Source organism: Cololabis saira, chromosome 8 (genome assembly GCF_033807715.1).
Source record: "Cololabis saira isolate AMF1-May2022 chromosome 8, fColSai1.1, whole genome shotgun sequence".
Classification (NCBI taxonomy): Eukaryota; Metazoa; Chordata; class Actinopteri; order Beloniformes; family Belonidae; genus Cololabis; species Cololabis saira.
The window spans coordinates 30,341,089-30,626,525 of NC_084594.1; the positions used below are offsets into that span (position 1 = coordinate 30,341,089).

General features: G+C 39.9%; 20 protein-coding genes across 27 annotated transcripts in view; 10 read left to right on the forward strand and 10 right to left on the reverse strand.

Annotated features, from left to right (window-relative positions):
• The first annotated feature begins 1,723 nt into the window (after nucleotides 1-1,723).
• Nucleotides 1,724-7,868, forward strand: lhfpl5a (LHFPL tetraspan subfamily member 5a). Its single transcript, XM_061728626.1, has 3 exons — nucleotides 1,724-2,193; nucleotides 7,267-7,503; nucleotides 7,744-7,868. The coding sequence occupies exons 1-3, from the start codon at nucleotides 1,791-1,793 to the stop codon at nucleotides 7,752-7,754; spliced, it is 651 nt and encodes a 216-aa protein (XP_061584610.1). The 5' UTR covers nucleotides 1,724-1,790; the 3' UTR covers nucleotides 7,755-7,868.
• A 1,968-nt stretch (nucleotides 7,869-9,836) lies between these two features.
• srpk1b (SRSF protein kinase 1b) lies at nucleotides 9,837-36,727 on the reverse strand. 2 transcript variants are annotated; one of them, XM_061727697.1, is made up of 16 exons: nucleotides 36,662-36,727; nucleotides 35,834-35,888; nucleotides 23,466-23,593; nucleotides 20,882-20,990; nucleotides 19,650-19,737; nucleotides 19,480-19,567; nucleotides 19,026-19,132; nucleotides 18,771-18,936; nucleotides 18,158-18,183; nucleotides 17,451-17,676; nucleotides 16,284-16,700; nucleotides 15,185-15,279; nucleotides 14,154-14,261; nucleotides 11,859-11,928; nucleotides 11,549-11,641; nucleotides 9,837-11,238 (listed from the first exon to the last, which is right to left on the reverse strand). In XM_061727697.1, the coding sequence occupies exons 1-16, from the start codon at nucleotides 36,672-36,674 to the stop codon at nucleotides 11,054-11,056; spliced, it is 1,974 nt and encodes a 657-aa protein (XP_061583681.1). In that variant the 5' UTR covers nucleotides 36,675-36,727; the 3' UTR covers nucleotides 9,837-11,053. The 2 variants fall into 2 exon arrangements, with proteins under 2 accessions (XP_061583681.1, XP_061583682.1); XM_061727698.1 differs by lacking the exons at nucleotides 35,834-35,888; nucleotides 36,662-36,727 and adding an exon at nucleotides 25,662-25,961.
• Nucleotides 36,728-38,378: 1,651 nt separating this feature from the next.
• LOC133448813 (mitogen-activated protein kinase 14A-like) lies at nucleotides 38,379-59,769 on the reverse strand. Of its 2 annotated transcripts, none has more exons than XM_061727700.1 (12): nucleotides 59,364-59,769; nucleotides 50,161-50,290; nucleotides 46,889-46,947; nucleotides 45,875-45,986; nucleotides 45,194-45,223; nucleotides 44,912-44,959; nucleotides 44,701-44,815; nucleotides 44,388-44,459; nucleotides 41,822-41,901; nucleotides 41,315-41,393; nucleotides 40,372-40,545; nucleotides 38,379-40,272 (listed from the first exon to the last, which is right to left on the reverse strand). In XM_061727700.1, exons 1-12 carry the CDS (start codon nucleotides 59,480-59,482, stop codon nucleotides 40,205-40,207), a joined length of 1,086 nt encoding a protein of 361 aa, XP_061583684.1. In that variant the 5' UTR covers nucleotides 59,483-59,769; the 3' UTR covers nucleotides 38,379-40,204. The 2 variants fall into 2 exon arrangements, with proteins under 2 accessions (XP_061583684.1, XP_061583685.1); XM_061727701.1 differs by lacking the exon at nucleotides 41,822-41,901 and adding an exon at nucleotides 42,314-42,393.
• A 3,332-nt stretch (nucleotides 59,770-63,101) lies between these two features.
• tmem167b (transmembrane protein 167B) lies at nucleotides 63,102-68,501 on the reverse strand. Its single transcript, XM_061727699.1, has 3 exons — nucleotides 68,394-68,501; nucleotides 66,918-67,049; nucleotides 63,102-65,694 (listed from the first exon to the last, which is right to left on the reverse strand). Exons 1-3 carry the CDS (start codon nucleotides 68,401-68,403, stop codon nucleotides 65,612-65,614), a joined length of 225 nt encoding a protein of 74 aa, XP_061583683.1. The 5' UTR covers nucleotides 68,404-68,501; the 3' UTR covers nucleotides 63,102-65,611.
• Nucleotides 68,502-70,267: 1,766 nt separating this feature from the next.
• On the forward strand, nucleotides 70,268-72,612 carry LOC133449475 (protein FAM107B-like). Its single transcript, XM_061728627.1, has 5 exons — nucleotides 70,268-70,443; nucleotides 71,009-71,042; nucleotides 71,240-71,396; nucleotides 72,075-72,207; nucleotides 72,334-72,612. Exons 1-5 carry the CDS (start codon nucleotides 70,420-70,422, stop codon nucleotides 72,430-72,432), a joined length of 447 nt encoding a protein of 148 aa, XP_061584611.1. The 5' UTR covers nucleotides 70,268-70,419; the 3' UTR covers nucleotides 72,433-72,612.
• A 664-nt stretch (nucleotides 72,613-73,276) lies between these two features.
• Nucleotides 73,277-80,949, reverse strand: b3galt6 (UDP-Gal:betaGal beta 1,3-galactosyltransferase polypeptide 6). The gene is made up of 2 exons (XM_061727702.1): nucleotides 80,687-80,949; nucleotides 73,277-76,008 (listed from the first exon to the last, which is right to left on the reverse strand). The coding sequence occupies exon 2, from the start codon at nucleotides 75,996-75,998 to the stop codon at nucleotides 74,979-74,981; it is 1,020 nt and encodes a 339-aa protein (XP_061583686.1). The 5' UTR covers nucleotides 75,999-76,008; nucleotides 80,687-80,949; the 3' UTR covers nucleotides 73,277-74,978.
• Nucleotides 80,950-83,814: 2,865 nt separating this feature from the next.
• Nucleotides 83,815-98,920, forward strand: dnajc16l (DnaJ (Hsp40) homolog, subfamily C, member 16 like). The gene is made up of 15 exons (XM_061727703.1): nucleotides 83,815-84,185; nucleotides 85,232-85,298; nucleotides 85,458-85,603; nucleotides 88,437-88,612; nucleotides 89,993-90,177; nucleotides 90,461-90,565; nucleotides 91,782-91,940; nucleotides 92,026-92,156; nucleotides 92,349-92,526; nucleotides 92,733-92,915; nucleotides 94,641-94,717; nucleotides 94,939-95,019; nucleotides 95,222-95,317; nucleotides 97,144-97,314; nucleotides 97,501-98,920. Exons 1-15 carry the CDS (start codon nucleotides 84,004-84,006, stop codon nucleotides 97,982-97,984), a joined length of 2,421 nt encoding a protein of 806 aa, XP_061583687.1. The 5' UTR covers nucleotides 83,815-84,003; the 3' UTR covers nucleotides 97,985-98,920.
• LOC133448817 (cytidine deaminase-like) lies at nucleotides 98,880-100,675 on the reverse strand. Its single transcript, XM_061727707.1, has 4 exons — nucleotides 100,454-100,675; nucleotides 99,677-99,788; nucleotides 99,317-99,374; nucleotides 98,880-99,205 (listed from the first exon to the last, which is right to left on the reverse strand). Exons 1-4 carry the CDS (start codon nucleotides 100,587-100,589, stop codon nucleotides 99,083-99,085), a joined length of 429 nt encoding a protein of 142 aa, XP_061583691.1. The 5' UTR covers nucleotides 100,590-100,675; the 3' UTR covers nucleotides 98,880-99,082.
• Nucleotides 100,676-101,703: 1,028 nt separating this feature from the next.
• On the reverse strand, nucleotides 101,704-111,238 carry LOC133448816 (trypsin-like). Of its 2 annotated transcripts, none has more exons than XM_061727706.1 (6): nucleotides 111,190-111,238; nucleotides 110,198-110,266; nucleotides 109,936-110,083; nucleotides 107,181-107,322; nucleotides 106,035-106,292; nucleotides 101,704-102,131 (listed from the first exon to the last, which is right to left on the reverse strand). In XM_061727706.1, exons 2-6 carry the CDS (start codon nucleotides 110,259-110,261, stop codon nucleotides 101,979-101,981), a joined length of 765 nt encoding a protein of 254 aa, XP_061583690.1. In that variant the 5' UTR covers nucleotides 110,262-110,266; nucleotides 111,190-111,238; the 3' UTR covers nucleotides 101,704-101,978. The 2 variants fall into 2 exon arrangements, with proteins under 2 accessions (XP_061583690.1, XP_061583689.1); XM_061727705.1 differs by having other exon boundaries at nucleotides 110,198-110,269; nucleotides 111,190-111,212.
• Nucleotides 111,239-113,586: 2,348 nt separating this feature from the next.
• On the forward strand, nucleotides 113,587-117,631 carry LOC133449165 (trypsin-like). The gene is made up of 5 exons (XM_061728300.1): nucleotides 113,587-113,647; nucleotides 114,861-115,020; nucleotides 115,505-115,646; nucleotides 116,214-116,480; nucleotides 117,431-117,631. Exons 1-5 carry the CDS (start codon nucleotides 113,587-113,589, stop codon nucleotides 117,629-117,631), a joined length of 831 nt encoding a protein of 276 aa, XP_061584284.1.
• A 2,062-nt stretch (nucleotides 117,632-119,693) lies between these two features.
• Nucleotides 119,694-123,229, forward strand: camk2n1 (calcium/calmodulin dependent protein kinase II inhibitor 1). The gene is made up of 2 exons (XM_061728628.1): nucleotides 119,694-120,536; nucleotides 121,382-123,229. The coding sequence occupies exons 1-2, from the start codon at nucleotides 120,368-120,370 to the stop codon at nucleotides 121,453-121,455; spliced, it is 243 nt and encodes an 80-aa protein (XP_061584612.1). The 5' UTR covers nucleotides 119,694-120,367; the 3' UTR covers nucleotides 121,456-123,229.
• Nucleotides 123,230-138,814: 15,585 nt separating this feature from the next.
• ddx19b (DEAD-box helicase 19b) lies at nucleotides 138,815-149,648 on the forward strand. Its single transcript, XM_061727708.1, has 12 exons — nucleotides 138,815-139,010; nucleotides 139,497-139,536; nucleotides 139,613-139,717; nucleotides 139,830-139,965; nucleotides 140,827-140,919; nucleotides 141,104-141,206; nucleotides 141,321-141,435; nucleotides 141,540-141,717; nucleotides 144,425-144,662; nucleotides 145,318-145,480; nucleotides 147,195-147,386; nucleotides 147,535-149,648. Exons 1-12 carry the CDS (start codon nucleotides 138,954-138,956, stop codon nucleotides 147,594-147,596), a joined length of 1,482 nt encoding a protein of 493 aa, XP_061583692.1. The 5' UTR covers nucleotides 138,815-138,953; the 3' UTR covers nucleotides 147,597-149,648.
• Nucleotides 149,649-149,757: 109 nt separating this feature from the next.
• Nucleotides 149,758-163,677, reverse strand: pusl1 (pseudouridine synthase like 1). Its single transcript, XM_061728629.1, has 8 exons — nucleotides 163,464-163,677; nucleotides 163,310-163,370; nucleotides 161,726-161,913; nucleotides 157,640-157,789; nucleotides 155,209-155,379; nucleotides 152,212-152,266; nucleotides 151,860-152,022; nucleotides 149,758-149,846 (listed from the first exon to the last, which is right to left on the reverse strand). The coding sequence occupies exons 1-8, from the start codon at nucleotides 163,508-163,510 to the stop codon at nucleotides 149,797-149,799; spliced, it is 885 nt and encodes a 294-aa protein (XP_061584613.1). The 5' UTR covers nucleotides 163,511-163,677; the 3' UTR covers nucleotides 149,758-149,796.
• Nucleotides 163,678-165,407: 1,730 nt separating this feature from the next.
• On the forward strand, nucleotides 165,408-221,004 carry LOC133448819 (arf-GAP with coiled-coil, ANK repeat and PH domain-containing protein 3-like). The gene is made up of 26 exons (XM_061727709.1): nucleotides 165,408-165,622; nucleotides 191,228-191,285; nucleotides 195,020-195,139; nucleotides 195,348-195,401; nucleotides 200,235-200,293; nucleotides 200,700-200,883; nucleotides 201,084-201,128; nucleotides 202,788-202,883; nucleotides 203,098-203,172; nucleotides 204,892-204,903; nucleotides 209,486-209,598; nucleotides 210,186-210,237; nucleotides 210,337-210,437; nucleotides 210,605-210,716; nucleotides 211,460-211,692; nucleotides 212,948-213,017; nucleotides 213,187-213,281; nucleotides 213,694-213,914; nucleotides 214,002-214,094; nucleotides 214,280-214,381; nucleotides 214,468-214,691; nucleotides 214,909-215,018; nucleotides 215,413-215,523; nucleotides 215,918-215,979; nucleotides 218,928-218,977; nucleotides 220,176-221,004. The coding sequence occupies exons 1-26, from the start codon at nucleotides 165,576-165,578 to the stop codon at nucleotides 220,242-220,244; spliced, it is 2,568 nt and encodes an 855-aa protein (XP_061583693.1). The 5' UTR covers nucleotides 165,408-165,575; the 3' UTR covers nucleotides 220,245-221,004.
• Nucleotides 221,005-225,194: 4,190 nt separating this feature from the next.
• Nucleotides 225,195-235,619, forward strand: ube2j2 (ubiquitin-conjugating enzyme E2, J2 (UBC6 homolog, yeast)). Its single transcript, XM_061727710.1, has 7 exons — nucleotides 225,195-225,329; nucleotides 230,681-230,811; nucleotides 232,274-232,314; nucleotides 232,530-232,632; nucleotides 232,719-232,857; nucleotides 232,957-233,037; nucleotides 233,145-235,619. The coding sequence occupies exons 2-7, from the start codon at nucleotides 230,681-230,683 to the stop codon at nucleotides 233,433-233,435; spliced, it is 786 nt and encodes a 261-aa protein (XP_061583694.1). The 5' UTR covers nucleotides 225,195-225,329; the 3' UTR covers nucleotides 233,436-235,619.
• Nucleotides 235,620-236,244: 625 nt separating this feature from the next.
• Nucleotides 236,245-238,537, forward strand: LOC133449478 (E3 ubiquitin-protein ligase rnf152-like). Of its 2 annotated transcripts, none has more exons than XM_061728631.1 (3): nucleotides 236,245-236,544; nucleotides 236,683-237,017; nucleotides 237,913-238,537. In XM_061728631.1, exons 2-3 carry the CDS (start codon nucleotides 236,695-236,697, stop codon nucleotides 237,980-237,982), a joined length of 393 nt encoding a protein of 130 aa, XP_061584615.1. In that variant the 5' UTR covers nucleotides 236,245-236,544; nucleotides 236,683-236,694; the 3' UTR covers nucleotides 237,983-238,537. The 2 variants fall into 2 exon arrangements, with proteins under 2 accessions (XP_061584615.1, XP_061584614.1); XM_061728630.1 differs by having other exon boundaries at nucleotides 236,247-236,540.
• Nucleotides 238,538-245,467: 6,930 nt separating this feature from the next.
• On the reverse strand, nucleotides 245,468-246,535 carry LOC133449479 (ubiquitin-conjugating enzyme E2 J2-like). The gene is made up of 3 exons (XM_061728632.1): nucleotides 246,416-246,535; nucleotides 246,236-246,316; nucleotides 245,468-246,122 (listed from the first exon to the last, which is right to left on the reverse strand). The coding sequence occupies exons 1-3, from the start codon at nucleotides 246,464-246,466 to the stop codon at nucleotides 245,772-245,774; spliced, it is 483 nt and encodes a 160-aa protein (XP_061584616.1). The 5' UTR covers nucleotides 246,467-246,535; the 3' UTR covers nucleotides 245,468-245,771.
• Nucleotides 246,536-253,776: 7,241 nt separating this feature from the next.
• LOC133449480 (RING finger protein 208-like) lies at nucleotides 253,777-254,640 on the forward strand. Of its 2 annotated transcripts, none has more exons than XM_061728633.1 (3): nucleotides 253,777-253,819; nucleotides 253,941-254,254; nucleotides 254,382-254,640. In XM_061728633.1, the coding sequence occupies exons 2-3, from the start codon at nucleotides 253,953-253,955 to the stop codon at nucleotides 254,452-254,454; spliced, it is 375 nt and encodes a 124-aa protein (XP_061584617.1). In that variant the 5' UTR covers nucleotides 253,777-253,819; nucleotides 253,941-253,952; the 3' UTR covers nucleotides 254,455-254,640. The 2 variants fall into 2 exon arrangements, with proteins under 2 accessions (XP_061584617.1, XP_061584618.1); XM_061728634.1 differs by having other exon boundaries at nucleotides 253,780-253,831.
• A 1,906-nt stretch (nucleotides 254,641-256,546) lies between these two features.
• Nucleotides 256,547-273,369, reverse strand: LOC133448821 (homeodomain-interacting protein kinase 1-like). 3 transcript variants are annotated; one of them, XM_061727713.1, is made up of 18 exons: nucleotides 273,056-273,369; nucleotides 269,486-270,213; nucleotides 269,165-269,356; nucleotides 268,902-269,083; nucleotides 268,079-268,202; nucleotides 267,808-267,927; nucleotides 265,484-265,570; nucleotides 265,221-265,405; nucleotides 264,989-265,142; nucleotides 263,969-264,155; nucleotides 263,703-263,821; nucleotides 262,732-262,866; nucleotides 261,021-261,178; nucleotides 260,530-260,601; nucleotides 260,001-260,171; nucleotides 259,642-259,862; nucleotides 259,406-259,515; nucleotides 256,547-258,476 (listed from the first exon to the last, which is right to left on the reverse strand). In XM_061727713.1, the coding sequence occupies exons 2-18, from the start codon at nucleotides 270,209-270,211 to the stop codon at nucleotides 258,015-258,017; spliced, it is 3,405 nt and encodes a 1,134-aa protein (XP_061583697.1). In that variant the 5' UTR covers nucleotides 270,212-270,213; nucleotides 273,056-273,369; the 3' UTR covers nucleotides 256,547-258,014. The 3 variants fall into 3 exon arrangements, with proteins under 3 accessions (XP_061583697.1, XP_061583695.1, XP_061583696.1); XM_061727711.1 differs by having other exon boundaries at nucleotides 261,021-261,181; XM_061727712.1 differs by lacking the exon at nucleotides 262,732-262,866 and having other exon boundaries at nucleotides 261,021-261,181.
• A 9,393-nt stretch (nucleotides 273,370-282,762) lies between these two features.
• LOC133448823 (calmodulin-binding transcription activator 1-like) overlaps nucleotides 282,763-285,437 on the reverse strand; it is a 58,602-nt gene continuing 55,927 nt past the window's right edge. The window contains exon 21 of the mRNA XM_061727714.1: nucleotides 282,763-285,437. This exon is cut by the window's right edge and continues 1,671 nt beyond it. The gene's annotated coding sequence lies outside the window, so the exon portion shown is untranslated.

The following is a 285,437-nucleotide window of genomic DNA, read 5'->3' on the forward strand; positions in this document are numbered from 1 at the left end:
GAAGGAAGACATCAAGTTGATGGTAGATTATTTTTTCCAGAACCTTGCCTAAGAAGGGCAAATTAGAAATGGGTCTGTAATTGCCAAGCACAGTGGGATCAAGGTTGTGTTTTTTGAGGAGGGGTTTAACCACAGCTGTTTTCAGAGAATCTGGAAAAACACCTGAATGAATGGAACTGTTTACAATTCTGAGGATGTCACCAATAATACTGTCTAAAACTGTTTTGAGAAAGTGTGTTGGAATAGTATCGAGTGAACATGAGGATGATGTCATCTGTGAAATTGTGTTTCGAACTTCCTCCTCATCAACTGCAGAAAAAGATGCAAGGCTTCCCCTTGGGGGATCAGTAGGCCTGCTTGCACTCATGGCAGCGTGAGCTCCATTCACAATGCCAGCTCTGATGTTAATAATTTTGTTATCAAAGAATGATGCAAACTCATTGCATTTGGCTACAGAGGCAGGTAGTGACTGTTTGTAGGACTGAGGTGGGTTGAGAATATGTTCAATGGTGGAGAATAGGACCCTGGGATTGTTCTTGTTCTCATTGATAATGGCAGAGAAGTGTGCCTGTCTTGCCGAGCGCCGGGCTTTGTTATATGCAGCTGTTGATGACCTGAGAATTTCTAAGTTAACAGTGAGTTTGTTTTTTCTCCAAGCCCGTTCTGCTCTGCGACACTCTTTCTTGAGTGAGCACGTATGCTCATTTACCCAGGGTGTTACTCTGGAGTGATGTTTCTTTTTAGTTTTTAGAGGAGCCACTATGTTGATAGCAGATTCTATTTTTAGATTAAAATGTTGTACCAAAACGTTCACTAAGGGGGAATCATAGAGATAACTTCTCATTTCAACTAACTGGATCAGCCGTTCCTCATCCATGACCATTTCCTACAGCGGTTTCAACCGGCTTTCAACGTTAGCGGCAGGAAGAAAATAGAAGCAGGGCGTCCGACAAATGTTCAGCTCAAAACGGCGCACCGCGTCGTTGCGGCCAGTTAAGAGTACAATAGAAAGTACAATAGAAAATAAAGCAATGGAATTGATTTTGTCGCTGACGCTCGCTCGCATCACATGCAGTTATGACACGTGTAACTCCGCCGGCCGGAGCTTTCGCCATTTTTTCGTAGCGGTGTATCGCGTCATTCAGGCAGCCAATCAGCACAGAGCCTCATTATCATAGCCCCGCCCACTCAGAATCCTGTACAGATAATGAGGTTAGACACTGGGAAGCTGTAGACATCGCTCAGAGGCTGAATTTCTAATTTATTTAATTCAATCAAAAGCCTGTTTTTTAGACATTCAAGGCCTGTTTAAAATAGGTATTAGATCTATAATAGGTCGCCTTTAAAAAGTTAAAAGTGCTCTGACACATATTAGTGTATAAAATGAATAACAAGGGTGAGAGCACGCACCCTTGTGGTGAGCCTGTGGAAGAACACGTTCTGTCAGATAAAAACCCATTAACTCTGACTCTCTGCGTCCTGTTTGAAGAGAGAGAAAGCCACGGACTGCTCTAATTGCTCATCCAGTCGTTAACAGGGACTGTTCCTCTCCAAAGGACAGACGATCAAATGAATAGGAGTGTATCTCACACAAAGGTGTGTTTTCAGCACCTGGAGCTGTCCATGGTTTTGAATCAAGTATATGGTCTTTGAAAGGGGCGCTTTTTGAAGAAGGGTTTAAAGTGTGCATTTAATTGTTGTTCTGTTACACGACAAAAAAAAAAGATATTCAAAATATATTTCTAGTCCTGAAACCTTTTTTCGACCATCCTGGAAAGTGACAGCTCACCATGCTCCCTGCTCAAGAAGCTGCCAAAATCTACCACACCAACTACGTGCGCAATGCCCGGGCCGTGGGCGTCATGTGGACGGTGTTCACCATCACCTTCTCCGTGATCACCGTGGTGGTTTTCATCCAGCCCTACTGGATCGGAGACAGCGTGCACACCCCGCAGGCCGGATACTTCGGCCTCTTCCACTACTGCATCGGCAACGCGCTCACCTCCGAGCTCATCTGCAAGGGCAGCGCGCTGGACTTCGGCTCCATCCCGTCCGGAGCCTTCAAGACGGCCATGTTCTTCGTGGGGATCTCCACGCTGCTGATCGTGGCCAGCATCGTCTGCTTCAGCCTCTTTTTCTTCTGCAACGCGGGCAGCGTCTACAAGATCTGCGCCTGGATGCAGCTGGCCTCCAGTGAGTTGGACCGAAGTTTGTGTGAAGAAGCTGCACAGACATAAACTTTCCTTTCTGTTCTTCTCACATTACTGTTTGGTGCTTTGCTATAAGTTTCCAGTAATTCAAACACATAAGAAAAGTTTGAAGAATCTAATTAGTTCATGTAAAGAAAGGCTTTCTTCTACGACTCATAGCTGACATAAATAAGCATTTGTAGAGCATCGACTAATAGTCTTCTAATTAGACTTCCATCCGACCACACTGATACAAAGTGATCTACTTGATCTACTTAAAAAAAAATAAGTGAACTTTTTGCATGAGATTATTATGTAGATCAAGAAAGACTAGTGTTTGTATAAACTACTTAATTTTTTGTATGTAAATAATACATTTTGCAAGTGCAGTCAACTTAATTGTGTTAAGTTTACTTTATCAAAATTAAGTTGACTTTATTTACCAAAATTAAGTTGACTTTATTTACCAAAATGAAGTTGACTTTACTTGCAAATGAATCTTGTACATACTAAAAATTGAGTAGTTTATACAAAGACTAGTCTTTCTTGATTTACATAAAAATCTCATGCGAAAAAGTTGCCTTAATTTTTTTAAAGTAGATCAAGCAAGATATTTTTTACTGTGGTTGTTCTACTTAAACAAATAAAGCATGTGTCATCTAAACGTTGGTCAATCTGCCCAATAGATTAAAATTGTTAAAGGAAAAGTAAATACAACAAGATCGTTGCTTGTTGTTTGTGTGTAAATGAAAAGATTGCCTGGGATTACATAAATACTGCTTGTTAAGGAAAAAATGTACAATGTCTTGTTTTTGGAATAAATGCAGATTAAGTTCAAAACTAGATGTATTCATGTAAAGCAACAAACCTCCTTTTTAATTGTTAATATCACAGATTTAAACATGTTATATTTACATGGCCTTAGATTTATTTTTTTCAGTGCACTTCAAAAGACAAAAACTGGATGAAACTAAAAAAGAATCAATAAAACTAACAAATATTCAGAGCCATGTCAAAAAGGAAAGGTATCCATAAATAATTATCAATGGAGTCATGTCCAAGAGTCCCCGTGCAACTGCTCTGCTAAAGTATTATCAATGTGTGATAATCAGGTGTGGATTACTGATTTAGGTTTGAAAAGGTATATACTAGACTGTGTATTTCAGCACCACATCTGGCAGTCATTGCCTCTGACAGACATATTAGACAGAGTTAGAAGTGAAACTTGAGTCTCTATGAAACATGAAGCAGCTCTTGAACAGATGTAGCTGCAAGTGAAAGGACGCGGCTCTAATGAAAGCAGTAATGAGTCACCTGGAGGCTTCTCCCTCATCTGACCCCCCCCCCCCTCACACCTGCTGCAGCCAATGTGCCTGCAGTCGTGTGCAGCTACCTCTGTGAGGACCTCGTTTTCATTTCAAAGGGGCTGTTGGTGATGGGGACCAAAAATAATAACAGCCTGAGGACTCGCTTGAGCTGAATGAAAGAATTTTCAGTTCATTTAATTTAAAGACTGATTCCTTCGGGGGGGGGGGGGGGGGGGAATGTCTGAATGAATCTTGATAATTCTTTTTTTAAATTCTCAAAATAGACAGAAAGGGGGAGCCAACAACTCTGTGAAAGTAAAAGGGTGTTTGAGGATCAGAAAGTGAAATGTGAGACGTGTGTGTGAGCTAGGTTTCACTTCATCATGCTGACGCGGGAAGGCAGGCATGAGTCTGTTTGGAGAATCAATAATGGATGAGCAAGTTCATCTATCTGAGTCAAAATGCTCTGATGTTCCCAGGATGCTCTGAAGTTGTGAGAATATAGCCGGTAACTTCAGCACCTCAGAAGTTGCAAGGTGTAGCATCCCCTCCTCCTTTAACAACTGTCTATAAACATCTGGGACATGAGGATATTAGTTGCTGTACATTTAGGAGAGTAATATTATCCCATTGTTATCTGATGCAAAATCTATCTTCTCTACATACCTGGGATTGTATTGTCAGGTTTTTTATTTCATTATATGCCAAAGGTTTTGTGCTGTTGAAAGGCCTTTGACTACAGGCAGGCCAGTTCAGCAGCCGCACTCTTATCCAGCGAAGCCGTGCTGTTGCAATGGATGCAGGATGTGGTGTATCATTGTCTTGCTGAAATAGGCAAGGGCTTCCCTGAAATATGTCTGGTTGGGACCATATGTTACTCTTAAACCTCCATGTAGTTTTCAGCATTGATGGTGCATTTCCAGATGTGGAAGCTGCCAATGCCATTTGCAACCCCACACCATCTCAGATGCAAGCTTTTTTAAAAAGAATCTCACATTCTTTATTCACCTGACCACAAAACAGTTTTCCGTTTTGCCTCAGACCATTCTAAATGAGCATTGGCCCAGGGAAGACGGCAGCGTTTCTGGACATGTTCACATATGGATTCCTCTTGATTCTCCGAATCTTTTGATAATATTATGCACTGTAGACAGTGGGTTCTTCAAAATCTTTGCAATTTGACATTGACAAACATTTTTCTGAAATTGTTCCACAATTTGTTGATGCCGTTTGTCACAGATTTGTGAACGTCTACTCATCTTTACACGTGAAAGGCTCTTTGAAATGCTCCTCTTCTACCCAGTCATGGTATTGACTTTTTGCCAGTTCACCTAATTCTCCTCCAGTTGTTTTTGATTTGAGCTTTTTTTTTTTTTTTAGCTTTTTGTTGCCCTGTTCCAACTTTTTTGAGCTCTGCTGCTGCCATCAAATTAGATATTAGTTAATATTTCCATGCAATGTTAAAATGTCTCAATAAGAGCATTTGATATGTCGCGTATGTTGTAATGGGCATAAAATATGGGTTCATGAGATTTACAAATCATTGCATTCTGTCATTAATTTACATTGTACAGAGCTTCCCAACAATCCAGAATGTCATTTGTGGGAAAGGATTGAAGGTAACATATTTAGACCGACACAACATCCTCATTAATTTGTGCCCGTTGTCTCTATTGGACAAAGAAAGACAAAAACAAGGGGGTGAGATACATCACAGGAACCCTGAGATAGGGCTGCCTCAGCATCTGCCCACAACTGGATGATGTATCATCCTGGAGTTTACTCTGATCCCTCCTGCACCACAAGCCAGGAATGAGGATTCACCCTAATCCACATCATCCTCGTCTCAGGCAGTCTTTTCCCCATTTCTGTCCCTGCTGGACTTCAAAGACCACATGAAGGAGGTGGTCACTACAGCTGCCAAAACAACCCAAGGCCCCAGTCCCATTCCTGCACCCCAAGACCCCCCCACTCTGTCATCCTCCCCACAAATTATAAAATAGGCCTCTGACTCAGTCGTGAAGACATCAGCCCCCATGGTTGACAAAGCTACAGGAAGCTGTAATTGATATTTACTGCATCCAGGTTCTTCTACCGTTGGTACTCAAGGCTCCTTGCAGGAGGAACTGGGGCCAGGTATGGAAGATTTGTTTTATTCTATTTTTATTATTGTTTTATTTTATTATTTTTTTGTTTTATTCCCGTTTTGATAGGTAACAGAAAAAAAAACACGCTATAAACTGGTAAAATATTGTGTTCATTTCTCATCATCCACATCCGCCTGATAGACAAGGTACAGTAGTTTGGCTGATGATGCTTTTGAAACTGTAAAACAAGCTTTATTACTCCAAAACACATTTTTAATTCATGATTTTTTTCTAAAACACAAACTTGATTTTACAATTTTAACAGAAAAATCGTTAAATCAAGATAATCATGCAGCAGTTCTTTTAGTAACAACCCCTCCCAACCACAGCTTTATGAGTAAACCTAGACAGAATGAGAAAGGAGGAGGAGCTGTTCTGTTTAATGACTGCCTTCAACGTAATCAGATGTAACTATGCTGCACATGAATATGTGGCTCTTCATCAAACAGCTGCAGTTGGTTCAGATCCCTGCGGCCCAACCTTCTGTCCTCATGGTGTCTTACTCAAGACAGAGAGAGCTGCCCATGCAACTCCACTTCTTAGATCTTTACGCTGGATAGATTTTAAAATCTTGCTGACAAACCAAACTGCATTTCCTGGTCAATTATGAACCTGCCAGAACCCTCAGGTCGTCAGGAGTTAGAACCAAACACAGCAAGGCAGCGTTCAGAGTTCAGCATTCAGCGTTTATGCTCCTCACAAACTCCCAGAATGCATCAGGGCTGCTGAAACTCTCAGTTGCTTTAAGTCAAGGTTGAAGGCCTTTTTATTTACTGCAGCATTTTAATAATCCATCATAATGCACTACAACCTTTATTTGTTGCATGCCATTTGTTTTATGTCTGTCTTCATTTTCTACTTTTAAACACATTTTTAAAAATCTTTTTATGCAAAGCACTTTTAATTGTCTTGCACATGAAATGTGCTGTACAAATACATTTGCTTTGCCTTGAAAACCTTTTTATTTCCTGCTGCATTTCCATTATCTCCCACAATGCAATGTCCCTTTAATTTTTGCATGTAATCTGTTTTATTATTTCTAACTAATATCTTTTGTTTCTTTCTTTTCTTTTCTTTTTTTGGAACTTATTTGCAAACAATCAAGCAAAGACATAAGCAATTTATCAACAGACTAGAAGATAATCAAATAAATAAATATAATGAAAGGAAATCAGAACAAGTCTCTCCCTCATTTAAAATATGAAATGCATCTTAACCGAGATACAGGATAACAGGGGTTCATCTTTTTATAAACAAAGGTAGTTTTAGCTGTAGGACAGCAGTCATGTTTTCCATCGTATGGAGACGTTTAACTTTTTCTAAGCATTGAGCTATCGTAGTAGGGTCATCCAGTTGATGGTTATCATTTTCCTTGAAGTCATCAACAAAATATGCAAAATGTAGTGCTGGTCTTTGGTAAACCTTTGTTCCAATAAGAAAATGAAAGGGTCAAACTCTATGTCAAAACCTAAAATTGTTTTCCAAGTCTTCCTTAATGCATTTACAAATGTCTGTAGTTTGGGACAGTCCCAGAAACAGTCCCTCTTTTTTATTTAGCTTTTTAATGTTTTTAAGTAAAGCACTTTTAAATGTCTTGCACATGAAATGTACCTTACCTCTCAGGTACATGTATGGTGATTGGCTGCATGATCTATCCTGATGGCTGGGACTCAGACGAAGTGAAGCGCATGTGCGGCCAGCGGACCGACAAATACACTTTGGGCAACTGCACAGTGCGCTGGGCCTACATCCTCGCCATCATCAGCATCATGGATTCCCTGGTTCTGTCCTTCCTCGCATTCAGTCTGGGCAACCGGCAGGACAAGCTGCTGCCGGAGGACTTCCAGGTGGAGGAAAAAGGTAAGGGAGGAGGCATGGGGAAGGGGAAGGAAGACAGGATGTGGAAAGCTTTGGTGAAAATTTGTAAAAGACTATAGGAACCAGGGAAAAGAATTCAAAAGGAAAAAAAGGGGGGGGGGGTGGGAGTTTCTTTTCTCAAGACTGTCTAGTTGTAAATGCAAACCCCTCAAACCACAGACTAAATTCATTGCCTGAGCTGATGATTCCATTTTGAGTAATTATGCTTTTCTCCTCCTATAGATGAGCAATAGACCCGTGATGAACAACGTGACAAGATAGCTGAGAATTTATGAGGAATGCAACCGACTGGGTTGAATGCATTCAAACATACTCCGACACATCATGAGTCAGTGACAAACTGTGGAAGAAAAAAAAAAAGTTGATCGTTTCCATAAAATTATGTCAGATTTATTTATTCTTTTGGGGTGTTTTTAATAGACTATTGTTGCAGAAATAGTCCTGTGTGTGAATACCATTTGAATTCTGAGCAGATTTATGATTATGTAATCAAGAGCATTTACAGCTGAAAAGATGCATAACATTTTTTGTCTCACTGTCTGAAGTTAAATCAGACTAAACTTCTCCTGTTTCAGGTCGGTCAGGATTACCGAAATTATTTAATTGTTTTAAATGCCACAATAATGATATAGAGAATTTCTTAGAAAATGTTACATTACTTTACTTCGTTTGAAATCATGGGAAAATCGAAAGAAATCAGCCAAAAAATCAGGGAGAGAATTGTGGAGCTCAACAAATCTGGTTCATCCATGGTGCAATTTCCAAATGCTTGATGGTGCCATGTTCATCTGTTCAAACAATTATACATCCACAGTGAAACGAGTCCTGCACTGACATGGCCTGAAAGGCCATTTCACGAGAGAGAAACAATTACTCCTTAAGAAACATAAAAAAGCCAGATTACAGTTTGCAAAAAGACACCAAGACAAAGACCTTAACTTCTGGAGACATGTCCTGTGGTCTGATGAAATTAAAATTGAGCTTTTTTTTTTGCCATAATGACCAATGTTACATTTGGAGGAAAAAGGAGGAAGCTTGTAGACCTGAGAACTCCATACCGACCCTGAAGCACAGAGGTGGGAGTATCATGTTGTGGGGCTGTTTTGCTGCAACAGCAACTGGAGCTCTTCATAAAATAGGCCGCATCATGAAGAAAGAACATTACATGGAAATATTAAGGCAACATCTCAAGACATCAGCCAGGAAGCTAAAACGCGGGCACAAATTGGCCTTCCAAATGACAATGACCCTAAGCATACTGCCAGCATAGTTAAAAAGGGGCTTGAGGACAACAAAGTCAATGTTTTGGAATGGCCATCACCTGACTCAGTTACACCAGTTCTGTCAGGAGGAATGGGCCAGAACTCTGTCAGTGTCAGAAGCTTGTGGAAGGTAACCCAAAACATTAGACTCTAGTCAGCAGTTCAAAGGTAATGCTACTAAATACGAAGGAAATGTATGTAAACTTCTGACCTCAAAGAAAGTAACATAAAATTCTTTAAGAAATTCTCTCTTTATTCTGGCATTAAGCAAAATGTCCTGACCAACTTGAAAAAGGAGAAGTTTAGTATGATTTGACTTCAGACAGTGAGACAAAAATGTTGCGTCTTTTTGCAGTGTATGTAAACTTCTGGTTTCAACTGTACTTAAATACTAAAGTATTATTAAAAAAAAAAAAAAAAAAAAACCCTTTAAGGCCTGACATTTGGAATAATACACAGAAAAAAGAAAACATTTTTTAAAAGTATTTATTATATAGAGGTCAAAAACCTCCCAATTTTGTCTTTAAAATTTTTTACATACATTTTCTAAGTATTAATTTGTTGGGTAATCTTTAGTATTTGTTTTGTTCCAGCTTTGCTTTATATTTCTAGTTTCATTTCTGATACTAAATACTGTAGCTCCTGTGACTATTTGTTACATAATTGATAACTAGACGTTTAATACTCCTGTTGCAGGCTCATCAAAAATAAAAACATTTTGAAAACATTTTCCAACTTTAACGGCAAAAGTTTAAATGATTGTTTTTGAACCTTTTGTGTCTTCTGATGATCAAAGCAGCAGACGTGATTTAATTTCAGATGTCATTCAATTCATGAGTCTCACACCTATATGACTTTGGGAATTCTGTAAATGATTTAACATCTCTCTAAAAAAAATGTGTGAATCTTTTTTTTTTTCCCCTCCTGTCTTAACTGTTACGCAGTCAGATACTACTTCTGCACAAACCACTTGTAGCCGCCATGTTAACACATAGTGGCACAATAAAGCTTCTGAATGATTTCTGTTTTAAATGTTAAAAAACTAAGCAAACAGATTTTGAAAAATGTTTATTCTTATTATGTACAGGAAGAAGTAAACAAAGAAGGAAGACATGGACATAAGCTCATAGAAAAAGCAAGCATGGGATTCAGTTATTATTTGTATTCAGTAAAATCTTTTTTTCCCCCAAACCAGCATGTCCCTGTGAAGCAGAAAACCTTGTGAACTTCAAACAAAGGTGATCATCTGATAATGATTGAAACTTTGTTCAAAAACCACTGAAGTAGTATTTCTTAAGCCCTTTAGATTGCGCTCCTGCTCACCGTCTTGTTCAGAAACTGCCGACTCCTGGTTACACCATTTTTGTACGCTCAACGTTCATGTGGGAAATGATGAAGCCTCTCCAAAAAGGAAACAGCATTCTTTTAATTTATCCGTCAACTATTCAGTCAGAAGAGAGAATCTGATTTGTGATCACACCGTGTTGAACCAAAACGCCTTAATTGATAGAATGCAAAATAATACAGAAGCTAGAAAACACTATTTTCAGCAAGACGGTACCTGAACTAATGGCGTGGTTCCCAGAGCACAACTGTATGAATCTCCTTGGTGAACGATACATGGAAAGTAAACTTTCTACCCTGGTGCATTCTCTGCACAAATGTACAAAACATATCTATTTGTCTATGAAGATCAATGCAACTTATCGGTGCTTTTTAAAAAGGTGACTATTAGCTCTTCATTCCAATTAGCACTATGAAGCAATTAAGTTTGAGAACACTGTTTAAAACCAAATGCATCAAAGCTGGAAAAATAAAGTCTGGGAGACAGACAAATTTGGCTCCTCTGTGAACTGAGATAACATTTCTTACATTTATTCCAAGCTTTCTTTCTGTTAGTATTCTTTCTTGTTTTTGTAAAAGAAAAAAAGAAACTGATTTTAAATCGGACAGTGAATAATGAGCAGTTGAGACATCTGCAGTAAGGAAAACAAATGAACTTGATTGATTGATTCTATGCAGGCCACATAAAGATGAGCCATAAATACAAGAGAACCTAACGCTCCTTCTATAAAAGGTGAGATCTATAAGAGGAGAAAGACTTGGCAGCACTTCCTCTCTCGATCGTTTTAGGTGTATGCAGGAAGGCTGAGACATGACAATTTGGTGCAGGCACGATGAATGTTTACCGTACGCGTTCAAGTTCAGAGCTTTAAAACTAAATTGATCCTTTCACAATATGAGGGTGTGACATCAAGCATGGGCAGCCTCTAGGAAGTGAGCCATGGATGGGAGAGGCATTGGGCCGCAGTGGCCCTCCTTTCAGGCACCAGGTCTAGCATGGGCAGAAGGAAGCTGCTGAACGTGTTGGCTTCCTCTTTGGACCACTCGTACTTTTCCATCAAGACGTCGAACAGACCCCACGGCTTCAGCTTGGTGATGTGACGCAGGTCACCTAAAAGAAACACGTATAACAACTTAATTACAGAGATGAATCTCACAAAAGGACCAGAAGAGAGTGGCAGTCTTGCAGCACGCTGCAGTGTTTCTAAAAAGGATAAATCCCCACTCCTGCTTCTGTGAACCTGAAACAGCAGCATTTAATTTGGAAGTTTCTGCTCTGAAATGAGCAGATGGTTGCTCCCTTGAGCTGTCAGGTGTTTAGACTGAAATAGAAACTCACGGACCAAATAGTGGTGCATGATTCAAAAGTGTTAACTGAACGCAGCAACAGCAGGCAGCTGGTAGCGGGTGGATGTGTTTACCTTTCTTGGTGAAAAACTCCTTGGAGTATTTGCCCGCCAAGATCAGCTTCCGTGGAACTTTACCAAGCAGCTCGATGATCAGCGCTATGTGGTCTGCAGGGAAACAAATGTGATGAAGTGCACAGTAACCTGCAGTATTAAAACACCTACACTAATATATCTGACAAAAATTGTAAGAAAAGATGAGAGCTGCTCAGATTTTTTGTGGCTTCAAATGTATATGCATAATTTAAATTTCACTGCTTTTTCTTCCTGCACAAAAACAAAACAAACAAAAAAAAAAAACATCTGATGTTTTGGCAACACTAACCTTCATCCCTGGAGTAGTCGTCTCCAGAGTGGGGTTCAAACAGATAATCTCCAGTTGCAAGCTCGAATGCCTGAGGAAACAGACAAACAACAAGTCAACAACAAATACATGTGTGGATTTAATTACAGATACATTGACTAGTATGACAAATTTAAAAAGCAAGGTAATGTGGACATTCAGTCGTGACTTCAACTAATCTGAATCTACATTTCCCTCAAAAACAGTGTTTCGGAGTCACTGTTGTGAGATGACAGAAAGTTGCGACACTATTGACAAGGCATCTGTCAAATGTGGCCAGTTATTATTACTGACCCTGAATGCATCTTAAAGTTCAAATATTTCCAGTTTTTTGTGTGTATTTCTTTAGGTAATTAGCACATTTTGAGGTATATGAGTCTGTCTTACATTCAAAACACTATTGGTTTAATCTTTTCTTTGAAGGGAACATCATTTTCACAGCAAACATTCTTCTGTATTGAACAAGACTAAAATGTGTTATGGTTATGGTTTAAGTTGCTACATTTCTCACCATAATGTAGTTCTCTAAAAAATGAAGGGCTGTGCTGTAGGAATATTGTTGTTTCTTTAATTTTTTGTTTTAAAGTGTGAACTACTGCCAACTAATTATATTGCAAAGGAATCCCTCTAAGGCAGGGGTCGGCAACCCAAAATGTTGAAAGAGCCATATTGGACCAAAAACACAAAAAACAAATATGTCTGGAGCCGCAAAAAATGAAGTCTTGTATAAGCCTGAGAATGAAGGCAAATGGCGAAAGTCGAAATGTCGAGGAAATAGTCAAAATTTCAAGAAAAAGTTGAAATGTTGAGAAGTCAAAATTTCGAGAAAGAAAAAAAAGAAAAAAGGAAAAAAGAAGAAAAAAGAGGGGGAAAAAAAAAAAAAAAAAAGTTCTAAAGTTTCCAGGACATGAGCCCAATCACACAGAGAACACCAGAGTTAACTAAAGCTCATTACCAACACTGACATACAAGCGCTGAACAAGTAATTATATATCAATATCATAAAACGCAATTTTGTAATGGCAATGAGCAATTACCAAGTTATCACGTGATGCGAGAGTGAGCAGAGGACTGCTTCAATTTCGCATGCTGAGCTTTAAATATGTTGCGCTAATTAACCAAGCTAGATCAGCTGAAACTTTAGTCTCCAAGAGTAACGGCACATCCAATGACAGATTATTATTATTTTTTTTTTTAAAGAGATGCTGAGCAGTGTCATGTGTTTAGAGCAGGCCGTGCTAACGTTGCTAATTCACAAATACAATTACAAACGTGTTCCAGCACTTAAAAAAAAAAAAAAGAGAAATATTTTAAATATGCAATTAAAACATTTTCAACAATTAAGCCAATGAACCTCCTTGATGGTTACTTTATCTCGTAGTGGGATGTTGATTACTAAGAACTTAATCTTAGGATCCGAGCTCTGATTAAAACCACAATACTCTTCAGTGTGATGCTGATTTATCCCCCTTTTTTAAAATGTACCTTCACGTGAGTAAGGGAGATCGTAACTCGTCAGTCTCCATTCACTGCTCAAACTAGGATTAAATTAACTCTGGGGCACATTCAATTTCTTTTATTATTTGATTTGTGAACATCTTAAATAGTTCAATTTAACTGTATTTTAATTGGTCCCAATATTAAATATTTTGCAAAACTAGAATTTTTATTAAGATTAATCAATTAACTCTTTCAAATATGAATAACCTTAATTGTTTTGCTGGTACTTTTATATTTATACTTTATGTCTTTGAGGTAGATTTGTTGGTTGGTGGTGTTGAAGTTATCTGGTTAAAAATGTCTAATAAAAAAAGAAAAAGGCATTAGTTATACTATTAATAGTCTGTATATTGTATTTAATAACTAAATTAAAGGATGCAAGACTTGAAACAAAGATGCCTAGTCTTTGGGATGAACATTTTATACTAAATGTATAAAACATTGTGTTAGTATTAAGATCACCCTTTAGGGTTTTTTTCTTTGTTTTTTCTTTAAAAGGTGGTGCGGGGGCGACGGGTGGATATTGAATCAGAATACTGGGGGGGGAATTACAATTCCAAAATTGTACCTCCCTATGTCATACCCATCCTCACAGAAATGGAGTTCAGGCTTTTGTTGAGCTTGCTGGTGCAATGACAGTCTGACCGTCTCTCATCATTTGCATGACAGCGCATCCCTCTGTTGTCTTGGGGCTGTGTGTGTGTGTGTGTGTGTGTGTGTGTGTGTGTGTGTGTGTGTGTGTGTGTGTGTGTGTGTACATAAACATGTCTGTTTTACCATGCAGGCTGTGCTCCAGATGTCTGCTGGAGTGCTGTAGCCAGATCCAATCAACACCTCAAGTGAACGGTACTGCCGTGTCTGGATGTCATCTGTGAAATGTTTATGCTGCAAAAAAGAAGGGAGAAATTGTGAATGATGCAGCAGTCTAAACTGACTTCAAACTAAATATTAAAGGGCAACATTTTTACGTGTTTAAGAATAATTAGTGATGCACCGATTGTTCAGTAACCGAAATTGTTCGGCCGAAAATGGCAAAAAAACACTTCCGGTGTTCGGTGGAATAAGTGGGAAAAAAAACGAACAATTAATAACAGCGTTGTAAAATAAGGAAATAGACTGGCCGCTCCGTCCCGTAACGTTGCGCACTACATAAATCGTTGGCCAACCAAAAACTAACCCCATAAGAATTTTACCTAACATTCACCAGGAGGTGGAACCAAAACAACATAATGCTGGGAAATTAAAAAAATTTCATTTTTTTATGTTCAATAAATATTTTTTACCTTGTCATTTTGTAAAAGATTTTTTTCTTTGAAAAGCATGCCTAAATCAAATGTATTTGATTCATGCAATGGTGAAAAAATTGGCAAAATAAATGAAAAACAGCTGAACCATGTTCGGTATTGTTCGGTATTCGGCCAAGTGTTTATTATTATTTTCGGTTTCGGTTTCGGCCACAAATTTTCATTTCGGTGCATCACTAAGAATAATAAAAGAGCCAGGACATATAAGCAATAACCCACAAGACTAAAACCAGTACACCTCATTATTAATGACCAAAAAGAGCCTTGAAACCCAAGGAACACAACTAAAAAGTGCAAGACATGATCTGGGCAGTGTGTTTAAGGAGTGCTTTATGGAGCCCCATCCTGCAACCCAAAGGATGTGCTACCAACTTCCCAGTCTCATGCAAGACAGAGGGCCTGTAGAGTCCATGATTCTACAGCTTAGAGGTGCAGTGGTGTCACAAGACAAACAAAATGTAATTAGTTGAATGCTGTGTCTGACTGGTGTGTATTTTTACTCACCACCCAGCAGGCATTGCCGAGGTCAGCGATCTTAACCTGCAGCTTGTCAGCATTTAGAGGCTCAAGGGGGTTTATCAGCATGCTTCCTGCTGTGCCTGGCAGAGACAAGAGGAGGGAAGCAGACATGAGCTGATGAGGGACTGACACAAAGCAAAATTCAACTATGTGATCACATAAACTAACCAACTAATAGTTTGGCATGTTGTTGATGGATGACTTTAAATGGGAGGCTGCCCATACAGCGTCTATACAGTTTGCAGTCAAAAGTGTATTTAAAGATGCAATGCAGGATGAGTATCAAACACAAGGTGAAGGGAGTTAGTGAGCAAAGAACAGCATCTATAGGCCCCAGTCTGACTAACACAACCTTAGCTCTGACACGGCCCACTCAGCTTCAGCTAAACTGAAACCATGCTGCCCACACAGTTCAGCGCCTCAGCTGTTTTTGAAGTTCAGTGTATGTGATGTAATGTACACTTCATTACAGGAACTACAGCACAATCTGATTTTAAACGGTTAGGACATCTTTCTCATATGGATTATGCAAAATCAGATTTTAAATATACTGTATTCTGTACTGTAATATATGTATTCAATGTCAAATAATTTTCTATGATTTAATCACTATTCATGTTCCTACAAGGCGTATGCTTGACTTATCACGATCAATATGATAGTTCAATAGTTATCAATAAATATTTCATTTTTTATAAATTCAAATCAAATTTCCACTGAGCAGCACTGGTCTAGAACGGTAAGCCTCGGCCTGGATTGTGATTCAAGTGGCAGATGTGTGGAGTGGACATTTATAACCGCATCAGCTACAGTGTGACATCGTAGCTCTGAGACAGCGTCTCTCACATCTCCTGGGCTGTCTAAGGAGATTTGCTATGCGCTGCCATTGCTGTATACACCAGCAGAAAGGTGCCAAAAAGTGGGACATTGTGGCAAAAAAGGTTATTTGGGCAGCCTCTCAACATTTGATAATGAAAAACACAAAAATAATAATATTAATATTTAAAATTATATATAATATTTTGTAGCAGACTGTGGAAGTGTGGGTTAAGTGCCCTAAAAACAGATTTCTACCAGAACTTACTGTTCTGGTCGACCTCTTCAATCGCTATTTTTGTTTCCTCTGGAGCATCAATGCCCTCCGCCTTGTTTTCATCGTTCTCCCCCTCCTTTCGCTCTACGGTGATGTCTGGGTTGAGAGATGCAGGGAGTTGCTGCAGGGCAGGGTCAGGCTCTCCGAGTGGGGCATCACAGGCAGGATGCTCCTCCTGGTTACATAATGCATCTTGGGTCTCTGTGTTTTCTGATTGGTTTGCATTCTGCTGGTCTTCCTGTTCCTCTGTAAGCTGTTTGGTCTCATGTGCCTCTGGACTGGCCTTGCTCTTTGGCGAGGAAGCTAGGCCGTTGCAGTTGACTTCCATTCTGGTCCCCTCCTTGCCTGCATCCCGTCTCTGTTCACCAAGCGGAGGCGTCTGCTGGGGCTGCTCGTCGGGAGTCGAGTCTGTGGCAAAAAGATTCAGTTTCATTTAATTCCAATGAAAGATCATTGCTTGTTAAGACTTGGCACAAAAGTCGAGGTTTATAAGGTTATATGTATATTTTGCCCTGTGTATCACCAATGTGACAGTATTTATGCAAAGACAAGTTGTTTTGTGGGTAGTATTATTATTATTATTGGTATTTTGCAATTTCGTTGAAATCATAATACACTCGGGCACAGATCATCTGTCCACAAAAATAAGCTTTTAGAGACAAGGTTTTTTTTATTTGTTTGTTGTCTTTAAAACACAGGTAGACCACCCTAAACAAAGCAGTTACATCTGCTCTCACAGCCAGAGTAGGTGAGTTCACTGGGTGCACCGAAGGTTACGTACTGCAATCTATGATAGCACTACACAGTCTCATTTAAACCGTGCTACACAATCATTTCTGGTAATCAGCATGGCTTTGAGGTAACATCTGACCACAACTAAAAGATGAAGAGTTAAGCACCACTGCTCTTCCAGACATCTCAAATGTACTCAATCTTGTCTTTCTTTGTCCTCAAATTGTTGCACTTGCACAGCCTTCACAAGGGACAATCCCAACAATAAATATGTTAGTGTAAAGAAAAAAAGATTAGATGAGCTGCACCCACTCTTGCAGCCCTCAACACCTTCAGTCGAAGTAGGAGCTAAAGCTGACAAATACCGGTGAGCTTATGAGCCATTCAGTATCCAGATTCAGAAGCAGGATGTGGCCACTTATTCACCTGCGCTCGTGTGGTTGGTGATATCTTGAAGAGTGGCCGACATGGAGAGGCTGGCTGAGGAAGCTGTATCTTCCGTGGTCTCTGTTGTCTCCTCGTCATCCTCTTCCTCTCCACCATCAGGCATTGCTCCCCCCTCCATCTCCTGGATCCTCTTCTCCAACATTTCTGCCTGCTTCTTTTGCTTCTTCTTCATCTTCTTCTTTTTGTTCTTTGACATTTTGACCAGCTTGGGAGTGATGACAAGAGAAAAAAAGGTTTGTGTGCATCTGTGTTCACATAACAAGAAAATGTCGGTTTCGCGTTTCGTTTGTGGTTTTTGTTGCAGATTTCCAGTGTTCGACGTGTGCCTCCATGTGTTCTTGCTTCCTGGTTTAGCAGCGGATGTCAACCCCCCCCCCCAAAAAAAACCACTGGGTTTGTTTGTTTGTATGTGTGTGTGTGTGTGTGTGTGTGTGTGTGTGTGTGTGTGTGTGTGTGTGTGTGTGTGTGTGTGTGTGTATATATATATATATATATATATATATATGTATGCGTATGCGTATGTATGCATATATATATGTATATATATTAAATATAGTAACAATGCACATATATATGCCTTAGGTTTTTACCAGCATGGTATCAACCATTAATATCTGTGCAGACAAGGTAAAAAAATAAATACAAATTAAATCATAATCTGCGGTAGGAGAAAAAATAAAACTTACTGGTTTGGGTGCTGGGGCTGTACTCACTGTAAGAAAATGGCACATATGAGAATATTATATTATTGCTAGAGGTGCAACTCATCCATATGCTCCCCAATTCCTACTCTGTTTCGCTGGCTGAGGTCATTCTGTCCTAATTAACCATCTCAGCAGCGGCGCTGGGCTCAGCAGGCGTTATACACAGTAAATTCAAGCTGGGGACCAATCCAGTGGGAGCCCATAGTGACCCTTGGCTAAGGTCTCATCTATTATTAGAAACACATTTAAATACAACACCCTTCAAGTTTCTAAAAATTTGCATCACCTACAGTACGGAGGATTACGACACAGGGGTAGAAGAACCATTCTTCTTCTTTTTATTACTAATATTAATAATCTGAACCAAACAATCTTAACATAGGTTCCAACAAAACAATAAATAACCAGGGACAGTTGCTGGCTGTAATTATTTCAATTGAGTATCGTATATTTGATGTAAACTACTAAATAAATGTGATTCCATAAGATATAAATATCTTAAATTCATAAAGCTCCTAAACAACAAGCTTATTGTCAGACTTCTTGTCAAACTAGCTAAACTTGTTCAACAGAGAATGGAGAGAGAAGTTGTGACCTGCAGATCCGGAGGGAGGAGCAGCGCCGGACTTCTGCCACTGTGTGGCTTCAGCAGCCATCTTCTTGATGTAGGGCTCGTTGACCGTCAGCAGAATGTTCTCTGGTTTGATGTCTGTGTGGATGATCTTACACTTGGTGTGGAGGTAGTCTAAACCCTGGAGGACCTGTAGTGGAGAAAAAGGTCTCAAGGATGAAGCGTTTTCTGGATTAAAGCTAAAAGTTGCCCAATTTAACAAAGGCACAATCTTCATACCTGTTGTATAATGCTTTTAACGCAGGGCAGGGGTAGGCCTTGATAATTGGACTTGATAATCCACTTCAGTAAGTGGTAGCCCAGTACCTCAAAAACCATACACACATCTGAAGAAGCACAAGTCAAGGACTGATAAGATTCACAAATTGCCTCTCATCTAGTTAAATTAACATCAAAGCTTTAGGGGTGTAGTTTTGGATGTTATATAGAGCCAACGAAACCATGGAAACACGCTAAGTAATTAACTAGTTCTTATATTACTGCTCTCTGTTCGAAAAATAATAGCATTGGAAAATCCACCCGCAGCTGGCACAAACAGAGAACTGTTTTTCCAAGATCAATAACTGGTGTATTTTAATGAAATAACATATTACTTTGCTCATTCTTTGCAACCTGATGAAAAAATACAAAGATGTCAGTTTTCTGAAGACGTTTCTTTCGCGCCAGAGGATACGGGTTCCATTCATGCCAGAAATTTTGAAGTCGTCAAGCAGCTGCACCACTCTCTCTCTACTGGGGTCTCTGGGATCTGTGTTCCTCACCTGGGGGAATGCAAAATGTGGGAAAAGTAAGAACTTGAACAACTGGGGAATGAACCATTGTGACGATCTTTAAGTGCCTTACGGATCTGAGCAGCTTGATTTCATCTAGAGCCGTCTCTGTGTAATGTTCAGCACTTTTTACTACTTTCATGGCCACAAAACGCTTCTCCCTGAAAATGACAAGAACATAATTGCTAATTAAGCACATTACAACCACACAAGTGACATTTAAATATGTATTATCTAATATGATTTTTCGGATTGTAAATTGTGAATAGTTTGTGTTTATGCTAGGGGTTTGCACACATTGCGTGTATATGTACAGATATACAGCACATATATTTTTTATGTCAGTCTACTTTTTATACAGTATTTTATGGCCTTTGGGTGTTGTTTTTCTTTAGTTTTTGTTTTCCCAGCCCTGTTCTGCTGCTGATACATCTAAATTTCCCCACTGTGGGATCAATAAAGTTTACTGGTCTGTCAGGGACCAAAAGCAGCAAACAGACAATTAAGTGCCGTCTTTTCACTTGAAATAAAACTTACATTTATATAATAAAAGCAGACCCAAATGGCATGTGAAAATTACAGTACCCGTTACAACTTGATGGGCACTTTGTGGGTGCAACCTTTGCCTTGTGAGAAATTTTTACTTTGCAATTAACACCATAAAACGCATTTTATGCACACAGTGCTGCATGCTGCCCTTACTCATTCACAGAGGTGGCAGAGCACTCTGTTAGCATGTGCCTTTAAATATCATGCTATCATCGAAGATTTATGCCCTCAGTGTCAATGAACTGAAAACTTAAACCACCAGTCAAAGGTTTAACACATCTTCCCATTCATTTATATGGGAAAGAGTGTTCAAACTTTTGACTGGTAGAGTAAATGGTGGCTTCAAAATGAGCATAAAAACTACTAAAACAGTAACTGTAACAAAGTCTAGTTGTACAATTACTACTAAATATGTTGCTTTTCTGTTTGAGGTATCATCCTGTACAAACTTCCGCTTTAAACAGTTTGATTTAAAAAGATACAAATAAAAAAAACTAAACATTATAGGAGTGGGTCAAATATCTTGACTTTAAGAGTATGATCCGCTCAGACTGACAGCATTACTGTGAACACATTCATAAATACTGTCTTCAAGTAGGAACATGGCTATAGTTTTGGCTCACAGTGACTTTTATTTACTTACTGTGTATGCATATGGCATGATTTTTTGATATTTAGGGAAATAAACTATATTAAAGCGTCATTATTGGAAACATAATACTCAAAGTCTCAGTTTGAGTGGAAGCGTACACTTACTGGATGTCCCAGGCCAGCCACACAGTGGAGAAGTGCCCCCAGCCGAGTTTACGGATCACATGGTATCGCCCATTGAATAAATCTCCTATCTTGACATGGTGATATCCACCTGAACAAAGACAAATACAATATAATAATAATAATAATATTAATTAACAATCGCTGATCCTGACTGTTGCAGGATTTCAGGTAAACATAAACACTTCTATCTGTAAAAACTGACTGTTAGCTTACTCTACTTCTTCAAGTTTATTCACATGTACATTTTTGAAAAGGGAACAAAGGCTAAAGGCTGAATTATGGTTCTGCGTTAAACCTACGCCGTAGGGTACGCGGCAACGCGGGAGGCTCTCTGTAGCCTACGCCGTAGCCTGACGTGCACCTCCCAAAAAATGTAATGCGTCGAGGCGACGCAGACCCAACGCAGGCCGAGAGGGCTGTGATCGGTTTGCTTGGTAGCAACGCATTTCCAGTTCCGGTTCGTGAAGCAGTAGTGAACTTTCAGCGCTCTTTTCTTCGTGTGTGTGTGATTTTTTTTGTTTTGGTTTTTTGCACAATAGTTGTCCTTATCTCTTTGATTCACTGTGACCGGAAAAGCCGGAAGCTAGTGACGGAGTGACGGAGAAGGGTTCACGACGGCGTCACAGCAACTGAAAAGAATCCTCCAATTCTATTCTTTATTTCCACTGGGAAAGCCAGAAGTTATGGAGCTAGAACAGTCTCATAATTCAGAAATGCACACGCCGATCCACAAACGCACAGAACAATTCACACGTGCGTAGGACAAGATACACAAATTTATTTTTGATGCACACACAAATATAACCTGATTTACAAAAGTTTTTTTGTCTGTGAGCTGCCTGGATTTGCGTGTGACTTTTGAGACTCTCCTGACGTGACTCGATCCACAAATATGTTTTTTTTAACACGGAAGGATCTGCAACCAGATATCATCCTTTGTTTCAGCCAATCATAAGAGCGCACCCCACGTGGGGGACGATTTACGCGTAAACCAATCAGATTAAAGGGGTGGATACACCTGCTGTTTGAACTGCGTTTGCGTCGTTCGCTTAGAAAAGTGATTCAATATTTCGAGTTGGTGGAGTAAAGATAAATAAACAAGACAGCAACACGGGATGGAGAGGAGATCACTGCTCTGCTTTCCTTGTGATCTCGGTAAAGAAAACAGCGTGGTCGGAGATGGTTTGTCGGGCCGTTCAACCAGAGCTGTCGGGAGACTGGAGAGCTCTTAGTCCTGCCGATGCAGCAACTGATGATGAGAAACATTGGATATATTTATGTATTTGAACTACAGGTGTCTTTCAGGTGAACGAGCCTGTCGACGCGTCAAATGACGGGGGCGAATATACTTGCTGTTCATAACGCGACCTGCAGTTCTCGCTCCGGCCGCGAGTGGCGCTGGTCCCGGTCAGATACCAGCTGACCACAGTGACCAGACGCAGAGGTCGGAAACAAGCAGCTGTTATCCTCACATTTATGACCCACATCGCTGATGCACAGAGACAAACGTGTCAAAACAGCGGCGGTAGATCAGGACAGTCCTGGTGCAGACAGAGTCCTGCTCATGGGAAGATGCAGCGGTGATGATGCTGTTCGGGGTTTAGTCCACCGATCATCAAACATCTGAGCAGGATACAGAGGTTCTTCAGTTATCAGTCGACCGATACCGACTTTGCTCCAGATATTTTGGTAAATTAAACTCCTGACGACATGCGCGTGCTGCTCTACCTGACGCTGCAGCTCGTCCCCGTCAGGTAGAAAGATGACGGCCAGCTCTCTGCTGCGGTCCGTCTGGTTCTGAGCTGAATCAGCGGGACAATCTCATGTAACACGTCGTCAAACCATCCGATGTTTCTCATCATCAGTTGCTGCATCGGCAGGACTTGGAGCTCTCCAGTCTCCCGACAGCTCTGGTTGAACGGCCCGACAAACCATCTCCGATCGCGCCGTTTTCTTTACCGAGATCACAAGGAAAGCAGAGCAGTGATCTCCTCTCCATCCCGTGTTGCTGTCTTGTTTATTTATCTTTACTCCACCAACTCGAAATATTAAATCACTATTCTAAGCGAACAACGCAAGCGCAGTTCAAACAGCAGGTGTATCCGCCCCTTTAATCTGATTGGTTTACGAGTAAATTGTCCCCCACGTGGGGTGCGCTCTTATGATTGGCTGAAACAAAGAGATATCTGATTGGTTTCAGATCCTTCCGTGTTAAAAAAAACGTATTTGTGGATCGAGTCACATCAGGAGAGTCTCAACAGTCACACGTAAATCCAGCACAGCTCACAGACAAAAAAACGTTTGTAAATCAGGTTATATTTGTGTGTGCATCAAAAATAAATTTGTGTATCTTGTCATACGCACGTGTGAATTGTTCTGTGCATTTGTGAATCTTGTCCTGTGCATTTGCGGATCGTCGTGTGCATTTGTGAATCGGTCAGTGCATTTGTGAATTATGAGACTGTTCTAGCTCCATAAGAAGTAGACATGAATGAAGGTGGAGGAAAATGGAGGAAAACAATTTGAGCTCCAGCAATGCTGCAAGATGAGCGACAAACCTTACCCCTGCAATAGTCATTTGGATCCTCCTGCTCATCGTCATCGGAGCCCAGGATCTCCTCATCCTGCTCTGGAAGTGGAGAGTCTGCCTGACCCTGCTGAGGACCGCCACCACGACCCTGAGCCTCTGGTCTGAGAGAAGATAACAAAACACAGACAAGGATGGTAAGGAAGAGGAGAAATTAGATGGACAGGATAAGAAAGGAAGTGCAGTTGAAGGAACGCTAGCAGCAGCAAAATACATGAAAGAGTTAAAAGGAAAAAAAAAAACTTTGTCCAAAGTAATTCATAGGTAAGATATGGGATAAGTTATTATATCTCACCAAAATAAGAATAAGTGAGAGAGTTGTCAAGTTTATTCAGGGCCAACTGTTTATGTACTGTGACCCCTACCAAAGAGTTACCACTGAGTAGGAAACGCTGGTGACACCAGCGAAAGATCGATGCTGCAGACTTCTGATCACCAGCAGATCCATTTTGGCATCGCTTCAGTGAATGCAAAGTATAAACATCATGCATACAGCAATGACGAATTTGTTTTTCCTCTAGTCAGTAAATGTATTATGTACAGCAACAACCTAGTAATGGACGATCACGCATTTTAGGTTGTTGACAGTGGATTCGCAAATGTGATACAAGACAACACCTGCACATGACCCCATTTCTTGACATCTTTATATTTCTGTTACGTGCTTTAACAACAACAGTTCAGGAAACACACACACAGACTCCCATTTACACCATGTCTTCACAACTCTGCTTATAGTGGCCACTTTTAGGGCGTGGAATCTCAGCTCAAATGCACTTCCCCCCCATAGAGCATGATTCTTTAGAAATTAATGTTGCAGCTTATCCCATTTACCTCCTAGGTTATGGGGGAAAACAAAACAAAATAAATATCAGCATTATTCAAAACTTTGTGGAGACAAACACACTCAAATCAGGGCCTATGTCCTCACAGTACCTTGTAACTCATAAGACATATTTTCAGATTGCCAAGGCAACCAACAATATTACATGGTTGTGTTGGAATTAAGAGGTGCAGTCACTTTGAACATCCAAACATTTGCACTCAAAACACAGAAAATATTTCTGAGCATTCCCTTTAATTGATCTGAAGCCAGAAACCCATTAATTAACAACCATCTACTATAATTTCATAAACGCTGCAAACTCTATTCATGAATGCAGAATGGTCAATTTTACCATCAAGACACATCTTTAGATGCATTTTTTTTGTACATTTAATAACAGAATGCTATTTAAATTATTAAAGAAATAAAAAGCTACTTAAATAACACCCTGAAAGGAATGGGTCATAAATATATGTGGATATTCAACGTTGATCTATTAAAAATAAGTTCGTTTCATTTTAAATTCTGAACTTAAATTAATGGGTAGCTTTTTTTTTTTTAAATATTGTTTACCAAGATAAACAAGATTTAGACTTTCAGCCTCAGAATTGGAAGGGAGAGTATACATGACAGCATTATAAATACTCACAGTGAGAAACAAAGACAAATACTTACTCCAAGACCCTGTCTGATTGGCCTACTTGTAATAATACACCCACGATATCAGTATTGGAGTCAATATCTGTGCTCATGGATACTCAAGTGATGCTTTTACACAAGAGATCTGATGGTTTAATGACTTAACTATACTGACCTGCAGCATTTAAAAAAACACTTCATATATGAAGCGACACAAGGGAACCTTTGCCAGTTTTAGCTCCAAGGTCCCCCTGTAGGCGTGGAGGTTAAGTAGCTTTGACGACACTCAAATTTAGGTCTCTGTCACTATCATTTTTCTTTTCCAGTATTACTCTAGAGTCTTATAGTACCCTCTGTTGAAGTCCGCTGCAGCTTTATTAGGTGATTTTAATCACCATTATGTGTAACACAGTGCTGTAAAGCGATAGATAGATGTGAGGAAAGAAAACACATCCTAAAAGTAATCAAATGTTCCTTCAAATTAATTGAACCTGATATTCTAACCTTTGTGCAGCTTAAATAATGCATTAAAACATCATTCCCAAATGATATTACCTTTTTTCCCTCACTACTTACAGCAGAGTCAAGGCAGACATAAGGATACTTCAAGGACTTCTGCAGAACCAGAAAAACTTGGACCCATGTCAAGATTACCTGCGACTGTCCATGGGTGTAAAACTTTCCCCCTACAAACACATGCATCCTACCTGCAAGATGCACGGATGCCCATGAGAGGGGATGCAAGGCGGAGAACCAGAGTGCAGATGCTGAAAGAACCCGTTACTCCATCAGACAGGAAGAAAATAAATAAAAAGGGGTTGGAGGTTCAGAGCACACCACTGGACAGAGAGTTAAAAGTAGAATGGAGAAACAGAAAGTGATCTGTGCTGATGACTGAAAAGCAGGGACTGGCTAAGAAGATGAGAAAATGTGGAGGGGGGGTTGCCTTGAATAGGCTTGAATAGAGAACGCTGGAAAAAGACAAGCGTCGAGAAGCGTATAGTTGAGGCTCTGCAGCAGACTGAGAACTGGATTGCAGGGCACCACTGCACACGCACCGATTCCTGCTCACTTTTTCCTCCCCTCACAGATTCACAGTCTCTCTCTGTGACCGAGAACTCTCCTTGGCTGTCGTCAGCCTCTGGCCCAGCCTCCCTCATCAACAGCTGCGAGATGATTGGCTGACAGAGCGCAGCACTGCATTGCAGGTGAGGTACAACATCAGCCCCCCCCAGTCCACCTCCTCATCAGATCAAAACAACACCATTCCTCTTTCCCCTCTGACTGTCCATCATCATCCGTCTTGTGCGACTGCCATTCCAGCAATAATTAGATAGAGTTTTTTCCTTTTGGACATCAACAGTAAATTATTCTGAAATATATCATTGTTATTCTATAATAAATGCTCTTGCTGTAAAATTATCAATGAAATGGAATTTGTATGTTTATGCCTATTTCAAACTTTATTTATAAAGCACTTTAAAAACAGCAGCCACTCACCAAAGTACCGGCCAGTGGTATGTGCTCGTCTTTATTATTGATAACATCTAAAATCAAAATTGACACAACTACTTATAAATAGACACAACAACAAGGAGGAGCAGGAATTTCTCCATTCCTATGTGGTCACTCCAGTTGACTGAAGCATGTAAACATCATTGCCTTTGCAGCTTCCATGAAACCAAGCGATTATAGCCATTAACTGTACATTTTCCGAGCACACTGTAACAAATGTTTGCACAATTTTTTTAACCTTTATGTGCTGGAAAAATCTATAGAAGAAGCAGCAGAAGAAATAATAAATGTGCTGTTTTCAAAAACATATACTATTCTACTGGTGCATACTGGTTTTGTATAAAATCTTGTACATAGTAGTATGTAGGGGTGTATTACCTCTAAAATGTTTTTGAGAGATTTAGTTAGCCAAGTCAGTGGATTGTACAGGGTTTGACACTGTAATGAAGACAAACAACTAAAAGGGCTGAGGTTCAGTGTTCTCGGTTTTACACTGGATCTCTACTTCAACCTGACCCGAATGTTAATGCCACCACTGCCATAACAGCTGCTTTTAGGGTTGATGTTTCAACCTGAAAAGCAGCTGTTATGGCAGTGGTGGCATTAATATTACCTTTGAGGTTGAGTATCTGTTTTATTTCTGCACATCTCTTACTATGACCACACTTGTGCAATTATATTTTTGAAAAGCCGTTTTAAAAACAAAACCAATCCACATTGATATTTCAAACCAGTGTCAGAGCCATCCACGTTACACAATCCTAAATGCATTATCATATGACAATCCATACTATACACGATCTTTGTTGCAGGGTCAGAGCTTAAAATACCAGCAATTGTCCAGTTTGGAAACTTTACATTGCAATTAGGGGATATATATGGCAATACATGGGAATAAACTGGAAATTTTCACACCAATGCAGACTGCTCTTACAAATGCGGACTCCAGCTGCACAACAGCTGATACTCAGGGAATCATCTGTGTCATCGTCGCACTTTTGTTTTTTTCTGTTTTTATTAGACCACACCAGCTGAATTTAAACTAGAACAGGGTCTGTAGTGGATCAACAATTTCCAATCTGAGGGTTTAACTCACTGAAACAGAGTGGATGCCACGTGTAGCAATGACAAAAATGTCTTAAACAGTACCCATGCTGTATGAGGGCATACTTACAGCCAAAGACTGTTACATCTCAACCATATCACTATGGTGACTAGGAAGTTTCCCAAAAACAACACTTCCACTAGCTTTTTCTCTGGGTGCATTCAAGCTCAATGTTTAACAGCTTTAACAGCAGCCAGCCAGTCAAAGGCAATGCAATATTGGCGAGAAGAAGAGAGAGAAAAAAAAGAAAAAGCATTACTTCCTCACAATCTCTTTGTTAAGGTTTGCCATGATGCCTCAATGTATCAGAACCATTTGTTATTATTACACCTGTGTTTTACCCAAGCGGTTGCATTGGTTTTCTAGTCATAATTAGCCAAACATTCAGATCCTTGAATGACCACTAGGGCTGTCCCTAAAAGCAAGTCAATCACTATTGACGTCCTTGTTAATGTATCCAACTTTGAAGCGCAATTAACATTAGGGCTGCCACTAATGATTATTTCCTTTTCGATTAATCGATCGATTATTTTTTTTAATCTTAATATTAATCTTAATTTTTTTAGATTAATTTCCCCCCCATTTTTGATACATCTTTCTGTTAAATGCCAACAAATAATACATTTTACCACTCACAACTTTTTACTTCAAAAAATAAAATAGATTTCATACATAAACCAAAGCATAGGTGTTGTATCATCTGGCTTATTCAGAACAATCTCCATAAATCTAATAACTTATTCAAACCCCAAAAAGTGCAAACACTGCTTAAGACATCAGAATCAGAATCAGAATCAGCTTTATTGGCCAGGTTCGAACATTGTCCAACAAGGAATTTGATTCGGTTATTTCGCTCTTTGGTAGTAAAAAAATAAACAATAAACAAATAAACAATAAACAAATGTGGTATTACTATCTACAGTATAAACATTTTAACATTTTAACATTTTAAGGTGCAGCAGTTTGACTTTGTGTAAAAGTCCATACTTCTAAACATAAGACTTACAACTTTGGGCAGAACTTAACGGTTTTCCATCACAGGCGTTAATCACTGCACAATTCATGTTGAATATGTTACTTTTTTATTCTTAAATTATCTTTTACCAGGTGATAGCACAAAGAGGGATGTATATTTGCCAACTGTTATATTGACAGACAACACAAACTTGACATTAATAGAATTCAATGTTGTTTCGTCGTAATTGCTCAAAAAAGACCCAAATAGGCTGGAACACTTTAAAGCAGGTAAGCCGTTACCGTCATTGTTTTATTCTACACACCAAAAAATGATCAAGCCACGACTTACACATGAAAACTATAAAATAAACTATACTTAATGCGGCTAATGCATTTACTGTCACTTAATAATGAGATAAATGCTTATATTGTTATAGCATCACTTTAAGGTTTGAGAACCACAGAATGTTTTCTTTGAGATGCTAACGCATGGCGGTTGTGCTGCTGTAATGCGCTATTACGATTTTACAGAGCACCATTTTGTTGGGTTTCCCCTTGAAAAAGTCCCAAACCTGATGCTTGAATCCGGTTTTGAGAGGTAGAAGTTTCATTCTCTTAATGTTTGTTACTTGTACTAGCCATTGTCAGGGTGCTGTGTGTGTTGATAGGCAATGGATCAACTCTGATACCTAATGTGACCAGCAGAAGAAACTACCTAGTTACATGACTACGGTGTATGTTGGGAGACCAGAGATGAACAAGAGTAGCTACAGGTGAGGTTTGCTGGATGGTATTCGTTCGTACATTAAAGTTTGAGAACAAGCTCATTATGGATTAAAACCAAGTGTCATCTTTTAAGATTCAAATAACATATTGTGTACATAAGGCACATCGATGCACTCTATGCAAGTCGACGTATTTACGTCATTGATGTAATCGATTACGTTGACGCGTCGTTGCAACTCTAATTACTCTAATCTACTTCCAGGTTGAAGCTTGCCCCTTATTGAAAGCAGACTCTGCCTGACCAGCCAGCCGATTCAAGGTGGGACTGAGGTTTGCCAGGACAGCTGTGCTAACAAATGGGTGCGGGTCCCAGCTAAGCTTGTTTGCTCTGTCAGTGCTCGTTTTAACTTCAGCAGCACTCGTTTTGAGTATCATTGGTAGTGAAAGGCAACATTTGAAATGATGGTGGATGGACAGCCTAGATCACAGTTCATGGAAGATATGGTTAATCATTAGTGATGCACCGAATGTTAACCGGTAATGGTAACCGAAATTGTTCGGCCCAAAAATAGCAAAAAAACACTTCGATGTTCGGTGGAATAAGTGGGGGAAAAAAAACGAACCGTTAATAACAGCATGTTTAGATGACGCCATCAAACAGCGAGCAGCGTGGAGTGAGGGGCGGTGTTAAAGCGGTGTTAAATGCAGCAAAAAGGTCAGCATGTCAGTAATGGCGCTTTTGCACTAGTACCTCCTCAGCTCGGCGCAGTGCGGCTCGTCGCGGCTCCACCCGTTTTGTCCCCGTTTGTTTTTCCAAGTTCAAAGTTTATTTAGACGGGACAATGCATATTAATGAACACTACATTAAGCAGTGTAAATACACCAGGTTTAGCAGATATGCTAGTTTCCACCCGCAGTCCCCACAAACAACCAGACACACCTCACACTCACACCTACGGGCAATTTAGAATGATCAATTTACCTAGCATGCATGTTTTTTGGACTGTGGGAGGAAACCGGAGTACCCGGAGGAAACCCACGCAAGCACGGGGAGAACATGCAAACTCCACACAGAAAGGTCCTGCTGGGCCTGGGAGTCGAACCAGCAACCTTCTTGCTGTGAGGCAACAGTGCTAACCACTAAGCCACCGTGCTGGTTGGGGTGAAGCTGCTGTGATGTACTCGATTGCACAACCGCTTTGTTTGTGTCGGCGCTGATGAGAAATCAGCTGGAGTGTTGGAGAGTTGGACGAGCTGAAGAGTAAAACAGCCCGTCTACATCCCTTTTTTAATTCTCTCGTCAGCCACCAGGTTTATGAACATCTGCACCTCAGAGTTGGATCACCAAACAGACGTTTTGCGCTGTATAATAAAATCGCTGCGAGCTGTGAGTCGCTCTCGCGCTGACTCCCGCTTCCTGATTCAAATGTCTGACGGCTCCGCCCCCGACCAATCAGTGGCGCGGAGGGTGGTGAGGTCAGAAACAGTCCCGGCTCAGCCCGGATAGAACCTCGCCAGAATGGTTACAGAAAAAGTATCTGCTTGGAGCAGCTCTACCCGCCTCAGCCCCTAGTGCAAAAGCGCAAGACGGGGCCGTGGCGGGTAGAAGCGAGCTGAGTAGGTACTAGTGCAAAAGTGCCATTATAGGCCTAATGTAAGCTCAAAGATGGCCAAAAACATTATTTTGCTAATTTATTTATTTTAAGTTATTGTGCCTTGTTGGTATAATGTCTGCTGGAATATTTAAAAAATGCTGGGAAATTAAAAAATATTCAGTTGTTCATGTTCAAAAAATATTTCTACCTTGTAATTTTGTAAAAGACTTTTTTCTTTGAAAAGCATGCCTAAAGTAGGGATGCTTTGATCCAACTTTTTCACGTGCGATCCGATACCACAGCCCTAGTACCGATCCGATACCAGCGCATATTTCCATCTCTCTGATCTGACCAATAGATTCACTTTTTTTAGTACTTATTTTGTAGTGTGGAATAATAGAAAAGGCTTGATAAAGTGACATTGCTCAGAATGAGAATAACATACTTCCTGAGATGAATAGTCCACAACAGTAGGTTATTATGACAAAACTTGACCCATTTATTAGATATTCATTTTTTTTTACATAAAATAGGCAGTAGCATTAAATCAAATAAATAACATCCCAACATGAAAGCCAAAATAAAAAAAATCAAGCAAGTTTAAAAACAAATGTACTAAAAGTAGGCTTTGTTTGACATATTTACCATAAATAAAAGTCATGACTTCCAAAGTCAGATAAATTCTACTGCCAGTGGCAACCTGTCCGGTGTGTGGTGAAAACAGAACTACCGGTAGGCATAATGTAGCGAGGCTCGAGGTGTTGAATTAAGCGTTGAAATCCCACATTACTCACTACTGACAGGGGCTGGTCACCAAGCACAATAAACTGCGCAATCTTTTCTGTAACTGCTTTTCTTGCTGTCTCGTTGGAGTTGTTCACGCTTTTCAAATGTTTGGAACAACGTTGGTTGTTTGAGGAAGCCGCCGGAATGCTGTTGTTTGTTTGCCAACGAGCTCTGCAGGAACTCTGCATGCTCGTTCGTGTGATATTTCTTCAAGTGTTTTATTAAAGATTCAGGGTCATCATTATGTACGAGGAAAACATTTAATTTGAAGACAGTGAAGAAAGTTATGGTTCCTTAGGCTGAAAAGAACTGTTCACATTCTTGTATGCTCAATAAAAGCTTTATTTTCAAGTGTATAAACACTTGGACAAATGGATACCAACTCATAAACACGAAAAGTCTAAATATCTTTCTACAAATACGTTGAACCTGAACCAGGCCACAGCAGAACTAGTGATGAAAGACTCACCTGCTGAACAAAGGGAAGATATTGTTGGTACCGGTACTTTAATTTCAGAGGCCTCATAAACAGAATTACCAAGTTCATCTGGCTCTAATTAAATACCTTTCACATTAAGTAACAGGCTTAAACTAAACCCTGTGATTGATGACTGATAATCAGCCAAATCTGATAAACGCCTTCTGTGGCTATCATCCAAAAACACAGTTCAAGGTATCCCACCATCAAAATTGAACATTACCTATGTATTTTAACATCTGGGTGTGTTTTTTTTTGTTTTGCGCCGTTTCTTTAGTTGATAATGAAACTCTCCTGCACCTAAAAGTCAGTTGAAATGTTAAACTGCCATGACACATTTCCCAACGGGACAGGGAATTGTGATTTTGCTTTCAAGCGCCAGAGTTTAATGCAGGACCACAACCACTTAACATCTCCATCGCTCCAGAGTACATCTGACATGACAGCGCGTGTCAACATCTCCTGCTTTCTTCTAGCTGTATTGTTTAGACACATCCAGCCCTACGAGATCTCTGAATTAAACAAACAGGGGCACAGAAGAAGACAGGGCTCTTGGGGACCAAGATGTGCATAAAGGATTGCTGTGCCAGCTTCCTCCCTCCAAACAAAATCAATTCAAAGTGCCTGATCAGCAGAATGAAGCAGCAGTACTAGGTCAATGTACTGAGGCTGCAATGCACACAGTGTGTAAATGAATGTCGTGCAGTGTTTTTAAATTTAAGCACCAATCCTACTGAAGGCGATGAAGCACCATGCTTGAGACAATGTTTTGCAAGTTGATTAAATTCCCTTTAAATTAAGTTTTATTTTTAATAATAGCCATTTTTAAATTTGAATATTCAAATGAAAATTTCAATGTAAAAGGGCCCTGACGTCATTAAAGGCTGATTAACAGTTTTTTTCATGTTATAAGTACAATTTTAAGCAGAAGGTGCACTTCACCGCAAACCAAATGACACAAAAAAAGACAGTAAAAGAGGGAGAGGGAGGACACTACGGCTTTGTATTCTACTGCATCAGTTACAACCATTGCCAGTTGTTTTTTCTCACGACAATATAAAATATTACTGTGAAAAAAGCAAAAACCTTATCTAGTCCACTTTTCATGGACTGAAGATGGAACCAACTCCCCTTTACACAGATACATAAATGTATGTACCTTTTGGTCCCTGACAGAATGAGGAGAAAGGATAGTGGTTAACCTGCAGTATGAGGACAAATAGCAGGAGAGGGATGGAGGGAGAAAAAAGCTGTAGTGGGCTGCAGAGTAAAGACTCGATGAGTTATATAATGAACCGCAGCTATGGCTGCAAGAGAGATAAAAGTAAAATACAACAGAGAGCCAAAGCACTGGTAAATACTGCACACAGGCCATTCCTGCTCAGTCTCTTGAGCCTAATGCAGTGCTAAAATTACACTTTAAGCCAAGAAACTTACAGAAACAAGTGGTTTAATGTCTCAAGCATTCCAAAATAAATAAGTAAAAATCATAAAGAAAGAAGTGCATGTCATGAATAAATCTAAACATTGTTTTTCAAAAGGTGGGCTCATATTTACAACAGGGACATCACTTACTGCTTGCATACACACTAAGAAAAATACATCAGTTTACCAAGAAGACAGGAAACTATATGCAAATTGGAATCCAACAAAACATTGCTAACTGAGGTCCAAAAAAGCCAAGTCTGACTTTTTCTGTTTCCATCTCAAATACAAACATAAAAGCTGTGCTACTCACTTGCATGTCAGACCACTGGCAAGTTTTACCACAACTGTATTGATAGAAAAAATCCAGTCCAGGAGCCACATGATCAAGAGGACAGTAACCTGCAGCTTTGCTACTCTGAAGTGGATGGATTAAAAAAATCTGTAAATCTCTTTAAAAGCTAGAGTTCAAATTATTGTGATCTGGGAAGAGGTGTGGACTCCTCTCTCCTGTTTTTCCAAGTGAACTGTGGCTGCAGTGTCCCTCTCATCACAGCATCCACAACAGAGAGACTGACTCAAGAGTGGGAGGGAAGGAGTATGAGGGTGAGGGAGAAATAGGAGGTGATATGCTACAATGCGTGTTTCTTACAAGTGCATGAATGAATTAATGCATTTTCTACTCATGGACAGCATCCCCATTTCCCATTTCAGTTTGCACTATAGTGAAAAAGGACAAAAACCATATGGGGAGATGCTGCAAAAGAAAACTGTTAACTCATCTTGAGTTTAACATATAATGTTAAGTTTTCTTTAGTAGCAAACATACCATAGGCATCAGTGCATCAAAGATACCATGATAATATGATCAATATATCTATGACTGTGTCAAAAATTTACACATTTTCCACAAAAAAGTATTTTGAATTATCACATCAAATATTTGAAAAAAAAAAAAAAAAAGCTGAAAAGAATAATCTTCCAGGAATGCTTATTCCTGATTCTACTGAAAATAAGGATATTGAGAACTGCAAGAAATTATTTCTATTCATCCTTCGATACCATGTTATCTTTATGAAGAGAACCTATTCCTTATTGTTGCTCCACAAGTTAGCCCAAAAAGTTGTGCAATACTGCCGTGTTTTAAGTCTTTGAAAGGAGAATCAGCAGCACAAGAGTTGTTGGACCCAGCTAGTATTAGCATTATGCTGGCAATATGGTGTTATCTTAGGCTAGAAAATCCCACCAGGAAAACTGCAACATGCCTATTATACGAGACTGCAGTTTCCAGAGGTGGCATGAACGTTGCTAAAAGTTACACAAGCAAACCATATTTAGCATTTACAGAGCAGTAAAGTCCAAGGGAAAAAGGGATGAACCGCAGCAGCAAAGTCTCAAGATTGCTTCTCAAAAATTAGAGAAATAGGGCCCTGGATAGCTCAGTGGGTTGAGCGGGTGCCGTTTACAGAGGCTGACGTCCTAGTGCAGGCAGCAGGTTCGAGGCACAGCCTTTTGCTCTTCTCCCCTCTCTTTACCCAATTCCTGTCTACATACTTTTCCAATAAAAGCCACTAGTTGAAAAAAGAAATCAATGAGAAGTTACCCAAAAGTCCCTGTTGTCACTGAAGATAATGGATTGCGCTGCATAATTGAACATCCCGAGCAGCAGTTTACTTTCCCTCCAATTAATTTAAATGTGAAAACATAAATGCCTTTATTATTTCATATTTATTGGTGGCTGCATTTTAAGTGTAGCTCTTGAATTTCTTTATTTGAGGTACATTTAAAAAAAAATTGATTATTAAAAAAATATAATAAAAAGGAAATAAAATATCAATAAAAACCAGATCAGTAGTCAGTATCAACCAATACACAAATCCCAGGTATCAGAATCGGTTGAAAGAGAAAATGGCATCACAACCTCTCTATTTGACATTTAACTTAGAGGGAGGAGAGCAATTCTGACATTTAAGCAAAATGGTCACAAAGTTCAGCAAACAAAATAATAAAAACAGAAAGCTCAGACCATCCATATGCTTTAATTTGCTGCCTTGTTGTCTAAAAGGCCCACATTTTTACATTTGTGCTCTTATTTAATTCTCAAACTGTAACGTACAAGTGTAACACTGATGCTTTTACAGTAATCAGTTCAGTGAAGCAGTAAACTTTAAACTTTACATCCAGATGTCAATGAGCAGTTGTCAGAAAAACGTCCTCCTCTGTTATTCACTCCAGACCAAACTCAACACACTTATGACATGAAAACAAAACAGGAGGCGGTTGCCTACTTACTTTTTGCCAGGTTTCCTTGGCCTTGTCCTCTTCTTCCTTGCTTGGATCGCGAGTACTAAAAAGTGGAAGGGAAGCAGGTGCAACACAAAAACACGTTTAGAGATGTGTGCACATGCAAAACACCACATTATTACACTGCTGCTGAAACACATTCAAGCTCCTCAATTTTAGTGGAAAAATGTATCTGACGTGGCTTGAACAGAAGGTCATGGTGAAGGTTTAAATAAGCAGTTATTGTGCTTAGGAGGTTACAGTTAAAAGAAGAAATAAATCGGTCTTTGCTGTGTAATACAGACATTTTTTTATTTATTTAGCTGCTAAAGCCGGAATTATGGTTCTGCGTCACATCGACGCAGAGCCTACGCCGTAGGGTACACGGCGACGTGTACACTACGCCATAGGCTCTGCGTCGGTGTAACGCGGGACCATAAATCAGCCTTAACAGCAACTTGGTGCTTTTCGCAGTGAATGCAACATTTATGCCCATTATTACGCAGAGTCCTGAATCATCTTTTAAAAGACCCTGAAACAGCCAGGTTGAAATTATCGGTACCATTATTATAATAATAATTATTATTATTTATGAAAATGTTTTTTTGCGCAGACTTATTCCATAAAGTGAAGCTAATCTGATAGCGAGAGCTAGCATAAGGCACAACACACAGAGCGCATGGTCCACTTCTACTTTTCCCTCATTGTTAGGTGGTTTGTTGTAACGTTAGTTTAAACTGTTACTAAAAAAACACAACCAGTCTGATAGAATCCACCATCAAGGTTTTCGTGATACATTTGCTGTAAAAATCATTATCTTATAGTTAACAACGGTACCTTTTCTTTCCATGCCGAAAACCAGTCAAGGGAAAAGAGGCGTTCAAGGGCTGTTAGAAATCTGAGTACTCCCTGAAGTGCGCGAAACCAACCTGGGAGGGGGATTTGTGCTCTTGAGGGAGGAGTGTCAAGTAAACGTAAAATTTAACAATTTATCACCTGAGTCTCTACCATGACCTCATTTTGTATTCTTTTGCATTGATACAGGAACCCACACGACATGTTTTGATCACAAATTTCGCATTTAATATGGTTACTTATATAATAAATATAAAATGGTTAGTGGACATAAAGCCACACAGTCAAGTTTCAGTCAGTGATGTGTAACAAAGTACATTTGCTTATGTTTTATTGCAAATTTGAAACTTGTACTTTTATAAGTCTTTTCATTTCTTCATCAACTATTCCTGAGGGAAAATAACGTACTGTACCTTTAACATCTCTGTATTGACCTGATAAAAGTTGAGTTGCACATGATGCTTGTTTTGCAAAACATCAGTTATGTGGATTTTATATGGTAAGGTAAAGTTAAGACCATTACTGTTTTTCTTACTACCCTAAGACATTTTCTTGTAGTTGTTTACCTTTTTGGGACCAATGAGCAATAAAGGCACGTCGAACCCAAAATCAAAAAATGTTTGAATTTATATTGACTGTATGCAAATACTTTTATATTATCTTTCTCTCTATCTTGTCAACCTCACATCCATATTTACAATTAAAACCTTTCAAAACATTTCAAAATATTTTTTTTGAGTGCATTTGAATATTAGATTGGATGTAAAGGAGGGTGGAGTGGGTTGAGAAACGTCATTTCAAAAAGGTTATTGTGCCAATCATTGATGAAAGGCTGACTCTTTGTGAGAAGATGGGCAGAGGATCTCCCCTTTGTCAACAAGTGTGTAAGAAAATAATTGAAATGTTTGAAAACATTGCTCACCAAAGAAAGATGAGGTATTTTGCATATTCGTACTACAATTTATCATTACATGATTCAAGGAATCTTCAATGCAAAACCATAGTCTGCACACATAACACAAGCTATGGATGAGGATAAAATGTTTTGTAGATCCTAATGTGTCCACAGGGATTTTAAAAATAGAAATAAAAAAGGTGCAAGGTGCCTGTACTATTGCGTTCCAAGATGTTTGCAGGAACAAAAAAAATAAGCCCCTAACGCTTCATTGCTTGGTGTCTTCAATGTTTTGTATGTGCTTTGAGGAAAAGTTGCAAGATTAGAAAAAAGGGATGAATTTTGTAAAATGAATTGGACAAGACACAGCTGATAAATGGAAGTGCAATATCCTTGATAATCGCAGAAATTGCCTGAGTGTCTCTCACAATGAGATTTATTTGTACATTATTTATTCCAGTACTTAGGTTCACGTTCCTTCTTTGTATTTCTGTCCATTTTTTAAAAATCTCCTTCAATCTCAACTCTACTTTTATAGCTCTATTTATAACTTTATAACTTTATGACTTGCCAGCAGCTGTTTGGCCACTCAAAGACAGTCTTTAAATCTATACATTCATGTGCATTTCATTGTGAAGCGTTTGGAGCTCATTGTACCCATCCATCAGTGAATTAATTCATAAACTTAAACAATTAGTTAATGTGAAGAAAACTTTGAACTAGATTGAGTGAAGAGTTTTGCTCTAGTTGTGCTCTGCTGCCTCCCAGTGGAAACAAGTCAGCGTTCAAAACTTCATCAAACACTTTTACAGCTTTGAAAAATAGTAGCCTTTATTTTCTCAAGGTGGTATTTACAGATGGCATGGCCTGCTGTCTTGGAACATGTGATCAGGAACATAGTGAAGAAAAAAAAAAAAAAACAATGTCAAAAACCATCTCAGGCAAACCAAGCATAACCAAATTAACTACCAGCATTGAAAAGAAATGTAAAATCTGATTGATGCACTTGTGCAAAAATGACAAAGTGTGACGCTTCAGCATTGCCCTTCAGCATCCAGTGAGTAAATATACAATCATGCGCCCTGTTAGTATCAAAACTAACCATATGGTGCTTGTGATGAAACAATCAGCATCACATCAATTCATCCATTTAACACACAAGATGTTGTTGCAGAATATAGAAAAAAATAAATAAAAAAAACAAAACACTACATTGAACAAGGATTTTAAAATTAGCAAATCAGCTTGTATGTAGAAATGTTTCTTGCTTCGGAGAAAGAATGACATATTTTAGGTGGTTGTTGTTCGCTGTAACTGCACCAGACGCATATTTCGCTTTAATTTCTGGGTGTGTTTGCCATCAGCATTTTTGTAAACAGCATAATTTAGAAAATATTATGCTTGGGAGTTCAGTAAACAATACATTTAAGAAAAAAAAACAAAAACTTAACAGAACATCATTCTTTAATTAATATAATTATTGATTTAAATAGATAAGCTGTAGTCACTGTGGCTCTAGACTCATAGGATTATTGATGGTGCATTGGGATTCTAGTACAATAAGCTCTACATAAATAATAAAATAACCTGAAACAATTCTGACAAATAATATTCTCTTTTACACTGATATACAAACAATATGACAAAAGACTATAAATATAGGGCAAACTGGTTCCAAAAACATTCAACAAACAAACAAACATCAACAGTACTGCAGTTTTTAAATGCAAAATCATTAAATTACATCGTCTGCCGATTGATATTCTTGTGGAAACACGTTTGAATAAACTTCCAAGCCCAACCTGTCTTCATCATGCTGCGTTGATACTGATGCTTGATGACATCTAAAACATAAATGTGTGCGGGGAAACGGGATGAGAAATACTTGGGGGGGAACGGATAAAACATCACCAAGAATAAGAAATGTGAAGCCTTGAATCGCTCTAACTGGACTATTTTACATATGTTCATCCTATCCTATACATACCTATAATAATTTACATACAACATATTTTCATATTTTACTTTAGGATAAACTCTTGGAATCAGATCGATACTGTTGAAGAGACTGGCTGAGGTGCGTTTCAGCCAGTTGTGACATTTTATAAGATGGTAACAGTTCTGCCTGAAATACTTATGTACAAATACTGTTTGCTGTAATATCTACAGTACGTATTCTATTCACCGGTGGAGATGACATCAAGCTCGGAAACTTTATGATTAAAACTTTTCTTGTTCAAATTCTTCCCAGTTGTATTATTTTCCTGCTAATTAGTAAAATTTTGTAAAACAAGAATCAGCAGGACAAATTTGACGATACGTTGTAAGATACCGATGTACAATTTTCATACTTTGCTGAATAAAATCAGGGGCAAAACATAAAAACCGTCCCAAGTATAAGGACAACTTTAACACTGGGATGCAGGATATCATAAACAGCAGAGCGGGGGGACGGGGTTTTCTTTTTCCCTGATATCACAACGTACCCCAGATATGAATGACGACAGGCACTTGAATGTCATGTTTGTGTGCGTGTAAGGAAAGTACTGGAATTGGATAGTTACAAAAACTGATAGTTTTAAAAGACTGTCTTGGAAAAAAAAAGAAGAGGAGGAAAAATGGCCTCGCCCTCAAGTCTCCATCTCGTCTCCATCTAATGACGGCGGCACAAAGCTCACTACCTCGTCATAGGTTAAGCCTGAGGAAGAGAAAACAGCATACATGTTATTCACCTGTATAATAATCACAGAAGTGATAACTAAATGATGGTTCAGGCACTCATTATGTCCAAACTTACTCTTCCATTCCTCGATTGCCAGCTCACGGCTTTCAAAGCTCTGGTCATAAGGTTCTGCTTCAGGCTCATCGTCTGGATCGTGGTACTGAGCAAAGTAATGGTGGGTAAGAGCCTTTGACGCTGTGATACGCTTGTCCGTGTCCAGGACCAACATCTTCTCCAGCAAGTCCACAGCTGAAGCCCACAGGAGATAAAGAGAACAAGGGTTTAAGATGGAAGACAGTAGAGTACAGAGCAAAAGCAATTGGGTCGTAGTTAATGTTTATAGAGGGTTAACAGTGAACAACTGTTATTTAATCATCTGTTATTATCAATCCATTGCATAATGTCCTTTGAATGAAACTCCACTAGAATAATTGTAGCAGCAGTATTAGTGCCTTGGTTCTTTCTTCTTCAGAAAACTAACTATAGCTTAATCCGAGCCAACTATTATTTAAGATGATTAGCAATTGAGGATGAGTTTAAGAACAATGAAACAGAATTTAAAACACCTGTTCCTATGAAACCACTAGAGGGAGCTAGCGAGCCAGAGTCTGTACAAAGCACAAGCCCCTTTCACACAGAGATTCCGCAATATTGGTGTAAAGAAGTCCTGCCAATACGCCGCCTTTGTTGGTTCACACAGAACCATACAACGCCGGCATAACGCCGCTCCCGTCTGTAAATTCACACAGCATGCCGGCGTTCCGCAATCAGAGGCGTGACGACAGCGTCAGCGCTGGCCACGGCTGGCCCCGGCATGCCGGCTGTGTCATTCACACAGACCCCGTTTCGGCTCTGTGACTACCTCCGCTGCCGGCTTATTGGTGGGGCCACTTGGCCCCCCCATTCCGCCTCCGTGACTTTCACACAGAACAGCGAGGCGGCTTAAAGGCGCAACGTTCCCGCCTCGAACTGGCTGTGTGAAAGGGGCTACAGATTCATACAGAAAGGGGAAACTTACCAAGAGGATTTGCACCAATAAAGACATCAGCAAAGTTCCTCTTAGGTATGTGGGGAAGTGAGTTGATGTAGGTCCTCGCCTGTGCAAAAGGATAAATAAAAAACTCAACCTTTAAAGACCGTAAGAAACTAAAAGGGCTTTAAAACTACCAGAATAGTTAGAATTGTCACACCTTAGACAAACCATACTTGATCTTACTCAACGTTTACCAATTTTGCCAGATGCAAAAGATATTCCAGAGATTTCCATGGATGCACTTACCAAACACCTTGATGAATATCCATAATGACAAACATAACTTAAATAAATCAGTGTAACAGTTCACAGGACACTAGCTGCTGTGGCAAACATGGAGCATCAAAGAGGAGACATGTGACATGTGAAGTGAGAGCAGAAGCCGGTGTGTTCGCTAGTGTGGAAGGAGCGTCTTGTTGGCATTTGTGAGTAAAGTGTAATGTTGCTCAGCCCCAATTCCACCGTGGGAAAGTAAGGGGGAACGGGTCTCACCTCGTGGCTGGGCATCCTGCTTATTAGGCAGGATGGGGGTGTCCCCGTCAGGCGCATTATCTGCTGTAGCTGGTTTATATCTACAACGTTTGAGTCAAGGGGCCTCACAACATGGACGTCACCAAGTCAACGAGAGCATGGATGCATAAGAGAGTTTATGTTCATGTGGGGAAGTGCAGAAGAGAGGCAGGGGCACATAGGGACAAGAGGAAGAGGGAGTAAGAGGGAAGAAAACAGACTGATATGTAAACTGCAAGGCAAGAGATAATCAGGACTGAAGAAAATAACAGCACATGCTAGAAAACATGAAAATTAAAGCCTTGAGTTCATAAGTCATCAAGGACTCATTTAAAAAAAAAAAACAAACAAGCGCAGACCAGAGTACGGAGCATCGGCAGAAGTAAGTACAATACTACCAGGGCAACAGAAACCATGCACAGACAAGCATGAGGCGGCACAACGAAACAGGGATATATGGTATATTACACTCACAGACTCTGAAGACACTTTCATCAAGAGCTCGGGCCCTGGTGTTCCACTGAACATCATTATACGCTTCAACTGATCAATGTCTAACACACTCACATAAAGGAAAACTGAAAGGGTGGATGGTGTTGGATTAGGGAGACAGGAATGACAAGTACATGAGGGAAACCCATCGCCTGCATGCAAAAAGTTTCATGCAAACATAATCAAAGATTAAAGTGTGAAGAACGGAAAGAATTGAAAACTGGATCGTGAAGCTCAGTTATTCTCTATGTCGCACGCACGCACGCACGCACGCACGCACGCACGCACAAATAATGTAATTCAACCATGACATAACTTATCAAGGCATATGATAAATTAAATACGGCCATCGTATAAATTCCCATATAAGGAAATCTATTAAAATATTTTTTTTTTTTTCCGTTAATATCCTAAAGTTTACTTTGCCCGCTTGAGGACCTGTTTGACTTCAGGATGGAATCAGTCTCAGAAACTTCTCTGTTGACCGTTTTTGCCATATTTTAAATCAAAACAAACAAAGAAAACAACTTTTAAATTATTACTCACAGAGGCAACTCACTTTATTTGTATTTTAGTGGTATTGCATGTTGCTTTGTGGGATTTTGATCATGATTAATCTGAATAATCTGCATAGGACGCGTCGGATTCAAAATAATGTTTTTGAATAACAACATAGATGTGTCCAGTCACGGCTACAGTGTAAGCAAGGATTGTCACACATGGTCTTCCAAAGCGTGGGAATAATTTATTCATGATTTTGTGGTTTGCAGACTATGCAAAATGGATTTTGAATATAACACTAGTATTCAAGCGATGTAGGAACATTTGAAGAGTAAACACGTGGAGCATTGCGTCAAGTTGACAACAAATTACCGGACGTTCTGATCATTTGTTTTTCCCTTTCCTGCACAAGAACGTTAAAGTACCAAACACGGACGCTAAATTAGATTTTAGTCGTATTGCAACGTTGCATTAGTGGGGTTATTTCTAGAAACGCACCACTGTGACTAATGTTGAGCATGGTTTAAAGCCGTCAATAGTGCTGCATTATTTTGCACTAATCATCCTACTTCAATTTTAGTTGAGAAGTAATGCCCTACAGACTAGAGCAGTGCTGAACTATTTAGTAGATGTTACAATGTTGATATTGATGTAATGAAATGAATGAGAGTGAGACAAATTAAGTTATATAAGTTTTGGAATTTAATCCCTTAGTTCACATTTCTCTAGCCTAAAGTTGTTACTTCTAAATTAAATATTGACAAAAACACATTAGCAGCTCTCTCTCTCTCTCAGGTGCACCTGATTGTTATTTACGTGTTGCTCTATATATATATATATATATATATATATATATATATATATATAGTTGTAATGGAGTATTAAAGCTCTTAAGAAGCCTGACCTTATTTCTCCTTCTTCCCCCTATATACGGTACATACATTTCATTGAGACAGGCGTGAGGAGATGCACCAGAAATGTTGTTTTCAGTATAACTGCTTTGGTTTGTATCCCCACACACTCGAACACACACCCCCTCAGGGCATGCAGAGAAGGAGTGCATGGGTAGATGGATTATTTAGAGGGAAAAAAATCCCACAATATGCAACAGCTAGTCTATGCTTTTGAAATAAAACAGACCCACGGTATCATGTTTCTGTGTTTGAGGATAAGTATGTGTTCCAATTATATTGTCGTCCTGTGTGGTTTTGTATTGAAATCATCTGAATGCGCTGCTGCTGCTGTGCATAGGTATTTTTGTGGGAGGGAAGCAGGAAAACTGCACTGCATCATTTAGAAGCAAAGGACACAAAAGTGGGCAGCAGTGAGTCATAACCCACAGGGGACTGGGCAACAAATACAAATAAATACACCTTAACTATTCCAGCATTTGCAGCTCACAAAACTCAACACTGAAATATGCCAAAGAGTGAACCTGACAGTTTGCAGAATACAACACTCTGCAGTAACTTTCTCCTAATGCATACATTACCAGAGAGCAGGCGGACAAGGAAAGTGTGTTAGTGGTTTAGCAGCAACAGCAGTGGAAGGATACGGTCTGTGCCAGGGAAGAGCGTCCGTCCTGTAAGTAGTTCTGCCATGATGCAGCCCACCGACCAGATATCCACTAAAATAGAAGGAAAGATAAAAGAAAAAAAAAAAAAAAAAAAAGGACATTGACTTACAATAAAACTCTTTCTTTATCATTTAAACCCCATCAAGTACAACGCTGACTTTTGTAAATCAGAGCAACAACACACACAAAGAAGTCAACGAGCTATTTCAACACAATTTTATAAAAAATGCACACAGTGCAGCGTTAATTCAGTCGGGTCCAAAGTATTCTGATCGAATGTCTGCCTGCTTACCCGTCATGTTGTAGTGCATCCAGTTGAGCATGATCTCGGGGGCTCGGTACCACCGGGTGGCCACATAGCCCGTCATTTCATCATCTGTGTGTCGTGCCAGACCAAAGTCAAGGATCTGAGAGAGGAAAAGATGGTTGGTTTGACTGAACTCCCTCAATCCTAGCAGTTCCCACATTACTCTGGCTGAACCCTTTCCTCTGAATTAACTCACCTTCAGCTCACAGTCTTCATTGACAGCCAGATTACTGGGCTTCAAGTCCTAAAGAAAAAGGCAATACATGGAACTTATATCACCTTAAGACATGTTTAAAAAAATATATCATGTAGGATTACTGACGCACATTTATTTATTTGCTCCTCTCATGATAGATGACGTATTCAAAAAGGGACGTTAAGCTTCAGTTAGTTTAACGATCCACTGAACTATATTCTCTGTTCTGACAAAAGTCTTATTAATCTTCAGTTTATTTACTTATTGAAAGCCATCACTTACTCTGTGGATGATGCCTGCGGAGTGGATGTACTGTGGGGGAAAGAAGTAGAAAAAACAAGACTTAACTTTAAAAAAAAAAACACCAAAAAAAAAAACGAGTGATGATAAACATATTTTGTTTATCAGTAAAAAAAAAGATCATTATTACTTTTAGGTGTAATTATGTTTCATAGGAACTGGAAAACAATGTAAATAACAACTGAAGACCTAAACATAAAATAAATCAAGCATTTGCCAAGTCGACGATCACTGTAAAACTCCAACTATAAATAGAAAAAAAGTATGCATCTATGTTTCTGAAACAATAATAAGCAAACGCTTTACAAAAAAAAAAAGCACTTGTTGCAGAACAGAAATGACAACTTTTAGATATTACCATTTAGATAACCTCCTACTAATGTATATTACTGGGAAGCTTCTATATCCCCAGGAAGTTACAGGAAAATCGTTAAATAAACCATTTCTTATTTAAAGCAGGCAAGCTACGCTGAGCACAGGGCTTCGTATTAATATGCATATTAATATAGTATTAATATACATATCCACACTACAAAAATTCAAGAATATTTAAACTTTTCACTTCCTTGTCAATTGAGGATTTAGCATCTTAACTTCCACGGGTTTCAGAGTTGGTGTAGTAAAGCCGGGTGAGTGTAGCAGTGTGATGAGAGGCTCACCAACCTTTAAACCTCGGAGGATCTGGTAGATCAGGAACTGGACGTGGTCGTCAGTCAGCTTCTGACACTTCACTATGTTGTTGAGGTCTGCTCCCATTAGATGCGTCACCAAATATCTGCAAGTCAAACTCTTAATCAGAAGTGCTCTCCTTACGCAGGGAAGCAGCCTTCCATAGCCTTTATCAAATTAAAGTCTGAGGCTTTTATATTTCTGCAATATATCTTCTGATTGTGCTTCAGCTAAAATCACCATGGAGTTTGATTTTAAATTAAAGTCATTCATCATTATCTTTACTTAAAAAAGATTAAACAAGTCAAATTGCAGGGTGTAATAAAACCTGTTTCTGTAATTATATCAATATATTTTAATAAAAGAGTAACGGTGACAGCAGAGGATAAACAAGGAAAAATGAGAAAGGGTTGCATCACTTATACTTTGACGCTGAAATAATCATGGAGCAACTGCAGCAGCTGATACGGTCTGTAGTAGATGTCCTGTGTATGTGAAGTCTGTGCATAATGTATATCTGCTTCATCTGACCTACATTGCTGACGAGAGACCTGTTATAAGCTGACCTGGAAGCTGTGTGCACCCATGTGATTTTCAGCTTTGCGGGGTTCGTTTTCACTGCGTTCATTAATTGCCACATGAGAAACATGCGCGCAGGTTCACCTCACATTTGCAGAAAATGCGCATCATGCAGGTGACGCAACACCGTGCAGAGAATTCGAGGTCGATTGAATATGCTCTTCGTGCACACACACACACATTCAAAACAAAGACTGCCAGATGGCTGTTACCATGGTGACTAACGAGGATGTCCTTCACTCACACGTGCTCACCCTACATTCACATTCACCTTGGTGCAATTTGCCACGTGGCTGATTTTCATGAAGTTATGGGCTGCAGAAGTGACTTTAGCTTGGCTAACTGACAGGTAAAGAAGGAGGAATAGAGAGGAAAAACTAGATGTGTGAGTATTAGGAAGAGGGGAGAAAAAAAAAAAAAAGGACTTACACATCATTGAAGTCCTCTAAGCACGTCGCTGGACTGAAAACATCTAAGAGGCCGATCACCTGAAGGCAAAGAGAGGTTATTCATTTAAAATAGACTCTACTTTGATATGCAATTACGATGCAAACAGTTGATTCATTTCAATATACAAGCATGCTTTTAATGGAAATACATAATTTCTTACTCCTGCAATAACACTTTCACTCCAGCAGTTAACGATAATATACCAGCAATCAAATGTGTGACATTTTTACCAGCCCTATGAAATCAATGTACAATGCCCTGATAAAGCTGTGATCTCAACCCCCCCCCCCCAAATAAATATTTTAACCGATAAATAGAATGAAATGCTTGCTTTAGTGATGTGCACTAGGTCCTGCTTATGTTCTGTTTTGGTTAACGAAGCTCTGTAATCATATTCACTGGGACAGATATTGAGAAAAAAGTCTGTCAACTGGCACCATCAGGGTGTTGATGACGTGTCTCTGATAAAATCATGAGAAAATATCTCCCTAGGTCGTTTCCACAAGTCATAGTTGAGTGAGTGACAAGCTTTAAATCAGGACTTGTTAACCTGTTATTTTAAAATGGTTTTTAAATCCTTCACATTTTTTTGTATTTTTTCAAGAATATTAAAAAAGAAACTCTAGTTTTTCAAATTCTACACTTTTATTTGCAATATATCACCCCTTTCTACAAACAACCAGTTGAACTGGTGACTGCATCATCAAAATTAAGAATATAAATATAAAGTTTTATGCAGCTGAAGGATGGAGCAGAACACAGGAAAGAGGAATGTCTGAGTTCGTGTACAATTCTTCAGATGTTTTGCATACTGTGCATGTGCTTGCACACTGGCAGAGAGCAGACCTGGGCGCCAACACTGCCCCCACCCCCCTGCGGGGGGAAACTGAGCTGAAAAGGTGGTGTAAAAACACTGGGGCGGCCCTCCCACACAGGATTTAATCCAGCAGCTGATTGGTGGGGCTGGAGCCACAACAAAACAGCTGATTGGTCCACTCAGGCTTTCCAAACTCAAAACCGGGGAGTCTCCTGGCAACAGCAGGAGCAAAACACAAAATCCCTCTCTATGTAATTCAGAGGTTGGTATCAATAAACTGCTTATGTATGAAACAATCAGGAGCGGCTTTACGCTTCTCTTTCCTGGTAGGATGAAACAACCCCTGCAACAGCAAGTTTGCAGAAAGATTAAAATATACACAAATATAAAACCTGTTTTTCAAATGAAAGTCCCTGCTCCGCATATAACATTAGTGATAGTTTACCACCAAAAATACTGAAGCTGCTCCAATAGTGAAAAAGCACATTCTGCTTGTTAAATCTCTGCAAGTTCAGATCATGTTTTCACATCAGCCACGATGTATCATTTGGAAGAAGGCAAGATCTGTTTGTTTTTTCCCCTCCAAATCTGATATGACATCCAACAGGCTGGATGCTTTTCCTCTCCATTTGACTCTCATGTAAACAGATGTTGATGAAAACTGTTGTTGTTGTTTTTCCCTGCGTGTTTAAATCAGTTTCTGCAAAGTAGCTTCTGATCCGAACAAACACAATAGGCTTTCAACATATTGTTGACTTCAACAGCCACTTCCTGTATGTTTTCATAACAGTCTCAGATCAGGTTTTTTATTTTGGTCAATAAGTGATGAATCAGCATGTGTTGTGACTGTATTTGGAGTTCCTGAAACATTTGTGCATAAATGTAAATGAAAAATAAATTAAGAAAAATGAATCAGCTTTTCTGAGATCTTCTGTTTCACTAAGACATCTGCAGCTCTGCTGGTGGGGGGGATCGCTTTGAAACCTTGAAGATCAAGTTTCTTTTTCAACCAGAGTACATTATATAAAACTGCTTCACTTCACTTCGGATGTTTGCTCATGCTCATTGGTGGTGACATCATTTCTACTTTCTGCAGAAGTTACATGCAAAGCAGAAAATTCTTCCCAAGCTTCAGACAACCTACAATTCCTCAGTGTCTGACCGGTTTACTCGTCACACACATCTTCTGCACTGAAAAAAAGAACCCAACCCAAAATACAAAAACATGACGACTACATTCACGCAAAGATCCTTGTTTTTTTTGGTCAAAATGACTTCTGCATACAACGACAGCACACAGGAACAAAGTGGTATTTGTGTTTTCTACGTGGGCAAGTAGCGGCAAGTGCAGAAGTACCTATAAGTGCATAAGCCAAAGCAGTGATTGTAGGAGAGGAACTCTTGCCGCTGCCCAAAACTGCAGCTAAAAAATGTAAAGAACAGAAGCTGCTGGGGCAGCAACTTTAAACTCGTTTGGTGAGTCACACCTCGCTAAAAGAGCGTCATACCAGCCGCAGTTGGTGCTCAAAGCCAAAGCACCTGAGGTGCTTTTGCCTTTCCCTTCCCAGAATTTTTAGGAAAACCTGCAGTCTTTATATAAGCGAACATAGCTTTTTATTTTAATTAAATAAAGTATTCAAATTAGGTGGAACATGCATGTTTATCAACAATGTTTGATAAAGTTACATGACAGTAATGTACATTGCCCACATGGCTTTCCAACTTTCTGTCAATGCAAAATAAATGGATTCAAAAGAAAAGGCTCAATGAGGAAAAAGGTTTTGTCAACACAACCCCCTTCAGTTCCTCAACATATTGAATAGTCGATATGTGACTGGTGAATTATGATGTCATTTTCACCGGTCAACCGCTTGTCAGCTGAACGTTACATCACTTCAGGGTTTCTATCTGCAAACATGAAGGTGTGTGGAGAGCCCGTATAACTGTTGTATCTGACTGCACCCCGTACAAAGAAAAACATGTTTTTCAGGCATCTCAAAGTCAAAGCTTCCTCTTTTAAATGTAGGCTTTTTTGTGTTAAAATCTTACATCTTTAGCTGTCTCATAATCTGAGCCCTTCTACCTTTCATCTACCACTGTAACCTGTTGACATCAATATGCTTGCATGTGTCACGCTTCCTGTTTTCAGTTTATTGTGCATCTCTTGATGTCACATGACCCTCGTCACGCATTCCTGAGAACAGAAAAAAACACTTTCCAGAGCTCATTATAACAACAATGAACAATATCTTAAAGGGAAGAAGTTGTGCATGGGGATTGATTTTGCAGCAAGTTGCCACCCTGAAAACCTCCCTTTCAATATTTTCCCCGGATCTAGACTAAATATCCTGTACAGAGGAGGTACAAAACATCTTTGCCTCAGATTTAAGGTGGGGAATTGAGAGGAAGGCAGGCTTCATTTCAGGTGACTTACGTTCTCGTGCTTCATGTGTTTGAGCAGCCGCAGTTCTCTGTAAGTTCTCTTTGCATGGATGATGGACTGGAATGGTCTGGACAACTTCTTCACTGCGACCTTCAGACCCATCTTCACATCAAATGCTGAACTGAAACACAAAATATTTGAAAAAAAGATGAGACAAACACCTAAATGCATTAGATCAGGCTCCTAATAACTACCATATTAAAACAACAACATCCTCATAATCTAACTGACAGCGAGATCCTTTATTATTTGTCGCCACAACTCGGCAAAGACAACAAAACCACACAAAACTCAAAAGGCTCTTAGTTTCAGTTCTTATTATACTTTGCAGCTTAAGGTTGCATAGGAAATGTGACTGAAGCTGTTGTAGAGAATTAAATAGATGAGAACATCTCGACATAAGTGTTAAATCAACATGTTATTTACAGAAAAATAAACAACACTGCAGATTGCTGTGCAACAGTCGGGTCACTCATTCACCATTAAATTATATATCAACATAGCATGTGAGCATTGTGTTGGCTATAGTTACAACATGCCACTTGTACATGATGCAATTATTTAGACTAGGATGTGGCAAATAGACCTGTTGATATGGTAACTTTGTGACCAACAGGAGCAGGCAGCTTATTCCGGGATATCATTTCTGCAAAAGGCTTAAGAGATGGCTTGCGTTTGTGTTTTTCTAAGTTGTTCAAAATGCATCTCTTAATTGTCGCCTTCATTATCTGCTCAATCTAAAGTCCTCAAAATCTAGTTTCCAGCTGTTTGTGGCATCATTTATACGATGTAGTTGTGCTGTAACATTACTTAATAATCATACATTAAATAAGAGCTTTGCCTCTGAATAATCATTTGAATGATCATCTGTTGCCTTCATCGTCTGGCTATTTTCTCAAGAGCACTAGCGGCAATCACAATAATTTGTCAAAGACTAAAATGTTTTTGCCCCTATTTTTAAAAAGGCTCAGATGTTCTTTTTTGTTGTTTTGAAAAAAAGTCTTGCAGGAAGAAATACGCTTATTCGGGAAAAAAAAAAAAAACAGTCCAATGGCAACACCGGCCCCCCGTAGCCCTACTACCTTTATTCGCAAATTCTGGGATACAATTATTATAACGCAAAAGGTGTAATGGAAACATGGCTAATGAAACGGTTTTCAAAAGAGTAATAAAAGGTTCATTCCAATTGCTATGATATTTATCACATTAGAGTTGTTTTAGATGGTTAACACTTACTCCCATTTGGCCCTGAGCACCTGTGATCTATAGCACCCATAAGAATTCCTCCAAGTTTATGACAATATGCATGTATTTGCTCTGTTCCTCCTTCATATTTTTATAGAGCATTTTATATTCTTTTATTGCAGCCTGTAACAGAATACAGTAGTACACCATTGTCTCTGAAGAAACACAAAAGAATAAAACTGTACCGGTATATAAAAGAGTCAAAGAGCTGAAACTGAGACGTGCCCTAATTATGTTTAATGGTCAATAAGTCAGTTAAAATAAATCAAATGCTGTGGAAAAACATCCATAAAACTGAGCTTTATTACCAGGATATAACCCGCTGTGTTAATAGGATTTTTCTTAACGTATGAGTCTGTGTCACCAAGTAGCAGGCAGGCAACAGAACAACATATTCCTGCATTTACTCCATCCTTGAAGAGCACAACCTCCTCACAATAACCCAGATTCTTTTCAGGTCAGTCACTTAATTTGCATAAAAACATTGCCGACTACAAAATTAACAGGGGGGGGGGTATCTGTGCTTGGGTTAATCAATGCAAGTTTTTGTCTCTGGTGGATGTGGCGTGATAAATATTTAATCAAGTTTTTCTCCAAATAAACATACTGCTTTAGCGAGAATGTCCAATAAAAGAGACTAAATGCAAAGCTCAAACTTTAGCAAAATTCAAAAGGATGACACTGAAGTTATCTGAATCTGCACTGAGGCCAAATGTTTACAGCTCAGTCTGTGTCCACATCACTGTCTACATGAGGAGATCCATTTCTCCTGTATATCTTTAAAACCAAGAGATTTGAACGGCCAGCCTTTTCACTATCTGACAACACAACAGAGCAGTTTAAGTTTTTAACTTCATCAGTAATATGACTGGGGACAAAACCTGGCCTTGAGTCCTATGCATCCATAACAAGAACATTCAGATAAGCAGTGTAGTCTTTCCAGTAAGTCAAAGATAATCTCCCACACCCAATATCAGAGGCATGCTGAACAACTTGTATGTGTGTCAGTGATGACGGAAAGATCGTACTCAGCACACAGAATCCCTCAAAACAAAGAGACAAACGCAGTCTAGTTCAAACTGCTGCTTGTCTGCAAGGCAAACAAGAAAAGTCTAAGCATGCATCATCCAATTAGTCTGTAATAAATGGAACTGCAATAACAAATGGCCATAAATTGTGGACTGTAAAAAGGAGCAGCATTGTGAGGCAGGCTGTGCAGGAAGTGGAGGGCCAGTCTGATGGCTAAGAGGCAGACAGTGGAAAAAAGACAAACACCAACTATAAATTATTTCTGTAGAGATGTTATAAGCATCTTGTCATCATTCGGCTCATTTCCGTTACATTTAAACCTGCATCATCAGGCCGATGTTCTGCAGGTTTTATTAGTAAAAAAAAAACAAATAAATGATATAACATCGGCCTTAAAAGACATTTAGCTGCTCTTTCAGTGTTCATGATTTATGTGCTTGATTTTAATTATAAAACATATAAAATTACATCTGTAAAAATCAGAGTGCACACCTTTCTGCACTAATGTGATTTTTCCATTGCAGGGATGACAAAATTTCAAATTATCTGTCATCATAAAAATTAAGTGATGCTATATACAGGCCCACTGTTATCAATACCAGCTTTTTAATATGTTTTATAGTTTTATGATAGGAAATGACTGTAAGATGACCTAGTTCAGGCAGGACACTGTGGCCTTATCATCACCCAGTATTAAAAAAAAGCTGCTTGTTCTGCTGAGTAAAGAAAAAAAAAAAAAAGAAGAGTTATGAGGATATTTTAGAAGTTCAGCAGTCATGTTAACAGTTTCAAATTCCTCATAATTATAATGCTTTCCTGTAGTTGGGCCTAAATTGTCAAATTGCACTACGAACTGTATCTAATGATGAATGAACAAAGGTTCTACAGTACTAAAAGTGAAGCCTAAGTCATTTAAAATGCCCCTAAGTGACTGGATTTGATTGGCAATGGTACCTGAACCAGGTAGCACAGACAGACTATAGCTCCTGTTGCAGTGTTTGTTGAGCAGACTGGATGAAATGAAGAATAAAGTGCAGATTGAAAACTTTAATGCGACTTAAATTTGACGTTATGCAATAAACTGTATCAGCATTAAGCAGTTTCTTTTCCCCCTTTTCAGTAAGCCATTTTAGGAAAATCAATGCCATCTATAATGCAACGTTAACTAACTGAGAAGCAGTCTGCCCATGCACAGGATTCACAGAATAACAGCAGATTCATAGCTCACAGTTAGAAATATCTTGGTAAACTTCTAGATGCATCTTGTCTGAAACAGCACTTATCCTGCCTCCTCAACAACTGACTCTACTGGGTAGAAGGGTTTAAAGACATCCAACAATGATGTGTTATGTTTCATCAGAAGTATAATCTGATTAATGGGAATGATTATGTAAAAGTATTGAAATGCTTTGTGTACAGAACGTTTCCGCCTATCTCCGTGTCTGTAGGCACAATCAAAAGCAAAGCCACTTCTTTTGGCTTTTTCCCCTTTGCAGGAGTCAACAGTGGTTTAGCAGGGTTCACATACTGATAGGCCATAGCTTTTACATTGGAAGCTTTTTCTTACACAACCGTCACCATTTATCTGGGCCTGAAGTGGCACTATGAGCGACTGGTGCAGTGGAGGAAGGTGGGGTTCAAGGTCTTGCCCAGGAACACTTCGGCACGTGACAGGGATGGGGAACGAACTTACTCTAGAGACTACTAAAGACATCTGAACTTCTCAACCTGAGTTTAAGGTCTGTGACCCTTAGATCGTGGAAGGAAATAGACTTATTTTCCTTTTTTCCACTATTTTCTGGTTTGTAGGCATAAACACTAAAGCCTAAATCTGAATTCTAAAAAAATCACAAACTTAATCTTTTAATTTTTGTCTGTTTCTTTCAATTGTGTAGTCATTTAGTTTCAGTACCATCTGGTTTCACACATTCAAAATGAACAGATGAGATTTCATTTAAAGGTTTCAAGTAACATAGACTCTTGCAGTTTTCTATAATGATGCAGCAGAATTGAAAAAGTCTTTGATGAAAACGAGACAGAAAGAATGGAGTCTGCACCACTGTCTCACCGCCACTATGATCCCCTCAAAGCGCCTGAATCCACCAAGGACGCAAAGTTGAAGAACAAGATTTTCTATCATCATTACCAACAAGACTACACAGGTGACTCAATTCAACAGAAGCATAAAAACTCTTTTAAAAATGAAAAAAAGCATAATGATGTGAAATTGCCTTTCACTTTATTCTTGTTTCTTATTGCAAATCATCTATTATGCAAAAATAGTAGAGACATTAGAGGTTAAAACTAAAGAACTTTGTTTAGAATAAAGCAGATAACTTCAGAAGTTTCACCTCACATTAAACCAGAACAGGTCGCCATTACTATACGATACAGAAGAAGCCCTCAGCCTCCAACATCAGCACCATCCAAACAACATGGGGAACCCATCCCATCTGTGGAGCTGGTCCACTCATAGCGATTAATGTGATTTTTTTGTTTTCTGAGCATTTACTTTGTCTACGTGCCTAAACATTTTGGGAACTAAGCTGTAATCCAGAACTTTAGACTAAAATGAATGGTTGTACTTCTCTGACATCACAGGTGAAGTAAGTCATAGACCTAACATGACCAGTTGCTGGAGCTACGGTCAGAAAATTGCAGGTTTTTCACTCTAAGCTGAAAAGTGGGTGAGGTTACATTCAAGTGCGTCAGACAGAACTGACAACACCAGGAACCTCAGGCTTTTTTCTGCATGGATTAGCAAAATGTCCAAGTCTTCATACTGTCTCTATGACATCACACTGCAATAAGGCATGATGGTTGGACAAAAGGTACGAGGCTTTGGAGGTGCAAGAAACTGATGATTAAATCAATAAATAAAATACAAGACATAGTGGATATTGTAAAAAAAAAAAAATCTATGCTTCAACTTTTGAACGTCTGGTGTTTGACTTAAAGAACATTGTTAACTTGTTGGAGGATTACATTGTTATGGAATATTTTTAAAATTTTTGCATTGGAGAATGAGATCATGAATGACAAATTGCCACTTTGGTGTTTCGTTTTTTGCAATTTTTGCAGATACTGCTCCTAAACACCCAAAAAAGTTGGGTTGGGGTCAGAGAAATTCAGTTAGTCGCAGTCCGACTACCACACTGACAAGCGATATGCATTTGGACCCATGCAGATTTGCAGAAATTACAACCCGCAGATGAATGATGTCATCCAGTACGCTCTGTTGCAAACATATTTTCAGGGTTGTCTTCTTTTCTTCCTTTTTTAATCTCAACTGGTTCATGGGATATGGACTTGTGCTAGCTGTTGGACCGTCTATAGACAAGATTTTACTGTGTATCCAAAGAATGTCGTGGGCTACTTACTGTGCAAGTTTTGTGAAGTTTGGTACATTATATCCAAAGGTACAGGACAATAATAAGTAACAATATGCCCACAAATTTGAAATGCTTAACATTGAAATCGCATATCCGATTACAATTCTTCAAATCAATATACAAAGTAAAATATACATTTATTGATAATAAGAAGGAAAGTAAGTCTGAATTAGAGGGTGAAGTTGACACCACCTAGCTGAGACTGTTGGGGTGGCTGTCCCGACTTACAATAGTTGACAAAAACTGATGGGAAAAAAATAATCATAGTATCTGAAATTAAAATAAGAAAAAACACCTAAAAGTCACCTAATGAATTCAAATTCAAAGTAAATTCAAAGTTTTTAGTTTAGCCTTTTTCCTTTCACTGTTTTTTAAGCTCTTTCTTTTTGCAAACATAAAACTACTTCATTAATTCGTTTTTTTATTAATCTAGATTAATAAATGAACCAATAAATACATTATAATCACACTGACCAAACAGTTTAACCTTAATAAGAGTGTTGATAGTCAACATGTTTCTTAATAGTAAGTATGCAAACAGGAACTGTATATACTGTTGAAAGAAGACTTAATTGCTAGATTTATTACCGTTATCTTTCAATGAGCTGAGCCCCCCCACCCTCCAAAAAAAGAAAGAAAAGGCATTCTTCTTTGAACTGGAATTGGCTTCAGGCTTTCTTCCTAGCTGAGAAAACTAAACTAAATAATAGCAGACATTCAGCACTGTGGATACTTCCATCTAAGCCAGCAATATTCACTGTAAGCCCCTTCTTTTACCACTAACCCTTTATATCATCCAAGTCTGGCATTTCAAAAGAAGAAAAGATAAGCAATAAAGAGAAATAATGGCTTCTTTGTTCTGTAAATTGATGAGGAAGAGCCACATAATTAATGCGTTTCTTATACAAGTGAAAGGGAAAACCTGCACAACATTATGAAAGCAACAAAGACTTTGTCAGCTGAATTACTGAGAGAAGTGTCCAGCTGACCACCAGCTGCAGCATGCTACTGGAGATGTGATGAAGTTATTTATACTTTTCAGAAACCCTCTTAAAGATCCTGGAGAAACACTGTTGTATAGATCCTTCTGGCTGCACAATTTACTGGAAGCTACAAGAGAAAATAAATAAATGGTGTTGATGTTTCTGAGAAACTGGATGAAAACTCCCTACTCTGGCTTGACATATAGTAAAATACAAAGAAATGTAAAGAGGTTTGTCTTATAAGATGACGTTAAAGATATGTTTTAAATAAACTAAACCTAATAACAGTCACAGATAAACAACATGGTAAACAACATGCATTTTTTCATACAAATGTATTATGAGTGTGGAATAAAACCACTTTCTGCATGTTAATAAGCACTCTGGCAAAACGTTGATATATTCATTTATACACCATATATTTAAGATAGAGACCTTTTCACATGTGTCCATGCATTTGACGCCAAAACCTCCAGACACAGAGACAGTTTCTTCCTCCAAGCTGTTGCTCTGATGAACTCTCAACACTCAGAGTAATAAATCACTATGCAATAATAATAATTAGAGATGCACCGATCGATCGGCAACCAATCGGTATCGGCCCGATAATGGCCCTACCGGTTTTGATAGGAGATCGGAAAATAATAGTTCAGAGCGGCCGATCAGATGAAGTTTACAACAACAACTTGTATCAAGCACAGGTTGTACATAATCATTACCACAGGAAAGCTTAAGCTAGTAAGTCTCTAGAGGGTGAAATATTGCATATTGCCTCAGCCTGCAATAAAACAGTGGTCACTTCATGATACTTTCTCATCCCCTAATTTTTATACCTAATAATACAATGTCAGTATTGTGTACATGAGACAACAATATTGACTAATTTATGGATTTCAAGCTGTGATCGGCAATATCAGGATCGGCAGATACTGATTTTGGAGATCAGTTATCGGTGATCGGCCCCCTCAAAATCCTGATCGGTGCATCTCTAATAATAATAATAATAATAATAATAATAATAACCACCACAACCATATGCTGTAACAATGCACCTTTCAACAACCATGTCTACCTCATACTGCTGCACCTCTCACTTTAAATTTTTTTTTTACATATGTTAATAAGAGCTGTCATTTGTCTATTTACTGTACAGTGAGCGAAAATAACCGAGTCAAATCCCCTGTCTTGTTTGACCTGATCTTGGCCAATAAAACCTGATTATTCTTCCTCTTGATTATATTCCTAGTTAGTGTATTCAGTGTTAAAATATTGCCAGCATCCACCAAAACAGATCTCCATGCAGCATATTGTGAGTGAATGTGTATTTCAGAATAATGACTGTGATGAGAGAGCACTACCTAACCTCGGGACTGTGACTCATGGAAGTAACACAACGGGAGAAAAAAGGATGACATCACTCCAGAGTCATCGCCGTGGTCCTCCTGTAGAAAGCTCTCTTTATGCACGAGGGGGGCCTACTTTCCGAAAACCACGTGACCTTCTGGTACTCTGCAGGCTGCACCCAACTGGAAAATGCATAATGCATGCAATGTGTGGATGTGTCAAGTAGCAAGGTTGCGCCTGCAGGGATACAACGATGTTTCTCGTCCACGGCGATTTGTTTGTCCGCTCTGTCCCGTTTGTATCACGAGCACAGACGTGAAGAGGAGGGGGCACCCCCTTCTTCAGATGATGCAAGCGTGGTCATGTCACTTGATCAGCCCTGTTCCGATGAGGGCTTGGTCCAAAAAAAAAAAATCTTCTGCACACTAAACCGCCGATGACTAATGCCGCGTTCCATTTGTCCTCGGAAGTGGGGATTTCCCAGTTCCCAGTTGGATTTTTCAACTGGAACGCCCCTCGAAGTGGGATTTCCCACTGGGAAAGTGGGAGAGTCTTCACCACCCCCGAGTTCACATTCCAAGATGGCTGCCCCGGTTGTAAACAGTAGAAGAGAACTCTGTAAAAATTCGTAGCACTTCATTCTAGTTTTGGTCACATTAAATCAGTCGTATACAAGTATTGTTCGGCATATATATGCTGCTATAGTGTAATTTACATTTTTCATGTGGTATATGCGAACTACAAACTTGTTTTCCTACTTTGTAACTGGAACGCTGATAACTCGGCTGTGACGTCATTCCCAGCTCCCAGTTCCGACTTCCGAGGTAAATGGAACGCAGCATAAAGGCTGATTTATGGTTCTGCGTTAACGACGCAGAGCCTACGCCGTAGTCTCTGCGTCGATTTAACGCAGAACCATAAATCAGCCTTTAGTAATAACTCACACCAGCAGCGTGTTTACTGGAGCGCGCAGTTCTGTTTACGGGACAAGAGTGAGTAGTATGCCAGCAGTAACTCAGGAAAACACAATCTCCCGTGCAATCACGCCCTAAACACCGTAAACAAAAGCGGCACAAGTAATTGATCACGTTTTCATGTGAAACTTTGCAGCCTGGGCTGTGACGGGCCTCGGTGCACCGGGAAGCTGCTGTTGTGCAACCCCGTCTGAATGCACTCGAGCTGGCTCTGCACAAGTACTCACCACACGGAGCCGTAGGCGCCGGAGCCGACCGGGGACAGGTTCTGGTACCGCTGCGGGACCTCCCACACGGTCTTGTTCAGCTCCTGTCGGTAGAAAGTGGCTCTCTCCTTTTGCGACATTCCTGCGGATTCACCAGCCAGCAGCCCCGCAGTGACAAAACAAGCCAGCGGAAACTTCTCTCCTCCTCTCTCCTCTCCTCTCCTCTCCTCTCTTGTCCTCTCCTCTCCTGCAGTTGCAGCAAAGATAAGATAGATTTTGTTTTTTTTAAACCCTCCTTTCTGCAAAGCGTCGGAGTGCCCGGACGCAACTTCAGCAACACAACACAAGCGCTGGAGTGAGCCAGGAAGCTCAGTCAGTCAGTCTGGCTTTCTCTGGATTTTTCGCCCTATTTTGATCCCGCTCTGCTAGACGCGCGGCATCGCGAACGCGCACGCTCGATTCGTCACTGGCAACTGAGTGCGCGCTCCCGGTGATTATGACGTTCTCGCGAGAATTAAGCCTGAATTATGGTTCCGCGTTAAATCGACGCAGAGCCTACACCGCCGGGTACGGCGACCCCTACGGCGTATGCTCTGCGTTGGTGTAACGCAGAACCATAAATCAGCTTATACGGCTCGGTATTTTGGGGATATCCCGTCTCCACTGAAGCGGCACCGGGCACGAGCGAAAATCTCCCTAAATTTATACTTAATAACACATTTTATCTATTTTCTTTACAAATATTACATGTTGTACCAGTTTGTCTCAAATATAAAAAAGCCCACAAAAGCTACAGTAGAAGACATCTCAATATAGGCAGCAATACATTAATAAAATTGAAATTACAATTAAACTCGACAAATTAATCACAACAAAGAGATTTTTAATATTTAACTGTATGCGAAATAAAAAATAACTTAAAATATTTTACACTAATAAGCCATTTTTATGACACACACCTGAATGTGTTCTTATTTCCCAAACTGAAAACCAAAAACAAAGCATGCTGTTACACAGTAATTCCAATTGACTGCTTGTCATTTTTACTTAATTATACAAGCAAGTTTAACTTTTGAATGGGTTCTTTTTCAAGTGCCATTTTTTACATAAAAACTGGAAAATCACAGTTGATAACAGCATGAAAGATAAGTGGGCTACACTGACCTATTTTTGGTAAAGGCGCCTGCACTAAAGATCCTGTCTCACTACATCACTACAAGTCCGTAAAAACGCCAAGCCAAGCCACAATGAATTTAGTCATAGAACCTGTTTGTTGTTGTTTTTTGTTTGTTTTTGATTAAACAAATGAAAAAATTGTTAGAAAAGATATGACACTGAAAAATATCAAAATATAAATAAGATATTTTTCAAAGCACTGAATGTTCCATAGAGTACAATAAACAACTATATTTTCATAGATAATCATAGATAATTACTTATCAAACAGGGTTGTAACCAGTTTATGGGTTTTATGGAAGCTGAGAGCATTTGTTAGATGGGCGCTAGAAATAGACGGGTGAAAAGAGAGACTTACATAAAGTCAATTTGCAAGCTATGCACACTGGAAGTTTGAAACATTACATGTGCAACACCAAAGACCCCCCAACCCCCAACCCCCTGCCCCTTGATGCATCCTGGGGGAAAGACAGTGAGGTGGGGATTTCTCAGGGGGTTTTTTTAAGTTCACTTCAAGGGGCTTGAGGAGTGAAAATGAAAGCAATAATAAAAAAAAAAACAATTCTACAGTTTTTATGGTAAACACCCACCTAAATAAAAAGCTATCACAGGCTTGACCCGTTTATGCAGTTGTAGTGGTAATTTAAATCTTGACATAGCTGGCCCATGTGAAAACACATAAGACAAACTAGTTGTGCATATTTTTGTGACGTCATAGGAGAATGCACTGATTTACTTCTATTGTACATTCTTTATTTTTTAATGAAGTCATTTGCAAAAGGTAGTACCAAATCTAATCTTAACTTGATCAATTTTTGTCTCTAAATGCACAAAAATCATCTGATCATAGTAGATCCTAATAATAGGAAAATACAACTTCAGATAAACAACGCTTAAGGTTTTTTGATACTGTATTTTTATTTGTTACCAATCTTTTGTAGATTTGCTGGTAAGCTTTAGGTTATTGTCCTGTTACATAACTCCGTTTTGACCAATTGGACCTATTTTTCCATTCCCCAGACAAGACTGGCAACAGTTTTGGATGTTTTCATTTGTAAATAATATTTCTTACTTTACAATCCAAACTATTTGGAAATGGTTTCACTGCTCTTTTTGGATTGATGTGCAGCCAACAATTACTTGTGGAAAACCCATGCTCATGTGGCAAGTGCTAGACTCTATTTCATCCTGGGCTACATCAGCATTATGGTTAGTGTTGTACAGCCACTACAAGCCTACTTATATGTATATGTATTTTACTTTAAATAAATAAATAAAAGTCATATTACATTACAACCTGTGCAATTTACTATTAATAACAAATATAAACTCCCTGGAATGGTAGGGGTGTGGCAGCGATACAACAGACACATTTGCCCCTCAGAACCAGGGACGTCGCTAGGGATTTTGGACCCCATGAAAAGAATCATTAGAGGGCCCCCAACGCAGCTTTTTTGATGCTATTTTATATACAATTATTAATTTTAGTGGTGTTTTTGACTATCATTCGCATATTTGCAAAAGAAGAATAACATGACAGTTGACATGTACAGTAGCACTGAGCACTCTGAATACCGTCTATGACAAACCACGGTGGGCTACCTGCAGCTGATCCATTGATGTTTTCAAAACAAATAAAGTTATTGTTACCACGACATTGATATGAAAACATTTGTGATTATATGTTAGTTAATACATTTTTCTGTATTATCATTTCATCATCATTAGGGGCCTCTCTGGGCCTCCCCTCAATCAGGGCCCCTAGAATCTGACTTCTTTACACCCCCTCTTCAGCACCCCAGCTCAGAACATTAAAATAAAAGTACACTGGCTTGTCTCCATTAGTTGGAAACATGTTACCTTTCCTTCTTTAAATTACGGTAGTTCTTTATTTTTTCTCTTGGATATTTTTGTTTCAAATCAGTGACTTCACATAGTTATTGTAGAAAATAGCTTGAGATACTGCCCTCTGGTGGGTACATGCCATCATGGAGCAGGTAAGGAAATCAAGCTGTATTGTGGGACATGCATGTATTTACAACATTATAAAACTGTATTTCAAGTACATCATGAACTTTGCATGTTCTTGCAGGCAAGATACAATTACGTGACTGTCCGGCTTCGGCTCCTAGGTTCCGAGTTTGACTGTCTGGCTTATGTCTTTCTCTCTTAGCATTGTGTTTTAAACACCAGAATGCCCAGCAAACTACCAAACAACTGCTGACGATGAACTTATCATGAGCTGATGAATAGCAACACATTGCTGAAACTTAACCTCTCAAATCTAATGAAAGTAAGGAGTTACTTTGGATTGCCAATTAGATTTTTTATTTTTATTTCATGAAATTAATAATGAATTGGTGAGAAATGTCATATGTAGTTTCAAGGTTTATTTGCGAACGCTAACAGCAACTGCAATTATGTGGCTTTTGTTTAGTTTTTACATTTAAAAAAATATGCAGTATAGAGGGGTTATTCATTTTTGTGCAAGAACAAAAAAATGTGAAGGGATTTGGATAAATACATTTTATAGACTGAAACTTAGAAGATGCCATTTCTGCAGAGAGAACAGAAAACAGACACTTAATTTACAACATTTTACTCAAAATTGCATTGTGCCTCATTCATATTGTATACTTTTAATTAAAAAAAACAAGGTGCCAGGGACAGTCACAATGACGCTACATGACTAAAATGGCATGGGACGCTCCATACCCAATTAGCATTTCAATAAAATCTTCATAAAAGTTAAATACAATTATTCACCTTCATTTTTAAGTTATTACTTATTAGTTTTTGAAAATGCTGACACCTGAATGATTTGCAACTATGAAATTAAAAACATGTTAACCATTACACATTTCAATGGCAACATATACCACATACACCTGTGCAACATGTGTATTTCAAACCCAAGAAAGCTAATTTAGGAGCCACGACCAGCACTTTTAAGAAAAAATACAAAAGGAAAGAGAAAAAGCTAAGGACATCTTTATATATTAGCTTTGTTTATTGTCCTTTTGGCTGCTGACAGAAAAGAAAAATGATACAGAACAACAGGATACCCAAGAGCTGGTGGAAATGGTGATTTCAAGTTTGAACACATATGACCTCTCTCTAATCTCTACAAGTAATGTTTTTTTTAAATCATACATTCCTCTAAAAAGAAAAAAAAAAGCATTAGGGAACACTTTGAAAACACATCAGATTTCAGTGGGGAGAAAAAAAAATCATGCTGGATCTGTACATGGACTGGATGTGTTAGGAATGAAAGGATGCTAGTGTTGGATTAATATGAAACTTCTAAACCTATAGGGGGTTGAATGTGGACACCTCAATGCTTTTACGTATAAAAAAAAAAAAAAAAAAATAGCAACAGGCTAGTCTATTTTGCTGAAATTTCATTGCAGCAACTCAAAATGGTTCTCAGTCATTTGTATGGCTCCCATGTGCTTGAATGAATGCCTGACAACATCAGGAGAGGCTCCTAATGAGACATTAGATGTTGTCCTGGAGTATCTCCAACAAGATCTGGACCAGTGTATCACTGAGCTCCTTGACCGTCTCAGGTGCAACCTGCCCATGTCAGACACACTGAAACATCTTCTCCTAGAAGTGTTTTTTTTTTAACTTAGGCCAGGGGAGTGTGAGGGGGCCTGTTAACTGTATCAATTCCTTCATCCTCCAGGAACTGCCTTCATACTATAGCAATATGAGGCCTGGGATTGTCACACACCAGGAGGAACCCAGGACCCACCGAAAAGCAAATCAAACTTTATTTATATAGCACTTTTTATACAATAAATTACAGCAAAAAGTGCTTTACAGTAAAAAAGTCGATCTCACCCATCCCATTCTCCACCATCCCCAATAATGATGAAACATGATCAAAGATGAAAAAACATAACATGGAAAACTGGAGCAGTGTCAATGACAATGGGTCCAAGGATTTCATTCCGATACCTATAGGCAATCAGGGTGCCTTTCCACGAATATGCCGCCCCAAATGCAACTCATGGTCCTCGGTACCGGGCAGTGAGCACAGGGCCCCCTAGAGGACATCAGGCTGTCAAGCACCCCTCATGAAGTCTGTTTCTTATCGTTTGGTTAGAGAAATTCATACCAGTGGCCTGCTGGAGGTAACTCTGTAGGGCTCTGTCAATGCTCACCCTGTTCTTCTTTTCACAAAAGATCAGATACTAGTCCTGCTGATCAGTTAAATACCTTTTATGGCCCTGTCCAGCTCTCCTAGAGTAACTACCAGCCTCTATGAATCCCCAGAATGCTCTGGAGACTGCGCCGGGACACACGGTAAACATTCTGGCATTGGCACATATTGATGTGCCATCTTGGAGAAGCTGGACTGCCTGTGTAGGATCCAGGTATCACCTCATTATGACCCTAGCCAAATGCAAAACTCATGAAAAATAGTCAGATGAGGAGGTAAAAATGTCAGTTGCATCCACCTGTAAAACCATTCCTGTTTTGGAGGTCGTCTCATCTCACTGTTGTCCCTCTAGTGCACCTGTTCATTTCATTAATGTTAAAGCAGGTGTAACTGAATAACAACCCCCTCTGATAACTTAAATTATGAGATCAATATTCTGTATGTTTATGCAGGCTATTGATGCTAGACTCTGATTGAAAAGAGTTCCTTTAATTATTTGGAGCAGGGTTTAAAGCTGGGCCATTTAAGTTGCATACAGGTGAAGTGTATAGGGTACACTCTGCACTTCGGTCTTCTGCATTTTCCAATATAAATATAAATACAGATGAAGACAGTCAAAAGTATCACCCATCAACAGGAATATATCATGGGTACCATCTTTTTGTCTTCACTGTAATAACCGTAGAGGAGTTTGACAGTGCCCTCCATGTCTGTAGTGCACACTTATTACTCAGGAGGACGTTCTGTACACAGTCATCAGGTGGGGGCAGCACAGGCTTCACTTCCATGAGGGTCCCCAGGCTTTGTCCAGTTTCATCTGAAATATAATCCAAGAGGTGTCCCACAATGAGGACTCACATGATGACCACAAAGATGAGTCCTTCCCCAGCCTGCATCCGTCTAGTCTTCCAACCCAGTCTGAATGTCATTTCAAAAAGATAATGTAGAAGCCCATAACCAGGCAGGAAACCGCCACAGCGATATGAAGCCTCGTCCCAATTACTGCAGCTGAGAATGAAATCGTTACAGGTCAGTTACAAACAGATAAAATGTATGAAAAGCAGATGAACCAGCACAGTACTGATAGACCCACGAGTAGGGTTGCAAAATTCCGGGAATTTTCAAAGTTGGAAACTTTCCATGGGAATTAACGGGAATATATGGGAATTAACGGGAATAAATAAGAAATTTACAGAATTGAAGGTTGGCACTTAACAGGGAACTTAAATATAGTTGGGGGAAATATATTGTAGCATAGTCTTGGCTAAAACAACCAGATTTAATGCAAGTACACTCCTCAATCACATGCACACAGCACATTGCTTACTGCAGGGCTATTGAGGCCACGCCCCCTACAGGCACTGTGCATTCCTCCATCACATGCACACAGCTTACTGCAGGGCTATTGAGGCCACACCCCCTACATGCACTGTGCATTCCTCCATCACATGCACAGGTGATTTCTTGAAGCCTGGAGGCCACACATTTGAGCTCAAAGCACAAGACTATTGAAGCCACACATTTGAGCCCACGGACTATATAAAGTCAAGTAAGTTTTGATAATATTATGGGGTAAACATATTTGATCTATAATGGTATTAATGTTTAACTTGCAAATATTAAATAAAAATGTATTAACACAGTAGCTAACTAGCTGGTAAGTTAGGTGCTAATGTTTGGATATGATACAGTTTGTTTAAATTACCCCCAATTTCCATTTAATTCCCATAAATTCCCATAAATTCCCAATAATTCCCATAATTCCCATACTTCCCATGGAAAGTTTCCGGAAAGTTTCCGGAAATTTCCCGGAAATTTTCCACCCTTTTGCAACCCTACCCACAAGTGTGGTTTATTCGCACTCTTTGATTTGCAAAGGGTTTAATTCCCTTAATCCAGTTGGTGATAAGGTAACTATTTGTGATTTAAAAAAAAAAAAAATGTAATCAAATAATTTCAAATTACAAAGTACTCCATAAATGCAGAACTTAATTTAAAGATTTAAAGGAATAATCGGTGAAGATTTATATAATGCAATAAACTTTTTATTTGATATTGTCTACCATCACTACCAAAACAAAACCTTTCAGACATTATTTTGTAAGGGAAACCACTCACAGACACAAAACACACACAAAAAAAGGCAAAAAAAAAAAAGATTACTGCAAGCAGGTGAGGGTGGTTAAAAATACAAGAAAAATATACTAAAGTACTTGACTTTTAACATATACCTTTGTAGAAAACGCCCCACACTCCTTTCTTCTCCGACAGCAGCCAGCTGTTGAGTCGTGGTACCTTTTTGAGGTATGCACAAGTGCAGATGAACAGCAGCCCAAACACCAGGATGCCATCGAAAGAGTAAACTATGAAAAAGGGATAGGACAATATTGCAGTCACACCTGAGTAGCATTTGGTTTTGTACAGTCTTTGTTAATAGATGTGCAGTACACCGGCTGTGCATCTATTAACAAAAACATTGAGAAACTAAATATATAGAAATATTTATAGATATATAGAAATATATATAGATATATAGAAGTATACGCCCAAAAGTAGAAAGACTATCCATAAACACAAAGTGAACAACATCAAAAGCCAGGTATAAAAGATTTATTTCTATAACTTGTCACTGATGAAGAAGTTTGAATTCACATTTCTCCGAAGGATTTAAATGTATTCATATAGCCACGTGTAGGCTCTGACTCGGGTTGGATTCCCCTCTAGACCTACAGGACTGTCTCAGAAAATTAGAATATTGTGATTTTCTGTAATGCAATTACCAAAAACAAAAATGTCATACATTCTGGATTCATTACAAAACAACTGTAATATTGCAAGCCTTTTATTATTTTAATATTGCTGATCATGGCTTACAGAACTCAAATATCCTATCTCAAAAAATTATTGATGAGGCTGTTATATATATATATATATATATATTCTGGGAATCTTAATCTTAAGATGTAAACCATAATCAGCCATATTAAAATAATAAAAGGCTTGCAATATTTCAGTTGATTTGTAATGAATCCAGAATGTATGACATTTTAGTTTTTTTTTTTAAATTGCATTACAGAAAATAAAGAACTTTATCACAATATTCTAATTTTCTGAGACAATCCTGTACGTGTATAAGCTGAGATATTGTTTTGAAGCTACTCCATCAAATTTGCAGCAAATTGAATGAAGAATCTTAGCAAATCTAAAGCTGACGGATCAACAGCGAATGTGACCAACCTGGGAAAGGGTGTTATGTTAAATATCAAGCACAAACATCTGGAACTCACTGCTTCTCTGCTCCCAAACAGCTGTTGACTCCCTGATAAATTAGCCTGATTCCTCAAAGCTGCTCAGAAAATCAAAAGAAACTTGGAGAGTCTGACACTAAATACCTAAAACTTCTCAATGCATCTGCAGCTGTCAACTATGTGGTGATATAACGCTGTCAGGATGAGTAAATGAGTTTATTTCGTGCTTCCTGGGGCCACGTCTACAGCTAAGTTAAAGCTGAATTATGGTTCAGCGTTAAATCGACGCAGGCCCTACGCCGTTAGGGTACGCGTACGCTACGGCGTAGGTTCTGCGTAGGTGAAACGCGGGACCATAAATCAGCCTTTAGCCGCCACTAGCTCTCCTCCGCAAAAGCGGCAACACTAAAATGTTGTCTTCTTCTGTCGCAAGGTTGACGGATAAATGGATCATCCTACCATTTGTCATGGTGGCAGTTTGTTCTTTGACGATGTTATATGGGTTTTTCTTCCCAGAGTTTAGCAGTCCATGACAGGCACTTGTTTCCGTTTCTCTGCCAGATCTTCTTTTACGTTTTCTTTATTGTTGCCAAGGCAACGCCACTGCCCCCTAGTGGTGTGTACGAGTACAGCTCCCGCCGACGCCTTTCCACAACTTCTATTATATTTCTCCATAGCAGGTTAAAAGAAAACTACACTTTTTATCCATCTCAGCTTAAAAAATTACGACGGAGTATTAGGGCCAAACTAAGACAAAAAAAGGAAATTACGAGAATAAAGTCATAATATTATGAGAATAAATAAATAAATTAATGAATTAATAAATGAATAAAAATCTGGAATCAGCTGTAAGAAAGTGTATGAAAGTTTTCCTATTCTGCCTTGCAATAGGATTTGAACTGAAGAACAGAGGGACTGTGGGGGGTCAGTCAGTGTACAATAATGTGCAATATTACACTTTTTCTATCCATATAATTCTTTTTATGCCACTGCACTTTTTTTAGTTTTACCTTTTATTTCTATTTTTATCTTTATATGGGTGTTTGGCTTTTGGGGTGTTTCGATTTGTAAATTACAGTGTTATGTGTGGATGGAGATGTCAATTTCCCAGAGGGAACCTGCCAAAGGGATTCATAAAGTAATCTAATCTGAATCTGAGTTAGAGACTCAAATAGTTCATGGCTTACATGTATTATTTTTATTTTCTTTGTAATGTGACTAAATAAATAAAAGTGTTGCTTTAGACAACAAACAACCCCCATGCATGTGACAAAGCAGATAAAGCTCTTTTTCTTGTCTTTACTTTTCGTGCACTCTCTTTTTAGCTAAATGTGACTTGATGCTCTCCGTGGCAGATGGAGGTTGCACGTGAAACTGTAGGTGAATGATGAAGACACAACTAAGAAGCAGGTGAACCATTCTGGCCCTACTGCAGCTTTGCACCTGGAAAGGACATTGGCAATAGGGAGGATGAGGATTACAATGAGCTGCCAGCCACACTTTAATGAGCTGACACCAATATACAGCTGAGACACCCACACATTACTCAAATACCATGAAACAATCCGTTCAGCATCCCAAGATTGCTTTCTATCCAAATATGTGCAGTTTCAGCAAATAAAAGCAGTGAATGAAGCAATAGTGTTTATCTTTCTTTCTTTCTTTCTTTCTTTCTTTGGGAATAGTAAACATGATGATAATATGATAATTGGAAAGGCATGGCCAATCTGATTCAAAAGAATATTCCTCTATTCTCAAACTTTTGCCTGCATTATTCTGTTATGAATACCATAGACCCACATGTGTAGCCAGATGTTCATTTAATTTATGATACATCACTTTGATGGATCCCTGTGTCCTTACTGGGCATGCTTGGTATCATATAGTCAACATTTGCACCTTGTCCAAAGGTTATCCCAAAATTTCTGTTTGCTACTGAGACTTTCTGAATAAAAAAGTACCTTTTTATCACACATATTTATTGTGTTGAACTGATTTTGCCTCAGGTAAGCAAAATGAAATGCAATGCCTGCACTTCAATAAGTTTTTATTTTCCTTTAAACGAGAGCATTAGGGCAAGCAGAGGTGTTCAACACAGCAGATAAATAAATAAATAAAATGTCAAAAGAACTAGAATTAAAAACAATATGCATGTTCACTAAGACATCATTTATGCTTTGCTGCCAGCATTTCAGGTAGCATTATCTTATTGACACCTCTGCATATGCTGGTGCTCAGAGCCAGCAGAAGTTTCTCCCCTTGACGGGGGCAAGGGTGGAACAAAGGGTTGTAAGACACTTAATGAGATTTGGTCACAAGACGGCGTGGAGCAGCTGTTCTCATCAGCCTTTCCGTAGTTGCAGCCCAGGGAAGCCGGCAGCAGCAGAAGCCAAACTCTCCTGACACATTTGTTTCTGGGGGAAACATACTTTCACACTCTTTTTGTACAATTGCTCTCTCTTTTTTTACAATTACGTTTTTAGCAATGCGTCTCTACCACAGCACACAGGTAAGGTTATATGTTATTTTATTCTCCTTACATTTTCTTCTTCTTCTTGTTTTCCTCAACTACCAGTCTAGATATATAATAGAGCATTTTCTAAACTCTAGTTGCAAAATAATTACATTACATGTAATTATTGTGCAAATTCATCAGTATTTGTAAAATCTTAAGGACAAAACTAAAATATTGAATTTTGAAAATGTTTTTATAAACTCTTGGACTTCAGAAACCAACTGTTCTGCAGCAGCTTTATTTGCCGTTTGTTTAATAGATTAACATTTTACAATTTAAAATGTACATTATGTGTATTTCATTTTGCAATTCATTGCTCTGACATCACCACGGTGGAGAGAAATTACAATGTGGGGTGCTGTGCTTAATGTGGGAGTGACTTGACTCTTTTGTTCATTTGAACATGTCAGGATTTAATCCTTCCTATTCCATTAACATTTTTATATGCAATGCTTAATTTGATTGTTTAATATGCTGATGGGCGGAAGGATTTTATAACAGAAGGATTAAGTTGTTTTCTATCACAAATGGCACTGACTTACTCCTCATCTTCATTCAGGTGTCACAAAAAACAGGCCTCAGAAACAGAAGAGGTAAGAATCAACCAGAGATGGTGAATTTATATTGCTTTGGTGACTTAAAAAAAAGAAACATAAGTTTCTCATGTGGTAAGAAGTTACAACGGATTACAACAAAAGTAACATTGTAGTGAATTACTGAATTTTAACTATGCAAATAAAGCTCTGCTGCTTCACCTAATAACACATCGCCTCGAATTTATGCGCATCAGACAGACATCACCGCCGGATGATCGCACCTCACCAGCTGATTGGAAATCACCGACAGGAGGAAGATGACCTCATCAAACCACGAAAGCTGATAAATCCCATCCTGGCCTCTCTCCCACACCGAGCCCTTCATAAGGAGCTGCTGTTCTGTTACACACGGTGAGAAAACTTCAAAGATTTGTGTTTGTGTGCCACAACCAGGTTGCGTCGGCAGCAGGTAGTGTTGCATGTCCACAGAGATACTGCAGTCTGCAACGTTCATACTTTAAATCATTATTAAAGTACAGAATCAATCATAGGTATACATGTTTATTTTCTGGTAGCTTTTTTATTTTTTCTGTTTTCCCTCCGCATTTCTTTGTTATTGCCATATTTACTTTTTTGGCTGTTATTTGTCAACAGAGGGATAAAACTGTAATGCAAAACTAGAGATAGTTTTCCAGCTCTATCTTTGAGTTGTGAATACTAGGATTATGCTTTTCCAATGCAATCGACCCGTGCAGCAAACAGAGATAAGGACTGCTCAGGTGATGTATACACGTTAAAAGGTTTAGTACCCTCCTAAACATCAACAGTGAGATATCAAGAGGACAAACGTTCCCCTTTCTTCAGCCTAAAGCTCACTGTGGAGTAGGTTGTCTATTACTTGTGGAAGAATTGGTGATTTGATCCCTCTAAAGTGCATCTTTGTACAGGAAATGTATCATTCATAGTACGTCTTTTACATGTGATTTTGACCTATGTGGACTGATGAACAGCACCCCCAGGAAATACACCCATTTTTTTTGGTGTGGCTTTTATCCTGATCTGAATGTATCTGTTTTGTGATATCCTCAGAGGTGTGCTGCCTCGGCGAAGGCCGGAGCTGCAACGTGTGCTGGAACACAAAAGGAGGAAGCAGGAGCTGGCTATCCACCCTCTCTCTGACTTAGAGGTCAAGCTACGCATCAGACAGCAGAGAATACGACTCGTGAGTATGATAGTTAGCCAAGCAGCACAAACTGGAAATGATCCAGTCGTGTACTTCCTTTCTTGGATATGACCTCAAGAAAAATGGGATGCTGTTAAACTCCTGGTGTTTTTATTCGTCTTACAGTACGAGTTGGAGGAGAAGAGGAGGTGTGAAAGTCTGAAGAATGTGCCAGAGTTCGTTCGTGTGAGACAAGCCCTCAAACACATCCTGAATCCCAAATGAACACCAGCAATATTAAGACAAATAAATACTTGAAATGTGGCAGTACTGTGTGTCAGTGAGAAAGGAAAATCCTTATTGGTTGACAAGCAGACATTTGAATATTGAAATAATCAGCATCCTCAAGTCTTTGAGTGCCGTTTTAGGGGAAAAAGCTGCAGGGTCAGCTCATCGAAATGTTTAGACAATTATGTAAAAACTTCCAAAGCTGAACTTTAAAGAAGCTCAAGCAATATCCTGAGGTCTTAACGAAGTGTGCTTAGGGGAAGCACCCTTTTCAATTATTTCTTTACACTTCTGTTCACGGCGGCTGGGCTTCTGGGTTCAAGTGAGCCACAACACTGGCATTCCATGAGCCTCTGTTTAAATTGGTTTTCCAGCATTGTGCCTCTGAGGTAGAGCTGGGTATCATCACTGACCTCCCGATACGATAAGATTCCGATACACTAGGTCCCAAGACGATACGATTTCCGATACGATTCGATATCGATATTCTGGTTACTATAAGGGAATAACATGATCCTTCCACGCGCCACGTCCGGCCAGAGAAGCCCCACCCTGCCTGGTGAAAAGAAGCAGCCTGCTCACTCCTCAGGTAAGGAGGAGACTTGAGCTCAGTGCAGGGCCTCCCGGGGTTGGTAGATGGAGCAATGTCCAGGACTGAATTAGGTAGGAGCACTGGGTGATAAAATGGGGGGAAAAAAAAAAAATCGGGATTAAAAAAAAAAAAAAAAAAAAATACAATTTTTTTTTTTTAAATCGATACTTGGATTTATGTATCGATAATCGTTCCTACACATGCATATCGATAAAATATCAATATATCGATATTTTTAACCCACCCCTACTCTGAGGTTCATCAAACGCAGCATAACATGACGTCAGAGGTGCAGCTTCAAGTCCAGAAGCTGGACGCTCCTGCTATGATCCGTGTCTGTGATGTCACAGTAGCCTTCAAACCTGAACAACTGATTCAAGCCTGATTCTGATACAATTCTGGTTTGACATCTCATTCATTACTGAAAACATTTTGCGTCAGATTCTCAAGCAAATGCAACGGCACTGTGAAACCAGATATGGTTCGGCATTTGTCAATAGTTTTCATAACGATGTCATATTTGTGAGGCTTTTCTGAAGCGGGGGATACAAGGTATAAGAGAGGATGCAAGGAGTTGGAATTGACGATTGGACTTCTGCGTCAACACAGCCATGAATAAAATCACTGGAGGGAGAAAAAGTCACGTCATAAAGGAAGAACAGTCTTTACTAGGTCATCCGTCAACCATGAATTAGATCTTCACAGCATGTTTATCTGTTTGGCAATGAAATATATTTTCAAACAACTAACAAAGGTTTAACAGATACATGAACAGAACCATTTTTTTTTTAATGAAACATCCAGGGCCTGATCCGATATGAAAACGATCACAGAAACCTATTTTGCAATGAATCAGAATCTGCCTGCAACTCTGCAATCAACACTGATAACGCAGCTGTCACATGTTTGGAGACGTTACTGACGTTACAGGGAGATTTAGGCTGGAGAACTTCACAACACAGAGAACATAACCTTTCAAAGCAGGTTTTTCACTTTGTGCTGCCGAAAAAACAAGCAATTTGATCTATTTGCCCATTAAATCTACCGAACCCAACTGTTAAGTGCAACGGTTATATTGGAAATACCATCGCAGACTCATCACATTAGCTCCAGCACGAGAATACGAAGGCTTGTTGAACAAAAGGAGTTCAACCATTTATCTGACAAAATCTTTGTGCCTTCAGATCATTATGTACGGTTACCAGTAAACAAACGCATCATATTTACAAAGCAAACATTTCTTTTCCATAAACTCTGCTAGTCATTTGTTAGAAATAAAAACTCTACTTCTGTCCGCACCCAATGTCAGTGTTGTGTTCGGTTGAGAATAAGTTAACAATAAATAAAATATACAAAATTAAATTGAAGAAACTGCTTTCACAAAACATGTAGATAGGCAGGATGAGACCTCCCCCCCACAATCAGACGGGGGAGGACATGAACGCTAAAAACTGAACTGAGGCTCGTTGAACCTACATGAGGTTACGATTTCAAGCCCACATTCAGATTTATGGAAATGTGTCTTTTAGAAAAAAAAACAGAAAAGGACATTTCATGGGTTTTTCCTTCGTGCAAAACATTGTAGACGACATCAAACTGACAATTACTATTACAACTTATCGCACTGAAATGACATTATCGAAAAGGATCTGAAGTCGCTTTAAAATTAGCAGCTATAAGGTAAAAATTGATATTGATTTTTGAGCTATGCTGCTTTAACTGGAGAAACAAAAAAAACTTGAAATGTGAAATTGCTCAGATTTCTATTTTCAAAAGCAGAAACAACAGTTTTAAAATTCTAAAACGAGTAGTGTAACTACATCATGTATTTGGCGACGATAGCTCGTATCTGCTATGAAATATGAAATAGTCTAACAAGAGGTGTGCTGGAAAAAGATGAACATTCCTGACTGGATAGAAATAAATTAAAGCAAATGTAAGCCTTGGGGAGTTATGGAATCCCATCCTTTCTTTGGCAGCACTGAGACGGCGGCACGCTCCAGTCATACACGTACGACAACCTCAGCTTGACCTCCTCTTTGCAGAGCCTGCCATCGCGCTGCAGAGTTTGGTGTTTTTCCAGCATGTCTTCCAAGCTCTGCTTATGCGTCACCAAGTATTTGTTGTTGCAGCCACGCGATTTGTACTCTGTGTCAAAGCGTGGATCGTGCGTCCGCCGGACATCTACCGGTGCCAGCCAGGCGCCCAGTGACACGTCCTCGCTCTGCCACGTTTTGAAGTAGCCCGCGTTGAGATGCACGTAGCGTACGAGGTCCGCTGAGAGGATGTAGCCACCGCCAAGTGCGTAGGGAAGGTAATAATCGCAGAGTTCCCAAGAGCTTTCTCGCCACTTACCGGCCATTTTTACACGGCCTCTCCCAGAGAAAAAGCCCCAGTACAACCTGCTGGGCTCTCTGGCCTTCAGTTCCTCTTTAAGGAGGTCCAATCGGGCAAACGTGTCATCATCCGCTTTGAAGACAAACTTATAGTTGACATTCTGGTCCAGCCAGGAGTACATGTGCAGCAGCTTTAGTGTTAAGTTCTCATAAGAATCTCGCAGATCAGGCAGAAGGAGCAGGTCCTTGTGGCGCCCTTGCTCCGTGTTCAGATTCTGGAGGTCTTCGCTTAAAAGGCCTTGAGTTCCAACCACAAACATGGCCAGAACATCCGAGTCCCGCTTAGCGAGCCAGGTGCTGCGGATAATACTCCTGCGCTCTGTGTACTTGGGTCCCGTTGTGATGAGGACCACGAGGAACGCGGCCAGGTCTTTGGACGTGGATGGGGGACTATGCTGCTCTGGACGGAACTGCAGGGCACCGGCGTGGGGGGCCAATCCCGGAGGATCCGCGTGGCCCTGTTTCAGAGTCTCTGACGTGCATTTGGCCAAGAAGACGAGCACCACAGCAAAACTGCACACAGTCCCAATAACCAGAGCTGTCTTGTGGCGGCACAGCAGGCGAAACAGATTCATGGTGATGAATCTGGGGTGAAGCACACAAAAGATTAATGTTAGTGCAGTTAAAAACAACAGTTCAGTTATCAGACCTCCAACTTTTCTATAAGCATGGGCTGATTTCTACAAGCATGGTGGAAAAGGAACAATAGCAAGAGTAATCTAAATGTATGTTTATATACAGTATAAATAGGGTTGCCAACCGTCCCTTGAAAAACGGAATCGTCCCGTATTTATAAACTAAAGTACGCGTCCCGTATTGAGCTGAAAGCTTTGTGCTTTGTCCCGTATTACTGTGAGTCAAAAAAATAGTCATAAAATGCCAATGGAAAATGGCATTGAGCTGTTGAGTTCATAAGTTATTTTTTTCTGTTTTACTACAACTGTAGCCTACAGGCCTTTGAGGCACAAATATGTTTACAAGTTTTCTACAGACTTTCTGCTCTGCTGCTTTTTAGCATCGTAGACGACTGGGGTTTATTTGTTATTGCACTAAAAATGTCCGCTATTACAGAATGGATGTTCTGCTTTCTTTCTATTGTTTTATAATAATACAATTTTAAGTTAAGCAGGGCAGGTTTCTGTTTAAGAAAGATATTCAGTTTTTTTTGTTATTTTGTATTAAAGTCAATTGCTGGATAATAATTTGTTTTCCATATGTTCATGGCATTCAAAAATATGTATCTAATTCAATTCACTTCCAGTAGGCCCACCACCCGCAGGAAGGACCATGGCAGGCCGGTGCATTGTGGGCTGGGTAGCAGTCGTGGCGGGGTGCCTCGACGACCCAATCCCTGGACATCAACCCTCACAGTGGGGACATGGAATGTCACCTCGCTGGGGGGGAAGGAGCCGGAGCTTGTGCGTGAGGTTGAGAGATACCGGCTAGAGATAGTCGGGCTCACCTCCACACATAGCTTGGGCTCTGGAACCCAGCTCCTCGAAGGGGGCTGGACCCTCCACTACTCTGGAGTTGCCCACGGTGAGAGGCGGCGGGCTGGTGTGGGCTTGGTTATAGCCCCCCAGCTCAGCCGCCATGTGTTGGAGTTCACCCCGGTGAACGAGAGGGTCGCTTCCCTGCGCCTTCGGGTCGGGGATAGGTCTCTCACTGTTGTTTGTGCCTACGGGCCGAACAGCAGTGCGGAGTACCCGGCCTTCTTGGAGTCCCTGGGAGGAGTACTTGATAGTGCTCCAACTGGGGACTCCATTGTTCTACTGGGGGACTTCAACGCTCACGTGGGCAATGACAGTGATACCTGGAGAGGCGTGATTGGGAGGAACGGCCTCCCCGATCTGAACCCGAGTGGTGTTTTGTTGTTGGACTTCTGTGCGAGTCGCAGTTTGTCCATCACGAACACCATGTTCAGGCATAAGGGTGTCCATCAGTGCACGTGGCACCAGGACACCCTAGGCCGGAGGTCAATGATCGACTTTGTTGTCGTTTCATCTGACCTTCGGCCGCATGTCTTGGACACTCGGGTGAAGAGAGGGGCTGAGCTGTCAACTGATCACCACCTGGTGGTGAGTTGGATGCGCTGGCGGAGGAGGAGGTTGGACAGACCGGGCAGACCCAAACGGATTGTGAGGGTCTGTTGGGAACGTCTGGCTGAGCCCTCTGTCAGGGACATCTTCAACTCCCACCTCCGGGAGAGCTTCTCTCGGATCCCGGGGGAGGCGGGGGACATCGAGTCCGAGTGGACCATGTTCTCTGCCTCCATTGTCAACGCGGCGGCTCGAAGCTGTGGACGCAAGGTCTCCGGTGCCTGTCGTGGCGGCAATCCTAGAACCCGGTGGTGGACACCGGAAGTACAGGATGCCGTCAGACTGAAGAAGGAGTCCTACCGGGCTATGTTGGCCGGTGGGACTCCTGACGCAGTAGATAGGTACCGGCAGGCCAAGCGGGCCGCGGCTCGGGCAGTCTTGGAGGCAAAAACTCGGGTCTGGGAGGAGTTCGGGGAGGCCATGGAGGAGGACTTTCGGTCGGCCTCGAGGAAATTCTGGAGGACCGTTCGGCGCCTCAGAAGGGGGAAGCAGTACTCTGCCGGCACCATTTATGGTGCTGGTGGGGAGCTGTTGACCTCGACTGGGGACATTGTCGGACGGTGGAAGGAATACTTTGAGGATCTCCTTAACCCGACTGACATGCCTTCCACTGAGGAAGCAGAGGGTTGGGGCTCGGAGGCGTGCTCATCCATCACCCAAGCCGAGGTCACCGAGGTGGTTCGTAAGCTCCTCGGTGGCCGGGCACCGGGGGTGGATGAGATTCGCCCTGAGTACCTCAAGTCTCTGGATGTCGTAGGGCTGTCTTGGCTGACACGCCTCTGCGACATTGCATGGAGGAAGGGGACAGTACCGCTGGGGTGGCAAACCGGGGTGGTGGTCCCTCTGTTTAAAAAGGGGGACCGGAGAGTGTGTTCCAACTACAGGGGGATCACACTTCTCAGCCTCCCGGGGAAAGTCTACGCCAGGGTACTGGAGAGGAGATTACGGCCGATAGTCGAACCTCGGATTCAGGAGGAACAATGCGGTTTTCATCCCGGTCGTGGAACACTGGACCAGCTCTATACCCTCCGCAGGGTGCTCGAGGGTTCATGGGAATTTGCCCAACCAGTCTACATGTGTTTTGTGGATCTGGAGAAGGCATTTGACCGTGTCCCTCGTGCCATTCTGTGGGGGGTGCTGAGTGAGTATGGAGTCCGGGGCCCTCTACTAAGGGCTGTCCGGTCTCTGTATGATCGGAGTAGGAGTCTGGTTCGCATTGCCGGCAGTAAGTCAGACTTGTTCCCGGTGCATGTTGGACTCCGGCAGGGCTGCCCTTTGTCACCGGTCCTGTTCATAATTTTTATGGACAGGATTTCTAGGCGCAGCCAGGGGCCGGAGGGGATCTGGTTTGGGAACCTCAGGATTTCATCTCTGCTTTTTGAAGATGATGTTGTCCTGTTGGCTTCATCAGACCGGGACCTCCAGCATGTGCTGGGGCGGTTTGCGGCCGAGTGCGACGCGGCAGGGATGAGAATCAGCACCTCCAAGACCGAGGCCATGGTTCTCGACCGGAAAAGGGTGGCATGCCTTCTCCGGGTGGGTGGAGAAGTCCTGCCTCAGGTGGAGGAGTTTAAGTATCTCGGGATCTTGTTCACGAGTGAGGGAACAATGGAGCGTGAGATTGACAGGCGGATCGGTGCAGCGTCCGCAGTTATGCGGTCGATGTACTGGACCGTCGTGGTAAAGAGGGAGCTGAGTCGAAAGGCGAAGCTCTCGATTTACCGGTCAATCTACGCCCCTACCCTCACCTATGGTCATGAACTTTGGGTAGTGACCGAAAGGACAAGATCGCGGATACAAGCGGCCGAGATGAGTTTCCTCCGCAGGGTGGCTGGACGCTCCCTTAGAGATAGGGTGAGGAGTTCGGTCACCCGGGAGGAGCTCGGAGTCGAGCCGCTACTCCTCCACATTGAGAGGAGTCAGCTGAGGTGGCTTGGGCATCTGTACCGGATGCCTCCTGGACGCCTCCCTAGGGAGGTGTTCCAGGCATGTCCCACCGGGAGGAGACCCCGGGGAAGACCCAGGACACGCTGGAGAGACTATGTCTCTCGGCTGGCCTGGGAACGCCTCGGACTCCCCCCGGAAGAGCTGGAGGAAGTGTCTGGGGTGAGGGAAGTCTGGGCATCCCTGCTGAGGCTGCTGCCCCGCGACCCGGTAACGGATAAAGCGGGAGAAGATGAGTGAGATGAGTGAGTAATTCAATTCAGGTTCGAGTCAAATAGTTAAAAAATCGTTTCACTCAAAAAAGGGGCTAAAAAAATTCACCACGCCAGGAAGGGTGAAGGCAACCTAATATGAGGTGTCCCTTATTTATTTTTCAGGGAGTTGGCAACCCTAAGTATAAGCATTTCAGCTAAATCAGGAGTCGGCAACCCGCGGCTCTAGGGCCGCTCTCTAGCGCCGCCCTAGTGGCTCCTGGAGCTTTTTCAAAAATGTTTGACCTTTTTTTCTTCTTATTTTTCTTCTTTTTTCCTTTCCTTTTTAATCGCGACATTTCGACTTTTTTCTCTCGACATTTCGACTTTTTTCTCAAGATTGTACTTCAACATTAATCTCGACATTTCGACTTTTTTCTCAACTTTTCGACTTTTTTCTCAACATCTCGACTTTTTTCTCGAGATTGTACTTCAACATTAATCTCGACATTTTTACTTTTTTCTCGAATTTTCGACTTTTTTCTTGATATTCCAACTTTTTTCTTGATATTCCAACTTTTTTCTTGATATTCCAACTTTTTTCTTGATATTCCAACTTTTTTCTCGACATTTCGACTTTTTTCTTGATATTTCGACTTTTTTCTCGAAGTGCATAATGAAAAAAAAAATCTTCCCCCAGTTATAACTAATTTAGCTACATGCAGCATGTGTTGCCGTCATTCTAAGGCTTATACAAGACTTTTATTTTTTTGTGGCTCCAGACAGTGTTTTTGGTCTAATATGGCTCTTTCAACATTTTGGGTTGCCGACCCCTGAGCTAAATGAACCTTGGGGACCAGCAGCTCCTTGCCGGAGTCTCACTTGCGTGTGACAACAATGGTGCAAGCACTTGTGAATTCAAAAGGATTGGTCGTCTACAGGCTGATTTATGGTTCCGCGTTACACCAACGCAGACACTACGGCGTAGGCTCTGCGTCGATGTAACGCAGAACTATAATTCAGGCTTACCTCAGGTATTGAAGGCGCCCGTCCCCTTGAATGGTGCAGCCAGCAGCTGTGCGGCGCCAACGTCAGCTACCGAGATGGAACCATCTGCGCACTTTGTGAGCAAACTCCGCTGACTGAGAACAGAAACAGCCTGCTAATATCGGCCTAAAGTGGAGGTGGAAAGCAGTGCAGCCCTGCCAGCTCAGTCGGTCGGGGAACAATGAGCAGATCTGCGCTCTGCCGTGCGCTCATTTTCAGGCTTCCAGCGTGAACCGTCCGCTCCGGCTCCGGGCTGCTGTGACGGGCAGGAACCGGAAGTGAAGCCTCGACGGATGGAGATTAAAAATGTACTTTCTTTAAAACACACATTTAAGTCCGTTTTCATGGAAATAATTTGTAATAACATTGAAAATAAATAATATATTAAAAAAAATAATTAAAATCTACTATATTAGAACATTTTGATAACAGTTAAACATTTTTAAAACTATAGGCTACATGACTTTCTTTGTAAAATTTGACATTGGGACAGTATATAAAGTAAAGAGGAAAGGAGAGAGTACGGAGCCTTTTCTGACATTGACAGAATCATGCGTCCAAGTTGTACTGAGCGAGATAATGCTGTAAGATTGTTGCTTCACAATAAAAGCACAGTAGTATCCATGGACGCAACTTCTATGTTTAGTTAAATCTCAAGAGAACCATGACATACCTAACAAGTTGTTGTGTGCCTTTGTTATTGCGTTTTTCTATGCAGCCTGGGCTTCTACAGAAACAGAACCCACCACTAAAGTGGACAAGAGACCGTTTGAACTCACTAATTTATTATTAATTAAACATCAGATGAAGTCAATGACACAGAAATATAATTCATGTCATATGATTTCACCATTAAATGTTATTTTTCACAGCTGTAATTTTGATTCTCCAAATCGGGTTTCTGGATCTCAAAATGCATTTTCTTTCTCATTTAAAAAAAAAAAGGGTCACACCATTGACTATTTGAGAATTGGACCCCTGTCACATATCCTATGTGACAGGGGTTTTTAGAAAAGTGCTTTTAAAGCTTCTTTTTTTGTACAGTTGCACAACACCACGTTGCAAATGGGTGGAATGAGCAGGCCCAGGATAATGGAAGAAAAAGCTTATTTCAGCCACAATTAGCCATTTGAGCTTTTCTGGCATAGTTCATGTCTATGATGCTAATTATTATGATTTTACATTCATTCTCCTCAAATCTATCCACCTAATTCCAGGTGTTGCCACTGAAACTACATCAGAAATTAATGCTGCCAGAGCTGAAACAAGGACTAGCAGAACTTTACTTGGACACCATTGCACCTCATCACTTGGCTTGCTGGTTAGACCTGTTGCAGTGAGTAACCCAAGCCAACAGGCATCAATGCTGACGTGCTGTGGGATCTATGCATCTTCGGCTTGGAAGAGTCCTAAAATGATCCACTATGGTTCAAAGTAGCTCCGTAGCTCCTGAGCTCCTCCTTCATGGCTGAAGGAGCTGAGGTTCTGCAGAGCTGCCAGTGAACATTCATGATGGGATTTTAAATGTTATTTGATTGGCAACATCAGAAACCAGTACTTAGCTGACACTCGATTCGTACAAGATGTCTTCTGCTTATTTTTAGACCCTTCCAGGTCAACCCACAGCCAACCACAGCAATATCTTAGAACAATTAACAATACAGCAAAATGTATTTTCTTTAAAAAAATGAATAACTTTGATCTGTTAGGTCTTAGTTCGCGGCTCAGAAGTCAGGACACCAGTAAGTGTAAAGTGGTGACTCTGCCAGTGTCAATAAAAAATAGCACACCCGTAATTATACATCATTTTGTTGCTTTATACAATTTTACCTGATGCTTTACAGAAAAATTGCCCCAGTGCACTTTCCATGAATTTGAAATCTAGCTACTGAATGTAGTTATAGAAGTGATTTTTTTGAATTGAGACATGAATACATTGAACATGAGCTGGACAGTCCAGCTCATATTCAACATGGACTGTGAGTACATTTTTGGACCAGTCCCTAGTGGCCAATCAAGGAGCTGTAACTTTTCTTATTTTTGTACTGATTTCAACACAGAAGTTGGAATATTGGCACTTGGTCACCACAGTGGATAATCATATTTAAAGATTTTTATTTATTCAAATTTTTTTTAAGTATTACTTTGGATGCCCCCTTACTGACGCAACCCTCTCCATTTCACTCAGGCTCGGGACTGGCCTTGTGAGCGGCTTGGGCAATGGGGGCAATGAAGACTTAAATGTCCTGGCCAGAGGCATTTTTGTGTTAGATTAGATTAGATTAGATTAGATTGTCCTTTATTCCTCCCTCAGTGGGGAAATTTGCTTTGTGCAGCAGCAGTACACACAACACACACATGCAGCGAAAGGGTAAAAAAAGTAGTGCAGTACGAGAAAGAAAGAAAAACAGTGCAAAAGAAAAAAAGCAGGTAAGATGTTTATGAGATAGACAGATATTGCACATGTTGTTACTGTCCGTTGCTACTGTGAGCAGGCCTGGTTGTAGGTGTCAACCGACTCTGACCACTATTCCCTAGTAGAAAAAAAAAAGTAATAATATTTAGAGCAGTGGTTCTCAAATGGGGGTAAGCGTACCCCTGGGGGTACGTAAAGGCACTCCAGGGGGTACGTCAGATTTAAAAATATACATATATTTAAAAAGTAGCATCCATGCAAAAATCCTTTAAAAATAATTATTTCATAAATAATTGAGGAAAATATAAGTCTAAATTCATAAAATGAATTTTATCTTCAGGAGTAGGCTATTCAACTTATTATCCTAAAACTACAGAGTATCTGTGGTTCCACCTAACCTGTCAAATGCCACCTGGCTTCACCTGTCAATCACTTGGACCAACGATGGAGTCGTGGTTGAATCATAGCAGCAATATTTTTATGTTTAATAAATCAGTTACTGATGGCACAGTGCTCTGTTTTAGGTCTTTTTTTACAACCAAAAGTGCTTTGCGCTGGTTGGGGGGTACTTGGCTGAAAAAATATTTCACAGGGGGTACATCACTGAAAAAAAGTTGAGGACCACTGATTTAGAGGGATTCTAGGGGTTTTATTTTGAAATTCTCAACCGGAAACGCAGTCTTTGGTCGCTCGTTATGGCAGCATGACTTTTACGGGTTGCTAAGGTCCAGCATCTGTAAAGGAAATAATGGCCTCGGCGTAAATATCCCTTAATTTAGCCTGCATTTCAGTTTGACACTCAAGACGTCAACAGGCCCGACTATGTAAGCACGTTGTTTGGTGTATTTGTCCATCGCAGGATAGCTAGCTGACGGTAAAGACGATGAAGGGTTTGAGCACCGGCCGGCCGACACGTTCAGTCTTACTAGCCATCTTTCTGCTAAGTTTGAGTGGGCATGTGGTGAAAGCTGCCTCCGACCATGACCCCTACACCATCCTGGGTGTCAGGCGGACCGCCAGTCAAGCAGAAATCAAACGGGCATACAAGAACCTTGCTAAGGAGTGGTGAGTTACCCAAGTCCTCCTCAGTCCACCTGGCTGGTGCACACCTAAAGCCTGATTTATGGTTCTGCGTTAAATCGACGCAGAGGCTACGCCGTAGGTTACGCGACGCCGCGTACCTTACGGCGTAGCCTCTGCGTTGGTGCAACGCGGAACCATAAATCAGACTTAACCTGCCGACAGGTGCTGTCATTTTAAATGTTTGTTCCTCATCCTCCCTGAAAAGTGATTGCTGATGTCATGTGGTTTTTTTTTTTTTAAATCTTGGTGTAATTATTGACTCAGACCTGAATTTCAACAGCCATCTAAAGTTTATCACTAAATCTGCCTATTACCACCTGAAAAACATTGCTAGAATTAAGAGGTTTCTGTCCAAACAAGACATGGAAAAACTTATTCATGCATTCATTTTCAGTAGGTTGGATTATTGCAATGGCATCTTTACAGGCCTTAACAAGAAATCAATCAGGCAGCTGCAGCTGATCCAGTCCTTACAAACACCAGGAAACTGGACCACATTACACCGGTCATGAAATCACTACACTGGCTTCCAGTGAGTCAAGGGATAGAGTTTAAAACCTTACTGCTGGTCTACAAAGCACTGAATGGTCTTGGACCAAAATACATGGTTGATCTGTTAGTTCCTATGAAGCTCCCAGACCCCTTAGGTCTTCTGGATCTGGTTTGTTGTGTGTCAAGAACCAGAACCAAGCAAGGTGAGGCAGCGTTCAGTTATTCTGCTCCTCACCGGTGGAACAAACTTCCTGTAGACCTGAGGTCTGCTCCAACTGTCAGCTCCTTTAAATCAGGCCTAAAAACATTAGTTTACTGAAGCGTACACCTAAATGAAATACTTACCTGCTGTACTCTACTGCCCTTACTTTTAACAACTTGTGCTTTTTATTATTTTACCTATTTTATTTCATTTTATTTTTATTATTTACTGTTTAATCGTGTCTTGCCGCTTTTAATGTTGATGTAAAGCACTTTAAATTACCTTGTGTTGAATTGTGCTATAAATATAAACTTGCCTTGTCTTGCCTTTTTAGGCACCCAGATAAGAACAAGGACCCTAATGCTGAAGATATGTTTATCAAGATTTCCAAGTCGTATGAGGTGAGTGAAAAAGGATCTCATCTTTATCATGTGCCCATATAACAATTTACTTCCTTTTTTGTTACTCGGGCTGTTATACTTTCAGTATACCGGTCTCTTTAATTAGGTTTGATTACTATAACATTGTATTTCACGTTTGCTTTTCTTTTTTGCACACAGATTCTATCTAACGAGGAGCGAAGGTCTAACTTCGACCGTTATGGGCAGATGGATGAAAACCAGCCGTTTGGCCAGTCGCAGCATCAAGGCTTCCGCAGCTTCCAGAACAGTTTCTACTTTGATGAGACTTTTTTCCAATTTCCCAGGTACCATAGATCCCATCTGATAATTAATTCGATTACCATAATGTCATCTTAAGACGAATGCATCCTCTTTTTAGTTTTATACTCGTCACATCCACCCGACTGTCATACACCTTTTGCCCTTTGGGGTCAAAAATGACCCTGTTGGCCTTATATTGAAAGCATATAATAATTGCCAATCAGTTCTGTGTGAAACAAAATTTAATTTGGGGTCAGAGTGACCCCACAGACAAGACAAGGATACATTTTGTATCAGGATATAATAAAATGAAATAATCTTTACTAGAGCTTAAAAAGGGTTAAAAGAAAAATCGTACTTTGACAACACATGAAATATTTAATTCGCTTATAATTTATTTAACAATATTTAAGGCAAAATGCTGAATCACCTTGACTTAAAGCCAAAATGCTGAATCACTGCAGAAGCAGTGGGCGTGTTTGGTTTCTTTATGAAGTTTTTGTGCACTGGAGGTGGACAAATTCATACACTAATTATAATGAGAAGAAACATAGGAAAAGGAGAGCAACATTTTTAATATTGGCCATGTGTGGAATGATTGCTTCAAAATCCGTACAGAGATGTGTGTGGACGAGAGATCAGAGCTTGGACTGATGGACTGTGACATGATCGTGTTCACTGAAGCAGATTAAAAGAAAAAACTACCTGTGCACAATTGTGACATTAATCAAAAAACAGTGATATCATAGATGGACGAGGTGTGGTGTGACGTGACAGTTCAGACTGAAGACACATTGGAAGAAGTCAGATATGTATCCGATTTAATACCACATGTGAAAGTGACCCAGGTCTCATGTGGGAAAAAAAATGGGATTTTGTCTCATTAGAGCTGTTCGGACAGCCAAAATTAAATCAGATATGGGCAAAAATTACGCAGCTTTATGTAGATTCTTTTTGCCCATGTGGGTACAAATCCAATTTTTCTTTTTTACATCCAACCCAAGCGACTTTCCTAAATCAGATATATATCCGATCTGTGTGAAGGGAATCGTGTCAGTCATGAAGCAGATTTCATCCTGTTCATTTCATCCGACTTTGACGTCATAGGAGATTATTGTTTTGCCTCGAAAGTCTAGTTAAGTGGCGCTGACAGATATATTCAAAAGTCTTCCTCGACATCTTAAAATTATGGATGAACTCTGTCAGTGAATCACGTCATGATCCCACCACTCGTGATTCTGACTCAGCATCTCACACATACCTCTCTACAGAGGTAGGAGCCACTGCTGCACAAAAGGCCATCATTAACATTTGTGCTCTCCTCTTTCTCAATCTCCTTGCCTTCATCAGCTGGGGATAATTTTGTTGCTTTCAAATGTGCAAGTATTTCTGAATTGCTAGACAAACACGAAGCGTCTATATTTACTTCTGTAAACACCCAGCAATACAGGACGACGTGTTTTCCTCTGTGCATGTGTGTCACTTTAGGACCACGAACCATGCACACTTGAGTGTGATGAAGGTTGAGTTAAAATGATAATGTGAACGACCGTGCAGAAACATTTGATTTTGGTAAAACAATCTGAGTTGAGCAGAAAGACCTGCAGTTAAAGACTCGAGGAAGTGAGAAATTGAACAAGTGTGAATCTCGGACTGCGTTGCAACAGCAGCTTATCTTTGACACTTTTAGGCATACCCCTGAGCTTAAAATGGCAAAAGTTTATTTGTGCCACTATGAGATTGAGTCTGGCATTTGATTTTGCCACTGTAACACCATGATTCTTTCCTTTTTCAGTCGTTCTGTTGTAGTTTCTGGTGCATTTTGTATCATTGTTCGTTTGCATGATGTGGTTTCAGCCAAGCGTTAACCGTCATACATATGTCCTTATATTTGACTTTACAATACTCTGGTGTACTGAGGAGTTTGTGTGGAGCGTTTCAATTAGCAGGAGTCCTGCAGAGTTTCATTATCAGGAACAGCCCTGCAGCAAGACGTTTTGGGAACCTACATGGGGCTGAAACATGTCCCTGCTGTGGGTTAGGTACTCAGAGCGGTGCTGTAGGCGGGAGATGACATTCTTCAGCTGTCTCAATAAATGTTTATCTTCGAGTGCAGCATGTCTCTTTTCATTCGTCAACACCATTGCAGTGTATACAAACAGCGGAAAGAAACGCAGCAACCCTCTCAGCTCCTTCAGGGTTGATCTTGTCATTCCAGTTTGTGGTTGTTGATCTTCTTCTCTTTGTCATCTTTTATTTATTGGTGCTTGTCAAAAATTGTGAAAGTGGTGCACTGCCACCACGAGGTAGCGGTAATTCGCTGAGTTAGTAGATCCTACCCTGTGGTCCAAACAGGGCCTTTACCGTAAAAGAACACGACAGCTCAAAGGACCGTGGAGGAGGCCAGCCCTGAAACAGTTCCCGCCTACTAGGCATTACCTCAGACCTCTGCTCTGTGAGATCCAGCTCATCACTCACTCCACAACTGTTTCTCACAGTTGTGATATGTTTGTATTATGTTTTTGATAAATATGACATTTTACACTGCGGCTGGCTTGTCAGTACTGCTAGTTGTTATATTCTTCTGATATCTTTGTTCACTGCTTGCACTTTTAATTCCCATTCATCCAGTGGAAATTCTTACTTTTTTTCCTTTGTTTCCTTGTATTAGGACAAGGAAACACTAAATATTCCTCATTATCCTTGTCTGTGATATCTTTGTTTATGCTGTTTCAGTTAAAGATCGTTGCATCTTTTATAATTTCAACTCTGAGGTAGAAATGGTGGATACAGAGGGTTTTCGCATGCAAATTCTTGAGTGCTTTTGATGGCTGTTTCTGAAAGGTACACCCTGTTTTGTCACCAACCCTGTTCCAGGTCCAGGGACTTTGCAGACAGCAAGTACATGCTTCACCATGCACAGTTTAACAGTGACGTGATTCCAGACAGCTTCAAGAGGCCGTACCTTATCAAAGTGACTTCTGACTGGTGCTTCGCATGCATTCACATTGAACCTGTTTGGAAAGAGGCGGTGCAGGAGCTGGAACCTCTGGGTAAGACACACTTTCATTATTTGTTTGTTTTTCCTACACTTATCGAAAAGTATTGTTATTGACCCACATGCAGATCATGTGAACAAATGCTGAGCTGCTTCAGAGCAAAGTCCCAATTTCTTTCTGTAGATATATTTGTTATTGTTGTTTTGTTTTTCTTGGAGTGTAAAGTAAAGGTGTTTTCACACTTTCTCCCTTTCACCTGTCCAAACAAACTCAGGTCAAGGTTCACTTTGCTTTTTGTCAGATAGGACAAAAAAATCCTGTAAACCGGCATTCTGGAAACAAAGTGCCACTCATCGTCACATGCGTAAAGCGCGACATCACCTTTCTTCATATAAGAGTCCCTTTAACAGGCTGAGCTCCGTGTGTGTGCATGAGAGGTGTGGGGACGAGAGTGATGATGTGTGCATGCGGCGCACTGATGTGGAGAAATTGACCGGGAAGGTTTTAGCAGTGCAGTTCCGGCCGCATTCATTCAACTGTTTCTTACGTCGTCCTAAAACCGGACGCAGCACCTGATTTCATCTTCTCCTCAAACCAAGAAGTCTTTTTTTATTTCTGTCTCCCCACTTTAGCATTGTTATCGGTAATCTATGTAGAGTGAATAAGAATTATAATGCGTGGTGCAGACAAAAGTTTCCCCTTCACGTCACTGTGAAGGTGCCACACACGTACAATGTGATGAAAAAGTTGTTTAAAATTCTCACATTTCTCACTCAGTTATGTGACGAAGGGAAGGGGTCCCCTTACATACACAAGCAGTCTCCTTTTTTTTTTTTAAGGCTTTTTGTCTACCCGGAAAGCATCATGCGTCGTGTTTTATGCCTGTCTGGTCAGCAGCTTTTGCATATAGAAAGCGATAGCAGGAAAGGGGGGAAATGTTCTGCAAAGACGAGCAACTACGTAAGAGTCTAATGTGGAAGTGAAAAAAAAACAGGGTACCCTAAAAGGAAAATGACAGGATTTTTTAATGTGAACCTTGATTTCTTTTATTTTTAGTTGTAAATGTAGGCAGACATGTAGAGAGATACACATTGCAGCCAGGCGGGTAGGATATGCCTTTTTAAAGTAAATAGCAGCAACCATCAGGAGACTTGGCCACACCCTCTTCTTTTTTTACATTTGACCCATTTGATTGTAAAATCTGAGGTCGGTGAGTTGTACACTAGCTTATCGTTAGAAAAACAAAAACTCTGCCATGTAAGCACCTTGCATTTTGTTGTTCTGGCTTAATTCTCAAGAAGAGAACTGTTTGTGTTTGATTGGTGAGCACAATTATAGCACAATTCTACCAACTTTCTAACAACAAGAATGGGATGTATTGTACATTTAAGTCCCAGATCCAGTTGCTATTGATCATTGTAATTCTTACACTAGGTGTGGGCGTTGGCATTGTGGACCTGGGTTATGAGCGCCGCTTGGCCAACCAGCTGGGAGCTCACCGTGTTCCCTCCATCATCGGACTAGTAAATGGCAGGGTGACCTTCTTCCACCAGGCCGTGGTGCGCGAGCATCTGCGCCAGTTTGTTGAAGATCTGCTGCCTCAGAAACTGGTGGAGAGGGTAACTCACACTGGATTTCACACACTACCACTTGTTTGTTGCCAGTCTATTTTTGTGTGGCGTGTATAGAATAATAATCAAGTAAAGGTCATATTTGATTTTTTTCTTCCTTGTTTTTAGCCTTGAAAGATAATATTCCTTCTCTTTCTTAGCTATTGCATAGATAAGTCTAGAAATAAACTGTTGAGTCAGTAACACTGGTTTTAAGGTGAGAACTAGTTGATGTTGTTTTCATACAGCCAAAGCATAACTTTGAAACAAAACTATTTGTTGTTTTTTCCAGATCAACGATAACAACTACCAGGAATTTCTTGAAAGCTGGCGTGTGGAAAACAAGCCCAGACTTCTCTTGTTTGATCAAATCCCTGTTGTGCCACTATTATACAAGGTAAGGACACCTACAAGCTGTGCATTCAGAAATCATTTTGAAAAAGGTTTATTGCAAACCACACTGTGATATAGTAGTAGTATATAGTTTGAAGATATGGTGACTTGAAGTGTGATGATCCCTGAGGGGTTTTACACTCAGACACAGCTAGTTGGTTGGTCGGTTGATTTAGATTGTAGGGGCCGGCACAATATGAGATGGTCATCCTAGATTTCAGACACTTCCATAAGTTTATCTTTGATTGAGAGGCTATTTCAGTAGCCGTCACTGATTCTCAACAGTTGTGTAGCATCACAAACAAAACAAAACCATTGTGTTCCCTGTATTCTTTCATTTGATATAATCTTTGGTTGTTCTTCTTCTAGGGTTGAACTATTTAGCTAATTTAGCTGCGGTTTAATACAGTTGTACGTAAACCACAACATATTCGAGTTCAATCCACTGGTGAGCTTTTTAACATGATTTAACATGATTGCAATGCTACAACATTAACCCTGTGGATTCAGTATAGCCTACATGAAATCAATTGTTTTATGAACAAAAACTGATTTCATGTCTACTAAAAATCCTATTTACATTTAATGGGTCTAATGTAACAAATAAATACATCATTGCGTCATTCTTAGATTATTTGAGAGGTAGCAGACGTGAAGATTTTGCACTTGTTCGAACTTGTGTTAGAATCATAATTATTGACATGCACTTTAAGGAACACATCAACAAGACATAAATGGATATTCTAAAATCTTCTGTTGACATCTAAAATATGTTCCATAATGTAGCCGTTTTATTGAAATAGTTAAGTCATAAACTAAAAAATAAAAATAGAAAGGCGGTACGGAAACAAATGAAGATTGTTGCGTAAAAAGTCAAGTGTTCCCTGGATGATCCTACATTTATTTATACATGAATTTATAGTGTGAGAGAGACATGTCTCTTTGTGCCAAAGAAAATACTTGTTGCAGGAAAAGTGACCTCTACATTTGTTTTGAGGACATACTAATTGAGAGTAAGCTAACCATCAGTTTGAAAATTCTGGTTCTGGGGCTTTCGGTAAAATGTAATAATTCTTAAAATACGTAGATACTTTTTTGTTGATTATCTGTAGACATTAACTGTCAAGGTAAATGCAATGACGCTTTAAAGGCTACTAGCCGTCTGCTGTGAGCTCCTCATTATTTTAATGTTTCATTGTTTTGGGGGCTCTCATTTCTAGTTAACAGCATTTGCCTTCAGAGACTACGTACGCTTCGGCTATGTGGATCAGGGTGAGACACACAACACTCAGATCCTGCGGCAGTTCAACATTAACACCTACGCCCCCACGATGCTGCTGTTTAAAGAAGATGCAGAGAAACCTGTTGACATCATCCAGGTACATTTGATGTCACCTGAAGGGTGGGGGGGGGGGTCTCCTGAATGCACTAGCTAATTTGCCTTGAACTTTGTCTTTGTGCCAGGCCAGAGGGATGAAGCGGCAGATAATGGATGAGTTTGTCTCCAATAACAAGTTCCTGCAGGTGCCACGGCTGGTTAGCCAGCAGCTTTTCGATGAACTTTGTCCCGTCAAGCAGTTCCACCGTCGGAGGAAGTAAGACATTTTTGAAAGCAGAGTTGTAGCTGATTGTCACGGACTAGATGTCCTGTCCATTTCTGCTAAAGTGATGGGAAAGGAAAGGATAGACCCAGCAGTCAAACGGGAGTCGGGTTCTTGATGGCATGAACTAGTGTAGTTAACAAAGACAGTGTCCTAGCAGGTGAATTTTCTGTGAATGCGTTTCAGGTACTGTATACTCCTGATCACTGGGGAGGATGAAGCCTTTCTTCCAGCTAATAAGGCCTTTCTGGACTTTGCCTCAGCTAACAAAAAAGATGTGCTGCGGTTTGCGTACGTTTATCAGCGTCAGCAGCAGCCTCTTTGTCAGGCGCTCCTTCACAACCAGGACGTCATCTCACCTCAGGTCAGAGGGTCTAAACAGTTCACACAGTAAAATAAACATTTCCAGTCCACAATTTTATGCTCGTGCACATATACACACAATATGAATTAAAAAAAAAAAGAATTAAGCTATGCTATCATCTACTATGCTTTAATGCTTTTGATTAGTCACAGGTGACATTCTGCAGTGCTTCAGTTTACACTCAAGGGGCTTTGCAATAACAACAGGTGGTGATTCTGGAGAGACGGAGCCAGGCTGGGAGGGTGCTGTACCGCTCTGTGAGTGGCGGCTGGAATGGTAGCGAGGAAGACAAATACCGCCTCCATGAGCAGCTGGAGCTCCTTCAGAAGGACCCCACCTACCTGAGCTCAGACACAACCCTGCCAGAACTCAACAATGAGATGGCCCCCGTAAGTCACAGCAGACGCACACGCTGACCTCAGTCTGGAGGCCACCACCTCTGATCTGCATACGCGCATCTGGGTTTGAGGTCAGAGGTGAAGTTTATTTATAGCACATTTAATGACCAAGTTGACCAAAGTGCTCTATAATCAAATAAAAATCATAATTGAAAATTACACGGCAATGTTTGAACATTGAAATACAATAATTAAGAATAAATCAAAAGTAAAACAGAGCTAAAGGTACGAACAAAATGTCTCCATGTGTGCAGTACTTTACGCACAGTTGAAAGCCAAGGAGAAGAGGAGTGGTTTCAGCAGTGATTTGAACACAACGTGATCCGAGCAGTGTGAATATGAAGAGGCAAGCTATTCCAGAGCTTAGGTGCAGCCACTGCAAAGCTCAGTCAGCTCTGTTTTTATTTGAACTTGGAACAGAGGTGTTTTTTGATGTGGGCCAAGTGGGCAAGCATCCAGAGCACACTCTGTATAAGGGCACATAACCACAGAAAAGAAAAACAATAAAAACTAATTTGGTCTAACCAGTTTTCCAGACAACCACTAATTCCAAAGTTGAAGTGCTATGAGGTGATATTTGTCAAGATTTGGCCCCATAGAAATAAAGCTGAACTGAATTGTCAAATTATAAGAGTGTGCCCCAACATCAGCTTCATGCTGAGAAAGTTTGGTGTGCCTTTCGTGAAGGAATGACTATAAGAGCCAAGTCTTTGTGAGAAGAGACAAGTCTTCAGATGTGCTGCTGAGTAGCCATGCCAGAAGGGGCGGGACTTTATATTGATGGGCACACCATTCAGCCAATCGGTTACGAGGTCAGACTAGGATCATACCAATATGTGAAGAGGGTAGACACTCAGAAAACAGCGGTTGTACTGGTACAAACCACAGACTCGGTGACAGATTGCTGGAAATAGGAAAGAAATGAGAGAACCAAAAAAAAAGCAGCATATGACTGCAATTTAACAATATTGAGTCTCCAAAGCTCAGTGCGAAGTTGGAATATTACAAATATAACAATAAACAAGTTAAGTCTTTTATTCAAAGGTTTTTATTAAATGTCAAAGTAGTAATAATTATAGTCATTCATTTTTATCAAAACAAATGCATAAAAATTTGTCTTTTATGAGAACAAAATTCAAAAAAAATTGCTCACCAACACATAATACATTCATAATTACTAAAGTAAAGAAGGCTCAGAGGGATGCTAAATGAAGGGCCATTTGGGAGCCATAAGAGTCTGCTCTTCGCAGGGACTTAAGGCAAAACAGTCTAATCTTTGGAAAGACAGGGCATGCATTACTAAAAAGACACGTAAACAGATGTTGGAAGTGTTGGAAGAAGAGCAAGAGGGAAGAGTTACATTCACCTCTGATAATCATGCCCTGATGCAATTTAAGTAACTCACAATCACCCACAAATTGTTTCCAAATAAAGTGTATATCATTCATATTGAGTGGGCTTTTAGGTTTTGTGAAATCAGGAAAAGAATGAATAAATGTGGATCTGTATCAAGGTGAATTGGTATATGCTGTTGGGGTAAGGGGGCGGCGAAGAAGTGTGTTTGCCCAGGAGGGTGTAAAACAAGTCATGTACGCCACTGTCTCTGAACATGTGTTTGCAACTGGCTGGGTTGACTACGATGCTCTTTTATGCAATTTGTTTTTTAATCTATTTTATGACTCTTAGTGTTTCTATTTGTTTTGATTTTCTCCCCAGATCTTTATCGTTCAGTGGATGAATGCAGCTTACGATTACATCCTTCAAATATATGACAGCCTTCTTTACTCCAACTGGTAAGACATAATTTATGCAGGAATTCTGCAGATTGTTAAAAAAAAAGACACGATGTGCTATTAAAATTTTTAAAAATCGGATAAAACGTTCTTGATGTAAAAGCTGTTTCTGTATCAAGGTAAACTTTTGACACACTATTCTGCAAGTATTTAAAGTCATGTATCAAAGCTGCATCTCTGTGCTTTTTTTCTTTCTTTCAATGAAAATCTTTCTTTTCCAGGCGAGAGATGATGCCCATTTTGTCGTTGATCTTCTCTGCTCTATTCATTCTTTTTGGCACCGTGATCATCCAGGCTTTCAGGTGAGAGAAGACAATTTGAAGCGTATGTAGCCTCTGAAGGCATTTTAAGCATTTTCATAATATCTGACCTTGATTTACTTTTATTATTGATATTAGATTTACAATTTAAAACGGTACTTGAAGTATCCTAGCAGTATGCTTAAATTTTACTGTTTTTTCTTTTTTAACCACTGAGATTCTTAGATTTTTGTCATATTTTCAGTGAGCCAGGTGAGAGTAAAACCCGAAAACCAAAGCCGAAAGAGCACCCAACAACGCAAACTGAAGAAGATGCATCAAGCAGAACAAATACTTCAAGGTAATGTTTTAGTATTGATTTGAATATTGAAAATGAACCTGTACATCACTGTCTTCTTTTGCTTTAACATTTTTTCTTTAGGGATTGCCACAGTGAATAGATCTCTTCTATTTGACCCTGTCCTCTGTTTCTTCTACACTCTACACCAGCTAGCTGCATGTCCTCTTTCTCCACATCCACAAAACCCTGAATCACTGTTGTATATAAACATAAATGCACAAGTGATTTTAGGTATCATTAGGACATTTAATAAGAATATTATAAATCATCTAGTCTCTACCAGCTAAACAAACACAAGTTATTACTCATTATTTACTGAACAAAGATTAAGCAGGAAGCAGTGTGCAAAAAGCTTGGTACACCCTTAGTTTTCACATACAAATTGAAATAATGAATATCCACAAACTGAATTCAATACAATTGACTAACAATCAATTCCAGTGTTTTTATGGCAGCTTGATGGTATGCAGTGTTCAGTCGTGTTAACACAAGGCTGGGGACAAAGACATTAGCATTGACCTTTGAGAAGTATTTATGACCTATCAATCTGGGAAGGGTTATAAGGCCGTTGTCTAACAATCTAGCGAGTCATTCAACAACAAGAGATATTATTCACGAGTGGAAAACATTCAAGACAGCAGCCAATCCTCCCAGGATTAGATGTTCAAGGATGTTTACCCCCAAGTTCAGACCAGAGTTAGACTCGGAGAGATTGCAAAAATCATGGCGTTTCTTTTTAGAGTCTGTACATCTCAGTTAACATGTGAAATGTTAAAGTTAATGACAATAAAATTTGAAGGAGACTGAAGCATTATGGCTCATTTTCGAAGGATTGCCTGGAGAAAGTTTCCGCTCTCTGGAACAATGTTCTTTGAATGGATGAGATGGTTGTAGAATTGGAAAACAAACCAACACAAAAAACCCAATTTTGTAAATTTATTTTAAGTTAACCCTTTAATGTCCGACAAGAAATAATACTTTTTTTTCTCCAAATGTTAATTATGTTAAAATTTAAAACGCCCCTAATTTTGTTGTTAACAGATTCTAATATTTTTTAGTATCATTGTCAATACATTGGTAAAATGCATCTAGTAGAACAGAGGTGTCAAATATGACACATCTGCCATTATAGGGTTAATTTTCTCCTTTTGGATGAACAGTATGTAGGAAGAAAAATCCCCCTCTCTCCCGCGCTCTCCGTCTCCTCACCAAGAAAGTACTGTTTGTTTGTTATTTTTTTATTTTGTGAGTTTGAGTTGTCCAATCGTTCAAATAAAGAAAATGCCCGGGATTCTGAGAATTGAGTATAAAAGATTGCTTTTATTCTTGTTACAAGATGGTGCAAACGCTTTAAGAAAATAATGGAGAGCAGAGTGCTCAGAGGGCAGTCCTGTGTGTTCAGGCTTTTCTAGCACAACACAAGGCAGGGCGCTACTCCTTCACCAGCGTGTAGACTCACCCACCAGAAAATCTTCTGTTACAGGCGTTTGTTCTTTTCTTCATTTGGTTTTGAACAGCATTTCTTTATTTACCACATCGGTACAAAACAGGGTATGTAATTCTGAGAGGAAAAGATGTGATTTTCCTAACGATATAATAAAGATATGAACAAATTATCAATTACTCAAAAAAAAAAGTGGGTTCATTATGGGGTTAACTTTGCAAGCAATGAACTTAAGCACTGAGTTTCTGAATAATTTTTTTTAAAAGTGTAATCTGTAGGTTTGTTTTTTTATACATGGTTTATACATACATGGTATATAAAACCGGGTGATTTATATTTTGTTGCCTCACAAATATTACGCTCTCTCATTGGTTTCGTGTAGCCGTCCTCCAAAGAAGGACTTTGTGGAGGTGACGGAGCTAACGGACATCACATACACCAGTAACCTGGTCAAACTGAGACCGGGTCACATCAACGTTGTGCTGGTACTTACCAATGCTTCCAAGAATGCTTTGCTCAGGAAATATGCCAAGGAGGTTTTCTCTTTCTCTGGGTAAGAATTCAGCTTCATGGACGTTTTAGTTGATATTGCTTTTTCATTTTTGTTTGTCATTAGAGAGACCGTCTATGATCTGAAATGGCATAATGATGATAATGGCCTTAGTGGTTATCCGCTTTCGTAAGATATAGACCATAACTCCACCTGTTGATCTTAAACTCCTCTCTTCTCTTCCCTCAGGAGTCAGACCCTCCACTTCTCTTTCCTTAATGCTGATAAGCACCGCAGCTGGATGCCCTCGCTCCTGAGCTCAGCTTGTTATGCCGGACAAAGCGAGAGTCATTCCGATGACGAAGAGTCTTCAGATTATACCGGCCATGTCTTGGCACTCAATGGCTATAAGAAATATTTTTGCCTCTTTAGGCCTGTCTTCACAGGGGACGACCCCAAGGACTCTTCATCTGAGACTTCATTTGACAGTAAGAGAAATTCCCGCTCCAGGTCCAGGTCTAGCTCGCATTCTCGATCTCGGTCCCATTCCAGGGAGGAGGGAGCTGTACCCAAAAGAGGCTCCTCCAGTAGGGCCACTAGCATAGAAGTCCACCATAAGCTCGACAGGCTGGGACTCTGGATGGAGAGGCTAATGGAGGGAACTCTTCCCAGATTACAGGTCCCTGGATGGCCAACACTTGATACCAACAACACTTCTTCCACAGAAAGCTGAGATTAATGTAAGAAAAGTTACACTTTTTAGTTTTGCCTCCTGATTAAGTACTCTAGTGAGAAAACTGCTCATCAACATTATGGGTTTTCAATGATTATAGAAGATAATTTTTTAACAATTGTGGATCCCTGCTAAACTGTCGAAAGCTCACGGGTGGTGCTGGCATGCAACAACACCTTGCAGTTGAGTGTCAACACTAAAATGCAAATGTTAGACTTATCACATTCATGTGCTTTAGAATAACACCAGGCGTTTGTGTTGCTGTCGTCTCCTTTAGCTGCTGCCTCCACATTGATTCAGTAAAATCGTGCATCATAGAAAATGCCTTTTTTGCACTACTTTGATTTTTAAACACATAAAGCCTCTGAAGCTTTGACATCTTTAGAGTTTGATGTTAGCATTACGTTCCCTTCTAATGGAATATTCTGCTTCATGTGCAGATCTTCACCTGAGCTTTCCGAGGCTGCAAGTTAGCAATGTCCTGCGGTCAGTTGCACTGAATTCATAATGACTATTAGTTCATCTATACTCTTTCATTTCTTAGATCTTACACTTAGTCCCAAAACTAAATTTGTGAAATTAAAAACCTCATCTCCATTTATATTTTGTTTTTGAGACATGGATTAATAGTAACAAAAAATTGCATCCAGAAAACCATTAAAGGTGCTCCACACGGCTTTTTTGTCCCATTTCCTCAGTAAATGTAAATACATGGGGTATGTTGACCTAAATATTGAAGAGGAAGCAGCTTTGGTTGTTTCTACAGGCAGCTGAATTGCTTAACTTCCCTTTTCGCTGCTGCTCCACAAATAATACTGATATGCCTTTTTTTTTCTCAGTCCTTTGAACTTGATCTTTGCTCATATCTAACTGAGAAATGAAGTGCAACTCAAACTTTCTTTTATTGTGTTTATTTATTAAAATGTTTGAACATTTTCTGTCATGCTTGAGCTGATTTCTTTAAAATCCACATTTTCATCGTATTCAGGCCTGTAATATTGAGAATTATGGGAGAAATGAGAAATCACACGTATAAGTGCTGCACAATTTCTACATGTCAAACAGAGTGCATGTCACATTGTCAGGAGCCTTCAGTACTCATTTGGAAGCTGTCTGGCCAAGAGCATCAGGTCCGAAAGAGACGGGCAGCAGCGCCTCCACAGTCATCTTGTCGTAAGTGCGATCAGCCTTTGTCATGTAAACATCCCAATTACACCCAAACTGGATACAAAAAGGGTAGCGTTACATTCTCGTACAATGAATCTCTCAACGGCTCTTGCCAGAAAATCAAGTTTTTTCAAGAAAAGAAATAAAGCAAACAAAAAAATATACCTCTCTCATGAACTGCCTGCAGCCTCCACACGGGGTGATGAACTGGTCAGCCATGTCACTGCAAAGGAGATTAGAGGAAAAACGTGTAAAAGGGAAAATAAAATATTTATGGTGAGAACAGTTGCAACAGTTGTATTTCTCAAGGAGTCACATCTTAGCTTCTTGCTCAAGTAAGAAAATAGGTTGCACAAAATGGGAAATTCATTGAGGTTAAGTGGCGCGAAAACAAATGTGGTAGGAAGTGAGTAATGATTTGGCAACAGAGCACGCCACAAACTTAGAACAGGGTGTATTTCCATGCCTTGAATAAGATGCATCACACTTTTCAAACTAGTATTGTGGACGAAAGGCGTACATTACCTGGCAACTGCAATGGCCTTGAAGCTTTTGTGGCCTTCAGATACTGCCTTTGCCATGGCATTCCTTTCAGCACATATTCCCAGATTGTAGCATGCGTTTTCCACATTGCAGCCTGCCAGAGACACAAGTAATTAAATGCCTAAAACCGAGGTCCATCCCCCATGTGTATTTACTACCTGTAGCTGAACTAAGTAATTGCTACTGGGCCTTTGGACTTTCACCACTTTGTTCACTGGTCTTTGCACCCCATCCTTCCAACACTGAAGGCTGATTTATGGTTACACCAACGCAGAGCCTACGGCGTAGGGTACGCGGCGACGCGTACCGTAAGGGGAGCGTCGCCGCGAACCTACGGCGTAAGACCTGCGTCGATTTAACGCAGAACCATAACTCAGGCTTGAGGGACTGTAGTATTTACAACATACGTGTGTACTATAAAGTTGATTGGGGGCGATGCAAAGTCACGTCTAGGCTCATGCTAAAGTTAATAATAAACTCAATTTTTTATAAATGTAATCAACTACATTAGCAAGGGCTTGGATGATGAATGATTTGCCTTTGTAATAGAATAAAACTTTTACAGTGAGCGCTTCTCTTCAAAGAAAGTCGTCATTTGAACAGCCAAGTTATCATTATCATAACCTACGTTAAATTAAGACCGAGCTGACTGACAATTTCACATTTTCTTATAGACTTGTTACTTTGTAGGTTTGTTCAGCTTAAAACTTAATTTTAACCTACAATCGCAATTATTCCAAGTTTGAACATGTCGCTTACCCGTGATCACATGGCCGTCCTCGGTGATCAGAGCAGCGCCCACTCTGAATTTGCTGTAAGGACAGTAAGCTTTCTCCTTCGCCTGGTGGGACTGGTCCACCAGTTGCTTAATTTGTTCTGGAGACAAACTGGCCATGACTTTGCGGCTGGACCTGACACCTTCAATAGTTGTTTTTGCTCTGGGTGTTTTCGCTGTCGTCTTTGAGACGGTGAATGAGTCCGCTGTAGCTTTAAGGGTGATGAGAGGAGCGGGGAGACAGGTCTCAGCCAATCAGCTGCCAGGGTTTCAGCACATGCAAGAAGGGGTGTGGTCCTTGACAGTTGCAACAGAGACGTTTTATTGTTTTATTATAATATTATCAGAGGTGTGATTACATTCATTGACATTACATACATTACTCTGGTAGAAGTATAGATACTAGAGTTTAAAAATACTCCTGTAGAAGTTGAAGTATCAACTCAAGTTTTTTACTCGAGTAAAAGTATAAAAGTACTGGTTTCAAAACTACTTAAAGTATAAAAGTAAAAGTAATGTAAGGGGGAAAAAAGCCATTAAGGACAAAAGCCATTGAAAATGAATGCATCTTAGTATAATGCAAATATATTAAAGAAACATACATGTGTACTATTGAGCATTAACATGTGTTTCAGAGAGCAGAAGATATGATGACTAGTTGCCTATAAGTATTGTAATGGTGCAAAAAGTCAAACTTCAGAGGCGTGTTATCATTTATCCTAATGTTTATTGGAATGTACATCCAAGTTTAGTTGCAGGAATCTGAGGGCAAAGGATGTAAGAACAAAACTGGACAAGAACATCTGTGCCACAAACACAACCAAATTCACTCTATCCGGATGGCGCAATTTAACTGGATAGTTTTTTTTAAAGGCCGAAATGAAATAGAGTAACAAGGCTGTTTTTAAAATGTAAGGAGTAAAAAGTACAGATAATTGTGTGAAAATGCAAGGAGTAAAAGTAAAAAGTCGCCTGAAAAATAATTACTCCAGTGAAGTATAGATAACCAAAATTTCTACTTAAGTAAGGTAACGAAGTATTTGTACTTCGTTACTTGACACCTCTGAATATTATATATTATTTATTGTATCTTTGGTTGCAACATAGGAGGAGAAATGTGAGTGGTCAGCCATCAGATGGAAAGATGCTTTCCTGGTTCCTTTAATTGCTAATCTAATGTGACAGGGTGGGCTTAATAAAAACAGAGGACTCAGTCTGAGAAAATATGTCTTTATTTTGAAGTCAGCTGTATCTTCTTGGAGGTTTACATACAAAGTGCTTTTTAACTGAACTTTTATAACACTAATATCCATATTTAAGGGGATAGTCATGGGGTGGGGAAGAAATGTGACAAGTTTATACTCTAATTTTCTGGTAATCCAATTTTAGCAGATAGCATATTTAAGTGTAGTCACGATAAAAGTAGAAAAGACGGCACACACAGACACACAACATAGTCATTTAGGATCTGCTCAAATGCTTATCAGCGTGGACTGTTGAGCTCAAGAATCACTGGCTGCTCTGGATGACCCAGCTGATCCATGAGAGGTAGTTTCTGACCTTGGTGTACACACCAGGGTAGGAAGCATACGCACAGCCGATGCCCCAAGAAACAATGCCTTCAAATTTGCCGTTGCAGATGAGTGGTCCACCTGAATCACCCTGCAGAGGGAAAGGCAATGGCTTAGAGCAGTGTGACAGACTTTATTATCATTGACCTGTACAGCATGTAGCATAAATCATATATGCACCACATGTTATCAAAAATCTTCCCCCTAATTGATCATAATTGAAAATGTTGAGAAATACAGAATGTGCAGAAATAACAATAAAGAAACAATCTTTTAAAGCTGCAATAACACATTTTTTCATCTCAAAGTGCTTTATAATAATGTAAAAGGTATTTATGATGACTGGATGATAATGACCATCATTAAAGCAGCACAACGGAACTTTCAGCTTTGTTGAGTTTGGCGCCTCCTTTGGACAAAAATCGGTAGTGCTTTACCAGAAAGAACACTCCATTTCCCATGAGCACCAGCGCATACTGCCGGAAAACCCCCGTCCCCGCCGCTGCATTTGTTTTGATGAGAGAAGACGGGATGGACTTTCAAAAACGACTTTTCTGTTTTCAGCAGTCGTTTGCAGGATGGATAATGAAGAGGTAATGTATCTATTTTTGGCTAAACAATATAATATGACGATGTTGAAAAACACTAAGTTCAAATTGGTTTTATTAAGTTGTTTCAGCGAGATAATGCGCCCTACAAACTCGTACGCTCTGCACCTTTTTCCTGTCACGTTTTTTAGAGGGACTTCGTCATAAATTAGTAGTCCAACATACTTACTGACAAAATAAAAAAATACTTTATAACCTGTGAATAACTGAATGCCCATTCCTTATATTTTGCAGATCAGCCCTGCACAATTTTACAGCTCTCAGGAAAAATACTAGAAATGTTCTATACATTTTCTTCTCATTGCATTATTTCCTCTAGTGCTGTAATTCTATTCAATTGTATTATTATTTTATAAAGCTTCCTCATTGCGAATTACACATTTTTATGATCACTATTATTTCTCTGTCTGTTGTTGATATTGTCAGTCATTTTAGAATTACCAAAACCCAAGACGAATCCCCAGTATGTGAAAACATTCTAATTTTGATTCTTATTGATCATAGAATTCTACATTTACATTTGTATCATAACAATTCTGTCTCTTGTTTTATCAGGAATCTGCTGTTCGTGAGAACAGCTCTACCTCTGCATCATCAGAGTTTGAACCCCCACAAAGACAGAACCAACACGCAGCATATATATCATATATATATGCATATATATACATATCGCCAGTTTGTGCTCTGGCAGCATGATGTTTGGAAAATAAGAGACACCTTTCCAGACCCAATGGGACAGTACACTGGTTTCAGGGATCCCCGTCTTCTCTAGAATGGAACCTTTATGAGGATTACTGCAAATATTTTGATATTGTTTTTTTTTTGTTAAATTTTTTCCTGTACAGTTGTTTTTGTGTGTTTAAAATAAAGACATTTGTGCAAAACAAGACAGACTTTTATTTACACACCTTTCAGAAAATAGAACATTCTTGAACTTTGTCATTTGCATAGTGACAGCAGTTATCCCATACATACTTATTATAAACAATAAGTAATCTGTATCACAGTAGCAGTAATGAATAACAACTGTATGACAGGATACATTACTGTGAATAAAGTAAACAAGTGTAAATAGAGTAGTAGAAAAATAAACTAAAAATAATGAACTGATAATAAAAACTGAACTATGAAACATTGTAAGAAGTTACTGTAAATAAATACAATGACTATAGTAGCAGTATCTTGTGTCCATCCATGTTTGGTGCTGGGAGAGTCCGCGTGTGATTCACTGCTGGAGTAGGAGAACCTTCCCTGCATGAGGATGTGATTCTGGAAGTTTTCCAGATCTGATGTAATCCTGCAGAGTGTGAGAATAAAAACAGAAAAACATTATGTCTTTCTGATAATTACTCATTCAACATATTTTGTTGATCACAAGTTTGAATTTTTTTCTTTGTTGAAGTCACTGTAATTATGCAGAAAGTAAAAGCAAGTAATGTATAGCTATAGAAAAATTAGAGAAATGTATACACTCACAAGATAAAACGACACATTATAAACACCATAAGGTTTCTTTTACTACTCTTGTTATTATTTTAATATAATTCCAACAAAGTAAATTTATTTTATATGCTTATATGGTGTTTATATTGTATTTTTTTTCATCTGGAAGTGTATACTTTGCCTATATATTTCATTTTTCTGGCTATATTTTACTATATCTACAAATGTGTTGCTTTTACCATCAGTGTATAAGTATCTGTATACAGACCTGAAGAGTCAAAAGGTTTACATAGATATTGACATTTGATACAGTAGCAACACTTACAGCAGCTGTAGTAGTTTCAGGATAATTGTTTTTGTAAAACACACTGACATAGGTGTTGACAAAAGTGCATACCTGGAGGTGATGAACGTCTTTACATCCTTCAACCATCTCGTCCAAGACGACGGCTGCAAGGGCTTGTAGCGAGAGAACGCCGGGCCAATGTTCTCCACCGGGCATCCTCCGCCTCCTCCGCTCCGTTAAAACTTTTATTTTCTTCGTTTTTTTCGCTGCTTCGGCCATGATACCAGCTCCTCGTTTAGCTCAACACCAGCTTCTGCTGAGCTCAGCCTCTGCGCTCCAAGCCCCGCCCATTTTTGTCTCGACTACGAATCGGGAAGGAGGGGGAAGTGACGTATGTGCCGTAAAGCAGTCAAAGTCGTAAAATTTGTAGTTTTTTAGTGTGGCAGGGTTCCTACCATGCTCCTCAAAGTTACATAGTGCCAGTGAAAGCGATACAGACCCCCTCAGACCATGACAGAGGTGTCATTAAACCTGTTGGAAGTTGATGTACCATCACAACGACTCTGGAAATATGATATTAAGGTGGAAAAGTTACGTAGTGTCGCTTTAACTTTCTCTGTTCTCTAAAAAGACCGTAAGGCGTTAAGACAAGAACAATCAGACTGTTAACACATAGCTTTATGAATCTGGCTTTTAAGTTTTTTTCTTTATTATTTAGTTTATTTCGGCATGTTTATATAGACACATTTCATCTCCAGAACATTATACATTGCATACTCAGCACATGACGAAAAGGGTACGGGAGAAGCTGACGCTTATCAAAGTCCCGCCCCGTTCTATGTAAGATTCATGATCACATCAACAACAGAATTCAGTAAGATACATAGTTTACCACATAGCAATTTGTCTAATTTCATCCTTCACAGTCCAGATAGCATGTATGTTTGTACACGTGTCCAGTCCACACGTCCAAGTTAGGATTGTTGTTAGTTAATTGTTAATAAATCATGGTGCAAATATTTAAACATGTTTTATATATTTTACACAGCGCTGCTGAAATCACTGCTGATCTCACAGTCAGTGTTATTCTGTTCTTTTATTTATTCTCTTTGCAGGTTTTGGTTTTCTGTTGTATGGATGGATTGTTATTTGTTTTAAATAAAGATTTTATTCATTCACTGACATTATTTTGTTCCTGTGGATTTCATTTTGTTTATTTAATGTTTTTTGGTTTTATGTTTTGATTTCTTGCTGTGCATTAGAGTATATTAGTGTTTCTTTGTTTTTTTTATTTTCTGTGTATGAAGTTCACCAAAGACTATGTCCACGTGGCAATTAAGTATTGGACATTGAATCTTGTCAAATGGAGGCATTTATAAGCCAGTATTCACTGTTCCAAATGTTTAATCAGCGGTGCATTCAGCTGTATCAGGCAATAAAACAGGGTTTCAAACTCATTCACCAGAATCAACCACACCTTCTGGAAATGAAAATGAAACTTGATCTTATCCTTGCTTCATTTTCAAACCTTGCAACATGTAGCCATAAAATAAACAATAAACAAAGAATGCAGCTTCATAGAAGAAAAAAATGAGAGCTCCAATGAGAGATCTCCCTTTCCCCCTCAGATGCAGACATCCGCAGCTTTTCACCTCACCTGACAAGAATCTCTCCCACCATTAAGAGAGCCAGCGCAGATCATGTTGTCTGTGATTCTGAAGTAGTAGTAGTTCCAGCAATCGTAGAAGTAGTCCACATCCACAGACATCAGGTCAGAAGACAGTCTTTGGCCATAGACCCAGGTCACGCCCCAGCCGCTAACTGTGCATCGAGCAAGGTTTTCCAGAGGGGGTGAGTCCTTTTCTGGCAAGGAGACTGGCGCGACCATGGTATTGATGGTGGCCGGACGGTCCAGCTGTCCCACAGAGAACATTTCCTTGAGTCAGTTATACTAAGAACAGCATTTTACTTTAAATGGTCACATTATTACACACATTATTACACACATTTCAGTAACACCTGGTTATATAGTCCTCACTGAGTTTGTTTTGATTTATTTGTTTTTTTTTAGTAGAGTATTAATCAGTTCTTCCTGGAAAGTTTTTGCAAAACAGTCAGCAGAGCATACAGGAAATGAGAAAGCATTCATTATTTATTGGAAAAAAGGAAGTAAAATAGGTGTCCAGTGCTGCAAAATAACTGTCAAGTCTGAAGAAAGCAAATAAGTTCCTGATTCACAAGTTAGTGCCCCAACCAAAGTCAAACTCCTCACTGACTGAGCATCAATGTTGATTTTTTTGCAGCACAACAGGACTTTCCTTTTAGCATCTACATTGAACTACATTCAAAGTTAAAAAACTAGAAGTCTCAGTTCTCGAAGAGTGAAGGCGACATCTCTGCCTCTCCACAACTAACAATTGTACACACAATCATCTATTCTTGACCTCTTTGGTCTGTGAAAGTAACAAAAAATAGCAATTTGGGATTTTCTGGGCTTCGTGTGAGACTATAATTTTGGGGGGAAGAAATAACACGTCTTGGGAACCAGAGGCATGTACTTAAGTAGTTCCAACTAAAATATGTTGATTTCCTGATGGGAAATGCACCTCACATGGCTCAGTGGATAAGCATTGTAAGTATAATGAAGAATTTTCATTTGTGTTTATGTAACAACAGTTAAAGAGCAGAACAAGGATGAAGCATAATACAGTAGTCTTACTATACATCTGCGTATTAATAAAAACATAATCAGCATCAAAACACAACCTTGTGCAGTGTTCTCACATGTTTACATGTTCCTTACCTTAAGCAGCATGATGTCGTTGTCAAGTATCCAGTAATTGTACTGGTAGTGTTTGACGATCAATGAGACGTTGAATATCTGCTCAGATTCCTCAACCTCTACAAGGTTGTGCTGACCCAGGATGACCTTTATCTTTTGACTCCTGCATAAAATACAATGCAATGCATAACATTGCTTCACAGTAATATACATTTAAAAAGACAAGGTTAAAATAAAATATATATATATCTTGGTGTTGACTGATTTTACAATTTAAATGAATCTGCATAATTGGCCCTAATGCATGCTGTTTATGTGCAGTTACATGAAAAAGTAAGTACACCCTCTTTCAATTCAAAGGTTTTGTATAATAATAATAATAATAATAATAATAATAATAATAATAATAATAATAATAATAATAATAATAATAATAATAATAATAATAATAATGATAACATTCTAATCAGACATTGTTGTTGATCACACACTCAAACTTAAAACCATAGAACTGAAAGAGACGTTAACTTCCTCTTCACATGATTGTAACAGCCAATCCTACGAAGGGACAAACAAAAATTAAATGATAAAAAATACTACTACTACTGTCATTTAGCAGCCGCTTTTATCCAAAGCAACTTACATCGGAGGGAACAAACACACCATTTTGCCCAGCGAGCAATTCGGGCCTTGCTCAAGGGCCCAAGGTGGTTCTTCTTGGTTGCCATTCCGGGGCTCCAGACCCAAACCCATCTCTGTAGCCACTAGACTACCACTCCCCTCCAATAGATAACAATAGAATGCCATCCTTGATACAACAAGTCAGGCTCTTCAGGATTTGACCCTGATTTCCAGGGAAGAGTATCTGCCTCTGGATGCCATTGAAGAGGGGTATAACCCACCAGGGAGATGAAGCATGTGATGTAGGCAGAGCGACAACCACAGCATCTTAAATTGTGTACAGTAGAGTAGAAACTGTTGTGAATAAATCTTCATAGTTTTGCAGTGAAAAGTTGTTTATCCAAGGTGTTATCAGAAATTCTGCAACCACCTTGGTTGTTTCAAGAGTTGCTCTATGAGTCATTGCATGAAACGTTTATCCAGAGGTTGTGAACGGGAGGGGCATCAAGCTCATTTCACAAGAGAATTTTGCTAAGTGAATGGGTTCAGCCGGCCGATGAGGCTGAAGGTTTGATTAAGGCACTAGTAGAAGCAACGCTTTTCTGTCTTTCCTTTTAGTGGACATCACAGAAGATCATTTTGTGCCGCATTTCGATTTCATCATAGGTTTTATGTCAGATACCCTTCCTGATGCAACCCCTTCCCATTTATCTAAGCTTAGGAGTGGCACTATGTGGACACTGGAACAGTAATGACGTTATTTAAAAAACAAATAACCTGTCATGTTTCATCATTTTCTCCTGTCTTAAATCATCAGTCGTCTTTGCAACACAAATGAGCCATTTATCATTTCAAGAAAGAGACCTGGAGGTTGAAAGCAACAAAAGCACCACTAAAAAAATGGAAGTGGTTGAAAATGATCATTACTTAAAAATACAAGTAAAGACAATAAATATAAAAGTGATAAACTGTCAATTGATTTGATGAGGTTCACTTGTATTATATTGGAAACTGTTGTGATAGTCACCATGATTCGATATTCTTTGAGCATTCACAGCTTAAATGACAGTATCACATCCTGTAGTCTTGGTACTTTTGGTTTCAAAGAACTAGATGGGAAGGAAGACGAAAAGGTCAGTGGTCGTGTCCACTCAGCAAAACTTGAGGACTGGAGTTTGTGGACATGGCAACGTCTGTTTTGGAGCGCAACACAAACGCAAGGGAAACGGTGCTGTACTTTGTTGAGCCTCCATTTCTGTTTGGGTGGCAATAAAAAGGCAAAACAGGGCAAGATGAGCTCTGTGGGTGAGGGTGAAACAGCGTTGGTGCGTTGAGTATAATCCACACAGACTGGTTAAAATAACACATATATGTGATATGGGTGTGTATGCATTTCCAGTCAAATAGCAGCTTTTTAATTAAAAAAGATGTTTTATATTACACCTATATTTTAGGAATATTTTACCTCAAGGTTGTTTTTTTTTTTGGCTGGAAGTAACAAACATTACTTGTTAAATATACAGGACTGTCTCAGAAAATTTGAATATTGTGATAAAGTTCTTTATTTTCTGTAATGCAATTAAAAAAACTAAAATGTCATACATTCTGGATTCATTACAAATCAACTGAAATATTGCAAGCCTTTTATTATTTTAATATTGCTGATAATGGCTTAATATCCTATCTCAAAAAATTAGAATATTCTGGGAATCTTAATCTTAAACTGTAAGCCATGACCAGATATAAATATGATATTAAAATAATAAAAGGCTTGCAATATTTCAGTTGATTTGTAATGAATCCAGAATGTATGACATTTTTATTTTTGTAATTGCATTAGAGAAAATCACAATATTCAAATTTTCTGAGACAGTCCTGTATATGAATGTGAATATATTTGTATACACTGCAAAATTACTGCTTTCTTTTATATTTATCTTTCTTAATTTCTTTCATTGTTTCTTTTTAACCAACCCCTTTAACGGCTCCATTTTTCAATTCACATGCCTTTTAAAAATGATTATCATGATAATTATCACCTTTCTTTCTAAAGCCTGAATAAGCTGAATAAATCAGCCTTTATCATTTGATTTTCGCTACTTCCACCCCAGAGGTCTGTGTGCGTGGCAGCAGCTATGAAGCTGCAGTAACTTACGGCCTCCAGCAGTGGGCAGCAGACGCCACCCACTGTGGGTGTATGAGGGTTCCTCCACAGAAGTGAGTGCCGCCATAGAGGATGGAGGCTTGATACTTGATGGAATAAGGCTCTACTTCTACACCACCAATGATCCTCCCATGCACACCTAAGGGCCAAGAAAGATTATAAAAGTAGTTTTAAATGTTTATCTGGAGTTACTTGAAATTAGTGACAAGTGGGAGTGAGCATACTGTTTGTCGCCAGTGTCGTGGTACCTCACCTGTCAGTTTGACATGAAGCAGGGTGACGAGTAAGAGGTGACATGTTGGGGCCAGTTTCATCATAGCAACTGCTATAAAAACATCAGTCATCAGCACATATGCACTTACATGTTCCTATAACACAAAGATGCTCTGTAACACTTTTGTTTAGTTGGGTGCTGTTAGTAAGTGCTGTAGTTATCAACTACATGTATACCAGGCAGCTTGAAAACCTGCATGCTGACATGTACTTGAGTTTTACTTTGACGCTTGTTACTTTTTTTTTAATTAAAAAAAAACCCAAAACAAAAAAAAACATCTATAGACCATTCATAGCCCCCCATGGCAACAGCACTCCCCTACAGTAGCCTCCCCCTGCCAGGAAATAATGGGCTGCAATGACACTTTAAGTAAACAGCACAAAGTCTCCAGACTATCTTGATACTAATATGATGTGATGTGAGGGCATCTGAGGGAACCGAGCCACCTCCACGGAGACCCCACCCAACAACCAACAGGGCCAAAAAGGATATACGAAGTAAGATTGTTAAGATAATAGATATAGTATATTTTAAAAAACAAATAAGTGGTGGAAGATGATCTGTCATAGCTCAGCAACTTCATATGATTCTTGAAAAGCACATGCATAAGTTTTGTGGGTTACACGAGGAGTCTTCCATCAAGCTTTTCAACGACCTAAAGAAAAATCTGCTAGTAGTGCTTAACATTTTATAATATAAAACAATCAATCCTATAAAAGCTTAATATCATGTAAAGTCAACTCATTTGGGAGTCATTGAAACGGAAGATTTCATGCCAAAATCATCTCCTTTTTGTTGGCAAACTAGTTTTAAATTTTCATTCTGTCATTTAAACTTTGACTTATGATACAGAATAGGGAAACAAATGTCACAGTACATTATCAGCTGGTTCCTGACTACCATCTGATTTCCCTCCAGACTCATGGCCGATGAATAATAACATGTAACCAATGTATGCAAAGCTACCTCACCTCAACAGTCACAATCCACCCGAGTCCAGCATCCACACGATCTGGCACAGCACCAGGAGAGTCCTGAGAACTCTCAGGCCTCTTTTATACTGTGCCCGTCCCTCTTATTATTCCTAACTGTTATTAAAATCTCTGTCACATGCAAAAAGAAGAAACAAGAGATTCTGACCCAGAAAAAAAGCAGCCCTCCCTTTCATTACAGTATCCTTCTCACAGATGTTGCCTATTGTCTAATGATGGAGACAAAGCAAAGCTCTACAGGCATGAAACCTAACAAGCCAGAGAAATTTTAGATTGTGCTTGTATGTCATGCTGTTTGAATATCCGTTGACGCTACAAAGAGCACGACAAAAGCATAAGTATGAGGTACGATGTCTGAGTGTGATATATTCGCCTTCTAGTGCTCTGTCAGCTAGAAATGTGCCAAAACATAACAGCATTTACTCTTTACTTGGGCGAGAAAACCTTCTCAGAAATGAAAAGCTGAAAGGAAAAGTGACAGAATTTGCTTCACACATCACAATAATAAAATAACTGTACTAAATCAGGCATAAGTCTGGTTTATGTTAACACCCCCGATCTGGCGGGGACACACTGTGGTGTGACTTCTGACTCCTTTTCCTGTACAGCCTTGTGCATCTCTCCAGGTGTCACTGTCATATATGTTACCAGCTTTTGTTGTTTTTAATTGCTCCATTCAAAGTTCCCACCCATGGGAATGTTTGGTTTGCAGTTTATAGCCTCCATACAGTAAACCCTCCCCAATGTGCTATAACAGCTGTGAAGGTGAAAGCTGATAATGTGTTCAGCCCCCCCCCCCCCCCCCCCCCCCTGCCCACTCCTCACCCAAGCTGCAAAATTGTTGTGATGAGCAGGATGGCTTATTGCCATGTTTTAAGATGGTGACGGAGAGGGCGATAGAGTCTTGTAGAGATCTGCATGCGCACATATGTCTGAGTCTGAGAAGACCACGTCACAGAATTGTTGCTGCTCCTTTAACACAACAATAAAAAACCTAACTTAAAACAAATACATGATACATGGATTTTCCAGTGGAATATATCTCTAGTAAACAAAATTATCCTTGTTAATTTTTCCAAATGTTTGTTTATAAGGTATTGGTTCAAAATGTTTTGTTTTTTTTTGTAGTAAAATTTAAATTTCATTTATATCTCTTGTATGAGGGCAGTAGCACAATTAAATAACACTAAACTGTTTCATGGATCGATTTTCTCTCTGAGTTGAACCTAATTATAACAAAGGATAAGCTGTTCCTTAAATATTCCTTAAATATTTCAAGAAGACATCTTAGCTTTTAGCTGGGATGGCCTGCAGCAGATCCATGTGACCCTGCATTAGATTAAGCAGGTATAGCAAATGGACTGATGGATCTTTGCTTTTTCATTCATGAATTAGAAAAAAAGGACACCTGCTGCATGTTACAGAAGTTGAGTAAACAGGATACGATGGCTCCAAAATGAAAACCACTGGACAATCTATGACAAGAGAGACAAAAAAAATATTTCATAAAAAAAGCACCATGTAAATGTAAAATGTACTTTATTTATATAGCCCTTTACAGCCACCTCTAGGTGAGCCAAAGGCCTTTACAGAATAAAACATACAGAAATACAACATACAATCATAAGACAGAGCAAAAAATAAATAGAATTAAAGAAAAAGAGTAGAAAGTGTCACCACACTACTGGGTATTAAAAGCCATTCTAAATAAATAAGTTTTAAGCCTTGATTTAAAAAGGCCCAGGTCAGCGATAGTGCGTAAGTTGCAGGGGAGCTTGTTCCAGAGGCCGGGGGCGGCAATTGAAAAGGCTCGGTCACCCCAGCACTTGAACTTTGACCTGGGCACCTCCAACAACAGTTGGTTTGACGATCTCAACGCCCTGCCATGCTCACGCACCGTTAAAAGCTCCGATAAATAGGGAGGGGCAAGACCATTGAGGGCTTTAAAAACAATCATTAAAAGTTTAAAATCAATTCTAAAATGGACAGGAAGCCAATGAAGTGAAAATAGGACCAGAGTCATGTGCTCACGTCTTTTAGTGTTAGTTAAAAGACGGGCAGCTGCATTCTGCACTAGTTGAAGGCGGCTAATAGAGGACTAGGAGATGCCAACATACTGTATACTGGAGAGATTGCATCTTTCGACTAGTTTTGGAATACCTCAGTAGTGGTTAGAGGATTTAACTGGGGAGAGAGAGGTCTGGACCTTAACCCGCAATGTGTACTTGCAAGCAGAAGTGTATGGATGGATGGACAGATGGATGAATGGATGGAAGAAAATATTGATTTAATTTAACAGAATGCTTGTGAATTTAATTTTTTCTCTGATTTGCTGCCATCATTTGCAAAACATTTTTTTCTCCTGGCACCACGAGGATGGAGCAGGAAGTACCTGACAGCGGCAGGGCACACAAAGCCGTCTCTCTTATTCTGTCGGGTGAAGCATCAATTATTCAACTCACTGTAAATGTGGGACAAGAACAGACGATGCTCCCCCTATACTGTGGATGATGTTGACGTGTGAGAGGGCTCCACATCATCATCATCATCATCATCATCATCATCATCATCATCATCATCATCATCATCATCATCATCATCATCATCATCATCATCATCCACACTGGACTGACGCTAATAAGTTCTTATCATCGATGGCATGGATTCAGTGATGGTTGATGACTCACACTGAGACACTTGTGGAAGGAATACTTCTGTGCAACCCCCCCCCCCCCCCCCCCACACACACACACACACACGCACACACACACACACACACACATACACACACACACACACACACTGCAGTCTACGCCACACAAATGCATTCACACACACTAATACACACAGTAGGCTATTGAAACATTTCAGCAGGGATAAGCCTGGATGATGAAACAGAGTGTACTGATACAGTATAGATGAACCCGCTCGGCACAGTAGCCCGTGTTTCCATGGCAACAACATAAGGCCTTTCGACAAGTTGGGAGGGTGAGAAGACAGAGAGAGTTCTGATAGCAGATACTTTTTGAATGTGAACTTTGTTGCTCTCTCCAAACTCTTTCCGTCTCAATCAGTACCACAGTGTTGGACCTTGCCGCTGCATGAAATTAAAAACTTTTTTTTTTCCCATGTAGAAAAATTGAGCATAAAGGTCCATGTGCCTGACTCTGTTAGGAGAGGATTGAGTGAACATTGTGGGCTGAGACACAGAAGTAGAGGACACCGGCCGTCTGGCTGCAGTATAAGCCACTGGGATGGTGGGATAACAGCCGCAAGCATCGTCTGCTGGGATGAACCTGCTCTTGTGTTTGTGTTGTGTGCTCCTGAATCTAACAACAGTTCACAGTGAGTATGCACTCCCTTTTTGTGTTTTTTTCTAAAGGGGTTTGTTATTGATTAATTTCCTAATTTGAAAAGACAAGATTTTTCAAAAAACATGCCCATCAGACCTGAGGGGGGATCCGGAGGGTTAAAGTTCGCTCTCAGTTGGCTTTATCACCACTGACAAACAACTCTCAGTCTCCAGTAGTCATTTAGAATTAAAAAGGCTCTTCAGAGCATATCCCATGAATCTTTAGACATCTTTAGAGACAAACTAAACAATACTCGCACAGATCATGTTGCCAGCTTGTGTTTGTGTTTCCATGCAGATCATGTGCGAACTCAGGTTCGGATAGTGGGTGGTTACAATGCAGCGCCAAACTCCATCAAGTACATTGTGTCTCTGCAGAGCACAAGTGGCCAGCACTTCTGTGGTGGAACGCTAGTTCACAGGTACTGGGTTCTGACTGCAGCGCACTGTAACCTCGGGTAAGAACAGATGTCATCAATAACCGTGAGCTCTTCAAACTCATCTTGACTTCGTACTTTGATTCTGGGACACCAAAAAAGTAGATTTCAATATTTTCAAAAAAAGAAAAAAGATCTTTTTGAATATCTACCTGAAAACCAGCTTTAATAAGGGGCTTGATAAAGCCAGTTTTTCGGGACGTCTGATGCTTGTCAGCCATAGTCTGCCTAAAAAGAAGTGGACAACCCCTATGACAACACTAAGGCTTCCTAACATGTTCGTTGAAAGCCTTTTTTTATGCCCAAGACGGTGCCTTACAATGAGAATGCAACGTTACAAGCTGTATCTGCTGCTGTCATCTTTGGAGTCATTCATTGTCACTGTTATTGTACGGTTCTTGTCGAGCTCGATTAATTTTGTTTCGTGGCTTTTCATGAAAATCAAATCAGTCTGCCATATTTCTTGTTGAAAGGAAATGTAAACTGTGAATGCCTTGTGTTTTAGGGCAAGTGAGATGATGATAGTGGCAGGCGACTACATATTAAATGTGTTTGAGGGCACTGAGCAGTACGCTAAACCGCACAGGCTGGTTGCCCATCCGCTGTACAACAGCAGCACCAACAATGCTGACATCATGCTCATTAAGGTACTTGCACAAATTCAGTTGTTTTCCCATTTTTTTGCACTGCAATGATTCTATTACAAAATGCTATAATTACAGAATATAGTCATGTAATGGCCAGCATGCTCACAGTTTTTACGGGTCTTTTTCCTCTTAAGCATATCAGTAAACTTCTTTTTATGTATTACAAAACATATCGTGAGGAGTCAAACAGTGGCGGTGGATTTCCTTGAAATCTGCAGTTACAGTCTCAGAGAGGCCAATTCAGACAGCCCATTGATCCACATAACATATTATATATTTAATATAAGGCCTTACAGTCAATCTGCATAATGTGAAATATCATTCTTCAGTGAAAGCATTTGCACCTTAACAAAGACCATATTTGCATTGGAGTCCGTTTTGGAGAAGAAACAAGATAGAAAATTTGGAACATGTTACTTTTTGAAACAAAGTTGAGTGTTAGAGCATTTATAATCACTGGATTTAGGCTTGGAAATATATTATTTTACATTGTGATGACCTTTGCCCATATTAAGGTACTGCTTTTAATTTGTCTCTCAATGTTCTCACACTGTGCTCTTTGTCCAGTTGCGGGCCCCAATGGTTTTGAACAAATTTGTGTCACTGGCGCCTCTTCCCAGGCAGGGAACAGGTATGGTGGAAGGCCACATGTGTCGGGTGTCTGGATGGGGCTACAATAGTCTGGGTGGAGATCAGGTCCCAGTCATGCTCAGGACAGTCATGGTGCCCATTGTCTCACCTGCAAGATGCAACAGCAGCGACTCCTTCAACGGAAACATCACGGCTAACATGATCTGTGCTGGCCACCGGGCTGGAGGAAGAGATGCATGCAAGGTGCAGATGACTGATACACACATTTTCAAATTTTGTGAGCAAATACAGAACGTGACTGGGTATCACTGACAAATATATGAGGAAGCATGATTGTTTGTCGAAAAACCATAAAATCAATTTTAAAATAACAAATTCTATCTTTCTAGGTCCCAATGCATATCAGATAGCACACGCTCTCTTCATGATCTCACATTAGCTTAAAACAATAAATCTTATCTAGCTGACAATAGGACGACACACTTTGTCATGTAAGCACTGGTTTAGCAAGACAAACTTTTATCAAGCAGTCCAGCCTCAAGAAATATATTGGCTATGATAGTTGAACACAGGATGGAAAAGCATCCCTGAAATAGCATCAGAGCTGAAAAGCAGACTGTTCCTTTGCAAAAAGAAAATTTTCAAGTGGAGAGAAACAGCATGCTCTTATTGTTCGTCCTCCATCATGAAAGAATTTCATCTCAGCCTTCTGGTGTGATAGGAAAATTACGCAAAATTCAATGTGTGATTTACCAGAGGGCTGTGTTTTGCCTTGGGTAAAAAAAACAAACACAAAAAAAAACAAAAAAACAAAAACTGAACAACCAAATAAAGAGTGCTATATTTAGAGCTGCTGAAAGAGATTTTCCAAGTGATTTAAAATTATGAATCAAACAACTGATGGTAATGTGAACTCTTTTCTGCATTTTTGGTCAGCTTTAAAAGTCATGATGATCTTTATGTTAATCTGTGCAAAAGGGCTGTGTGAAATATTACTTTTTTCTTGTATTATATGATGCAGTACAGCAAAGAAATATTCTTACAAGACCATGGACATCCAACCCAGCAGAATAGCAAATCCTGAAATGTTTGCCTCTGAGGCAGCACAATTCTAACTCACATTATTCAAAACTTAAAGTTTTTTCTCGACTTACATTGTGAGATGGCATCTGAATGTGATCTTGTCCTTGTAGGGAGACTCTGGTGGGCCCCTGGTGTGCAGGGGACAGGTCTACGGCGTGGTCTCGTGGGGAAATGGGTGCGGGGATGCAAGGTTTCCTGGAGTCTACACAGCCGTGTCCAGATTCCGCCGCTGGATAGATCAGACCATCTACGGGTCATATCTACGCTGTTTCAGACACAGATCAAGCAAAAAGAGCAAATCTTTTTCATAAGAGTTTATATATATATATATATATATATATATATATATATATATATATATATATATATATATATATATATATATATATATATATATATATTTTCTAGCATGGATAAAAGTAATTTTGTTTAAAATCTGTAATTTTACCTTTGAAACAATGCTCTTATGTTTTATGCTCTATATATTTTCTAGCATGGATAAAAGTAATTTTGTTTAAAATCTGTAATTTTACCTTTGAAACAATGCTCTTATGTTTTGAGTACCGCCGTGATGATGATCTAGTTTTAGCACTGGTCTGTTTCATCTCTAGGGATTATAAAATTCATCATACTAATAATGTTATAATATTGCCAGTGATGTGATAGCAGTGAAGTAAACAACCTAAGAATTTACTCTTTTACAAGAGTAAATATTACAGATGAGAAAATGTGGAGTTGTGAGCTCAATTTAATCTCTTTCAGATACATTTAGAATGATTAGGTTAAAAAAAAGAGATCTCTTTGCAAACAAACTAATAAAAAAATGATTTTCTAGCATTTGAATCTGTATCTGATTCTTTAAATCTTTAATCCGTCTTTTAAAACTTTGGATCACAGTTTTTACAAGTTATTGTTTTAGTTTTCTATTAATCTGTTGATGGATATCTTCAGTCAACATGTTGTGAATGTAATTTTTTTCTTTTCTTTTCAGAGTTAAAGATCTGCCATTGAGATACTCGTGTAGCCACGAAAGGTTGATCCTGTAATAAAACTATTTGCCATTTTAACTACAAAGGGAGTGGGTGTGTCCTAACTGTATATTCTATGAATAGATGGCAACCTGTGTAAGTTACCACTGCTGCAGGCTCAAATATTGTCTGTCGCGCATTGTTTTCTATTTGGTTAGGTTCCTCTGAGAAAGTCCCTTCTACGTCAATTACCCCACGTCTGTACCTGTTGCACAAGACACCCCTTTGTGTTGTTGTCCATATAGAAGATAGATTTATGTGAACAAGACAGGGTGGAAAACTCAGATAATTTGTTTCATTCTTTAAAAAAAAGAAGATTGCCCAAGGGTGAGTTTGAACTAACAATTTTCCATGCTGCTCCCTGATCAGGACATTTTATACCTTCTGTTGTAGTTTAAAGCTAAAATAGTTTTCAAAAGGATTAATTCCTCATGATCTCTCTTGTGTAACAATCTTGTCTATATGTTTTCCCAGCATGGGGATGATCAAAAGTGTAACCTCTTTGTTAGAGCGTGTGTGTTTTAATTCATATATTCTAAGCCACTGTTTAATATTTAACACGGACAGGCCAAGCTTTTAATGAGAAAGAAATAGAACGCCGTCATCTGTCAATTAAAGTAACTATTTATTACTTTAATTATTTAAAAACTCATTATTTTATCTCATAATGTACATGAAATCCTCCAGAAATCAGTGTAAAAACAGAATTTTAAATAATTTACTGCATAAACTTGGCCATCTGAGATTTAAATGGGCCAAAAAAAAGGGGCCCCATGTGGATTATCCATGGGTTCGATGTTGGCCCATGATCTGAATGCTTGCAATGGTTATGATCAGGTGTATGGATGATGGAGGCCAAACTATTAAAGCAAAACATGGGTGAACACAAATGGGCTAATGTGGAATCACCATCCCATTTGTGGCACCATTTTCGGCCCATCTATATTGGAGCGGGGAAAGATGTTTGCACATTTAAATGATCTAGGCTATGATAATTATGTTTATTGGAACGCAAATTCAGTTAGGGGCCTCAGCCAGCATCTGAGACTGTGCCACGGGGCCAAAAGTCTCATCCTAGCCTATATACTGCCATCCACTGGTGAGGACTGACTTGATGGATATACAAAATACTCCTGGAAACCCGTCACGGGCGATGCATCACAACATTTGTGAAATCCTAAAACAAGGCTTGAGTATTTAACGTCTGGGGACTCGTCGTGTTGTGGGGCGAGACGACATTTTTCACCCTCATTTGCATCGCATCAAGTAAAAAGGCTGATTTATGGTTCCGCGTTAAGTCGACGGCGTAGCCTACGGCGTAGGGCACGCGGCGACGCGCACCGTAGGGTCTGCGTTGGTGTAACGCGGAACCATAAATCACCCTTAACATTTTCGAATTGAAAGTGGACATTTGTTTGCGAGCAGATCATCGGAGAGAGCGGCGCATTTGGGGCTATTTCTCGGGCTCCCACGACTCTGGGCTGCAGCAGAAACCCCCCGTGCAGCTCCCTCGTCAAGGTCTCCCCGGGATCCGTGTTTTGCATCGCTCCTCGATTTGCATTTCCTCCTCAGATTTTCCGTGAGACTGACGGGAGCCGCTGAAAGCAGCGGGCGCGTCCAGGCTCACGGCACGCTGCGTCCTCTCCACAGCGATACGCGCACAAAGAGAGAGAGAGAGAGAGAGGGAGAGATAGAGAGAAAGAGACAGAAAGAGAGGGGGAAAAAACCAACTCTGGGATTTTTATTTTAAATAATGTTGCCGAAGCTTCTCCAGCGTGGAAACTGAAGACATTTTGATTTACTGTTATCTCTGGTGCGTATAAAGACAGACACGTGTCTTCGGCGTAAACAGAAAGGGATAGGTCGTTTGAGCAAGATTAGCTTTGTTTGTTTGTTTCCCCCCACCCCCTGTTTTTCTCATTTGTTTGTTACAGACGGGAAAAAAAAAGGTCCGAGCTTGGACGCGGCATTTATATATTTCAGTTGCTGCGCTCTTGGTGATAAAGACGCAATTTGGAGATGTCGGAAGTGCTGCCTTTCAACGAAGAAAAAATGAGTCATTATGGAAATGAGGGCGACGAGGGACACCTTTCCTTCACCTGTCGTCTTCAAGACACCAACAACTTCTTCAACGGCTCGCAGAACAAACGTCCGCCGAAACTCGGACAAATAGGCAGGAGCAAAAGGGGTAATTATATAATGAAGGCGTTTTCGCTTGTGTGGTGATGTGATGAATGCGCCCTGAGGTGCCTGGTGTCACCTATCATACATGTTATTCTGCCTTTACGGGGTTCGTAGTAGAATGTCAGATCAGATGTACTCCTGTCCTGTGTGATGTGTAGATTTTGAAATATACAATTCGCATTGCAACACAAGTTGGATGCGCAGTGCCTGCTGTTGAAATGCCGTTTAAGTGCTGCTCAGACAGAAGAGTTGTGCTTCATGTTTTCTCCCTTAAACAACAGCTGGGATCACTGGGTTTTTTTTTTATGTGCAAGGCGATTCTGATTTGTGCGTTTGCATGATGAGATTCAGGCTGGTCGGTATCTCGCTTGCCCTTGCGTGTCGCGCATTCCTGATTGAACCCCGTGAAAATGTGCAAATACAAGTGAACCTCATACACGATGCACAGCCAGACACGGTCGCAAACGAAGGCAACGCACAGACACAACAAGGACAAACATGGCAAACAGGCAGACAAGTATGTGGATTTGCACCTGTAGGTGCATGACACATCTTCACACATGCGCATCTGGAAACGTGCATCAGAAAGACACACACACACACACACACACACACACACACACACAACTGCACACAATCTGCACTGGCTTACTCTCTTATGCATGTCCACATCACTTCTGCTCCTACATGGTGTACTAATGATTCAGGGCTTTAATGCCCCCTCCTCCTCCCTGTTAGTTAGATGTTGAAATTCAAGACGTCAGACCAAGATGACCCCCCCCCACCCCCCCACATCCATTTCCCCACTGCACCCCCTCTCATTAACTCTCCCTTCCCTGTCATCCACAGTTGTGATCGAGGATGAGAATGGCGACAACGAAGCACTGAAAAATGGGACAGAGAAAACGTCGACAGAGGCTTAGAGGGCTTGGCTCAACAAACCCCCGCCCCAAGAGACACTTTTGAAATTTTTTATGGCGATATTTACCAATTTCAATCCAAAGACACTGTATATAAGCACTTTCTTTCATGTGGCAGCAAGCAGCACTTCCACGCCCTCCTCTTCCAGTCCGTCATGACCGGCTGGATGAGACACGCTGGCAGAGGTGGGAGATGGTAGCAAAGGAGACCCCCAGGTGGACCCCCTCAACTCCCTCTCTCTCACACACACACACATACACACACACACACACCGACACGGGCAGACACACACACACACACACACACACACACACACACACACACACACACACACACACACACACACACACACACACCCTCGGTTACAGGGTTTGCCATAAATCCAATTGCAGTAGAAGATATCAGGGGAGGAGGCAGGTGGGGGGCTGAGGTGAAGAAGGAGGCAACGCTGAAATGCAGAAATCAGGGACAGGATATAGAAGTAAATTTAATATAAAACCTAAAGCACACACTTCTCCGATATCTTCTCAATCAAGCCTATTGTACCATTCTTTCTGCTCTTAATTTTGACCAAGGGCAAATGAATAACTGTTTGTAAATATGGAAAGGGTAGCCCATATTTTCTTGCACAAAGTGGGAATTGGTAAACCGGTTTGTTCAGAGTCGAAGATTTATTTATTATTGATCCTTGGGAACATGTCTTTTGCAGTGACTTAAGGCCTGAGGGAGTGTTGTTTTTTTTTTTTTATTTATAATCCTTTTTTCTATGTTTGAAACATTTTTGAGCAAATGAGATTGGTATTATTTTCACTTACAATTTCTTGATGTTGCCTGAGTGTTTTTTGTTACCATACTTTGCAGTCATTTATAAACGGTACTTGTAAGCTTTCCAAAGCTTTCACCTGGACTGATTGATACTGTAATTTGACTGTAAACACCCTATGGATAAAACTATTTATACTGCATTGTGCATTATTGTGTGTGCCAAATCTCACAAGGGATATACTGTACTGAACTACTTGTTCTTTTTTGTGCTTTATACATTTACTTATTGGAATCAGTTGTTCTGTTCGGTTGCCATTTCTTAGGGCTCTTTCGTAAAACACTTAAATACCAACTCATGCATGGCAAATATAAAATCATGCATGCATGGCAGCAATTCTGAAACTCTTGTGTATTCTTGAAACACCTCGTATACAGCTTTGAATGACAAACCTTGAGAAATGGTCTTAATTCTGTTGACTTAATTCTGCGTTGTACTGTACGATTCATACTGATTTGTACAGTGGCCTCATATCTTGTAATAAAGATTATGATAAAGTACTATTTACTGTTAGTGTTTATGGTGGTTTACAATACGGAATGATGTATTTAATGTTGCTTTTTTTTTAAACTTTTAAAACTGTAGCAAAAACATTAAAATATAGTTTTGTATCAGAAAGATAAAGACAGTAGCAGATAGCTTGGCTTACTTTTGAACATGTTTCTTGTACAGTTTCTCCTGTTGTTATTGTATTGCCTATCTGGCTGCCAAGGAAAGTGAAGTCAGCATTTTCCACTGTGAGGAAGTAGCATCCCACCTTTTGGAAAAATCTGATGTGGAAGGAGACAGAAATGAGATAAACGATGAGCAAATAATCCCATCAAGAATCTGAAATGCACACTTCATCCTGATGAGACACTGGGCTGCAACAGTTGCACAACAGACTATGATCTCATTAAGTGCTACAGTACTGCAAATTATTATTTTATTTTATTGTGGGGAAAATGTACAACACTGCTTCCCAATGCAATAAATGTCTGTTTGCATTTAAAATCTCGGCTTCTTCCTTTAATCAACTCCTCTTTAACTCTGTTGGCAATGATGCAGGGGCAACCGGGCATGAGGAACACTGATGAGATCTGACATTTCCAGCTCTGCTGTGGTGACTAAATGATTCATGTTGTGTGATGAGTCTCTGTCAGCATACAGCATCTTAAACCTCGACCACCCGACTGAGTGCTGGGAACATACATGCAGCTCCATGCACATGCACACATGCGTATCAAAGCTCACACGTCCATTTCAGCTCTACTGCAGGCAAGAATAACATATTGCTAGTCTCCCTCCTCATCTTGACAGACATGAAAGGGGCTCCCTGCGCCGGGTACCATGGTAACAGATGCACCTTGCTGCAGAAGGGTTTCAGTGCGAAATAGTCTTCCCTGAGCCTCTCCTCGATACCATCGCTCTCTTTAATGGAATGTTCTCCATTCTCTTATCTTTGCTCTCTTCTCTCAAGACCCCCTATTCACTCGCTGGCATGACCGCATTATACTGCCAAAATTGTCCCTTTTTTTCAAGACAGCAGTCAACCATGACAGTAGTGCTTACTGCAGCAACAGACACAGGATCAGAGGATGTTACATTTGGGGGATAATGGCTTATGTTTGTCTGTGTGGTGGATCCTTTCATCCAAAATGATGCAATGGAAGCTGGATGTGGTTACATGGAATAAGCTTGATGCCGCACAGCCTTAAAAAAGGCTTTCATTCCCATACAATCAAACCCAAAGGTTTTAATTGACTGATCACAATATTTCAGCTAAAATATCTCTCAAGTTGAAACATGAGCGGGATCTAGAATATATTATTTGGTATTCAGTCAGGTTGGTGGTTACACTGTTCTTTGATTATTCACATTTTCTTGTATTTGGTCATACTCTTTTTTTGAGATCTCTCTCCTAACATATTTTGACACAAATGAACCAGCAATTCAAACAGTTAGTTAATTCTGGAAATCACAATAAGACAGGCACACATGCAACTTATGTTTGATCAAAGATAGAAAAGGATGAGTGGGTTTTGCTCAGAAAAGTAAAACAGTTTAGTCTTTTCAAACTGCAGGTGTATCAGACTCAAAAACATGTTAAATTACACCGCACTTCTGCAAACTATATAGTGGATAAGGCAGGTGTTAAAGTATTTGTTAAAGTAATTAAATCAGTTGGTGTCCTATTTTTTCCAAATTAAGGGCTGATTATGTTCCAGAAGCATCACAAATAATCACCAAGAATTTTTTTTTAGTTATAGCAACATTAGAAATAATAATATATTTCATGGACCGGTATCAGGCTTGCTGTCTGTCAGCTGAAATTTGGCAGAAGCCAGGTGATGCAGCAGGACGACGATCCCAAAATCCATCACAGATGAAAAAAAAATCTACTGAAGCTACAAGCTACAAAGAAACTTCACAGTACCTTGGTGTTAAGGAAGGTCTTGTGGAACAAAGCTCTTCACACCATATTTCCTATAAATGTGTCCAACCTGAAGCAGCAGGACTGGTCAAAAATTCCTCCAGAGCATTGTGCAGGTCTGATTCAGAGCCACCAAAAGCACTTTCTTGAAGACACTTGTGAAAAACATGTTTGCCCAACCAGAAATATTGGAAAAACATGAAGCACACAGTAGCTGACCTGCTCGGGTCAAAGCCAAGACAGGATTGAGGTACGGTGAAAGATAACAACCTCATGTATGATTCAGAAGGAAATGACCAAGATAAAGGGTCAATGTTTTAGTTCTTGTGAGATCCAAAGATACATCAAACAGAACGTAGAAATATATGTAATCTACATCACACATTATCCTTATTGTATTGGCTGCCTGAAGTCATTAAAGTTTATTCCCGTGGCAGCAAAGTAGGGGCTCCACTGTGCCTTCTTTCCTCTACACAACTACAAGATCCACTTCCTTTTTTTCTTCCATCTATGTGAATGTTTAATGTTTGTGTTCAATATCTGACATGAAAAATAATGACTATTTATATTTTGTCATTTTAAACACAGTGGTTGTTTATTATTCTGGCTTTGATGACAATTGGATCACATTTTATGTTAAAATATAGTGAAAAAAAAAAGTTAATTCCCAGGGGTTCATAATAAATAAACAAACTGTCTGTCAGTGAGCTCAGTTACAGCAATATCAAATATCAAATATCACTAAGAAGGTACCATTTGGAGAATAAAGCATCAATAAAGCTGAAGATGATAAGTCATCAGTGCTTTTTATTCATACTCTGTTATTAGATGAATGAGTGTTTTGACCTTATCACAGCTTCTCTGAGCATTTACGGACTCCACAGGCTGCAGGCTGTGCAGTCAGTAAATGCACAGAGATGGATAAGATCAAAAAACTCATTGAATAGTTAAATAGATGTTTTTATCTAAATGATTTTCATGTGATACGATTACATAAGCTTAAGATTGTACCAAGAAGTAGACTCTGCCAAGAACTCTGTTTTCTGAGAACAAGGATATTCTGGACATGTGAAATGAGGTTAAGTTCGACCATTAAGGATGAGTGATGGATCGCTACGGCAGTGGAAAAGATTAAAAGAAGACAAGGAGGAAGAGACAACAGAGGAAAGAGAATGTGCATGTGAACGCAAAGCAATGCACTATACTTCCTCCGAGCCTTTGTCCTTTTACTTGAGGCCTTCATACATGACATTCTTACTTGTAGATTACTTGTATATTACTGCACATCGGTTCAGTTTAACTCTTTATTTGCAGCTTTGTTTGTTTAACACACTCACTTGAAGCCCTTTTGTAAAACAAATGATGTAGTTTTTTATACTTCTGATTCATCATGATTTCTACTGTGGTTTCCTTCTTCAGGATCTTTAGTTATTCAACCTGCTTCAAAAATGTGCAAACAAGATACAATTTCACAATGCAACAGGAACTAAAATCTTAATCTAAATCTTAATAAAAGTCATGAAGTCCTAAAAGGTCAGGTTCTGGGTCTCTGGAAAGCACCTAGAGACAACTTCTGATGTAATAGATGCTATATATAAATTAAAAGGAATTGAATTGAAAAGCTACAAAGCGAGAAACCAAGACAATAGATCTTAACAAACAGACCACACACCATAACACAATACAAGGGCACATGCAAAAGAAAGGAACTTTTTATGAAAGTATCAACAGTAAAGGCGTTGTAGTCAGCCCTGATTTTCTTGTGTTTTCTTTGATGCCTTTATTTTGTATCTTATTTCAAATGTATTAAAATGTATCCCCCAATCTCTGCCTTTTCTTCTTGTTACCTTCCCGATTAGTAAACACCTGCATCCTGTCAGGTAGTTATTTTCCTGTTTTTCCTCCTTTCGCTGCCTGTCTGCGTCTGGGTGTGCCCTTCTGTCTCCTGCCAGTACTTCTCAAATTTTTTTTGGTTGCTGGATATCTCTGTGATGGACTGGCCACCTGTCCGGCGTGTACCCCTGACTTTTATTGCCCAAAGAGAGCCGGGATAGACTACAGCAGACCCCCAGGACCCTGAATATGTTTAAGCAGGTTTGGATAATGAAGGGACATTTGCTGGATATCTGCTGACGTTTAGTTTTTGGTGTAAATAAAGGATTTTACTGCTACTCTTTGTATCTTTGGGAGAGTGTTTGCTCCAACCTCCCCACCAAATTCAGCATCAGAAGTTTTCAATTAAACATTTCAACGAGAATTATGCATTTTTGAAGCAGGTCTGTAGACACAAGTTAAAATAGCACTTTCTGCTGCGATGAACAGAGTTAAAGTTAGAAGAATTATGAATAATTTCAATCAAAGACCCTCCTCTCCAGCTTTCTTTGTGGAAGGGAAATCAAATACCTTTCAAAATCAGCATTCTGACAGCCGACATATACACTCTTTGAAAAAGCTCATAAAAACAATGAAAAAAAGAGAAAACGGGACACACCAGTGTGACGATCCTACATATAACCCAATAATTTGCAATAGATGACCTTAAGAGACACAGAATGCCTTTCCATTAACTCTGATCTGAACAATGTTGAAACACACATCTTAAAGCAAGAAGATAATTTAGTGTTTCACCTGGGTAAAAGTCTTTTGCAACATATTTGAATGAAAATCCACCAAACAAGTTTAGAGTTGCTATATTTGCCAAAGAGGGTGTCATTGAAAGCATGATCATGTAGGGTACCTCAACAGGTAAATTTTCTTACCCTAATATTAATTACATTTCTTTTCTTTTTAACAGTCATGGCAGTATTTTATCATAGGGAAACAAGCCAAGATTTGTAAACATATTTCACAGTTAAGATTTCCGTTGAGAATTTACCCAGTACAGCGTGCATGTGAGCATAATGCATGGTAGCCTGATGATTACCAGGGGAACCAAAGATCTGTGATTTTTTATATCTATGCATCTGTGTATCTGTGTATGCGTATGTGCTTATGATAGACAGAGAGTTAATACAAAAATAGAATATCAAGAGCTCTACAGACTTATCATCGGTTTGAATCATTTGGCACTGAAAGTAAACTCAAAGCTATTGCGCCATCTTGTCCTCATCTGTGTGACAGATGAATGTGAACCAAGAAACATGAACTCATAATATGTTCTTAAAGGCAGTGAAAACCTCACTGGATAAAAATCTGTTCAATGTTGTGTCATGGAAGAGGGGGGTAGAGGAGTGGAACTGCTCAATCAAATCCCTATGAATGGTTTAAAAGGGTGCTTTTGCACTGACTCCTTGAACGAAAGCATTTTAGTAATGCCTCGGGAAATGGGGCTAGTTTTTTGACAACAGGGTATGACATGTTGAATTTAAAGGCCAAAGAATGATGTCATTATCTCAGAGATGCAACAAATAGATGCTGCTCACGTCGAATCCAAGCTCGGGCTTGAATCACACTTTACAATGAGAATATTGTTTTATTTTTGTCATTAATGTAAAAGGAAGTTTGTATTACTCGGTTACTGTTTGGATGAAATTGTTGCAAATGGATTTTGAAGTGAGCACTCATGAGAAAAAAATGTGCGGCGTTGTGAGGTGGGGCAGATGAAAGTCAAGTGCTGGAGAGTTGTTATGTTACATAAGCCCTGGCAGGTGTAAAGAGAGGTAGAAAAAAGGATTGCGATAACGGATGGGAAGAGACAGAGACATTCAATCTGGACAAGCAGGGGACTGAGCATTCATAGGTCACAGATATGAAGGGGAAAAATACACCCCACAAGGCCGATGTGAGCTGCATACGCAAGGTAACAGCCTGACTGATTCTCACATGGTCGACCCTGCGGAAACTAAGAGCTCAGTTCCTCCCTGTTGGATTCCTAAAATGACCTTTGTTTGGGGCAGGAAAATGTCGGCCATGACCTCACATACTGAATTGCTGCCTGGGATAGTCACCTTACAGTCCTTCTTAGTGTAAATCCATGAGCAGTGAAACTATGCATATGGCATGCAAATATCTGATTCGTCTACATTTCCTTCCATTGCAATATGTGCACCTCTGTGCTCATGCAGGTGTTCACTACATTTTTGTTTTCTGTTTATGTGTGTGCACACAGGGACGCTTGTGTGAGGGGGAGTGGGGTAGCTCATTTGGCATTGGGATCAGGTATTCTGTCCCTGATTGAAACTCTGCAGGGAATTTGTAAGGGCAACTGCTGATAAGGAGAAAAAGGAAAACACAGTCCTGGTTGGATAAAAGGAGAGGTAGCACTGAATATTCTGCTTGCTCCTGAGTGGGGGTTTACATCCAAGCATTTGACCAAAAAACAAAAACAACCTGCCTTGGACATGATGTTAAAAACAACTTTGGTTGCGTCTAAATCAGATGACGTCAATCTTTCAAGTGAGTTTTCTCTCAGATATCAGTCCAGCTTTATCTCATCGCTAAAAATCCTGCACTCAAATTCTGTTGCTGCGGGTGCTGTGCCTGCCTGTTCATTGTTTTGCTTTGACACACTCTCGGTTTCACAGAGGGGTCTGTTGGGGCATGTGATGAAAATGGACACATAACCAAAAAGACAAAGGAGGAAGGGCCACTCTGCATTAACATCAGACACTCATGCCAGAGATAGAAAAAGAAGCGGGAAGGGCAGGCAGGCAGGCAGTTTGGAAAGAAGAGCGAGTAAGCAGCACAAGATGGAGATGAGGAGATAAAGAAAGCTGGAGAGCCAGGAGAGATTGAGAAGAAGAGATGGATAAACAAAAGTGAGAGGAGAGGTTGGGAGAGAGGACGAGAGACAGGACGAGAGACAGGGGCTCAATATGATGAAATGAATGCCAGGGAGAAACCTTTCCGACCCGCCAGATGGTTACTATAGCAACCACATTCCCCAGTCTCTTTCCCTAGCTCTCACTCTCAGTCTCTCTGCCTATAGTTGCTTTGTTGTTGCTTTAAGTCTGTGGAGGGATACCAGAGATGAGAGAGACAGCTTTTTTACATTTTGGTGCAGTGGCATCATAAAGGTTTCAAACAAGCTGTAGAGATATTGTGTATCTACTTGTTTACTTTTGGATGTGAGGAGTTTTTATGTTTTTTTTCTATGTGCGAGTTGCTGATTTCTGTCTCAAGCATACTGCTGAAACAGTAGTGTCTTGTCATGGTGCAATTCCTATTTAAAAGCTTACATAATGTCACATTACACCACCTCACGAGGAATCAGAGAGCAGGATATTCTATCAGTCTGAAACAAATGGTATGTTTTACCTCTGTCCTTTATTACTTCATCTGTTGGATAAGCATTGCTGTAAACACTGCAGCCAGATTGAAATGCAACGGGTGTTATCCTCAAGCTCCATAGCAGAGCAATACGTTTTCATACACAGAACGAGCGCTGGATGTCTTTATAGCGATTGCGTTCACCCCTGCAACAAGCAGGAATTCCCATCAAACACACGTTAACACACAAACGCATGCATGGTCATGCACGAATGCAGCCTGGCACCACGCATACACACGGGTCCCCCGCCCTACACACGCATACGCTTGCAATCACAGGCACTAACCAAATATCCAAACTGAGAAGCCCCCCCCTCCCCGGACAAGCTAATCACATGCATAGGGATCATTTTCAAAACAGAACAAAATGGTGGGCCATCTTTCTGTGGCTGAGTGGGTCTCCGCAGGGCCCCTGGGGCAGGATGGCATGTAACTGTGTACGTGTGCCTTCTGAATAAAAGATGCTGACCTAGATGGAACATTGCCATTGGTCACTTAATTTGTCCTACATGCGTGATTGGCTCGTGTCCAAAGATACAACGTAGCTGTCCAATGGATTACGAGCCGAGCGGCCCATGTATGGGTACAAAATGTACAAAACTTTTTCCTCTACAGGTTTGAAGTACACACACTGCAAACCAAAAAAACGCGGTCATCTGGAATCTGAGGTTGTAATATTTTTTTAACATTATCACTCACTTAGCTGAACAATTCCTCCTCGTTCTTTGAGTCCATGCCTTTGTAGTGGATCGTTGGTTCTTTCCCAGCCCCCTCATATCAAAAGCTTAATTCCTCGCTCTGGGGCTTTATCCTGCGTACATCTTCAAAGACAGAGTCATAAATGAAAACATGAGAAGCATTTTTCATCATCAACCAACATTACACAGCTCAGTGATGCAGACTGCACTCATGCAATGTGCCATCTCTGGACCACGTGGGACTAAACATAGTACAAATGTCTGCAGGTCTGTGAGCATGAATGAGCCCGACTCAAAGGGTATATTGTATCAACATTGTGCTGAGCCCTTCTACATTATTGATATGCAATTTGACTGCCAGCCATCAATAAATTATTAAGGAATTTAAAATTGTTGAGCCGGGACTTGACAGCCTTGAAGCCCTTTGGCCCAACTTGATGAATTAACGTGGTTGCATGATAGTCAGCAGCTGTTGAACTGAGCAAATGAGGAGTGTTAATAATATGTTTTCCAGGTTTTTCAAAGAACTCTTGTATGTTATGTAATAATCCAGCTGTTTATGGAGTAAATTGGTTGGGTTTAGCGAGAGCAGGGAGTCCCCCTGGAGAAGGGAGGGAGGCTGGATCCAGATGCTCATGGTTGCCACGACGACCTTAGGAATACAACTGCGGCTGAGCTTGGAAAACATATTTGTTCGTCCATATCACCAGGCTTGCATGATAGTGATTAATCATCTGTCCAAAAGATCTGTTGTATTAATCACTTCAACCAGTGTAAAGAACACAATTTTTTATCTAATTTATGATTTGATAAACATCTGGACCCAAATCTGCAGAGCGCTTAGAAAAAAATAGATGCTCACATTTCTTAATTGTTAAACTTGTTACTGTAAAATGCTAAAACCTTAAAGGAATCCCTGTCTAAAATATGAATCCCTCAGCTAAAACAATACAGTGGTTTGATGACTTCATGGTTTTGCCTATTTCTTGACAAAAACAGGTAATGGTTTTTCCAGTTTGTCCTAATTCTTGCATCTTATTTAAGATTTTAGAAACATCTCTCTAGGAAAGAGGTTACATTCTCTGCTGAAGGCCTATAATATATCGTTTCCTCCCTTTTTCCTTTTCTTTACATGGCTTAGAACATATACTATATTTCAGCTCTGACTGTAAAACATCACCTTTTTCTGGCTCCTTTTTAGAGGCGGTATGGTGTTTGGAAATATTCAAAGGTAAAACGAAAAACGAGGTTTGGTTCGGTGGATAACACTTTCATCTCACAGTAAGTTTATAGCTCAAATTGCAGCTAGAATCTCTTTATATTTGCATATTCTCCAAATACATTGTTTTAAACAAGGACCCCAAAATTATAAATACAGAGGTCATATTATGCTTTTGGGGTTTTCCCCTTTATGTCCACGTGTTATATAACTTTGCAGTAAAAGCCCTGCAGAGTGACGGTAAAGGGAACTGCTGTGTCACACAGAATCACCTCATTGGTGGTGTTGATTTTCCCTCCATTACTTACTTAATCCACGATGAAAAACATTTACATAATCCCGTAATAGGTGGCCAGTTCGGCACATCTCAAACAAAAAAATTATTACCTGCCTTCAATCGAGGACATCTTTAAACCACTTGTAAAAAAAAGTATCTAATTCCTGTTTTTAACACAACAGCTAAAAACAGCAAATATCTGCCAGCCTCTGTCAGTTATCTCTGCAGTAGTCATAGGTATTTACTGAAAGGACTTGTTGGGAACATGAAATCAAGTCTGAAGATGCTGCACTTGAAGCTGTAAGAGTCAATTTTATTTTACAGAAACACACCAACTGCAGGCTCTAAAATTGATGGTAACAAATTATAGACAAAATGCACAAAATTGTGGTTTAAACACAAGATAAGTGTAAATATCTGATTTACTACCCTGGCTGGTAGTCAGTGGATATAAATCCAGTTCTATGTTAATTGTAGTCCTCAGACTGCTGGGGGTAAAAACTGTACTACTAGCAATAGAAAACTTTCACAAGCCTTTGTTTTTCCCAGTGGTTTACTGCATTTAAACATTAAACTTTTGGTTAAAATTGTTATTAAACTGATACTGAACTGAACTTGAATGGAAGTTTTAGATTAAAATTGAAAAATAACTAATATTTTTTTTTTTAAATAATTTTCTAAATAGAGCATCAACTGGACCATACACTGATATGATTAAGTTGCAAGAGAATTCACATACTTTAAAAAAGAATATGGTTGTGGTGAGCCATTGCTGGTATGAGGAGATTTAATCTGATAAAACAGTTATTTATCTAAAAAGAAAAAAGCAAGTGTACTGAAAAAGGGAGGAGGGACTCTCAGACAACAGCAAACTGTTGTATCCACATTGATATTCCTCAGTGACGTCCACTCTGCACCATCAGCTTCTAAGCTAAACCCCTGGAATAACAACAAGCTGTCAGCTCCAAACTCTTTTGGTTTATCCAGCTTCTTCTTGCCCTCTTCTCACTTTCTCTCACTTTTCAGTATGCTCTCTCGTGTTGACTGAAAGCAAGTGCTGCATCACCATTTTAATTCTAGCGTGGGTGTACAGGTTGTTTATTCTCTCTCTCTCTCTCTCTCTCTCTCTCTCTCTCTCTCTCTCTCTCTCTCTCTCTCTCTCTCTCTCTCTCTCTCTCTCTCTCTCTTGTTGGAGTTGCATGGTGAGCAGAGAGGAATGAAGAATCATGGGTATGAATGTTAAAACGAGTTCTAGAAAAAGCTGCCTGTGGAGATCTGTGGAGAATCCACCATTAATCTCCTCTTTTCTCCTTGGGCCTGTCTTTCACCTACGGACCCGTGATTATAGCCTGTCCATGTTTACAGGATTTGCTTCCCTTTGATTCTGACTAATTATCTGCCGATGTACTTATTGCTGTCGTGAACAAAAAAAAAAAAAAGGTGAACAAGAAGACAGACTACAACTGCATCCTAGTTTAACAATGCTGCTCTGCTTTTACTAAGCAGGCTCTTGCATAACAGCACCAGGCTGTGTGTCAGAGGAGAGGTTGGGAGAGAGGACGAGAGACAGGGGCTCAACATGAATGCCTGGGAGAAACCTTTCCACCCCGAGAAACCTTTCAGACCCATTGTGTATTACAACTGGAAGCGGTGCAGATTTTAGGTTATATTTCCAGTCGTATTTAGATAACCAAGCTATGGAAAACAAACCTATACAACCAGATATTGTGAAGTGAATGTGAATCTACAACCACTTCCACCAGAATAAATCTGGTGGTGACCTTGACCCTTGCATGTCTCCCTAAAATGCCAGAATAGGGCACCAGTGGTGTCAGTGGCTAAGGGAGGGGCTACGACATGAAATGGTCTTCTATTTTGATAATATACTAGTACAGTTTAGGTGGCAGTAATGCAAAAAATAACATATTGTAAGGCAGCATAATGTAACACCATTCAGATCTTAATTTTAGTTAATAGTGTAAAATAAAGTTCATCGTGTAAAAGGCAATTATAATGTTTCATTTATATGTATATATGTATATTGATATGTATAGTTTTCTGTCAGCACCCCAAAAGACAAAAGATATTCAATTAACTATTAAAAACTTGATTTAATAGTGGAAATGTTTGTAATACCAGTTTAGATAAATGGAAATGTTCTGCAAGTCTACTGAGTTTAGTGTAACTCACTAACAAGCTGCAAAATAAGAGAGCAGGTCTGACTGCCTGTGGACGACCTGTTCTCTCTTTCATAGTTCATAACTGTCTTGATATGCCGTACGAAGGGTTGCATGAATAACTCAATGGATATTTAATTTCTGGGCCTCATCACTGAAAAGGGCCACACCCATGTGGCATCCATCCATCCATCCATCCATCCATCCATCCATCCATCCATCCATATAATGTCTTCCTCTTCTTGAGTCATACAAAGCAGCATAATGTTTGCTTTCTGTGTCAATTGTAAAACGAAGACAACACTTCAGTTGGCAGCTTTTTGTGATTTTTTTTTAATTGGAAGAAAAACAATCAAAAGATCCAAAGGGTTCAAATATCTTTGATAAATTCTTAAAAATGTAATTTTGCTTCCTCTGTCACTATTTTCAATCGGCACATGTTTTGTTTTTATGTTTTTTGTCGAGTATATGAGGCAGATCACCTAAGGAGAGAAAAGTTCAGACTGTAGGAGTAGTGCTGTCTGAATTCATACAAGATTTAAAAGGTTGTATATAGTATATACCACCCTCAAGAGCAGTGTAATATTTTCCAAATAACATGAGCATGGAGTAGTGCTTTGGTAATCTTACATTATGTAGTTGAGGGCTATGTATTTCTTCAGATTGTTAACACCGTGGCAGTTGCACTTTGATATTCTTTCTGTCATATTTTGTGCTGTAAATGAGCTCTTACAGGGCAAAACAAAGTATTCCTTTCTTCTAGTCTCTTCCAAATTCTCTGGAGACCTCAAACCTTACTTTCAGTTGCCATGGAAACCTCTGGCAATGCAACTGAATGGAAGTGACAAAAAAAAAGTCTTTGACAAATTTGTCTACAAATATTTGATATATGTTTGCTAATTCCCTCATCACATGACATGCATGTTTTTTTGCAGTTTGCTGGTCAGGGCATTCTGATGTGTATTAACACAAAGGAGGAAAGACATCAGCAATGATCTTAGATAACTAATTAGTGTTGCCCATCAATCTGGGAGGATTTATGATGAGATTTTCAAATACCTTTGAGTCCATTGTTTTACAGTACAGTATTTCTCCAGTATGTAAGACTACTGACAAGATGAAAATATTATTTTCACTACTTCTTCTTCGCCACTATTTTCAAAACAGACAGAAAGAGAGATGGAGCAGATTGAAGACCAACTTACAGAAGAAGCCAGAAAGTATTAATTTATTCGAAGCATCATCTCCACGCAACAAAGATTGCCGGTTCTGGTTCTCAGTTCAACTCTTTGTTCCTGTAACTTGATTAAAATTAACTGCTGTTCAAATTTCATGAGCTCCAACTATCACAAGAGTTATATCAACAGTTTTGATGAAAGAGAAAAGGAATATACATGAAAGAAGTAAATAAAAGAAAGCCTTTCATTGCACAAAATAAATCTGCGCTGCCAACTAGCAGTTGGTGGTGTACTTACAGAGTGATGCAGACAGCAACGCAGACGTATAAAGGCCAATGACGGCATAAAGGCTATGTGTGCGAAGCTGTTATATAAAAGCATAAATCAGGCTTAAATGTTAAGATTCAGTAAAACATAATTAAAAAAATAAACTACCAGTATTGCTTGCTTGGAAGTTTTGCAAGGGGAAATAATCTACTTTCTAAAAAAACATTAGCGAAATTAACAGAAGAGTAGGCTGAGATTCCTCCACAACAGGAAAGAGTGATAATGCCATACAGAAAATGATTACTTCACGTTATTGTTACTAAATGCAGTTAAACAAACTAATGAATCAAAAGTTAAACTTGCCACACACTCCTATTCTTTGACCTGTCGTTATTTTTCAGAAATATTATAAGATATTGCAATTTGCCACGTGTTATTGGTCATGAGGTTGTATTTACCTCATTTCAAGACCTGTGTGCTATTACATAAAACAAAGATAAGAGATTAAGTCAGTATTTGTCTGTTATTCTGGCTAAATTTATCCTTCAGTCTGATTCATGAAAACAGTGTTGGATAAGTTACTGTGGAGTTATTTTGTGGAGCTGGCCTGGTCAGAATCAGGCTGCTCTGATCTGTTCAGTCAACTGCCACCCTGTGTTTTGAATGGCGCTCCGGGTAAGGAACAGCCATTCAAAAGACACAGTGGGAGTGAACTGGGATCACAAATTACCATTATCAGAACAATAATTTGAAAAATCCCAAACAGCTCACCTAAAATCAAATTGCACTCTTTGATATTTGAGGATGCCAGTCGAGCTGTTGTTTCTTCTTGCTCATATATGTTCAAAGCTAGATGAGCAGCCATAAGAATAATTTGATTAACAGATTTGTCACACTTAACTTGTTTTCTGGTGTAATTCATGATTAAGATTAACCATACCATTTTTATTACTGTTATTACTCAACTCAAATTACTCAACATCCTTAAAGTAATTTTTATGCAGGACAGAAAAAAAACAGGGATATTAAACAATACAAACACAGCAAAGGTAACAGAAAACAACACGGAGACAATAACTATGAAAAGTTAAAGTTTCTCTTGCATCAACGGATGTAAGCCTTGCTTTGTCTTTCAACTTAATAAAAACCCTAAAATTGATTCAGTTTAATTTTAGATAAATCCCTAAAATGTCACCATGGACATGACAACATGCACTGTATGAAAAATAGTGACTTAACCAAAGTAGAAATACCTTAAACTTGCATTCTTTGCATTTGCTGTGGATTGAAAATGTAACCCGAATGCATAGAGTTTCTGAAAGAATAATCACACACTTGATTTGTCACATCAGTAAAGAGTTTGGTTTCACTCGCTTGCTTAAAGACTTGTTCTGGACAGCAAGATGATCATATTTATGTTTGTTATTGCCCCATTTTGCATTGTATGTAGGGTTTTTGGCCTTTTGCTTTTGTTAAGTTCCTGTTTTGTGTTCAGCTTACATTTGCTTAATTTCTTGTCTTATTCTGATCGAGTATTTTCACCGCTCGTCCTGCTTTCTGTGTTGAGAGTGTGGTTGGTTCTGAAGACTCAGTTTACTTTCTGAGATCATGAATTAACATAATCCAACATGCTAAATGTTGATAATGCTAAATAGGTCTGCCTAACTTCACCACCATCCTATTTGTTGTGGAAAAGCTCATTTTCAGATGGTTTTCCCTACACATTTTTTTTTTTACAAAGTCCTTCACCATGCTTCTCTATTCACCCTCTTGTCCACCCCCAATATACTCCACAATTGCAGGGTCATCCGAAAATGCTTGCATGTGACCTAACTCAGGGAGACAGGACAGGCGGAAGCACCGTCCCCTGTGGTGTCCAAGTGCTGCTGACTACTGACAGAGAAGTGCAGCTCCTCAGCTTGATGAACTGGGGTCTCTCAGCTAGATACCAGGTGTGAGTCCAGGCTTGTCCCAGTCAGTTTGACTCTCTGTGGATGTGATTGGATAGATTGGACATTGAAGGCAGTGTAGACATTGAAAAACACAATTGTTACAGCACTAGCTGAAAGCACACCCTGTGCAGCATCTTCCACCATGACTTCCTCTTGGAAGGCAAACTGTTTTGAGGACAGTGAACAGCTGACTTAAGGTGTCACAAGTTGGAGTACCAGACTTTCAAGGGATTTCATGGTGTACAATAGCAGATCTGACTGATTTGGGGTTATTTAGCTCACTGGGGTGTTGCTTCTTCAGAATCACTATCCAATCACTGCTTCATGAAAGGGATAAGGCATGGATCTTGCCACATCACACACATTTTATTGAGTCTCAGGCTCCTGTTGATGACATTTAAAAAGCTTCTCTGACTGAGGAAATTAGATAATGAGAACTGCTCTGCCATCACTAGATGGTGTGAAGAAATTCAGGGTGAAAGCATAATGCCAAAAACAAAATGCAATCCAGATCCCAGACCATGGATTTCTTTCTTTGTAAAATACTAGGTAAAAGTTCTGGATCATCAACACCCTGACCTTTTTCAACTTCAATGTGTGTAAAATGTATGATTGCCATAGAAGTGCAATATAATATTTATAACTATGATTTTTTGTCATAGTTTTAAATAATCATATTAATTCTAGTCATAATATTCACAACTATATCACTTTGAAACAAGAATCGTTGTGTTTTCATTTAGACTCAGTTTCATTACACATTCCAGACATTGACTATTTGAAAGTAAGGTTTGCCTGCGTAGAGCCAAACGTGTAGTTTGATAAATAAAATTTACAATAAAAACTAAGTTGAGTGATTTGGCTTCCTCTGCAGGTTCAACAGAGTACCGTTACAAATGATTCAAACTCATTTATTTACTAATTTTATCTTCTTTGTCCAAAACACGACTCTAAATATAATTACGTTTTAAAGTATTTATTTATTACAAGATATTAAGAGCTACTTATACTTGGCGTTACGAGTAAGACAGTTACATGCTGTACATTTACCTAGGAACGGTTTTCTTTTGAAACTTGTTTCCCCGACCACACAAGCCGTTGCACACTCGCTGGGGACTCACGCCATTGTGGAAAATAGTTACTTTCACATTATCGAGTCGTCATTCCGAGGCAGACTCCTTCTTTTACCGAGCACGTTTTTAACAGCAACAGAGCAAACTATTTGACGATGGCCACGGACTCCTGGGCTCAGGCGGTGGACGAGCAAGAAGCGGCGGCGGAGTCGGTGAGAGCGAACTCACGCTGGGCGAGCTAACGCTGTTAGCTGCTCAGAAACCAGCTGGTCTCGTTTCAGTGACTAAACAACCCGGGTATTTTTACTCTGGGAAGTTTATATAAGTGAGGGATCTATCAGGGATTAAATGAGTTGACTTTGGTGGTTGTATGGTACTCATAGGGATACTTTGATACAGAATGAAATCACGGGCTTTACGTCGGGGCTGATTAAAGTTAAGGCTTATTTATGGTTCCGCGTTACACCGACGCAGAGCCTACGGCGTAGGGTACGCGGTACGTTGCGCGTCTCCGCGTACCTTACGCCGTAGGCTCTGCGTCGGTGTAACGCAGTACCATAATTCGGGTTTTAGTCGCCTGCGTGCTGAGTTGCATACCAGCATTAGTGTTCAGACTAAACGATGAGACTAAGATTAACACGACCCTACATGCTCCACTGTGGCTCAACAATGCTCCTTTTTCATGTGTTTCTTTTTAGATCGGTACTCTCCAGATAAAAGACAAACCAGAGGAGAATGGTGAGTTCTGGAGGATTGAAAGGGCCAATTCTAGGAAAAAAACGCATCTTCTGCATAATGTAAATATCTTTTGCAGGCACAGTTGCAGGCACAGTTATTGCAAACGCAACTGACTCGAGTAGCACGGCCCCAAAACCAGAAGATGAAGGGGAAACTAAAACTACAGATGATGATGACAAAGGTATGTGGTTTACTATTTACATCTTTTGAAAATGTAATTTTCTCTTGCTCTTCTGTATTGTCTTTAATGTTCAGTTGGTATTAACCTTGTACCACAAAACACATTGTTTCAGATGACAGAGCAGCGCAGTCACTGTTGAATAAGCTGATACGGAATAATCTTGTCAATACAACAAATCAAGTGGAAGTTCTTCAGAAGGATCCCAACTCGCCGCTTTATTCTGTAAAGTCCTTTGAAGAATTGCGGCTGTAAGTGACTTTTCTTTTTGCCCATCTTGTTTCTCTACTTGTGTTTGGATAAGTTGCATGTGCATATGTTGCCCACTAGAGATAACTCAGTAAATGTAGTAATCATAGTAATAAATTATGAATATATTCTCCTTAATGACAGCAGCAGGTAACATCACAGCCACATGCTAGCATGTGTCTTTTTGGCTCGCATTGTCTTTTCATTTTTGAATGTGGTATACATTTTTTAAAATGCTGAAACCATTTAACACTGCAGTTATATTCTATGTACATCAAATCAGGACATATCCCACTTGTTCATTCACTTTTGGGTGCCTTAAATAAGCAAATCTGATGTAAAAATGGTCAAAATTGACATCAAAGTAAGCTGGAAAACAAAGTTTTTTTTTTTCAAACTTCATTACAGGCTTTGTCTCATGTTGGACATTCATGGTTGGTTTTCGTGAGCCAACTGAGACACCACAGGACACACGCTTCTCTGTTTTCTTTTGTACAACAAAGCTGTGTATCATGATGTTTGAATCAGAAGAAAAGGAGCTTGACGTAGTGCAGTTGTAAGGAGTGATTTAAAAGTCGCTGTTTTGTTGTCAGTATAGTGAGTTTTCCAGAAACGAAAAGTCTCAAAACATATGCAAAGGTGTTTCTGTCCCTTATTTTTTATAAAAAGGCAGTTTAATGCAGTTCTTATTCCCAATAAGACCCTGATTTAGACCCTGTTCCAGGATTATGCTCACTTTTCTGAACATTTTTGTCAATGGCTTTTTGCACACATGCACAAAACTAAATACCTCATCACCTGAAGCAATAACTCGACTTAACATTTACCTTTTTCTTTTCTTTTTTTTTAAATCCTTTAATCAGCAAACCACAGCTGCTTCAAGGAGTGTATGCCCTGGGATTTAATCGGCCATCCAAAATTCAAGAAACTGCCTTACCCATGATGCTGGCTGAGCCGTGAGTAAAACCTGTCTAAATATGATGTTAATGTTTTCTTAGAAGGGCTACATCAAATTTCTTATCTTGAAGTTTAAAATTAATTATCACAATCCACCAGTTGTCTATAGAGTATTAATACAAACCATTTTACCATTTGCATCGACAATCTAATGCCCCGTTGTTTTTTTTTTTTTTTTTTTAGTCCACAGAATTTGATTGCTCAGTCACAGTCAGGAACAGGAAAAACAGCAGCTTTTGTTTTGGCCATGCTCAGCCATGTTGATCCCAACAACAGATATCCCCAGGTTTGTTTTCTTGCTTCTTGAAATTGTTGTACTATTAAACCAAGACAACTTGAGCAGAGTTACATGTACTTTTGTTTCCACTCAAAACGTGACTCCACATTTCTTTTCCATCAGTGCCTCTGTGTGTCACCCACCTATGAACTGGCACTTCAGACTGGTAAGGTGATCGAGCAGATGGGCAAATATTATCCTGAAGTCAAACTAGTCTACGCCATTAGAGGAAATAAATGTAAGGCTTCCTTCTTTTCTTCTGTACTAGAGATCATCTGCTGTAATTGATTGTTCCTGTATTTTACCATATTACTGAATACTTGTTTCTCGGGTCTGTTTCAGTGCAGCGGGGCATGAAACTGCAAGAACAGATAGTTATTGGTACACCTGGTACCATGCTGGATTGGTGCGCTAAATTCAAATTTATAGACCCAAAGAAGATCAAAGTTTTTGTGCTTGATGAGGCTGACGTCATGATTGCCACGCAGGGTCACCAGGATCAGAGTATACGAATTCAGAGGTAAGTTGAAACATTAACATGGTTGACATGACTTTTACAGCTTTTTGATTAGATTTTGGTGATTTATTATGAATGTAATGGCTGGCTGTTTGTTCTAAGCTGTGTCAAATAAGGCATTGAAAATATGCAAACATTTATGTAATGTGGTTTGCAAATAAAATCACTGTCTTTATTCAGAATATATATAACAGCATTGTTATGGATTGTTATTTATTTATGCTAATTTCAGATAATCTTGATATCTAGAAGCTTCAGATAGCACACATTGAGTTCACTTTGAATCCGGTGGAACTAGAACATGTATAGATTACTTCACCTAAATGGATAAAAAACAACTGCATTGGGCTTTAACTTGCGTCCAAATGAGCACTCTTAACACCATCACAGCAAAAAAGCAATACTGTTTCATTGTCTGTTTGGCAACAATTTAAATATCTGTAGAAATTCATCCACCAGGCAGCGAAACATCAACAGAACAGGAGATCAGCTCCAACATGTCCTGTTTCTTGAAACTAGCTGAGCTCCCTTTTCATTTTATTCATCACAAGCTCTGCATAACCTGAGTTAACCAGCTCTCACCTGCTGACAAGAAAATGGTAGTGAAGCTGACAATTTTGCAATGGGTGCATCAAATTTTGTATTCATGTTCAAAATATTGTTTCTCTTCCTTGGCCTGGCCTTTTTTATCTTTCTATATTATTCTACAATCCCGAGTGCAGAAAAGAGCTTATGGTTGAGACGTGTCCTCAATTTAACTTTCACTTGTTGTCTTTTGCTAATGTCTTTTGAGTGTTTGGTGATCTTTGTTATGCAAAAATACACCTCTGCTGCAAGAAGTCCAAGCGTCATAGGCTGCTGTGCCCTTGATGCATTTTCATTCTTGCCAGAATAATGATGGACCTAGTGCTGAGTTTGACTCCTTAGAAACTTCAGTTCCACCGGTCCATAGACAAGAGGAAAGAAAGAAATAAAAAAATATATATAAAAAAATACACCTCTGAAAGCTTTACAGGAAAGTTTTTAGTATGAGAAGCTCAGTTGCTCCGTGAACACACAAGCATCAGAGAATGGGATTTTATGCATGACACTTACTTAACTGCTACTGATGACACCGTGTCTGTCTTCACTATTGGTTGATTTTTGCTATAACTTGCACCAATGTAGAACAGGGATGGGCAACTCCAGTCCTCAAGGGTCACTGTCCTGCATGTTTTAGATGTTTTCCTGTTTAATCACACCCTGATACAAGTGGCTGTTTAATTAACAGTGTTGGGCAGACCGTGATGACAAGTTGGTGACGACCATTCATTTGAATCAGGTGTGTTAAAGCAGGGAAACAACTAAAACATACAGGATAGCAGCCCTGGACAACCGGATTTGTCCATCTCGATGTAAAAGAAGCAGATGAAGGTAAAGCTGAGATCTTTGAAAACGTATGAAAACGTGAAACGTATCACTTATGTATCACTTATTATCATGTCCCTACAAAAAGTTCTGCAGACCCTAGATGCTTTGAATGCTTTTGGTCTACGACTTGACAAATAGACAGTGATATTTTTGTGATTAGTGTGCTATGTTGTCTTTAACTAACACCATGATAACATGGCATTACTTAAATACTAAAATAGAATTTTATCCTTACAATTTGCTCAGACATGGCAAAAATGTCACTGTTTCTGACCCTTTAAAATGAATCATAGAGAGACTTATACCCTTTTCTTAAAGGAGACAGAAGCAATTATCTGAATGCATCCAAAACTAAATGGTTTATGAACTAGTAGCACAGTAGTATCACTAACAGGATTCCTTTAGTGTGCTGAGTCTGAAACAAAGCGTAGTATTTAACATGTTGTGACCAAATGGTGTTGTATTGTAAATAACTTATGCATAAGAGCACCATAGTACTTCGGAGCACTTATTTAGAAAGCCTGGCATTTGGAGCAAGTTATGTCATGAAGATGGGAAAACTGAAAGGAAGGAACCGCTGGCTACATGTGCCAGGGACAAGATTTCTCTGCAGATTATTTTCTGTATAGCATGCAGTCGTCTAAGACTCAATTGTTGAAATGCTTCGAGAGGCACCCATAGACGCAAATTGCAATAAATAAATAATACATTGAAATTACTTAGAAAATAGTTAATGACGTCAGTGATCGTCATCACCACAGCAGCAGGAGCTGCAGAAAGAGCTGCCAAGTCATGGGTTAGACTCCAGTCAGAGCTGCTGACTCATGCAGGCGGTTCCACCAATCACTGTTAAAGCATGTAGTGGTTTATGTCCCTGCCTCTCTTGGTTAAAAGGCAAGAGAGCTGGACATTATTCGATGTGTGAAGTTCCACATGGGGCAGTTCTGGGTTGGCATGTATTGTGATCATGGATATAGACTTAGGAATACAAGAGATGGGTGATGGTAGCAGCCAGCCAGCTGACGATGAAGAAGAGGCCCGGTGTTATATTCTGGCCCTTAGGAGCCACAACCTGCACGTTTTTAGACGTTTCCCTAATTCAACACACGAGATTCACTCCTTATGTATAACTCTGTCATACTCTCTTTTATTGTTACAAAAGTTCAAGTGCATCATGTGCTTGTCAATCATCCAAATTTTGTTCCAGCCACACACATTAATGCTCAGCTGTGCTGTGGAAAGCAGATCATATGCCAGTTCAGATTGTCGATAAAATATTCTTCACATCTTTGCCACTTAGGATGCTGCCCAAAAACTGCCAGATGTTGCTGTTCTCAGCCACGTTTGAGGAGACAGTTTGGAACTTTGCGCAACGCATCGTGCCTGATCCCAACATCATTAAGCTGAAGAGAGAGGAGGAGACGCTGGATACCATCAAACAGTATTATGTGTTATGTAACTGCAAGGAGGAGAAGTTCCAAGCGCTCTGTAACATCTACGGAGCCATCACCATCGCTCAGGCCATGATCTTCTGTCATGTGAGTTCATTCACCTCCTGTTTTTATGCATGTCCTGTATGAAAGGTCCTGATCAGTTTTGTCCTTTATTTATTACATAAACATATGCATTTATTTGCATGTTAGTTTTTTTGATTTTGAGTTTTTTTTATTTCGCTCCATTTGGATACAATATAGTACAACATAAAAAAAGGTCCAATATTTTAAGTGGCACCGAAAAGGTATAGGCTGAAGCCAAGGCTTATTATGCCTGCCCTTTTATGAACCTCGACTCAGGAGGTTTTATACAAAACAAGACAAATAATTTGAGTTCAAACATTGAAAAAGAATGGATATATTGGTAACAAGTAGGCAAAGACAAAAAAACACAGACGAAAACAAAACTAAAAAACATACTATAAATTGCAAGAAGTGCAATTTATAGTATGTTTTTTTTAGTTAATGCTTCATGAGAATTTGCACTTGCATTTCTCGCTCTGCAGTTGTCTTAGTGGAAGAGTTCACTCCCTATTCAAACAAATAATTACATCAGGGCTTTTTTCAGGATGTTTTTATGCTTTGACTCATCCAGTCAATTATCCATTATCAGTAACCTTTTTTTAAGGTATAAAGTTTTTTTTGTTTTTTTTTTTAAACTCTGCAATGGCTACAGCAAACTAATTTCTCTCTACTGCAGACGAGGAAGACTGCAGGCTGGCTGGCAGGCGAGCTGTCCAGAGAAGGTCACCAGGTGGCACTGCTGAGTGGAGAGATGCAGGTGGAGCAGAGGGCTGCTGTCATTGAACGCTTCAGAGATGGAAAGGAGAAAGTCCTGGTGACCACAAATGTTTGTGCTCGAGGTAATGACCAAGTGATGTCAAGAATAATAAGCACCACATCATCACGTGACTCATTTTCAGCTCGTATTTCCACTTGACTCAACATCTGAAGAGCAAATTATGTGTAGACATCAAAGCAACTTGTGAAAAATATGTGAGGAGTTAATTTTTAAACTAGATTCAAAACAACTTGCTGTTTGCAGAACCATGATTCAAACTTGGCCAAATATTGCAGCTCAAAAACACACAGTAAAAGGAGAATAGGAGGAGGAGGAGGTGGTGGTGGGTTAGGGTGGGGTTGTCCATCATATGAAATGCCATCACGTGTTTTTTTTAATCCATTACAGGGTTAATGATTACACTGCTTAGTTTAGGTCTGAATGACTTTGTCAAAAAAGAAATGGCCTTTTGGCAAAGTGATCTAATCCTGTCATAACGACTAAGTTATGGAAGAAAACGATGATGCCCAGGACTTTAGTAATTTTCCCAAATTCATGTGCGCTACAAGATTTTAACAAATGGCACATACCATCACTTTGTCACTTTTAAACCTGTCTCAATGAAGCACGAGAAACCTTACTGTAATACCTGAATTACAGATCAATTCATTAATATTGCTGATCTCATTTGCTTAGGAGATCACAAGAGAGATGCTGGGGACTGCTTAAAAGGTTGAATATAAGTACTTTGCAGTCTGCTACAGGACACTTAAGACGTAACATACGCTCTGTGCTTTACTGATAGAGGTTGATTGCTATCACAGCCTCTTGTTCTCTTGTCTTAACCTTTTTATTAACAGTAAGAAAACAAGATCTGCTGGTTTCATGGATCTGAGTGGAGTTGGATACAAAATCAGATTTAGTTTTGATTTCAATTTATATAGCTTCTATTACAATACAAGTCGTCTCTAGGTCTCTCCAGAACACGACCCCCAAGAAACCAATACATAAACAATGGCAGGTGAAAACTGCCCTAGTGGGAGAAAAACCTTAAGCCAAACAGTGGCAAGAAAAACTCCCCTTTAGGAGGGAAGAAATTTGAGCAGGATCTGGCTCATAATGGGGGACCCTCCTGCCGGAGGCCAGCCGGGTAGACCATGAAAAGGGAACAGAGTGGAGAGACGCAGACAAAGGTACAAAAGACAAGATGGAAGTCATTATCCGTTAGCTGGAGAACGAACAGTTTCTTGGACATGGGACCGATTCATGGTTAGTTGGTGTATTACAGAGACGACTAAACAAGTGTAGACGGCAGAAAATGAGGTGATCAGAGGGTGATGGGGACTCTGGGAAACACTGGGATGGTCATCGGTTGGGACTGCAGGTCAGCATGCACCTCTGAAAGCTCTGGCTTAGTTGGTTCCATGGTAATGGTACCTGATAGCAGCAGGCCCATGACAGGCCAAAACTACATTTGGTACTCTAGAAACTACGAATACACCTGCACCCTGAGAACGGAGAGCTCCATTAGGGAAGATAAGGCACTATCAAGTCTTGCAAATATCATGGCACTGGGCCGTTTAGGGGTTAATACACAAGTAACAGGTGAGTTAGTAAGTTAAAAGAACAATTGCTGTTGATGATCTACAGATTGTTGCTGTTTGTGAGGCATTTGGAAGTGCATTTTATTTGAAATATGTATTCAAACCCTTTGTTAGAATTGTGTTCATTCATCACTAGTTCTCTTTTTTTTCTTTCCCTGACCACATTATTTTTTTTGGCTGTTTTACATACAGGTATTGATGTAGAACAAGTGTCCGTGGTGATTAACTTCGACCTGCCGGTTGACAAGGATGGCAACCCCGACAACGAGACGTACCTGCACAGGATTGGACGCACGGGCCGGTTTGGGAAACGGGGACTGGCCATCAACATGGTGGACAGCAAGATGAGCATGAACATCCTCAACAGGATCCAGGAGCATTTCAGTGAGTCTCACCGCAGCTTCATACACTTTCTGCTTTCATGTGTAAACCTGCTGTGCAGCTTCTTTTTTTTTTGTCTGGCTTCATGTGCCTACCAGTTCAGTAGGTGAAATATTATCAGCCAAATGAACACTGGTCTCTCCTTTTACAGATAAGAAAATTGAAAGACTAGACACAGACGATCTGGATGAAATTGAGAAAATTGCCGGCTAAAGAAGTCAGCGTGATGAGGCTGGAGACGTCGGCTCCCCCCTCCCTCTTGGCTTTCAAAGGACTGTACGCTTTTACAATGTTTTAGTCTTTTATTTTTAGCTGTCGGAGAAGCAAAACCACACACAGCATATGTTTACATGTGGACATTTCTCCTCAGACAAGTGTTTTGTAATTCTTTTGGAACATACCCCATTTCACTCTTTGTACTTCTTTTGAATAAAGTCTATGAGTTTTTGCTGTGTATTGTGATGCTGTAAAAGCAGGCATAGCTGAGTATTTTAACAATGACCCCTAACAAACTCAAAACACTTTTTGGTGTTAGCATGATACATAATCATTATGCAGAGAGTCAGAAAAAAAAGATGTGCCACAGTTATGCATTTTAAAGTGAAAGTGTAACTGAATGTAAGTGAATCATGTGGACTACAGGTTTTATTGTGCTTTGTTACAACCTCTCAATATCAGTACAAAGGGTGAAGTGGGGTATGCTGCTGCGAGTGGTAGCTAAGTTGTTTTATCAGATGGTGATGGCTTGGGTTCAAGGGTCTATGCAAACTTATCAACCTGTGATTGCTGTTATCAGATACTATTAACTTACATTCAAATTGACACAATAGAATCATGTAATAACCTCATCTTTAGTGTCAGGGTTTGTAGTCAGATGCCATAAAAAGCCTCTGTAGATTGATGCCACCATACTAATTCAAAGCATTAGACATAGTTTTGTTTGTTTTTTGCCACTAATCGGACAACTATTCATCTTGCTCACACACACCATTTGTTATTTTCAAACACCAATAAGACCATGAATTTCACACCCTTGGTGACACTGCTGAACATTAATTTTAAGTCTTACTCTTTTGTTTTTTTTTTTAAGTCAGACTCATAAAATCTCGTTTCCACTCTAAATGGGATTTATTTCTGTTTGTTTCGCTGTCCACACAACTTCTGAATCAGGGTTCCCAGTTTGACATTAGCTCAACTACATTCTTCACCCAGACTGTGCTGTTACAAAGATTGTGAGTTAGAAAAATACGCAATGCCTTCCTCAAGTGCATTATATATACGCATATGATTTTCTTATGGATATTCTAAGATAACGGGCTCAATATTCTGACTAACACTTGAAACTTTGATTATATATTGAATTATTGACATCTTTTGGATGTGTGAATTATCTTTTTGAAACCAAATGCTGAATTGACTTGAGGACCTATGCCAATCAGACTCACTGTGTTGCTCCGACACAGTCACACGGATAGGAAACATGTACTTGTGTACATATTCAAAAATGTTACGTTTAAAAGTGAGACTGAATTGAGTTGTCACTTCTAAGAAGTGCAAAAAAAACATTCCTCGTGAGGTTCAATTATTACAGGTGCAGCACTTTGAATATAGAGTGAGCCTAAATCAGTTAACCTTACATCAGTTTGGTGACTGTACATTATCAAAAAAAAAGATGTAATGCCTGACATTTTTGATCGATGCACCGAGACATCGAACCAGTGCAACAAACCTCATCTACCTGCCAGCAGCACAGAGGAGACCGCTGGTGATGGTCTGCTTTTAATGGACTGTTTATGGACCTTTTGCTGGAAAATAAAAAAAAAAATAACTGAACAGATGAAGCCAAACTAAAAGGAAGTGACTGCGTGCTGAAAATACGCACGAGTAATGTGTGTAGACTTTGGGGGAAAAGAAACAGTGTATGCAGTTTTATCAGAACACTTGGATGTAAACATTATAAGTGAGAGTGTGTGCACTTTGTTGACCCGTGTTATAATGCCACTGTGTTAGAAGTCATGGACACAGCTGTTTTGGCTATAGAACCCAACACTACGTCTTCACTTGCTATATACCTTGTTTAACAATTCAGAGGAGCAACCAAACCCAGTTTATAAATGTCTACATTGACTAATCAAGCTTAAAGCAAGTTATCTGTCTTTAGACAAATCTTAGGGATGTAGTTGTATGGTCTTCTGTAGCTAAGCTGCGTTCATGGACACACTTGTGTATTAATAATGTTGAATTAAAAGAACATATGGTCATGTAGCCCTGGTCCTCATTTGTGTTTAGAAATCAAACTATTGACTAAAAGTAAAGTTTTCAAATGTATTTTTTTTAGATGTTTCTCTCAAGATGAAGAAAAATTGTAATTTTCCACAGGAGGTTAAAAATGTATCAGTTTATTCAAGTACCATCAGTCCTTTGAGTTGTCAGTGCAGGACGGCTGCCGTGAAAGCTGCAGGTCTGAGGGAAGAGATGGACAGGTAATTCAGACTGGAGCTGTAAACCTACATTAACAGGTAAAATCGTACCTTTCAGAGGGTACCGGGTAAGTAATATCTTAAATGTGCTTGAATATACCAGAAGATACTAGATAAAATAGGCAGATAAAGAATATGTGACCTATAATGGATACATATCAGTGTTTCCTCTTTTTGCCAAAAACAGAAGTTTTTATTTTCATTTCAACTCTTCTGCACATGAATAATCGACTCCATGATGCTCCAGATTAGTTAAAATACTATTTATTGATTTACTAATTTAATTATTGCATAAATTATTACTAGATTACAGTACAGAAAAAGGCTGCATTCCCACAAGACCAAATTCTGTTACAGTGCATCTGGAAAGTATTCACAGCGCTTCATTTTTACCACATTTTGTTATGTTACAGCCTTATTCCAAAATGGATTAAATTCATTTTTCTCCTCAAAATTCTACACACAACACCCCATATTGACATTGTGAAAAAAAAATTTTTTCAAAAGTTTTGCAAATTTATTAAAAATAAAAAAACTACCGTAAGAAATCACATGCACATACGTTTTCACAGCCTTTGCCATAAAGCTCAAAATTGAGCTAAGGCGCATGCTGTTTCCACTGATAAGCCTTGAGATGTTTCTGCAGCTTAATTGGAGTCCACCTTTGGTAAATTCAGTTGATTGGACATGATTTGGAAAGGCACACACCTGTCTATATAAGGTCCCACAGTTGACAGTGCATGTCAGAGCACAAGCCAAGCATGAAGTCAAAGGAATTGTCTGTTACCTCCAAGACAGGATTGTCCCGAGGCACAAATCTGGGGAAGATTACAGAAAAATGTCTGCTGCTTGAAGGTTCCAATGAGCACAGTGGCCTCCATCATCCGTAAATGGAAGAAGTTGGGAACCAGCAGGACTCTTCCTAGAGCTGGCCGGCCGTCTAAACTGAGTGATTGGGGGAGAAGGACCCTAGTCAGGGAGGTGACCAAGAACCCTATGGTCCCCCTGTCGGAGCTCCAGCGTTCCTCTGTGGAGAGAGGAGAACCTTCCAGAAGGACAACCATCTCTGCAGCAATTCACCAATCAGGCCTGTATGGTAGAGTGGCCAGACGGAAGCCACTCCTTAGTAAAAGGCACATGGCAGCCCAGCTGGAGTTTGCCCAAAGGCACCTGAATGACTCCCAGACCATGAGAAACAAAATTCTCTGGTCTGATGAGACGAAGATTGAACTCTTTGGTGTGAATAGCAGGCGTCATGTTTGGAGAAACCAGGCACCGCTCATCACCAGGCCAATACCATCCCTACAGTGAAGCACGGTGGTGGCAGCATCATGCTGTGGGGGTGTTTTTCAGCAGCAGGAACTGGGAGACTAGTCAGGATAGAGGGAAAGATGAATGCAGCCATGTACAGAGACATCCTGAATGAAAACCTGCTCCAGAGCGCTCTTGACCTCAGACTGGGGCGACGGTTCATCTTTCAGCAGGACCACGACCCAAAGCACACAGCCAAGATTTCAAAGCAGTGGCTTCAGGACAACTCTGTGAATGTCCTTGAGTGGCCCAGCCAGAGCCCAGACTTGACTACCATTGAACATCTCTGGAGAGATCTGAAAATTTCTGTGCACCGACGCTTCCCATCCAACCTGTTGGACCTTGAGAGCTGCAAAGAGGAATGGACAAAACTGCCCAAACATAGGTGTGCCAAGCTTGTGGCTTGAGTTGAGGCTGTAATTGCTGCCAAAGGTGCATCAAGTATTGAGCAAAGGCCGTGAATACTTATGTACATATGATTTCTTAGTTTTTTATTTTTAATAAATTTGCAAAAATCTCAAAACTTTTTTCACGTTGTCATTATGGGGTGTTGTGTGTAGAGTTTTGAAGAAAAAAATTAATTTAATCAAATTAAGAATAAGGCTGTAACATAGCTTAATGTGGAAAAAGTGAAGTGCTGTGAATATTTTTCGGATGCCCTGTATGTTGAGGCCTCACTGCTCACCTGACTCTCTGTAGTGCACCTTGGTGAGGAAGAGGCCGTGGGCCGGAGCAACCAGGCCCTGGGGGTAAGCCAGGGTGTCCCGAGCCTCCAGTAGCTCTTTCATCTGAGACACGGACAACAGTCTCCGTCCTACAGCCACCAGGGCCCCCGTCATCCTCCGCACCTGAAACACAGAGCCAAACACTGGGGTGACTTTCATGTAGCGGTCACGTGACGCTCCACGACCCGCATTATTCAGTCATCAGCGGTCACCACCAGCAGATGGCGCTACTTCCTATTGAGTGCAATACAAATGGCACACAGATTAGCTGGACTGTAACAGACCCTTCTGGAGAAATGGAAAGGAACAAACCTGCTTATAAAGAAAAGACCGGCTCGTGAAAGTCAGCTCCCAGAATGGAATCTCTCTGAAAAATAAAACTAGATTAGGGATGTATACATGGTATAGGTAAAGTGTTTGGGGCATATTCACAACACTTTTCATGAATTGTTACAATTATGGGATCGGGTTCTGAAAAACACATAAAAGAGGGACAATAATCCCCCCAAACAAAACAGCATATACAAAAGGTACCTCACAAACACATTTTGGTGGAACAAGCTAAAGTTGCTCGATGTTGAAAATGCGCCTTTTCCTTATCTCTCTTTCGTTCAACATTTCAGTGGCGTGCCTGTCCGTGTGGACAGAGCTGGAGGCTGGGGCAACATTCATGGCAGACACCAGATAAAGCGCGGGACTCTCCTCCTGCAGATTTCTTTAAATGTCACAAACTGACTACAGCACTACAGCTTTGGGCCCAGTAGGAATATATGTAATGCCACGTAAAATGTTATTTAAATTCATGTTCCCAGTGTTTCTTTCAGCATTTAAATCAGAGCCCCCCCCCTGGAAAAAAAAAATCTATTTTGGGGAAGGAAAGACAACTAAGCAAACAGACACAAGGAAAGAATTGGGTCAGATGCAAATTTGACTCAGCGGTTGCTGTTTGATTACATTTGGCATGTAATAAATGCAAAGACAGATTTCTGCAGCAGGCTGCTAGCTCATGAACTATGTACGGGACACCGTCTTCAGATGAAAATACACGAAGGTTGCATCTTGCTTCAAAGTCAGATTTCTATTAGTGTGCCCTACTAAGATGACAAATGCAATACGTTTAATTTGACAAAAATTATGAAAAAAACTGTTTGCTCTATGCTTATAAATACTTTTGCCAGTTTCAAGTTATTTCAGTGACAGTTTGAAGTGTAAGGATTGACTCACTTGGCATGTTGCACCTTCCTAAAATCATGCTGGCAGAATTCAGGTTGTTTATAGTAGTTTGATTGAATTTTTAACCTCAAGACCAGATTCAAAGACGGTTTAGATCAGGACTTAGATCAGGTGCACATCCAGTTTTGATGTGTTTAACTGATCATCTAAACTAAAGTAATGCTGAAGAATTGTGTCCAACTTGAATCCATATAGTACACTGGCAGAACAGCCCATAGCATGATGCCACCACCGTCATGTTTGTAGTTGGCAATGTGTTCTTATCCTCGTGCAGTACCAGTCAAGAGTTTGGACACGTTTTCTCATTCAAATGAATGGGAAAGGTAGTGTACATCTGACCTCCTCCATTTGACCTTAAAACTTTCTTCTGATGATGGGAAGGGGACCAAAATCCCTCTCATCAACCATTTCGGCTTAATCCCCCTGAGAGGGGTCGCACATCGATTTGGCCCAGTTTTATGCCGGATGCCTCCCCTGCTGCAACATCGCACGCACGGGGAGACATGCCCACAAACATACATGTTTTTTACACTCGGGAGGACCCGGAGCACCTGGAGGAAACCCACGCAAGCACAGGGAGAAGATGCTAACTCAGACAGAAAGGTTCCCGTCAGACCCAGGAATCAAACCAGGAACCTTCTTGCTTAGAGACACGTGTTACCGGGGTCACTCTGTCATTTTTCTTTCTTTAATAGAAGGGGTACCAACACATTTGTCCATGCATGTTTTTTTTTCTTCTACAGCACATAAACTACAGCGGCCAGTTAATGACAAATACAATTATGGTTGTTGTCACTATCAAAAGTGCTGCACAATTAAACATGTTGACAATATGGTAGGCTTAAGGTAAGGTGAGATCATTTAAATAATTCAAAGTGCTAGTGTTATATCTGAGCAAAAAATAAATTAATTAAAGCATTACACCAATACATATATTATATTCAGACATTTATCTGAAAATAAAAAAAGAAGCAGCTCATAACTACATTCCTATAACACTCTGAATTGATTCAATTCAAAACATGTAATAATTCCCCAAAGGGAAATTAATGACTTAGATGGATGTAATATAACCTTTACAACTATATCCATTTCTTGCTTACAGTCCTCTTGTGAAGGCTTACATCTTTTACCGTAGTTAGCACGAGAGATTAACCTTATAATGCAAATATAAGAAAACTGAACTCGTTCTTTCAGCTAAGATACAAAATGGTCAAAAGGTAATTAATGAAGAACTTTTCACCTCTATCTGCAAAATAAACACAATCAGCTCCTTTTGTTTTTAAAGCGCTGGCACTTCACAGAATAGTGAATCTTACAAAAAACTAAAATGAAATAACAGAGCTCTGCAAGCTTTCTGTGGTGCCTAAACCAATATTGGTCTATGTATAGAGTCAAATATGGAAAAGGTTTTAATATGGGTAAAAAAAACAAAAGCATAAATCAAAATAAATAAATAAATTCATAAACATGCGACCTCGGTGCTCGCAGCTTTTGATGCCTCACGTGTGCTGGAGCAACGCGACTGGGTGACATTTGCTCTGAGAGCTGTTAACGGTCTGTCCATGTCCATATTGTGCACCATATTTCCAGGGCAAATAATTAATGACCATGAAAGTGGAATTTGGCATACAGAGCGACCCCGCGGTCATGTAATCTCCCAAGGTCCCCCGTGACCCCTCTCTCCCTCCTTCTCCCCCCCGACTTTCCATCTCCACCATGGATTATACTGGATCCTCATTGTCTTAAGTACACAAACCTGCCGAGCAGACGGCAGATTCATTAACACAAAAAGCGTCTCTAACTGTGTAAACTAACAGCTGGATGTATTAGCCTGGCAGAAGGTATGAATGGATGGGATTTTCTCTGGCGGTTTCTACGTTTTTTTTCATCTGCATTTGCATTGTAATCCTTGTAAATTACAAATATGTGCAAAATCACATATAATAATGTTGAAAGCCTGCTGTATGATCTTTTAAAAAGTCAGTGCTTCACTAAATCTACGCACTGACGTGATCTTAATGCTGTGTTGTGTCTCAGTGTCTGTTTTACTTCCCCTGAGTGGTTTGTGTCTACCTGTGAAAGTGTGCTTGCCCAAAAGAGCTTCCTCGCTGTATTGAAAGCACATCCAGCTTTTTCACCGGGTTCTTGAATAGTATATCCGAGTTCACTGCCCTGAAGCTGCTGAAGTCATGAGTCCCAACCAGCAGGGCAGCCGCCTCACGCATGGCCTCCACATCCAGCTCTCTAAAAACAAAACAAACACAAAACCAAAAACAAGAGATGTCATTTTAAAAGCCACACAGATGTACGCCCCAGGAGTCAAGAGTCTTCCTACAAACGCATTCGTGGGCTTACGGCGTTATTGCCATCTGACCTGAAAGTGACTCACACGAACTGCGAGGTCAGACCGGAGCACACACTTAAAGTATGCCTCTTCAGGTCTCCTCCTTCCCAATTCCTGGTGAACTTATATAATATTAACCTTCTGAGGGACATGGCCACGTGAGTGAACATGAGCGTGTGGACGAACGGCGCATTTAAAAGGCCGAGGGAGAGTGGGCTCACTGCTGAGACTCTCCACAGCTTCACGGTTGTGTTGCTGCTCAAACGTGAGTCGACAGAGAGACAGATGAAGAGAGATAAACAGAGAGCACGGAATCGGAGCAGTGTGTTGAGTGACTTTCTCATTAAATTTTTAATGCAAGTATTATAAAAGCGGACTAATAAGAGGTAATCTGGATGAAGAAAATTAAAGAAATGTATATCAAGTATTCCGTGTTGACTATTGACACTTAACTATTGGGAATCTATACTTCTCAAGCTAATGCTTTGGTAACAGAATCAAGCTGGATATACATTTAGCCACTGATACTCATTTTCTAAGATGGTGTAAGTGGTAGCTACACGTTTCAACTGTGAATTGCTGCTGCAGAAGGATCAATAACGCATAACTCTAAACTTTGCTCCTGGTGCTGGTCAGCAAAGCCTTTTCTTTTCTCATCAATTACTGCACTTTGACTTTGTTTAATGAAAAAAGTTTGGGTATCTGCATCGTCTATGTTTGAGTCTTATAATTATGTGCAGAAGTCACAGTGGAAATGGCAAGAAAATTCATGGACATTTTAAATTGAAATCTTACCTTAAGGTTAGCTCCTTAAAATGTACTGTCCTTAAGGGGCCTTTTGGGTATAATGAAGTATGCTCACTGTGGGGGTTAGGGGGCGCAGCTCAGGAGAGAAGGGTACAGACGCACAAATCCAGTTGCTAGGCAACCAACAAGCTTTCCAGAAGGGGGTTAGCAGGTATTAAGTAGTTTTTTGAGTTGCGACTTTGGATGCAACTGCACCTTTCTACTTGTTACCAAAACATTAAAGAAAATCCCTGGGTTTGTGTTGATGAGGAAAAGGAGATGATCTGCAGATAGAAAGATGAAGATGGTCGTCCATGATAGCCTCAAATATGGTCATGAGTTGGGAGAGTTCACCTTCGAGAGCTGCAGGCATATACTGAGAAAGATTTGTGAACAGCTGCTTTATAGGATAAGAGTGAAAAAGTTTGGGAAGAAAACATGATATGCAGATTTATTTGAAACTAAGCTCCAAGAATTTTTTATATTTCAGTTTGAAAACCTGGTATGAACGCGAATATAATGAAGAATGTTAGAAAGCCATGGAGATAGCTTTGTCTTTATCAGTAACTTATCAGTAATTTATCAGTAACGTTAAAATTGTATCTAATTGCTTAACTTCTAAGAATACAATCTGGAAAGAGGGGAAATAATGTGAGCAATATTTCTTGCAGTGGGAGAGATGGAGTGGGAGCGATGACGAGAGAGCAGCAGATCAAAGAGAAAACCGAGAGAAGCAGCTGAGGCGGAGATGCCCAGAAGACGAGATGAAGGCTTAACATGACAGAGGGATGAACAAGCAAATATGTTAGAGAGAGTCAATGTAGAAGGTGTGAGAAGGAAATGAGATGGAGAAAAAAAAATAAGAGGGGGAAAAAATGAGACTGAAAAAAATGTGAGAAAAAAAGGGCTATATTGTGTGGGTGTTGCTCTGAAGTGTAAAAGCCTGCAGCTTATCTTGGCCTACTTTTCCCCCCAAAAAAGTGAAGCGAGAAGAACAGACAAATGCTCAAACATATGCACTCTGAAACATTTTCTTCATGTTCCCTCCAATCACAGCTTAAAGAACATTGCCAGGCTTCAAATCCCTGAAAGTTTAATGTCTTTTTAACTATTTCCATCATCTCCATTGTTTGTTTTTGAGAGTTCAATTTAAAATGAATCAATCTCACAGTTGTGACATAGCAGATGTGGACTATTCCTGTGTTTCAAAGTGGCATCATTTCTGGGAGGCTTGGCATGAGCTTGCTGCGCAGATGGACGACATTAAATTGAGCTTTAGTCTGAACTTTATTCACTATGCTACTTCACACGAAGAAGGATAAAACAACTCAACCTAACAAACTAAGAGGTGGTGTGTTCACTGAGGACACTCACGTGTTGGGGAGGCTCCAGCACTGATTGTGGTCCGTGAGGGGAAGTAGGGTGTGGTGGGTGATGCCCAGTGCTATGCGGTAAGTGTAGCTCCGCGACTGAGCGCGGAAACGGGCATGGAAGTCATCGGGGACACGGTGAGCATGGGTAAGCCTGGAAAAGAACAAAATAGAAAGCTGCTTTTAAACTAAGACTGAAACTGTATTTATAACGCCAACATGCATGTTTGTGTCGGGTGATCAGGGACCAGGACGTGCTGATGGGAAGTGGGCTACTGTAAAAACACAGATCGCGTTGGAGTAATGGAGTACGTCTATAAGATGTCACGTAACACTCAATGAACGTACAAAACAGCGTGACCCATTTGGGAAATGTACAGAGAAAAGTGGAGTGAAGGCTTCCCAGCATCCTCCTAATCCTTAAACCTGCAGAGAGAAGGTTAGAAGGGATTATCCCGCTTCTGCTATTTGGTCTATACTATCAGTAAACACACACAAACACACGCGCTTTCATCTTGCTACATAGACGTATACAATATAAACCAACTTGGGTTTGAATAAACACGTAACTGCACGATTTTAATGTCTATATAACCGTACACACTGAACTAAAATATTTAACCGCTCGCAGTGCTCACATACAAATACACCACATGTGTTCAGAGTAGTTTGATAATTTAATTCTTTATCTGTGATAAATAAATAAATAAATGGGGCTCCTGGCTCAGAGCTGTGGTCAGCCACCTCCAGAGGTCGACGGCCTGAGTAACATTTAACCAGACTGAAAACTGTAAACAGAATAATATTAATAAATCTCCTGGATTCATTTCACTTGTCTTGTGTGCTGATGTGAAAATGAGCCTCATTTAGTCTAAAATCACTGGCACTCCTCCCAAAATGGGAAAACGGCTGAATTGCAGGATGGTGCCATGCTAAAACAATGCCCTAGTTCCCAAATCTGTGAGGCCACACTTTGTGCACGCCTTATTAAAATTTCATGTGGGTGTGTGGTTTGTGGGATGGGCGAGAGCTGTCACTTCACATCGGCGCAGCCATTGAAGGCAGACGCAGGGGTTTGTTCTGCCACGTGTCACACTCGGTCTACCTCCCCTGGAAACGTAACCTAGTTTTTTAGATTGTGGAGAGACTCACACAGATGTGCTTATTTAGATAGATGTGCACATATGCTCACAAACATACGGTGTGTATATTTGATCACCGTTGTTCTTACACTTGTATATACAGCATCCTTACTTGTCACCACTACTCACCATCTCTGGCATTCTCACAACAGACACATGCCTGAGTGCACTGCCTGCACGTGATGCATGCAGACATAAATGTGTGTGTGGTCAGAGACTGAAAGGTGCTACTACAGTATGTTTTATGTAGTCAATATCACAACATTGGAGCCTCTTTGTTCTATAGCTTCACAGAATATAAAAAAATGGTTGCATTGCATTTCATAGGTGAAACCTTGCGTTCCTTCTGGCATCTTTATGAATTTAACTGTTATATCTTTGAAAATGTTTTAATAAACCATGAATATTGTTGCATTTTTATTTCTTGACTCTGAAAGTACAGTGAAACAAGTTCACTTTGTTACGAACAAATGTGAAAGCAGCTTTACTTGAGGGAGCTTTCAACATACTGTAATGTTGCTTTTTGAATGGAATAGGGTTCCTTTATGTTTTTTTTTGTGCTAAAAAGCAAATATGAACATCTTAAATCCCTATTTCTATTTGAAACAAAATAGGAATTGCATTATTTATATTTTTTTATTATTGGGAGAACAAAAATGACTTAAGGTCATTTTTAGAGAGAAGAGGGAGGTGTAAAGGAAAAAGCTGGAGTGTAAGCTCTGGCAGAACAATGCAAAAGATGTGTGATCAGGGATGAAAAACATCACTTCACATGGCTTCAAGCAGAAGAGGGATCAGACAGATGGAAGTCTGGACAGAGCCTCACACCCTCGCTCCAATCACAGCTTCCCTGTCCCACCTCAAACTGCTGTCACACCTTCTACCTCAGTCATTGCTGCTCCATCATCGTCCAAGTCCACATACAGAGATGTCAGGGTTGTCTCTGACAGTCAGGTAAAGAGGCAGCCAGAGATGCCGAACAGGAACAAGGCTGAAGGCCCAGATGACGTCAGCCCCAGAGTCCTGAAAGCCTGTGTGGACCAACAATGTGGGATTCAGCAGCACCCCTTCAACCTCAGCCCGAGTCAGGAGAAGGTTCCAGGGCTGTGGAAGGCATCCTGCCTTATTCCAGCACCAAAGAGAGCTCGTCCGTCTGCTCCTAGTGACTACAGGCCAGTAGCCCTGATGTCTCACATCATGAAAGTCCCAGAGAGACTTAAACTAGTCCTCATGAATAAGCAAACGAGGTCCCACTGCAGTTTGCATTTCGTTTTGAGGTTGAAGTTGAACATGCCGTCATGCACCTGCTTCAGCAGATCCACAGTCATCTGGACAAAGCAGGCAGAATTGTGAACATCATGTTCTTTGATTTCTCCATTTAACACAATTCAGCCTGTTTTACTATGTAAGAAACTCCAGAAGACACCGCTGGCTGCCTCCACAATCACCTGGATTACTGACTACCTGACAAACAACACAGTTTATCAGACTGAACGGTTGTGTGTCTGACCAAGTGGTATGCTCACCATTCCTCCTCACGCTGTACACCTCAGACTTCTAGTTAAGAGTCCTGTCATCTTCAGAAATACTCAGATGACTCTACAGTTCTGGGGTGTATCAGTGATGGGCAAGAAACGGAGTGCAGAGAAGTGGTGGACCATTTGGTGTGGGACCAATCATTTGATCTTAAACATGAACAAGACAAAGGAGATGTCTGTGGATTTTAGGATGAGCCGGACTATATCAAACACCATTTCTGTTATGGGAGAAGGGGAGGCAGTTAACCTGGACAAGAGATTGGACTGGACGTGCAACAGTGATGCTGTTTAGAATGAGGAACAGAGCAGATTGTATTTCTGGAGGAAGCTTATGTCCTTTCTGTAGTTCTGTTGTGGAGAGTGCAATCACATCTGCAGGCGTCCGTGGGGGGAGCAGCATCAGAGCCAATGACCTAAAGAAACTGAACAAAGTGTTAAAGAAAACTGGTTCTGTTGTGGGGGTTGTTCTGGATCCTCTGGAGGAAGGATACTTAATATGAAAAACATCCTAGACAGAACTGAGCATCGTCTTCATGACAAAGTCAGATGCATCAGTCTGATCTTTTCAGTCTCATTGCCAATACTGAAGCTTGGGGTTTGTGTATCAGTCAACACCCTGATACTGATACTGATCCAATGCAATTGTTTGATTAATTTACTGAACACTTCTCCGTATGAAAGAAACTAAAGGCATAAGGCTTCAACATTTCTTCGCGACAACTAAACAATAATTTCCTTACACAAAATAAGAAGTAACCTATATATGTAATGAACTCTTGAAATATATATATATATATATATTTTTTTTCTACATAATCAAAAAAGTGCATCAGCATTTAAATTCCAAATTAAATAGAATCAAGCTAATTAAATAGTATCTGAAAGTGTATGTTCATAGAAACAAAATCTTTGTACATGACACACATCGATAACAGATTTAAGGTGAATAGATCAGGCCATGGATTATCTTTTTCTGAATGCCAGTCAACATTTTTTGTTAATGTTGCAACCGATATCTGATCCTAGTATTGGACTAGTGCGTTCCTGTTCACACGATAGTGATTTAACAGCAGTGTGTCCCAAGTCAGAGGCTTCTTCAGCTCCACTGCAACACCTCTTCCTGCACACAGCCATAACCATCTGCAATGACTCTTTGAAGAGACTTAAAACACAGCAGTTTCAGAGACCTTGAATCTCCCTTTAAAAGGGATTCAAAAGTATTATTAACCAACTAGATCATGGTGTTCCACGTACATGAGGATCTGTCAGGGTAATAAAGACATGTATGAGCACGCTCAGAAACAAAGCTATACCTTCATTGCACTTAACACCTGTGTGATGTGTTGCCCTAGGCCCGTCTACTGTTAAAGGTCAGGAGGTCACACCACACTCATCCAAGCGACGACTGACCTGATTTGCTCGGTTCCCAGGTTAAAATTAAGAGCATCAATGACAACTTCTTCAGTAAACGGTGGTTTGTCGTTCCTGCGCTGCAGGTCAAAGTGAGCAGAGTTAGAGAGAGCGTGGACGCCAGCGTCCGTCCTGCTCGACACCGACAGAGACACTGGATTAATGGGCTTCAGCCTCTGAATTGCTTCCTGCACAAAGAAAGTAGGACATAAAAAGATTTTGGTTGATATATTGTGGATGGTTAACAAAAAAAATTACACAAGAATATTTTGAATATTTAAACTCTGACAATGCAGAAGATATGAAACACCAACTTGAGGCTATCAAATGTAAACCGCAACATCACGTCACAAAACAGCCTGTGACCACTTTTGCTATATTTTCCATGTTTCTTTTTTTTGCGTCTGTGCTGTTTTCTGATGTTTGGTCCGTTTTTTATAACGTTAAATACAGACAGTAGAGTAGTAACAGGCACAAGACAAAGGATCCCATCACGATGTGAACCAGGACTGTTGCATCATGCATAATTTTTTTACCACCTACACCACAAGACCCTTTGAAAATTCAATAGTAATCACTTAAATGGAATAGTAATAAATATTTAATCAGTACTTCATATCACAGGACTTCCAATATCCAGAGTAAGGAGCAGAATAGTTTACAGTAACAGTTTAGAGTAATCACTGTAAGCAAAAACTGAATACTTTCATTGTATGTATGCATGTATGTATGTATGAATTTATGTATGTGTGTATGTACAGTATGTATGTGTGTATGTACAGTATGTATGTGTGTATGTATGTGTGTACGTATGTGTGTATGTACGTCCGTGTGTATGTACGTTCGTATCTGTTTGAGATATGATCACAACCAACACCAAATCATTTAAACCGTCTAGCTTTTGTTTTACCCACAAGTCACCAGTTCACCTGAGGTTGTCAACTGTGATTTGTGTGTTTTTGTTGCACTTACAAATTAGTGATCAGCACAAAAGATGTGCTGGAAAAACAAGACTCTGTAGGTTAAAAGCTGTTTATATGGAGCAGAAACTTTTACAATATTATCCATAGACACAAAGGGGGCATAATACAACTATGTCAAATTATTTGTGGCCACCTACGTGTGAAAATACACCATTCAGTGAACTGGTTGTAACTGCAGGATACTGTCACATTGCAAATGTATTCATCTTCTTCATGTCTACATCTAACCATTTTCCAATTTGGCTGTACCCAGAAGTGGCATAGTAAAGTTACAACAACAATTTTAAAAGACATGCAACACATGGAAGATGGGAGTGGAAACTGGCTACTGTGAAAACAGGTGTAACAGCATGTCTTAAAAGGAAATGGTTGAAGGATCTCGTTTGTTTCCATGTCATAGAAATTAAAATAAGACATCCAGGAAATTACGTCAACTTTTTTAGGTCATTATATGTGTTATATTTTGATGTGTTTTAGTACATTGAATATTGTTAATTCGTGGGAAAAACATCAGAAGTGCTGGGGTTCAACATACAAAATGAGATCAAAATGCATGAATAATAACAATAATTAATAAATAAATAAAACAATGAAAACGTACCTCTATGTGATTCTGGACCCCGGTTTTATTCAGCTGGTGTGGAGGCGCTTTCACTACACCACTGTAGAAAGGGAAGTATTGTGTAAGATTATGCAATAAATTACAAAAAGAAAAAGCACACTTTAAAAGTCCCCACTCCTGCTCTGTGACCAACCTGTATTTTGTACCGATGTATTGAAAAAAGATGAGGTAACGCTGCATGATGTATTGATGTCTCTGATCATGCTGTTGTTATTCACAGGGGCGAAGCAACGCCAAGAATAATCATCTTACGACTCTCATTCAACACACAGACAACATCAGCTTCTCAAATCCTTCAAATAAACTTCACAGACCTCTGCTGTGGTAGTCGCGTGTTTTCAACTGAACTGCTGCGACGCATGACAAGTACGACACAATCACCAACATGCATTCTGTAGTCCGGAAGTACAGTGCGTTTGAACGCTCTTTCTAAACAATTTAAGAATAATTCAGAGAATAAATTACTTGTGTCAAGTAGATACAATAGTGGCAGGTGCGTTCCAACTCTTGACAACTCAGGCACCCAAGCTGAAAGCATAATATGAGGAACGAAGATGCAACATTTGAGCGCTTGTTGCCCGGAGTTGTAGTCCAAGTCGCCGAGAGACGGCGTCACCAGAAATGAAGGGCGTGTCGCAGAGTCGGCCTCAAAACAAATATATAGACAAACTTTATAAATTAAGAGATTGGTTACTGCAAGAATACAATGTTTTAAATGTATTTATTTATAAACTCAAAAATGTACAGTTTTTTTAGGACGAAAGCCCACACATGGGGGTGTTTATCTATAATAGTCTGCCTAGTACTTTTTTAACGTAATCAAACTATTTGACCTTATTCTACAATGCAGGAGGAAACAGAAATGCTCCATTTAGCAATTTTTGAAACCACACACACATAAATGTTTATGTTTTCCCCCCTCAACTTCATTTATGTGGGGAACAGCTCACAGCCCACGAGAACTATGCAAAAGGAACAACTTTTTTTAATAATGTAAAGACCTTTATTATTGCCTTTGTTTTTAATAAGATTGCAGAGTTAAGGACTGCACAAATAATATACAAAGCCAGAAATAACTCTTTACCCGGACAAATACAGCAAATGTTTCAGGAAAGACAGGGGAGATATGAATTAAGGGAACCAATTCATTTTAAATTACAGTCATGTAGAAGTACAAGCAAAACATTTTGCATTTCAAACAGTGGAGTGAGGCTATGGAACAGTCTGAGTAAGGAGCTGAAACAATCTCCAACCATCTACAGGTTCAAAAGCAAATACAAAGAAAAGATGTTTGCCAAATACAGGGAAGAGGAGACATGAGGTATTGATTGTGCGGGGATTCAGCATAATGTGTATATAAAATGGTATATAATAATTATTATATTGTTTATGATAAGATGTGTGTATATATATATATATATATATGTTGTATATCTATATTATTTATAATATATCATTTATTTATAAAGCTCAGGTATGATATTTATAATGCTCTATATATATATATATATAACTATATTCATATGTATAAGGCTGAGGTATAATATTGCAATGAAGTGCTGTACTATTTTATAAGGTAATAACAGGTATAATTTTTTTGATAAAGTAAAGCTTGCTCTTATATTTTTTTCTTATTTTTATTTTCAAGGAAAATTGAAATAGAAACAAGGGGTAAGACCTCAAGTTTTTCTACTTCCTCCTACTCCTTTTCGGGAATGACGGTTTATTTCCCTTTGATTTTGTTTAAATGACTATTTATTTATATTCTTTTTTTTGTTGTTTTGTGTAATTGTTTTTATGTATGCTCGAAATAAAGATTTCAATCAAGAATAATAAATAATAATAATAATATTAGGTGCTTATTTGATTTATTGCCATTTGTTTCCTCCACTGGTTGTTCCTGCAGGTTCCGTCCCCTCCTCTGAAGGCTGATTTATGGTTCCGCGTTACACCAACGCAGAGCCTACGCCGTACCCTACGGCGTAGGCTCTGCGTCGATTTAACGCGGAACCATAAATCAGGCTTGAGTCCTCGGTGCAGCTCCGCCTCTCGCCTTGCTCGTGGGAGCGGCAGCAGAGTTGTAGTAATATCGCACTGGGCTCGTATCTGGTGTGACGGAGCGAGAGGGGCTGCTGCGCGTCAGCGGGGGACACACCACGCACCATCCCCACGATTCAACACGCATTCCGCCGCCGGCAATGACATTAGTTGATTGAAGGGGGAAATACACGAGAAAAACGCCAAAATGACAGTGGACTTTGAAGAATGTATAAAAGATTCACCCAGATTCAGGTAAGTCGTAATCACTCAAATTACACCAACATCACACCAATTTGCGCTAATGGCACGCCTTACGTTGCATGATTTTAAAGACGGCAGCTGCACGCTTGGATCGAGCTGAATTTGTGGTAGATTCATGAGGAAAAAAATGAAAGGATGTGATGACTTGTACTGCTTCGCACATGTTCAACAATGGGATGGCGTTTGTCCATTGGTACCATTTTTTTTCTTGCATTTTTTTTGGTAATTCCATGTAATCTTTGTATATCATATGGTTTGACACTTTTAATTGCACTATGTTGGATTTGTTTTAATTGCAGTGCGTTGCATTTGTTAAAATGATCATAGGTTCCTGTCCAATGTGGTGATTTTTAAAGCTGGGTTTTACATTAGCTCAGTATGAGAGGAGGGACAAAGCCATGTACAATATGGATCAATTTGACTTGAATGGAAATTCAAATTACAAGGGATGTTTGTTTGTCTTAGAAATTATGTCTTGATTAATGCCTTATATATAGTACTCATTGGTTCATTTTTAGAGGCAAATAGATCATCCTGTGTGTGTGAGACGGAGAGAGAGTGAGAGAGAGTGAGAGAGAGGGAGTGTTGCAGCCTTGCAGCCTTGCAGCATGGTATACAGTCTGGGTGCAGTCTTCATTTTATTCATAGTGGAGGCCCTGCAGTCACCCAACGTGTTTCAATTCACGCACTGGAGAGGAGATGCCCTTGCAGTGGCAGTAGCACAATTGCCAGGATGGGCAACAGGAGGTTGGCTGCAGGAATAGAGTTTGTATAAAGGGTACAGATCCAGCTGTTATGCTCCTAGTTTACGTTTTCTGGCTGCACTCCTGTTGTGGAAAAACAAAAAAAAAAAAAAAGTAGATGGAGTTCTAGCAACATGTAGGTCAGGGACCCCCAGTTTATCCCCAGTTGTGCCTGTCAAAAAGAGATTGTGAGATATCTGTCTGTTTTCTCTTCTTTTCATCCATGTCAGCATCTGTTGCCTGTTTACACTTTGATGTTTGGGTCTGTCAAACTTGCTTCCCTCTCTCTCTTTCTCCCTATGTCTCTCATACACCACTCAGCCTGTTTGTGTGATATTGTAGATGTCCACTGACTAAGAGTCACTTAAATGAGCAAGCAAGCAGGGAGCAACAGAAAGAGACCGACAGAGACAGACATCTAATCTACCTATTAAATCCCACGTCACTGGTGATGGAAGGTTTAAAGGTTATGAAGAGAAGAAGTGGCTGCACACATTCAGACCCTTACTCTTTTCTCTGCTGGTCCACTTTATCATGGTCTTATGAAAGGCGTAAATGGAAAAATTCCACCACTGCCAAAGGAAATTGAAAGGGAATGTATGTGCAAGACCATAATTATGATGGAGATGGAAAAACAATTATGCATCCTTTTATATATTATATTTTTGAATTATTTTAAACATTCAGTTTAAGATCATATTTATTTAGTGGTGGTTGCATAAACCATAAAATACCTTTTTTAATGTACTTTTCTGTATTTACATCTTATCCACATAACAAAACTTTCAGATGCCGTATGTTGATTTCTTGTCTCGGTTGACCTGCTTGTGCAAAGTCGGGTGGAGGTCGGAGACCTAGATTGGCAGACCGGGATGGTTGTCCTGATTTCTAAAACACAGAGTGTGTTGTATAGGGAGATCACACTATTCAGCATCCCTGAAAAAGTATATCCCAAGGTAATAGAGAGAAGAGTGTGACTGCTATTTGAAACTTGGATTCAGGAGGAACAATGTGGTTTTTTTATCTTAGTTGCTGAGCATCAGACCAGCACTTTACCATCACACAGTGACTGGAGGGTACACAGGAATTTGTCCAGCGACTCATCATGTGTTTTGTGGACTTGGAGAAGCTTTACTACTGTGTCCTTTATGGTGCTCTGTGGGATGTGCCTCAGGAGTACAGGGTATTAGGTCCTTTTCTGTGCGTCATTTGGTTCTTGCTCAACAGGGGCGAGAGCTTGGTTTGCATTGCTGACAGTATATCTGATTCATTAGTTGCTTTTAGTTATGTTCATAACATTTATGGACAACATTTCAAGTCACAGCCAGGGGGTGGAGGCTTTTTCTAGTTCAGGAGGATTAGGATTGCATCTTTGCTCTTTTAATCATGTGGTGGAGACCTCCCGCGGTCTCTGTGATGGTTTGCAGATAAGTGTGAAGCGGCTAGTTTGAGACAGCCTAAAAGATTGAAAGTCATGGTGCTCAGTTGGACAAGGGTAAATTGGTCACTCTGGTTTGAGAAGAAATTGCTTACTCAAGTGGAAGAGTTCAAGAAACTTGGGGTCTTGTTCACAAGTAAGGTTGGACTGGCACTGAGAGTCGTAATGGGGTTGAGTGTGTCAGTAGCCCCTTTCACACAGAGATTCCGCAATATTGGTGTAAAGAAGTCCTGCCAATACGCCGCCTTTGTTGGTTCACACAGAACCATACAACGCCGGCATAACGCCGCTCCCGTCTGTAAATTCACACAGCATGCCGGCGTTCCGCAATCAGAGGCGTGACGACAGCGTCAGCGTCTAGTGGCATGCCGGCATGCCGGCTGTGTCATTCACACAGACCCCGTTTCGTCTCTGTGACGGCTCTGTGACTACCTCCGCTGCCGGCTTATTGGTGGGGCCACTTGGCCCCCCCATTCCGCCTCCGTGACTTTCACACAGAACAGCGAGGCGGCTTAAAGGCGCAACGTTCCCGCCTCGAACTGGCTGTGTGAAAGGGCCTAGTATGATGTTTTCAGGTCAGACCCAGGACTCGCTGGAGAGATGACTTCTCTCATGGGTTAGGGACTCCCTGGTGTCTCCCCTGAGGTGGTAGACGTAGCTTTGGAGAGGGAGGTCTGGGGTTCTTTGCCCGAAATGTTGTCTCTCGACCAAGTCATAGATAAGTAGTAGAAATTGGATTGGTGTCTAGATTAAGTCAGTCTGGCCTTCGGCAGGAGGGTCCCCCCCTTATAATCCAGGTCCTGCTCAAGGTTTCTTCCCTCCTAAAGGGGAGTTTTTCCTTGCCACTGTTTGGCTTAAGGCTTTTCTCCCACTAGGGGAGTTTTTACCTGCCATTGTTTATGTAATACAGTAATTGCTCGGGGGTCATGTTCTGGGTCTCTAGAAAGCGCCTAGAGACAACTTTTGTTTTATTAGACGCTATACAAATAAAATTGAATTGAATTGAATTAACTTTTTCAAGCTGATAACATGTTAGTCTGAGTTAGTTAATCGCAATGTAAACATACAGTAAAAGCTCAGGACATGTGTCCTTGGCAAAGTGGTAGTGCTTGTTAGAAGCTTTATATCAGGTCCCAGTAGTGCAGCGTGTACATGCAGAGACTAAATTATGCAACATTGTCCAAAGAGCACATTCTTATGACTATAAAACCAGTGAAAGTCAAGTGAAAGAGTTAAAGCCAGAAGACACTGTGAACCATCATTTTTTTGCCAACTGGCTGCAAAACGGTTGGAATGAAAGAAATTATTTGTTAATTGTTTAAAAGCTCCATATTTTTCAAATCGTTTATATCTTTAAACACAATGTTCCTTAAAATTCCAGCAGGAAAGGCAAATGGAATCAGTCCCCACCACATTTCCCGCTCTGCCTGCTTGTGTTTGTCTCCTGTCATCTCGTTCTTATTGTGTCATTCTGGAGAGACTGAAGTTTAATGAATACAGAACCAGTCTATCTTCCTGCTCATGGAGCCAAAAGAGCTCACACACCCTCCGACTGCAAGTCTTAACCTGTACAAGTGATGTACTTGTGTTTACACGACTGGTAGAACATGAAAGAATAGCTTAGGCATGCCTCTGTATTCAAAGCTCACATCTTTTTTTGTTCTTCTCTGGTTCTGTTGTATTTATTTGTGAACTTTTTCCTGCCCTGCCTCTTATTCAGTGGTCACCCACTGCATTCATCCTTAACAAAGTCTATGAGGATGCCAGCTCACTGTGCCTTTTAAGCTGTTGTCATTGAATGGTTGTTAATAGGATTTCCTGCTTTTTAAAACTTGCCATTACCTCCTCATTCTCTGCAAGAGGTTGTCTTGCTTCTGTGTAATCTTTTGGTTCATTGAACAAGAATGTGTCTGTGAGATAAATCCGTTTCAAAGACTTTATTATAAGCTAAAATCAGTTGACAAGATATGACATTTCGATAAGCACTGCTAGGAATGCCACATTACCAGAGGGCTACACACAAGTACACACTGTACTTTCAAGTCAAAGGTTTTTATGTACATGAGTATATAGTTTAAAGACAAAGGTTGTACAAGGTCATAAAACATGGTAAATAAAAGTTCAGATAAACAATAAAACAACATATTACACCGTGTCAACTGCACTTTATTAACTGATCTATAACCAGTTCTATAAAAAGCAGTTTTTAGCAGTTTGGTGGTGTTGAGGTGATATAATGCAAAGAAGGAAAGACATCAGCAATAAACTTAGAAAAGCAATTGTAGCTCCCTATCAGGATGGGGCTCTTTATAAGGATATGTTTAAAAAATATTGAGTCAGTCATACTATACTTAAGAACATTTGTTCACAAAAAAAGTATTTTGATCAATACATTTACTAATCTTTCCTAGATCTAACATCCAAGTAGTTTTGTGACAATGTTAGATCAAGCAGTTTCATTAAAGTGGTTAATAAAAAAAAAAAGGGCTACATTTCAGACTCTACATGCATGCTTCAATTAACATGTGAAATGTTAGAGTTCATGACAGTAACTTTAGAAAGATTTTGAGCAATGATGGGTTCTTTGGAAGAGTTTCCAGGAGAGTCTCTTCTCTCAGTCTTGTCTCTCTTTACAGAACATGGCAGCGTGGCTTACTGGCTTAGGTTTGCAAAGTTACATCTGAACAAACCACAAGACTTCTGGAAGAATGTCATTTGGATAAACAAGACCTTAGTAGAGACGTTTGGGAAAAATGCACACTGCCATGTTTGGCAGGAACCAAACACAGCACGTCACTACAAATACTGCACATTCACTGTGAAGCACAGCAGTCATTACATTTATCATGAGTTTCTTTGCGTAGCAAATATTCTAGAGCAAATGTGAAGCCACTCGTCCCAACTGGCTGATACTGGAAGATGCACTTGATCAGTTTCGAACTGACGAGGAAATCTACAACAGAAAGGCTGAAGAAGAAATGAATCAAGGTGTTTTAATGGGCCGATGTGGAAAACTAAGCCAACCTAAAAAAACTGTTGAGAGATGTTAAGTGAGCTGTGCATAAACAAATGCTCACAAACCTCAATGAACTGAAGAATGAACAAAAATTCCTCTACTGTGATGTGACTGATAACATCATACAGAAAATGATCACTTCAACTTAGTGGTGCTGAAGTATAGGCTGTCGAATAATGGGGTGTTAGTTTTTTTACACTCTGGCTCTGCATTTTGGCTTAATATCTGTTTAATTATTAATCACATTTTGAGGTCATGTTGTTCTTTATCCTGTGAAACCTTTGTTATTATGAACTTAACTGTTTATCTCTCAGTAAACCACTGGCGAACAAGTGCTGCATGTTACTAGAGCACTTTTAAAATCTGAATAAATCAACTTTTTATTATGCAATTGCACTTTTATCGACTGTGTCATCCTTTTTATAGCTATTTCTATATCTTTCATTGACTGCATTGCTGTGACATAAGCACTAATATGCATACGGGTGGGTGTAAGCTGTTGCCTGGCAACAGTTATTCTGAGCCAGATGACTGGGAGCTTCGAGAAAGGAGGACAGAAAATTTAAGAATGGAAGAGTAGCGGTGCTTTGAACACATCATTTTGTATATCACTGAAAAAGAACCATTTCGTTGCAACAATGATTTTTCTGCAAAAATGTGGTCCTTGTATTCAACACACACTCGGATGAGTTTTTTGTTTCTATGTAAGCATGCTTTCTAAATCACTATCACTGAAAGTAAAGTAATAAATGCATTTTAATTTATTACAGTTAAACATTATTCTAAGAAACTGTGGTGGTTGATGATGGTCCATGTTTGGTTTATTGTGTGAACAGCTAAGACTGAACCGCACCAGTCTGCCAGTCCGTCTGTTTTCTGTATGTTTCTGTCCAACACATGCAGAGTGTGCAGCGGCAGGTCCGTTAGATTTGGAAAGTGCAGGATGAGAACGACGAGCAGAGAGAACAGAGTGAATCAGGTTGATCTTTTGCCTCTCTCACTATTTATAACAGTATATTTTAGGCTTTTCTATTTAAGAAGAAACAAAACAACTAAAAGGCAAGAAAACTGGAGCCTTTTTGATGAAGTTGTTTTACTGTGTCTGTCACAAAATGAAGCAATGAAATATTTAAAAAAAAAAACTGTTGGAAGCATTTACTCTCAGGAATTATTAATTTTTAATGATATCCCATGCTAAAGGAAAGTAAGTTAAACTCATCATGTGCATAAACTTCCATAGCTGTTAAGGTTAATAAAATCTGTAGTATTGGAATACAGTTATTATTATGAAAAACAAAACAACAACAACAATCTGAACTAAAATGTGATGCTGAGAGATGGTACTTGTTATCATATATTTAAAAAAAAATGAAACTTCAATAATATCCAGTTTATATAACTCATCAGTAAATACATTTTTAGATTATTTGATTGCATAATCCTATGTATTGGCAGATAAAAGGGTTGTTTGATTGTTTAGATATTTTTATCTTATGCCTTGTCTTCTTTGTCTGGATAGTCATTCCCTACCTTCATCATCATCATCGTCACCACCTCTACCTCTAATCCACCTGATGATCACATCACCACTTCACATGTCCTATAGAGATAATTAACTCCTGTTGGTCAGCTGCCTGTGAAATGCGTGAAAATACATCCTGCTGGGTTTTCTAACAGCGCTGTCATTGCGAGGGGTGACCGGTGGTCTTGACAGCCATGAGAGCTACTGGCCGACTTTTTTCAATCAGTGATGGAGTAAGAGACATAGAGAGAGAGAGAGAGAGAGAGAGAGAGAGAGAGAGAGAGAGAGAGAGAGAGAGAGAGAGAGAGATTGTCTCTTCCAACAGGATAACGCTCACAAACAGCTGTGTGCATTGTGTGCCAGCGAGGGAGCCCGTTTCTTAGAATAGAGACAGTTGCGAGGGATGTCCTTGAAAGTTGCAGATGAATTTACATCACATATTGAAAATGCATTAAAAGCTTACTAAGCTTTTGTCAAATTAGCCTGACGCAGTTGAACTACATGCTTGTTAATGAGATGTTGCTAGTACAATGGCCCAGTCCAGCACCTTAAAAGTATGGGAACCCAGTTTGACCCGGACAGTCATGAGACTTTGTTTTATTGTCTTATTTATTTGGGAGAAAATGTCCCTGGGAAGCCTTGAACATCACGAGAAACAGATTGTCTCTGCAACATGACTTGCTTGGCAGAATATGTCGACAGAATCCAGACCACTCACATTAAGTTACTAATGTCATGATACCCGCTCCCAAACACTTTCCTTAATGCGTCTACACAGACGAGCCGACGGAACTAAAACAGCCTCACTGGCCTATTCACGATCCTCTAGCCCTTTTTATGTGGGTTAGAGGATATTAAAACTAGTTTTTGCTATTCTTTTACAAGATTATTCTGTTTGAGAATTAGTTTTATTTCAGTATTTTGTGGCCATTAATTTGCATACCAGACTCTTGCATTTGGCCCTCGACTTGTGGGAAAGTAAACGTTTTTACTCTGAAGGTATAGGAAGATTACGCAATGCATTAATGCCTGACTTAGATCCTCACATCCAGAGGATACGTCTGATTAGATACGTCTGATTAATGCCTATGTGAATCAAATAAACACTTAGATATTCATGGCAATATCTTTTCTATAAATAATGTAAAAAGGACATCACATGATAAATGTAGCCTAGTGGTTGATCTAAGCTTTTAAAATAAAGAAAAACATGACAAATGGATAGTTTGAATTGTTTTATCATTCAATGGTATTTGAAGTATTTTTTTTAAATCTCCTTCCATGTTTCATTAGTGTTACATTGTTTTCAAGGTTTATCAGTTTCACACTAGTGTATACGTACCATGAAAGATTACAGTAGGTTGACCTTCTTCTTGGAAGTTAAGTTTAACTATCCATTGAACTTTAACATTTATAAGTGTCTCAAAAAGAAATTGCAACTCAACTTTCTCAAAGGTCCCACCTTCCCATGCATAGATAAATACTTTAGCTTTTTCTGCGTGTGTGATGAGTGCAAACCTTAAAACATTCCAACTGAGGTGACTGTCGTCTCTACAATATAAACACATCGTTTGCTGTGAAGCAGTTAAGATGTGGTGTTTCTGTCAAATGGGTCAGGGTTTTCTCCTCTGATCTCTCATTTAGATTTGTGGTTACTCTTTCTTCCACAGCACCAGTGCTAAGCACCAAGTACCCAAAGTGATGACAACTCGCCATTAGCAGTGCTAACCATCAATCAAATGACCACGCCACTAATAATATGTAAATGTATTGCTTTATATAGTTTCACATCTGCATAGCACTTACCACAATATACATAGATTAAGACTCCCTCTTTGCTCACAGTGAATTTGCTTCACAGCAGACCCAGTAATCAGAATCTGATGTATAAACCAGTATGCTCATAAAGAGACAACATTGTAAGGAGCCAAGTCAGATGGAAGTGACAAGGTCATGTACACTGGAGGAGTCTGCAGTGTATGTTGTTGTCATCTAGTTTGCATTTGTGCCATGTATGCATCTGCTTGCTGGCTAACATGTACGCTGGTTTACCAAACACGGAGAACCTTGACATGATTATGAGAGAGCATCATTTCGGCACGTAGTCACCTCCTCTGAATCCACAATACACCAGATTTGCCGCCACTCATCCGCACGTGTGGCGGAGGGACTTAGAGTGAGACCGGAATATGAAATAGGATTATCAGCTCTCACACTCTCTGATTAAATCAAGATGATAGCCTACACAACCTATTAAAGCTCACACAGTAGCCGCCTCTGGCCAGGAGAACTTCAGTGTAATATCCGTTTCTATAGAATGGATGGTATAGAATTACACAAATTGGTTTGGCACATTTGGTGCTTGCCTGCTGCTCAAAGGACACGTAAAACTTCAGCATATTTCGCAGAGGATTTCTGTGCTTGTTTGAACCTAGTTGTACTACGTTCGATTGCGTTTTTCATTTTATCCACACAGTCAATCTCCGTCTAACCTTTAACCTGCCGAGCTTGGATTATTTTAAGGCCCTTGGCAGTCACTCATATTGATGTCATACTGTACACAAGGACGCTTAAATCGCAAGGCAGTTTGCCCTGATTATTTTGAAGAAGCAAGCAGGACGAGGGTGCTTTTCATCATTTTAATTTTGGAAGCGACTATGCACGCAGAGCTTTGATGCTGTCGGTCCTTGAATTCACCCAAAGCTCAGTGTTGTTGCTAAGTAATGTTGCCCTTGCACACCAGTTTAGCAGCGTCTTGGCTCTGATGTTATGGCTGCACTGGTCTTAAGCAATTTAACTTGTAATCTGAAAACATAAAGATTTGCTCCTTGTATTTAGAAACCCAGCTGGGTTAGAACTGTAAGTAGCAGTAAGCTCCTATAGCTCCATGTGCAAGGCGTGGTCGACGCGAGGAGACGTAAAAGCTCAACTGTATGTGAAACAAACATAAAAAGACTTTTCATGATGACTTCAACTTGAGGTGTCACACCTTGAACTAGAGTGGAGGAAACCTGGTGAGAGGTTTGGGAGTTATTACTGAAAAATCACATTTCCAGGGAAATGTAGAAGAGAAGCTGATTCAAACATTGCGATTAAAATGCTGATCCATCTTAATTTAATTGTTTTATTTATACAAAATGATTACTGTCTTGATTAACTGTAATAAGAAGTAATTGAAAACCCTTGATTAATTATGTAACCACCAGCGCCTCGCACACCTTAACATTTGTGATTACCATTGCAGTCAGCTGATATTAACAGAGACCTTGGACACCAGACAATTTAAACAAAACAACTTTCTAACCGGTTGTTTTTTGTTCGTTGCAGACGTACAGGTCTCACCTTTCAGCATTAAACAGATTCAGGGCAGATTTAATTCCTGCATTGAGTTACAGTTGTGTGTGACTGACAAATGCAGCACAAATTGAACGCTTGCATAGCTCTCATGCTGCCTTTAAGTTTCATTTTATGTAACATTGCTGCAGGCTGTCAGCTGCATTGAGATCAGGATTTTAGTGAAGGTTTTGTGAAAATCTTGCCATGGCTTGTCAAACTATTTAGTAAATTGGCTGCCTTTTGTTTTTGATACCCCCCCCTCCCTTTTCTTTCTTTTTTGTTTTAAATCTTTGTATTAAATTGCCTTTTCTCAGTGAGAAATCATTGTCCTTTTTCCAGTTTCTTTACTTGTTTTGTCTAGACTGAACTGCATACAAGGCCTCTTTCAGTTAACACAACCTTTTTTCTTTTTTTTTTAAATTTGGTGTATAATGGCATTTATATCTTGATGTTTCGTGAGTTTTGGCAGCTGAATCTTTTGCGGGCGGACCTTTGCTTCAGGTGCACAGAGGTTAAGACCTGAAAATGTCAGTTAAATCTGCACTGTGGAAAGTTCACTCCCCAGGAAGTCGTTAAATCCCGCAAGGGGGAAACCAGCAGGACCAGCCGGTGCGTAATATGTGGAATGCATCTGTGGGTGCCAGATTTTAGGGCCAACTGCTAGACATTCAGGCATGGATACACGGATAAAGCCCCAAGACGTCATCATATGTATATATGTGTATATATATATATATATATAAAGCCATTAAACCTCTGGGGGATTACACATATTAAAGAGTGGTGTTAAGCATAGGGTGCTACAGGGTGACGTACAGTAACTGTATATCTATGATGAGTAGGCGCTCTGAAAATTTCTAATCTGCCTGGCTTACTAAACAGAAAGCAGAGGTTTGTATCGGGAAAGAAAGCTATTGCTTTGCTTTGGATTTATATATGAAATAAAAAATGTCTTAAATTATTAGCGGTAGTGCTCGCTGTTTACATTCACATCAAAACTACATTTTGCAACCAGACATGAATGCATTCTTATGTTATCTGTGTATAATCAAAGGCCAGAGCCAATCGAGAAAATCTCTTCCTCTGATGGTGGTGTGATTAGTAATTGGTTCTGTTGCTGCCCTATAAAAAGAGATGTTTAAGCCACAAGTGGGTATTTAGTCATCTAAACACAATGTGGGAATTTTCTGGTGTCGCCAAGCCTGGCTTACTTCAACAAAACAAGTTAACTGGTTTATCCAAATCTGAGAAAAAGGAAGACGGAGAAGGCGTGACAGGTCTTTTGTGTCTGCATCCATCATGTGTCTGACGCCGGCTGATCTCTTTCACTGTGACTGTGGCACACATTTGTCTATCTCTCTTTCTCTTTCTCTCTCTCTTTTCACACTCACACACCCACACACACACACAGGTTAGCTGTCTCTCGTCCTTTTGCCCTGCTTTCTACTTCCATACCTTTTTTTCCTTTCCCATCCAGCGTCCTGTATTGCTGATGCAGCTGTGGAGAAGATATGAATCTATGTCAGAGCTGCAGCAGGAAAGCAGATGAAGTTTCAGCTTGTTACCCACGTCCTTTTGTCTGTTTGTCTGTTTTTGAGCTGGATGTGGTGAGAAGATTACTGGAAGGTAGTGTTGTAGATGACTAACAGAACGGGGAAGGTTATTGATAGATGGATGTGTGTGGGAGAGATAGAGAGGAAAGATGGGTGGATTGGGGAAATTAGTGGAGTCAGTGGGGATGTAGACCAAAACGGCCAGCGAAAACAAAGGGCAAACAATGGAGAAAGATTAAAGCGCTCTACCTTTGACGTAGTTTATTGTTTTCCCAGTAACAAGCCAGATTTTTTTTTTTTTAAACATTATTACACTACATTTGTCATAATTGTGGACTGTACACACGCCCAGGCACTTAAGCATAAAATAAAAACTGCTGGTAAAAATTTTCAGGAAAATGCATCACAGACACGTGACAGAGCTGGAGCCCAGCAGAAGAGGCCGACGCCTGTCTCGGTGAATGGCTGGCTCTCCTCGGACACAGCTCCCCTTAGGTGACAAATGAAATATAGTCATGCACTCCCCTCTGCCTCGCAGCATGCAAACGAGAGATGGTGTGTGTTTGTGCGTGCGTGCGTGCGTGAGCTGCCTTTCCCTCTCTCACATCTGGGATCCACTTGAGCAGCTGGTTCAGATTTGGCCTGAACCTTTTGCGCTTTTGTTTTAGCTGTGCTTTCTTGGTTTTGTGAACTGCAGATTTTCCTTTGCATGCTATTACAGTGTTCAGCTTTAATGTGCTGTTTGTTCTTCCCATCTCTCATGCCTTCTTCAGCCCGTTCTCTCCGTCTCTTCCTCCACCCACGTCCTCGTTGCCCTTGGCAGTATGTGACGCCATATGGAGGGCGCTGAACCAGTTTGCGTCACAATATTTTACCCTCTTCCATTAACTTCTGGCGCATTAATTATAGAAGACTATTAACCGATTTGTTTTAGGGCTTCTTTGATTTGTTTCATCTTTTCCTGTCCCTGTTTTTCCAGTCCCAGTGTTTTGATACAGAACCAAATGTGTTCCTCGCAGAATCCAGACACCCCTGCAGTGCTGAGACCACAAGCGTAACTGACGTGCTGAACATCTATAGAAACACGAGAGGAGACAGGAGCATTGATTCCTCTCTAAGAAACTGATGAATTCCTTTTTTCCACATTTCTCTTTTTGTTATTCTGTCTGCTTCCCTGCCTTAGATCTGTGTGGAAATCTATGTAACCAAATAAAACATTCCTATCTACTGTGTCAGCAGTCCTACGCTGCCTCGGAACCATCATTCCCACCCCCTCAAAGTTACTCACACATGCACTCGTTCACAAAACTGAAGCTTCGTCCTAACTGTTTGATAAATTGTCCATTTCATGCATGTGGAAAAATGAGAAGAGCTGAACAACAGCCACTGCTCCATAATGGACAATATGTCTTGTAGGAGGAAGGAAAAATGACCGTGTTATACGTACATATATATCACCACTGCTCTGGTATGCGGATGCAGAAATATCGCGGGAATTACAGCGTGTAATGGAGTGTGCATATGTCACTGTGGAGCCAACAGATGTAGCTAGCTGAACAGAGAGGGCATGTAGGAGGCCTTTTGGCCACAGAGATGCTTGTTTCAACACCATGGGAAACGAGCATGAATAGAAGTTTCACGGTGACAGAAACTTTGTGGTTTATTTTGGATCATCAAGCAAAAAAACAGATCGCAGCACAGGGAGTTAAGGCTTTGTTTTCACTGCAGGCAAATACTTTTTTTTGCCACAATTTTTTTTCTTAACCACCTCACACGGTACAGTTTGCATAGTTGAAAATCCTCAAGAATGGAATAAAATTGTATTTTGTACTAACTTTTAAGTGGTTTGACTCTTGTATCACTTTATTTATCTTTTTTTATTTATTTTTATTTTTTTACTGTCTTTGCAGATGAAGCCAGGAGCGACAACTCTCGCATGGGTTGTGTGAAAGAGCAGTACATATTCACTTTTATTCTCAATAAATCATGTATTAGAGTCACCATTTTAGTTGGCTAATTCAACTAAAGATGGTATGGCACCAAAATAATTGGTTGTGTTTGTGGAGAAGACCATTGTTGGGATCGGAATACACCCATATCAAATGTTTATCCTGCAGATTTGAAAATAACTTTAAAGACTATCAAAGGGCGTAACTGAGTCATGATGTAAACGGCTGATAAAGCACCAGTTTGGGTCCTGTTTGGAGTAAGAGCATTCTCAATGACATTCCAATGTACTTTTCTGTAAAACTTCCTGGAAGATTAGAAAGCAAAGACAATATCTGAAAAATATGATTGTTTCATTTCATTCATGTGCAGTCCGCTTGTTGAGCCAAACCACGTAGACCTTTGGTGCAGGTACTCAGGCTCTCTGTCTCCTCTCGCTGTAAGAGGATCTCGTCTAAGACTGTCTTCCTCCTCACTATTTCACAACTCCTGGTTATTCCCTGTACATCATATCCAGTTACACCTCTCTCCCACCGCTCATCGCGTGTAATCACAGTAATGCAATCATGTAGTCTCACAGAGGGAAAAGCTTCAGCAGTTCAGCATTAGTTGTGAAAATCTGGGCAAATAATTGTGTGGTTTCCTGCCACTGCATCCTTAATGCAACTTTTTTTGAGACAAAGACTGCAATCTGGAGGGAATGAATTGCTGCATAGACCAAGTTTTCATTAGATCTATAAATGTTTATCCCAAACTACATTTGTCTGCTCTGTGAGCTCACATTGTGCGCATTGCTTCTTCAGCAGATTCCAATGCTTTCCTCACATCACACACACACACACACACACACACACACACACACACACACACACACACACACACACACACACACTAACAAATGAGGGTCTGTTTCTGCAAGTATTCTAGCTGTGTTGACATTTGAAAGTATCACCTATAATAAAATAGTCATATTCTGAAGAACAACACGACATTATTGACCCTCAATAGGCAAAAACACAACAAATGGGTCATTTAATCACAGTCAAAGTACTAGTAAGTAAACATGTATAATCAGATTTCATTACATGCAAGCAGTGCATGTTGATATTGCTTGGAAAAGCTAAAAGTAGTCAAATTCCTGCAAAGGTACAATTGAGAAGTTATTAATAATGTTAATTTTAAGCCCCACTCTTTGATACAATAACAGCAAACTCGGCATCCACAAGTGTTCAAAATATCTGACGATTGCACAAATGATTTGAATGGAAGTCACATTCAGTCAATAAAAAAAAAAGTTGCAAACAACTAAATGACGTTGTTCATCATATGTAGCAGTGACTTGACTCATGAGTTGTCTATATTCATGCGAAGCCCATCAGTATTCCCATGCTAAACCCAATAAACCAAAACCAGACTCAAAGCTGCTTTTCCGCCGACATCTGATTGATTTGCATGAGTGTGATGTACATGATTAAATGAACGCTGCCAGACCTCAGAGAGTGTTTGGCATTGATGGACCATTCTTAGATGGACAGAAGTGTAAATCTGTGGTTATTTCCTCTTTGGCTGATGTGCTTTTGGTGTCAGCAGCAGCCCGATTCTGCTCATGTTCGGTCAGTGCTGCCAAACATAATGGTCGAGAATCTGGCTGTTGTGCAACGCTCTTTATTTTCTCTTTTTGGTGTTCACTCGGCTCTAAGGCTGAATCTCCTCTCTTACACATGTTAACTTCAAACGAGCGCAGTCACACACAAATTGACTTAAAAAAGAAAAAAAAGGGAAGGGGGAAAAAAAATCTTATTTCGAGGTAGAAATCTTCTGTTATTGGTCAGAGTGGGAAGACGGGTCTTATGAAATATTAAAAGGCACTACTGCTGAAATGGTCAGCACCCGCTTAAAATCAAATGACTTTTTTGTTTTACCCTAAATTTCCTGTGTGGCTTCATGCAAAGAAGTAAATAAATAGAAATGCAAATTTTTAAAAAAACATCACACTTGGATTGGAAAATCTTAGTATTACAATTAATTTAAGAGACATTAAAATGGAACAAGTCTAAATGACAGGAGGTTCAGTGAAATAAAAATGATCAGTGGTCCTGTGGTTACTACACGGATTCAGATTTCTGACCTTGATCATCAGGCCAGGTGTGTCTGCATGTGTTTATGCAGTACATGCTTAAACTGTGTGAAGTATGCAATGTTGTATTTGTGCTGCCTTTTCCATACATGTGTGTGTTTCAGGGGTAAAACAAAAGGCAAGGCTTATCAGTGTCAGACATTCTCAAAATAAGACGTCATGCTCCGCTTTGTAGGAGAAACATTGGCTCTTTGTGTTTAGTAAAGCTGAAGGAATGCAGGTTAAGCTTACCTGTAAACCTCTCCATCCGTCCGTCTGTCGGTACAATGATGACACTGAATCCTCTTCAGTCTGCATACGCCTTTTTAAAGACCTTACAGTTAGTAATGATGAATCCAATCTCATTCTGACAGGCGTTGAACTGAAGGGATAGTTCCTACTTTAGAGACTGAATCCAAGATTTAAAAATGCGGATCAAGTTGGAAAGTGTTGTTTTTTCAGTGAATGCTACTGTCTGTGGCCATTGGCATATGCTACAAGTCCCATAGACCCTGTTTTGACAGAAGAGAAAGGAATGAAATATCCTAAAGGTGCCCTTTTATTTTGATTTTAGTTTATCTCTTTGTATCTAAGGCCCAAGGGGGTTGTGATGCATTACAGGATCGTAATATCTGTTGGTGATGCAGAGTCATCCATGCATGTCACCATGTGTACAGTAAAAACCCATTTTACAATACCTGAGTGTGGTTAAGCAAAATACATATCAGTGTTTTATTTTATGGGGTTTATACATAATAGCTTTTATCAATTGGACCACTGTCTGTTAAGTATACAGTCAGAACGACATTCAAAAGACAAAACAAAGAGTAAAAGCAATTCATAGCTCAACAACAATCTTGAACATGAGCCAAAGTTTGCAGAACTGTGTACTGCATGCCGTTCTTTTAGAGGCTCACCCGTCCAACTGAACTGCTTGTTCCTTTTCCACAATGATAAAAATGCAGCTAGTGTGTCCTCAGAATAATGGTTGTTGTATCTGTCTGAGTAAAACTTCCTTCTGACACATGGTTGAATTTATCGAGCTTTTATCACATTTATCCTAACAGAGCCACGATACGTTGCTAGTCATTGTTGTTTCTCCCACATTTTGTTCATTATTTGGGATTCAAGAAAGTACAGCTCCATTTCTATTACTCTTTTCTCTGTCAGTGATCCCTCACTATGCTCTAGCGCTGCGTGGGATGGATGCGAAGAGGACAGAAGCAAAGACTGTCCTGGGAACGCACAGCTTATAAACCACAGGGGTGTTGGTCCTCCTCTGCGTTTCACATTCAAACTGCATCTGTTTGCATGTCAGCTGCCTCCCGCACCCCACTGGGAGATCAGGGAAGGTTAAAGAGGTTAGGGATTGGGATGAGAGCCACTTTTATACTGTCCTTTTAAGCTCCTTGTTGAAAATATTCCTTGGTAAGAGCTCTAATGGGTCGCTGTGTTTTGCTTAGGTGTGACCTCCAGTTGTAGAAGTGTATTATATTTTCATGGACTGGATTAAGACATAGATGGAGCTGGTGCCAGTTTTGCGTTCATGATATTTTCTTGTATGTTCATCCCTCTGCCTTCCAGAGGGATTCTTTCACTTCATGGAGCATAGTTAAACTTGGACGAAATTGCTACCCTTCACTGGAACAGGAGGCTATATGGGTCTGATGTTGCAACCGGAGGCTTTAGGATTGCCTGCAGATGTGTACATCTGTCCATATATACAGTACATCACTTTTGACCGACAGACTTTGGTGAATGTGGGCAACAGCTTACGCAGACAAGTTTTTCTCCGTCATTTTTTTTTCATTGAAAATGTTGCTGATGATGTAACTCAGGTCTCATTTCTCCAAGTCAGCAGAGCGGCTTCCTGGATCCCCGCCCTGCTACAGCCTCTTCCCACCTCTCTTGGCAGGAAAGGAGAGAAATTGTTGTATTTTCGAAGAAAAAAAAAAAAAAAAGTCTCTCAGCTTGGTTTTGAGTTGCGGTCACAATACTTGAGAGAAAAATGGTTTCTGTCTTCCTTCACACTCCGGCGGGGGACGTTTTCCAGCACACTTCCTGTTGACCTGACACTGGAATGCACTCTGGAATGATATAATGACATTTTCACATCCCAGACGACCGTGCCAGAAATATTTAGAAATAAGCTGTGTTTATACAGTGAACGGTTTCGAGCTGCTGCTCGTGAGTAATGATAACACAGATACATTATATTTAGGGGAGTGTTTTGCTTCAGCGAGGCCAGTCGGCAGGTGGTCTGACAGCTGGTGAGAAGCAGAGATGCAATGTCTTCCTTCCCTCTTAGAGTCGGTTTCTAATGATGCTGTTTTGAATCAGGCAGATGGAGAAGTTAACATGAAATGTGATTTAAGCTCTATTGTTGCCTTTTAACGACTAAAGTTTTAAAAAGGTTTTTTCAACCAAATTCAAGATTCTCAAGTAAATCTCAAAGATTTAAAGAAAATTAAAAATGACTAAAAGGGAGATCAGTAATTAAAACGTTCTGTGTTATTTATTCATATTCCTTTGAAAATAAAAACATCAACAAGTTGTTGTTTTTTTAAAGATATTTTGTGTTGGAGGTTGTTTTTATTTTTCTTGCAGAAGCTGGTTACTTCTGAAAGTCGTGCCTTGTCCTCTGTTGATATTAACTCGGCACGCTTTAAAAGTGTTGGTTCCCTGATTTGTTGTCCTTGTTGTCAGCATCATGTTTGGTCTCTTTGTCTCGTCAGCCATCGGCGCAGCCAAATGCTTTTTCAGTGAAAGAGTGTGATGTTTGTTGTGTGTAGGAGATCAGGGGGAGAGGGGGGTGTTTAAAGGGAAGCAGTGAAGGCATCTTTGTTAGCCGCACATGTTCGTTGTGTGAAAAGGCAGTCTGTTTGGGGCAAGAGTGTGCGTTTTGTGTGTCAGGATCATTTACTGGGGACTCTTTTAATTAAGTGAATGCGGCTGTGAGTAGGGCATTCAGAGTTTTGAATCGCATTACATTAAGATGGATGTGTGACTTCACTGGATGTCCTCTCACCAAACTGTTCAGTCAGAGCTTTAACGTCAAAGATATAAATCAGTATGTTTTTAGTGCAGTTCTGCTCTGCTTAACTCTCTTGTGTACCTGCACAGTCTCGCAACGCATGAGTTGGCTAATGAAAGAGTGTTTCAGACAGACAGACAGACAGGCTGGAGGCAGACAGAGGGATCATCAGATGGACAGAAGGAGGCGTGGTCTAAAGAAACAAAGAGAGAAGGAGGAAAATTATTTTGGAGGACATAACAGAAAAAGTACGAGTAGAAGATTCATTTAGAATCATAAAATGAAACTTCTTCTACAGATAATACAATTACAAGGCTGCCTAGGACATTATTATTATTATTATTATTGTGTTGATCATTTTTAAATATTTAGCAACTATGTGAACATTGAAGAACAACGAAATGGGGGATGTACTCTCCCCGCCCAAAAACCACCTGCATCTGCTCATCCTCAACAGACAAAGGAATTATGATGACTTACAATCCATGCCCATTACAAACACAGTCAATTAATATGATATATTATTTAGCTTTTTTTAAAGAAATGTCCTGCAGTTTCATGTCATTGTGGAAGAAAACATCTTAAAGCTTAAATCAAATGACTTCAAGAAGGAAACCGTGTCTTTTAATAGGGAAACAAATTGACTCAGTGTGAGGGATGTAGGAAGATTACAGTCTTTGTAGCATTTAAGGAATCTGTTTGCCACTTAAGGACACTCTGCCTGTCGCTGCAGGCTCCGCAGATGTGCTGGATGCTGCAACAGCGCCAGCAGCTCATCATTGTAACACACTGGCTTGTCATTGACAAGGGCAGCATCAGACGCTTGATTTTCCTCACCGGGAAACAATCACTTATCTGTGGATAATGTTCATTTTAGAAAAGGGAGAGGCTGAGAACAGTGTCTGGAGGATGTGCAGGGACAGACGCATCAGACAAAGAGGAAATTGGTCAGTAAAAAAAGAAAGAAAAAGCATCAGTAATGCTGATGCCAGTTTCCATGGTGATTAGGGTCAATGAATGGTTGCCATGGAGCTCACCAGTTGGAAGTTCTGGGAGGGGAATGTCTGACGTGTGTGCGTCTGTGTGTGTGTGTGGTCTGAACTTCAGAGCGGAGGATGACAAATTTATGTTTTCTATTTTTATTGAGGATGTATAAGTGTGTGTGGACAAACGCTCAGCAACAGCAGGGTTTTTTTCGTATCACAATAAAAAGCATGCCACAGAAGTCATGAGCTGGTCTACTCTTTAAGCATATAAGATGCGCATTATTACGTTATTGTTCAAAATATATAAAAAGTAATCTGATCATGTAGTATCCAAATCGTTTTCTCTTTAGCGTAAAGATTCCAGTCAACATAAGACAGAAGTGAGGAAACTGGGAGTAATACTTTTCCTCTTCGGAGATGCTGTGTGTCTCATGAGTGTTTTAAGGCTGTATATGTAATTATTGTATCCAGCTTCTTTTATTAAATTGTTAATCATAGTCCTTTTACTGTTTTGATTTAATGATAGATTATATTCTCTGGAATATGGGTTGACGTGAATGGATGAACATTCGGCAAGAATGTCTCTCTCAGGCAGATGACACATATTCATTTGTGTATACGTTACTACGTGTACTGTTCCCAGTAATGTCAACAGGAATAGTGTGTCATGATTCCTGATAACGCCATGTGGCTGGGGACAGTCCAGATTAAAGCAACGCAATGGAAATTTTTGTGATTTTTAGCTCGACAGGTCCCCCTGTAGAAGTTAAGTCACTTTTATGATGCTGTAAGATTAGATCTCTTGTTTCATGCGTCTCTTATCTTCTCTTCCATCATTACGTTCTTGAGTCTGTTTGTCACCTCTGCCATGATGTGTGCCAAGTAGGAATGGGTGATATTTTACCGTTCACGATAAAAAAATTCCCCAGGGTAAGAATTTGTCATCTCGCGGTAAAAACGATAAATTCCCGTTGATGACGCAGAAGGATGGAAGGAAGGGAGGAAAGAAATGAGCAAGAAAGAAAGAAAGAAAGAAAGAAAGAAAGAAATGAGCAAGAAAGAAAGAAAGAAAGAAAGAAAGAAATGAGCCTGTAAGAAAGAAAGAAAGAAAGAAAGAAATTAGCAAGAAAGAAAGAAAGAAAGAAAGAAAGAAAGAAAGAAAGAAAGAAAGAAAGAAAGAAAGAAAGAAAGAAAGAAAGAAAGAAAGAAAGAAAGAAAGAAAGAAAGAAAGAAAGAAAGAAAGAAAGAAAGAAAGAAAGAAAGAAAGAAAGAAGGATAAATTCCTGTTGATACGTTTTTGTGTAACAAACATGGCGGATCTGAGAGCGAGATAGATTTATAGTTACAAAGATGGAGTTGAATTGGTATTTTTTTTATCGTCATTTTTATCGTTATCGGGATAAATGCCAGAAATGATCGTGATACATTTTTTAGTCCATACCGCTCATCTCTAGTGCCAAGATAATCCGGCTGGTTTTTGCTGATAGGAGGAACGGGAGACCATGAAACTTCCTAAAAGTAATGAAATATTCCTTCAACTAAATTTCGAAGCTGATATTATAACATATAAGAAAGTGTGATAATTGATGATTTAAGCATTTATGGGTTTAAGACAACTTGAACTGTTACAGCAAAATACTAAAGTTCAATAAGGTTATTAATATTCCTCTGTTCAATTTTAGTTTAGGTAAGGTAAGAATATTTGATTTGAAATCACTAATCATTTAAAGTTTCTGCACAAGACATTCCAAGAGTGGGAGCAGTAATGCTTTTGCATCTTCATAATGTTGCCAATCACTCTCATAACACTTAAAAGATGTTTAAAAGGAGACATTAGGATACCAAGCAAATAAATAGTTATTTTGTCAATTTTTCCTGCAAAAAAAAAAATGTCAAGGTGTGCAACTAGTGCATTGTTGTCATTTTATTTCTCTCCAAAATCTTTCCCACATTCTCCGCTGGGTAAAGTCAGGACTCCTGGGAATCAGCCCATCACTTGCACCCTCTTCTTCCTCAGCTGTGTTTAGTGTCGTGCACAGATCCTGGCTGCTGTTGCTGACAACTTTACACTTTAGTCTGGCTCACACAAGGCCAGTTTCTTAAAATGATAATAAGTTAATATAAAGCTTCATTTTTGCACAGAAACCTTTTGATTGTAGTTTTCACATTATGAAGTGGGATTTGGATTTATTTTTCATCCACCTTATATCAACAGAAATTGAGGTTAATGACCATGCCGTGCTGAGTCAGCTTGCAAAGTGACAAACGGCAACAACAAAAATGTTTCAACACACTCGTCGTGGTGTAAATATCTATCATGTGAAATGCTTGCACTAGTAAAAGTACAGCAAAGCACAACTTGCGTTTATTTAAGGGCACTGGTTTATATAAGTATGTAGAACAGGTTGACCTTAAACTGAGACGTATCCAGAGGGTGAAAAATCATGTGCAGACTTTGCATAAAATGCTCTGATGAACTGGATAAGATGCTGTAATCATCTTAAAAAAAGGTTTTATCTTGTAACTTGTTCTCTGTTAGTTCTGGGATGTGTCTGATCTCTGCTTGAGTTATGTTATCTTTATATGGTCTAATTTCATCCACATCTTTTCTTGCTTTCTTTTTATTCTCCTTTTCCTCTTCCTCTCCAGTCTCCTCCTCCTGCATGTCCCTGGCTGTTTATGCCTCACTGCTCCTACTACCTCCTGGTGCCCAATCATCTTAGCCCTCCTAGCATCCCAGTGATTATTCCTCCTGGTTCTCCGCTGTATTTGGACCCTGCCTGTAATATGGTTTCTGCCTTTTGTAAAAACCCATCTGACCTAGTTGCCAGTGTTAATCTGTCTTATTGTATACTGAGCCCTTTAGCTTGCTCTTTGGATTTTTAAGCGATTTATACTTTTTTTTCCAAATTGACTACCTGTGATTTGAACCCATTCTGTAATAAAACACCAGTCTTTATTTTACTCCACCAGCTTGTTGCATTGCCTCCCCCCTTTCCCCCTTCCCTTTATTTTCCCATGATTAGGTTAACAATGGTGTTTACTCAAGGTGTGGTGCAGTGTGTGCAGCATGCATGCTTTCTTTACTGAAAATCTGTCATATCTGGGTCCACCCGAGTTGTTCTGGTTCATAGAACCTGTTGTATCCTCTGCCTCTGTCACTTCCCACAAGGGAGGGATGCAGATGTGGATGTAATGCTTTGTGACACATCAGGTCTTAGAGACACAGGAGTTTGAGCTATGTTGTGTGAGGAGATGGGAGACAACGGCTTCTTGCTACAGTTCAGCACCGGCGTGGAGGATGAGAATCAGCTCGCTACACATTTCTAGTTGGAGCTGATGGGAGTGCGCATGTAGCTGCTGCACGTGTGTCTCCCCTCCCCCTCCGTACTGGTGATGTCACACCGTGTACAGTTTTCTACCACTGGCTGAGCGCGTGAGCCCAACCCCCACTCAGAGTGTCCTGTGTCCTCATCTCTGGAGCTGCTGTGAGGTCTTGCTTTAATGTTTAAATACACACCCACAGGAAGCATGTGTCACTGGAGCTCAATGTTGAATGCACGTATTTGGTCCATATCCTCACATCCTTTCAATGTATTCACGTTTGCTGTATTTCCCATAATCCTGCTTTGGGCTGAGTCTTTCTATTTCTCTCTATTTCTATTTAATCCCATAACTCTGTGGTGCACTTGTTTCGAGGAAAGATTACCAATAGCTCAGATATAGTAATAATTGGGGATGGATAAGCACAAGCATGCACTGATTCAAACACCTTTATGGTAATATAGAGTGGTATCTAGTTTGGGATATAACCTAGCAGGAACTAACAAACTTACAATATTGATCTCAATCAAAATGGGCATCTTCTGCTAAACTTGGAAACGATAATCAATAAATTATGCGCCGTTGTTGTAGCCTTTTGGTGTTTTCTACACATCCCTGTATTTGAATGTCAGTCAGTGTGTTGTGGCAGTGTTTGCTGCCGAAACACCCACGCTTATAATGAGTTTATCCTCTTGATTGAACAGCTGTTTGACAGTGTTATGGTCAGGGTCACTAAACTGGGAACACAGTGGTGTTGGCTTTAATGCCGCGCTTGGAGAGTGGAGCGCACGGAGCTCACTTTCAGCCAAACCACAGAAATGGATGTGTGACAGAAATTTTGCCGCAACAGCACATGCATGCAGTTAATCACACAGACCTCTGATTAAAAGCCCTGCGCTCCCATCACCTCCGTTTTCTTTGGGAAGGCACAAGTTCTCCATCAGACCGCACACGAGCCGTCGTGCCGGGGTTTTTGTTGGGAGGTTCGTTGTGAGTTATGTGGGTTCTGGTTGAGAGAAGGAGGGGACAAAAGGAAGACGGGGACATGTCAAGAGTAAGTGTTATTGACGACGTTGGGAGCAAAAAGGAATTCTGGGAATGCTATTCTGCAGAGCACAGGTGGCACAGCTGTTAACTGATTCCTGCTAACTCCCAAGACGCCGTCCCCCACCTGCCCTACAGGCTAAAACTGACACAGGCAAAGTTGCAACCTTGGGAAAATAAACTAGTTTGGCAGGTGTTGTTGATTATACCTCTGCACAGCATTTTTTTCTTTTTTTGTTGTGACGTGAAAGATCAGCTGTTCGGGTGTGAAAGAGTTGAAGATACGGGTGGAGTTGAAATTGTATGATGAGATCATCTCCCCAAGGATTATGGTTCACTTGTTGCAGCAAACAAGGGTGTGAAGCTGTTTTTTTGTTTGTTTTGTTTAGTTTTTTTTCCAGATTTGGAAAAAAGGAATTCAAACATTTTGTTCAACATCTTATTTTCTGTCTTTTTCTGGTTTAATAGAGGCATGTCAAAGACATAAGAAAAACAACTGACTGAGTAAGACCATAGGCCACACACCTATATGGTATATAAGTCAAAGTCAAAGGAGCTTTATTGTCGATTTATGACATGTCGAGACATACAAGAAATAGAGAGGACGTTTCCCACTTCCCACGGTGAAACATATAAGGTGCTCAGGCGCAGGCACAACAGATAGACAGATAGACAGACATTCTTAAAAAGTTAGACAGACATTCTTAAAAGGTTCACATAAAATAAATACAACACAACATTTACTAGTACTAGAGATGAGTGCAAAAGGCAATTTTTGTAAAAAAAAAAGAAGAAAAAGAACCATATACTCTTTGTATATATACAAAGAGTTACCATTGCAACTGACCCCGTCAGTGTGCTTGTGTGTGGCCATGTGTGTGCGCGTGTTTGTGTGCGTGTGTGTACACAAATGGAAGAAGACCCCAAGGGCGAGGATGGTAAAGGCCCATCACCCACTCAAACCACCACCTGACACTCCTGCTGTCTTCTGTCAAGTCCCATCATCCTCATGTTGAATGGATAATGAAATAAAGTAAAAAAAAAATAAAAAATACAGTGCAATTTAGCCACTGTTGTTTATCAAATGCTGCTAAACCTTTAATGGTGACATTGAAACCTTTTTGTTCCGTTGCTGGCCCTTTTATCAGCTCATGGTGACTGAAGTGCCGGCCCATGTTTCTGCATGATGTCATGCATTGATTTTTACTGCTCTGCTGTGGCCACTAATCTTCCAGAGTGATGCCTCTGTCAATCTAATCATTGGGATTAATGCTCAAACCTGAGAGACAGTGATGTTTGGTGACTTCAGTTTAATTTGCAAAAGACTAACATAGAGATATTGTAAATGCTACATCATTGTTGCTCTTGAATACAAACATTGTTGCCGACTGTTAATCCATGAATCTCTGAAAATGAACTGAAGGCATTGATTCTTGCTCTGACTGTTCTTCAGATTAAAATTTGATTCCTTCAGTCAGAAATTGTATTACTGAAACACAGATGTTATTAACTGCGTGGCTTTGTGTTCTCTCTGCAGGGCTGGTATTGATGATGTGGAGACAGATGTGGTGGAAATTGAAGCAAAGCTTGACAAGGTATGAACCACTGCATTGGTTTTAAATGTCTTCAGTATTTTTTCCATTACATTTTTTTTTAATGAAAATTTCTACAAAAGCCTGTAATAAACACTGGAGATGTATTTTATTTTTGCAAGCAGTGCGGCAACAGCTTATCATTAATCATTGTATTTGTAAAATATAGAAGCTGGCAGTTAAGTTGATATATTTCCTATAGGCACCATCATTTACAAAGGGTTTATCCAGGCTTTGCAAAAGAAAGCATTGCAAGGGGTGTCCTTTTACTGTGATGCCACAGTGAACAAATAAAATGAGTCTTGGGGTTAATTTATAGCAGCACAAGGGTCTGGATTACTCGACCCCTGCAAAGTGAAATATTTGGGGTATTCAACCAATGCAGAAAGGCTTGTGTGCCGTTCAAGCACATAGATCTCAGAGATAATGCTACAAAAAGGCTGAATAATGATTGGTTTAAAGTTGAAAGTAAATGAAAGAGGGCCTTTTAAAACATGTCATCAAAAATGACATATGTTAGCGTTGAAACAGAGAGAGCAGATCTTGCTCCACTATGGCTTCGGCCTTTTCCATGGCTGACTAAATCTTAAGTACTGACATCCCTGGCACAACCTCCTAGACTATTGGGTTTAAAACACTATAAAAGGCTCATGAGTTATTGGAGCTGGTCAAAGCAACAATGCAGAGCGCATGCACCCCCTTGGATGGGCCTTTAATTACTTGTAAGGACATAAAATTAAACTTTTTCATCATCTACACACTTGACACATGTCTGTGATACTGGTGGAAATGTGCGATAAAGGATTTAAAATGCATAAAATGGGATAGATGTAAAACTTTTTTCATTGGATCATTGTTGGACTCTTGTAATTAGAAAGGAGACTCGCTGTGTTGGATCTCCTACCGTCTCCAGGGAGTGTGTCAAGAATGATAATAGCTCTTCAGATGAACTAGAAACTTAAAAGGTTTGAGGAATACAGTATATAAGAAGTGCTGTTGTGGTTAAGTGGTGACCTCACATCTTCTCTATAGGGATACGTCACCATGTGTAAAACTGTAGATAATATCACAGATTTCCCCGCTTAAGTGTACACAGGTAAGTCTGTTAAACGGAAGAGGTAGCTGTTAAGATCATTTACATATTTTCTTGATGCTCAGGTTGATCCAGTAAAAAAAAAAAAACACTCTGTCTCTCTAAATTAGCTCACAAGCACAATAATAACATACCGTAAGCCCTTCAATAGATTCCTCCTTCACCACCAGGTCAGACCCCTCCACTGAACTTTGAACCCGTTTCTGAGCATCATGGAGCGATGGAAAGGGTCAGAGGGGAGATTTTTGAGAGGCTTCTATCAGGGTGATTTGTTCTTTTAGCAGGGCTCCTCTGGTGGCAGTTATGAGTACGCTGAAGCTGCCCGCTCTGACGGCAATGAGGCTTCATAGAGAGGTAATTTAATGAGTCATGAAAGCCGAACAGTTGTGACAGGTGTGACAACTTTCGCTTCTTTCTGCCACATTGGCTTATAAAAGGACTAGAGTCAGATTTGGTTGTACATCATTGTTTGCTTGTTAATTACAGTTCTTCTTAACTAATAAGCATAACAGCGGCCCTGCTACGAGCCACTTATAATTATGCATAATTCAAACAGTGACCATTCAGCGCTTCATTTCCCAGCAGAGTTCCTGGATTGCTTCAGAAATGTTTTGGACTATTAACAGTTAAGAGTCTGTCATGTGGTACCAGATGTGGCATTGTGGCCCCGAGTGGACCCTAGTTGTTCTTCCAGCCCATTTATCAATCCAGACACATACACTGTGCATTTAGTGGCTGTGCTCAGGCCCCGGGGGCTCGGTACAGCACCAAATGAGATCACATTCACATATCTGCCCTTTTGATGACACACTGTATCCTGCACACTGTCAGACCTGCCTGGGAGGAGCAGCAGGATCATTTTCCTTTGCTTTCTTTTTTCTTTTTGTGGATTCATACTAGCACATACAAATGTAAACATACATCTTTTACAGAGCACTTCAGATTGCTCTGCTTATTGCTATCTTCAATCAAGAGCGTATTGTTTCAGACTGAACTCGGGCATCATCTGTGCTTATTTCCAATTTCTATTCTCAGATTTTTGGTTTTTTGTTTTCTTTGGATTTCTGTGAAACAGCCCGGTGAATGGAGTGCCCGATATGACGCTGACATCACCACCTCCTTGCAGGTTCTTTTGTTTTTACCCCACAAGCGACTGTTCTCAGTTTGTAGCAGTGCCCTCTTAAAAGAAGATAGGAATATATCCTCATTTTAGTCATGTTCACGCTGCCGGCCTGCACACAGTAAAAGGCTTACTGTCGCCAGGAAAAACCACACTCTCAGAGCGACAACCTTGGGAACTCCTGCACCAAATGAGATAATTAAAGGTCTGCTGCACTCTCCTTTCAGCATACCCTGCACTCTCTCCTCCCTTCTCCAGCACACACATGCATGCACACATGTGTGCGCTCTGATCATGTTGTACACACAGCTGCATTAGTGCACTGGTAATGACAGTGTACTACTCTGTAGCATATCATATTACCCCTTAAGTGGGGAAGTGTCGCGGTTACCAGCTCATGTGGTGTTTAAGAACATGCGTGAAATCACTATGAGCTGTCCTAGTTAGATACTTTTGTAGTTCCCTGCTGACGATTGGCTTGGAATGCTGCGCCGGTGAATCCACTATGCACTTTGTGCATTATATTACTTGAGCTCTATTTGTACCTGATTGTCAAACTTCTCAATGTGAAATGTAAATTCTGGACTGCTATCACTCCCAAATCTGTTTAAACGTGGCATCTCTTCGTAGTGGCTGATTCCAGGTTAGTTTTCATGTTCCTGTGTAACTAGTTGCAACCTGTTGGTTGGACGGTCCACTGCTTCAGTCTACGCTGACATTATATAGATTATATAATTCATTATACATTCAGGTGTTCAGATGGTTACTTATGTAATATAGCCTATATGCAGTCAGCCGCAGGTCATGCCTTTAAATCAAATTACTCATTTAAAACCAGATCTATGAATTACCATCTGATTTCATGTTGACCACTGAGATTCCTCTGTCCTCTCTTCAGCGGTGGAAAATGATGAGGTAGCTTTATATACTCAAGTCATTTTGGGCTGGATTTGGTTTTGCACCACTAGTTTTCAGTGGGAAATAATTTACTTTTCTACTTCATGGCATTTATTTCAGAGCTTAAGCTAATTTAGTGTATTCTTACATTTTTGGCAGCCAGTATCGTTCAAAAAGCAGAGAGTTGTTTGGTATGTTTAGTTCAATAATAAAGAAAAGGTTAAAAAAAATACTGAGAACTGAATCGGTGTTAATTTAGTTTGATCCTTCTTGTATTGCAAACGAAGAGTATAAGACCATTAGTCATTATTAGAGTAGTGGTGGGTCTAATTTTGGATGCAGTTATGGTGTGAATCACTACTGTGTCGTGTGATTATCGGCCTCTGGTCGCTTCTTTCATTTGCTCCTATTAATTAGCTCCTGTTAATTTGTACTGTGTTCAAATACTCAGAAAGCATTTAGATTTTATGATGTAGGATGTGACCAGCAATTCTTTCATGCTTTGTTTGATTTACGCACTTCCTGAGACTGTTAATACCCTTGCAGTGAATTATGTAAAACGTGCAGCTCTTAAAATAGAATCTTGCTGTGCGTTAACAATGATGTCAATTTTATGCGCCCTGTTAGCTGGTGAAGCTGTGCAGCGGGATGATTGAGGCCGGCAGGGCCTACGTCAGCGCCAACAAGCACTTTGTTAACGGCATCAAAGATCTTTCCCAGCAGTGCAAGAAGGAAGCGATGATATCGGTGAGTAGAAGCAGTGGCAGCCTGACCGACTCATCCTCTGAGGAATCTTTGAGATTCACCATCTTATCAAAAAAACACCACTCATCCAGTGAATAGCTACTGTAATGCAGTATAAACAAAACAGTCCAAAAACAGAACCTCTCAGCTGTTGTTTGCATGTTCATATGTGCATACACTGAACCTGTGTGTGGTGTTTTAAACGTTGCAGGAATGCCTCGAGAAGTGTGGGGAAAGGCTCCAGGAGATCGTCAACTATCACATGGTGAGACAAGATTACACACACAAGTACACACACACGGATGTACACACACAGATGCGTAAATGAACTTAGATTGTGATTGCTTCGTAATCACACACACACGCAAACTGTTTAGACAACAGCCACTGTGGATTAAACTCTGCAGCAAACACACGTTGACCCTATACGTACACATTGCAGATTACAGGCTTAGTCCATGTGTAAGGCTCCATCCATACCGTGACCCCGTGCAAACGACCTCAGGGAATCGAGGTTGGAGTCAGACTCATTGCCTGATGTAGCGGTCATGCTTTTTCCACATAGGTAGTTTGGGCTCCGTGTGGGAATATCAAGTGTTGAGTTGAGCACGTCAGACACGTTGCGTCTTAATACACATCTAAAAATCTGTAGTTGCTTCTGAGAAAACATTTCCATTTCTTAAAATATAACATATTATTACTTTAAGAGTGAAACATTTGACATTTACCTACAGTATTTATATCTGATGAAACTCCTGAAGCAGGAAAAGCATTTTCTGTCTAACTTCTGACACACATTAGAGGTAAATGTATTATTTATCCAATTCAAAATGATCTGGCAAATGAACCGTTACCTTCTTGAAGATATTTTAATGGTGTAATTCTGTTTATTATTGAGTTAGTTCGAATGCCTAAATATTAAAATCCTCCCATTATTAAAAAAAAAAAAAAAAAAAAACACAGAAAGATGATGAGAAAAGAAACCGCTGAAGCCCAAAGTAAGACCTGCTTTATTTGTAAGAGCTCTAAAGACACTTTCAAAAACAGTTTCAAACAAACAAGAACGAAAGAAAAATCTCTCCAAGGAAAATGTTTAAAGCCAGTGTGACAAACATACAGTGACAATGGAAAGTATTCAGGCCCCTTAAATTTTTCCCTCTTTGTTTCATTGCAGCCATTTGCTAAAATCAGAAAAGTTCATTTTATTTCTCATTAATGTACACTCAGCACCCCACCTTGACAGACACAGATCTGGCCATGGTTACAAAATAATTTCTACAGCACTCAAGGTTCCTAAGAGCACAGTGGCCTCCATAATCCTTACATGGAAGAATTTTGGGACAACCAGAACTCTTCCTAAACCTTGCCGTCCAGACAAACTGAGCAATCGTGGCAGAAGAGCGTTGGTGAGAAACGTAAAGAAGAACCCAAAGATCACTGTGGCTGAGCTCCAGAGAGAGTAGGGAGATGGGAGAAAGTTCCACAAAGTCAACTATCACTGCAGCTCCACCAGTCGGGGCTTTATGGCAGAGTGGCAGACAGAAGCCTTTCCTCAGTGCAACACGAATGGCTGCCAGACTGAGAAATACGTTTCTCTGGTTTGATGAGACCAAGACTGAACTTTTTGGCGTTAAATCTAAGCGGTATGTGTGAAGAAAAGCAGGCACTGCTCATCACCTGCCCAATACAATCCCAACAGTGAAACATGGCGGTGGCAGCATCATGCTATGGGGGTGTTTTTCAGTTGGAAGGAAAGATGAATGTGTCCAAGTACAGAGATATCCTGGCAGAAAACTCTTCCAGGGTGCCTGGGACCTCAGACTGGGCTGAATGTTCACCTTCCAACAAGACAATGACCCTAAGCAGCTAAAATAACAAAGGAGTGGCTTCAGAACCTGCGGTGGACTGGCGACCAGTCCAGGGTGAACCCCTGCCTCTCGCCTGTAATGAGCTGGGATAGGTTCCAGCAGACCCCCGGGACCCTGCACAGGGTAAAGCGGGTGTAGAAAATTGATGGATGGATGGATGGATGGCTTCGGAACTGGGACCATTCCTGACCGGCCAAGCCAGAGCCCTGACCTAAACCCAATTGAGCATCTCTGGAGAGATTTGAAAATGACTGTCCACCAACATTCACCATCCAACCTGACAGAACTGGAGAGGATCTCCAAATACAGGTGTGAAAAACTTGTTGCATCATTCCCAGGAAGACTCATGGCTGTACTCGCTCAAAAGGGTTTTGCTTCTACTCAATACTGAGCAAAGGGTCTGAATACTTCTGACTAATAAATTTGCCAAAAAATTCTACATTTCTGTTTTTTCTCCATCAAGGTGGGGTGCTGAGTGTACAGAAATAAAATTAGATTTTTAGAAAATGGCTGCAATGAAACAAAGAGGGAAAAATGTACAGGGGTCTGAATACTTTCCGTACCCACTGTATATGAATTTTCATCTGTTCATTCTTGTGGTTGGATTTATGCATGTTTAAAGGTGAATTCACTTGCCCGTCAGTAAGATTTATCAGAAGATTCTCTCTGTTTCCTTATTTTGTGCCAAGAAGGGTTAGACGGACAGATTTCCGGTGACTACGTCCTTCCCTCATCCTTCATTACTCCATTAATACCGTCTGCCAGACAAGCTGTTAGTATAATTCCTGGGTGTTAGAGCGGAGATCTGGGACAACCGTAGTTAAGACTGAGTGAGTGAGTGAGTGAAAGAAGAACAGAAGACTGGGAGGAGGGGATTAGAAAAAGTACAATTTAAGCTATCAACCAACAAAGAAATGAATACAAACTTTTCATTTTTAATGTGATGGTTTATGGGACGTGACCACAGGCTTTCGGCATAAAATAAAACCGTGGTGTGTGTGACGATACTCTGCTGTCAGCTGAAATAGAAAAGATCCCATAGGTTTGACGCGGGCGATGAATAGAACAGCAGAGCTTTGATTTGATGAGATAAGGGTTAAACAGGCTGGAAGTTGGTGAAAGTTGGATGATAATGACGGGAAAGAAAGATCACAGTTCAGTTTACGTAGTGACGTAGTCGATGTAATGCATGTTCTCTGCTGCTTTTTATGCATGCAGCATGTAGGTCGTAATGGTCGAATCGAATAGCCTCCTGCTGATTAAAATCAAATGATTTTAAGTAGTATAATAAAAAGTATTTGTTATTCACCTACTCCAGCAACAAAAATGGTTAAACATAACGGTAACTATAAAAGGAAAAAAGTGTAACTGTTGTAAAGTAAAATACGAGAGGGAAAAGAGGAATATCACAATTGCTGCCAGACTTCTCCTTAAACATCAATTATGTTCACTAATGTTCAAATCATTCAAATGTTCAGATACCAACTTTTTCTTTCCAATGTCCATTCCCATAATGGGACTTTCGCCAATACTGAGTACGATTGATAACAAATTCATTTTTTGTCTCTTTTTTTTTTTTGAATAATTAAATTTATATAAAGTATAACTTAATAAAATAAATTCAAGAAATACACATTTGAACACATTGGGGATTCAAATGCCTGTTATAAAGTTAATTGTAACTTTTACCTTACATAACTATCATCAATCGGTCTTGTTTGGAGCAAACCGTTTTAAAGATGTATTTCTGACCTCGAAAACTGTACCACATCTCCAGATGTTCAGCTACACAGTGAAATCCAAAATTTTCAACCACTGACAGAAACTGGTCCTCCAGAAATAAGGTGTTTAACAATTTGTCCATCATTGATCTGGTTTCTAGCTTTCTCTGGGTAATTTCTATCGGAGACCAGTTTTCTGCTGCATTAAACCCCTTTTTCCCCAAGATTTATTCAACTCACACATACTCTACATGATGGCTGCTTAAATTCTTAATAAGGCTGATTATGTTATTTTTAGCAACATTAGTTCTACCATAATGAGCATGTCCCAGTTTTCCTGGTGGGAATTTCTAGTCCAAAATAGCGCCACATTGACAACGTAACGCTAATGCTAGAAAGAAATGCTAGCTCGGTCCAACAAAACTATGCTGTCTTTTATAGGAACAAAGAAGAATTTGGATTCTGTTCATAAAAAAATGTTATTCACGGTGCACAGACATAAATTCACAGATACTCTCGTTTTTGGTACCAGCAAGTATTTCCAATATCGGCATCGGAACTTCCTTAATTCCAATGAAATGCTAATCCGATATGTTTGCGTACATTTGCCACTCACTGATATGTAATATCCACTAATTCTTTTCACCAAATAAATGATTGATACATCTAATTTAGGTCTCATTTAAATGGGTCCTTTTTAGTTGGTATCTGAACAATTTTTGGGACTTTTGTTTGCTGAAAAATTGGCCACTAAATGACCCAGAAAGTAGCGTGCAAGTGTTTGCAACAACGCTGTAAAAGCTGTCCATGCCATACCTGTCTGAGCCTCCCTGATGATACTGACTCATTATTATCGTAAAATAATGCCATATCACTGAGCTGATTTGTGTAAGTGTGTTATTGTTATATATTGTGTTATTTGTGGATAAAAGCTGTGAGTGTGTGTGTGTCTGTGTGTGTGTTTCATCAGAATGAACGCCTGTTCATTAACGCTTAAATGTCTGGTCATGTAAGTGGTTTGAACTGGACACATGCATGTGAAGGCTGCTGACCAGTGAACAGACTCCCCAGTTGAAACATATTAACATGCCAAAAAGAAATGAATGTGTGTTCTTCATCTGATTTGGGTTGAAATCTAGAAAGTAAGGATAGATCCTTGTTCGTATAGAGGGAAGAGATTCTCACAGTGCACAAGAAATGGAGGGAGAGCCGCTGGATAAGAAAGTGAAGGGAAAGGAAGGAAGGAGGAGTGGGACGCCCGTAGTGAGCAGGAGGAAAAGCGTACGATCCTATGAGGCCAAAAATCTGTTGAGGCAGCAGCTGTGTGTGAACTTGCATGGTTTGTCTTCATCTCTCTTCTCCTCTTTGCCTGTGGCGAGTGTTACTGGAGAAGACGTACTGCCATCTGGCGGTGAGATTGCGCTACCACATGTCGACGTCACAACAAGTCACTGAGCTGCTGGCTTCCTCTAAAATGCTTGTTTTCTCCCTATTTCCTTCCTCTTCTAGATTTTGTTTGACCAGGCTCAGAGGTCAATCAAGCAGCAGCTTCATACCTTCATCAAAGAGTGAGTATTTCATCACAGTTAAGTGAGCAGCTCCCCCCTCTGATGAAAAGAAAGATGCAATGCCTGTTGAAGTTAGTTTGAAGAAATACAACTATGCAAAAGGATATGCAGTACTGTGCAGATGTAAAGGCAGTCTTTTGTGTTTAATTGCATCCATTTTAAGTTTCTTTTAAGGTACAAACATAAAATTCAGGAACATGGATCTCTTAAACCTCAATTTGAAAAAAGGGAGAATCTGTGTTCGGTTCTACATTTAAGACTTCCAGTAGATTTCTCAATTGAGCATATTGTAAATGCTGAGAGAATGAATCAGGAATGTCACAAATAAGATGAAAATGCTTTTGTCATTTAAATGGTGTGGCCTGTAAAGCATCCCTTCCCCTCTGTTTCTTGCCTCTTCCACCAGGGATATACGCAAGTTCAAGGACACCAAGAAGCAGTTTGACCGAGTGCGTGAGGACATGGAGCTGGCTCAGGTGAAGAACGCACAAGCGCCCAGGAACAAGGTGCACGAGGCAGAGGAGGCCACCCAGGCTCTCATCCTCAGCCGCAAGGCCTTCAGGCATCTGGCACTGGACTACGTGCTGCAGGTGAGACCGTTACACAAAATACAGCCTGTGTTTTCAGTGTTGCCCAGTAGGTGGTGATAAAACTCTGCAGGTGCGGAATACACTTATACTGTTTGTGCTCTGCTTGACTGGAGCTGCTGGAAACGTATCAGTAGTATAACATCAATGTCTAACATGCAGCTTTAACACTACAACTCATTTTTCTTCTTTATTCCTGACAGATTAATGTGCTTCAGGCTAAAAGGAAGTTTGAAATCTTGGATGCAGTGAGTAACCCAATTTGATCTTTGTTTTTAGAAAAGGCTTCATTATTCATTCTCATAATGTGTCCTCAAAAAAGAGATCTAACAAATCCAAAGTCTAATTGAAAAATGCAACATTTTAGCATGTTTCTTTTTAATGTTATTGACTATCTTCCCCAGTCCTTTAAAATGCTTGGCACTCGCATAATTAAAGATCTTTTATCACGTAAATTGCATTTCTGCGTTCAGTAGATCAAACGTAATTTTTATTGAATTTCTGTCAGATGATTTCAGGGTGGTCCCCAGTCAAAGTTCATTTCAGGTCCAGTTGCATTCAATCTATTTTATTACACTGAGAAATGCAATTGTTTCTATGATCTGTTGTCTTCATAAACTAAAACCAAAAGTGCCTGGATAATATGATGAAAAAAATACCTGAAAAGGTCAGGTATTTATGCATCAGTCTTCTACTGATAAAGTTAAAATAAAATCCTGTTGTGCTACAAATATTATTGCAATTTCTGCTGTGGCAACAATAGTGGGAATGAACTCAGATATTTTGGTGCTCACAACATATCTAAGTTTGTTCAATCAGAACCGCAAATAGGTGATATGAACACAAATATTCTTGTAATTTGTGATTTACACATTTTTTACTTTTTTTTTCTTTACATAATTTTTTTCCCCCAGAAAAATAAATAAATACTTAATTAAGTTGTTTAGGTTATCCATGCTGACATGTGATCTGTTTGAGCCAGTTAACCAGCAGTCATCTGGAGGAGACGCTGAGGAGTAAAATAAGCAAACCCACAGCAGTCTTCCACTGGTGTTTCACTGTGTGGAGGATTTTTGTGGCCCTTTTTTCAAGTTGCAGACAGGAGGGGGGTAGAGAGAGAGAATGGAGATAAAATGCAGCAAAGGTGCGCAGACCGGGATTCTAACCTGCGACCGCTGCAGGAGGACTGTAGCCTTTGTATATGAGCCGCTTTCCTAGCCCACTGCGCCACCGAGCGGCCCGTGTGGAGGATTTTTGACAGATTTGTCCCACAACAATCTGAGTGACAGTTAAAATATACAGGACTGTCTCAGAAAATTAGAATATTGTGATAAAGTTCTTTATTTTCTGTAATGCAATTTAAAAAAACAAAAATATCATACATTCTGGATTCATTACAAATCAACTGAAATATTGCAAGCCTTTTATTATTTTAATATTGCTGATTATGGCTTATATCTTAAGATTAAGATTCCCAGAATATTCTAATTTTTTGAGTTAGGATATTTGAGTTTTCTTAAGCTGTAAGCCATGATCAGCAATATTAAAATAATAAAAGGATGAATCCAGAATGTAAAATAAAGGACTTTATCACAATATTCTAATTTTCTGAGACAGTCCTGTAAGATTAAAAGTGTCATGAGCGCTCAGGGAGAGCTCAAACTAGAGAATCTATGATTCACTGCTGCTCTTACAAGTGCTCTACTTGTACAAGCAGCACTGAATCATCGGTTTTTTGAGTGTGACAGCAGGGTTTTGAGGGAAAGCGGTATCTGAGTTTGAAAATAAAAGTAATTCATTTAAGCCTCCATATATAATTCCATCAGTATCCCGTTCTGTGCAAGCGTTGGTTCTGTGATTGCAAACACAGTTGCTTCACATTTATTTTCTCCACCTGTTTTCTGCAGATGCTGTCCTTCATGCAAGCCCAGTATTCCTTGTTTCAACAAGGCTTTAACATCTTGGATGAGATTGACCCCTATATGAAAAAACTGGCTGCACAGGTAAACCGAAACTAACACGGTGTTACTTTGTCATGAAAGACCTTTCTTTTGACCAATAGAAAACACAAAGGAAATTTGAGCCATCTCGTTGACTCTTAACTGAATTTTAAGTTGTGATCATAGTTTATTTTTTTTTTCATTAATAATCCTGGTTGTGTCTCTTACCCCGTCACTCATTCTGCTTTGCGCTCTTTTTTTCTTGTGTTGTTCGCAGCTGGATCAGCTGGTTATTGACTCAGCCATGGAGAAGAGAGAGCTGGAGCACAAACATGCCATCATCCAGCAGAGAGTGAGATGGCAACACACCTCTCACCTCTTTACTCTTCCTCTTAGGAAAACTAATGCAGCTTCAACTATCCTTCCCACACGATCCAACCACCAGTTAGAAAAACAGTCACAGCATCTCATCGCATTACTTCTTGAATTATATATAATCACATTTTACTAAAGCTCAGGTATATTTTTTTTACTTAATTGGCAAGCATTACTTACAGTTTTATAAAGGTGGTTTAGATTTTTTGAAAAGACATAATATATACAATAGTACTTTCACATCATAATTTATACTTTCTACGTTGTCCACTGTGCAAGTATGCAGTGGTGTCAGAGCATGGTGGTGTAATGTAGTTTTATACGGGACAATGTTTACTGGACGTGATGGCGAACTTTTACCAAGTACCGTCTTATACCTAAACCCATCACAAGTAACAGTAAAGTTAAAACATGTTAGAAAAATGTTGCATTGGATTGGACATGATCCGTCTACAAAAATAATCATAAATATCTCCTTAGAAAGTATTTTTGGTATTTTTCCACGTTATATGAAAGAGGTATTTAGCACATGAATGTAATAATTTTGGAGCCTAGAAACTGGAGCCTTAAATATTAAACGCTCACATTTTTATGGTCTGGAACAGTTTAACTATTACACAGAGAGTGAAACTGCACGACATAAAAATTATTTTTACCCCAAATGTGCTCAACCTTTTTTAAAATCACATTAATTTAACGGTCTTTCAGACTGTTGCACACCCCTCTTCTAACGTCCTCTGCAAAGCTTCTTCTCAAGCAAAGATGCTCTCATGCGAGCATGTCAGACGTCTACCGTGTGTGCCATCTTTGTGAGAAATGCCTAAATCGGTTGCCATGCGGTGCCATACGTGCTGATTTAAAAAATAAGATACATTTCTGTCAGTTGAAAATGGGTTTAAATTTAGTTTGGGATTTATTTTCTGTGTGGATTTCCAGAAATAATAAGAATAATAATATATGATGCATTTTTAGCCCTCCAGTTTCGTGACTTGAGTTGTCTTGTTTCATGTTATTTTTCATAATTTAAACAACCTTTTTTTTTTTAAACAGTTTTTTTTTTGGGGGGGGTGGGGGGGGGTTATAAGCTAACTTTATTCATTTCATTAACTTTACTTATAAGCTTTTTTAATTACTGGCTCAATTTAAGGGTGGAAAAACTTAAACAAATGTATTCTAAAAGTTGTAAATATACTATTTATTTATTTTGCAATAATCACTAATAAGTGGAAAACCGATTCCTAGTAACTTCCTTCTCCCTTACATGAGTGCATGAGTTGGCGTTTGTATGCAATCGTTCACAAATGTACAGAAATATGTACGCTATTCTGCCTGACACCGCAGATATATTTAATTGCCAAGAAAGTGAAAGCATCCATGACATGTCCAATCAACACTCAAATGCCTGGAGGACTGTCAGGAATGCCTCCTCTTACATCAGAAGACTAAGAAGTAATTTTCCCCGCTCCACAGTATTTCTGGAGAAGTAAAGTTGCATAAAAATGATAATAGAAAAAAATGTATAGTGGAAGTGATGTTTCTTTTTCCTTAAATACATATGTTAGTACATTATGCATCAACTCACTCCCAGAAACAAGTTTTTATTCAAACAATGATGTTTTTTTCTTCTCTCTCCCCCTCCCCCCCTCTCTCTCTCTCACTCCACTCACCTTGTGTGACCTTATTCCTCCTACTCCAGACTCTGATGCAGGTGAGTGTCTTTTTTTTCTTTCTTTAATTCTTTCATCTGAACCATGATGATCATCCTAAACGTCCTAAACAGTACACAATGTGGTATAATTACAGAAGCTGCAGTGTTTTGTAGATTATACCTGAGTACATATCGTATTGTTTTGTATTTTAGTGAGCGTTCTGGGGAAAATATAAGTGCCATGTTGTGTTAAATGGGGGTTCAAGGGGAACATCTCAGGGCTCCTCTTGATTTAACAATACACTTGATATCCTGGTAACATCAAATATTTGATTACTCTTTTATCTGTGTGTGAACTAATTGTCTAGAAAAGCAGAACTTGTCTCTTCTTTTTATGAATCACTTTTTATATCCCAATCTTTCACAAATTTCCCAGTGAAGGCCCCCAGTGGGCGGGAGTTGCACGTTGCAGTATATTTTGGGAGCATGGAAGGACAAAACAGATCTGCTCATGCTTGTTAGATGTTTGATGTTGCAGTGTTGGTTTGTGACACTGGTAGAAGCTCAGGTATATCTGTGCATCTCACTTAAATTTATGGACTCATGGATGTGTAACTTTGTACCCACCGTGGCTGTTTATGTGTAAAACTTTCTGAGTCTTTTCTCAATATATCAAGTGTAGCTTTATTGGCAACTCATTCATTGTTAATCTGATCAATTAATCCGATGGATGTGCTCCGTCTCAAGTGTTATCTGTGGTCCTTTGTTTCAGATCAGCTGTACTGCTTCACAATAGGAACCACTTGCTTGTACCATTGTCATAAATTCCTACGAAGCACACAAGCCTCCCCCTTTTCTGCCTCTGCAACCTTTTATTATGTCAAGCGGCACGTCAGCATTAAAAGAAAAAAGAGATTTAAATTTAACCTAATTTCTCCACTTTAACCCTTTAAGGCCCGACATATAAAATAACCCCCCTCCCTAATTTGAAGTGTTGCTTATATAGTGAAATGAAAAACACTTCCAATTTTTCATTTAGCAATTTCTAATAATTATTTTTCCTATCATTATGAATAAATTAGATAAATTCATGTATTTTCCATTTAGTTGGTTATGTTTTTTAAAATGTTATGATTTGTTTAAAACTTTTCCCTTTTTGATTATGAGGTTAATTACACATTTATATTTTTTTATTTATTTTTTATTATCTTCTTTTTTGATTTTTAGTGAAGTAAAAATTTAATAATAATAATTAATAATTTTTTGAATCACTTTTTACCCAGGTAACTATTTCCCTTTTATTATTCCATAATCACCCCAGTTTATATGTCAGTACAAAGCTGGGAGCTCATTTACCAACAAAAACGTTTTTTTTTTTATAAGCTTTGTCTTGCATGTCAACAATATTTACAAGTAACTAGTACAGATTAATCCATATAATGGTACTTAAGTAGCATAATCTGGTCCTTAATTAAGTAATTTTCATCAAATATGTGTAACTTTCTTTTCCATGTTTCCATCTTAACTCAACAAAACAAACATTCGGAAATATAGGAGAGATAATTGCAGCAGAGCTGGCAGGCTTGTCTGATTTTGTCGTCTTTAAGAAGATTTTTCATGTAATCAGAAATGTCAAAATGCTGCAGTCGGAGACATGTTGACGGTATGATGCCAACCTCAATCTGCTCCCTCCTCTATGCCGTGCCAGCTCCAGCCAAAGTCAACAGATGGCATTACAAGGCACAGCAGAGGGTTTTAATGTCAGGGACAGTGACTGAAAAGAAGACAGAGAGATGAGTGTGATAAACAATGAAACTCAAAGAGAAAAGTTAAAAGGATGTTTACGGAAGTTCATGATCAATTATTGAGACACGTATGTCTCCTGGGTTTAGATGGAAAGGCAGTGTTCATTCCATTGTCTGACATGCTCATCCCTTCCCTAAACAAACCTCCACCACAGACTGGTTCCTTCAGATGACTGTTCAAATTCAGACATCAACATGCAACGTGTACTATATAAGACCTCTCTCTACTGAAACCCCTTTAATCATCTCATCTTTTGTCCTTGACGTTCTTTTGTTTATCAGTTCACCTGACCCTTCCATCTATTGTCTCATCGCCGATCTCACTCCAAAGATTTCTTTGGCTCCATTCATTCCAGGGAGCTTGCCAGAACGAGCTCCCCGGGGAGCAGTTTCCGGGGTTCTGCTGAATAACTGATAACTGAGTGATGTGAACAGGAGAGGAAAGATTAAAAAAAGAAAAACATGTCACAACTAAACCCTCAGTTGAGAGTAAATGTCTGATGACTCAGCTGGCTCTGCATGAGTATCATGTATCATGTTGCTTATGTAATGGAACATACTACTCAGATAGTCCACCAGGGGCGGTTTTTTGTATTTATTTTTTGTCCTGATACGTAACATAAAATGTAATGTCACCTTTGCATGCCACCACCCTGTGTGTCTTTCACACATTTCACACTTATCGCTACTGTCAAATTGAACTTGGCTACGAATAATATCCAAATGAATACACACAGCTGGGTTGGCTGCTTAAATGACTTGATTTGACCTGAAAGGGACATTTCATCGCAAACATTTAGATGATATTATACTTACGAGGCTGTGTTGTGCCAACGTTGTGTGTTGTTATGTGTGCATTCATTTCATGTTCTGTTTTGTAAGAAGTTAATAAGGATGGATGTACATTATCTGCCTCAAAACTATGTAAATTAACTAACTGACTGAACACTTGTAAATTAGTCTCCAAGTATTAACCAGTTGTGCCAAATCCATGGGTTGTGTTTTGTGGGGACCGTTTTTACTGCCTCTTTTCAGATTCAGCCTGCGTTCTTGCAGGGTCCCTGTTGATTTAAGGTGGGAATAAAAGGGGGCGCAGGGTTTATAGTGGTTGGGGAGCCATAATGTCAGCTTGATTGAACAGGAACAGTTTTCAGAGTTGCAGGCAGATGGAAAGCTGACTTTCCCCCAGAAAACCCCAGCTCTCAGAATTGTTGTAGGAGTTATGAGGGAGCTTTAAATCGTGGTGCAGGGCGAGAAGCCCCTCCTGACCCCACACCCCTGCTGTTAAAAGAACAGTTTGATCTTCAGCCGCAGCCGTGGGGTCAGCAGAGCACGAGCGTGACAGCTGTATGGTAATGGGCGCTCGCGCAACAGAATGTTAGTAGGTGTAGAGATAGTGAAGGAACGGCACAAGCGTGCTGCCGATGGTGGACGGTCTCTTCTCCGGACTCGCGTGGCGTCCGTATCTGAATCCTGTGGAATATTTTGAAGCAGTGTTTCCATATTCTCTTTCAAGTTTGCTATTTTTTACTGTTGAATGCAGGATGCTGTTAGATTTCAGTGCAGTGAAAAAGAAGTTATTTGACAGGCTGGACTTTATCCTGGTGAGCCATTTCTTTCCTTTATGAGCGTGTCTAATTTTTCTTGCTCAAAGTCAGTTTTGACAAATTCTCTTGTTTGGTATTGCAAAAACTAACTAAGCTCCCTTCAGATATAACACTGTGGATAAATATGACAGAGGAGATTTGTTTCTCCATCTTAGTGTGTGTTGCTCTATTCAATCTGCCTTTTTCTTAGATTTTTCTCTCCTTAAAGCCAGTGATACTGGTACTTGTGTTTAGATGTGTATATTTCCTGCAGAGGGCTCCTTTGTGTCATATCTCAGCATGCTTTTGGTTAATTTTACCTGAATGTTTTCACATATAGTAGGCTATACCTGTAAATCATGGAAGATTTAAACATCCAGTTTTAACTTTTTTGTCAGCCCTCTTCTTTGAATGTAAAGATAACACCAATTAAAGACTAATTTCTCTATATCTTCTCCAGTCTTACATACTGAAATGCTTTTTTGGATTAACACAGAACCCCTGACTGACCCTCAATCAGAATGTTTTTGGTGTCTGTGTCATAAACAAACTAAATAATGCACAAAATAAAAGTATTGTATGGACATTTGTGTACATGAGAGAGAGAGGCCGTTACGTATGGCAGTGTAAAAGTGTTTTGAGCGGTTGATGGGACCAGAAAAGTGCTATAAAATGTAGCCCTTTACCATTAAAACAATCAATTGGTGATTGTTGTTGCATCCTGGAAAATCAATGAGAAGCCAAAGGGCACAGAAGTATACAGTGACATTAGTGTGCATTTGTGCAGTTAAAAAAAGATCTGTGTGTGTATGTGTGTGTGTAGTTGTGCGCCTATATGTCCAGCTTGCCATATGTTCAATATTGCCTTAAAGCCAAACCAAAAGTCAGCCTAACAATGGTGAAACCTAATATCAGCTCTTGCATTGGTTTAATCCATGTGCTCTGCGTATTTATACAGAAATCTGAATAAACATGCTATCTATCTATCTTGTTTTTTTACACCACACTGAGCAAGTGGCATTCTGCATGAGGGGCTATCTTTTTAAGAGAATGAGATTCTACGTGATAGGTGAAGCGGTGTTGCCAGGATCCTGATATGTAAGGCGATAACATCTGTTCCCTCTACAAGGGTTTAGCAGCAAGCTTTTATTTTTGAAATCCCCAGTCTGTTAAACCTCTCGCCGAAAAGGAGACAGCAGCAGTGGAAATGAAGCCAGACTCTGACAACTATTTCAAATGCTCTCCTTACAGGATTTTTCCTACGATGATCCTAAACTGGAATTCAATGTGGATGCACCCAATGGCGTCGTCATGGAGGGCTACCTGTTCAAGAGGGCCAGCAACGCTTTCAAGACCTGGAACAGGTGACGCGGAAAAAGAGTATAATAGAGTGTTGAATCAAGTTAGAGCCGAACAGGGACCCCGAACATAGACTCAACAACTTCCTTTTTCAACAATGTAAATTAAAATATTGGTATCATATAATGCATTAACAGAAGATTCGTTTTTTTTGGTTATGTGTTACCTCCTTCTTTGAGCTAAAAGACTAAAAGGGGAATTAAGTCTTGTGTCCTAGGTGTCAAGGTATCATTATTTCTTTTATAGATATCTTTTGTTTTTTGTATTAATTTTGATTATAATGAAATGGAGTTTAGCATTTTATACGTTTTTACTTCTTCCTAGTCCTTTTCGAGCATGTTAATTATGATGGATGCATGTTTTTATTTATATTTTTGTCTTTTTTTTTCTTATTTACATTTATTTATTATTGATTATTATTGTTTTGTTTTGTTTTCACTACTGGTTCATGTTCAAAATTCAATTAAATTCTTTTAAGGTTTTTTAGGTATCATTATTTATAAATGACATTGAGTGGTTTTCCTCCTGCATGGTCCATCCCAGATTGCATGTGACTGCTGGCATCTGTTAACAAATTCTTTGTTCCCTTTAGGCGCTGGTTTTCCATCCAAAACAGCCAGCTCGTCTACCAAAAGAAACTCAAGGTACGAGCTGATTTTTCTAAAGTGGATGTCTTGCACTCCCTGGGTGTCACCTTGGCATCAGTTAACAGTTCTGACTCCACATCTGTCCATATCTGGCAGGACTCTTTGACAGTTGTGGTGGAGGATCTGAGGTTGTGCTCGGTCAAACCATGTGAAGATAATGAGAGAAGGTTCTGCTTTGAGGTGGTTTCCCCCACCAAGTACGTATGTGTCCGTGTTTGTCCCTCCACAGTGTAGGATTAACTCTGATAAGAGCTTTTTTATTTGTTATTGTTGTTATTATTTTACTAGCTGTGTAATTCTGAATGAACTCCAGATAAAACATTACCAACAGCCAGTTAAAATGCTGAATCCTTGTCTTCTGCAGAAGCTGCATGCTGCAAGCAGAGTCTGAGAAGCTGCGGCAGGCTTGGATCCAAGCGGTCCAGGCGAGCATCGCTTCTGCTTACAAAGACATTGCTGACAACTATTACATTGAGGTACAGACACAAGCATACTGAGTCACCTGTATCAATAGTCATGTGATGCTAGGGCTGGGCGATATGGACCAAAAGTCATATCTCAATATTTTCTAGCTGAATAGCGATACTCGATATATATCGATATTTTTTCTGTGCCATAATTGGGGTTTCCCCCAAAGCATTATAGCATAGCATCTCTGTTAGCTTCATTTTTTTCTGAGGCAAACCCTTAAAAAAACAGTCAGTTTTAATACAAAGCCTCGTGCCAAATGTCACACAGGTACCTTTATTAACAGAGGTCTGCACAATATCATGTGCATGTATAAAACAAATTAAATAAAAATAAATTGCCTGCATATATAGAATAAAAATGCTTCTTGAATAAAATAAAACAAATATCCCTTTCCTGCATAACAATTAAATTAAAATACACTGTGCAATTAATACAATGTAGACAGTAACAGGCAGACTTTTCCACTGAGGTTGACAGTTGTGCAAATAACAAAACATTTGTGAAAATCTCAAATAAAACATTCAAGTCAATTTGTCACAAAATAAGCTATATCAAAATCATAAAAAAAAAAAAAAAAAAAATTTTAAATCGATATAAACGATATTGTCTCGTACCATATCGCGTTTGAAAATATATCGATATATATTAAAATCTCGATGCTGCATCCCAAAGAAGCCCTTTCTTTTCATTATGAATTGGTCCTTACATGTGTCTTAACTTGTAACCTGTCCTCTCCTCAATCCTTCAGCGTTTGGACCGGACCGCCTCACCCTCCACCAGCAGCATCGACTCTGCCAGTGAGCCGCGGGAGAGGGGGGACAGGGCTGACAGGGGAGTTCGAGCAGGGGGAGAGAGTCTCCTCCAGCGGGTGCAGTGCCTGCCGGGCAACGAGCTGTGCAGCGACTGCAGTCAGACGGCTCCCTGCTGGGCCTCGATCAACCTCGGAGTCCTGCTCTGCATTGAGTGCTCAGGGATTCACAGGTAACGAGATCCAGAGGAGAGTTTGATCAGAGTTCCAAAGAAAAATACCAGATGAGCTGAAGTATTGTATATTACCATCCTTTGTAAAGTAGTTTTACCTGTTGGTGGTGTTGTGTGTAAAACTATTTTAAGAAGCGATATCTTTCCTCTGCATCTCACCTTCCGCATGAATGACAATGCAGTCTTTACTTACTTTAGTTTTTTTTCCACTGACTTTTGGATTAAAGCCTCCCACATTGCCTTTCCTCCCTTTACCTTTTTTCCTTTTGTCAGACACATTTTCGATGACATCATCTCACCGGTTAAAGCTCTGCCTGGAGTAGATATAATGAAGATCCCTTAACTGCTTTTTATTTTACTGGTTTACTGTACAAATATTTGTTGCATCTTGACCGTAGGGACACAATGAACGCTAACGTCTTCCTAGGGCTGGGCGATATGGACCAAAAGTCATATCTCAATATTTTCTAGTGAATGGCGATACTCGATATATATCTCGATATTTTTTCTGTGCCATAATTGGGGTTTCCCCCAAAGCATTATAGCATAGCATCTCTGTTAGCTTCATTTTTTTCTGAGGCAAACCCTTAAAAAAACAGTCAGTTTTGATAAAAAGCCTCGTGCCAAATGTCACACAGGTTCCTTTATTAACAGAGATCTGCACAATATCAAAATGTATAAAACAAATGAAATAAAAATAAACTGCCTGCATATATAGAATAAAAATGCTTCTTGAATAAAATAAAACAAATATCCCTTTCCTGCATAACAATTAAATTAAAATACACTGTACAATTAATACAATGTAGACAGTAACAGGCAGACTTTTGTGCAAAGTTGTGCAAATAACAAAACATTTGTGCAAATCTCAAATAAAACATTCAAGTCAATTTGTCACAAAATAAGCTATATCAAAATAAAAAAAATAAAATAAAATAAAAAAAAAATTTAAATCGATAAACGATATTGTCTCGTACCATATCGCGTTTGAAAATATATCGATATATATTAAAATCTCGATATATCGCCCAGCCCTACGTCTTCCAATAAACAAGCTCTTTTTAAAAGTCACTTGCTTGTATGCGTATATATATGTATATATATTAATTATAGTAATAATGCACTTATATATGCTTTTGGTTTCTACTGTCATGGTATCAATCATTAATATGTGTGTAGACAAGGGGAAAAAAAATAAATAAAAAATAAAAGTCACTTGCTTTACGGCTCCTCTTTGTCTTCTTGTTTCATTCAGGAGTTTAGGCGTCCATTTCTCTAAAGTGCGTTCACTGACGTTGGACTCATGGGAGCCAGAATTACTGAAGGTGTGTTTCCAAAACGTATTTGCTGACAAATGTTTGTGTGGAGCCTATAGCATTATATAAGTTATGCTTATGTTACACAGCTAAAATCATATCTACTCCTTTTAAAAATCCCTTTCCTCTCTGTTGAATGTATCAACTTTGACCGATGTTTGACCCTTTTTGTTTTCAGCTGATGTGTGAATTGGGGAACACTGTGATCAATCAAATTTATGAAGGAGCCTGTGAGGAACTAGGAGCAAAAAAACCTGGACCATCCAGTTCCAGGTAAGTCTTGAGTCAGGTGGAGGAAGGAATTTTTTTTTTTTTTTTCCATTGTTGGATATGTTTGGCAAAATTTTGAGTCATAGTCACTGAGGGTTTACTTCATGGAAAGTTACACGTAGTTCATGGTAATATGATGAGTAGCTGATAATATTTATTTATTTTCCTTTAAATGTTTTATAATTACTGTCCTTTATTATTGAAGGAATGCAGACAGGAAAGAGGGGCAGAGAGGGAGCTCTCCAGCTCCCTGCAAAGAAGTTGTTACCAAATGTTTACAGTAGTCAGATTACTAATACATAATTTTTAACCAAACTTCCTAAACACGTTCAAACGTCTTAAAAATGTGCCCTTTAGTTTTCACTCCTGCAATTCACAACAACTAATATATATATTTTTGAATTTCTCCCTCCAGACAGGAGAAAGAGGCCTGGATCAAGTCTAAATATGTGGAGAAGCGCTTCTTGAAGAAGCTGAGTGGGAGCGAGGTGTTGGTAGAAGGGGAGAGAAAGGTCCGTCCGTGGTTGGTGAAGAAGTGCAGGCGACACAACAGCTCAGTTCGGGCCCCAAACAAGACCCGCAGGAAATATCACCGCTACGAGCCTGGCAGTGCCTCCCCTGCAAACCTCTCAGCCGGTCAGTGCAGCGAATGAAGCTCTCTGCAAATCACAGTTTGCTGAAGGGAAAACTGAAATATTTATCTGATCTGTTGAACTTCTGCAGCAGCTGCAGCAAAGTTTCGTCGGGATTCCCTTTTCTGTCCAGATGAGCTGGATTCTCTCTTTTCTTACTTTGACACTGGCTCCGGTCCTCGAAGTAAGTCCTCAGCACACTGACTTAGAAAGAACACTCACAAGATTATTGTAAAAAAAAAAACAACATTTAAATCCTTGATGTGACTAACCTTGTCTTCTACATTTTATTGATCAGTTGTACCAAAACTTGGAAGCGTAGTTTGTGCTTGTGTAATGATTAACGTGTCCGTGGCTTGGCGGTGCTTGGCCCCGCAGGTCTCAGCAGCGATAGCGGCTTGGGAGGAAGTACTGATGGCAGCACAGACATCCTGGTTTTTGGCTCAGTGGTGGACAGTGTAACGGAAGAAGGTAAGAAGAGTGCTGGGGATAATTCACACCAACATTCATCTTGTGATTTATCAACTTCGTTATCCTGTTCGATTGTTTGCTCGCAGAAGAGGAGTCAGAGGAGTCTTCCAGTGGCGAGGTGGAGATTGAACAGGAAGTGTCCTCAGACCCCGAGGACCCACGGGAGCTGCACCCCGGGGCGCTGCTCCATCGATCCTCCCGCCTCCACAACTTGCCGCTCATGGCTGAAGCGTTGGCACATGGCGCTGATGTGCACGCTGCTAATGAGGAGGAGGAGGGGAAAACGCCGCTCATTCAGGCTGTGGTGGGGGTGAGAGACTTTTCAGCTTATATATTAAGTATTTCAGGTCACCAGGTTGTGCATAAACTATCACCAAGAGGAACAACCCAAACAGATTTTCTGCAATCTGCAATCAAACTGCATGTCTTCCTCCGTAAATGTGGCTTCTGTTGTTTTATGCAAGTCGGTAATTACACCTTGATTTAAATGAAGCAACTCTCTGTCTATGTCTCCCTCTCTTTTTTAGGGCTCTTTGATAGCGTGTGAGTTTTTGCTGCAGAATGGGGCCGATGTGAACCAGAGGGACATGAGAGGCAGAGGCCCCCTGCATCATGCCACCAACCTGGGGCACACTGGGTAAGACATGTCAACAAGCTGGGACAACGAATTAGAAGCAGTTTACATTCATCATCTCTGACTCATGTTCATGTCACAACCTGTGCATGTAGCAATTGTGGAAGTACTGTCTTTTTTTATTATGTAATTCAGCTTGAAAGGAAATAAACATTTGTGTGGGAGTATAGGATTCATTTCTCTGTGAAAAAACTGCAGTGTGAATCGTTATACAATCTGGGTTTAACTGAAACCTGACTCACTAACAGGTTGAATTAGTCAGGCCGTCACATTTGATCAGAATGAAACTGAAGCAAATTAATTAGAAATTATAGATAAATTATGGGAAATCAGTGAGCTAATTATGATCGGAAAATTATGTCTTTATTAACTGGTTTCTTTATCTTGATTGGTGCAGCCAGGTGTGTCTCTTCCTCAAGAGGGGAGCATCGCAAACGGAGGTGGATGAGCAGGGTCACGATCCTCTCAGTATCGCTGTGCAGGCCGCCAACGCAGACATTGTCACTCTGTAAGTTGATCTGTTTTCTTGTTTTCTCCACGCTCTGCCACCCTTTCAATCAACTCCCTATTCATGTAAAAATAGCTGAGGGAATAATAATAATAATAGCGGATGGAACAGATTTTTTTTTAGATTCCTTTTGTTGAACAAACGACAAACCTCTCCCAACCTCAACGAAGTTGTCACTTTACTCCATCACACTGCATTTTAAACCAAACATTCATAGATGGATAGTGTGTTAATCTTTGTTTTTCCTCCTTCCTCTCATCCTTTCTTCTGCTCCTCTCCCAAACCTCTCCCCTCCTTGTATTTCTATCCTTGTGCTTTCATCCTCATATTGCGATTTCTTTTTTTTCTTTTTACATTTATCCCTGCCTCCCTCCTTCTCTCTCCTCTCGTCTAGGTTGCGTTTGGCACGGATGAACGAGGAGATGCGCGAGGCAGAGGCTCCACTGGGTCAGCCAGGTCAATACCCCAGCAGCAGCCCCACTGAGCAACAGTATAGGAAGTGCATCCAGGAGTTCATCTGCCTCACCATAGACGAAAGCTAGTGATTACTCCTGAACCTGGGAAGATAGCTCAGTCTCCGTTTACAAATCTATTCCTCCTGACTGAGAACCTAGCGTATCCGTGCTGAAGTTGCCCCTAGGACACTGATCTCAAGTCTGTTGCTTCCGTAGATCTCGACTTACAGGCAACTTCATGCAAACGGGGTGTCTGAGGAGGGGGAGACTGTGGCATACGGCGTGTCATAGGGAGACCCCTGATGGAACTTTCTAACTCTACTGACAATGCAGTCATCACCTCCATTTTCCTGCATCACCACTATGTCTCTGCTTGCTATATCGCGGCACCACCTCTGCTATTTGCAAGCTATACACAGTAAAATAACATCTGCTTTTCAGTGTTTCGCTTAACAGGGTTATCCTCTTATATAACAAACTGGTTTAACCTGTCGTGGTGTGAGGGCGTGGGTTTATTTTGGCTAACAGCTCTTGCCTCTGAGAAATTTCACTGCATTAACCCTCTACACTTTATATCTATCACGGCATCCAACCTTACCCATCTCTTCTTGACCAGAGATGTAAATATATACATATTTAGAAGTTTAGAAACTGTGTACTGTGGCATGTGGTGACAAAAAAAGGTATTTGTTCCATTACTAAAAGAAAAAGTGTAACCGACAAGCTATACTCAAGGTGGCAGGTACTTACTGTGACAGAAAAGAAACTATTTAAGAGGCCCTTGCCTGCTTTGTAAGACCCTCTGTAACGTAATGACTGAGTGAATGAATGAGAGCCAGTTAGTGCATGTGTGAAAGAGTTAAATATAAGGACTTGTTACATTATGTAAAGGAAAAAAGAAACTGTGCACTTTTCCCATATACAGTGTTATAATTGTGTTATTTTTCAGTTAATTTTTTATGTTGTCTAGTTAATGTCTATTTGTCTGTCATTTAATTTATCAATCCAGAGGACCAGTGCAATGCATTCTTCTGTGCAGTTTTTTTGTGCATATATCTGTTCATGATTGTCATTTAGACCCAAAATCAATATTTGGAATTTGTGAGTAAAGTCATGAGACGGCTCAGTGTTTCTGGTTATTAAAATTGTTTAGCGTTTCTCTGGAATGGCCTTAGATTGCTGTGTGTATCCGTTCATTGGGAATTCAAATGTGCCACCTTCTGCTGAACTTTAAAATCTTGAGCTGAATGAAAATTCTACTTAAGTGTGAGGAAAATATGAAATCAAACTTTTCGTGCAGGAAAAAATGGAGAAGGAAGCCTTGCAATGCAGTGAGGGGGTGCAAAGGAACACAAAAAAGGGGGGGGGTTGCAGCTCCACTTTACATACTACTTCTGTTCACTGCTATCTACTGACGACACGTGACTCAGGAGTATATAAACACACCACCAGTCTCCTGTAAATACTCACTTATACTACCCTACGCTTAATGAGATAGTGGACCATCTTTTAATAGCAGTGACAGTGATTGTGGTCAAAGAACTTGTGTGTTCAGCTTCCGCCGCTCATCAGTGCTGACAGCAGTCTGGAAGTTCAACACTGTTTTCATTCAAAGCATGCCAATATATTTTTCCAGTTAATTGATCACTGTGCAGTGCAATCCTGTGAAATAAGCATGTACCAACTTGATCCCTCTGCTGTCCTTTTCGCACCCATGTGCCACAAATCATCTGTGCTGCCCTCGTCATCTCTGTCAAAACATCTTTTTTTTTATGTTCTGGTTTTATTTTCCTCTGCCAAAGACTTTTTAAAAGGGAAAGTGTAGAAACACGATCGTCTTACCACCCTCTGTGAAGTAACAGAGTGGTAGAACCATCGTTGGTGTGCTGACATGTTTGAAAGAGATTAAAGATGATGTGACTTTACCTGATAGATGCAATAGTTGAGTGTGCCGCAAGTAGAACCTAGGGGGTGATGCGAAGCTACTGTGACCAAACAGTCAAGGGCGGTCGCCCTCGCGGAAGTATTAAATGTTGTGTCCATTGTGCATTGATTTAAGAGTGGTCAAATGTGCTGTTCATAGCAAACATAATGTAAATACTACACTTGTGTATTTCAACTCAATGCCATCTGACTTTAAGTATTCAGTAACAGATCCTGGCTGTCTGATCTGTTATATGTTTGTCTTTGTATTGTATTTAAAAAAAAACTACAACAACAAAAAACAACCGGTACACAGAACTGCAACACAAATCTGAAATACTTTGAGGCATTCCTCTGTTTACAGACGTTTGAATATCTTTGGAATACTTTCTTCCTGTTATTTAGTAACACTAAGGGAACCAACTGCAACAATGCATTCAATAAAACTGAGAAACTCTTGATGAACTAACCCTGCTTCCTGCTTCTTGCTCTCATCTCTGTTCTCCGTCTCGTCTCCTTAGTTAAGCATTCTCCCAACATGTTTTTTTTTACAAGTGAAATGGTTGTAAATGACGAGTTAAAACAGCATTGCTGCTTCCAACTCATGGATGTCAAGCTGTGTTTAAATATTCAAAGATGTTGGGAAAATGCTCTCTTATTTTGTACTCTATTCTGGTGTGTCTGTTGGTGGCAGATGACTTCTTCATAGCATTGGGGCTTATTCAAAGTAGTAGAATGACTACTTTCCAGTTAATAAATATCAATAAAGTGTAACCATAGACATTCCAGACATATGAGTGTCCAATAGTCAGTATCTAGCCTACAGCGGTAACACCATGCCTTGAATAGTTCCCTGTTTCCAATGTGTCTGACATTTAAGTGATCTCACAAACATTGTAACACCATAATTGTAAAATGTTGTCCTGCCTCAGAAATGTCTAATTTCTTAACTCTCATCAAACGTAGACAACATATGCACCTAAGGAAATAACCACCATCTGACATGTCATTGCTTCTGTTACACAGGGGTTGCCACGAGCAGCAGGACAGTTAAAATCAAGGATATCCGGGATAGAGTGAGTGGAGTGTCCTTGGTCGTCAAAAGGAATTATTCTTTCTGCTGTGGTGGTTGGGAATGATTTTTGAGGCATTTCTTTTTCTTTGTCTGCTGCTCTTTTAGTTTGACCTTCTCTATGGGAAGCCTTGTGGGGCCTTGAATAGTTTCTGAGCTTTTCCCATCATCCCAATCTTAACAAGTAATGTTATCTCGATATGGTATAGTTACATTTTAAATGTGAAGAAGTGCAGATATATTTGGACTTCTCTGCTCAAACTATATCACTATTACAGTTGATTTCCAAAAGTCATATACAGCCAGAGATATTTCACTGTTTATTCACTATTTTAGATATTTTCACTATTTTCACAGTTTCTTTTTAACTATCATTACTGTTGTCATTGTTTATTTCAACCCTTTACAGTTTGAAAATGACAGAAAAGCATCAGGGGATAAAACCAGTTTGGATGTTCCACATATTTGGCGCCCAATGGCATTTCTTTGTGGCACACATCACCACTAGTGAATGCCTTAGAGATTCTTGTTCTGACTTGCTTGCATACATGCAACAGATGTGCAGGTGTGGTTTCACAGTAGAGCAGTGCTCCACAACCACTGTCTCATACACGTCTGAAGTTAGTCTTGGTCTTTAATCATTTAACAATATTAACAGGCAACTGGTTCAGGAGCAGATTATTTCTAAAGCTTTGAAACCTGCACCAGTTTGCCTTTGCTACAATAGTTATAAAGAACAGAAGAGCCAGCATTTGTAATGGTGTGTAGGTTTTTTTTATTCAGTTAAGCTTGTTTTGTTTTAAAAGGTGGTTTTAAAAGTTACACAATTACATTTATTATACATCTGAGAAAACATCACACCTTTTCTGGGTAAAAAGGGATTAGTATTGTTTGGAAATATATGTTAAACCCAGAGTAACAGGAATAAAATAGTCAGGATTGCCACTGATTCTTTGGTTGCAACAATCTTTGATCAAGCTTTTATTGGGATATGCTCTGATGGCTTGACTCTAACAGAGGTTCCTAAAAAATGGTCCAGCTTTTTCTTCCTGAATCTGAATCTGAATCTTGGCAAGTGGGTTATTGGAGATTTGAGTAAGTGCTGGCTTATGTCCTTTATGAAATGAAGATCCAGTTAGCTCTGAGTCTCCATCCTTCCCTTCTGCGGGATAAACCCCTTGACTCCAGTATCCCTGTTGCAGGTGACATCTCCTGTGCTGATGTCTTTCACGACTTTTCTGTCATCGCGTCTCTACAGCCCGAGAAGTTGAGGAGAAGAAGCATACAGTTCAGCCGTTGCAAGAAGCCATTCTGATGATTCACCCCCAATTCAATGCCCACTGTTGGATCACTCTGGAATCAAAAGAGATGCAGCAGTATGCAATTATTAAAGACATTTTAAAATGGGTATTTAATGCTGTGGGCATTAGAAAAAGGCAAGTGGTAAAACTATTCTACAAAATAAAACAAGTAAGTCATCATTATTTAGATTTGTTTGGTTAAGGATAATATAAAGATATTCATCTTGTCAAAATGTTTTGTGGATCAAACTCATACATTGCATTTGTGTGATTTCAGTTGGTCTCACACATATATGGTAATAGAAGTGATAAACATGCATGAGTGTCTTCATAACATGTCAAAAGAATAAGAAAAGAGACACATCTGAGAAGATAAAAACAAAAAACCTTGAAAAATCCAGGTGACTTTCTCAAGGTCTTCTCAAGTTTTGGATCCCACATTTCCACAAACTCTGTGTCATTTAAACTTTGAAACTGAAAAGCCAAGCCAAAATAACACTTTTGAAATAATTTGTGACATTTTCAACACAAAGTAAACTATAAACGACATGATGGAAATGTTCCCTCTTACCTGGACATGCTCTCTGTGACAAGTACTAAACTTGACATTGAAAATCACTCCAATCACCATTGGAGGTTTATTGATGGTTCTATTTTCTTGACACAAGTCTTTTGTAAAAGGATTTTCCTTATTTATGTATCGAATAGTATAAATAAAATAAAAACAAATAACCCAAAAGTCAAAGGTGGACCTTTTCATTGACTCTGTTTCATTTTAAAAGTTGTCAACAAGAAGTACAATATGAACTCTCATTTTGTTGCTTAAAGTACCAGAAGGCCTCTCAGCTGGCTGAAGAGGACAACTATCCTTAAAACTGCCAGATACAGCTTTATAATTACTCATGCGCGTAAACCTGTTTGATTCAATCAATCACTGTGCAATAATAATACCAACCACAATCATAGGCTGTAACAATGCACCTTTCAATAACCATGTCTACCTCATAGTGCTGCACCTTTTTTTTTATTGTATATATGTTGTTGGAGAAATTGGTTTCTGCACTCCAACTATGCAGCAGCAAGAATGAGACACAAGACAGAGAGGTTAGATTCAACAACCTTATTACTTGTACAAGGAGTAGTCAGGCAGCTTAACATAAGTGTCAGCTTCCTCCTGGCTACTGAAGTTACAGTAATACAGACGTAAGCCATATATGTATATATATATATATATATATATATATATATATATATATATATATATATATATATATATATATATATATATATACACACACATAAATATACTCCATAGTTACAAATCAAATCAATCATATTGAAAGCATTCAGTTGTCTCCAATGTTTATCTGATTCAATCATGACTACTACTGTGACAATCAATCGCAGTCTTGTAGTTACATTCAATAGGGCAAAAGTGCCTCTTCCAACAGTCTTCTAGTTTAATTCCATAGGTCAAAAATTGCTTCCAACACTCATCTTGTCACATTCATTTTTTCACTTGTAATACTGTGAGTATAATGATAGTTACAAAAATTATAAAACATAGATAATTTACATACATGTTCATAATATATGTTAACAAGAGCTGTCATTTGTCTATTTATCTATTTGTCTATAAGATCTATAAGGATACGCTCAGCACCTATAACCGAAATAAAACAATCTAGACAGCAGTACTTCTCTCAAATCATCACTGACAATTCACATAATGCTAAGTTTCTCTTTAGCACAATTGACAAACTCATTAATCCTCCGAGACCAATACCCACTGAGTTCCACTCCTCTGATAAATGTAATGAATTTGCATTATACTTCAAATCTAAAATCCTGAACATTAATAACAATATTGCGGCTTCCTCTGCTGGTGGACGTGACCACTCTCCCTCTGCTCAGCACTGTAGTGCCAGCAATCTTTCCAACTTCACCCTTACTCAGTGCAGTGACATACAGGAAGTAGTACAACAGCTGAGCTCTGCGACCTGCTCGCTTGATCTTATGCCCACTAAACTGTTCAAAGATGTTTTTAACTGTATTGGTGATGATGTACTCAAAATTGTAAATACCTCCCTACAGTCTGGAATCTTCCTCTCAGGTCTCAAACATGCTATTATAACACCATTGATAAAAAAGAGTAACCTTGATCCATTCACTGTTGAGAACTACAGGCCCATTTCAAACCTTCCATTCCTGGGGAAAATTCTGGAGAAGGTTGTCTACCAGCAATTACACAGGTATCTGTCATATAATAGCCTGTAACCAGTCTGGTTTTAGAAAAAAACACAGTACAGAAACTGCCCTCGTCAGAGTTATCAATGATCTGAAGATTAACACAGACAACTACAAAGTCTCTATTCTGTTACTTCTCGACCTTAGTGCAGCTTTTGATACTGTGGACCATGTCATTCTACTCCAGCGCCTTGAACAGTGTTTGGGCCTCAGAGGCTCAGTTCTTAACTGGTTATCATCATAACTAAGAGGTAGATCTTTCTCTGTTTCGGTCGGCAGCTATGAATCTGATAATGTCAGCATTCAATATGGAGTCCCACAAGGGTCAATTCTAGGTCCCCTACTTTTCAATTTGTATATGTTACCACTTGGGTCCATCATTCGGCATCATAATATTCAATATCATTCTTATGCTGATGACACACAATTATATGTATCTGTTACTGCCAATCATTTGAGCCCAGTCAATGACCTCATTCAATGCATTACAGATATAAAGTATTGGATGGCAACAAACGTTTTACAGCTGAATGAAGAAAAAACAGAGATTCTTTTAATTGGTCCAAGTGCTCTGAGGCAACATATTCTCCCTTTAGTAACTCCTCTGTCAGTAAAACCTTGTGGACTTGTCAAAAACTTGGGTGTTATATTAGATGCTGATCTTAACTTCCAGAAACACATAGCTAATGTCCCCAGGACTGCCTTCTATCATCTCAGAAATATATCTAAAGTAAGATGCTTTCTGTCACAATCAGACTCTGAAAGGTTCATGCTTTTATCTCCAGTAGATTAGATTATTGCAATGCACTTTTTGCAGGACTAACAAAGCAAGTGTTACATAAACTCCAGCTTATTCAGAATTCTAACAAACACACACACACACACACACACACACACACACACACACACACACACACACACACACACACACACACACACACACACACACACACACACACACACACACACACACACACACACACACACATACATACACATAGCCACATAGACATATACACACACACACACACACACACTCACGCACACATATACATATATTCATACATGCACACATACACACACACATAAAGCCACTCAGACATATACATATACACACACATACACACACATAGCCACACACACACACACACACACACATAGCCACACACACATACATACACACACAAACACACACACACACACACACACACACACATAGCCACACAGACGTGTACATACACACGCACGTATACACACACACATACACACACACACACACACACACACACACACACACACACACACACACACACACACACACACACACACACACACACACATACAGCCACTCAGACATACACATATACACACACATACACACACATAGCCACACACACACACACACACACACACACATAGCCACACAGACATGTACATACACACGCACGTATACACACACATACACACACACACACACACACACACACACACACACACAGTCATACACGCACACACACACACATAGACATACACACTGGCTTGTTCACCTGCGTGCTTGCTCTGTAGTTTTTGGGGTTAGTTAATCGCGGTAGCGGTAGCTTAGCTCAGACTGTGATCAGAGCTCGAGATTTGGGTCGAGTGCTGCTCGTGTTTTGGTCGGCTCTGTGTCGGTTTTGTGTTTCGTTTGTGGTTTTTGTTTCAGATTTCCAGTGCTCGATGTGTGCCTCTGTGTGCTCTTGCTTCCTGGGTTAGCAGTGGAGGTCACCGCCCCCCCCCAAAAAAAAAAAACCAAACAACTCACTGGGTTTATATGTGTATATATATGTATGTGTATGCGTATGTATGCGTATATATGTGTATATCTATTAAATATAGTAATAATGCACATATATATGCCTTAGGTTTCAAGAATCAGGTGTAGTGATGCAAGGAGACATCTAAAACATGCAGAACTGCGGCTCTCTAGGACCAGGGTTGCCTACCCCTGGTTCATACGCTGCGTCCGAAATCGCATACTTCCACCCTAATGAGTATGCAAAATGAGTATGCGAGATTTTTTAGTGCGTCCGAAACATTAGAACGTACTCAATAGTATGCTCTATCCATACTCATTCCGGAGAAATTTTTTAGTGTGGATTGATGGCATGGATCTATTAATAAAATCAATAAAATTGATGGACACTAGCCGAGGAGAAACTTCCCACAATGCAATGCAGCGGCGTTTGGTTGCTAGGTGATACGTATAATGTCATAAGTAGGCTATAATATTAATTATAATAATATTATTATATAATATTAATATTATAATATTCGTATTTAACCATATTTATTATTAAATAATGTCATCTTGTTTCGGCCAGAATAAACGGGAAAGAGCGGAGCGGAGCGCTGCTGTGACAGGTTACCATGGTAACAACTCCCCCCCTCCCTACGGCAGGAAGTGCCGTGTCCGTGTGCGCTCTTAATAGTACGTCCGAATTAATACACACACTACTGATATTTACTCAAAAGTGTGCCGAATTTAAGTATACTTTTTAGTATATACTTTTTAGTATGGCATTTCGGATAGTGTCCGCTCCTGCTGCTGTGAGGCGGATCTGCTCCCCGCCCGGCCGGCAGGCGGCAGTAGTGATCCATTCAAGCTGTTTCCACCACAGAAGAAGAAGAAGAAGAACCGGAAGTGAAACTGGCTCCAACGTTAGCTTCGTCGGTGTCGCCGTCTCGTCGCTTTCGGGTTTGACAGCATAAGCAGAAACCTTATTCCGCGTCCAGCCACAGGTTATTGTTTCCCCGGTGGTTACTGGAGAGGTACGTGTGATCTACAAAGCCCCGTGTGTAGTGAGTTAGCTGACATGTGCTGTCCAGGGGGAGCGGGTACCGCGGCCTGCGGTCACCGCCACCAGCTACAGGCTGATTTATGGTTCCGCGTTACACCAACGCAGAGCGGTGCGCGTCGCCGCGTAACTTACGCCGTAGGCTCTGCGTCTGTGTAACGCGGAACCGTAAATCAGGCTGAACTGTTGCTCCGCTCACATGAACTCAGCTTTAAACTTCAGCTTGTCGCCTCAAACGAGGTCCACTTTGAAATGGATCTAGATATTGGATTTCCACAGCACAGTAGGTGTCTGGCACCGCGCCTGCTAACCTGTGGGTGCGTCCAGCACCGCAGATTAGCGGGGATCAGCAGCTGAGTAGATCAGTGTTATTGTGTTTGTTAGGGAGGGATGTTGACACACTTGCAGCTCTCTGTTCAGTATGATCAGCTGGTAGCAGCTGACAGCCCTGTTCTCATCTGAGTCCAGGGATGGGAGTAAAATGACATTAAAACCGTGGTTACTTACACTGTTAAGAATATTGTGCTTGATCTACTTAAAAAAATAAGTCAACTTTTTGCTTGAGATTATTATGTAGATCAAGAAAGACTAGTCTTTGTATAAACTACTTAATTTTTTGTATGTAAATAATACATTTTGCAAGTACAGTCAACTTAATTGTGTTATGTTATGTTATTAATCTTTATTTCGGCTTGTACAGAACAAGATGAAAAGGAAAGAGAAAAAAAAACAAACATTTATTTTGCCGAAAAGGTGTAGGCTGAAGCCGTAGCTTATAGTGCCTACCCTTTTTCTTATGATCAGCAAAAATATGAGACATTAGCTTTTACTCAGTGGAAACAAAAAATACATAAAGAAGAAAAAAATAAGTAAGACAAAACATAAAATTGACGTTTCACATCCTAGAATGTTTTTGATGGTATACTTTATAATTATAGTGTTTTATATTTATTTACAGTATTTTCTTTAAAGAATTTCTTAAACTTGACGTTAAGTTTACTTTATTTATTAAAATTAAGTTGACTTGCAAATTAATTTTGTACATACTAAAAATTAAGTACGTATTTTCTGGACTATAAGCCGCACCTGCATATAAGTCACATCCGCTCTATTTTAAAAAAAATAATTAAAAAAAGATATACAAGCCTCACCTGCATACAAGCCGCATCCGCTCTATTTAAAAAAAAAGAAGATATTTCAGCCGCAGATATTTATGTTGTTAGATTAGATATTTACTACATGTACAGAAGGATTTTGAACTGTAAATGATGTACATGTTTGTACCTAAATAGATCCTTTCCTAACAGTGTCTTTTAACACGGCAGCAACTTTGCTGATTAAAACGGGACAAAACCAAGAGAAAATAACCAGTATTTATTTATCTGTTTGAAATCTGCTTCTACCTACTTCTATCTGCTAAAGAAGAAGTGGCGTATTCTTCTTTGCATTTATTTTGCCTTAGTTTTGATTCTAATTCCGGTTAGAGCGCACTGAGTGGTGGAAGAAAAATCCACAGAATAGATGCACCTTTGTATAAGCCGCACGGGTGAAAACCTATGAAAAAAGTAGCAGCTTATAGTCCAGAAAATACGGTTAAACAAAGACTTTCCTGATCTACATAAAAATCTCATGCGAAAAAGTTGCCTTAATTTTTAAAAGTAGATCAAGCAAGATATTTTTTACTGTGATGTACTACTTAAACAAATAAAGCATGTTTCATCTAAACGTTGGTCAATCTGCCTAATAGATTAAAATTGTTAAAGCAGCACAACGTAACTTTCAGCTTTTCTGAGTTTGGCGGCATCTTTTGGACAAAAGCGGTAGTGTTTTACCAGAAAGAACACTACGTTTCCCATGAGCACCAGCGAGTACTGCCGGAAAACTCCTGTCCCGTCGCTGCATTTGTTTTGATGAGAGGAGACTGGATGCTTTTCTGTTTCACCAAGTGAACAGACGGAACGCAAAAAAAAGATGTTAAACTGCTGGAAAGGAACTGGAATTTACCGGGATACCTTAAACAAGGAAGCCAGGGAGCAGTATATGGAGAAAATAATGATTATTAACGGTCTGGATCCATATGAAATCTCTACTGAAGAGCCATATGTTTCAATAAATTTGTATAATACAACATACAGTACATGTTTTGTATACCTCTTACTTCTCTTTTCTTTTCTTTTTTTGACCGCTGTATTATGCTGAAGAGGCTCCTCGTGAGATTATTTTTTTCCTCTGCAGCTACAAATAAGAGTTCATATTTTTTCCTCAACAAACTAGTTTTATCTGAAGATTGGGGTTAATTGCACCGCAGAGAGCTGGCCAGCAACTGCGTTTAGCTGGAGAAGTGGGGAATAAAACCCGTGTTTTGATCCGACGCCCGTCTGTGTGAGTGTTTGTGGTTTAAGGCTGTTTATGGTTCTGCGTTAAATCGACGCAGAGCCTACGGCGTAGGGTACGCGGCGACACGCACCGTACGTTGCGCGTCGCCACGTACCCTACGCCGTAAGTTGTGCGTCGATTTAAAGCAGAACCATAATTCAGGCTTTACTGTGTGTTTGGTCGTTACAGCCGCGATCCAAAGCGAGCCGACGACTCTTTCACTCTTTTACTCCGTTATATCAGATACTTGGCCTGCGTGGTTCTGCCTCCGAGCAGGAAACCGTTGAAAAGTTAAACCATTAGGATCTTTTCCCTGGTCTGTTATATGTGGAGCTGCTGCTGCTGCTGCAGCAACGGGTTACCAGCTTCTGCGGAGCTCTGCGCTCCCAGCCCCGCCCATTTTCGTCTCGACTGCGAATCGGGAAGGAGGGGGAAGTGACGTATGTGCCGTAAAGCAGTCAAAGCCGTAAAATTTGTAGTTTTTTAGTGTGGCAGGGTTCCTACCATGCTCCTCAAAGTTACATAGTGCCAGTGAAGGCGATACAGACTCCCTCAGATCATGAAAGAGGTGTCATTAAACCTGTTGGAAGTTGATGTACCATCACAATGACTCTGGAAATATGATATTAAGGTGGAAAAGTTACGTAGTGTCGCTTTAAAGGAAAAGTAAATACAACAAGATCATTGCTTGTTGTTTGTGTGTAAATTAAAAGATTGCCTGGGATTACATAAATACTGCTTGTTAAGGAAAAAATTGCACAATGTCTTGTTTTTTGAACAAATGCAGATTAAGTTCAAAACTAGATGTATTCACGTAAAGCAACAAACTTCATTTTTAATTGTTAATATCACATGTTTAAATATGTTATATTTACATGCGCTTAGATTTATTTTTTTCAATGTAGTCTCTGTCAAAGCATAGTCTCATAATAGCTCAGCAATATACAAACTCCACTGTTTTGAATGTTTCACAGAGAGTTTGTTTGCATGTGTACATATACAACACTATCAGTTCAAAGTGCTTTTTATGAGATCATTTAAAAAATAGTCAGAAAAGGGTCTGTGTATCTCCTTTCTCTGGTCTTCAGCAGGATCCAAGTCCTGGTCCAGGTGTCTTCCCTCCTAAAGGGGAGTTTTTCTTGCCACTGTTTGGCTCAAGGTTTTTCTCCCACTAGGGGAGTTTTTACCTGCCATTGTTTATGTTATGTTTATGTAATAATTGCTCTGGGGTCGTGTTCTGGGTCTCTGGAAAGCACCTAGAGACAACTTATGTTGTAATAGACGCTATATAAATTGAATTTTATTGAAAAAGGAATGATAAATACAAGGGCACAACACAATATTAAATACTTTGGAAAGACGGAGGCCACACAGGGCAATTGAGATGCATTTAGAAATGTAAACCAGTATTAAGTTTGCAACTTCTTACTAGCTGTATTGATTTGCCAAATTGAGATTGGGACAAAGTTTTAAGCAAAACAGGATGAGTTTGTTACTTCGTGCATCACTGTCGTTCAGATTATTCTCCTGTACCTGTCAGGTACAGGAGTAACTTTTGGCAGATTTGCCAACCACCTTAACAGCTACTTTTTAAAGGAGAAAATTAAATGCCAAACAAAGTTTTGACAGTCTGTAGAATTACAGTGGTATAGATTTGATGTTGTTGCCCGAAAAGTTACACTTTTGACTCCGTTATGTGTTTTTCAGTTGATATAATTCACTTCTAAATTGAATTGATGAAAGGGCATAGTTTCCATCCTATTTCAAGCCAACAAAAATTTCTTCTAATGAAATCTATTACCTGTGAAGTGCAATGAAATTAATTACCTGTCTACCTCACACTCATTCTACCTTTTTTTTTTTTGCACTGTTTTTCTTTCCTTTGCACTATTTTTTCCTTATATTTTTTAACTTTTTATCTCCACTGAAATATATACTGTCCATATTTTGTAATTATATAGTGTGTGTGTGTGTGTGTGTGTGTGTGTGTGTGTGTGTGTGTGTGTGTGTGTGTGTGTGTGTGTGTGTGTGTGTGTGTGTGTGTGTGTGTGTGTGTGTGTGTGTGTGTGTGTGTGTGTGTGTGTGTGTGTGTGTGTGTGTGTGTGTGTGTGTGTGTGTGTGTGTGTGTGTGTGTGTGTGTGTGTGTGTGTGTGTGTGTGTGTGTGTGTGTATGTTAAGTGTACTGCTGCTAACACGTTAGCTTATCTTAATCATTTCCCAAATGTTATTCCAGCACAGCATCAAAGTGTCTTGATATGTCACAACATTTGCTGTCAACAGTTTTGACTTGGATAAAGTTGCACAAGGTACTTCTGTAAATTTTTGTGACAGTGCAAGTCTGAGCTACATAATTCATATGAAAGGTTACGTATTATGCAATTTTAGTTCCTATTAATACCGATAAACCACCACGAGTCATTTAAATTTTGAAAAAAAAAGGCGCTTTATCAAAGTTCTTTTTCCATGGTTTGTTCTGCAATGTTTATTTTCAAAATGTGTTCACACTTTTCCCCAGCTTCCGAGTCAAATGCAGTATCACTTTTTTCCCCTGTTTTCTTCCATCCCTGTTTGATGCCAATGTGTTATTTTTTTGCTTGCTGTTTAGGATTTTTTTGCCAAAAGTATTTTCTTTCGTGAGAAAAAAATTTTAACCGTAAAAGGATTTGCAATTACCTCTACTACTGGTAACTTCTTATCTGAAAAAAAGCAGTGAGTGGTGAGTAGTCATGCCGCATGTTACCTTGGGTTTTGTTTTGTTTGGGTTATTTTTGTCTTTTCTTTTGCTTTTCTAAAAAGTATGACATTACTGTGACAGATCAATGAACCCACTAATGGCTGAATAGAGCCTATGTTTTTATTTTTGTATTCTAAGAGATGAAAAATGATAGTGATACCAGGTATACCAAGATCAATTTCATTATTTCTTTTTTTCTGTCTCCTCAATCTCAGATGAACAACGCAGGGAATAAGAGAGCTCCAACTACAGCCACTCAGCGACTTAAGCAGGATTACCTTAGGATAAAGAAAGACCCAGTGCCTTACATCTGTGCAGAACCTTTACCCTCCAACATCCTAGAATGGTAAAAGTCACATCTTTGCAGGGCATACAGCCGAAATACCATCAACAAGGAAGTACTTGGCATTTCACTCCATGGGAGTGTTGTGTTGTATTTAGTTGTGATTGTTTTTAGTATACCACCCAGATTTTTAAAAAGAACAAAAAATCTGATTTTGTAGATTTAATGTTGTAAAACACTCAACTTCTTACACACACACATATAATCTTCATTTTAAATTAATAATTTTCCCTGTTTTGCTGTGCTCTTTGGAAATGATATTTCATGTGTCACACGTGTCTGTCTGGGAAAAATACAAAGTGTCCTAAACACTGTCACAAAAGAGAGGTTATAAATTCACTATCCCTGCTTGAGAGAGGTCATGTCCTTAGGAAATATTAAATAAATATTTTCTCAGAACATTTTCAGTGGAATAGGATTACTCGGAAAATTATGGTAGGCTTCCTAATTTACAGTGTTTCTTTTCACTATCAGCAATATTTAAAAAAAAAAAAAGAAAAGTTTAATGGTTGAATAAAACAAGTCAAGTCTTGTTGTATTTACGACCAGAGGAACTTTCCACAGTTTGTCAATCATTTCCAGTTTGATTACTTCCTGCGAGAGAAAAATGTTTTGATACAGTTGATGTTATGTTGAGTCATCATGTTACTAACAATAGTAAATACCTTTTTTTTGTTATTTTTTTTAAACAGTCATGCATTTTATGTAATTATGTAATGTACATGATGTTGACATCCCTTAAAATTTTGTGTGCGCGCATTTAAGATATTTGACTCACCTCATCTTATTATCACCTGTACGCACAGAGGTAACTCTGTTTTGTTGTTTTTTTTCACCTCACCACTCTTAGTGGAGGCAAGCCAGTATAGATTAATATTTACCAGAGAGGTACAATTGCTGCTCATCTTTTTTCTCGAGAACTTGAAGTCAAAGTTAAAAGTAATAAAAATACAGTTTTGCTAGCTTATAGGTGCTAGATATAAATGTTTCAACAGGTCTTTCTGACCTGGTGCAACTGTTTTCATTTGCAGATTTATGGATACTGCAATTTAATAAAGTTGATTTAAAAGGTTGAAGTTTGAAGTTTAAAAAATAGTCCCTATATTGTGAAGTGTGGGAAAAAATTATACGGTCCTAGATTCTTAACTATACTCTAAATTTGCCTTTTCCAAATGGTTTTAATTTGACAAAATATTTTTCACTAACCTGGGACCCGTTTTTTGTATGTGTGGTTGTGTTGTTTTTTTTTGCAAATTGTGAAGTTATATGTCAAAGCTTTGATAATTCTCGCATATTAATTATTCTTTACAAATGTTGTTTTTTGGGAAAGATAAATCAACTGAATGTGATTATGGAAAGTCTCTATTTTTACTATAATATGCGAATTTAGTGAACAACCAGGTGTTTTCAGTGAGTGACATTACATGAGACCGTTATTAATTTCTTTTTTTTGTGTCACCTGCAGGCACTATGTAGTTAGAGGACCTGAGAAAACGCCATATGAAGGTAAAACCTGATACTAGTGTACCAACAGCTGCTACACACAGTCATAAATGTTTATACACTGCTACTCTATACTCAACAAAGTAACTGTTAATAAGGCAGTTTCAACAAATAAATGCAAGTAAAAGATAGATATTGTGATTAATTAAATAATTGCTTTCTTAGTAGGCTCTAGCTTGCACCGTTTTGTGTCAAAGTGGATGTCATGTTTGTTTCAGGGGGATATTATCATGGAAAACTCATATTTCCTCGCGAATTTCCCTTTAAACCTCCGAGTATCTACATGATAACACCAAATGGGAGATTCAAGTGCAATACAAGGTAAGAAAGGGGTGTATTATCAATCAATTGAGTGGGAATTCTAGCTGTAAGTACATAAATAAATATCATTCATTTTCTGTCCAAAGGTTATGTTTGTCCATCACAGACTTCCATCCAGATACATGGAACCCGGCTTGGTCTGTGTCCACGATCCTAACGGGTTTGCTCAGCTTCATGGTGGAGAAAGGACCAACCCTCGGAAGTATTGAGACTTCAGACTACACAGTATGTTTAAAAAAAATAAAATAAATAAATGCAGCACAGCATCATAAAGAACCTATGATGACTCATATTCATTGTACCTTTTTTATTATTTTTTTCTAGAAAAGACAGCTCTCAGCCCAAAGTCTGGCCTTCAACCTCAAAGACAAAGTGTTCTGTGAGCTGTTTCCTGATGTTGTCAGTGTATGTATAAGTCAATCACAAACTTGGTCTTTTTTTTTTTTTACTCCCAAAACCTTCTTGTGACCTTTTTGTTCTAATATTTTCCCATTTCTTTCTTTGTCAACCAGGAGATAAAACAAAAACAGAAGGTCCAGGAAGAGTTAAGTGCCCGCTCTCAGCCCCTCCCCCTACCTGATGTGGTACCTGACGGTGACCCTCAGCACGCCCATTATGGCATGCCAGCACTTAATGGAGGACCAGCCCCAGTTGGGGGGGCCAACCCTGCTCCTGGCCTGCAGCAGGCCAATCGCAACCATGGACTTCTAGGTGGTGCTTTAGCCAACCTGTTCGTCATTGTAGGCTTTGCAGCATTCGCCTACACAGTCAAGTACGTTTTGCGGAGCATAGCCCAGGAGTGAGAGGTGGATCGCCCCCCCCCCCCCCCTTCTTCAGACGAGCCACTTAATGGAGTCTAAACTTTACAAAGAAACTACATGGGGGAAGGATGTTCAGTCCCGGGTTAAATCCCTCCACAGCCACCACAACGACCTTCCCCACTATGGACTTTGGAAGACATAAACTCAAAGCCCACCCACCCAAGAAAGACTCAGAGCAGGAGTTGGGGAAGTGGAAGGGAGTCGGTGTCATCAGGGTGTTGGCGGGATTTATTAAAGTGGTTGTGATCAGTGTGCTTCAGTGGTTTATATCAGTCCCAGGAACTAACTTGGCTCATGGGTTGTGGAAAAAGTGTTGAACGCCCCTCTGTCAGATCTTGCCACTCATCAGCCATCTTGAAAACACACTTGGAGGTTTAACAAAGACAGGTCCCTCTTTGACAGAAAAAAGCTGAGAACCACACTTGCAGTTTTAATGGTACATGGGGGAAAAACACACAAAAAAAGCCATATAATTGTTAGTCAAACCAGATTAAAAAAATAGGCTTTTGAATTTTGGTGAATTTGCCCTAAAATAAGGTTTAAAAAGCTTTATCTTCTCTATTGTACTTCTGCTAAGAAAGGGCAAGTTGTAACTTGTCCAGAATGAACATTTATAAAGTGGTCACTACCAAAAGTGCAGCAACGTCACCCTGTACCTAAAAACAATGTTTCTGACTGTAGTCCACCTGCCACCTCAGTCACAACTGCTGAGAACATGCCATGTATGAACTGTTGTGTCTAGCGTTTAGAAACTCACGTAAATGTCTGTTTGGAATTTTTAAATTTCAGGTCTTTATAATTGGAAACTTTCAATTAAGCCAGTGAAATTCTTCTGCAAGGAGTTTATCCTGAAATACTGTGGAAATGACGTCACTAAGACCTAAGTTCCCCCACAGTGACAGAAGGTTGTGCTGTTTCAAACGCTTCTTTGAAGCTCTTCCATCTCTTATCATTTAATCTTGGGCTCTTTAGTTATACATATCACTCATCAGGAAATGTATTCACCTATATTTTGAGGTTTTTTTTTATTTTTTAGAGCAAGAAAAAGGCTTTGATTGCATCAGGTTTCATTTGACTGCAACTGTAGATCAAGAGGTTTTGATTTTTCTTTTTTGTTTTTTTTTCCTCTCCCAAGTGATATTTTTCCAGCTTTTCTTAATCATATGTACAGCAGGCAGAAATGATAGCCTTCTGAAACCTGAAGGACCTCTTCAACAGTGTGTAAAAAATGTATGTTGCACCAGTCAGATTGTTTTGATTGATTTAAAAAAATAATAAAGTTTTCAAGAATTTCAAGAAGGCAGTGAACTGAAAGTGATCAAAAGCAAAAGCAAGGCATGTATATAAAGATTAAAATCAAGACAGCGATGTGGCAAAACAGGGCCTTGTGCTTTCATGCTCTATAAAACAGCATAAATACAGCGGTGGCACGCATCCTTGACAGAGATACAGCTACATCTGTCAAAGCCTGATGAGTCCTGATGTTCTCTCCAGTCAACCCATGAGCCAAACCGTGTCTGCACAGTGGAGAACTGAGACCAGTACCTTTCCAAATTGGCTTAGTTGACCAGAATAGCCCCAGTCCGTCTAGATCCAAATGAGACACGTGAAGAGAGCCATCATTTTTATTTCTGTACATTAGATTTTGATATTTTTTTTTTCTTTTGCATTTTGGTTCTCATTATTTATATAAATGACTGGCTGGGCTAGTGTTTCTCAAGCAGCGTAGTGCAGACCAACACAGGCAGTGGCCCTGACTCGCGTTAATTGCTGATAATTTACTATTGTGCATTAAATTTAGGAGAAGTGGTTCTACTGTGTATGTAATGTTTCAGCTGAGAAATTGCCTGAAAGCATAAGATTCCCATGTCTGTTGCTCCTTCTTTCTTTGTCTTGGTACCATCTCAAGAGGGAAAAAACCATCAAAGACCAAATTGATTCCAAGGGGAGTGCATTTGTGTAGTTATTACAGCAGATGCCCAAAATTCAGTGCTTCAAATAATCTCGTGTGACATTGTATCTTTTCATATTAAATGCAAATAAATTACCCTGCTTGGCAGGGCATTTAATAAATCTGTGAATGAGTTGGCTGAAATGGTTGTGGACAGTACTCGAGTTGAGGGGGGATGAGGGGGGACGGCATCCCCCCTGAAATAAAAACGGTCCAAATCATCCCCCCTGTAAAACTGCCATCCCCCCTTTCCATCCTTTATGTCATTTCATCAATGAATGTGGTATTACTGCTATTTCAACATTTAGAGTCATCACCAGAAAAACAACACCAGAAAAATAACTTATATGACAATTTTCACCTGTTTCAAGTAAATTTTCACTTGAAATAAGTAGAAAAATCTGCCAGTGGGACAAGATTTATCTTCTTATTACAAGCAAAAACATCTTGTTCCACTGGCAGATTTTTCTACTTATTTCAAGTGAAAATCTACTTGAAACAGATGAAATTTTTTTTTTCAAGTGATGAGTCTTGTTTTAAGTGTAATGAGATTGTTTTTACTAAAATGAGACATTTTAACTAGAAATAAGACAAATATTCTTGTTAAGATTTAGAGTTTTTGCAGTGATCCATTTTACTTATCCTGTGAAGGACAGAGGTATATTGATAAGTTCAGAAAACTGTTTTTTATTGTTGTGTTATGATGTATTTGATGTAAGCCCAGTGGATATTTAAAGCTTACAGAAGGCTGCATTTAACTGCTGCTATGTCATTCCTGCAGTATTTCTGCAGGTGTTTTGGTCACTGCTATTATTTGTAATATATTATATTATTTGTAATCAGCACAAATTATCTGTCCCCATATGATAAAATCCACCATCCCCCCCTGATTTTATTTTACAACTCGAGTACTGGTTGTGGATGGGGGAGGAGGAAGTAATCCTGTCTCTCTGATGAAGGAAATGAAAACAATTCCACAGAATGCGCGTTTATCTTGGAATAGATCTTCCTTGGAAATTCACCCGGAGTCACGTGACTGCCTCTGAAGGTGTTTTAAGAGCCCGGCAAAGAAGCAGACAGACAACATTAATCCAGCAGAGACCAAGGGAGTGAAGGGATACCACAGCCTCAAAAAAGTAGGTATTGCGCTTTTATAATTCTAATGTCCATTGAGGTGATTTATTCCAGAGCATTTAAACCTAAGAAAGACTGATTTTCACTTTATTTTTGTGAATATTTAATACGTTTGTTTAACTTTTATGTTTCTTTCTCGTGCAGCCTGAATTCATCATGTGTCCTGAAGACTCACTGGAGTGCATCGTGTGCTGTCACGAGTTCTCACGCTGCGACCGGGTCCCGCGGATCCTCCACTGCGACCACACTTTCTGCGCTGTTTGCATCCAGAAAATGTGCAACCTGGAGGGAATCGTCAACACCGTGTCGTGCCCTCTGTGCCGCTGGATCACATGCATCAGATCCACCGGGACCGTGGCAGGGGTTCTGCCGGTCAACACGGAGATCTGGGACCAGATCCCGGCGAAGAGCAACGAGAGGAAGGAGGACTCCGGGGAAGCTTGGACAGACGCAAAGCCTGCGTTGGTCCAGTCAACACTGTAAGTTTATTCAAACTTTTTTGGTTGTTCTCTTCACCAGGGGCGTCAATTGGGTATGGTAAGGTATGGCAGCCGCCACACCTTGGCTTCAAGGGAAAATGTAAATGTTTGTTTTTTAAATACATTTATGGAATTGCTCTGTGTCTATTTGTATTGATTATTCTATAACTTAATACATATAGAATAACTACAAATGCAAATTAGAACAACATGATCGATTTCACTAGTTATTATACACTGCAAAAACTCAAAATCTTAAGAATATTTGTCTTATTTCTAGTTAAAATGTCTAATTTTTAGTCAAAAAGAATCTCATTACATTTAAGACAAGAATCAAAAACAACTATTTTCACCTGTTTCAAGTAGATTTTCACTTAAAATAAGTGGAAAAATCTGCCAGTGGAACAAGATTTTTTTGCTTGTAATGAGAAGATAAATCTTGTCCCACTGGCAGATTTTTCTACTTATTTCAAGTGAAAATTTACTTGAAACAGGTGCAAATGGTGAAATAACAAGTTATTTTTCTGGTGATGACTCTTGTTTTAAGTGTAATGAGATTTTTTGACTAAAAATGAGACACTTTAACTAGAAATAAGACAAATATTCCTGGTAAGATTTTGAGTTTTTGCAGTGAGCGAGACTGCATTTGAAAAAGTTCCAATTTTCTTGACCACTCAGATAAGCTACATAGCAGACTTCTGTGATGAGTATTTGCTGTACATGTTGATTGATATTCTAGTTAAGTTCTGTGACTCGTAACCTTGCCATACCTTAGCTTCGACTGAATTGACGCCACTGCTCTTCACATTTTAAATTTTTATTTCTCCTATAATGTAAGTATACTGTAGTGTATTTTGTCCCATATCATAAACACCCTCCTCTGTTTCTGTTTCAGCTCTCCATGGAAGAAGTCTGGTTTCGTGTCCACGCTGCAGAAACTCAGCTGCGTGGCTGTGCGCGAGTAAAGCCTGGATTATGGTTCCGCGTTAAATCGACGGCGTAGGCTCTGCTTTGGCGTAAAGCCGAAACCAAAAATCTGCCTTTAAACTGGTGACAGTCGGAGGAGCAGGTTTACGAACCAGCACAAGACTAAATCTGGAGGAACGAGCGCCTGGACTTCTGCTCTGTGGAGACTTTTTTGAAGTTGTGAACTTGACTGAAGCTGCTGGAGGCGCAGGTCTTACTTAAACTGTGAATGTACTTTTTATAAACAGAGCTGCAAAATATTTTTGTATCTTTGTTAAACTAAATGAAAGATTGAGATTATGAATCACTGTGTGTTTCAACACAGGTGATTACATTTACATATTATATATTATATAATATATTTTTTTCTACTCTGTATCATAAACATAATGGACTCTGATCTAAATGTGTTAAAACAGTTAACTTTGTAGAGGAGGCTATGGTTTATTGTAAGGACTGTGAAGTTTTTTGTTAAAGATTTGTATTTAACAAACAACTCTGAATCTAATGTTTGGGATATGAGGAATAATATTCCAGTATTTGCTACATGTAAATAAACAGTAAAAAAAAAAAATCAAGTGTCTCAATTGTCGAGTGTCTGAGGGGGCAACATGCATAGTTTTACATTTAATTGTTTTATAAGACTTGCAAAGAAAATAAACAAACTGTAATACTTTTAAAATGCTGATGTACAGGATAAAATCTTACATCTGTTGCAGATTAGTTTGCCTTATGTATAAAGCACACTGACTATATATATATATATATATATATATATATACTGTACACACAAATAATTTAAGTTATGGAAATTTACCATGGTGGTTTATTCAAACTGTTCATATTCTTTGCATATTATGTCTGTTTTTTAAAGACTATTTTCCTCACATATTGAATATTTTCCATCTATCCATTTTCTATACCCACTGTATCCTTTGCAGGGTCACAGGGGTCTGCTGGAGCTTATCCCAGCTAATTTAAGGCAAGAGGCAGAGGTTCACGCTGGACAGATCGCCAGTCTATCGCAGGGCCACATACTGTATACAGACGGACAACCACACGTACGGGCAATTTAGAACCATCAATAAACCTACCTATGCATGTTTTTGTACCTGGAGGGAACCCATGCAAGCATGGGGAGAACATGCAAACTCCACACAGAAAGACCCCACTGGGCCCAGGAGTTGAACCGGGAACATTCTCGCTGTGAGGCAACAGTGCTAACCACTAAGCCACCATGCTGCCCTATTGATTATTTAATACTGACAAATTTTCATTCATTTAACTTTTTTTTGCACCAACCCCATAATAAAATAAGTACATCTACTTTTGGTCAGGTTTCTAAATTTTTTTCAGAAATTGACTAAATTTCTGTATTCCATCTATCTCAGTATCTCATTTTAATGGACATATTTAAGCAGTGAATACAGACATTTTCTAACAAAGCAATTTCAGCTTGTTGAACTCATGTTCATCACCTCAGATATCCTATAAACGTTTAGTTTTTTTATTTGAAGCAGCTCTCAGATGCCACATATACAGATAAATAACCAGACAGTCTACGGGCAATTCATCAGTTAACCTACTATGTATGTTTTTGAACTGTGGGAGGAAGCTGGAGCACCTGGAGGGAACCCACGCAAGCACGGGGAGAAAATGTAAACTCCACACAGAAAGACCCCCGCCAGGTCCAGGGGTCCAACCAGGAACCTTTCTGCTGTGAGGCAACAGTGCTAACCACTAAGCCACCGTGCACGTGTGCATTTAATACTGACACATGTTCATTCATTTAACTTTTCTTTTTTTTTAAACACTCTTAACCAACCCTATGATGCCAAAAGCATAATTTTTGATACATGAATTTCTGAGACACCTGCACCAACCCCATAATAAAGTAAATACATCTACTTTTGGTTAGTTTTCTAAAATCTTTCTAAAACCTACAACACCATTATATATCTCATTTTAATGGACATATTTAAGCAGTGAACATTTTCTAACAAAGCAATTTCAGCTTGTTGAACTCATGTTCTTCACCTCAGATGTCCTGCTACCTTCATAAACATTTTTTTTTATTATTTGAAGCAGCTTTCAGGTGACAAGAGCTCTATTCACAGTTGGTCACATTTAAGTTATATATATTATTATTATATATTATATATAATATTGATATTTACAAAGCATCACAGTGCAACAGATGATCTTATGGTTAGTATTCATCATTGGTTATGTACTGCAATTAAAATCGTTAAATGGCCTGTCAACAAACAAACCTTACCAACAACGACACACGTGAGTTTAACCTGAACATAAACAAAACAGCTTTTTATTGTTCTAATCTTCCCTTCTGGCAGCTATTCAAGTTATAATTCCTGGGAACCGCACCACTAAACGGGGAATTGTATATTTGCAGATCTGAGTAATAAGGAATAAAAAGATTAATCATCACCTGAAGGAAAACATGCGTAATGTTTATATTCAGGATTTTTTTTTAGTTTGAATTTAATTGTACGCTGCTTTTCCTTTTTATCTAAACCTATTTTATGAATTTATACTTTTTGTGATCTCTAGATAAATTTGAAATACAATAAATTGGAACAATAAAAGGTTTCAGTAATTAAAAACTTATCCATAAAGAGTATTAAAGGAGAGCAACTTGTGTAAAACAGAATAATGAAACGAGGCGCAGACATTGTGGTTATTTTATTGGAAACAGTGATGTGGATTATTTGAGCTGAAACCTTTTCCCCTGAATTAGTTCTACCAAACAACCTCTTAACTATAGCTACTATGTTAAGATGAAATACAGTTAAATTTTTGTTGTTTTTTTATTTATTTATTTTGAACATGTATAAAATGTTCAAATATTCAGACAAAAAATAAAATAAAAGACACACCCTGGTGCAAAAAACAGCAAAAGGGATTAATAAAAAGCTTTCAAGACCCAATATAAACCATCCACATTCAGCTCTTTCAAAATAAAGATGGTGAAGAGGGAAAACCTGCTTAACAGCCACACTTGTTGTTAACAGTGACCGCAGTTTTCCACACTGATGAAATCTGAAAGTAGAAACAATTTGTTTTTGGTAGGAACGAGGATGTGACTAATTTGTAAGGAGTCTGAACAGGTAAGATGACATGAGAGAAATGTTTTCTCAGACACTGGATGCCTCCTTTTTCGCAAGCATTTCATAAGTGCCATAAGAGGGAAAACCTGCTTAACAGCCACACTTGATATAGGTCAAGTCTGTCTCTTGGTTTCACTATGCGACCTGACTTAGTGGTGGTACAGAACAGGGGTTCTTTGGGGCCTGTTTGACCCACAGTATCCTGCTGCACAGTTATTGGCTCAGCATTATCAGGCTCAGGGTCAAAAGTTGGTGCTTCTTGATCTGTGTTCTCAGTGCGGATGTTGTATGACCTCTGTATACCAGCCGAATCCATAACTGTTCCATTTTCCACTTGGCAGCTGGAAACGGATTGTGGCTCCTGCTGGCAGATCAGGCCGTGGCTTTGCGGTCCTGTTGTAGTACAGTTCTGTCGTTTCTGGCAGGTTTCTCTCCTGCTGCGAACTGTGCTGTGGCAGACGATCTCTGGATCAAGTTGTTTCTCTGTGGTCGGGAGGATTGAACGCAGAGTAGACGCCTGCTCATCAACAGTTGCGTTGTCAAGAAGTATCTTGAACTTTTCTTGAACTATAAAGCACTATTCATCCTATACAACGCACTGGTTTTACCGTATTTAAATTACTGTTCGGAGGTCTGGGGGAACACATACAGAAGCTCACTCCAACCCTTGTGCATACTGCAGAAAAGAGCAATGAGAATTACACACAACGCAGGTTACCAGGATCACACTAATCAATTATTTCTACAATCCAAATCACTAAAATTTCTGGATCTTGTCAGTTTCAATACAGCGCAACTAATGTTCAAAGCAAAGAATAATTCATTACCGGGACATATACAGGGGATATTTTGTGAAAGAGAGAGGGGCTACAACCTCAGGGGTCAGTTTAATTTTAAAGTTCTCAACAGACGCACAACACTGAAGAGCTTCTGTATGTCGACCTATGGAGTGAAACTGCGGAACAGCCTGAGCATGGAGCTAAAAAAAGCTACTTATTTTATTATGGGGTTGGTGCAAATAAAATGAATGAACATTTTTCAGTATTAAATAATCAATAGGGTGGCTTAGTGGTTAGCGCTGTTGCCTCACAGCGAGAAGGTTCCCGGTTCAACTCCTGGGCCCAGTGGGGTGTTTCTGTGTGGAGTTTGCATGTTCTCCCCATGCTTGCATGGGTTCCCTCCAGGTTGATCATTTGCATGTGTTGCCTTTATTTAATTTATTGTTGATTACCTATGTGTGGATTCGTCCTTTGTCCATATCAAGGATATAAGGAATTGAACTCTAATTTATGAGTAAGTCTTTTTAGCAGAAATGTGTGAATTTTTTATAAAAATACAACCTTGTATGAACTTTAAAATTTAGCCATCCTGAAACTAAGAGGCGCCTTTGTTTTTTTCTGGTTTTCTTTTTATCACTAGATATGTATGACGGCCAGTTGGCCTGATGTTGCCTTTTCTAGTTATAAGATGTTTGGATATCTGGATACATGTATTTTGTATTTTATTTTACACCAGGTGTTTTGAATTGATTTTTTTCTTTTCTATAGCATGTGACCCCTGGGGAGGGCTTAAAATGGGGCGTCTTCTGTATCTACATCCAATCTCCGCCCTAAACCCTCAAGCCCTGAACCCTCACAGACTTAAGTGACGTCAGCTGGAAGTGATCAAGTGTGAGAGAGTGTGAGGGCTCCAAATGGTAGAAATAAGAATGGGACAGCACTTAGCAGAAACCGGAAACACGTCAGATCAAAATGTTACGTACCGGTATTATAAGTTTGGGAATGATCATCCTACGGATGTTTGAAAACAAAGTGGTAGCCTATATAAAGGAGCATAAAATTCAACAAAGAACACAATTTAAATATGCGCACAGTACAATATGTATTTCCTTGTTAATGTAGTGTCTTTCTTTCAATCTACCCATACCAGCGCATCCAGTATGCCAGGCTCAATCGCCTAGTAATTTAATTTTTGTAAGAGCATGTAAACTGATGGTATCCTGAGTTAAATATTCCAGCTGTGTTATGACCATCTAATATTATTTTCCATTTTGAGCATGATGTGATTTCCTTTTTGTAAGAGAGCGTATAAATTGATGGTATCCTGAGTTAAACATTTCAGTTATATTATCACTATTTACTGCAACATTTTTGTTCAACTTGCTGAAATTGTTTAAATGTTTTGGTCATAAATAAATGAATAACTAATTACTGCCTGACTTGTTTGTGTTGGATCTAAAACTGTCTTGCTAGTATTTACATGTATGCATTTCTGTTCACAAAGGAAATCTTAATTCAAACACTGTACTCAGATTAAAGAAAAGCAAGTCTTGTTTATTCAACACCAGGTCAACTGAGGATTTGTCTAATATAAAATGAAAACAAAAGAAATTGAACCTGGCCACGTGTGCATTCCTTTCCTGCCTATGTGGTTTGAGAGAAGTGTACCTGCGGCCGGAAAACCTTGTGCTTGACATGATTAAAAGTTTGTATTAACCTGTGATTTTATTCCACTAGTTTGCTTTTGGTTCACCAGACAAACGAACATGAATCTTTCAGTAGGTTAATTGGTTCTAAATTGCCCGTATGTGTGGTTGTCCATATAGGGTATGTGGCCCTGCGATAGACTGGCGATCTGTCCAGCGTGAACCTCTGTTTCTTGCCTGAAATTAGCTGGGATAAGCTCCAGCAGACCCCTGTGACCCTGCAAAGGATACAGTGGGTATAGAAAATGGATAGATGGAAAATAGTCAATATGTGAGGAAAATAGTCTTTAAAAAACAGGTAAGACGCAAAGAATATGAATACAGTTTGAATAAACCACCATGGAAAATTTCCAAAACTTAAATTATTTGTGTGTGTGTGTATATATATATATATATATATATATATATATATATATATATATATATATATATATATATATATATATATATATATTATGATTTTATGCTCTACATCAGCATTTTAAAAGTATTAGCCTACAGTTTGTTTATTTTCTTTGCACCTAACTCTTATAAAACAATTAAATGTAAAACTATGCATGTATGTTGCCCCCTCAGACACTGGACAATTTAGACACTTGATTTTTTTTACTGTTTATTGACATGTAGCAAATACTTGGATACTGGAATATTTTTCCTCATATCCCAAACATTAGATTCAGAGTTGTTTGTTAAATACAAAGCTTTAACAAAAAACTACAAACTACAAAACTTCACTGTCGTTACAATAAACCATAGCCTCCTCTACAAAGTTAACTGTTTTAACACATTTAAATCAGAGTCCATTATGTTTGAGTAGAAATAATATTTAAATGTAATCACCTGTGTTGAAACACACTGAATGATTTTCATAATCTCAATCTTTCATTTAGTTTAACAACGATATAAAAATACTTTGCAGCTCTGTTTATAAAAAGTAAATTCACCATTTAAAAGTTAAGTAAAACGTCTCCACAGAGCAGCAGTCCAGGCCCTTGTTCCTCAAGTGCTGGTTTAGTCTGGTGGGTTTGCTGCTGGTGCTGGTTTGGAAAACTGCTCCTCTTCGCGCACAGCCAGTCTGCTGACAAGTTTCTGCAGCGTGGACAAGAAACCAGACTTCTTCGATGGAGAGCTGAAACAGAAACAGAGGAGGGTGTTTATATGGGACAAAATACACTATACTTACATTATAGAATTATAGAATTAAAGCGTGAGAACTCCTGACAGCACACGGTGCACTTCAGCGGGTCTTTTGGACACATGATGAATTCAGGCTGCACGAGAAAGAAACATAAGGTAAACAAACGTATTAAATATTCACAATACTTCTTAAAGTGAAGATCAGTCTTTCTTAGGTTTAAATACTCTGGAATAAATCACCTCAATGCACATTAGAATTATAAAAGCGCAATAGCCTACCTACTTTTTTGAGGCTGTGGTATCACTTCACTCCCTTGGTGTCTGCTGGATTTGTCTGCTTCTTTGCCGGGCTCTTAAGACACGTTCAGAGGCAGTCACGTGACTCCAGGGTGAATTTCCAAGGAAGCGCTCTTTCAAGTAAACAAGCATTCTGTGGAATTGTATGCGCTATTCATACAGGTGCAGTCTAATGAAACCATGGTGCAATCAAATCCTTTGTCTTGCTCTAAAAAATAACCCCCCCCCCAAAAAAAGTGTAGGTGAATACATTTCCTGATGAGTGATATGTATGACTAAAGAGCCCAAGATGAAATGATAAGAGATGGAAGAGTTTCAAAGAAGCGTTTGAAACAGCACAACCTTCTGTCACTGTGGGGGAACTTAGGTCTTAGTGACGTCATTTCCACAGTATTTCAGTATAACAGACTCTCCTTGCAGAAAAATTTCACTGGCTTAATTGAAAGTTTCCAATTATAAGACCTGAAATTTAAAAATTCCAAACAGACATTTACGTGAGTTTCTAAACACTAGACACAACAGTTCATACATGGCATGTTCTCAGCAGTTGTGACTGAGGTGGCAGGTGGACTACAGTCAGAAACATTGTTTTTAGGTACAGGAGGACGTTGCTGCACTTTTGGTAGTGACCACTTTATAAATGTTCATTCTGGACAAGTTACAACTTGCCCTTTCTTAGCAGAAGTACAATAGAAAAGATAAAGCTGTTTAAACCTTATTTTGGGGCAAATTCACTAAAATTCAAAAGCCTTTTTTTTTTAATCTGGTTTGACTAACAATTATATGGCTTTTTTGTGTGTTTTTCCACCTCGCTATGCTCCGCAAAACGTACTTGACTGTGTAGGCAAATGCTGCAAAGCCTACAATGACGAACAGGTTGGCTAAAGCACCACCTAGAAGTCCATGGTTGCGATTGGCCTGCTGCAGGCCAGGAGCAGGGTTGGCCCCCCCAACTGGGGCTGGTCCTCCATTAAGTGCTGGCATGCCATAATGGGCGTGCTGAGGGTCACCGTCAGGTACCACATCAGGTAGGGGGAGGGGCTGAGAGCGGGCACTTAACTCTTGCTGGGCCTTCTGTTTTTGTTTTATCTCCTGGTTGACAAAGAAAGAAATGGGAAAATATTAGAACAAAAAGGTCACAAGAAGGTTTTGGGAGTAAAAAAAAAAAGAAAAAAAGACCAAGTTTGTGATTGACTTATACATACACTGACAACATCGGGAAACAGCTCACAGAACACTTTGTCTTTGAGGTTGAAGGCCAGACTTTGGGCTGAGAGCTGTCTTTTCTAGAAAAAAATGATAAAAAAGGTACAATGAATATGAGTCATCATAGGTTCTTCATGATTCTGTGCTGCATTTATTTATTTTATTTTTTTTAAACATACTGTGTAGTCTGAAGTCTCAATACTTCCGAGGGTTGGTCCTTTCTCCACCATGAAGCTGAGCAAACCCGTTCGGATCGTGGACACAGACCAAGCCTGTCACGATAGGTTTGTTGAGCATAACCAAAAGCGCTGCTGAGCAAGATCAAAAAAGGCAGACCAAAAACCAGAACTTAAACAGGATCAACACCACAAAAACTTGACATGCCACATGGAGGAAGGAAACAGTACGGACCAGCAAGGAGCAGGGGAAAGACAAGACTAGATATACACAGGGGATAACGAGACACAGGTGCAGACAATCAGGGCAGAATCGAAACAAGAGGGACAGAACAGAAACTCAAACTGGGGGAAATGTCAAACCCTGACAAAGCCGGGTTCCATGTACAGATGGTCCTAAATTAACATGGCCGTTTCACTCGCGGGATACCAGATTCACGCATTCGTGTGAACTGCACTTCAGTCTTAGCCACAAGGTGGAAGCAGAAACTACGACTTGACATGAGATCTGCGGGGCCTGCTGGGGGGTCGGGGCCGTCAGACGGCTGAGTCGGGAGGAGGAAATCAGAGAAAGACTCGCAGCTTCTTGTTCATTTTATTCAACAGGCAATGGCAGTGTAAAAGTCTGTTTGGTGATCCAACTCTGAGGTGCAGATGTTCATAAACATCGTGGCTGAGGACTCCTCGTTGCATTTTGTAATAAACGTCCAAAATGTAATAACTTTTTCATTTCATTTTGTAATAAAGCCGCATTTTGTAATAAACTGCCCTATTTTGTAATAGATTTTGCCACATTATGCAATAAGTTATTGCATTTTGAGAAGATTATTATAAAATGCACTTGCAACTTTTTTTTATTTTCTACGAAATGTAATAACATGGTGCATTATGTAATAATACCTAATATTGTTATTTGTTTAACAATGAATTCATACAAGAGTTACTTTTGTTGTTTTTTATGCAATTTCCCTTACAGCTATGTAGCCCAATAAATCTACGTATAACACTCCAAATATGACTTTAGTTTCCTATTTGAAGTTTGGAATTATATAGGCCAATAACAAACAAATAAACTATGCTTTAGAATTGTTATTACATAATGCACCATGTTATTACATTTTAGAGAATAAAAAAGTTGCAAGTGCATTTTGTAATAATCTCAAAATGTAATAACTTATTACATAATGCGGCAAAATGTATTACAAAATGCGTTGGGGTAGTTTATTACAAAATGTGGCAGTTTATTAAAAAAATGCGGCTTTATTACAAAATGAAATGACAGTTTCAAGTTATTGAATTTTTTTTATTACATTTTGGACGTTTATTTCAAAATGCACCGTTATTACAAAATGCGGCTCAATAGGGCTGCTGCGCGAGGGACAAACCCGAGCATTTATCCAATGACGTTTGTGTTTTTAAACATACTGTGTATTCTGAAGTAATGAATAATTAATATGCGAGATAATTATCAAAGCAAGTGGGTTATAGTATCAGCACACGTCCAAACGGTTCATGCGGGGTGCATCACACAAAACTGTCCGTGCAGCAACTCTCCTGCAATGTAAAACAATAGTTCGTAGTGAACATATATATAAACAATAACTTATTGTTACATCTCCTTTCCGATCAGTTACGATAAACAAAATTCTAATTGAAAATAATCTCTGAAATAATAAACAAAGCAGCAATAATAACCAAATATTCTTCATCATGGGAGACTTTGTCTTCTACTGTAAACAAAAGGTATTATAATTCCTTTTTAGGCTAGTCTGAGTTTATACAGCTCACCATATAGTATTTCACAAACATGGCTACGTAAATATTTCACGTACATCAACATTTCAGAAAACCCTGGTCCCAATCAGAACATTTCAGTCCCAGAAAAGTATTATTAATCTCCTCTTTTTTTTTCTTCTCTCAAATGGCCATTGGTGCTTTAGTCTCTCAATAATAATAATAATAAATAACTTTATTTATCTGTTAGGAACTTCATTTGTGTAAAAGCATCAGCATCAGTGCGTGTACAATTAACATATGCAACAGGACAATACAGAAACAAACCAAACAATCAATATAAAGCAACATCCATTGGGCAATCACAAGTACTGCTGGACTTAGATGCTGTAAGTTACTCCAACTCACCGTCGGAATTTAACATATTCCTGCACAAAGCCATGAGCGCCGCCGCCGCCGCCTGAGGTAACCTCATTTATGTGGATGACATCTTAATGTCATCCACACAGAGTCACACCTTTGACGACCATTTAGTTGAGATCCGGCATGTGCTCGGCCAGCTGTCAGCGGCTGGAGCCAAGCTTGCGTTGTCCAAAGGCCAATGGTGTCACTCGAAGGTCGACGTGGGTCTCACGGTGGGTCCAGATGGCATCGAGCCTCAAGGAAATAGGGTGAGAGCCATCCAGGACATCAAGGCTCCAACCAACCTGTCGGAACTAGGGGTCTGCAACTACTCTCGACAGTTTGTTGAGTTACGCAGAAATAGCAAAACCGCTAACCGAACTGCTCCGCAAAGACGTGACATTTAAGTGGGAAAAGCCGCAGGATGAGGCCTTTTGCCTGATAAAGCAGAAACTGTGTGTAGCACCTTGCCTTACCTAGCTGGGCACGGGAATTGGGACCCCCTGGGTTTTCCAACCTGAATGGTTGCCGACGCCGCAGGCCCGGGTTGTAAATGCCTTAACTCGGCGCCATGCCAGAGAGGTAGCAGAAAATACCTGCACCGCCGAACAGAGTCTGCACTTGGGGCGTGAGTTCGGTGACTCGGACCTGGTAGCCGTGCAGGAACAGGACCCCGATGTCAGTCTTATCCGGCGCCTGGTCGCAGACCCGCTTACGGTGGAGGCCGCACAGTCCATCCCCAGCGAGTCCAAACAGCTTAGGACACTCCGGCGCATGCTTCCCGCCCTGCAACTGGAAAAAGGGCTGTTATGGCCCTTTTCCACTAGTACCACCTCAGCTCGCTTCTACCCGCCATGCCCCCGTCTTGTGCTTTTCCACTACTGGCCAAGCCGCGGCTCCAGCTGATTTTGAAGGTGACCGAAGGTGAAGCCCTCTAAGTGTAACCTGTTTGCAACACAAATTCAATATCTGGGCCATGTAATCTCAGCAGAGGGGGTTGGGGTGGACCCTGCTAAGGTGCAGTGCATTCGGGAGTGGCCAGTTCCTAAGACTCAGACAGAAGTAAAAAGTTTTGTGGGGTTAGCATCATTTTATAGGTGTTTTGTGGAAGGTTTTGCTGAAATTGCACGGCCCTTACACCAACTCACTGAGAAAGGGAGGCGTTTCAAATGGCCAGAGCCTTGTCAGCAGGCCTTTGAACACCTTAAGACAAGGTTGATGACGGCTCCAGTCTTAGCGTACCCTGACCCTCACAGGCCCTTTATTTTGGACACAGACGTTAGTGATGTGAGAGTTGGGGCCGTGCTGTCACAAAAGGAAAATGGGGCTGAGCGTGTTATTGCAGTCTGGGATTGACCAAACAGGAACGGAAGTATGCCACCACCAAAAAGAAGCTGTTGAGCATGGTTACCTTTACCAAATACTTTAGGCATTATCTGTTGGGAAGGGAGTTTGTTTTTTGCGGAAAGATCATAACTCTTTGCGTTGGCTTCATAATTTTCAGGAGCTTGAGGGTCAGCTGGCTCGTTGGGTCGAGCAGCTGGCTAACTTTCAATATAAAATCATACATCGCCCCGGTAAATTACATGCCAGTGCAGATGCCCTTTCTAGACTTCCAACCTTTGTAGCCAAGCCTTTGGGGGGGGGATCCCTTACTGAGGACTCTAGTCAGGAGTCAAGCCCAGGCCCAATCATAAGTGCTGTGCAGGAAACTGTGCCTACGCCTAAGGCAAGTCAAGGGGATGAGAGTGATGCTTTGACACGGGCTCAAAGGGATGATGAGGAAATCTGGCAGTTTATTCAGCTTAAAAAGTCAGGGGGCCAGGTAGAGCCCCCTAGGGATCAAGTGTTGCAAAAATATGCTGCTGTCTGGACTCAGCTTCAGGTGCAAGGGGAAAGGCTGGTACGGGTCCCACCAACCAATTCAGATGCCGTATCTCAGGTTCAGGTAGTGCTCCCGAGAGCCATGGTTGCTGATGTGTTAGCTCAGTTGCATAACTAAACCACAGGGGGGCACTTAGGAGTACAAAAACTGCAGGGTAAAGTTAAAGACCGTTTTTACTGGCCAGGGTGGTTCAGGGACGTCTGTCAATGGTGTAGGGACTGTCTAGACTGTGCCTCACGTAAGACACAGGGTCGGGCCCCATGTACGCCTCTTCAACCTTCAGTCACTTCAAGACTGCATGAACATGTGGCTCTTGAAATTTTGGGTCCACTGCCAGAAACAGGTGACAAGAATAAGTATATCTTGGTGGTGGGCGATTATTTCTCCAAGTGGGTAGAGGCGTACCCTCTCCCTAACCAGGAAGCCCACACTATTGCCCGGGTGTTGGTTGAGGAGTGGGTTTGTCGGTATGGGGCCCCTTGCAGTATTCATACAGACCAGGGACACAACTTTGATTCAATCCTGTTTAGGGAAGTGTGCCGGTTGTTGAACATCAGTAAAACCAGAACCTCCGCTTATCATCCTCAATCTGATGGACTCATTGAAAGGTTCAACCGCACCTTACTGTCTATGCTAACCATGTTTGTAAAAGATAATCAGACAAACTGGGATGTACTTTTGCCATATGTCATGTTGGCCTATTGTAGCAGCATTCAGGCGACTACAGGATTTAGTCCCTACAAGATGCTGTTTGGCCGGGAAGTGGTTTTGCCTATTGACATTATGCTCAGCCTAGATGGTAGGGAGAGTTTTTCTTCTGCCAGCAAGTATGTGACAAGGTTAGCAGACACACTGGCTACAGTAGTAGAGGCAGTCAAAAACCATGAAGTTAATGTCTCAGGTCAACAGAAGGCAGCTTTTGATTTTCAAGCACATTTCCAGTATTATTCAGAGGGGGAGTTGGTTTGGATGCGTAATAAAGCCAGGAAACGTGGGGTGTTCCCTAAAGCCTGAATTATTGTTCTGCCTTAAATCGACGCTGTGCCTACGCCGTGCATACGCCGTGCCTACGCCGTCACCGTGACGCCGTCGTGAACCCTTCGGACTTCTCCGTCACTCCATTTCGCGGCGGCGCCGCGATCTTTTCCTGAATGGTTTATCCGACTTTTCCGGTCAGTGAATCAAAGAGATAAGGACAACTATTGTGCAAAAAAACAAAAACAAAGAAAATCACACATACACGAAGAAAAGAGCGCTGAAAGTTCACGACTGCTTCAAACTGGAAATGCGTTGCTACCAATTGAACCAATCACAGCCCTCTCGGTCTGCGTTTGGTCTGCATCGCGACGCATAGTTACAATTTTTGGGAGGTACCCGTCAGTGACGGCGTCAGTGACGGCGTCAGTGACGGCGTCAGTGACGGCGTCAGTGACGGCGTCAGGACGGCGTCAGTGACGGCGTCAGTGACGGCGTCAGTGACGGCGTGTGGTACGCGTCGACGTGTACCCTACGGCGTAGGCACGGCATCGTTTTGGCGCAGAACCATAACTCAGCCTTTAGTTGCAGAGACAGTTTAAAGTACCTTACAGAGTCTTAGAAAGGGTGACAGAAGCGTTATATCGGGTTGTGCTGGTTGACGGAGGGCCAGAGATTGTGGTGCATTTCAACAGACTCAAACCTTTTCTCTGTTCTGTACCAGAAACAGCAGCAGCTCGGGAGGGAGAGACCCCGACAACGGCCCTCTAATGCCCGACGTCCCTCCGACCTCCCCTCTGGCTCAAGCTTGGTCCACCAGCGACGTGCACAACCTGGTTGGATGGAACCAGGAAGAAGAGGGAGGGAATTGTCAGCTCACGGGCCATTACGAAGGTCAAGCCATCCCCCAGCTGCACGACGTTGGAGATGACGGAGGCGACTGCGAGGGCGCCATCAGGGGGCAGCGCAGCTCCCCAGCCCAATCCCCAGCCTCAGCCCCAGCCCTCCCCAGGCTCTGGGACTGATGCCACAGCCCATCTGCAGAGTCAGGGAGGCTTGTCATTGAACCCCTGAGATCAGAGGCCAGCTGGTGGAGCGCCACCTCAGGGGCCACGCCCGGTGCGCCAACGGAGAGGGTGTGTGTGTGTGTGTGTGTGTGTGTGTGTGTGTGTGTGTGTGTGTGTGTGTGTGTGTGTGGCCGGCCATGGAGACCCATTAGCCTCACCTGAGATGTGCTGTTGCTGCCGAGCCGTAAGGAGCAGCAGTTGTGTCTGGGGAGCGGAGCTTGTCGCAGGTCGGGGTAATTTGCCCAAAACAAGCCTAGTTATTTTGCACTCACGGGAGGGGGGTTGTTCGGGGCAGATCGTGGCTGTTTAGGGCCACCGGCGTCGAAGATAGTTAGACTGGCTGTTGCAGTATAGGAGAGCTGTTCCTGTGTTAGGGCTGTTGTTAGGGTTAGGGACCTGTAGGAGTGCCTCTATCCGCTTCCCAGCATTGTGTGTGAGTCAACTGGGGAGTTAAGTAGTTGTTTTAAACAAACTTGTAGGTGTTCTGTGTAGTCCCGTTATTGTTTTTGTGCATTTTTGTTAAGTTGGTGTTACATTTTAATAGTTTTTAAACATCAACAGTAGATCTATATTTGTGGGAGCTCTGGGAGGAAATAATAGCTGATAGGTATGGGAAGTTAATACACATCCGTCTAACTGGGTTGATCCAGCGGTCCCCTAATGGTGTGAAATCAGGCATGCCTTTTTAGGATGAAATCCTGTGTGCCTTTTATTGTAGTGTGTCGAGTGTTTGCTCCTATGCCCTTTTGAGTGACACTGGTGTGTTTATCTGCATATGAAATGTCGGAGTGTGCTTATGATGGTGTGTAGTGGTTCTGTGTGCAGTGACCCAGGGGTAGCTGGTTACCTGGGGGGGGGGGGGGGATTTGTTTAAGGGGGGTCCGTTCTAGTTCGGCCAGTCCTCTCCTCGGCCCACCATAAAACTGCTGTTGTCTTATGAACTGTTTTTCTGAAATAGTCTATATTTCTTCTATAACTTAGTTAAGGGTGTGTGTGTTCTCAGGTATCTGACACTGGACCATACCGGTTAATAAAAGGTGGTGGCAGCAGCCTTTTCAGCCTGCTCAGTGTAAATAAAAGGTTTATTACAATACTATCAACTGTATCGAAACTTTTTTCTCTCGCAGAAAGTAATCAAACTGGAAATGATTGACAAACAGTAGCACGTTTCTCTGGTAGTAAATACAATGTTTACTTGAAAGAGCGCTTCCTTGGAAACTCACCCTGGAGTTACGTGACTGTGACTGCCTCTGAAGGTGTTTTTAAGGGCTCGACAGAAGCAGAAAGACAACATTCAGTCCAGCAGAGACCAAGGGAGTGAAGTGATACCACAGCCTCAAAAAAGTAGGTATTGAGGTGATTTATTCCAGAGCATTTAAAACTAAGAAAGACTGATCTTCACTTTAAGAAGTATTTTTGTGAATATTTAATACGTTTGTTTACCTTATGTTTCTTTCTCGTGCAGCCTGAATTCATCATGTGTCCTGAAGACTCACTGGAGTGCATCGTGTGCTGTCACGAGTTCTCACGCTGCGACCGGGTCCCACGGATCCTCCACTGCGACCACACTTTCTGCGCTCCTTGCATCCAGAAAATGAGCAAGCTGGAGGGAATCGACACCACCGTGTCGTGCCCTCTGTGCCGCCGGATCACGTTGATCAAACCCAACATGGCCTTGGCAGGAGTCCTGTGGGTCAACACGGAGATCTGGGACCAGATCCCGGTGAAGCACAACGAGAGGAAGGAGGACTCCGGGGAAGGTTGGACAGACGCAATACTGTAAGTATATTATATTCAAAACTTTTTGTTCTCTTCACATTTTTAATTTAAATTTCTCCTATAATGTAAGTATACTGTAGTGTATTTTGTCCCATATCATAACACCATCCTCCTGTTTCTGTTTCAGCTCTCCATGGAAGAAGTCTGGTTTCGTGTCCACGCTGCAGAAACTTGTCGGCTGCGTGGCTGTGCGTGAATAAAGCTGGTGACAGTCGGAGGAGCGGGTTTACGAACCAGCACAAGACTAAATCTGGAGGAACGAGCGCCTGGACTGCTGCTCTGTGGAGACTTTTTTTGAAGTTAAACCCATTTGTGAACTTGGCCGAAGCTGCTGGAGGCGCAGGTCTTACTTAACTTAAACTGTGAATTTACTTTTTATAAACAGAGCTGCAAAATAATTTTGTATCGTTGTTAAACTAAATGAAAGATTGAGATTATGACAATCATTCAGTGTGTTTTAACACAGGTGATTACATTTAAATATTATTTTATATTATATATTATAAAATATATTTTTTTCTACTCTGTATCATAAACATAATGGACTCTGATCTAAATGTGTTAAAACAGTTAACTTTGTAGAGGAGGCTATGGTTTATTGTAACGACTGTGAAGTATTTTTTGTTTTTTTGTTAAAGATTTGTATTTAACAAACAACTCTGAATCTAATGTTTGGAATATGAGGAATAATAATCCAGTATTTGCTACATGTAAATAAACAGTAAAAAAAAAAAATCAAGTGTCTCAATTGTCCAGTGTCTGAGGGGGCAACATCCATGAATAGTTTTACATTTAATTGTTTTATAAGACTTAAGTGCAAAGAAAATAAACAAACTGTAATACTTTTAAAACGCTTATGTACAGCATAAAAACCTTAAATCTGTTGCAGATGAGTTTGCCTTATGTATAAAGCACACTAACTATACACACATATATATATATATACAAATAATTTAAGTTATGGAAATTTACCATATGGGTTTATTCAAACTGTGTTCATATTCTTTGTGTCTTATGTCTGTTTTTTAAAGACTATTTTCCTCACATATTGAATATTTTCCATCCATCCATTTTCTATACCCGCTTTATCCTGTGCAGGGTCACAGGGGTCTGCAGAGGTTCACCCTGGACAGGTCGCCAGTCCATCGCAGGGCCACATATACAGATAAATAACCAGGCACACTCACACCTACGGGCAATTCATCAGTTAACCTACTATGCATGTTTTTGAACCGTGGGAGGAAGCTGGAGCACCTGGAGGGAACCCGCGCAAGCACGGGGAGAAAATGTAAACTCCACACAGAAAGACCCCCGCCAGGTCCAGGGGTCCAACCAGGAACCTTCCTGCTGTGAGGCAACAGTGCTAACCACTAAGCCACCGTGCACGTGTGCATTTAATACTGACAAATGTTCATTCATTTAACTTTTTTTTTTTTTTTTTTTAAACACTCTTAACCAACCCTATGATACCAAATGCATAATTTTTGATACAGGAATTTCTGAGACCCCTGCACCAACCCCATAATAAAGTAAATACATCTACTTTTGGTTAGGTTTCTAAAATCTTTTCAGAAATTGACTAAATTTCAAACCTACAACACCATTATATATCTCATTTTAATGAACATATTTAAGCAGTGAACATTTTCTAACATATTCATGTTCATCACCTCAGATATCCTGCTACCTTCATAAACATTTTTTTTTTATTTGAAGCAGCTCTCAGGTGACAAGAGCTCTATTCACAGTTGGGCACATTTAAGAATATTGATATTTACTGTAAAAGCATCACAGTGCGACAGATGATCTTATGGTTTTAAGTATTCAACATTGGCTATGTACTGCAATTAAAACCGTTGAATGGCCTATCAACAAACAAACCTTACCAACGACACGTGAGTTTAACCTGAACTTAAACAAAAACAGCTTTTTATTGTTCTAATCTTCCCTTCTGCCAGCTATTCAAAAGTTATAATTCCTGGGAACCGCACCACTAAAAGGGGAGCTGTATATTTGCAGATATGAGTAATAAGTAATAAAAAGATTAATCATCACCAGAAGGAAAACATGCGTAATGTTTATATTCAGGATTTTTTTTAGATTGAATTTAATTGTACACTGCTTTTTAAAAAAAATCTAAATCTATTTTATGAATTTATACTTTTTGTGATCTCTAGCTAACTGCAAAATACAATAAATTGGAACGATAAAAGCTTGGTCATTAAAAACGTATCCATAAAGGGTATTAAAGCAGAGCAACTTTTGTAAAACAGAATAATGAAACGAGGCGCAGACATTGTGGTTATTTTATTGGAAACAGTGATGTGGATTATTTGAGCTGAAACCTTTTCCCCTGAATTAGTTCTACCAAACAACCTCTTAACTATAGCTACTATGTTAAGATGAAATACAGTTAAATATTCAGACAAAAAATAAAATAAAAGACACACCCTGGTGCAAAAAACAGCAAAAGGGATTAATAAAAAGCTTTTCAAGACCCAACATAAACCATCCACATTCAGCTCTTTCAAAATAAAGATGGTGAAGAGGGAAAACCTGCTTAACAGCCACACTTGTTGTTAACAGTGACCGCAGTTTTCCACGCTGAAATCTGAAAGTAGAAACAATTTGTTTTTGGTAGGAACGAGGATGTGACTAATTTGTAAGGAGTCTGATCAGGTAAGATGACATGAGAGAAATGTTTTCTCAGACACTGGATACCCCCATTTGTATTCTTTTTTTTTTGCAGCACAGTGGGTAAGTTATTTATAGCTTTTTCGCAAGCATTTCATAAGTATCCCCAAAAAAACTAAAACAAAAAAAACTGGCCATAAATCAGTTGCAATAACTGCAGGTCCTACACAATCAGGATTCACACAAACACAGACATTTACATATTAAGAATTACTATTTTTTCCAGTCCATGTGAAACTGTACGTTTACATGTTAAAGGAGAGAGAGAGAGTGGGAGAGAGTGGGAGGAGTCGGGTTGGGTTTTTAACAATGACAATATTCCTCAGGAAGGTGATCACACTCTGAACTTCATAAATACATTCAGTACTCAGTTATGTAGTTTTAATTCTATTGCATAAAGGACATGACTGGTCCTCCCTAAACACTGGTCACTACATAAACAAATTACCACAATGTGTATTTAAATTAACATTAGTTTTCACCGCACCGCTCTTATTCAACATCTTTGTGGACCTTCCTACTTCACACTTACAAAAACAATTTAAATACAGTAAAAAGACATGTGAGTGAAAAGACATTACGTTCACTAAAAACACAGGACCTCAAGTGGATTAGTGTGGAGACTTGGAAACAAGGCTCACGATAAACTAAATAGTCTGAGCGTCACAAGCCTTGCAAGTCAGGCATCTAAAAAGCTCACCTAAAGTGTGGTCGCTGCTAGTGACAGGAGGGTGATCTCTCTTCACACACAACCTCAAGATAAAACATATGTAAAATACATTTAACACAATACCATGACTGGGTTGAATATGCTCGGGATGAAATACGATCAATAATGTTTTTAAAAAGGAAAATAGAATACATTAAACTAATACCAAAGGTAATTTCAAGAACTCAAATAGACCAAAAGAGCACAAAAATCAGCTAGAGGTGAAATGCTCTCTTGTTAAAAGCAGCAGACAAAGAAGTAACCAAGAGTTATTCTACAGTTTAAATGTCCCTTTGTGATAGCATGTGAGAGGGGAACTAGATGCTTTATCTTCTGTGTTTACATTTATAGGACTCCCTATAGGTAAGGGTACTGTGCGAGGCGTCTGGGGCTTAGCTGGTAGGCGGCGTAAGCCTCAGCCCGGGGCGTCACGCTAACGTACGGAGAGCCGGCGGTGAACTGGTGCTGATAGGCTGCGGGGAGGCCGTGCAGCAGACTGACAGAATCCTTACGACTGGCTGAGTCTCTCCTGGAGGATGAGGTGTATGTTGCTGCATAGGCGGAGGGGGAACGCCCGTGGCTGCTGTGACCACGAGCCAGCAGCTGCTCCATGGCCTGAGAAGCTGAGGAGAGGGCGGCGGAGGCCGGGTAAGTGTACAGGGTGGTAGCAGCAGCCGAGCTCGATGCCAGGGCTGACACATCGGGGAAGTTGTAGTGAGAGGCAGAGACGACCGGCGGGAACGTCTGCTGGCGGTGTAGAGATGATTCGCTGTGGGATGCTCCCGAACGCTCCTGAGATGAAGAAACCACCGACTGAACCTAAAAGAAAACAGATTTGCAAGATGAACACTGAGCAATGAGATGGAAAAAATCATTTTCCAATTGTATAATATAATTTACAGTCCAGTGCCCATTTCTTTCAATATGATAAGTGTTAGTCCTCCTTTTTTAGAAATGCTCTTTTTTCTCTCTAGTAGCAAATAAGTTTACCGCCTTGTCAGCAAATATAGAAGTTTTTGCAAACAGATTTGCAGATATGAGAAATTAACTGAAGCACATAAATAGGCAAAGTATGTTTGGTAGAATTTACAAGCTTGATTGTTGTTACACTTTTTGCCCAGCAGAGGGCCCTTTAGACTGTTTAGTTTAACAGATGCAAAGATCAAAACTTCAATTTTTTTTGGAGGTCATCAGACCAGTTACATTTACGTTACACTTTTTTGTGTGAAAGAAAACTAAAACGGTGAAAAGCGTTTCTTTTTATGAATTCTTTTTATGAATTCTTTTTATGAATTCTTTTTATGATCTTAACTCTGAAGAAGATGGAAAAAAAACATCTTAAATGCTTGACAAATTACTGCGATTGCTGCTACCTCTGTTGCAAAAATGAACAAACGAAGGCACCAGATGATGATTCCAATGATTAATTGGAAGGCAAAGTCCTTAAGTGATGCAGTAATGCGTAATGATTAAGTAGTGTTACGGCAAAACTTTGTTGTTTTAGTGAGGCCAAAAACAGCCAGAAACTAGAATTTGATGGGCCGACATCACAACCAGCACTGCCAGAGATGTGCAAATAGGCAAGAAGCTTTCCCATTACGCCTTTGTGATAAAACTAGATTATTGACATGTTTGAAAAACCCCCTTAGTTGAGATACTGACAAGTCTGAAAGTTTCTCACAAAGGCAAAATATGTGTGGTTCTCGTCAGCAACAGAATTTCCTCCAAGCTAGTCAATAAAGCCTCACCTGGCTGAGATTTAAAGGGTGCGACTGGCTTGGGACCAGTCCATGGTGATCCATGCTCTCGCCAGAACTGCACGGCTGCCGGTTAAATCTCTTAGGTTTCATGTAAGCCACTGCAAGTTTAAGATTGGATGGTTACTTCGATCATGGAGATTTAACAATAAAAAAATACATATTAAAAAAAAATTATAATAATAATAATAATAAATGGAGTAACAAAGCACTTGGGCAACCCTCACCACTATTTAAATGACCACGTGAAATTGCCCCCATCTCAGATGCCTGGGTTTTCACTGAAGGCGCCACCACTGCCAGTGACTTGGCCTGCCGTGATGACCCGGTGCCAGACGGGTTGAGGGAGCAGGGGAGGGGGGTCAGAGGGCTGGCTGTAGATGAATCCGAGTCATGCACGGTCACACAGCTGATCACGTTAGTGCGCTCAGATCGGCTCAGTCCAACACTGCAAAAGGTGAAGGTGTTATTCCCAGGGCCATTTAAGAAGAAAACCAAAAGGTTATCAAAACATTTCAGTGCAAGGAAAAAAAAAAAAAAAAAAAAGAAGAAATCTGTTCAGTGCAGAAGAGCGTTTTGTTCTCACCTGGCAGGGTGGAACTTGCGCTCATCCTCCGTGTCCGTGTCGCTGTGAATAGTGATGATGCTCACAGCTGGACTGGGGGTGTCGGAGATGACGATCGGCTGGGACAATGTGACCGTGGAGCTGGGTGGAGTCACACCGCTATTACTGAGAAAGGATCCAGATGACATACCCCTAAGGATTAAAAAAAAAAAAGGAAAGAAAAAAAGATTGTTAGGGTACCATTCTCAAAGCCAATTTGCTATAATGGACCCAAATAACAACACCAAAAATAAAAAAATAAATCGAAACACAGAAAACAGAAAATTCTACACAACATCACAATTGTTAGTTCTGTGTAAATTAAGACGCCAGGTTGTAAATAGTGACTAAACAATAGCTTTTTACTTTCCTGATTGACAACTAGACAATTCCACCCACTTGCTCAAACAAAGCTTCGTCTCCACAAACGGGTTAAACTTCGGTTACTGCTAATGTTGAGCCCAACGCACTCAAAACTCCCTCACAGGAGAAGCTTAGAGGCTTTACAAACCTGTTTCTGTTCTCTCCACGTCTGGCTTTCACCTTCTTCCTCTCCGGCTGAGTCCTGGCCTGGGTTATGTTCCTGTTAGGGTCAAAAGTCATACACATTAGCACTGTGCACCAGAAAACAGAAGAAAAAAAAAAACAGCTGCTGTTTTAGTGATTTGGATTACAAAGTCACATTTTCATCAACTTTTTGCAAGCCATTTCTTTTTTTGCTTCATATTCAATCCTGCATCCTTCTCTTAAACAACTCTAAAGTTTCTAAAAAACTTTCCAGCCCCTTGAGTCAACCCAAAGTAGTCCATTTAATGAAAAAAAAAGTCTATGAAAGCCTGTTTTAAAAAGAAATCTTCAAAAAAAACGACAGACGGTGGTGCCTAAAGGACTACCCTTCAAGTCAACTTACATGAGTGGAGACATAAAACTTAATACATCTGCAGTATGAAAAACAAAGCACAAGCCTCAATGCTTCTTGACTATAACAGTTGATTAACTCACCGCCAGCTGTGTCCCTGCTGCATGGTAGCATCTGGGTGAACAGTTTCCAGGGGTGAGTTAGTGACATTTGACTGGCGAGCAGAACTGTGGATGGCCACACCGGGGACTTGCTGCCATGACGATGGTATTAGGATTTGTTGGGTACCAGTAGGCCAGGTCTGCTGAGAAAAACAAACAGATGCTCCTCATTACATGGATGCAATAAATCTAAAAAAATAAATAAATATATATGTAAATAAATCAACTATGCATGAATCATCAAAAACAGTCTGATTGCTGGAATGGGCCAGACAATAAAGCCATGCCAAGAAATAAATCCAAAGACTGATTAAAAAGAGGCAAGCCAATGGCCTACAGGCAAAAGCACAGAGCTAGAAATGCAAGCAACCTTTCCCAAGCCATTCTTTTCACATAACATTGCCCTGTAATAAATCCACAAGATGATACCATGCAAAGCACAAAACACTGAAGCACTTGTAAACAGTCATATCAGGTAGAGGGACGAGTATGCACAGAACCATGGTGCCTGTTAAAGGAGAAACACAGATTAGTTCCCTGAAGCCAAACAGTCTGCTGATAACACTCGTGGGGGAAAAAGGCATGCCAAATGTTCTGGGGCTGAAACAGAAGATGTGTGTCAGAGAGTCTGGCAGGCTGTTGAGGAGGGCTTTCAGAAGACTTTGTAGCTGCAACCTCCTCTGCTGAAACCAAGAGGGAACAGGACAAGAGAAGCTACAAGCAAAGCGCAGACCAACTCGGCAACACATGCGCTCCATGCCCTGAGCACACCTATGGGAGAACTGGGGAATGAAAATGTGTGACGGGTGTGGGGAGGGGCTGTCCTTTGGAGCGGGAAGACAAAGTCATTTTTTTCTTTTTTGGCCAATCTTAACCTAATTTCAGCATGGGAAATCTTTAATAAAATTTATCTGAAAGCAAAATGGTGATGCCAGGACTAAATAAATAAATAAATAAATAAATGAATGAATGAATGAATGAATGAATGAATTAAATTAAATTAAAAAAATGATATGTCCACATATAGAAATGTGGAATGACGATGCATATATACCGTATTTTCTGGACTATAAGCCGCTACTTTTTTCATAGGTTTTCAACCATGCGGCTTATACAAAGGTGCGTCTATTCTGTGGATTTTTCTTCCACCACTCGGGGCGCTCTAACCGGAATTAGAATCAAAACTAAGACAAAATAAATGCAAAGAATAATACGCTACTTCTTCTTTAGCAGATAGAAGTAGAAGCAGATTTCAAACAGATAAATAGATCAATAAATACTGGCTATTTTCTCTTGGTTCTGTCCCGTTTTAATCAGCAAAGTTGCTGCCGCGTTAAAAGACACTGTTAGGAAAGGATCTATTTAGGTACAAACATGTACATCATTTACAGTTCAAAATCCTTCTGTACATGTAGTAAATATCTGATCTAACAACATAAATATCTGTGGCTAAATATCTTTTTTTTTAAATAGAGTGAATGCGGCTTATATACAGGTGCGGCTTATAGTCCAGAAAATATGGTATATTAAAAAAGACTAATCCTATGAAACGTGTGCTACAGGAGGAACAAGAAAGTTGCAAACAGATGAAGAGTAAAAGGAAGGGTTGAGGAAGGAGAGAGATGGAATTGTTAGTGGTAGCAGGAGTGTGCATGTGCACATGTTTCCTCAGGGGAGGTCATCATTGCGTTACCAGCACTGTGGCTGTGTGCTCCAGCAGAGTGGGCCGACCCACCCCAGTACCAAGCCCAAGGGGCAGAGAATACTGGGGGGCTATGCCTGCTGAGGGTGGGTGCAAGGTGGCAACCATCAGGGGTGTACAGGAACCCTGGAGGAAGGAGGGAGGATAAGGAAGGGCAGTGTTAGGTTATGATTAAAAGCAATGGCTTTCAAAGCTGTGATAACTGAGGGACAGCACATAGAAACAGCTGCACGAGAGACGCACAGAAGCAACACCAGCCAGCTGGACCCCTGAGCTGCCCCCATTTTCATTTCAGCCCTCAATAAAAGTATAATTGCATCTTAATAAGGAACACTGATCCAAATGCAAAAGAAAACCGATGAATGTGGCATACACCTCTGTTGTAGTAGTAGAAAGAACAGAAAGACATAAAAAGAAGAGCGCCCTGCCACTTTTGAAGAACCTGCAGCCTGTTTCAACATCTGCAATTATGATGTCAACACAAGATGCTGCATGAGCTGGCAAGATTTTTTCTGCTAGGTGCATCGCTTAAAAACATTGCAAAAAGTGTCTGAAAAGACGTGTTAACAAAAGAGCTTTGCCGTCATGTCAATCCAATAAGCTGCACATTAGGAAGGGATGGGCAAATGTGAAGTATGTAGGTGTGTGAGATGGTGACTGAAATCATGCGGTTCTACAGAATACAAAATGATCTTGTCTGGTTCCTGATGGGCAGCCATTAGTGCACTCAAATGTATTACCATTGTTTGATAAACACTGATAATCACCTCAACTGTCAGGAAAGCCAGGAATCTTGTAGAGCATTTAGTGATGGACATTTCTTTTCACTACATCTCTTGTAGACAATACAAGCAACATTCTCGAGTTAAACCTCCTTGTGAAACCTCTGCACATTCATACAAAAGAAAACAAACCCTGACACCTGAAGTGTAAAGCCAAACAGACAGCTTACGAACTCTTACCTGCGTAAGCATACTTGGCTGGATCTGCAGAGACTGAGCAGACTGGTTTTGAGGTACTATGGGTACAGAGTTCTCCACCCTCACAGGGAAACTGGAGCTCTTACTGGATGACTGTAGCCCTGGAAAACAACCCCCAAACAATTACCTCAAAATACTGATGAGAATCACCCACACATTAATACAAACATCAAGTATCGTTAACTTAATAGCCATCGACTCCATTGGTGGTCATCTGATGGAAGTCTGAATACAGCTGTAATCTGTACCTTGAAGAGTGGAGGGAGGACACACGATGAGGGTCTGCTGGAAGGGCTCCGTCTGGCTACACAGCCCAGCGGGGCGAGCTGGAATGGGAACGCTCTGCTGAGCCAGCCCGGGAATGTTGATGGTCGCCTGCTGGTAGAGAGCTGGCTGGTAGTTCAGCAAAGGCACGGCGCCCCCTGCAGAAGGCACCTGTTCAGATAACAAAACTGATTAATGACTGCAGTATTAACAGTCCAAAAACTTATTAACCATTAAGCACAAAATCTTAAAATGTGAAACCATTTCATTTTTCTCTACAACCTGTTGTTACCTCTCACTTTGGCCCCGTGAAGCACAATATCAGCTGTGAGGTCCTAACGGATTAGGTGTTGTATTTGAAAAACGGTCAGACCACTAACAGTAAAGACAACTGAGGTGTGGAAATTTTTCAATTCATAAATGCATCGTAATGAGAATGATTCTTTATTGCTGTTATGATATAAGTGCTGCAACATCCCTCAGATCTGCTGCAACACAGCCTACTACAGGCCATCCTTCATGCCCACAGCTATAACCATCTACAAAGACTCTGAAGAAACTTAGCTAATGAAAGTGACCTCATACAATTTCCCTTTGGGATTAATAAAGCATTATTATATTTAATTCATTTGTAAATTTGAAATTTAGTTTCACTATGGCTGGAAAAAATCATACAATTTACAAACTTAACAGAAATGTCTAAACCTACACTCTACATCCAAATTGATATCCATGAAAACGGGCTGTTGAGTAAAGTCTGTCAAGCTGAACACAAACACCCGGGGGCTTTCGAGATACCGCCGAGGTGAGTCACTCTTTTAAATCAAATTATGAGACGAGTAAAGATTTCCACTTCCCTACACCAGGCAAGTGCTTTAAAAAGGTAAAAGTGAAAGTGTTAGAGCCTGGCTACTCTGCCTGCAATTATTTATTGTGCTTCTAGAGGTGCTTGCAGTAAAAGTTTGTTCCACACAAAATGGCTTCATGATGCAGACAGATCATACCTGGTGGTTGTGTTGGTTGAGCTGGCTACTGAAAGTAACGGTGAGGTTGCCCGCTGCAGCGCTGGGAACTGCATTGGAGGAGTACAGGGATTTGCCACTGTCGTAGGAGCTCCTGCGTTTGCAGATCTCCATATTCTGGAAGCACGACTTTACACTGGGGAGAGAGAGAGCGAACGTCAGCATTCAAGAAATTACCTAAAATAAAAATATTTGTGCTTTGTCACACTCTTACTGGGAACTGTGAGGATAGTCCATTAGGTGGCTCATTGTGACAAAGGGGTGACCCAGAGTTTTCGTAGGCGTGATCCTTTTGTCAGCATCCAGACGAAGCATTCGCTTTAACAGGTCTATAAACTCCCGTCTATCAGCTTTCTCAGCCAGCATGTCTGTCCCCTCCAGGTGAGATGACAGGTTGACCTTGAATATACACATTGTGTCAAGCAGCCATTGAACGCACAGAATAGCAAATAAGATTAACTAGTTTGTGTTATCTACCTGCATCATGTCATCCAGACAGTTGAAGATGTACTTCCTCGCCTCCTTCGATTTGATGCCCATCTCCATTTCATGCTCAGATGGAGTCTGGTAGAAATATAAAAAAAAAAAGACATCAAATACTAATTTTTCATGATAAGTGTTCTGAACATTAAAGGAAGTACGTCGGGGTCAGATATAGTTTGTAGTCTCTTTTATCCCATCTGGGAATAAAGGTTGGAGATGAGAGAGAACAAAAAAGGGCATGTCAATGGTCATTCATCAATAAATTTTTAGCCAACTCAAGCTGTTAACAGGAGACGCTTCAAAACTTAAATCCACTTCAAGAAGCTGGGCGGTTCAGGAGGGTTTAGGTCATCATGCCAACATGGACTGAAACAAAAATCTTCATGTCCAACGACCTAATACAAAGTTGCAGAAACCAGCATCGTTTTGACTGCAGTGATAAAGTTTTACTTACAAATCCTTGTGGGTTTCTAACAACTAAAATTGACTTTTAATTCTTCTTCAGCATTAATGCATTTGATGTAACTAATCCCTTTTTACATCACCGCGTGCATTTGCAACACGAGGACTATGAAACATGACCAAATAAACAAAAGGGAGACTCAAATGTAGTTTGTTTCCAGAAAACAATATGTTTGAGTCATATATCATTAATTTATATCAGTTAACAATATCATGATCATCATAATACATATTTCACATGGTTCATAGTTCAATTTCAAATTATTCAATAATCTGACTTTAAAAACAGCAGGTGGAGTTGTCATTTAAAGGGTTAAGTTTTTACTTCTGTAAACAAAAAAAAAACATTTAGGAGCATGTACCATTCAGTTTTACTTTATAATGAATCCGACCAAATGACAGAATGCATCATTATCCTGAAAGTTTATTTCATGATCACAAACCTACTTTGGATAGATAGAACAAAGTTTCAGTGTACGTGTAAGTATTTACCAGAGTTAATAACTACAGTCTCCCCCGGTCCTTTACCACACATGCAACCCCATATTATAAATAGAATTGGGAATATCTCTTTGATTGGACATACACCAAACAAAAGTCCTCTTTCATCTCTTATCAATGCAGATTCATGATTTGTGACTGAAATATACTTCCACCCTGTCCACAGTCCCTTATGGCTTCTTCTTACCCTACGGCAACTTCTGTCTATGGTTCCTCTTTGGCTTTTCTGTATGTAAATGGCATGTCCTTCCGCTAATGTCTTACATCCAAACAGAGACTCTCATTTGTTCATTTAATGTGTTGTGCATTTTCTAATTTCCATTTTGGGATAAATAAAAGTACCCATCTATCCATCCATTTTCAAAGGCTATTGAGTTGAGTTGTCTGACCTACATCGTCTTTGATCTCCCCGTGTGGTTCTCTCTTACAGGGATTGTCCATGTTGCTCCAAGTTTCAGACATCGTTGACAGGGAAACAACTAACATCTTTGACACTTGAATAACCTTCTTATAGGAGTCGGACAACCTTTTTAATTGTCGGAACAGACAGCCTGTCGGACATTTTCTTCATGATGTGCAAAATCTCATTTGGATCTGCAACCACCATTAGAAGCAAAATAAAAAGGAAGTTTTTGCCCTTCTTTTTTTCCTTTGCTCAGAAAGTCACCCTAAAAGTGGAACGATCAAGTCGCTTTTTGACCAAAATGTACTTTGTCATCCTCATTTTCTCTTTCATCTTTACTTCCTGAAGTCTCTTAGTCACCTTTGCTGTCACATACACTATAAATGAGTTTTTCTGTAACTTAAGTGTGAATAAGTGCCAGAGAAAAGAGACAATCATGATGGGATTACTTTGGATAGTTTTTGCCACATTTCCACAATGGAAGGAAGACCTTGAGAGCCAGATGAAGATTTTGTGGCTCTAATGGCCTTTATTCAAAGTTTAGACAGGAGGAGGGTAGAGAGAGAGAAAATGGGGACGACATGCAGGAAAGGGCCGCAGGTCAGGACTGGAACCTGCAACCGCTGCAGGGGGACTGTAGCCTCAGTACATGGGCCGCTTGCTTTAACCACTGTGCCATCCAGCGGCACCAGATCACACATTTTTAAAGTAATCTTATACTCCTTCAAAGGAAATTGAAACTTGTTAGTATTTCAATTTAACTGAAGACACATGTGCATATTTAGACTTGTTCAAGTATTTGTTTTACCAGGCAATCTTTAAAAAGAAAAAACACATAAGCAGCCACAATGTTAAGTTCAATCAAATTGTTTTCTCATATGAAGGAATAGCATCTCTAGGAGCCCAGCTGATAATTGAAAACACTAAATAGGAGTTTGTATGGCATATTAACCTTAAGCCTCCAGAGGGGGTAGCTTGAGTCAGGACCTCTGTTGAAGAAGCGGCTGGTCTTGGTGCCGGCACTCAGCAGATACTCAGCTGGAAGGCCTTGAGTCTGAGAAATGTAACGGATCTGAAAAAAGAAAAGTCAAGAGTTCTGAAGCTTTCTGGCATTGCTTGGCTTATTGTTTTGGATTATCTAACCAGCCTTTTTTTTCATTTTCATGCAATACATTCGAAATGCCATTTACCAAAAAAAAAAAGAAAATCTGCTTAATACTGACCTGGTCATACTCAGAAGCCCCAGGATAGAGAGGCCAACCCAGAAACAGCTCAGCAATCACACAGCCTAAAGACCACATGTCAATGGCTTCACAGAATGGAAGCCCTAAAATAATCTCTGGAGCTCTGGACAGAAGACAAGAGATTACGAATGAAGCATCATCAAAATAATGCCCATTTAATCCTATCATCCTCAAAAAACCTGTACGCATTTAGATCAACGATGCAGAAACTATACAAAATGACAAAAAAGGGGAAAAAAAGATGGTCAGCATGTATAGTTTAGAGCTTTTTTGGTCTTTGTTAACCACTCAATTAATTTTTATAGTATGTGCCGTGTACAGATGTAGATATGTACCCAATATCTTGCACAATTCACACTGTTCACTTTAACATCACAAATCATTTTGAACAAAAACTCCATTGCACACTACCTCGAATAGCCCAAGTCTGCTGCTGACTGTTTTCTTCATTTATGCTAAATTGTATAATATTACAGTTGGTTTTGTTTCACTGTTTTATATTGGGCTGACATTTGGACCAGGGAAACAAATTTCGTTCCACCTCATTGTCTGACATCTCGTTTACATAACTTGACACTCAGTGTGGTTGGACAGAGTCTGTGCAGTGCTTTTCCAGTCATTCACACAATAATGAACAACTTGGAGGTACAATATCTTGCTGCAAAACAATTTGACATGTTGAAAGCGAAGTCAGGAATCAAACTACCCAGATTCTGACGGCAGACTAGTGATTGTCTCCACCTCCTGCACCATACCTACCCTTAATATTATATTTTTTTACAAAGCCGTAAGAAACATTTACCTGTAATAGCGAGATTGTAAGTAGGTTGAGCACACCGCTTTGGAAACATGACTTGCTGAGCCAAAGTCAATAACTTTCACCCTGTAGGGCTGCCTAAGGGGGTCAACCAGCATAATGTTTTCTGGTTTCAGGTCAGCATGGATCAGTCCCAGGCTTTTCAGCTTCATCAGTGCCGTAGCCACCTAAGAATACGAACACGAAAATATTACATCTCAATCCGATGCTAATCAATGACAATAAGAATGTGTTTATCGTTTGCCAACCTGCTGGAGGATGGGTCTGATGTGCCGTAGAGGGAGTGGGCTGAACTTGCTGTGCTTGAGAAAGTCGTACAGATTCTGCTCGAGCATCTCAAACACCAAGCAGGTATGACCCTTGTGTTGGAAGCATTCGTATGAGCGCACAAAATTATATTCATCTGCATTCTCTGCACTCAGTCGGTTCAAGATGCCAACCTTTAAAAAAGAAAAACGGTTCCAAAGATTAGTCAAGAAACCCACCATTATATTTCATAATCAGAGAAATGCATTTAAATGCACCAGTTCTGTTTATACAATTAACTTAAAAAAAGAAACCAAGTTCACCTCAATCTGGCCCTGACGAGCATATGAAGGATGGTTTTTTAGAATCTTGATTGCCACAATCTCATTAGTTCCCCTCTTCCAACACTTGGCTACTTGTCCAAACGTGCCCCTTCCAAGGAACTCCAGCACTTCATAGCTGCAGGACACGGAGCAGAGGATCTCGTGCTGCACAAGCTGATAGTCTCCCTCCCCATTGGAGCTGCTGCTCTTGGTGGTTGGAGCTGAGTGAGGTATAGACTGACCAGTGCCCCCTCCCCCACCACCAGTACGGGTGGAGTAAGTTGCTGCAGGAGCCGATAGCTCCTCTAATATTTGGACACTTCCACATCCACTCCCGCTACCTGCAGAGGTCGCCTCGATCTTTCTTTTCTGCCCATGTCTTTGTGCCCTTGTTTCTGAGGGTGCGTCATGATTGTAGGAGGAGGATGCCACCTGTTCAGCGACACGTCGACTGGATCCACGAGGAAGACTACCTGTACTATCAGCTGCACGCACCACAACTTGAGCCCTGGAGCCAGATGCTGCAGGAGGGAAGACGAGGGATGGCGCAAAAGGCGGCACAGCCATGGCTGGGGTAAATGCGTACGCCGACTGGCCTGCGATGGAACCATACGGTTCGGTGGCAGATACGTCCCACACATTGCTTTCCACCTTGAGCTTCTTGACCCGACAAAAGGCACTGGAGGAGATTGATGGGGGAGAGAAGACTTGTAGCTGCGAACTCATTGCTGCAAAGAGATTGCGGACAATTAGATATGTGGAAAAGACTGACATAACTAAACCAGCCTATAAAACTAACCTATTTTAGAACAATTGTTTATAGCTCAAATTCACATTTGAAATGAGTAAAACTGCTCAATTTTCAGAGCAAAAAATATTGAATCATGATATTAACACGGATGATTTAACATGAGTCACACAATAAACCAGGCATATCAATCTCTATCCCATCTCACTGGTATTCTCCAGCAACAGTTGACTCTCCTTCAGCAAGAAAACTGCAGAACAAGGAAAACAAAAGTTTCCAGGGCACCAACCTAAATCACAATCCTCCTCATATCCCAAGCATAACAATTATGCAATTAAGATTTATTTATTTCAAATATGAGAACAAGGTAACTAAAAATAAGACTGAATAACACATGAAAAAGTCTAGTAAATACAACTTATTGCCATTATTCAGCACACTAGTGCAATGGGAGACATATGGGATATCAAGACATTTCATGAACACGTGTGCATTTCATCAGGGAAATCATTTGCAGATTAATGAATATTGAAAATATAAATATTTGCAGTTTTAAAAATAACCATAATGTTGAGGAATTCTTACAGGACATTTGTATCGACAGTATTGGATTTATTAAGATGCCCCTAAAATTTACAGCTGGATGCAAAAGCCAAAAACCTCAATGGTTTCCCCTTTAGGAGCTGCCAAAGAAGAAGATCTCCATCTTGCACCATCTTCTGCATCTTTCTCTGTTCATCTCCAAGACATCTAACTTGAGCTGTTCTTGTTCTTAATCTTATTTGTCATGAACAACTAAAAAGGATTCTTAAAATAAGCCTCCCAGCGGGACTGAATTATTTTTTTTTTAAAGATTTTTTTGTGGCTCTAGTGGTCTTTATTGAAGGAAGGGGTAGAGAGAGAGAATGAGGAAGACGTGCAGCAAAGTGTGGGAGGCTGGGTCTCTAACCGGGGACTGTAGGCTGGGCCGCTTGCTTAAACCAATGTGCCACCCAGTGGACCAGGACTGGATCATTTTTAAGGTTGTTTATTTCATGAAAAGAGAATTGGCAACAGCCAGAGTGAAATCTGACAGAAAACTGACTCTTATATGTCTCAGTAATCTATATCTTTGGTACATTAATGGGATGTATAATCTCTAAATTAGCTATATTCATGCTTTAAAGATATGACAGTGATATTCATATGCATAGTAATTAATACATTCACATCAGCATTGTTTTAATTTCATTTTCCCTCCTTCCACAGCTTTTCTTTACTTTTTACTGATGCATTTGTTACTTTTGTCTCACTATACATTTTAGATTTTACACTAGTTTAAAATAGTTTATACTTGTACTAGAAATATGGTGTGACAGATCCACAACTCTAGTCATCTAATGCCAGCACAGCCCTTTATATAATGAATGATGATGAAGATCAGATGATTTAAAATAAAATCCAAGAATTAAGAAAAGGTATATTTTAGTCTTGATGATTATTACCCCAGTCTGGCCTCCGGCAGGAGGGCCCCCCCTTATGATCCAGGTCCAGGTTTCTTCCCTCCTAAAGGGGAGTTTTTCTTGCCACTGCGTGGCTTAAGGTTTTTCTCTCATTAGGGGAGTTTTTACCTGCCATTGTTTATGTAATAATTGCTCGGGGGTCATGTTCTGTGTCTCTGGAAAGATCTTAGAGACAACTTGTGTTGTAATAGACGCTATATAAATAAAATTGAAATGATTACGTTACAGCAAAGCGTGAATGTCAAAATTATGTTGTATGTGCTACCGCCCCAAAACAATATATCATTCAAAAGGTTGCATACAGGTGGCAAAGTACATTGCCTGAAAGAAAAAAAAACAACCAAACTACACAAACTGATAAGAGTCTCCGATTGCAACAGTGTTGCAGTAGCTTCTCAATATTTCAGCAACCGTGTAGGAAACCCTGTCGTGTGATGGTGGAAAAAAAGAAAGATGGTACAGAAAAAGGATATTGAAGCAGATGGTTGGAATGATGAGTCGAACTGAAGACTGATTTATCTTTTCATATTTTTTCGGTTTATATATATTAAGTGTGTATATGCACAGGTAGTGGAACATGTATCTTCTGAGATTCTAGTTGGTTTTTTTAAAAATATTTTTCTATTATTATTATTAATGCTATTATTATTGTTGTTGTTGTGCCTTCATGTTCTGTGTTGTTCATTGCTTGTAAAATATCAAAATTTGCAATAAACAGACGTTTAAAAAAACTAAATAAAAATAAATAAAGAAAGATGGTACTCTGTTCGTCAAAAGGGTCCAATTTTTGGTGTTCAAATCAATCAACTAAGGAGGCAGATTACAGTGACCGAAGATCAACTACATTTTTAAAAATCAACACAGGGATTTCACACAATCGTCAAAACAAAATGTCACAATAAACAATGCACAGATCAATATCTACAATCTACAATAAGCCTGCTATATTGTAATGGACAGTTCCTAGTAAGAATAGAGGTAAATGAAGTAAATTAACACTCCTACAGATGATTTAACTTGGTCGGGTTATTATCTTATCTTAAAACAACTGAAACCATCCAACTATCTCTAAATTACAAAGGTTTTCCATTAACATATCTATTTATGGAGCAAATAAAGTCATAACCACAGGTTGGCCGGGCAAAGACCGACATTTGTTAAGGTTAAGGACATAATTTAAGACAAAAAAAGCAACAACGTACTTAGCATTCTGCTGCTAACATGCTAACGTGTTAAATACTCCGGCTTCACGAGCAAACGCTGAAACAGACACGGGAATACAAAACACAACACAAGATGCATACTAGGAATGTAACTCACTGGTGTTTGGCGTCGCGGCAGCTCGGAATCACAGCTCGGTCTCGGGTTTAAATCCCAGTTTAGCAGCTCGGCTACAGCTCAGCAGAACCAGGCCCGCATTGTTTCCTCCGTCGGTGTGAGCTCGGCAGCGAGGGCATCACAGCACACACGGAACACTAACGTGTGCCATCGTTTTCACAAGTGAGATCTAAAAAAATATACGCCGATGAGCTAAAACATAATCTGCTGTAAAAACCGTCTTTCATGGAGCAGCAAAAGACCCACTTTTCCCCGGAACGAACCACGTCCTTATATCAGCTGCTACACGGACGACATTTCCGGTTACTACCGTAATCACACGTGGGCGTTTTCATTGTTTGATTCATTTTTTTGTTACACTTTTTCTAAATAGTGGAAGATATCATTTTTATGTTCAGAACTGTTAAATTGTGATCTTTTCCACCCGCTAAAATAAATGAATAATACTTGAAAGACGTGTATATTCAGGCTATGTATTGCGTAAATGAGTAAACAACAATTTTTACGGTAAAAAATCAACTGACGTCACTAATGTACTAGTAGTTTTCCAGACTGCACTGGAAAGTTTTCTTTCCCAACATTACCATGGTTTCCCGATAGTTTGTAATATTTATTTATTTTTTGTTGCTGTTAGATTTTTTCTTTAAACAAATTAAAAAACAAGCAAACATATGTACATTGTACGAAGATGCAACTGACATAAGTCACATTTTTAGTCTTATGCAAGTTTAATTTATATTTTGCTCTGGAATTTCCATTTTTAAATGATTGAGGCTGGAATTCCCCGAGATTATATGGTCCCAAATTGTCATAGAAAGTAGCCTATGAACTCAATGTATTTATTTATTCTAAAGGAGACTCAAATAAGAAAAGAGAAAAACAATTGAGAAGAACGGATAAGAAAAATATAATTTTGAAAGACCAATATTTCTTAGGCTTCCTTTGGAAAAATACATCAAGCTCTGGTTTTGCCTTTAAGTTGTGTGTGTTTCTTTCTTGTAAAGACATTTTATTTCTTTGTTCTTTATTACAAAAAAAAGTCAAAAAAGTTAGCAAAGACATTTTATTTATTTGTAGACATTTGGCTTAGCTGTAGCATTACTTATGTTTAGAATTTTCCACATTCTGTTGAATTCAGGTTAATGCAGTTTTATTTATAGCATCTTTTACAATACAAATCGTCTCTTGGCGCGTTCCAGAGACTCAGAGCATGACCCACGACGAATTGTTAAAAAACAATGGCAGGTACAAACTCCCCTAGTGGGAGAAAATCCTTAAAGCCAAGCAGTGGCAGGTAAAAAGGGTGAACCCTCCTGCCAGCCAGGTAGAGCAAGAAAAGGGAGATAAGAAAGAAATAATGAAAAACTGAGAGAGGAGAGGTGCACATTTATTGTCAAAGGTACAAAAGATAAGATATATTAATAGTAATTTACTAATACTACTACTACTGTCATTTAGCAGACGCTTTTATCCAAAGCGACTTACGTATGAGAGAACAACACAAGCACAAAAATCACATAGGAGGGTACAGCTAAGTGGTGGTCAGACTTCTGAGATTCCCGTTTTTATAAATAAGAAAGCTACGTCTAAGAAGACACCATCTTGACATAAGTGCATGCATCTTACTAGATGTCGAAGTGCTCCTTAAAGAGCTGGGTCTTTAGCTTGCTCTTAAAAGTAGGTACAGACCCTGCTGATCGGACAGAGTTTGGTAGGTCATTCCACCATCGGGGAACAATGGAGGAGAAGAGTCTGGCTAATGATTTCACACCACGTTGTGGTGGAAGCACCAGGCGTCTTTCACTGGCTGAGCGGAGCTGTCGAGAGGGAGTGTAGCTCTGAAGCAAGTAGTGAAGGTATTGAGGACCCGTTTGCGTAATTGTTTGGTAAGCCAGAAGCAGAGCTTTAAACTTGATGCGTGCTGCAAATGGAAGCCAGTGCAGAGAAATTAGCAGCGGAGTGACATGAGCTCTCTCGGGTAGATTGAAAACCAGACGTGCTGCTGCATTCTGGATCATATGCAGAGGTTTAACTGAGCACGCAGGAAGGCTGACCAACAAGGAGTTACAGTAGTCAATACATGACATGACCAAAGCCTGAACCAAAAGCTGTGTCGTATGTTCTGTCAGGTAGGGTCTGATTTTCCTGATGTTGTAGAGAGCGAACCGGCAAGACCGGGAAACCGAGGCAACATGCTCCTTAAAGGTCAGCTGGCTGTTTAAAATGACACCAAGATTCCTAGCATTTACTGTTAGTTGGAGAACTTGAGAGTTGTATGTACATATGAGTGATTCATGGTTAGTTGGTGTACTACAGAGATGACTACATAAACAGATGTAGACAGCAGACACTGAGGTGGTCAGAGGGTCGGACTGCAGGTTAACATGTTAGTAGATATCCTACGGACGCATCTATATAGACAGAGGGAGGTAAACCCTGGGATGGTCAGAGGTTGGGACCTCAGGTCAGCATGCAGCTCTGGAAGCTCTGGCCTGCAAACATAAAAAGATGAGAAAAAGAGAGGGCAAACCAGCACAACAAACTACAAGAACAATGGAGTGCAGTTATGGTTATGAGATACTTTTAATTATTAACGGAGGGTTTATCTGAAGAAAAGAAAGAGAAAAAGAGGAAAGAAGGAGGGATGAGGGGCCACGCTCAGCAGATCATGTTGGTTTTCCCCCTGCAGCGTAGGCCTATTCCTATAGGCCTATTCCTATAGGCCTATTCCTATAGGCCTATTCCTGTAGGTCTATTCCTGTAGGTCTATTCCTATAGGCCTATTCCTATAGGCCTATTCCTATAGGCCTATTCCTATAGGCGTATTCCTATAGGCGTATCCCATGGCAGCATAGCTACAATAAAGCTATATTTAAGACAAGCCTGCACTAGTCTTGTTCTGCAACTGTAGCGATGACTACTGGCCCTAACACTGTCAAGTTTATACTACGGTAATTATGGGCTTTATGAAACAGCAATGTTTCAGAAACATTAATGTTTTAAGTTTTTTTTTCAAAGGTGGAGATGGTGTCAGCCTCCTTAAAAAAACATGATCTTTACTTTACATAATTGCTAGCTCTCTTGTAATTTTTATCACACCCTTATGTGTAATCTAAAATCATGTCATATTGGATGTTTATACCAAAATATTTGATACAGTATTATTTTGAAAGACTCTGATGCAATAATAACACAAATGTATATTATATGACAGATATTATCTTTCTGCTCGGCATTTTGGTTTATATTTTCATTTATTCATTCAGCAGATGCTTTTATCCAAAGAAACTGAGGAGCGCCATTGTGTGCATGCTTCATTAGATGAGTTGGACGTCCTCTAATGTCAAATCTTGTGTTTTGCTTTGAGCAGAAATTTACTTAGGCAAAGTTCTGTTCATTACAGAGAATGGGAAGTATGAGTATCTGTCTGAGGAGGATTGTCCACTCCAGGAGAGCGTTGACTGAGCCCGGGTTTTGGCATTTAACTTTAAAGGTGCTGGGGCACAGAGCTGTTGCAAGATCTGACCTTCGATCTTAGAGTTGAGGGACCAGGCTTTGTCTGAATCTCAGGACGAGAGGTTTTTGGCCAAAGTCTACTTGTGTAGTTGGCTGACCACATGGATTTATTATTAGATCAAACTGAGACTGGGAAGGAGGGACGTCCATGGTTTGACATCCATGGTTTGTCAGAGGACAACCAGGAAGGTTTATCATCAGGTCAATGTGCTGCCGCCGCTGCTGCTGCCCCAGAGGACACATCCCTCCCTGTTGAGTTACATCATGCAGCTGAAACACTGGAAGTACCACCTGCTCTGAAGCCATCACAGTCTGCTGGATTTGACCTCCAGTCTTTTCCTCATGCAGTCTCTCACATATTCTTAAACTCATCCATATCCTGGTGTGCTCCTGTATGCATTCCTCCCCAGATGGAGATTCTATTGCCATTTCTGGAGGGTGTGCAGTTGTTGTCCCAACAGTGGCCATCATGTTGAAATAATCGGTTTGCTAGTAGTCAAGCCATGGCAGCACCTCTTAAGGACGGGGGGAAGATATTTAATCCACACATGATTTGACACTTCCTCAGAAGTTGCAGGTTAACAGTCTCTCCTGTTTTTCTACAGTTACAGTATATTTGTCTGCCACGTTGGTATTAATGGTTTGGCTCCATGGCTTTCTTGAAAAGGTGTCTGCAGACTGAGACTTGTGATTAAACCTTGCATCCCCTCATGGGACTTGATCTCACTACTTGAAGCGCTTTGCCGTCCTCTGTTGAGGTTCAATTTCTTTCATTCTAGGGTGTTGAATTTCCTTCTCTGACTTCTGCTAAGAGGGTTGGTTAACTTCATGCACTGTTCGGTCATCCCTCATGTGTGCGGTTTGCATCAGATGGGTCTAAGAACACTTTGTGGTGAAACACACCCTATTTACCCCAGGTTATTCCTTCAGGCTACAGCTCCAAGCTCGCACACTTTAAGCCTCCTCTGTTAGCATCTGAGGAGCAGAGGAAGTTGCTTCCCAGTGGTCATGTATGCTGACCAACCTCAGAGCATGCGTCTGTGTGTGATGAGCTGTTTCTCTGTTTTACTTATCCAGCTAGAGGTAAAGCCCTGTTTAAGCAGAAGCTCTCTCATTGGATTTTAGGAGCTATTTGGGTGGGCTTGCACCATCAGGAATCTCTCTTTGCATTTTGGTGTGAGTGCTCACTCAGCCCAGAGTTGGGTGAGAGCATGTTCAGGTGAGTTTCTGTTGGTAATCTGTGTAGTTAGATGGTCATTACCTCACACTTTTGTTCAGTTTTACGAAATGGATGTGGAAACCTCTTCTATTGATCAGTCTGTTCGGTTTGACGTTGGTTCGGTACCTGCTCTATATGTCTTAAAAACGTTTTGTTGCACCTAGGGAACTCATTGAAAGGGAACAAAATGTTACATCCGTAATTTCTGTTCCCTGAAGGAGTGAAGCAAAGTACATCATTTAGCTGCCCCTAAAGCAGCTGGTCTTGGTGGAAAGTGGTTATTGAACTGGAGGATGACTGTTATTTAAGTGCATGAGTGTCCCGCTCATTATCACACACCACTTGTCTAATAGTGTGATTAAAGGTGTTTTCAGACAAAACATGCACGGGAGTGATCGCCCATTATGTATGTGTTGAACCTAAACACTCAACTAAACACTAAACTAAAAAAGGTTCTCCTGCTCTAATCATTTATATGGTATGATCAAGTCAGGTAGTATATGTTCAAGTTAGGAGCCCTGATCTCTGTTAGGTGTTCGGCTTGAAAATATCAGCTCTCAACAAAGTTAATCTTATGTGAGAACTGATTAAAAAGCTGATAACACCAACTAATCGTCTGGTTAATCAGGCATGGCTGAAGTAGAGCAATCAGAGCGGACCAACAGAGTCGGTGGGAACAGGACCACCGTTGTCTGCTGGTAGCAGAGACCTGATCATATTTATTGATTCTCATTCACTGATTGAGGAAAAATGTGTAGAATCATACCAAATGTTTTTAATAGCAAAATCTTTTTTTTTTATAAAATAAAACCACAAGTTCTTAAGAGTTTAAAAAGGAGTGGGAATTTATTTCATGTTTAAACCTTCATGTTTCAACATATACTAGAATATTTTTAAAACCTATTTTCGGAAAGGGAAAATCTCCAATAAATCTCAGCGTCTACTTGAACAACTTCTTTTTCCAATCACACTTATCGATGACTGTTTAAGTTATTCCTGATTGGTTCAGTAAGCTCCGCCCCTTACTGGTCGACGGACAGAAACAACATGTTAATGCTTCATTTATTTGTTTGTAAAATTCTCTGCTACAACAGTTTCCAGAATGAAATATTCACTTCTTAATCTTGCCTACTACTTGAGTCACTACTTAAAGGGATTGTGACATGAAAAACACATTTTTCTTGATTTTTTGTGTTTTGTTGGGTGTCTTGACATCAATTACACCCAAAAAACAACGAACTTTTAACATTCAGTGTATTGTGTGCTTTCTGGGATTTTCCGCATAACTATGCAAAAACGGCGCATGTGGTTTGGTGGCGGGTCGTTACGTATAAACCCGCTAAATCACCGCCCCCTCCACCCAGCTCCCTGCCTCCTCTCCTCTCCAGCGCACCATAAAGGCTGATTTATGGTTCCGCGTTACACCGACGTAGAGCCTACGGCGTAGGGTTACGCGGCGACGCGCAACGTACGCTGAACCCTACGGCGTAGGCTCTGCGTCGATTTAACGCGGAACCATAAATCAGGCTTAACACGGAGCTGTTTAGAGCCTCTTCTCTTCTCATCACCGGAGGAAAACTGCTAAGAAGACCCGCGGCCACTGACTGGACTTAAGATAAGAGGACACTGCTGCTTCGCATGCCTTTATTTTTATGATTGTTTGCGGTGGACTGCTTTTCTGTGCATGCTTCGCCTGTCGCTCCCGGCTTAACTCTCCGACGCCGCTGTTAGAAGTCCGGTTCGGTGTGCGCACGGACTTCATCCCCGGGCTGTAGTCGCCCTGTCTGGGCTGTGTGTGTGGGTGTTTGTGGTCGGTGTGCGCGCGTGTGTGTGGAGACGCCGGCAGAAGTGTGTAGCAGTTGGGTTGGAGGAGGTTTGGAGGAGGAGCGGAGCAATGATTGACAGGAAAGGGGGAAAAGGAAGCGTTTTTCACGGGGCAAAAAAACACTGTCATAAAAAGCCAGGAATGGAGTACTAGAGTGAAGTTTTTCTTGTTACACCCTTTTAGACACATTTGAGGGATGTTGGCCAAGACTTTTAATAGTGTTAAAAGCATTTTAAAAATGATGTCACAACACCTTTAAATGTTCTGCTGCAACAGAAATAATTTATTTCGTGGGCCTTTGGCTGCTTCTGGGGAGAGTGTGGTTATTTCTGTTGCTAGGCAACATTCTGCCAAACTAAACATTCAGTGTGACGTCAGAGCAGGGGGATTTCATTGGCGTATTTTTAGCAACATACCAGAATCACACGTCTTTCCTCTTTGTGACGACATAAGTAGCAACAGAGCCTTTATTAGGGCAACGCTGTTAGAAAGATCAGATCTTCACTAAATCAGTCAAAGTACAAGCACGCATCAGTCCGTGAAGCGGATAGCTATTGTTTGCCAAAACTTATCCGACCAAAATATCAGAAAGTAAGAGATGGACAAGCCTGTGAAACCAACTTATGCCGAGATGGCCCGCAGGTCTCAGCAGCAGCCACCAGCGACTGCCTGGCAGCAGGTGGCACAGAAACCTCAGCGTGTGGTCTGTAAACACCCTGCATATGAACAACCTGTTGCAGCTGCTAGACTTTCAGATGTTCAGTCTGCCAACAATAAGAAGCATCAGGTCGCGGAAGGAGACCAGAGCCGCCATCGCAGACAAGACTGTGGGTTCCCGATGTCACAGTCTGAGTTTCAGACAATACAAGGACAAACACATCCAGGAACTGGAAAAATTTTATAAGAAAATGTCGGAGGAGATCATGTAGTGAGAGAAAAGCGTCACAAAGATTCTCTCCTGGAGGAGGAAATGTGCCGCGAAAAGGAGCAGAGAGAGTTTCCGGAGAGATTATGGACACAGCAAAAGGCGGCAATGGCCACGTTACAGGCTCAGTTACAGAATAAGAAAAAGGAGTTCATGGAGGTGAAAAAACAGCTCAAATCTAAACAAGCTCAAAAGGACAAAGAAGTGGGTGAAAAGGCCAAATTGTGCACAGAGGCGACCAGCAAGCTGCAGGAGCTGCAGGCGGTCGTCTCAGCCGAGAGGACCTGCAGGCAGCAAGCCGAGGACAACTGGACCCAGAGAGTGGAGGAGAGCGAGGCTGCTCTGCTCCATATGAAGGAAAAACCGAGGCTGCTCTGCTGCACATGAAGGAAAAACCGAGGCTGCTCTGCTGCACATGAAGGAAAAACCGAGGCTGCTCTGCTCCACATGAAGGAGGAGAGCGAGGCTGCTCTGCTGCACATGAAGGAGAAACCGAGGCTGCTCTGCTGCACATGAAGGAGAAACCGAGGCTGCTTTGCTGCACATGAAGGAGAAACTGAGGCTGCTCTGCTCCACATGAAGGAGGAGAGCGAGGCTGCTCTGCTGCACATGAAGGAGAAACCGAGGCTGCTCTGCTCCACATGAAGGAGGAGAGCGAGGCTGCTCTGCTCCACATGAAGGAGAAACCGAGGCTGCTCTGCTCCACATGAAGGAGAAACCGAGGCTGCTCTGCTCCACATGAAGGAGGAGAGCGAGGCTGCTCTGCTCCACATGAAGGAGAAACCGAGGCTGCTCTGCTCCACATGAAGGAGAAACCGAGGCTGCTCTGCTCCACATGAAGGAGAAACCGAGGCTGCTCTGCTGCACATGAAGGAGAAACCGAGGCTGCTCTGCTCCACATGAAGGAGAAACCGAGGCTGCTCTGCTCCACATGAAGGAGAAACTGAGGCTGCTCTGCTGCACATGGAGGAGGAGAGCGAGGCTGCTCTGCTCCTCATGAAGAAGGAGACCGAGGCTGCTCTGCTCCAAATGAAGGAGGAGACCGAGGCTGCTCTGCTGAACATGAAGGAGAAACTGAGGCTGCTCTGCTCCAAATGAAGGAGGAGAGCAAGGCTGGCGCAGGAGAAGTCCTTCCTCCTGGCCGCGCAGGTGGAGACCAGCTTCCAGCTGAATGTGCAGGTGCAGGAGCTGCTGCTCAACGAGATGCAGCAGTGGAGCAGAGAGAAGTCCAGCCTCCTGGAGGAGATCTCTGACATGAAGAAGGCTCTGCAGAAGACGGAGCAGGAGAAGAAGGCTTCCATCGAGGCCCTGATGGGCCGGATTCAGTTTGGCAGTGCAGTTTGAGAACACGAAGAGAGAGAAACAGATAAAGAAGGGACCCATCGGGAGATTCTTCCAGAAGTTGAAGAAGAGTGCAAAGACCCCTCCCCAGTCCGACCCTTCTTCTGAAACTCCTGAAACCTAGTAGTCTCCATCAGTGACTGCGAGTATCCCCATGTGGTGACATATGTACCTAAAAAAAACAAAAACGGGCGGTACAGTGGGTGTCATGGTGTGCTGGTTCGAATCCCTGCTGAGCCAACATGGCCTCGCTGTGCCTGTGTGGGTTTTTTCTGGGTTCTCCAGTTCCCCCCACAGTTGTAAATTACTTTGTGTGTTTTTTGCCCCTGGTATCCCGAGGCAAGCTGGACCTCGGGGACGGGTCAGACTGAGAGCCATTCATCGACACGCGGCTAGGTGGGGTCCATCTTCAACTCCCACCGCTGGCAGAGCTTCAACCACATCCCCAGAGAGCTGGAGGACGTGTTTGAACGCTCCACCCCTGAAGCAGACGAGGGAAGCTGCGGCCGTGAGGTCAGCAGAGCCTGCTGTAGAGGTCACCTCCAAACCTGAGGAGTGACGAGTCCCACGGAGCCTCTGGGTGACCCGTCGGGTCTGGACCCAGCTGACAAAGACTTGAATGGACACAGTGTACAGTGTATATGAAATAAAATGATTGTGAAGCAAAAAAAAAATGTATGTGTTGAACCTAATTTCTCTCCTTGAGGGATTAGAAGTTATAGCGATACCATTTCAATTTTTAACAAATCAATATTAAAACCAAAACCTCATTCAGATAAACGTATACTCCCTCATTAAAAAAGCAGAAGCAACAAATATCAGGAAAAAAATAAATTAAAGTGCAAATTTTCTTTTTATTCTGATTTCATTTTACAGCAGAAATTATGTAAAGCATTCAGAAGACATATTCCACATATAAGGGCAATATTCAAAACACTTTGCATGGCCTCAGCAACAAAATATTCTTTTAAAAACATCAACAGGTTAGTGATGCTTGTGCATGCATGTTTGTAAAACAAAAAATAAAAAAACAAAATAAATAAAACTAGGCTACAAAAAGAAAAAAAAGAATGAGAGACGGATATAGGTATGGAGAACACAACAGCAGGCAGGGTGGGAATACAGCAGGAGATGAGAGAGAAAGGGAAGGAGGGGTGAAAGAACAGGAAGGCAAGGAGAGGTCAAAGCCATAGATTATCTATAAGGGTCTACCATTCTAGCATGCAATGTGGTGTTTGGCCACGCCCTCTTGAAACAAGGCCTGAAAAATTATACCATTCATTTCTTGGCGGACTTACAAGAACAGAGGCCGTCTCTGAGCATGTCTACCAGCTGTGTATAATGGCAACATTTCATTCATTCTTCTTTTTTATTTATTTTTTAAATACTTTTTCTACACTACATACTCTTTACAGTCACCATCCTCTCCAAAACATCAACATTTTGATGGATTTTCTGTAGTGTGGGTTAGTATTCTGTGCGTTGTGTGAGTCGATAAGAGCAAGCAAATGGATGCTGTGTATATGACTGTGTGTGATCATGTAACGTAAAAGGAGTTGAAAGAAATATTATATAGTTGTACTGATGTGAAAGGAAGAACAGTATAAGAAGAGGTTCAGTCGGTACAGTATGAATGTTCCTCATGGCTCTGCCCTAACCATGGCTGTCTCTCAGTATCATGAAAGTTCAGAAAACATGTGGGACACAGTCTTTCAATCTACACTCCTCATCATTTTTTTAAAAGTGATTGAGGTTCGTTACCTATTTTTGCATTATTTAAAAATTTTTCATATTAAGCATCTTGTGTGCTCAAGATGAGCAATTGTATAAATAAATGTTCTCTTTATTATCTATTATGAGTTTACATTTAAGCAAAATTCTATAAAATTAGGGATGTGAAGGTGTTTTTTTTTCTTTCTGGTAGAAAAATTTATCCAAGATACAAATTGGAGAAAGCAAACCGATTTGATACTTCACAAATTAACGCTGGAGTAGTACAATGTCTGTGTGAAACACAAACAGACTAAACTCTGCAGGTAGTAAATGACGAATGGACAAATTGAATATTTCTTAGTATGTACATGTACATATGCACACTCAAACGTACACGAGCACGGGTTGTGGTACACCTGTGTGACAACTGTCATTGCACTCCACATACCATCTCTCTGTCCTTCAACCCTGAGTAAAATCTAAGGGAGAGATTTCATTGTTCCCTAAGACATAAGCACATGAGAGAAAGTGTGTGGCTTTATTTTATCTTTCTTTTCTTTTCCTTTTTTTTTTTGAGGTGCCAGAATGTTTGACCACAGCATGTGTGTGTTTTTTCGTATGTGAGCACATCTGCGTGAGACAATGAGACAAGAAAAAGAATAAAAATATAGAGAAATAACGTGTTAAAGATATTTTGCCTGCTAAAAACTCCCCAGTTATACTTCCTTTTGAATGCTGCAAAATTATTACTGAGAAGAAAATACAACAACAGACAAAATGAGAGAGACAACACAACATTCTTACAACAGAAACACGGATTATACTCAAAAGTGGGGCGTACAGTGATAATGTCAATTTTGTTCGTCTGTTAAGGAAACGTAGCCCCATTCAGGCCATGACCATCCACTCATACCAGGCAAATTAGAGCGTCAAACTTAGAATCAGATCAAGTTTAGCACTGTAAAGTTCATTTTTTTAACACACAATTTAGGAAACAAACAGGTAACTATGAACTGTTTGGAGGACACACAGTAGATATTTCCTGATATCAGTTTTCTGTTGTTGAGCAGGCACTTTCTAAACAGAGCTTCTCAGAAGTCTAAAATACATGTCATATAGTTATGGCAGTGACAATAAAGAGGAAAGAAAATTTGATCAAAATGAAATGTAAAACGTTGCTAAGAGACATTCTGTTTGAAGATGGAAAGCATAGACTGCAGGCCAGGCTGGATCTGTCGTAGGTGTGATTAATGGTCTCGATAAAAGCAAGTATGTTGCTGAAGCACAACCACATGGTAAAGAATGTAGCACCCTCATTCCCTTTTGAGTCGTCAATCATTGCATTCACATTTACACATCATACTATTCACCACCGTTAGCATAGTTTTCAAACATGCATCATCATCACCATCGTCGTCTACGTGTCAGTCTGCCTTAGGCAAACTTCAGAACTTGAGGTCTACGGCTGAGCTAGTACTAGATCTCTTCTACTGGTTATTCTCTGTGTGTGCTGCCTCTGTGGAGCTTACCGATATCTTTTGGGTGTTGAATTCCCCAACATAACATACTGTATTGTTAGGCAAAATAGCATTCATAGTAATTGGCACTACTGGCAAAAATGGTTTTAATTTTTTTAAGCCAAGAAAGAAAAGCACAAAGTGTAAATGTTTTTTTTTTGTCTGAAAGATCATTGTTTTAGCTAACTTTGTTTTTCCCACTTATGATTCTAACATTAGATTTTTCAGTTGCATGCTTTAACAAAATGTTCTTTTCAGTAACACTTATACTGGATACTCTTAAAGTGAAGCAGTTAAAATCCTCTCAC

Bases quoted from the DNA above. Each gene is read 5' to 3' on its own strand.
- lhfpl5a (XM_061728626.1), top strand. From the start codon at position 1,791: ATGCTCCCTGCTCAAGAAGCTGCCAAAATCTACCACACCAACTACGTG. The intron at 2,194-7,266 runs GTGAGTTGGACC...CTTACCTCTCAG, and splicing joins CTGGATGCAGCTGGCCTCCA to GTACATGTATGGTGATTGGC.
- srpk1b (XM_061727697.1), bottom strand. The intron at 18,937-19,025 runs GTATGAAGATTG...TCTCCACTACAG, and splicing joins TTAAAAGCATTATACAACAG to GTCCTCCAGGGTTTAGACTA. The intron at 11,642-11,858 runs GTTAGTGTTGCC...GTTTCCCTGCAG, and splicing joins CGACTACTCCAGGGATGAAG to ACCACATAGCGCTGATCATC.
- LOC133448813 (XM_061727700.1), bottom strand. From the start codon at position 59,482: ATGTCGCAAAAGGAGAGAGCCACTTTCTACCGACAGGAGCTGAACAAG. The intron at 46,948-50,160 runs GTAAGTCACCTG...CTTTGCCTTCAG, and splicing joins AACACATGAAGCACGAGAAC to GTGATCGGCCTCTTAGATGT. The intron at 40,546-41,314 runs GTAAGTTTCCCC...TGTGGGCTTCAG, and splicing joins TATTGGTGCAAATCCTCTTG to CTGTGGACTTGCTGGAGAAG.
- tmem167b (XM_061727699.1), bottom strand. The intron at 65,695-66,917 runs GTATATGTTAAA...TTTCATTCTCAG, and splicing joins GTGGGGCGTTTTCTACAAAG to CTGCAGTAATTGGGACGAGG.
- LOC133449475 (XM_061728627.1), top strand. From the start codon at position 70,420: ATGCGTCTCTACCACAGCACACAG. The intron at 70,444-71,008 runs GTAAGGTTATAT...ATCTTCATTCAG, and splicing joins GTCTCTACCACAGCACACAG to GTGTCACAAAAAACAGGCCT. The intron at 72,208-72,333 runs GTGAGTATGATA...TTCGTCTTACAG, and splicing joins GACAGCAGAGAATACGACTC to TACGAGTTGGAGGAGAAGAG.
- b3galt6 (XM_061727702.1), bottom strand. From the start codon at position 75,998: ATGAATCTGTTTCGCCTGCTGTGCCGCCACAAGACAGCTCTGGTTATT.
- dnajc16l (XM_061727703.1), top strand. From the start codon at position 84,004: ATGAAGGGTTTGAGCACCGGCCGGCCGACACGTTCAGTCTTACTAGCC. The intron at 85,299-85,457 runs GTGAGTGAAAAA...TTTTGCACACAG, and splicing joins AGATTTCCAAGTCGTATGAG to ATTCTATCTAACGAGGAGCG. The intron at 88,613-89,992 runs GTAAGACACACT...TTCTTACACTAG, and splicing joins GCAGGAGCTGGAACCTCTGG to GTGTGGGCGTTGGCATTGTG.
- LOC133448817 (XM_061727707.1), bottom strand. From the start codon at position 100,589: ATGGCCAGTTTGTCTCCAGAACAAATTAAGCAACTGGTGGACCAGTCC. The intron at 99,375-99,676 runs GTAATGTACGCC...TCTCCTTTGCAG, and splicing joins AAGGCCATTGCAGTTGCCAG to TGACATGGCTGACCAGTTCA. The intron at 99,206-99,316 runs GTATATTTTTTT...TTTTGTATCCAG, and splicing joins GCAGGCAGTTCATGAGAGAG to TTTGGGTGTAATTGGGATGT.
- LOC133448816 (XM_061727706.1), bottom strand. From the start codon at position 110,261: ATGATGAAACTGGCCCCAACATGTCACCTCTTACTCGTCACCCTGCTT. The intron at 107,323-109,935 runs GTAAGTTACTGC...TATTTTATGCAG, and splicing joins GCTGCCCACTGCTGGAGGCC to GAGTCAAAAGATAAAGGTCA. The intron at 102,132-106,034 runs GTGAGGTGAAAA...TTCCCTCTGCAG, and splicing joins GTGGGAGAGATTCTTGTCAG to GGTGATTCAGGTGGACCACT.
- LOC133449165 (XM_061728300.1), top strand. From the start codon at position 113,587: ATGGAGCAGGAAGTACCTGACAGCGGCAGGGCACACAAAGCCGTCTCT. The intron at 113,648-114,860 runs GTGAAGCATCAA...GTTTCCATGCAG, and splicing joins CGTCTCTCTTATTCTGTCGG to ATCATGTGCGAACTCAGGTT. The intron at 115,021-115,504 runs GTAAGAACAGAT...CTTGTGTTTTAG, and splicing joins GCAGCGCACTGTAACCTCGG to GGCAAGTGAGATGATGATAG.
- camk2n1 (XM_061728628.1), top strand. From the start codon at position 120,368: ATGTCGGAAGTGCTGCCTTTCAACGAAGAAAAAATGAGTCATTATGGA. The intron at 120,537-121,381 runs GTAATTATATAA...TGTCATCCACAG, and splicing joins AATAGGCAGGAGCAAAAGGG to TTGTGATCGAGGATGAGAAT.
- ddx19b (XM_061727708.1), top strand. From the start codon at position 138,954: ATGGCCACGGACTCCTGGGCTCAGGCGGTGGACGAGCAAGAAGCGGCG. The intron at 139,537-139,612 runs GTGAGTTCTGGA...TATCTTTTGCAG, and splicing joins AGACAAACCAGAGGAGAATG to GCACAGTTGCAGGCACAGTT. The intron at 147,387-147,534 runs GTGAGTCTCACC...CTCCTTTTACAG, and splicing joins CAGGATCCAGGAGCATTTCA to ATAAGAAAATTGAAAGACTA.
- pusl1 (XM_061728629.1), bottom strand. From the start codon at position 163,510: ATGCAGCGTTACCTCATCTTTTTTCAATACATCGGTACAAAATACAG. The intron at 155,380-157,639 runs GTGAGTGTCCTC...TTTTGTTTTTAG, and splicing joins TGCTGGAGCCTCCCCAACAC to AGAGCTGGATGTGGAGGCCA. The intron at 152,267-155,208 runs GTAGACACAAAC...TTTATTTTTCAG, and splicing joins GGGCAAGCACACTTTCACAG to AGAGATTCCATTCTGGGAGC.
- LOC133448819 (XM_061727709.1), top strand. From the start codon at position 165,576: ATGACAGTGGACTTTGAAGAATGTATAAAAGATTCACCCAGATTCAG. The intron at 195,140-195,347 runs GTGAGTAGAAGC...TAAACGTTGCAG, and splicing joins AGAAGGAAGCGATGATATCG to GAATGCCTCGAGAAGTGTGG. The intron at 215,980-218,927 runs GTCAATACCCCA...TCTGTTACACAG, and splicing joins GGCTCCACTGGGTCAGCCAG to GGGTTGCCACGAGCAGCAGG.
- ube2j2 (XM_061727710.1), top strand. From the start codon at position 230,681: ATGAACAACGCAGGGAATAAGAGAGCTCCAACTACAGCCACTCAGCGA. The intron at 232,633-232,718 runs GTAAGAAAGGGG...TTCTGTCCAAAG, and splicing joins AGATTCAAGTGCAATACAAG to GTTATGTTTGTCCATCACAG. The intron at 232,858-232,956 runs GTATGTTTAAAA...ATTTTTTTCTAG, and splicing joins TTGAGACTTCAGACTACACA to AAAAGACAGCTCTCAGCCCA.
- LOC133449478 (XM_061728631.1), top strand. From the start codon at position 236,695: ATGTGTCCTGAAGACTCACTGGAGTGCATCGTGTGCTGTCACGAGTTC. The intron at 237,018-237,912 runs GTAAGTTTATTC...TTTCTGTTTCAG, and splicing joins GCGTTGGTCCAGTCAACACT to CTCTCCATGGAAGAAGTCTG.
- LOC133449479 (XM_061728632.1), bottom strand. From the start codon at position 246,466: ATGGTGGAGAAAGGACCAACCCTCGGAAGTATTGAGACTTCAGACTAC. The intron at 246,317-246,415 runs GTATGTTTAAAA...ATTTTTTTCTAG, and splicing joins TTGAGACTTCAGACTACACA to AAAAGACAGCTCTCAGCCCA. The intron at 246,123-246,235 runs GTATGTATAAGT...TTTGTCAACCAG, and splicing joins TGTTTCCCGATGTTGTCAGT to GAGATAAAACAAAAACAGAA.
- LOC133449480 (XM_061728633.1), top strand. From the start codon at position 253,953: ATGTGTCCTGAAGACTCACTGGAGTGCATCGTGTGCTGTCACGAGTTC. The intron at 254,255-254,381 runs GTAAGTATATTA...TTTCTGTTTCAG, and splicing joins GGTTGGACAGACGCAATACT to CTCTCCATGGAAGAAGTCTG.
- LOC133448821 (XM_061727711.1), bottom strand. From the start codon at position 270,211: ATGAGTTCGCAGCTACAAGTCTTCTCTCCCCCATCAATCTCCTCCAGT. The intron at 264,156-264,988 runs GTATGATCTGTC...TTATCTGAACAG, and splicing joins TCAACCAACACAACCACCAG to GTGCCTTCTGCAGGGGGCGC. The intron at 258,477-259,405 runs GTGAGGCTTTAT...GTTTTCTTTTAG, and splicing joins ACCCTTTAAATCTCAGCCAG to GTTCAGTCGGTGGTTTCTTC.